The sequence below is a fragment of the Panulirus ornatus genome, chromosome 5 (assembly GCF_036320965.1).
Source record: "Panulirus ornatus isolate Po-2019 chromosome 5, ASM3632096v1, whole genome shotgun sequence".
Taxonomy (NCBI): Eukaryota; Metazoa; Arthropoda; class Malacostraca; order Decapoda; family Palinuridae; genus Panulirus; species Panulirus ornatus.
This window is the reverse complement of record NC_092228.1, coordinates 27,657,481-27,945,838: the sequence shown is the minus strand read 5'-3', so window position 1 is coordinate 27,945,838 and position 288,358 is coordinate 27,657,481. Positions and strand designations below refer to the sequence as shown.

At 41.2% G+C, this 288,358-nt stretch overlaps 4 protein-coding genes across 6 annotated transcripts; all 4 read left to right on the top strand.

Annotated features, from left to right (window-relative positions):
* Nucleotides 1-16,107: 16,107 nt before the first annotated feature.
* On the top strand, nucleotides 16,108-33,793 carry Chrac-14 (DNA polymerase epsilon subunit 3 Chrac-14). 3 transcript variants are annotated; one of them, XM_071661868.1, is made up of 3 exons: nucleotides 16,108-16,265; nucleotides 27,009-27,293; nucleotides 31,848-33,793. In XM_071661868.1, exons 2-3 carry the CDS (start codon nucleotides 27,023-27,025, stop codon nucleotides 32,045-32,047), a joined length of 471 nt encoding a protein of 156 aa, XP_071517969.1. In that variant the 5' UTR covers nucleotides 16,108-16,265; nucleotides 27,009-27,022; the 3' UTR covers nucleotides 32,048-33,793. The 3 variants fall into 3 exon arrangements, with proteins under 3 accessions (XP_071517969.1, XP_071517970.1, XP_071517968.1); XM_071661869.1 differs by lacking the exon at nucleotides 16,108-16,265 and adding an exon at nucleotides 16,360-16,380; XM_071661867.1 differs by lacking the exon at nucleotides 16,108-16,265 and adding an exon at nucleotides 16,383-16,450.
* Nucleotides 33,794-52,998: 19,205 nt separating this feature from the next.
* Nucleotides 52,999-78,859, top strand: Su(P) (prostaglandin E synthase Su(P)). Its single transcript, XM_071661866.1, has 6 exons — nucleotides 52,999-53,509; nucleotides 59,689-59,904; nucleotides 63,538-63,737; nucleotides 65,801-65,912; nucleotides 70,086-70,186; nucleotides 77,887-78,859. The coding sequence occupies exons 1-6, from the start codon at nucleotides 53,153-53,155 to the stop codon at nucleotides 78,218-78,220; spliced, it is 1,320 nt and encodes a 439-aa protein (XP_071517967.1). The 5' UTR covers nucleotides 52,999-53,152; the 3' UTR covers nucleotides 78,221-78,859.
* Nucleotides 78,860-109,866: 31,007 nt separating this feature from the next.
* On the top strand, nucleotides 109,867-158,303 carry wds (WD repeat-containing protein wds). Its single transcript, XM_071661864.1, has 9 exons — nucleotides 109,867-110,004; nucleotides 114,199-114,313; nucleotides 114,519-114,615; nucleotides 120,027-120,190; nucleotides 123,691-123,780; nucleotides 123,921-124,060; nucleotides 140,035-140,266; nucleotides 144,326-144,413; nucleotides 153,890-158,303. The coding sequence occupies exons 2-9, from the start codon at nucleotides 114,251-114,253 to the stop codon at nucleotides 153,988-153,990; spliced, it is 975 nt and encodes a 324-aa protein (XP_071517965.1). The 5' UTR covers nucleotides 109,867-110,004; nucleotides 114,199-114,250; the 3' UTR covers nucleotides 153,991-158,303.
* An 18,150-nt stretch (nucleotides 158,304-176,453) lies between these two features.
* On the top strand, nucleotides 176,454-255,639 carry LOC139748643 (2,4-dienoyl-CoA reductase [(3E)-enoyl-CoA-producing], mitochondrial-like). The gene is made up of 7 exons (XM_071661875.1): nucleotides 176,454-176,640; nucleotides 207,732-207,940; nucleotides 209,561-209,741; nucleotides 220,291-220,402; nucleotides 233,371-233,470; nucleotides 236,449-236,668; nucleotides 252,317-255,639. The coding sequence occupies exons 1-7, from the start codon at nucleotides 176,563-176,565 to the stop codon at nucleotides 252,461-252,463; spliced, it is 1,047 nt and encodes a 348-aa protein (XP_071517976.1). The 5' UTR covers nucleotides 176,454-176,562; the 3' UTR covers nucleotides 252,464-255,639.
* Nucleotides 255,640-288,358: the final 32,719 nt, after the last annotated feature.

Below are 288,358 nucleotides of genomic sequence, written 5' to 3'. Positions count from 1 at the left end.
AAGTTCGACAAGACCCAGAAATATTGGAAACTGTTTCATAATTTCTTGTTTCTTCCCCTACACCTCAAAGCTGTCGAGCTCTCGCCTTTCTCACGTCTTTCCCACAAACTGTGATTCTGGCTCGTTATAAATAACAGGTTCTTCATTTCCTCCTGAACTTGCAGGTCCCTTCCCTCATATCATCTTCTTCCCTTCTGTGGCCTTGATTTCAGTTAAAGCCCAGCCTTGATTTGGACTTTTGCCGAAGATTTGATCAAATGAGCCGGTACAACAAAGTTTGATATAAATAATCATAGTCAGTCGACAAAATGATATCTTGCTCTGTGTCTTTCTCTGGACTGGTTTCCTCATACACTTGCGTACATTTATCACTGCCAAAGCAGTTACGAAAACTGATTTCCTTTGTGAAGTGAGATACTTTTTCAGAATGATAGAATAAATAAGACATAAGTGATATAGACCTCAACGTATCCAGTCTGTGTTGCCACAGCATTGTTTATGTACGTTAATGTTTTGATGCTTGTTTTTGTATTACCACAAATTCCACTGTGTTCACGTTCCCATTTGTGATGTTTATGTAATTTCATTAACACATCTCTTGTGGTAATGCTATGAGCATTTATTAGTTTATCATTACTGAACTTGGCCTGTCCTTATTATTTATACAGTTAGAGTAGTGGTGAGACAGTGAGTGAAAGTTGTTTGATATTTATTCATTTTTTCATGCATTCATTCCATGGTGTAGTGGTTAGCTCATGTACAGGCTCAACGAGGTTTGAATTTTGGGTGCAGTCCCTGGGGACTGGTTTATAAATGGGTACCTGGTTTAGGCTAGGGTATGTATACAAATAGGAGGAAAGACATCGTACATACATACAAGCTTGTAAGGTGGGGCAACATAAGTGTAAATGTCTCCCCATAACTTACATATGGTAATCTTGACAAGTAATCGCTCACAGAAAGAGTAAAGATAAAATCTACAGGCAAGTGAAATGAAGACAAATGTTGCAAAGTGATTTCTGGCTTCCTGTATTGTGTTTGTGTGTTAAAATGGTTTGCACATATGGAGAGAATGAGTGAGGAAGGATTGACCAAGAGGATATATGTGTCAGAGGTGGAGGGAACGAGAAGTGGGAGACCAAATTAGAGGGGGAAGGATGGAGTGAAAAAGATTGTGAATGATGGGGCCTGAACGTACAGAAGGGTGAAAGGCACGCAAGGAATAGAATGCATTGGAATGATGATATACTATATACTGGGGTTGACGTGCTGTCAATGGACTGAGCCAAAGCATATGAAACATCTGGGGTGAACCATGGAAAGGTCTTTGGAACCTGGATGTGGATAGGGAGCTGTGGTTTTGGTGCATTACACAAGACGGCGAGAGACTGAGTGTGAATGAATATGGTCTTTTTTATTTGTTTTTCTGGTGCTACTTTGCTGATGCAGGGGGTAGCAATGCTGTTTTCTGTTGGGTGGGGTAAAGCCAGGAATGGATGAAGGCAAGCAAGTATGATCCTGAAGGAAATTGTTGCATTACTGAACATAAAAGTGGATAGAATACTTATAAATGCCAACTAAAGAGATGACAACCTCACCTGATTTCCCTCAAGCAGCTAAGGTTTATCATAGCTTTTAATGGCATAGTTAAAGTTTGTGGGTAATACCCATGATTTGAGCATCGCCAATTCTCAAGAATCACAAGAAATCAGACCACTCACTAGTCATCTGGTGGTAATGCCATTTATCCTTCCAGAAGCAGTCTCTCCACATGGTCCTAAGCTGGTCACATGATTTTGGGGTACCTGTATATTCTAATTATAAATCTCAGCTGTTTGGGAAACTTTACGTGAAGTTTTAATTGGTTCTTGTAATTTCTACAAGTGTATCAGCTACACTTCATTAATTAACTTGATTGATTAATTTACTTGAGCACAAATGGTGGCTCATTCAAGTGAGAAACTGCAGAAATTGGTGACAGTTTGGTAAAATGTGTGAAAGGAAAAAGTTGAGAGTAAATATGAATAAGAGCAAGGTTATTCGGCTCAGTAGGGTTGAGGGGCGAGTGATTAGGATATAAGTTTGAGTGGAGAAAAATTGGAGGAAGTGAAATGTTTTAGATATCTGAGAGTAGATATGGCAGCAAATGGAACCATGGAAGTGGAAGTGTCATAGGGTTGGGGAGGGGGCAAAAGTTCTGGGAGCGATGAAGAATGTGTGGAATGAGAGAATGTTATCTTGGAGAGCAAAAATGGGTGTTTGAAGGAATAGTGGTTCCAACAATGTTATATGCTTGTAAGGCATGGGAATATAGAGAGGACTGTATGGAGGAGGGTGGATGTGTTGTAAATGAAGTGTTTGAGTACAATATGTAGTTTGAGGTGTTTTGATCGAGTGAGTTATGAAAGGGTTGGAGATATGTGTTGTAATAAAAAGAGTATGGTTGAGAGAGCTGATGGTGTGTTTAAATGGTTTGGACATAAGGAGAGAATGAGTGTCAGAAGTGAAGAGAACAAGGAGAAGCGGGAGACCAAATTGGAGGTGAACGGATGGAGTGAAAAAGATTTTGAGTGATTGGAGCCTGAACATACAGGAGGGTGAGAGGCGTGCAAGGAATAGAGTGAATTAGAACAATGTGGTATGCCAGGATCAATGTGCTGTCAATGAAATGAGCCAGGGCATGTGAAATGCCTGCGGTAAGCCATGGAAAGGTCTATGTGGCCTGAATGTGGATAAGGAGCAGTGGTTTCAGTGCATTACACATGACAGCGAGAGACTGAGTGTGAATGAATGTGGCCTTTTTTGTCTGTTTTCTTAGAGCAACCTCACTGAGGCTGGGGGTGGGGATGCTGTTTCCTGTGGGGTGGGGTGACTCCAGGAATAGATGAATACAAGCAAGTAAGAATATGTACATGTGTGTACATATGTATGTGTACATGTATTTATATGTTGATATGTATACAGAATGAGTACAGAATGGAAAAAGGTGAGAACAATGGAAGTAAGGGGAGTGGGGGAGGAATGGGATCTATTTAGGGAATCAGTGATGGATTGCGCAAAAGATGCTTGTGGCATGAGAAGAGTGGGAGATGGGTCGATTAGAAAGGGTAGTGAGTGGTGGGATGAAGAAGTAAGAGTATTAGTGAAAGAGAAGAGAGAGGCATTTGGACGATTTTTGCAGGGAAAAAATGCAATTGAGTGGGAGATGTATAAAAGAAAGAGACAGGAGGTCAAGAGAAAGGTGCAAGAGGTGAAAAAAAGGGCAAATGAGAGTTGGGGTGAGAGAGTATCATTAAATTTTAGGGAGAATAAAAAGATGTTCTGGAAGGAGGTAAATAAAGTGCGTAAGACAAGGGAGCAAATGGGAACTTCAGTGAAGGGCGCAAATGGGGAGGTGATAACAAGTAGTGGTGATGTGAGAAGGAGATGGAGTGAGTATTTTGAAGGTTTGTTGAATGTGTTTGATGATAGAGTGGCAGATATAGGGTGTTTTGGTCGAGGTGGTGTGCAAAGTGAGAGGGTTAGGGAAAATGATTTGGTAAACAGAGAAGAGGTAGTAAAAGCTTTGCGGAAGATGAAAGCCGGCAAGGCAGCAGGTTTGGATGGTATTGCAGTGGAATTTATTAAAAAAGGGGGTGACTGTATTGTTGACTGGTTGGTAAGGTTATTTAATGTATGTATGACTCATGGTGAGGTGCCTGAGGATTGGCGGAATGCGTGCATAGTGCCATTGTACAAAGGCAAAGGGGATAAGAGTGAGTGCTCAAGTTACAGAGGTATAAGTTTTTTGAGTATTCCTGGTATGGGAGGATATTGATTGAGAGGGTGAAGGCATGTACAGAGCATCAGATTGGGGAAGAGCAGTGTGGTTTCAGAAGTGGTAGAGGATGTGTGGATCAGGTGTTTGCTTTGAAGAATGTATGTGAGAAATACTTAGAAAAGCAAATGGATTTGTATGTAGCATTTATGGATCTGGAGAAGGCATATGATAGAGTTGATAGAGATGCTCTGTGGAAGGTATTAAGAATATATGGTGTGGGAGGCAAGTTGTTAGAAGCAGTGAAAAGTTTTTATCGAGGATGTAAGGCATGTGTACGTGTAGGAAGAGAGGAAAGTGATTGGTTCTCAGTGAATGTAGGTTTGCGGCAGGGGTGTGTGATGTCTCCATGGTTGTTTAATTTGTTTATGGATGGGGTTGTTAGGGAGGTGAATGCAAGAGTTTTGGAAAGAGGGGCAAGTATGAAGTCTGTTGGGGATGAGAGAGCTTGGGAAGTGAGTCAGTTGTTGTTCGCTGATGATACAGCGCTGGTGGCTGATTCATGTGAGAAACTGCAGAAGCTGGTGACTGAGTTTGGTAAAGTGTGTGAAAGAAGAAAGTTAAGAGTAAATGTGAATAAGAGCAAGGTTATTAGGTACAGTAGGGTTGAGGGTCAAGTCAATTGGGAGGTGAGTTTGAATGGAGAAAAACTGGAGGAAGTGAAGTGTTTTAGATATCTGGGAGTGGATCTGGCAGCGGATGGAACCATGGAAGCGGCAGTGGATCATAGGGTGGGGGAGGGGGCGAAAATTCTGGGAGCCTTGAAGAATGTGTGGAAGTCGAGAACATTATCTCGGAAAGCAAAAATGGGTATGTTTGAAGGAATAGTGGTTCTAACAATGTTGTATGGTTGCGAGGCGTGGGCTATGGATAGAGTGGTGCGCAGGAGGATGGATGTGCTGGAAATGAGATGTTTGAGGACAATGTGTGGTGTGAGGTGGTTTGATCGAGTAAGTAACGTAAGGGTAAGAGAGATGTGTGGAAATAAAAAGAGTGTGGTTGAGAGAGCAGAAGATGGTGTTTTGAAATGGTTTGGGCACATGGAGAGAATGAGTGAGGAAAGACTGACCAAGAGGATATATGTGTCGGAGGTGGAGGGAACGAGGAGAAGAGAGAGACCAAATTGGAGGTGGAAAGATGGAGTGAAGAAGATTTTGTGTGATCGGGGCCTGAACATGCAGGAGGGTGAAAGGAGGGCAAGGAATAGAGTGAATTGGAACGATGTGGTATACCGGGGTTGACGTGCTGTCAGTGGATTGAATCAGGGCATGTGAAGCGTCTGGGGTAAACCATGGAAAGCTGTGTAGGTATGTATATTTGCGTGTGTGGACGTATGTATATACATGTGTATGGGGGTGGGTTGGGCCATTTCTTTCGTCTGTTTCCTTGCGCTACCTCGCAAACGCGGGAGACAGCGACAAAGCAAAAAAAAAAAAAAAAAAAAATGTATATGTATGAAACTGTATAGTACTCTACTGGCTTGTGTAAGGATTATCATGGAGCTGCTTCAGAAAATTTTTTAATAGTTCTGGTTGTATGTATGTAAAATGCATTTGATTATCCATGCTGCCAAAGTTTCATGGGTCTGTATGATCAGCCATAGTAGTTTGACTCTTTTGCAGTTTTGTAGTTTTAGCCACTAACCGAGCTGTAGGTTATGCAAGGGAGGGGGGAGCGAACCTTCAGTACTGTTGTAACAAGGTGAGATGAATGGGATGTTATGTATTCATGCTTTCATTATCTTTATAAGTTACTTAGCTTTTTTGATGATGCTCATGTATATTGATAAATAGCCTCGTAAAATTGACAGCGTGAGGCTATGTGATGTTTGGTTAGGAAAAACTTTTTAAAAGGAGCATATAGTAGATTTTGTGCTTGTAGGATGTTAAGTATAATGAATTAACTATGAATTGTAAAACTTTCTTTTTGATATATGCTGCTCATGAAATGTTTATATGTATGGTCATATTTGTTTAACATATGAAAGGAACAAATATTAACAGCTCTGTCCTTATCCAGTGTGGCGTGGAGGCTCTCTCCAGGTGGCAAGGGCTGTGAGTGGAGCTGTTGTAATTTCTTCCCGACAGCAGAGTGCTGCTGCTGATCCCAATCCTGCTCCTGTGAAGTACAAGCCTTACTCGCCTTTTCAAAATACCTCTAATGCTGCTGAATATGCTGTAGCAAGGCTCGATGATTTACTTAATTGGGGACGAAAGGTAAAGTAAAACATGGGTATTTATAACATCAGGATGATGTACTTTTCATAGCATTACATGTATTTTGTTAATCAGTTATGTAACAAAGAATTGTATTGGATTATTATTTGTTACTGTTAATGTAAAGTTTTAGATTCAGTAGCTAATGGCAAACTTTTTGAAATTACAATCAGTAAGAAAGTTTTCCCATAAATTTTTTTAGCTTAAAACTCATTATATTCACCAGGGATCATTATGGCCATTGACCTTTGGTCTGGCATGCTGTGCAGTGGAGATGATGCAGTGTGCAGCTGCCCGTTATGACATAGATCGCTTTGGTATTGTGTTCCGAGCATCTCCACGCCAAGCAGATGTCATGATTGTGGCTGGTACACTAACTAACAAAATGGCCCCAGCCTTAAGAAAAGTTTATGATCAGGTTAGTGTTTGCAGTTTCATAATAGTCCATAAAATAGGAATAGAGATTTTGATTTCATTGCATTTGGGGTTTCCAAAAATCTCATGAATTGTAGGTTTATCAATTTTTCTTATACTGGATTACTATTTCCTGCAGTAGCGAGGTAGTGCCAGGAACAGACGAATAAAGATCACTTCAGCTCATCATGTATTTTGCACTGAAACCACAGCTCCCTATCGATAGCACAACCAGGTCCCACCTTTGCATAGTTTACCCTTGACACTTCACATTCCCTGGTTCAGTCGATTGACAGCAAATCAATCCCAATAAACCATATCATTCCAGAGTACTGTATCCTGTGCATGCCTTTCATCCCTCCTGCATCTTCAGGCCCCAATATCTTTTTCACTCCACCCTTCAATCTCCAATTTGGTCTCCCTGCTTTCCTTATTACCTCCTCTTCTGACACATATATCTTCTTTGTCATTATTTTCTCACTCATTCTCTCCCTATGTCCAAACCATTTCAGCACACCCTCTTCTGCTCTCTCAACAACACTCTTTTTTTTATTACCACACATCTCTCTTACCCTTTCATTACCACCTCTCACCACATATTATCCTCAGTCATTTTATTTTCAACACATCTGCCCTCCTCTGCTCAGCCCTGTCTATAGCCCATGCCTTGCATCCATATGATATTGCTGGGACTACTATTCCTTCAAACATACCCATTTTTGCCCTCCCATCTTATATTATCTCATTCCACACACTCCTCAGTGCTCCCAGAACCTTTTACCCCTCCCTCACCCTATGGCTTGCTTTCGGTTTCATGGTTCCATTTGCTATCTTCTCTACTCCCAGATATCTAAAACACTTCACATCCTCCAATTTTTCTCCATTCAAACTCACACCCTGACTGACCTATCCCCCAACCCTTCTGAATCTAGTAACCTTGTTTTTATTCATATTCACTCTCAACTTTCTCCTTTCACACACTTTTTCAAACTCAGACACCCACTTTTGCAGTTTCTCACTCGAATCTGCAGACAGTGCTGTATCACCAGCAAACAAGTGACTAACTTCCCAGGCCCTCTTAACCCCCACAGACTACATTCTTGTCTCCCTCTTCATTACCCTCGCATTTACCCCCTTCACCACCCCATCCATAAACAAATTGAACAATCGACATTGACATCACTCATCATTGCAGCAGACCAGCCTTCACTTGAAGCCAATCACTCCCCTCTCTTTCAACTTGCACATATGCCTTACAGCCTTGATAAAACTTCTCTGCTTCTAGCTGCTTACCTACCACACCATATATTCTTAAGATCATCCACAAAGCATCTTTATCAACCCTATCATATACCTTCACCAGATCCATAAATGCCACTTACAGCTCCATCTGTTTTCCTAAGTATTTCTTAAACTCATTTTTTAAAGCTAACAGCAGATCTACACATCCTCTACCACTTCTGAAACCACACTGCTCTTCCCCAATCTGATGCTCTTGTACATGCCTTCACCCTTTCAATCAATACCCTCCCGTACAACTTTCCAGGTATACTCAACAAACTTGTGCCTCTGTAGTTTGACCACTCTCCTGTATCCCCTTTGCCTTCATACAACAGCACCATACATGCATTCTGTCAGTCCTCCGGCACCCCACCATGATGCATACGTTCAATGATAATCCTTACCAACCAATCAGCAACACAGTCACCCCCTTTCCTATCTAATTATGTTACATTATTAAGCACTCTACTTTCAAAATGGTAGTACTTTACCTTTCTGATTGTCATCTTTCTAGTATGATTAAGAATGGAGCAACTTGTCTGATTCCAAGAACGTAATATCCTCTTACCTTTCATCTCTCTTCCTTGTTCATGATGGCTTCTCCACAAAGAACCCTCGAATCAACCCCACCTTAATTCTTCAGTTCCTAAAACTGCCCCTCTTATCAAGTCAGAAGAGATATTCATATCTTTAACTCCACATCTCATAATGCTAACAAGTGCCTACATTTGTATCCCAACTTGCCTCTCCTCAGTATTAAACTGAGTTGTACTGATTATTAATCAGGTAATTTCTCTGCTGCACATTGTAGTTAAACATATCGTCGTAGGCAGCTTTGCTTTCCATATATGTAACTGAAAGGATAGAACACCATCTTGCATAAGTAGATATTTGCCGAATGTTATGGCCTGCCCTAATTCTTTTTTGTCTTTGTTGATATTCCATGTTACCATTGCACAACTCTGGGTAACTAATTTGTCATGTTAAGCTCTGAGTATTGGTACTTTTCTCTTTGAGGCAAATGCTTTCATGACATGTGAGGACTGAAAGTAATACTGATGGATTCTGTGAATGTAAAGATTGTAGAATAACTGTAAAAGATTGTGTGGATTTAGCATACGTAATCAATAAGCCTTGGTATTCAGCTTGTACAGGAGTGTTTGGCTTGATTTAATTTAAACTAAATATTTTCTTGAATCACATGTTATAAGAGCTAGCCAAACGTCACATTGTTGGCAAAGTAATATTGCATCATGCCTATAATCTAGCGCAGGAAGTTGAGTGTTTGGGCTCTGCCTTTATTCGTTTTATCTATATTTCATCATCCTATATGTAAATGATACGTTTACATTCAGATTGGTAAGTGTTGTGTTGGTAGAGGTTCACTAATATGTCCATAATTTGTACTTTATTTCTTGATGATTTTGATTCTGTTTTAGTTGTACATTGTTGGTCATATGTTTTGTACATTGTTAGGAAATGACAAGTAGATTGGTTTGAGAATAGTACAATATAGTCAGCAGCTCAGGCACTTTGTTGGATTCTACAGTGACTAATGATGATTCTGTCCATTGCTTACGGATATATTTGCTGCCCCAGGGTGGTAACGTTCTTTATAATTGTTTTGTTTTTCATAGAGAACTTTTTGTTTAAGTATGTCAAGTAGTAATAATGGAGGAATAGCATATTCTCCCAAAGCTGCTTCCTCAAATATTTTCAAAAGATTAAGAGAAAAATGCCTTGGATTAGCTGTTATGTTAAAACATTTAGATTATGATATATTCTTTTGACACTAAAGAAGAAGGTAACTTAGCTTTGATAACTTTACTTCAGTCATTAATAGAAAGTGTGGTAACACTTGGAATATTTTAATTCTTTCTCCAGTATTTCATATTTTTTATAACCTTATGATGCTCAAAATTTCTCATTATCTTAGTTAATGTCTGTCCATGATGTTTGCATATATGCTGTACCATTTTTACATGTTTTTGTGTACATTAAATCCTTTCAACTTCTATTGTTTATGGTTTGTTTTTCATCATTCGTGTTTTAGTATAATTTTCATTTCGGTTATACAATGAAAGTTCTTTCAGAGTTGTGTAGATTTTTCTGTTTGTTTATTGCTTGTTTTTCTTCACAAAGCTTTTACTGTATAAAGATGGCTAAAAAGCAGATTTAAAGGAAAATGAACCTGGTATTAAAAGCAGGAATTTTCTCTGTTTTTCTCATAAGATTTAAGTATTTAATAGCAGATGATTCGTTGGTTTTCATTCAACACTTGGTTGAAATGTATGAATACTGTGTTAATCATAAATGGAGTTAAGATCTAAGCTATAAACTAATACAGGATTATAATTTGGACCTTTTCTCTCTTCAAATCTGACAGTACCTCAAGAAGCCTCAAGAAGCTACCATTGATGATCTCTGACTCTCATTCTCGGTGCATATTTGAGTAACCAGAACAAATTATTGATATTCCAAAATCTTTTTCCCATAGACCTCCAGTTTAATCATGTCCTTTTTGTTTACTCCTGTCTGATCAGTTTGGGAAATTCTTTATCCAGATTTGATTGTCACTGAATTTTTTTGTATTTGGTAAGATTTTTTTTCCCCATTCATATTTGCCATTTTCCACACTGAGGTAGTGTCAAGAACAGACAATTGGGCCTTAGAGGGAAAACTAGAGGGGAGGATTTCCAGCCCCCCTGCTTCCATCCCTTTTAGTCGCCTTTTGTGACACACAGGAAATATGTGAGAAGTATAGACACCCAGACTTGGGCCGTACACATTGAAAAGCCTGACAAACTAGTCAATAACTGTCAGTATGGTTCGGTAGTATACTTAATGTACCAAATACAGAACTGCATATTTAGATTTTGAAATAACCATTCTGTGTTTAGAAAAATGCTCTCGGATTTTTATTTTGTGCTCCAGATAGCAATAAAAGAAAGTTTCTTTTTTAGGAGTAAAAAAGAGAAAGAACTCATATGGAAGAATCTGAGTGAGTGTTTGAGCAATTTGGATGGAAGCAGTGAAACCCTCAAGGTGGCCATTTTGAATGCTGGAGTAGATGATGTGGCAGCTTGAGGGTAGAACTGGGGACATGAAGCACTGATTGGTTAGAGTGAAAGTGGGGAGCAGCTTGTGAAGGTGAGTGCAAAAAAAAAAAAGAGACTAATGAATAGGAACACTTGGTTTTAAAAAGGTGCCTACATGTGTGGACATGTGGGGTTGTGAGTCAGCAGCTGTTAATAGATTGTGTACATAATTGATGGTGTACATAATTGACAGGCATGCAAAGAGGTTATTGGATGTGAATATGGTTACTAGGGCAGCAAGTTGGATATCAGATCATTTCTTGTTGAAGACAAGTATGAAAGTTTGTAGTTATAGATTTCTATATCTATCTCTGATGGCTGTTCCCAACTAGAACTCCCTCAAGGGAGTGGTCATGGCAATAGAGTCTCCATAAATAGTGAACTCCAGTGCCGCTTCTTAGCTATTAGTACTAGCCTACTGACCGCTTCTACGTAATGCTCTTGTCAAATGTTCCTCCGTACTACTTCTGCCTAATGTTTCTCTCTAATGCTCATGCCTAAATGTTCCTACCTACTCCTACTATCTACTGCTCCTACCATTTCGTCAAAAGGCAGGGCTAGCACATAGTGCTCACTGCAGGAAAATCTTTAGTTACGAAAAATGAGCTGTATGAGTTAAGTGTTGTCAATTGTTATGTATGACAAGGAGTGATTGTATGCTTGAGGACAGAATGCCAGTAATCCACATTTTGATGAGGCAGAAAGAAAAAAATAGCTACCTGGGTCAGAGGAGTGCACATTGACAACCACTGAAGTGCTGGCTCACTGTGCAGACATCACAAACTCTTCTGATACCCAGGCAGTTAGTACTGGTAATATACCTTCCTGGTTGTTGGAGCCTGCCAGTTTTGTATTGGCTTTAGGATAAAAGGAAGTGACATTGGTGGGAAGGAGTTGGTAAAAGTGAATAAGCTTCAATAAAAGATTTGTGTACAGATACCAGAAAAGATTGAATGAAGAGTGGTATAAGGTGAGAGTAAATGAAAGTAACTTAGATAAAGGAGTAGGCAAGGAGTGGAAGGTATTTAGGGAAGCTTTGATTATGTGTGAAGGTGAGGTATGTTGTGGTTGGGTGATGGACATATGAGAATGGTAAGTGATTAGTGGGTTAGGGAAATTGACTTGTTTGTAAAAAGCTATAAGTAAGGCATATGGATGGTACCTGCAGGGAAGGAGTGCGTGATTTGAAGGTGTAAAAGAAAAAGCAGCAGAAAGTCGATGGGAAGGGTGTAGATGTTGAAAAAGAAGGTGATGGTGAGACGAGATAAGAGAGTATTAGCAAACTTTATGGAGAGCAAGAAAATATTTGGAAGGTGACGAATAATTTACCTGCCTACCAAGGAATACCACTGCGTTCATTTATATCTCATATTTACATCGTCACCATCCTGCATTCTATTTTTCATCATTGTTGTTTTATCCAGTGCAGAGGCCTTGTTTCTTTTTTCTATGTTGTTTGTGCTAGCATTCCTCATTTATTGTATTAGAACTTGTGAAAAAGAATCCCTATCATCATCACCAACGCATGGTAATATGTAGTTAAAGTACTTATTTTTCTTGATCTTTTTATTTTCAGATGCCTGAGCCAAGATGGGTCATTTCCATGGGTTCATGTGCTAATGGTGGTGGATATTACCACTATTCATATTCAGTTGTACGTGGTTGTGATCGCATAGTCCCAGTTGATCTGTACGTCCCAGGTTGCCCACCTACAGCTGAGGCCCTTCTTTATGCTCTCCTACAGCTTCAGCGTAAAGTAAAGAAAATGAAAACCCTACAGATGTGGTACAGGAAATAATGTACATTTTTCTTCCATACTTTGGTGTGCTTGACATCATTGTCAGAAAGTGTGACTTGAAAATTACTGGGCTTAGCAGATATGTATTTAGTAGTCATCAGTGTAGGTGTGAAAAGAGTAGCTTAAAGAGTCTTCTGTTCTCTTATTGTAAGGACGTTCTTTCCCGAAACAGATTTTCAAAATATATGTATATTTCTAGTGTTAAGATACTCTTGTAATTAATGCTCAGAATTTAATGTAAATAAATTATGTTTTGATCAATGCAGTGATTTCATTACCTTTTTGTTGATACTGACTTGTAATAAATGAGAAGCATGTACTTACATTGCCCTTCTTATTAACTGTCTGGTTGTCCATTTATCTTTCCATGGATGGCATCATTAAATTCTCTTTAAGTTTTATGGGATGGATCATATGCGTGTATACAGTCGTACACATTATTTGTAAACCCCCACCCCTCTCTCTCTCTTTCTCTCTCTCTCTCAAGTCATGCTTGGTTTGTTAAAATGAAATTTAACTTTCCTCATTTTTTTCAGTTTCATTCTTTTTTCACTATATAATTCAAGTTGATTTGCCCAACAAGATCAGCATCTTCATTCACTTTACCTCGGCACAGAAAATGCTTTCATTGCATTCAGTCCTAAACTATTCCTCTGACATCCCATCTGAAATGTTCCTGATCCCAATTGATTTGCAATGCGTCTATTCTTATTTTTTGCATTCTTCCTCTCCTTAAGTTACACTACTATATAACTCAACCATCTTCTCTTGCCATGTGTTTTACAAAGCAACATCATCCTTACAGAGTTTAACCTAAGCACTTTTCTAATAATTTTTTCAACAATTTCATCTTTTTTTCTTTGTTCAAATTCTAACAGTACCATACAGGTCATCTCTACCCCTGTTTTTAGTGATCTGATCTATATATACTTAAGATTCACATCCGTGCATTAGAGATGAAACACATACCTCTTGCAAAGTTCGTTCAAACTACAATTAGATATGATACAAACCTTTCAGTGCACTTTCAGTCTTTTCCCAAGCAAAGCTTTGGCTTTCCTACTACTATCCTTCCTGAACTTTACTCCCGAATATGTTGACTCTTCCTTACCATTTAACTGTTATTATTACACCATGACATCCTATCTCTCTCATAATGAAAATGAACTTATTTACTTTGAGTATCCTACTACATACATCAAACTGACCCACCATTCTGTCATACTCTGTTGTAGCTAACAGAATAGTATCATGTGGTACAATGACAACAACATGGTAACTCCATTCTGGTATACCATGATTTAGAAGCACACTATCACTTGAGCTTGCTCTCATCTTGCATAATGCTTCATCCTTATAAACATAAGGAAAATAAGGAAAGTACTGAATGGAGATGAAAAAGGAAAGAGCTGGATGTAAGAAAAAAAATGTAAATGTGCGAAGTAAAGAAGAGGAATTGCTGAATGAAAAGGAGGAAGATGGCAAGATGATTTTGTAGAATTGATGAAAGTAGATGATGAGGCAGCAATTGTTATGTACATGAGTGAGGAGGATGGAGGGAAAAGGATACAAGTGCAGAGGCCTATAGCGAGAAGGGAGTAAAAAGGGGAATAACAAGGTCGATGGTAGGAAAGACACCTTGAGTGGATGGGATTATGGCTGAAATATTGAGGAATGGAGGAGAGAGAGATAAGAGTGCATGCATTTGATATGCAATTTAGCATGAAAATAGAAGGTTGTGCCTGAGGATTGGGTGGAAGCTATTACTATTCCTTCATTCAGATAAAAATGTGCTAAGTTGGAGGTGGAGGGATGGAGTGAAAAAGATTCTGAGCAATTCGGGCCTGAACATACAGGAGGGTGAAAGATGTGGAACGAATAGAGTGAGTTGGAATGATGTGGTGTACTGGGGTCAAAGTGCTGTCAATGATTTGAACCAGGCCATATGAAGTATCTGGGGTAAACCATGGAAAGGTCTGTAGGGCCTGCATGTGGAAAGGGAGCTGTGGTTTCAGTGTATTACACATGACAGGTAGAGACTGAGTGTGAATGAATATGGCCTTTTTTGTCTGTTCCTGGTGCTGCCTCGCTGGAGGGGGGGGATGCTATTTTGTGTGTGGTGGGGTGGCAACAGGAATGGATGAAGGCAGCAAATATGGATATGTATATATGTATATGTCTGTGTATGTATATGTATGTATATGCTGAAATGTATATGTATGTATATGTGCGTGTGTGGGCATTTATGCATATACATGTGTATGTGGGTAGGTACTTTGATAGAATAATGAAGGATAGAGGTGTAATCATGGAAATGAAGACAGGATCAAGAGACAGCATAGTCCTCCTAATCCTCTCCTGCTCTTCTTTCTGTTGTCTTTCTCTTTTCCTTTACCCACCTACCCTTCAGTCATATCTACACATCGATTTCTACCTTTTCTTCTTTCATCCAGGATAGCAACAATTCGGGAATGTTTTTTCGCATGATGGCTACGTAATGGGATAAGTTAATTCCTATAATTTTTGTTGATGTCAATGCTTAAAACAACTAAGCCTGAGACACAGAATGCAAATTAGCCTACCCGTAGCTGCCTAGCTAGGGATACAGTCCCAAACCCATACCCTCCCAGCTAGGGATACGGTCCCATACCTGTAGCCTCTCCCTAGGGATACAGTCCCGTACCTGTACCACCCAGCTAGGGATACATTCCCATAACTGTACCCTTCTAGCTAGGGATACAGTCCCATACCCATAGCCTCCCAGCTAGGGATATGGTCCCATACCCATACCCTCTCAGCTTGGGATACTGTCCCATGCCAGTAGTCCCAGCTAGGGTTACAGTCCCATACCTATAGCCTCCCAGCTAGAGATAGTCCTATACCCGTAGCTTCCCAGCTAGGGATACAGTCCCATACTCATACCCTCCCAGCGAAGGATATGGTCCCATACCCATAGCCTTCCAGCTTGGGATACTGTCCCATGCCAGTAGCTCCCAGTTAGGGATACAGTCCCATACCCGTAGCTCCTAGCTAGGGATATAGTCCCATACCCATAGCTCCTAGCTAGGGATTTTGTCCCATACCCATAGCTCCTAGCTAGGGATATTGTCCCATACCCAGAGGCAAAAACCGTGGATAAGTTTTTTGTGCAGAACTTCCCAGCTAGATATACGGGACTTTGTCACGCTCAGAGAAACATCAATTATCCATAATGACATTCTTGTTGATGTCGAAATATGAGTTTGATTAAATCAAATTTGAAATTTGTCCAATAATTATGGTGTGGTCAAGTTGCTGTTAGCCAGACGTACGATAATGTGGCGGATATTGTGCGGCTGGGAGCCAGACGTACGATAATGTGGTGGATATTGTGCGGCTAGAAGCCAGACGTACGATAATGTGGCGGATATTGTGCGGCTGGGAGCCAGACGTACGATAATATGGTGGATATTGTGCGGGTGGGAGCCAGACGTACGATAATGTGTCGGATATTGTGCGGGTGGGAGCCAGACGTACGATAATGTGTCGCATATTGTGCGGGTGGGAGCCAGACGTACGATAATGTGTCTGATATTGCGCGGGAAAACCACGTTTGTTTACCTTCAGCGTTGACTCCTCCTGTGCATGTTGTCGTACGCCAGGTAATACACGTTTTCCATGGTGTTTTAACCATTTTTTTCTGGTTCAGTTAGGGTAATAAAGTGTCCATTATGGTGCTCTATTCGTGGTTGGGGTGAGCGCCACCAGAGGGGACAGGTGGGTTAAGCCAGTATGGCCTTAGTGACCCCCAGCAATGATCAACATGTCTCTGGTCCACTTGATCTAGGTCCAAATGCCACTATTTTGCCGATGTCGCCCCCAGGGGCTTAATGCGACGGCCATAGTTGTAGCCAGTTAGGGTCCAACAATGAGAGGCTGACCATGGGCTTGTGTGGTTAGCGTTGGTGACCACGAGTCATGCACGGGCCCGCTGAGCCATGTGGTCGTCTGGCTCAGGTGGTCAGCAATGGATCAATATGCCACCTTGGCTGTACACCCTCCCTCCACCCTCACCCCATGACAGCCCAGCTGTACACACCCCATGACAGCCCAGCCGTTCAACCACCCCCATGACAGCCCAGCTGTACACCCCATGACAGTACTGCTGTACACCCTTTATGACAGCCCTGTTATACACCCCATGACAGCCCAGCTGTACACACCCCATGACAGCCATGTTATACACCCCATGACAGCTCAGCTATACACACCCCATGACAGCCGAGCTGTACACCCCATGACAGCCCAGCTGTGCAACCACCCCCCTGACAGCCCAGCTGTGCAACCACCCCCATGACAGCCCAGCTGTTACACCCCATGACAGTACTGCTGCACACCCCTTATGACAGCCGTTATACACCCCATGACAGCCCAGCTGTACACACCCCCATGACAACCCAGCCGCAACTGTTCAACACAATGTCTGCGGCCATAGAATTTGTATTAGAATTTATGAAATTTGTGCTTATAACTTTAATGTTGTTCGTCTTAACGTCCCTGTCAGTCAGTAACCTTAAAGCCCGGTCAGGCTAGGGTTATTGAGTGTAATTTCGAGCATTTTATTGTATCATGCAAAAATGTATCATGCAAAAATAATGAGATAATGATGAGGGTTTCATAAATTGGGAATTTTCATTTACCAGAAATGAAGGTGAAATGTAAAATTTAAACAAAACCTATGAAAACTTCACATTATGTCCATTGCTGTTGAGATTTATGCCAATATTGATCATTCTTGTTGAAATACACTGGTCACACACATGACTCGCTTAACTGCTGGATGAAGGGCAACAAACAATCGACAGACCTAATGGCCAGCCATGCCATTGTTCGGCCTCCCCACAAGCAGGCACTCCATGCAATCCCTATCCGTAGTCCATAGGAATAATGTTATATTTTTATGCAGTGGTTATATTTATGGTACCGTAATGCATTTCCTGTGTACTGTACATGAGTTCTGGTCACACATCCACATTAGTATAATTTTGGACTTGGCATTTAGATTAGGTTAGGCTTAACTTCTTAACCTTTCTATATTGTCAGCCATTGCATATCAGTGGAAAATGGCTTAGAATTGAAAGGGTGAATTCTTTGATTAACGTATTAGCCGTTCTGCGGACCCTCAAATGGCCCATTTTACTGATGCACATGTGCAACTGCAATTCATGTAAAAAGAGTGCATTACGGTACCACAAATATAGCCACTGCCATATTTTTTGATATGCCACACTTCTCGCCCACTGGTGAAAATTACGTTAGGTCTCATTAGGCTTGGTTAATTATTTTCTTAGCCATTCACTTATAAATTTTTCGACCTCACATTTTTCCTGGTATACCTGAACCTCACTATTATTGCCTCATTTCATATTATATAACAAAACCAAGCTCAAAATTATCCTTTATGGCTGTTGTTGTATTCTTAGAGCACAACATTTGCATTTCACAACAAAAGTCCTTTGTATCCAAAGCCAACTTGATATCAAGTAAGGGTAAACTGATGATTTACACATATTGAGATATATGGATATTGATTGTTATAATCACCATTTGCAAGCTGTTGTTGCACATTCTATCCACATAGTCATTGATGAATTCCATCATGTACTTGACGCTGCGACAGTGGACTTGTGCAAGGATGGCAGTAGTAGAGAGTCTTTAACAAAAAGATTATATATATATTTAATGGCCTGTTAATTGACAGGCGTGCAAAAGAGAGACTTTTGGATGTTAATGTGCTGAGAGGTGCAACTGGAGGGATGTCTGATCATTATCTTGTGGAGGCAAAGGTGAAGATTTGTATGGGTTTTCAGAAAAGAAGAGTGAATGTTGGGGTGAAGAGGGTGGTGAGAGTAAGTGAGCTTGGGAAGGAGACCTATGTGAGGAAGTACCAGGAGAGACTGAGTACAGAATGGAAAAAGGTGAGAACAATGGAAGTAAGGGGAGTGGGGGAGGAATGGGATGTATTTAGGGAATCAGTGATGGATTGCGCAAAAGATGCTTGTGGCATGAGAAGAGTGGGAGGTGGGTTGATTAGAAAGGGTAGTGAGTGGTGGGATGAAGAAGTAAGAGTATTAGTGAAAGAGAAGAGAGAGGCATTTGGACGATTTTTGCAGGGAAAAAATGCAATTGAGTGGGAGATGTATAAAAGAAAGAGACAGGAGGTCAAGAGAAAGGTGCAAGAGGTGAAAAAAAGGGCAAATGAGAGTTGGGGTGAGAGAGTATCATTAAATTTTAGGGAGAATAAAAAGATGTTCTGGAAGGAGGTAAATAAAGTGCGTAAGACAAGGGAGCAAATGGGAACTTCAGTGAAGGGCACAAATGGGGAGGTGATAACAAGTAGTGGTGATGTGAGAGGGAGATGGAGTGAGTATTTTGAAGGTTTGTTGAATGTGTTTGATGATAGAGTGGCAGATATAGGGTGTTTTGGTCGAGGTGGTGTGCAAAGTGAGAGGGTTAGGGAAAATGATTTGGTAAACAGAGAAGAGGTAGTGAAAGCTTTGCGGAAGATGAAAGCCGGCAAGGCAGCAGGTTCGGATGGTATTGCAGTGGAATTTATTAAAAAAGGGGGTGACTGTATTGTTGACTGGTTGGTAAGGTTATTTAATGTATGTATGACTCATGGTGAGGTGCCTGAGGATTGGCGGAATGTGTGCATAGTGCCATTGTACAAAGGCAAAGGGGATAAGAGTGAGTGCTCAAATTACAGAGGTATAAGTTTGTTGAGTATTCCTGGTAAATTATATGGGAGGGTATTGATTGAGAGGGTGAAGGCATGTAGAGAGCATCAGATTGGGGAAGAGCAGTGTGGTTTCAGAAGTGGTAGAGGATGTGTGGATCAGGTGTTTGCTTTGAAGAATGTATGTGAGAAATACTTAGAAAAGCAAATGGATTTGTATGTAGTATTTATGGATCTGGAGAAGGCATATGATAGAGTTGATAGAGATGCTCTGTGGAAGGTATTAAGAATATATGGTGTGGGAGGAAAGTTGTTAGAAGCAGTGGAAAGTTTTTATTGAGGATGTAAGGCATGTGTACGTGTAGGAAGAGAGGAAAGTGATTGGTTCTTAGTGAATGTAGGTTTGCGGCAGGGGTGTGTGATGTCTCCATGGTTGTTTAATTTGTTTATGGATGGGGTTGTTAGGGAGGTAAATGCAAGAGTTTTGGAAAGAGGGGCAAGTATGAAGTCTGTTGGGGATGAGAGAGCTTGGGAAGTGAGTCAGTTGTTGTTCGCTGATGATACAGCGCTGGTGGCTGATTCATGTGAGAAACTGCAGAAGCTGGTGACTGAGTTTGGTAAAGTGTGTGGAAGAAGAAAGTTAAGAGTAAATGTGAATAAGAGCAAGGTTATTAGGTACAGTAGGGTTGAGGGTCAAGTCAATTGGGAGGTGAGTTTGAATGGAGAAAAACTGGAGGAAGTGAAGTGTTTTAGATATCTGGGAGTGGATCTGGCAGCGGATGGAACCATGGAAGCGGAAGTGGATCATAGGGTGGGGGAGGGGGCGAAAATTCTGGGGGCCTTGAAGAATGTGTGGAAGTCGAGAACATTATCTCAGAAAGCAAAAATGGGTATGTTTGAAGGAATAGTGGTTCCAACAATGTTGTATGGTTGCGAGGCATGGGCTATGGATAGAGTAGTGCGCAGGAGGATGGATGTGCTGGAAATGAGATGTTTGAGGACAATGTGTGGTGTGAGGTGGTTTGATCGAGTGAGTAACGTAAGGGTAAGAGAGATGTGTGGAAATAAAAAGAGCGTGGTTGAGAGAGCAGAAGAGGGTGTTTTGAAGTGGTTTGGGCACATGGAGAGAATGAGTGAGGAAAGATTGACCAAGAGGATATATGTGTCGGAGGTAGAGGGAACGAGGAGAAGAGGGAGACCAAATTGGAGGTGGAAAGATGGAGTGAAAAAGATTTTGTGTGATCGGGGCCTGAACATGCAGGAGGGTGAAAGGAGGGCAAGGAATAGAGTGAATTGGAGCGATGTGGTATACCGGGGTTGACGTGCTGTCAGTGGATGGAATCAAGGCATGTGAAGCGTCTGGGGTAAACCATGGAAAGCTGTGTAGGTGTGTATATTTGCGTGTGTGGACGTATGTATATACATGTGTATGGGGGGGGGTTGGGCCATTTCTTTCGTCTGTTTCCTTGTGCTACCTCGCAAACGCGGGAGACAGCGACAAAGTATAATAAAAAAAAAAATAATATATGGAGTAATTATCCCTGGAGATAGGAGAGAAAGAATACTTCCCACGTATTCCCTGCGTGTCGTAGAAGGCGACTAAAAGGGGAGGGAGCGGGGGCTGGAAATCCTCCCCTCTCATTTTTTTTAACTTTCCAAAAGAAGGAACAGAAAAGGGGGCCAGGTGAGGATATTCCCTCAAAGGCCCAGTCCTCTGTTCTTGATGCTACCTCGCTAATGCGGGAAATGGCGAATAGTTTGAAAGAAAAGAAAGATATGGAGTAATGTAAAAAAAGAGGTATAGTATAATTTTCCTTTAGTATTCATTCGGTTTACATTAGTTAACATCAGTTAACATTGTTTATTGAATTTTCTTGTTGGTAGTGATATAGGTTGCCAGAGTTTTTAACCAGTCATTTAGAAACGTGTTTGTGACATTAGGCATTAGACCCTAAGATGTTTTGACTGTGTTGTTAAGATGTTATGTGGATCTTGGAGGCTGGTGTAAGTTAGGGGAGGTTTTCATAGGTAGTGCTTGTTTACTGTGGATTTTAGTGGGATAGCCAAAAAATACCAATTTCTTATGAGTAATATTACATGATCACCTATACTATGGAATCTGTTCTTGTCTACAGGAACTTTAAAATGAATAACTTTGGATTACAAAGAGAAACCATGAAAATTCAATTTTTCATATGATGCTTAAATAAGGAAACTGTCAGGTGCTAGGGAAGGTTAGGTGGGGTTTTCATGGGTTATCGTGCTTTTTGATAAGTGTTTCACTTATGTTTATGTTGCTTAACCCCACCTTTTCCTTGATATTCATTACCATCATTACTGTCACCTTAATAGATATTGTAGAACAGAATATAATACTCTTATTCTGTTCTCTTAACGGTAACCATTACAGAATAAAAATATTGGTATCTTTCAATGTGTGGTAATTTGCCTGTTAACTTTAGTGACATAGTGATTGAGAATGTTAGTTAACAATTACAACAATATGATAACTCCTGCAGGTGTTAATTTCTATGGCTCATTTTTATTCTGTGACAGTAAGTTACTCAAATGTGGGTAGGGCATTGAAGTTAGAGGATGGTTCGTTACTTTAGAGACCTTGCAATTTTAACCCAAAAGTTTCTTTAAGAATCTTATCATTAGCTTCATTAGTTAGTGATATTATATTCCACCTGCAGTGGTCATTGTAAAGAATGTTTGCTGGGTTTCTTGTGTTTGTATTGTGTTTCTTTTACAATTCCAGAAGTGAATATGAAAATACCAACCTAAGAAACTTAAAAAAAATTTTGAGTAATGACTGTAGGTTACAGAGTTTTAGTACGAGTAATAAATCTTGTGAATCTATTCATTCATTTCTCTGCTTTGCTGCTTTTCTGTCATTTCTTGGTATCTTGTGCAAATAAACAGTTAAAGAGCACCACACACCTCACTAACACCTTTAGCATTACGCATTGATTTCATTCAATGAGATAATCTTACCACATCAGTAGTATATCTGTTTAGTTCCTGAATATATCTGGGCTCCTTACAAACATACATAGATCCAAATACCAACTTAAAGTATTATGGGAGTGAATAAAGGCAGACAGTGTGAATTGTGTGCATGTGTATATATATATATATATATATGTGTCTGTGTGTGTATATATATGTGTACATTGAGATGTATAGGTATGTATATTTGCGTGTGTGGACGTGTATGTATATACATGTGTATGGGGGTGGGTTGGGTCATTTCTTTCGTCTGTTTCCTTGCGCTACCTCGCAAACGCGGGAGACAGTGACAAAGCAAAATAGATAAATAAAATAATTACCTTTATATCTTGGAAAGAGGGGCAAAAATGAAGTCTGTTGTGGATGAGAGAGCTTGGGAAGTGAGTCAGTTGTTGTTCGCTGATGATACAGCGCTGGTGGCTGATTCATGTGAGAAACTGCAGAAGGTGGTGACTGAGTTTGGTAAAGTGTGTGAAAGAAGAAAGTTAAGAGTAAATGTGAATAAGAGCAAGGTTATTAGGTACAGTAGGGTTGAGGGTCAAGTCAATTGGGAGGTAAGTTTGAATGGAGAAAAACTGGAGGAAGTAAAGTGTTTTAGATATCTGGGAGTGGATCTGGCAACGGATGGAACCATGGAAGCGGAAGTGGATCATAGGGTGGGGGAGGGGGCGAAAATCCTGGGAGCCTTGAAGAATGTGTGGAAGTCGAGAACATTATCTCGGAAAGCAAAAATGGGTATGTTTGAAGGAATAGTGGTTCCAACAATGTTGTATGGTTGCGAGGCGTGGGCTATGGATAGAGTTGTGCGCAGGAGGGTGGATGTGCTGGAAATGAGATGTTTGAGGGCAATGTGTGGTGTGAGGTGGTTTGATCGAGTAAGTAATGTAAGGGTAAGAGAGATGTGTGGAAATAAAAAGTGTGGTTGAGAGGGCAGAAGAGGGTGTTTTGAAATGGTTTGGGCACATGGAGAGAATGAGTGAGGAAAGATTGACCAAGAGGATATATGTGTCGGAGGTGGAGGGAACGAGGAGAAGTGGGAGACCAAATTGGAGGTGGAAAGATAGAGTGAAAAAGATTTTGTGTGATCGGGGCCTGAACATGCAAGAGGGTGAAAGGCGGGCAAGGAATAGAGTGAATTGGATCGATGTGGTATACCGGGGTTGACATGCTGTCAGTGGATTGAATCAGGGCATGTGAAGTGTCTGGGGTAAACCATGGAAAGCTGTGTGGGGCCTGGATGTGGAAAGGGAGCTGTGGTTTCGGGCATTATTGCATGACAGCTAGAGACTGAGTGTGAACGAATGAGGCCTTTGTTGTCTTTTCCTAGCGCTACCCTGCACACATGAGGGGGGAGGGGGATGGTATTCCATGTGTGGCGAGGTGGCGATGGGAATGAATAAAAGCAGACAGTGTGAATTGTGTGCATGGGTATATATGTATGTGTCTGAGTGTGTATATATATGTGTACATTGAGATGTATAGGTATGTATATTTACGTGTGTGGACGTGTGTGTATGTACATGTGTATGGGGGTGGGTTGGGCCATTTCTTTTGTCTGTTTCCTTGCGCTACCTCGCAAACGCGGGAGACAGTGACAAAGCAAAATAAATAAATAAATAAATCTTTCAGTCCATCCATTTACATATACTGCCTTTATATCAGTCAGTTTTACCATTTGTATATGGTACATTTCACAGTAAATGGGATAGAGTTGAAAATTAATTTTGGAACATTTAGATTTAGAGTGTCACTATAATTTACAGGAACCAAATTTTCATAAACAAGTGATCAAATAATAATTGTGACATTTTTTGAGGTCATGAATTAAGATAGTTGAAATGAAAACTGCTGTCATGGAGGGGACTCTGTATATCCTTAGTGGCAGGAGCAAAATTCTTGATGCCCTGAAATCTTCTAATTTAAGGGTCATGGCTTAGTTAGAGATACTAGATAAATCTGATTATGAAATTGTATGGATTTTCCGGTGACAAAAATAAATATCTCGGAGGGGACAATATGGCATAAGGGACATTATGTCACAGAGGAGACCATGAGTTACATCACAGAAACTTTTAGAATTAGAAAACTGTGAAGTTTCCACATTTTGAAAAATACTCAGCAGAAGACTCTAATACAGAAATAGCAAAACCTTCATTCATTTATGTCTTTATGAAAAAGATATGCTATTTTCGTTACCTCTGGCTTATAGTACTTAGTCATTATCTGAGTATGATTATACTAGCAGAATTGATAAGCAAAACTATGAAACTGACTGAATTAGGACACATTTATAATGTAAAGCCATGTAAGGAATTGCACCTACTGACCATGTTCATGAGAGCAAAGCTCTCCATATGCTTTACGATTTCTATGATTAAGGCATCATTGTGAGAACTGTGTTTACAGTGTGAGATTATTGCAGACTTAAGTTATAAATCAGAATGAGTTCAAGCAGAGAAAGAACATAGAAATACTGAAAGAATTTGAAAGAGTTTGAAGAAAAATATGAGGAGGTAAAGATGAAAGATAGAAAAAGAAAGGAGTACTTACTGAAGAAAGAAGCTATTCCTGCAGATACTCGAAGAGCTAAAGAAAAAGAGAAAAAAGGAAAGCAGCGTGCAGCAAAGAAAATTTTATCATTCCAGCCATCCGCAGGAAGAATGTACATCATGGACACACTGAACTCAGTCCTCAAAATTTGGAAAAATGGTGAACGGGAAAGAAAGGCCTTCCCAAATTTCCTGAGAGGTGAATGCATGTTTTGGCAAAACTGGAAACAAATTTATCACCCAGAAAGTGAGAAGGTAATTTTTTTTTTTCTTCAAACTGTTCGCCATTTCCCGCGTTAGCAAGGTAGCGTTAAGAACAGAGGACTGGGCCTCTGAGGGAATATCCTCACCTGGCCCACCTCTCTGTTCCTTCTTTTGGAAAATTTAAAAAAAAAAGAAAAAAAGGGAGCCTTGAAGAATGTGCGGAAGTCGAGAACATTATCTCGGAAAGCAAAAATGGGTATGTTTGAAGGAATAGTGGTTCCAACAATGTTGTATGGTTGCGAGGCGTGGGCTATGGATAGAGTTGTGCGCAGGAGGATGGATGTGCTGGAAAGATGTTTGAGGACAATGTGTGGTGTGAGGTGGTTTGATCGAGTAAGTAACGTAAGGGTAAGAGAGATGTGTGGAAATAAAAAGAGTGTGGTTGAGAGAGCAGAAGAGGGTGTTTTGAAATGGTTTGGGCACATGGAGAGAATGAGTGAGGAAAGATTGACCAAGAGGATATATGTGTCGGAGGTGGAGGGAACGAGGAGAAGTGGGAGACTAAATTGGAGGTGGAAAGATGGAGTGAAAAAGATTTTGTGTGATCGGGGCCTGAACATGCAGGAGGGTGAAAGGAGGGCAAGGAATAGAGTGAATTGGATCGATGTGGTATACCGGGGTTGACGTGCTGTCAGTGGATTGAATCAGGGCATGTGAAGCGTCTGGGGTGAACCATGGAAAGCTGTGTAGGTATGTATATTTGCGTGTGTGGACGTGTGTGTGTATACATTGTGTATGGGGGTGGGTTGGGCCATTTCTTTCGTCTGTTTCCTTGCACTACCTCGCAAACGCGGGAGACAGCGACAAAGCAAAAATATATATATATATATATATATATATATATATATATATATATATATATATATGGGAGCGGGGGGCTGGAAATCCTCCCCTCTCGTTTTTTTTTTTTTTTTTTTTTTCCAAAAGAAGGAACAGAGGGGGCCAGGTGAGGATATTCCAAAAAAGGCCCAGTCCTCTGTTCTTAACGCTACCTCGCTAATGCGGGAAATGGCGAATAGTTTGAAAAAAAAAAAAAAAAAATATATATATATATATATATATATATATATATATATATATATATATATATATATATATATATATATATATATATTACCTTTATATCAGTCAGTTCTTCCATTTGTACGTACTCTATTACCTTTATATCAATTAGGACTTCTGTTGCTTGTATTACCTTTGTATCTGTCAGTTTTCCATAGCACATATCACTTTTATATTAGTCCATTCTTCCATTTTTGGATATTTCCTTTATGAGTCAATTCTTCCATCAGCATATGTGAATTTTGTATCAGTCAGTTCTTCCTTTTGCTGTACAGTATTACTTTTATATCAGTTAGTTCTTCCATTGCCGAGATTACCTTTCTATCAACCAGTACTCTAATATATATGTACTATATTATCTTTATATCAGTCACTTCTTCTATTACACATAACACCTTTATAATTTACTTCTATCGTTCCCTATACCAAGACTTTATTAGTTCTTTCATTGTAAATGTTACCTTTATATCAGGTAGATCCTATAGTGTGAAGGAGCAGTTTGAGCCACTGTTAAACTGATAATGATAATAAGGATATTATTTTAGGAGTTACAAAAAAGACTATTGTTGATAGAGTTTAAAGGGCCTTTCTCTCTCTCTGTTCATAGACTTGTAAAGTTAGGACTTGTAATGACAATGTAATGACAATATCAATAGAATTACAATATAGGCCTCAGGATGATTAGGTAAATGCTCTTTATGAATTTTGCATTGAGAATTTAGGAACATAAGGTAAATTGTTGGCTCTACTTATTTGTTCTAATAAGTATGTCCATATTTCAGACAATTTACTTGAAATGGCAGAACGACCTGAAGATCTAAACTTGCCAAATGCAGTAATCTACCGTATTATAAAAGACACCTTGCCTGAAGGTATTTCTGTGGCAAAGGAAGCTCGTATTGCCATTGCCAAAGCTGCATCTGTGTTTGTCCTGTATACCACCTCTACAGCCAACACATTAGCTCAGAAGAACAAAAAGAAGACAGTTAGTGCACAAGATGTATTGAATGCCATGAAGGAAATGGAATTTGATAAATTTATTGAGCCATTGCAAGAGAGTTTAGAAGGTAAGGCTTTATTTTTTAATGTTGTTGATACTATATTAATTGTGAAAGAAAGTTAATACATAGTAATTATCCAAGCTAAGGTTTCGTCAGGGTAACACAAAATTGCCATTTGTAATACATATCTGCAAGTAGTAAGGGAGACAGATGAGTGGTTACCTTTGAAAATTAGACTCTGTCATGTATGTTTGATGTTACAGTCACTTTTCATGAATGGGATGATGAGGGAGATAAGTGCAAGGGTTTTTAGGTGAGAGGCAGATCTGTGATGTGCTGGGATGTGGGGCATGGAAAGGAATCATTTTGTGTTTGCAAATGATGTGGCTTTTGAAGTCGACTCAAGAAAGAAGCAGAAGAAGCTGGCGACAGAGTCTAGGAGACTGTCTCACAGGAGAGTGTTGAGAGCAAAATTGAAGAGAAGCAAGATGAGGTGAAGTACAAGGATGAGACAAGATGGTTTGAGTGTAAGTTTGAATGAGGGGAATCTAGAGAAAGTGGAGTGCTTTAAGTACCTGGGAGTGGACATAGCAGTAAGTGAGGCTGAAGTGAGTCACAGGGTGGAAGACAGTGTTAAGATCCTTGTTGAATTTAGGGATATGCATGAGAGGTCCCTGTTGGGGCAAAGATTTTCTTTAAAGGTATAGTAGTCTCAACAGTGTGAGTGTTGTGCCTTTAATGCACAACAAAGGAAGAGGGTGGACTTGTTAGCTAGGAAATTCCATGGCAAGATGTGAGGTGTGTTTATTGTGTAAAGAATGACATTGTAAAAATAACATGGTTGTGAGTGCAGTCTGATTGAGAGAGCTGACCAGGGTATATTGAAATAGTTCAGATATATCTATGGGTACAGATCAGATTTAGCCAAAACAGCAATTACAGCATGTTCCACTGATTGCTTTATGGACTGACCCAGGGCATGTGAAACATTTGGGGTAAAACATAGAAAGGTCTGTGGGGCCTGGATGTGGACAGGGAGCTGTGGTTTCAGTGTATTACACATGACAACTAGAGGCTGAGTGTGAACGAATGTGGCCTTTTTTAGTCTGTTTTCCTGGCGCTACCTTGCTGAAGCAGGGGATAGTGATGCTGTTTTCCTGTGGGTTGGGGTAGTGTCAGGAATGGATGAAGGCAAGCAAGTATGAATATGTACGTGTGTATTTATGTAATTTATGTACATGTCTATATATGTATATGTATATGTTGAAATGTACAGTTATGTATATGTGCATGTGTGGAGGTGTATGTATATACATGTGTATGTGGGTGGGTTGGGCCATTCTTTTGTCCATTTCCTTGCGCTACCTCACTAACGCAAAAATGATATAGTATTTATTTAATGTCTGCGTATGCTTATGTATATGTTGATATGTATGTGTGCATATGAGGGTGTTTGTGTATATATATGTATATATGAGTGGATGGGCCATTCTTCATCTGTTCCTGGTGCTACCTCGCTGACACGGGAAACAGCGGTTAAGTGTAATGAATATATTTATATGTAAACATGTACGTATTCATACTTGCTTTCATCCACTCCTGGTGCTGCCCCACGCCACAGGCAATAGCATTGTCACACACACACACACACACACCCGTTTTTGTGAGGTAGCATCAGGAAAAAAAGACAAAAAAGGCCACATTCATTCACACTCAGTCTCTAGTTGTCATGTGTAATGCACCAAAACCACAGCTCCCTATCCAGATTATTTTTTCACACTGGAAGCTCCACTCATAAACAAAAGTCCACATCAAGACTGGTCCTTAATTTATATATAGAGAGCATTATGAGAGGGAAAAAGAAGAGACAAGGGGAAAGTGTGTATGAATTTTGGATGAAGTGAAAACGTCTTTGTAGTTATCGTGAAATATGTGTGAGGGTAGAAAGTTCCAAAACTTCAAGATGTTGGGAAAGAAACAGTTGACAGAATGGCTCACCCTTGACTTGCCAATGGCCACACAGTAATCATGTAATGGAGCAACTTGCTGAGTATTGCATAGTCTAGCTAGTGGTGGATGTACATAAGCACACAGCTTTTATGATCAAAGACCAAAGTAATATCTACAGCAGAGGGAAAGTGAACCACATTGTGGCATAGGGCAAGCAGTGACTGATTAATTCTTTGTATAGATAGAGCAACTGTTCAGAAGAAGTTTTGACATCTAAGTAGGACTCCCAGTTTGTTAAAGGCAGATTTGGCTGTTTCCATAGTGTGGGGTTTCCTAGAAAGAGTGGATGTTACAGTAATTCCAAATATGTTCATTGAGTCAAGAGGTGGAATTACAGAACCTTCAAAGGTGAGAGGAAACTTGTGAAGAGAGATGGATGGAAACTGGGTTGTGGAAAAGTTAAGCATAAACCACATTTCTGCGAGGAACCTGCTTCTACCAGTCCTTCTTTTTATGCAGTCAAAATTTGCTACAATGCAGGTCTGTGTGGTAGAAAGTGTGCCAAATCTTCAGTCTTTCTCTGTATATTTATTGATTTACTATATGTGGTTTTTCTTTGTACAACATTTTCATACTAAACATCACTCACACATAGTGAAGAATGGGTGTATCATGTTTCTTTAGCTCCATTTTTGTTTCTTATTTTTCTTGTAAATTCATTGAATAATCTTCCCAACTTTTTTGCTGGACATGTATATTTTTTTCATTTTTATTTTTTATATATTTCAAATATTTTTACAATGTTGTATGGTTGCGAGGCGTGGGCTATGGATAGAGTTGTGCGCAGGAGGATGGATGTGCTGGAAATGAGATGTTTGAGGACAATGTGTGGTGTGAGGTGGTTTGACCGAGTAAGTAACGTAAGGGTAAGAGAGATGTGTGAAAATAAAAAGAGCGTGGTTGAGAGAGCAGAAGAGGGTGTTTTGAAATGGTTTGGGCACATGGAGAGAATGAGTGAGGAAAGATTGACCAAGAGGATATATGTGTCGGAGGTGGAGGGAACGAGGAGAAGAGGGAGACCAAATTGGAGGTGGAAAGATGGAGTGAAAAAGATTTTGTGTGATCGGGGCCTGAACATGCAGGAGGGTGAAAGGAGGGCAAGGAATAGAGTGAATTGGAGCGATGTGGTATACCGGGGTTGACATGCTGTCGGTGGATTGAATCGGGGCATGTGAAGCGTCTGGGGTAAACCATGGAAAGCTGTGTAGGTATGTATATTTTGCGTGTGTGGACGTATATATATACATGTGTATGGGGGTGGGTTGGGCCATTTCTTTCGTCTGTTTCCTTGCGCTACCTCGCAAACGCGGGAGACAGCGACAAAGCAAAAAAAAAAAAAAAAAAAAAAAAATTTACAGGCAAAATAGTCTTCCATCAGGAGAGAATGATTAAAGAATTGGACTGACCAGATCTGTGTGTCAGAAGTGGAGAGAGCAAAGGGGGGATCAAAACAAGATGGGGGGGTGAGAGCAGTGCCTGGGGAAAAAATGAACTCGATCAATATAGTATATCAGGGCCAGTGGGTTGAGACTGGGTTTATGAGCCAGTAAGGTAAACCATAGAAAAGTCTTTGGGCCTTGGCTTTGGATGGTAGGCACTGGTTTATACATAATAGTCAGAGAGTGGATGTATACAGAGGAGAACATTGTTTTCATTTGTTCCTGATGCTTCCTCACTAAGGCAGGAGAACCAGTCAGGTATGAAAGGAATCCATCTCATGTAATTGATGTGTGGTAGATTTGTATACAAACGAACATTAGGTAGAAGTAGTAGGTAGGAGCATTAGACAGATGTAGTCATCAGGAACATTAAGTTGGAGCCTCTGCAAACACTGCACTAGAGTTGCCCTCTGCCAGTGGCCTGGTAAGGGTGAGGCACTAAAGGATAAGAAGTGGCACTGGAGTTCTTTGGTTATGGAGAGACTATTGTCGTGGCCACCCCTTTGAGTGGGTTCCAGTTGGAACAGGTGTCTGAGATATAAAATATATACTTTTATCTGTAATTTTTATGTTTGGCATGTCACAGGTTGAAATTGATATGGTATAAGTGATAGGGTTGGGAAAAACTGTTTTCTGATTTTTATTTTATCTATTCATTCTGTCTTTAATGCCTGTTCCAATGAAACTCCCTCAGAGGGGTGGTCATAGCAATAGAGTCTCCATAACAAAAGAACTCCACTGCTGCTTCTTAGCCTTTAGTGCTTCACCTTTAACAGTCCACTGCCAGAGGGCAAGTCTAGTGCAGTGTTGCATAGGCTTATAATGAAGAGTAGTATCATGCTGTTAACAGACGCATTTTCATCTTTATTATCTTTAGTGATAAATGCTTCAAAGCAGCATAGAATTTTTCACAGCTGAGAGTGAATTTACTACAAACGTCTGGATCTTTAACAGCTTTGCTTATAAGTACTGTTTGATATCCTGAGTTTTTGCTTGTTTTAAGCTGGAGCACACTGCTAACTATGGAACATGCCATGTTCATTCACAAACTTTTTTACATTTGCAGTAATGTTTTGATGCATATTGTAGACAATTTGATTTTATCTAATTCTTTAAAAAGCACTTTAAGAAACCTTACTGGAATCATTGCTATTTTCACATTCTCTTGCAGTTCACAGAAAGTCTCAACAAAGTAAAAAGGAACAAAAAGAAGCCAAAGCTAAAGCCAAGAAAGCTGAAGAGGTGGATAAAAACATGAGTGTAGCAGAAGAAAGCAGCACTGAGATGATCATCATGGATGTTACTGAGACTGATAAAGAAAAGGACGTAGATGGTAAAGAAAATGGTGTAGAATTACTGGCCGCAGATTAGTGCCTGTAAGATACTGAAAATATCAATTTTAGAATTATGAGAGATAAGTACATTAGATATGAGAGAACTGAATACAATATTGAATTTACTTTATTCTCAATGGCCTTATAGATATTAATCAGTATGAATTTAGATACCGTAAGTTTCATAGCGGGTGCACTCTGGAATAATTGTATGCCTTACATATTGATGCTACCTCGTTAAGGCAGGAGAGGCAGTTTGGTTTGAAAAAAAGTATGTTGCTCTATTTTTATTGTATATATGTAATCCTCTGCTGCAGAGGTAGCACCTGGTTAGAGGTGAGGTAGCTAGTTCTTGGTCCTGTGAATGTGCATAGTCATAGAGAATGTTACTGGTTGTTATAAGTGGTCCACCTGTCCTCTGGCTTTAGATGATATAATATGACCAAAAATGCTGTGTCTCTGATATTTCAGGTTCACAGAGTTTAGTGTCATATGAAAAGTGAAACAAACCCAATAGAACAAGAATTCAAAACTACTTATCTTCACCACAACTTGCTTAAAGGTGTCCAGATATAGGCCATATCATCACTTTGCTAACCAAGGACAAATGATCACATATGTTCTTTAGCATTGTGTGTGATTAATGACCACTTTCACTCATGAACATCCAGGCTATGTTACTAAGACACAGGTCTCTGTTGTGTGTCGTCAAGAGCAAACAGTTTTATAGGATAGTGACTTACTTGTGAACAGGTTTCAGACTACAAAGAAATATATTTGTGAACCCAACATCTTCCTTTGCTGTTAATATCTTGAGTAGAGATGTCTATGTGAGAAACCAGTCAATCAAAAATCCGTGACTGGATTAGCTAGGCCGATAATTGATGCTTTCTCACCAACTTTTATGTGGTTTCTGGTAGATGATCACCATCTAGTTGTTGTTAAGGAGGAAGTTAACCAAATAATTTTGACGGCTCCATTTTATGAGGGTTTTGCCACCTTTCACTGAACAGTTCTTAAGACAATTCTCTATGGCTTCAGTTCTTCAAGCACAGATGTAACTTTTTGTAATACGACCATAATTTAAAAAAGAAATCTTTAAATGTGGTTACTTTTCCAGTATTGTTTCTACTGTTGTGGGAGTGGCATGACTTATATTTATGCATGTTATGGCTAACTTGGAGCATAATTTTATCTGAAGATTAAAGCAGATTTTATTTACTCAGTGGTTGTTCAGCTGTAGGTTTCTCATGTAGAGGCTGTGCTGATACTGAAAATGAATTCAATATGGTTCTGAGTGTGATTAAATGTCCACAATGAAAATTAGTTTTCCTCTTTTTTTAGAGGAGTTAGCACCCATGCCCATGCAGTACTGAACACAGCAAACAAATCCGTTAGGCTTAAAGGGTGTTACAGTTAGATATTTCTCATATATAGTGGCTTTACCCATATTCTGACATTGAATTCAATGTGACTATGTTCCCAGTGAGATAAGACATTGTTATTAAATAGAAATGTTCGTCCATGTCCCAGCAGTGATGAATATTGCAACCAAATCTATTAAGCTTAAAAGGATTCTGAGTGCATGTTCATGCTTATTTTTAACCCTTTGGTGATCAAGGGAAATATTGAATAGTTACTGATTTTCTTTATCGGTATGGTAACATGGAAATATTTTCTAAACTGATATATCTATGAGTGTGATCATTTTGATATCAATGTTCATTGTTATTTTACCATGTATTTTTGTAAGTGATCTTAAATAAAGTAATTTCGTACTTCACTTTCACATTCATGTCATGATATGAAAATAGTCTTAATATATTGCTTGTTATCCCTGGGGATAGGGGAGAAAGAATACTTCCCACGTATTCCTGGTGTGTCGTAGAAGGCGACTAAAAGGGAAGGGAGTGGGGGGCTGGAAATCCTCCCCTCTTGCTTTTTTTTTTAATTTTCCAAAAGAAGGAACAGATAAGGGGGCCATGTGAGGATATTCCTCAAAGGACCAGTCCTCTGTTCTTGACACTACCGACGCTACCTTGCTTATGCAGGAAATGGTGAATAGTGGGAAAGAAAAAGATATTGCTTGTGTTTTTAGGGCAGTGAGAATTGAAATTGGTATTCAGAATCTTTTCCAGAATTATTTATTTGATGAACAGTTTATGGAGTTTTGCTGAAAAAGGAATGGTGTCTGGGAATACCTTATTTAAAAATACGTGAGAAAGAATACTTCCCACGCATTCCTCGTGTGTCGTAGAAGGCGACTAAAGGGGACGGGAGCGGGGGGCTGGAAACCCTCACCTCCTTGTATTTTCTTTTTCTAAAAGGGGAAACAGAAGAAGGAGTCACGCAGGGAGTGTTCATCCTCCTCGAAGGCTCAGATTGGGGTGTTTAAATGTATGTGGATGTAACTAAGATGAGAAAAAAGGAGAGATAGGTAGTATATTTGAGGAAAGGAACCTGGATGTTTTGGCTCTGAGTGAAATGAAGCTCAAGGGTAAAGGGGAAGAGTGGTTTGGGAATATCTTGGGAGTGAAATCAGGGGTCAGTTTGTTGAATGTGTTTGATGATAGAGTGGCAGATATAGGGTGTTTTGGTCGAGGTGGTGCGCAAAGTGAGAGGGTTTGGGAGAATGATTTGGTAAACAGCGAAGAGGTGGTAAAAGCTTTGCAGAAGATGAAAGCCAGGAAGGCAGCGGGTTTGGATGGTATTGCAGGGGCATTTATTAAAAAAGGGGGTGACTGTATTGTTGACTGGTTGGTAAGGTTATTTAATGTATATATGACTCATGGTGAGGTGCCTAAGGATTGGCGGAATGCTTGCATAGTGCCATAAAAGTAAGTGCTCAAATTACAGAGTTTGTTGAGTATTCCTGGTAAATTATATGGGAGAGTATTGATTGAGAGGGTGAAGGCATGTACAGAGCATCAGATTAGGGAAGAGCAGTGTGGTTTCAGAAGTGGTAGAGGATGTGTGGATCAGGTGTTTGCTTTGAAGAATGTATATGAGAAATACTTAGAAAAGCAAATGGATTTGTATGTAGCATTTATGGATCTGGAGAAGGTATATGATAGAGTTGATAGAGATGCTCTGTGGAAGGTATTAAGAATATATGGTGTGGGAGGAAAGTTGTTAGAAGCAGTGAAAAGTTTTTATCGAGGATGTAAGGCATGTGTACGTGTAGGAAGAGAGGAAAGTGATTGGTTCTCAGTGAATGTAGGTTTGTGGCAGGGGTGTGTGATGTTTCCATGGTTGTTTAATTTTATGGATGGGGTTGTTAGGGAGGTGAATGCAAGAGTTTTGGAAAGAGGGGCAAGTATGCAGTCTGTTGTGGATGAGAGAGATTGGGAAGTGAGTCAGTTGTTGTTTGCTGATGATACAGCGCTGGTGGCTGATTCATGTGAGAAACTGCAGAAGCTGGTGACTGAGTTTGGTAAAGTGTGTGAAAGAAGAAAGCTGAGAGTAAATATGAATAAGAGCAAGGTAGGGTTGAGAGACAAGTCAGTTGGGAGGTAAATTTGAATGGAGAAAAACTGGAGGGAGTGAAGTGTTTTAGATATCTGGGAGTGGATCTGGCAGCGGATGGAACCATGGAAGCAGAAGTGAATCATAGGGTGGAGGAAGAGGCGAAAGTTCTGAGAGCGTTAAAGAATGTGTGGAAGCCGAGAACATTATCTCGGAAAGCAAAAATGGATAAGTTTGAAGGAATAGTGGTTCCAACAATGTTATGTGGTTGCGAGACGTGGGCTATAGATAGAGTTGTGCGGAGGAGGGTGGATGTGCTGGAAATGAGATGTTTGAGGACAATATGTGGTGTGAGGTGGTTTGATCGAGTTAGTAATAATAGGGTAAGAGAGATGTGTGGTAATAAAAAGAGTGTGGTTGAGAGAGCAGAAGAGGGTGTTTTGAAATGGTTTGGTCACATGGAGAGAATGAGTGAGGAAAGATTGACCAAGAGGATATATGTGTCAGAGGTGGAGGGAATGAGGAGAAGTGGAAGACCAAATTGGAGGTGGAAAGATGGAGTGAAAAAGATGTTGAGTGATTGGGGCCTGAACATGCAGGAGGGTGAAAGGCGTGCAAGGAATAGAGTAAATTAGAACGATGTGGTATACTGGGGTCGAAGTGCTGTCAGTGGATTGAACCAGGGCATGTGAAGTGTCTGGGGTAAACCATGGAAAGTTCTGTGGGGCCTGGATGTGGAAAGGGAGCTGTGGTTTCTTTGCATTATAACATGACAGCTAGAGACTGAGTGTGAACGAATGTGGTCCTTTGTTGTCTTTTCCTAGCAGTACCTCACGCACATGAGGGGGGAAGGGGTTGTTATTTCATGTGTGGCGGGGTGGCGATGGGATTGAATAAAAGCAAACAGTATGGGTTGTGTACATGTGTATATGTCTGTGTGTGTATATTTTTTTTTTTTTTTTTTTTTGCTTTGTCGCTGTCTCCCGCGTTTGCGAGGTAGCGCAAGGAAACAGACGAAAGAAATGGCCCAACCCACCCCCATACACATGTATATACATACGTCCACACACGCAAATATACATACCTACACAGCTTTCCATGGTTTACCCCAGACGCTTCACATGCCTTGATTCAATCCACTGACAGCACGTCAACCCCGGTATACCACATCGATCCAATTCACTCTATTCCTTGCCCTCCTTTCACCCTCCTGCATGTTCAGGCCCCGATCACACAAAATCTTTTTCACTCCATCTTTCCACCTCCAATTTGGTCTCCCTCTTCTCCTCGTTCCCTCCACCTCCGACACATATATCCTCTTGGTCAATCTTTCCTCACTCATTCTCTCCATGTGACCAAACCATTTCAAAACACCCTCTTCTGCTCTCTCAACCACGCTCTTTTTATTTCCACACATCTCTCTTACCCTTACGTTACTTACTTGATCAAACCACCTCACACCACACATTGTCCTCAAACATCTCATTTCCAGCACATCCATCCTCCTGCGCACAACTCTATCCATAGTCCACGCCTCGCAACCATACAACATTGTTGGAACCACTATTCCTTCAAACATACCCATTTTTGCTTTCCGAGATAATGTTCTCGACTTCCACACATTCTTCAAGGCTCCCAGAATTTTCGCCCCCTCCCCCACCCTATGATCCACTTCCGCTTCCATGTTTCCATCCGCTGCCAGATCCACTCCCAGATATCTAAAACACTTCACTTCCTCCAGTTTTTCTCCATTCAAACTCACCTCCCAATTGACTTGACCCTCAACCCTACTGTACCTAATAACCTTGCTCTTATTCACATTTACTCTTAACTTTCTTTTTTCACACACTTTACCAAACTCAGTCACCAGCTTCTGCAGTTTCTCACATGAATCAGCCACCAGCGCTGTATCATCAGCGAACAACAACTGACTCACTTCCCAAGCTCTCTCATCCCCAACAGACTTCATCCTTGCCCCTCTTTCCAAAACTCTTGCATTCACCTCCCTAACAACCCCATCCATAAACAAATTAAACAACCATGGAGACATCACACACCCCTGCCGCAAACCTACATTCACTGAGAACCAATCACTTTCCTCTCTTCCTACACGTACACATGCCTTACATCCTCGATAAAAACTTTTCACTGCTTCTAACAACTTGCCTCCCACACCATATATTCTTAATACCTTCCACAGAGCATCTCTATCAACTCTATCATTTGCCTTCTCCAGATCCATAAATGCTACATACAAATCCATTTGCTTTTCTAAGTATTTCTCACATACATTCTTCAAAGCAAAGACCTGATCCACACATCCTCTACCACTTCTGAAACCACACTGCTCTTCCCCAATCTGATGCTCTGTACATGCCTTCACCCTCTCAATCAATACCCTCCCATACAATTTGCCAGGAATACTCAACAAACTTATACCTCTGTAATTTGAGCACTCACTCTTATCCCCTTTGCCTTTGTACAATGGCACTATGCACGCATTCCGCCAATCCTCAGGCACCTCACCATGAGTCATACATACATTAAATAACCTTACCAACCAGTCAACAATACAGTCACCCCCTTTTTTAATAAATTCCACTGCAATACCATCCAAACCTGCTGCCTTGTGTGTGTATATATATATATATATATATATATATATATATATATATATATATATATGTATATATATATTTCTAAAATGGGAAACAGAAGAAGGAGTCACGCGGGGAGTGCTCATCCTCCTCGAAGGCTCAGAGTGGGGTGCCTAAATGTGTGTGGATGTAACCAAGATGTGAAAAAAGGAGAGATAGGTAGTATGTTTGAGGAAAGGAACCTGGATGTTTTGGCTCTGAGTGAAACGAAGCTCAAGGGTAAAGGGGAAGAGTGGTTTGGGAATGTCTGGGGAGTAAAGTCAGGGGTTAGTGAGAGGACAAGAGCAAGGGAAGGAGTAGCAATACTCCTGAAACAGGAGTTGTGGGAGTATGTGATAGAGTGTAAGAAAGTAAATTCTCGATTAATATGGGTAAAACTGAAAGTTGATGGAGAGAGGTGGGTGATTATTGGTGCATATGCACCTGGGCATGAGAAGAAAGATCAAGAGAGGCAAGTGTTTTGGGAGCAGCTGAATGAGTGTGTTAGTGGTTTTGATGCACGAGACCGGGTTATAGTGATGGGTGATTTGAATGCAAAGGTGAGTAATGTGGCAGTTGAGGGAATAATTGGTATACATGGGGTGTTCAGTGTTGTAAATGGAAATGGTGAAGAGCTTGTAGATTTATGTGCTGAAAAAGGACTGATGATTGGGAATACCTGGTTTAAAAAGCGAGATATACATAAGTATACTTATGTAAGTAGGAGAGATGGCCAGAGAGCGTTATTGGATTACGTGTTAATTGACAGGCGTGCGAAAGAGAGACTTTTGGATGTTAATGTGCTGAGAGGTGCAACTGGAGGGATGTCTGATCATTATCTAGTGGAGGCTAAGGTGAAGATTTGTATGGGTTTTCAGAAAAGAAGAGTGAATGTTGGGGTGAAGAGGGTGGTGAGAGTAAGTGAGCTTGAGAAGGAGACCTGTGTGAGGAAGTACCAGGAGAGACTGAGTACAGAATGGAAAAAGGTGAGAACAAAGGAGGTAAGGGGAGTGGGGGAGGAATGGGATGTATTTAGGAAATCAGTGATGGATTGCGCAAAAGATGCTTGTGGCATGAGAAGAGTGGGAGGTGGGTTGATTAGAAAGGGTAGTGAGTGGTGGGATGAAGAAGTAAGAGTATTAGTGAAAGAGAAGAGAGAGGCATTTGGACGATTTTTGCAGGGAAAAAATGCAATTGAGTGGGAGATGTATAAAAGAAAGAGACAGGAGGTCAAGAGAAAGGTGCAAGAGGTGAAAAAAAGGGCAAATGAGAGTTGGGGTGAGAGAGTATCATTAAATTTTAGGGAGAATAAAAGGATGTTCTGGAAGGAGGTAAATAAAGTGCGTAAGACAAGGGAGCAAATGGGAACTTCAGTGAAGGGCGCAAATGGGGAGGTGATAACAAGTAGTGGTGATGTGAGAAGGAGATGGAGTGAGTATTTTGAAGGTTTGCTGAATGTGTTTGATGATAGAGTGGCAGATATAGGGTGTTTTGGTCGAGGTGGTGTGCAAAGTGAGAGGGTTAGGGAAAATGATTTGGTAAACAGAGAAGAGGTAGTGAAAGCTTTGCGGAAGATGAAAGCCGGCAAGGCAGCAGGTTTGGATGGTATTGCAGTGGAATTTATTAAAAAAGGGGGTGACTGTATTGTTGACTGGTTGGTAAGGTTATTTAATGTATGTATGACTCATGGTGAGGTGCCTGAGGATTGGCGGAATGTGTGCATAGTGCCATTGTACAAAGGCAAAGGGGATAAGAGTGAGTGCTCAAATTACAGAGGTATAAGTTTGTTGAGTATTCCTGGTAAATTATATGGGAGGGTATTGATTGTCGCTGTCTCCCGCGTTTGCGAGGTAGCGCAAGGAAACAGACGAAAGAAATGGCCCAACCCCCCCCCATACACATGTATATACATACATCCACACACGCAAATATACATACCTACACAGCTTTCCATGGTTTACCCCAGACGCTTCACATGCCCTACTTCAATCCACTGACAGCACGTCAACCCCGGTATACCACATCGCTCCAATTCACTCTATTCCTTGCCCTCCTTTCACCCTCCTGCATGCTCAGGCCCCGATCACACAAAATCTTTTTCACTCCATCTTTCCACCTCCAATTTGGTCTCCCTCTTCTCCTTGTTCCCTCCACCTCCGACACATATATCCTCTTGGTCAATCTTTCCTCACTCATCCTCTCCATGTGCCCAAACCACTTCAAAACACCCTCTTCTGCTCTCTCAACCACGCTCTTTTTATTTCCACACATCTCTCTTACCCTTACGTTACTCACTCGATCAAACCACCTCACACCACACATTGTCCTCAAACATCTCATTTTCAGCACATCCATCCTCCTGTGCACAACTCTGTCCATAGCCCACGCCTCGCAACCATACAACATTGTTGGAACCACTATTCCTTCAAACATACCCATTTTTGCTTTCCGAGATAATGTTCTCGACTTCCACACATTCTTCAAGGCCCCCAGGATTTTCGCCCCCTCCCCCACCCTATGATCCACTTCCGCTTCCATGGTTCCATCCGCTGCCAGATCCACTCCCAGATATCTAAAACACTTCACTTCCTCCAGTTTTTCTCCATTCAAACTCACCTCCCAATTGACTTGACCCTCAACCCTACTGTACCTAATAACCTTGCTCTTATTCACATTTACTCTTAACTTTCTTCTTCCACACACTTTTCCAAACTCAGTCACCAGCTTCTGCAGTTTCTCACATGAATTAGCCACCAGCGCTGTATCATCAGCGAACAACAACTGACTCACTTCCCAAGCTCTCTCATCCCCAACAGACTTCATACTTGCCCCTCTTTCCAAAACTCTTGCATTTACCTCCCTAACAACCCCATCCATAAACAAATTAAACAACCATGGAGACATCACACACCCCTGCCGCAAACCTACATTCACTGAGAACCAATCACTTTCCTCTCTTCCTACACGTACACATGCCTTACATCCTCGATAAAAACTTTTCACTGCTTCTAACAACTTTCCTCCCACACCATATATTCTTAATACCTTCCACAGAGCATCTCTATCAACTCTATCATATGCCTTCTCTAGATCCATAAATGCTACATACAAATCCATTTGCTTTTCTAAGTATTTCTCACATACATTCTTCAAAGCAAACACCTGATCCACACATCCTCTACCACTTCTGAAACCACACTGCTCTTCCCCAATCTGATGCTCTGTACATGCCTTCACCCTCTCAATCAATACCCTCCCATATAGTTTACCAGGAATACTCAACAAACTTATACTTCTGTAATTTGAGCACTCACTCTTATCCCCTTTGCCTTTGTACAATGGCACTATGCACGCATTCCGCCAATCCTCAGGCACCTCACCATGAGTCATACATACATTAAATAACCTTACCAACCAGTCAACAATACAGTCACCCCCTTTTTTAATAAATTCCACTGCAATACCATCCAAACCTGCTGCCTTGCCGGCTTTCATCTTCCGCAAAGCTTTCACTACCTCTTCTCTGTTTACCAAATCATTTTCCCTAACCCTCTCACTTTGCACACCACCTCGACCAAAACACCCTATATCTGCCACTCTATCATCAAACACATTCAACAAACCTTCAAAATACTCACTCCATCTCCTTCTCACATCACCACTACTTGTTATCACCTCCCCACTTGCGCCCTTCACCGAAGTTCCCATTTGCTCCCTTGTCTTACGCACTTTATTTACCTCCTTCCAGAACATCTTTTTATTCTCCCTAAAATTTAATGATACTCTCTCACCCCAACTCTCATTTGCCCTTTTTTTCACCTCTTGCACCTTTCTCTTGACCTCCTGTCTCTTTCTTTTATACATCTCCCACTCAATTGCATTTTTTCCCTGCAAAAATCGTCCAAATGCCTCTCTCTTCTCTTTCACTAATAATCTTACTTCTTCATCCCACCACTCACTACCCTTTTTAATCAACCCACCTCCCACTCTTCTCATGCCACAAGCATCTTTTGCGCAATCCATCACTGATTCCCTAAATACATCCCATTCCTCCCCCACTCCCCTTACTTCCATTGTTCTCACCTTTTTCCATTCTGTACTCAGTCTCTCCTGGTACTTCCTCACACAGGTCTCCTTCTCAAGCTCACTTACTCTCACCACCCTCTTCACCCCAACATTCACTCTTCTTTTCTGAAAACCCATACAAATCTTCACCTTAGCCTCCACAAGATAATGATCAGACATCCCTCCAGTTGCACCTCTCAGCACATTAACATCCAAAAGTCTCTCTTTCGCACGCCTGTCAATTAACACGTAATCCAATAACGCTGGGAAACAGAAGAAGGAGTCACGCGGGGAGTGCTCATCCTCCTCGAAGGCTCAGAGTGGGGTGCCTAAATGTGTGTGGATGTAACCAAGATGTGAAAAAAGGAGAGATAGGTAGTATGTTTGAGGAACGGAACCTGGATGTTTTGGCTCTGAGTGAAACGAAGCTCAAGGGCAAAGGGGAAGAGTGGTTTGGGAATGTCTGGGGAGTAAAGTCAGGGGTTAGTGAGAGGACAAGAGCAAGGGAAGGAATAGCAATACTCCTGAAACAGGAGTTGTGGGAGTATGTGATAGAGTGTAAGAAAGTAAATTCTCGATTAATATGGGTAAAACTGAAAGTTGATGGAGAGAGGTGGGTGATTATTGGTGCATATGCACCTGGGCATGAGAAGAAAGATCAAGAGAGGCAAGTGTTTTGGGAGCAGCTGAATGAGTGTGTTAGTGGTTTTGATGCATGAGACCGGGTCATAGTGATGGGTGATTTGAATGCAAAGGTGAGTAATGTGGCAGTTGAGGGAATAATTGGTATACATGGGGTGTTCAGTGTTGTAAATGGAAATGGTGAAGAGCTTGTAGATTTATGTGCTGAAAAAGGACTGATGATTGGGAATACCTGGTTTAAAAAGCGAGATATACATAAGTATACTTATGTAAGTAGGAGAGATGGCCAGAGAGCGTTATATATATATATATATATATATATATATATATATATATATATATATATATATATTTTTTTTTTTTTTTTTTTTTTTTTTTTTTTTTTTTTTACACCTCGTCGCTGTCTCCCGCGGTTGCGAGGTAGCGCAAGGAAACAGACGAAAGAAATGGCCCAACCCCCCCCATACACATGTACATACACACGTCCACACACGCAAATATACATACCTACACAGCTTTCCATGGTTTACCCCGGACGCTTCACATGCCTTGATACAATCCACTGACAGCACGTCAACCCCTGTATACCACATCGCTCCAATTCACTCTATTCCTTGCCCTCCTTTCACCCTCCTGCATGTTCAGGCCCCGATCACACAAAATCTTTTTCACTCCATCTTTCCACCTCCAATTTGGTCTCCCTCTTCTCCTCGTTCCCTCCACCTCCGACACATATATCCTCTTGGTCAATCTTTCCTCACTCATTCTCTCCATGTGCCCAAACCACTTCAAAACACCCTCTTCTGCTCTCTCAACCACGCTCTTTTTATTTCCACACATCTCTCTTACCCTTACGTTACTCACTCGATCAAACCACCTCACACCACACATTGTCCTCAAACATCTCATTTCCAGCACATCCATCCTCCTGCGCACAACTCTATCCATAGCCCACGCCTCGCAACCATACAGCATTGTTGGAACCATTATTCCTTCAAACATACCCATTTTTGCTTTCCGAGATAATGTTCTCGACTTCCACACATTCTTCAAGGCCCCCAGAATTTTCGCCCCCTCCCCCACCCTATGATCCACTTCCGCTTCCATGGTTCCATCCGCTGCCAGATCCACTCCCAGATATCTAAAACACTTCACTTCCTCCAGTTTTTCTCCATTCAAACTCACCTCCCAATTGACTTGACCCTCAACCCTACTGTACCTAATAACCTTGCTCTTATTCACATTTACTCTTAACTTTCTTCTTCCACACACTTTACCAAACTCAGTCACCAGCTTCTGCAGTTTCTCACATGAATCAGCCACCAGCGCTGTATCATCAGCGAACAACAACTGACTCACTTCCCAAGCTCTCTCATCCCCAACAGACTTCATACTTGCCCCTCTTTCCAAAACTCTTGCATTTACCTCCCTAACAACCCCATCCATAAACAAATTAAACAACCATGGAGACATCACACACCCCTGCCGCATGTATAGGTATGTATATTTGCATGTTTGGACATGTATGTATATACATGTGTATGTGGGTGGGTTGGGCCATTCTTTCGTCTGTTTCCTTGCGCTACCTTGCTAACACGGGAGACAGCAATAAAGCAAAATAAATAAAAAATGAAAATAAATGTATGTTGGTTAGTGGGGTTAGGGATCCAGGGGAATAGGTTAGTTATATATTTAACTGATTGGGATACTAGAAAAAGACTTGGATTTAAATGTGCAGAGAGGGGCAGCTGGTGGGATGACTGATTACTTTTTGGTGGTGGGAAGAATGAAAGTTTGGAGTGGCTTAGGAAAAGAGGAATATGATGTGATGGGAAGGGGTTGGTGTAAGTGAATGAGCTTGGAAAGGAGGCTTGTGTGAGGAGACACCAGGAAAAAATTGAGTGAAGAACAGCAAAAGATGGGACTAACTGAAACGAGGGGAATGGGCAAGGAATGAAATTTTTAAGGAAGTAAACCTTCATGTGCAGGAGAAGTATGTGGCACGCAGAAGATGGGATATAGGCATGTGAGAAAGGGTAGTGAATGGTGGGATGAGGAAGTTAAGTTGTTATTGAATGAGAAAAGAGATGTATTAGCATTACATGCAGGGAAAGAGTGAGAGTGATTAGATGTACAAAAAGGAAGCAGCAGGAAGTCAAGAGAAAGGTGCAGGGACTGAAAAAGAGTGAAAATAAGACACAGGGTGAGAGAGCATCATCAACATTCAGGGAGAATAAGAAAATGTCTTGGAAGAAATAATTAGTGTAAGGAGAACGCTGATGATCTGGAGCACTGAGAAGGGTCCCCAAAAGCATGGTAGGTCAGGGTCCTATTGTTGAGTAGCTGGTGCCACAGGGTAGTTGATGACCTTAGGTTGTGGAGAACACCACTACCAAAATGGCAAGGAAGGGCATCAGCAACCGTAGTGTCAGCTCCCTTCAATGTGGTGGTTGTCTGTAGTGAATTACGAGATGTAACCCAGTGATGAGTGGCAAGTGGAGATGGTCTTGGCAGCAGTAGCGTATGTCAGGGGCTTTTGATCAATGAGGACTACTTCTAGGAAGCAATATGTGCTGAATGATAAAGCAGATGGCAAGAAATTCCCTTTTAATGTTGCTGCATTTTACCTCTGATGAAGACAACTGATTGGAAAAGAAGGCAATGGGCAACTGTCTGTCATTAATGAGCTGTGAATGATATCTCTGTCAGCTGGATTGCAAACATTGGTGGAGGGGCTAGTGGAAGAATTAAGAGTAGGTAGAGCAAGTACGATGAGTTATGCAATCTGGTTGGTATTGGGGAAGGCATCATTCACAGCCAAAGCCCACATGAGGTGCAGGCGTTCTTCAATCCCCCAAGATGTCCACATAGCAGGGAATGAATCTTTGATGAAAGTTGATAACCCCAGGAACTCTTTTTTAATTGTGACGGAATGAGAAAACATACATGACTCAGACCTTTTTTGCCAGCAGCTGAGGCCTTGTGGCTAAGGAAGGTGATGGCAGGAGCAGAAAATACACATCATATAAATTAGTATCACATGAACTCTTGATGATGTTACTAATGTCAGAGTTTGTAGGCAACACCATGAGGACATTAGCAAACTTGTCCCCATCTTCAGTTATCTCGTTAATGACTTGTCATAAGCACAAGTCTGGAGCGCCTGAGGTCATGTTGGGTAGCTTGCCATGCGGTAACATGTTGATTTCTGTAATTACTTATTTGTCCTATATGGGGAGAGACTTTTACACTCGTGGTACTCCAAAGTATTTATCTATCCCTGTTACTTATATACTGGGCCGTGAAACTCTTTCCTTGCTCTAATACCCACTCTTGCTTTCATATATTACTGCAAAGCTGTTCTTCATAAATTCAAGTACACCATAAAAGAAAGTGTTTCACTTGGCTTTTTATGACAAATATTTTTGGTCCATAACTAAAACATCAATAATTTTTGGTACATAAACCTTTCTTCACTTCAAATCTGATCAATCTATAGCTAACTCTCTCACTGATAAAACTGCTTTCTTTGTATTCTCTTCCAAGTACTCTTCCAGCTCCAGCTGGACAAAGCTTATGTACCTTATGACATATATCCTCAAGTCCTATAAGAATGTGCCTTTGAGCTAGCTTTAATCCTAGCCAGTTTTAGCTCTCCAAAAATCCAGAGTTTTCCTCCCTCTTGAAGCTTTCCTTGGTGCAGCCCGTGCCTTAGAAAGGAGATTGCTCTAACCCCCCAACTACCAACCTATTGCTTTCCAATTTTTAAGGTTCTCAAAACTCTCGTGTTACTTTCTCAAAGATTTAGAATCCCTTTCCCTTTTTTCAGCTCACCAAAACAGATTTTGTAGTACAAGGTCTACTGGTGATCTCTTCTAAGTGACACACCTCTGGTCTTCCTCTCGGGAATTTTGATGTAACCCTCGACATCTCTAAAGCAGTTGAAAGGGTGTGGCATAAGTCACTGCTTCCAATTCTCCCTTCCATTTGTTTTCTTGTTTCTTTGTTTTTCCCAATGCAGGTTCCTTCCTGGTCATTCCTTTGCAGTAGTTGTTAATAGAACAACTTCCCTCTTCTATTAACAGTGTCATTCCTCATGGTTATGCCCTAATACATATTCTCTATTCAATAAAAGAATTTTACATCTAACCCCTTTTGCTTTATTGCTGATGATATCAGTGTACCACTTTAATTCACTTTCCTTCTCCCTCCTCCTAATTCTAGTTCTTTTTGTTTTACTAAACATATTTACTCTCACTTTGGACATTTGTAAGAATCATTTACTTCCTTCAGTTCAGTGTAAAAAACATAAGTTAGCCCTTTAATAACATAAGCATGTTGGGCATAACCATATCCCCCACTCTCTCCTGGAAACCTTGCATAGATCAACATCACAATTAACTTCCCGAAAGCTGGGGCTATTGCATAACCATCTTGAGTGGTTCTACTCACCCTTGTTTGGAGTATTTCTCACATACCTTACATGACTTCCTCCACACCTTTATTAATGAGAACGGAATCAAAAGCTTTCCATCTTGTTAATTCCCCTGGCATTCCTTCTTTACAACTGTCCCTTTGTGTATGCCACATTGTTGCAGCTCCCCTTCAACTCTATAGATACTGTTTTGGTCACATCTAACTGTATCCATGTCCCTGCTCCCGAGGCACACATATGGCTTCTGTTTCCCACTTTTTGTGTAAAAATCTGCCACAAAATGACTTATGATACCTCCCTTCCAACAGCAAAGCAATTGTACAATGCTCCTTTCATCTTTCCTTCTTATAACCTTTCAAGCTTTATGAATCTGATGTAGATACACCTGCAGAGCAGCAATTCATTTCTTATTTCTTCTGTCACTTTATTTTTTCACCTTAAACAGCTTTTGATGGGAGCATGTTTTGCTTTTGTTGTTGGTTACTATATATTATTCAATCCTTCCGCATGAGTCCCCTCTATGAGGCTCCTACAGCTCTCAAGAAACTGGCCACATCCACCAGCTGTGACCACAGGTCATAAAGTGTTGCGTTATGTTTGCATCTATGTGCAGAGAGTGCAGGGCAATTATGTGTAACTCTTCTTTTATGGTGTTTGCGTGAAGGATGTTGGGATATGTCGACACTGTTTGCTTTGTTGTAGTGATGGGTAATGTCCAGTGCATGAATGGGAGAGTGAAACTTGAGTTTGTTTAAGGATTGTGGTTTCATATTGGTATATGTCTGGTGGGATAGAACTTAAGACTGACTTGGGAGGTCATTTGTTTAGTGATTGTCTTTCTTACAATGCATATGTGTTTTGTCATTTATATTTGTTGGGGTTGGGGGAATTTAAGTTGAGGTTACTGAAGTGTGAGGCAGGGGTGAGCTTTTTGTTTCTACTTAGTGGTTGATTGTTAGCTATATAGTGGTTTGGGTGGGAGAGGTCTATTCCTGTGAAATGGAATTGAGTGTCAAGCACATTGAGGTGGGACTTCCCTGGAAGGATCTTTGTTTTATATGAAGGTGTTGAGTGTTTGTTGTTGTTAGGTAGCCAGTAATTGTTTGGAGTGCATTATTTTGTACTGTTCGCAGCTTTGAGAAGATGGAGGAACAGGCAGTTAAAACATACTTTAAAGTGGGGCAGATGAATTGTTTGTATAGGATACTGAGGGATTCTTTTTTGTTCCAATCTGATGGTAGTTAGTGTTCTGAGGGCATTTAGTTTGTGCATTACTTTCATACTGATGTAATGAGTGAATGTCATGTATGTGTTGTATGTAATGCCCAGAATGATTGGTGTTTTTTCTCAGTGGGAGAGATTGTTCATTCAATGTGACAGGAGATTGTGCACTGGAGTCGTGTTTATCTGGGGTTAGAAGAGTGATTGAAGACATCCATGGAGATGCAGACATTCTGTTCTTGGTGAGCCACTCTTCTAACTGTATAATGTAGTATTGCATGTCTGATGTTGCTACAGTGGTGTCTGGATGTTGTGATGTGATTGTGAAGTCATCTATGTATGAAAGGACCTTCATGTTGAAGGTAATGATAGGTCGCGTAGGAAGAGTTTGAAAAACAAAAAACTGCTCCTTGAGGAAATCCACAGTAGAGGGTAAGTGTATTAGAGGTGAAGCTACTGTGAGTGACTTTGTCATGGAAAGCTGGCAGTGAAATTGGCCAACCACTTTTTTGTTAATGCTTTCATGGTTGGTGTCAAGTATTGCCTAATTTAACCTAACCAAATTGGATATTGAAAAATGGACTGAAAAAGATTTTGAGTGATCAGGGCCTGACATGTAGGAAGATGAAGGGCATGCTCCAGATAAAATGAAATAGAACGCTGTGGTACTCAGGGGTTGATGTGTATCAAGGGACTGAACCAGGGCACGTGAAGCAGCCAGAGAAACCATGAGAAGGTCTGTGTGGTCTACTTGTGAATAGGGGGCATTGCATACGATGGCTAAGGAATAGATGTGAGTGAATGCAGCCTTATTTTGTTCCTGGTGTTTCCTCACTAATGCAGGAAACGGCAATCAAGTGTGAAAAATCTATATATGTATATATGAGACTTGTTCTCCATTTCCCCCTGCTGCTTAGTATGACTTGGTTCAGTCCATTCACAAAACATCGACCCCAGTATACCACACATTAACAATTCACTCTATCCCATCTCGTTTATGACCATGTAAGATCATAATATTCAGACGATCATAATGAAGCAGGATCCCACTTAAGATCCTAATGTTCAGACCTGATCATGATGTTGCAGGATCCCATGTAAGATCCTAATGTTCAGACTTGATCATAGTGTTGCAGGATCCCATGTAAGATCCTAATGTTCAGACTTGATCATAATGTTTAGACCTGATGATAATGCTGCAGGATCCCATGTAAGATCATAATGTTCAGACTTGATCATAATGTAGTAGGATCCCATGTAAGATCCTAATGTTCAGACTCTATCATAATGTAGCAGGATCCCATGTAAGATCCTAATGTTCAGACTTGATCATAATGTTGCAGGATCCCATGTAAGATCCTAATGTTCAGACTTGATCATAATGTTGCAGGATCCCATGTAAGATCCTAATGTTCAGACTCGATCATAATGTTTAGACCTGATCATAATGCTGCAGGATCCCATGTAAGATCATAATGTTCAGACTTGATCATAATGTAGTAGGATCCCATGTAAGATCCTAAAGTTCAGACTCTATCATAATGTAGCAGGATCCCATGTAAGATCCTAATGTTCAGACTTGATCATAATGTTGCAGGATCCCATGTAAGATCCTAATGTTCAGACTTGATCATAATGTTGCAGGATCCCACGTAAGATCCTAATGCTCAGATTTGATCAAAATGTTGCAGGATCCCATGTAAGATCCTAATGTTGAGACTTGGTCATAATGTAGCAGGATACCACGCAAGATTTTATTGTTCAGACTTGACCATAATGTTGCAGGATCCCACGTAAGATCCTAATGTTCAGACTTGATCGTAATGTTGCACGATCCCACGTAAGATCCTAATGTTCAGACTTGATCATAATGGAGCAGGATCCCATGTAAGATCCTAATGTTGAGACTTGATCATAATGTAGCAGGATCCCATGTTAGACTCTAATGTTGAGACTTGATCATAATGTAGCAGGATCCCTTGTAAGATCATAATGTTCAGACTTGATCATAATGTAGCAGGATCCCATGTAAGATCCTGATGTTCAGACTTGATCATAATGTAGCAGGATCCCAATGAAGATCCTAATGTTCAGACTTGATCATAATGTAGCAGGATCCCATGTAAGATCCTAATATTCAGACTTGATCATAATGTTCAGACCTGATCATAATGTAGCAGGATCCCATGTAAGATCCTAATGTTCAGACTTGATCATAATGTAGCAGGATCCCATGTAAGATCCTAATATTCAGACTTGATCATAATGTTCAGACCTGATCATAATGTAGCAGGATCCCATGTAAGATCCTAATGTTCAGACTTGATCATAATGTAGCAGGATTCCGTGAAAGATCGCAATGTTCAGACTTGATCATAATGTAGCAGGATCTCATGTAAGATCGTAGTGTTCAGACTAGATCATAATGTAGCAGGATCTCATGTAAGATCCCAATGTTCAGATTTGATCATAATGTAGCAGAATCCCATGTAAGATCCTAATATTCAGACTTGATCATAATGTTCAGACCTGATCATAATGTAGCAGGATCCCATGTAAGATCCTAATGTTCAGACTTGATCATAATGTAGCAGGATCCCATGTAAGATCCTAATGTTCAGACTTGATCATAATGTTCAGACCTGATCATAATGTAGCAGGATCCCATATAAGATCCTAATGTTCAGACTTGATCATAATGTAGCAGGATCCCATGTAAGATCCTAATGTTCAGACTTGATCATAATGTAGCAGGATCCCATGTAAGATCCTAATGTTCAGACTTGATCATAATGTAGCAGGATCCCATGTAAGATCCTAATATTCAGACTTGATCATAATGTTCAGACCTGATCATAATGTAGCAGGATCCCATGTAAGATCCTAATGTTCAGACTTGATCATAATGTAGCAGGATTCCGTGAAAGATCGCAATGTTCAGACTTGATCATAATGTAGCAGGATCTCATGTAAGATCGTAGTGTTCAGACTAGATCATAATGTAGCAGGATCCCATGTAAGATCCTAATGTTCAGACTTGATTATAATGTGGAAGGATCCCACATAAGGTCCTAATGTTCAGACTTGATCATAATGTAGCAGGATACCATGTATGATCCTAATGTTCAGACTTTTATAATGTAGCAGGATCCCATGTAAGATCATAATGTCCAGACTTGATCATAATGTAGCAGGATACCATGTAAGATCCTAATGTTCAGACCTGATCATAATGTAGCAGGATACCATGTAAGATCCTAATGTCCAGACTTTTATAATGTAGCAGGATCCCATGTAAGATTCTGATGTTCAGACTTGAACATAATGTAGGAGGATCCCATGTAAGATGCTAATGTTCAGACTTGATCATAATGTAGCAGGATACCACGTAAGATCCTAATGTTCAGAATTGATCATAATGTAGGAGACCATATAAGATCATAATGTTCAGACTTGATCATAATGTAGGAGGATCCCATGTAAGATGCTAATGTTCAGACTTGATCATAATGTAGCAGGATACCACGTAAGATCCTAATGTTCAGAATTGATCATAATGTAGGAGACCATATAAGATCATAATGTTCAGACTTGATCATAATGTAGGAGGATCCCATGTAAGATGCTAATGTTCAGACTTGATCATAATGTAGCAGGATACCACGTAAGATCCTAATGTTCAGAATTGATCATAATGTAGGAGACCATATAAGATCATAATGTTCAGACTTGATCATAATGTAGGAGGATCCCATGTAAGATGCTAATGTTCAGACTTGATCATAATGTAGCAGGATACCACGTAAGATCCTAATGTTCAGAATTGATCATAATGTAGGAGACCATATAAGATCATAATGTTCAGACTTGATCATAATGTAGGAGGATCCCATGTAAGATGCTAATGTTCAGACTTGATCATAATGTAGCAGGATACCACGTAAGATCCTAATGTTCAGAATTGATCATAATGTAGGAGACCATATAAGATCATAATGTTCAGACTTGATCATAATGTAGGAGGATCCCATGTAAGATGCTAATGTTCAGACTTGATCATAAGTAGCAGGATACCACGTAAGATCCTAATGTTCAGAATTGATCATAATGTAGGATACCACGTAAGATCCTAATGTTCAGAATTGATCATAATGTAGGAGGAGACCATATAAGATCCTAATGTTCAGACTTGATCATAATGTAGGATACCACGTAAGATCCTAATGTTCAGACTTGATGATAATGTAGCAGGATCCCATGTAAGATCCTAATGTTCAGACTTGATCATAATGTAGCAGGATCCCATGTAAGATCCTAATGTTCAGACTTGATCATAATGTAGCAGGATCCCATGTAAGATCCTAATGTTCAGACTTGATGATAATGTAGCAGGATCCCATGTAAGATGCTAATGTTCAGACTTGATGATAATGTAGCAGGATTCTAATGTTCAGATTTGATCATAAGGACTTGAACCCCTTAGTCAGTATCCCAATATGGGATTGAATGGTACAGGGGAAACTCCATGTCTATTTCAGTTTGTCATAATATAATACAAACAGATATTATATTGTTGAATCTAATCATGATTAATGAGTCACAAATTGATGAGTAAATCATGTATATAATGGTGATGAAGATGTGGGATCGAGGTGTGTGATGTTGGGGATCGTGTCCCATGTTATCCAATCAGGTGTTGTATCCCAGCCGTGGGACGCGTGGCCTCCTCGTTATGTCCCTTTATGTAAGGCGACTTTGCTCCACTTTACCTCGACCCCATGGCAGTCCTCTGCTGTGCCGGGTTGGTGTAGGGGGGGTGAGGTGGGCGGCGGGATCGTCCCAGGGGAGCAGTAGTATCCCAAGGTGGAGGAAGCATGCCAAGCTGGTCACTCTGGGCTTTGGTGTGGGGGCCATAGTTGGCGGGGGTTATATGTACGACATCTACAAGAAGGTCACCACCCCACTGGCCAACCCCTCTGAGGGAGGGGATTACATCCTCCATCATAAACCTCCCACCTTCAACCCCGCCAGGAAGGTACGTTCAACCAACTCATTCACCAGGTTTAACGAACGACCAACTGCTTGATTGAACGTGAAACTCCTTCACTAGGTCTAATGAAGGACCAACTGCTTGATTGAACAAGAAACTCCTTCAATAGGTTTAACGTGGAACTGGTCAACTTGGTTGAACAAGGAACTGGTTGAGTAGGTTTAACGAGGAACTGGTTGACTTGGTTTGACAAGGAACTGGTTGGTTAGGTTTAACGTGAAACTGGTTGACTAGGTTTAACGAGGAACTGGTTGATCGGCTTTAACGAGAAACTGGTTGACTGGGTTTAACGTGGAACTGGTCGACTTGATTTAACGAGAAACTGGTTTGATGGTTTAATGTGGAATTGGTCAACTTGGTTTAATGTGAAATTGCTTGACTAGGTTTAACATGAAATTGGTCGACTTGGTTTAACGAGAAACTGGTTGACTAGGTTTAGTGTGGAATTGGTCGACTTGGTTTAATGAGAAAGTGGTTGACTATGTTTAATGTGGAACTGGTTGACTAGGTTTAACGAGAAACTGCTTGACGAGGGTTATCATGGAACTGGTTGACTAGGTTTAACGAGGAACTGATTGACAAGGTTTGACCTGAAGGAGGAACAGGTTGACCAGGTTTAACGAAGAAAGGACTGGTTTATTAAGGGTTTGAAGGATTGCTGGTGCATGACAGCCGTTAATATGGGAACGGAAGGCAGCAACTTGCAGGTGTTAATGCTGGACAGTGACCTTTAACGACACTTCTGCCCCATATGGTTGGTCTAATGATTGGGTCATATAGAAATTCAAGGGTTAGACATGCATGACGAGGGACCAGGATGCATGACAGGTGATGTGCCTGAGGGACCAGGATGCATGACAGGTGATGTGCCTAAGAACAGTCTTGGATCATACTTTATTCTTGATATGAATGATATTGAAATGTCATTAGTGCTGTTCTGATTTTTTATTTCATGTTAGCTGATATGGCAGGGGCAACAAAGGCCCTCATGGAGGACATTCATTAACGATATATATATATATATATATATATATATATATATATATGGATGGGGTTGTAAGGGAGGTAAATGCAAGAGTCCTGGAAAGAGGGGCAAGTATGAAGTCTGTTGGGGATGAGAGAGCTTGGGAAGTGAGTCAGTTGTTGTTCGCTGATGATACAGCGCTGGTGGCTGATTCATGTGAGAAACTGCAGAAGCTGGTGACTGAGTTTGGTAAAGTGTGTGGAAGAAGAAAGTTGAGAGTAAATGTGAATAAGAGCAAGGTTATTAGGTACAGTAGGGGTGAGGGTCAAGTCAATTGGGAGGTGAGTTTGAATGGAGAAAAACTGGAGGAAGTGAAGTGTTTTAGATATCTGGGAGTGGATCTGTCAGCGGATGGAACCATGGAAGCGGAAGTGGATCATAGGGTGGGGGAGGGGGCGAAAATTTTGGGAGCCTTGAAAAATGTGTGGAAGTCGAGGACATTATCTCGGAAAGCAAAAATGGGTATGTTTGAGGGAATAGTGGTTCCAACAATGTTGTATGGTTGCGAGGCGTGGGCTATGGATAGAGATGTGCGCAGGAGGATGGATGTGCTGGAAATGAGATGTTTGAGGACAATGTGTGGTGTGAGGTGGTTTGATCGAGTAAGTAACGTAAGGGTAAGAGAGATGTGTGGAAATAAAAAGAGCGTGGTTGAGAGAGCAGAAGAGGGTGTTTTGAAATGGTTTGGGCACATGGAGAGAATGAGTGAGGAGAGATTGACCAAGAGGATATATGTGTCGGAGGTGGAGGGAACGAGGAGAAGAGGGAGACCAAATTGGAGGTGGAAAGACGGAGTGAAAAAGATTTTGTGTGATCGGGGCCTGAACATGCAGGAGGGTGAAAGGAGGGCAAGAAATAGAGTGAATTGGAGTCATGTGGTATACAGGGGTTGACGTGCTGTCAGTGGATTGAAGCAAGGCATGTGAAGCGTCTGGGGTAAACCATGGAAAGCTGTGTAGGTATGTATATTTGCGTGTGTGGACGTGTGTATGTACATGTGTATGGGGGGGGGGGTTGGGCCATTTCTTTCGTCTGTTTCCTTGCGCTACCTCGCAAACGCGGGAGACAGCGACAAAGTATAAAAAAAAAAAAAAAAAAAAAAAAAATATATATATATATATATATATATATATATATAGACCATTGGAAGCTCATGAGTGTGTCATGGTGAGGAATGTCTGCTGATGACGCTAAGGTATGCCAATCATTACGCATAACTGAACAGCTTCAAAATGATCTGTTTGTTTATGATGGTCACTCGACCAGCAGATGTTATCTAATGTTGGTAAATGTAAATATCTTCATGTTGGGTTAAGTGACAGAAGACGAGTATATGCTTGATGACTGGATTGCTGGAAATTCTGACCAAGAGAAAGATTTGGGCCTGATAATCCAGAAAATTATAGTCATTCGTCAAGCCACGGAAGTAGTGAAATGAGCAGAGTGATGAGGAAGATACATAGAATCTATATAGCCCAAGGTTTAAGAAAACTTCAAATCTTTGGTAGTATGATTACATCTTGAATACGTAATACAGCAGGGGAAATCCTGCGTACAAAAATATATCAACTGCAGTGAAAGAATTCAAAGACGTTCCACAAGAATGATTAAAGTTACAGGTAAATTACATAATGAGGAAAGATTAAAAGAAACAATATCATCAAAGTTGTGAAGATTGAGGTCTGATATGTTTGAAGTTTTTAAGACTTTGCCAGTCACTGAAGGTTTGAAAGTCGAAGTTCTTGCAAGTTAAGTGATGTTACCCAAACTCAGGTCCACCCAAAGGTCTATGAACTATATTGGAGACTGGATTTAAGGAAACATTTCTTTGCTCAGCATCTCTTTGATAAATGGAAATATGTTAATAGAAGTTGTTGAAAGTGATAGTATTAAATGATCATGTCAAAAACAAAATCATTTTTTTTTGCCAGTAAAGGTGTTCTATAGAAGATAGCTGCTTGCCCCCATCTTGAGGATAGTGAGGAGATGCGGTGATTACTCAACTTGTTGCAGGATCTGGTATATGGTACATACATCGCCTACAGCTGACAGTTCTTCCCATAATATTTACTGGCACTTCTACACTGATAATTTGTCCGATAACATTTGCAAGCAGATTGATTGAACCAGCCTAGCCTAACTTATGATTAGGGACAAAGTGTCAATGGAGTCTGCAGAATGTGTTATGATATTCACAACTATGGCAAAATTAGATTAGTCACACAGCCCACTGATAGTGCTACAAACCTTGTGATATCATATGGTCAAATTGTAGAAGACAGACGTGCAAGAAAAGAATTATAGAATATAACGATTTGGGTACCAGTGAAAATCTTTGACAAACTGTAGAGTACATGTATGGTTTGGCACTTGAGTTATAACACCTCATACTCCATTAATTTTAAGTTTTTGTAAAGTGAGAATGGCCTTGAAGTAGAGGGAAACAGTGGGTAAAACTCAAAATAAACAGGTGAGTGGATAAGTTTTGCATTTGTAACGTTTTCTTTCAAATTTAGTCAGCAGTGAAGTCAGGACGGTTGCATACAGCAGCCTGATGTTTTCTAATGATATGCATGAATACGTTAGAAAAGTGACTCTCCTGCTGATGGCTAACAATAACATTACCCCGGGGCTTGTTTGGTTGCTGTAGAGTTTTCATTGGTTCATATGTCAATAGATATACCAAAAGATGTTGTAATATAAGAGAACTTACCTGTGGAGTTTAGATGCGACTATTTTCCACTATTGATCATGCATTCAAATGAATTTTGCCATGCATTATAACATTTGAATTTAACTGAATCCAAGTTCAGCATTTATGTTAGGTGAGTTCAGGTGTCTACTTAGATTTAGGACTCAAATTCGCATGTATAAGATCTATTCCGCACAAGGTCAGATTCCTATATCTCCATAGACACCTGAACTCCATGTTAATCATCTGTACGAAAGGAATTGGTGGCACTTTTGATTGCCATACTTGTTTTAGTAAAGTTGAAATTTCGCTAATAATAGCATCGCTAGACATCTGAAATAGACAGGTTATCTGTATGTTTTTATACTTACTAAGTATTGTTTAACCCTACATTTACCCTTGGCCTTCATAGCCATGCTGTAAACACTTTATTAATATCAAAAGATCAGTTTTAAGAGTGAAAAAGGAAAATTCCACATACTTAAATCACTTTACTGTAGCACCAACAATTCCACTGGTAGATCTTTCTGGTCTCTAGCTAAGGGCATTGCTGAAAACTCCTGTTGTTCTACCTTTCCTTCACCTTCCTGTAGTAATGATGCTATAGCTGTCTCTCTCATAGACAAAGCAACTCTCTTTGGTTCCCATTTCTCCTCTAACTCTACTTTGGATGACACTAACATTTCTTCACCCCCTGATGCTCCTCTTACTACTCCTATTCCCCTCATGATAATTTCCTTTTGGACTCTGAAAAGTGCTTCTCCCTCTGGACACAAGTGAGGCTTATGGTCCTGATGGCATCCATTCTTGTGTACTGAGGGAGTGCACCTCCAGACTTGCACTTTTGCTTTCTCATCTGTTCCTGTTTAAAAACCTGAACTTTTCCTTCTCAGAAGCATGCGTTGGTACATCCCATCCCTAAGAAGAGTGAGTGTCAACCCAACAACCTATCATCCTGTTGCTTGACATCTATCCTCCTCTCTGGTTGATCTATCTCCATGGTTCTTGATGGATCAGCCTCTACCCCTATCTCCGTCAACAGTGGTGTTCCTCAAGATTCTTTCCAATCCTCTACACTTTTTCTCCTTTTTATCAAATAACCAAATGTACTCATATGCTAACAAAACAACACGACATTCCTCCACATCCTTTAATTCTGCTTCATCTTCTGCCATGCAGTCTGCATCTCATCTTGACAACTTCCTCAACAAATTCAGACTTGGACAAGATATCTCAGTGGGGTAGAAGAAATCTAGTTCAGGTTGATACCCACCAAAACCTAGTTTCTACCCATCTCTTTGTCAAACACTCCTCACAACTTTCTTCTCTCTTTTGATGGTTCTGTCATTCCCTCTCTTGACCCAGTGAATAAACCTGATATTACTGTAACATCCACTCTTTCTTGGAAACCCCACATTATGGAAATAAGTAAGTCTGCCTCAAAGAAAGTGGGAGTCCTGTTTGTGTCTTTTTTTTTTTTTTTCTTGTGAACCATTACTTCATTTATCCAAACAATTGATCTGTCCTTGTATGGAGTACTGCTTTTACATCTGGGGTTTTTCTAGCTCTGCGTCCTTCCTTAACAGAGTTGAGTCTAAAGCAATCCGACTTATAGACCCTCCTAGGCTCACTTTTAAATTTGACATACTTGCCTTACGCTGCAGTGTTTGTTTGTTTTCCTTCTTCTATACATAGGTATTACTTTGGCTTTGCTGCTAAGACCAGGCTGCTTGTGTACCCCTAATACTAGATAGACCACGCAATACTTGGCAAGCTGCTGAGTCACATGATTACTGTGTAGTCATTGGCAGGTCTAGGCAGTTTTGATATCTGTTTCTTTCCATACACCTCGAATCTTTGGAACTCTACTCTCTCTTGTATTTCCCATTTTAAAAGACAAGTTTTGCACTTCCTTCAAATTTCATAAATGCTAGCCTTGTTTCTTCTTTTTCCCATTTATATTGCGTTTTGTATTTTAATTAAAGCCCAGCCTTGCTGTAGACTTTTGTCCATCATAAATTTATTCTGAATACTCTGCACTTCCTAAACCTTCCCTCTGTTTGTCCATGAATTTCCCCATTTGTTTTGTCTCTAGTATTAGAGTACCATACCATATCATGCCCTTTCATATCCCCCTTACCCTTGTCCCACAGTTTCATAATCTACTGTAGGTCCTTCCTTAGATGAGAATTATTTCATATTTTCTCGCATGATTTCTTTTCACGGTCTTTAATTTCTGAAACTTGCAGATCACTTGGTTCAAGGTCATTTTGTAGGCCAATAACTTATGAGTAGGAATATGTATGCAAACTAATCGGAGTGGATTATTGTATTTTTTTATTCATGGTAAAGTAACTTGTATGTGATTAAAGATTTGTTATTTTAAAGCTCATGTACAGTAATTACAGTTTGAAAAAGAAAATATTCATTTGGGAATGTTTATTTCAGATCCAGATTCCAACAGACTCGACTGGCTTGAAGATAACCCTGTTTCAGTATCAGACCTGCCCATTTTGCTGTAAAGTTAGGGCATTCCTAGACTACTATGGCTTTTCTTATGATGTGATTGAGGTCAACTCGGTTACTCGCACACAGACAAGATGGACAGATTATCGCAAAGTTCCCTTTGCTGTTGTAGAACTTCCTGGATTAGACACTGTATTGGTAAGCTGATCATTGGTAATCAGGGATTTTTGTAAGATGTTTGATGGGAAAGGATCTCATGGTAAGTAGGTATATATAGAATTATATGTTTGTCAGGTTGTGTGCGTGTTAGGGAGGCAAAAATAGCTTCCAAATAATGCTTGTCCTTTTGGAAATGGATGCCTGTGAGTGTAACAAGATACACTGGATGGCCAGCCAACCATTTAATTCTGTTTCTTCTCACTCATGCACATCAGACTTGTAAGCAGTAATAATATTTGATGAAAGATCGAGAAATATCGCTTTCATTGAACTTTCTGGTTTGGATGCGAGAATATACAAGCATGGCTTAGATAGGACAAAATGTGTGAAAATTAGCAACTGATAGCTTAAACAGTCATGTATAGTCAGTAGTATATGCAGCTGCTAAGCAATCCCTGCTGTCTTTGAACTGATTTTTAGTGAATTGTAACTTGAGGCAGTTGTGAGTGAATCAATCTCTGAACATGACAGTCTTCAAGTCGACAGGAAACATGTGCTCAAACTAACAATAACCCTGCACACCAATTAGAATTTTTTATTTAACAGAACTTGAGTGCCATTTGGCTGTTGATAAGAGTAGATGAATCATTTCTTGAAATTCTATACCTTTCTTCAACTATCTGTACTCCTTCCATGAGATTGTAGCATTCTGTAACCCACGAGCCCAGATCCTGTACTTAAGGGGTTTCAACATTCATCATATACAGATACTGGGGGATTGAAGCCCTTGCATTCTACATTCTCAATGATTTAGAGCAAATTGTCTCCCATCCTACCCATATTCCTGACTGCTGTGACCACTCTTCTAATATTCTGGACCTGTTTTCACCTCTAATCCTTCAAGCTTTACCTACGCAATCTTGCCCTCAGTTGGTTCATTAGACCAAACTTTCATAAATATATCTGTTTTAAACAGCACTTCCCCTTCAGCAGCCCCTTCTAAACGAAAATATTGGTACCTCAACAAAGCTGATTGGAATAACTTACAAGATTCTTTTCTGATTTTCCAAGGGTAAATTACTGTCTCGTATGTGTTGATGCTTCTGTCTATGTCAAACCCATAGCAGAGGTTATTGTTGCAGGAGTGGAAACATTTATCTCCACTTCCTCCAAGACGACCCCTTCTTCCAATCCATGGTTCACCCATTTCTGTTCTGAGGCCATTTAGGCAAAGGACCAGGAATATCAGTCTTGGAAAAACTCTCCTTCCTTTGACTCGCATTCAGCATTTATCACTGTCTGTAATCATTGCAGGTACATTATCACCATTCTAACTGTTATCCTGTTGTTTTGATATCTACCATTTCCAGTCTTTGAATCCCTCCTCAACTCCCATAACGTTAAACATCTTGAATCTCACAGTCTTCTCTCTGAGCACCAGTATGGCTTTCGTAAGGGAAGATTCTTCTTTACCACCTTGCTAATGTTTGGTCATCATCCCTGAAAGATTTTTGGAGTTCCTGTGCAGCTGCCCTTGACATATCCAATGCTTTTGACAAGAGTTTTGCATCAGGGTTCCATCTCTAAGCCCTCCATGCTTGGCTTCCCTCCTTCATTTTGCTCCTTTGTATCTAGCTTCCTCTCTTTCCAATTTATCTTCATGGTTATTGATGGATCAACCTCAGCCCCTTGCTCCACTAAATAGTGGTGTTCTTTTTATCAACAATTTCCTTTCTTCCATAAATAACCAAATGCGCTCAAATGCTCATGACTCTGCATTCCTCCACATCCTTCGATTCTACTCCTGCTCTCACTCGATCTGCATCTTTTCTTGACACAGCTTCCTTAACAAAAATCAAACTTGGACATGATGTCAGTGGGAAAGACAAAAATCTGTAATCTATTTGCACCTTTGGAGATATGTTAATTCAGTTGGGTAATGTGCAGATTTTTACAACCCTCAGGAATAGGAAGCATAGGCAAGGATTTTACAAATGAGTGAGCTTCTAGATTAAAGAAAAATACTGGTTTGGTAAATACTGGAAAACTGTAAATAAAATGGAAGTTCCAGTTCACAAGAATGGTCACAGAAAGTTGAGAAGAGATTTTTCATCTTTGAAGTGGGAATATCCTCTGAAGGTACTGCCTCTCTGTCACCGCAGCTTTGAATTTCACCACTTGTGGGGTAAGCGTTAAGTTTTCTTTAGCCAGGACTCTGAGATTTATGTCAGTATAGTTCATGAATGATGAACACTTAGGAGCAAGTGATCCTGTAAACAGGTCATAGGCATGTGTTGAGCACCCAGGAGCCAGGCATGTGTTGAACACCCAGGAGCTAGGCGTGTGTCAAAACACCCAGGAGCCATTGAACATCTAGACAGCTCATAGACATATATCAAACACTCAGGAGTATTTGACCTCCTAGGCAGGTCTTACGGTTATATCAAACTCCCAGGAGCCAATGACCACCTTAGTAGGTAATAGACATATGTCTTCATAGTTTAGATTTTGTTCAAGTACAGAGAAAAATCATAAACTTCAGATGTGATTTTTGGACCTCATGCTTACCATTTTGTTTTTTTATGTATATTGTGCATTGATGAGGCATCACCATTTTTGGAATACACAGACTTCTGATAGCATTATACAAAGTCTCGTATATGTTACAGTTTATTGTGAAGCACAATGATTACCCCACCTTGTAGGTAATATTCAGTAATAAGGAAAGTTTAGGGTTTCATAGTTATAGTGGTAAGATTCGTCACTCACAGGCATCTCAGACATGATCGGGCATATTTTCATGCGCAGGTAAGGTGTTGGATTTTAACTACAGTGTGACTACAGGATTTGTCACAGTCACACCACGGACCCTGCAGGAAGATTGCTCATCTCACAGAGGTATCAGCTCCGTGAAAACTGGGAAGTTTGTTTTGTAAACATTGAAATCAGGGGTTTATGAGGTGAGATGCAAGGAGAGTTATCATTGATCATATGCAGTTGAGACTTTTTTGTAGAAGGAATGGAACTGGAAGTATCATTTAATATCTTAGCGTTGACTTTAAAGGAAATGATGAAGTAACGTTCACTTTTTCAGGCTTGATGCAAGTTTAATTATCTTTAAAAAGGCTGTATGTTGTTCATATCCAGTTTCATTATGTGAATTGGAAGGGAATTTAATACAAAAAATAGGTGCTTAATCGTGAAAAGTTTAAGTTTGGTATTTTTCTTTCAACCATGTGCTTTCTGGTCAGATACTCCTCACATCATGCCTGAAAGTATGAAAGAATTAGCCTTAAGTTGGATAGCAATATTTGTGTGCAAGAAGTAATGTAATTGATAATTGAAATATGTTTGAAATAAGGTTATTTCATATTACCAATTAATTTTTAATTGTCCCCAGAATGAGTAGATATACCTGATGAAATAATGCATAGATAATTTCAGATTCATCTAACTTAATTTGTTTCAAAGCCAAAGATATATAGAATATTAGAATTACAAGATGTACCTTAATCTGTCTTAGAGGCATTGTTATATACTGCATTATCTTTATCATGAAAGCAGTGTTATAGTGAATGCATGAACACCAATAACCATAAGCTTTATTTTGTGCAGTGCTTTTTATCATCAAAAGACCGTCATTTTAAAATTTGTGATGTATTTTTTCCTCAGCAACTGAAGGATAGCACAATGATTATATCGGTGCTTCTTTCATTCCTTCACAACAAGACAGAAAGTTTACAAGATCTAATGAAATGCTTTCCAACCGTGGCTTATACAGATGAGGAAGGAGAAAAACGTATTGAAATTATGAATCGGTACTTTCTGATGTATGGTCAGCACCCTCCAGGGCGCTCGAAGGAAGACATAGTGTGAGTTTCCTTTTTAGTTATTATTATTGTAGGTTAAATTAAAAGAATTACAGACTATTATTCTGTCAGTTCTTTTTTAAGTCATGCATGATTTGTCCCAAGTTCAGATCAGTGTGGTATTTTTAGAAACATCTTCAAATATTTCAATTGTCACCATCTCCTCATGATCAAGTTTTTCATTTATGTTAATTCCCAGGTTCTTAACATTTACTTCACTCTGTTTCATTTTCTGTTGGGGCCTTGTTCTGGGTGCTGAGGTGTTGATGATTTTCCTAGGTTTCTTTGTTCAGATTTTTCTTCATGAAATTCCAAAAGGTTCTCATCTTTCTATTTGCATATAGCATCCATCTTTTTGTATATTTTACTGTCTTATTTTATTCTCTTGCATCCTTATATCTATGCCTGATATCATGTAGATAGTAATACTAGGCAGCAAACGATCAGGGAGATATATTACGAGTATTACCCACCTGGGTATTGGGGGATTTAGTGACATCTGCTCAGTGAGCTAGCACTGTAATGGTTGTCACGTTGCACCCCTCTTACCTAGGTAGCTGTCTTTTCTTTCTGCCTCACTAATATGTGGACTACTGGCATTCTGTCCTCAAACATACAATTTCTCCTTGTCATATGTAACACTCGACAACACTTAACTCATGCAGCTCATTCTTCATAATTCTAGATTTTCCTGCAGTTAGCACCATGCACTAGCCCTGCTTTTTGGCAAAATGGTAGAAGCAGTAGATAGAAGTTGTAGGTGAGAACATTTAGTTAGGAGCATTAGGTAGAAACATTAGGGAGGAGCATTAGATTGAAGTAGTCATTAGGAACATTAGGTAGGAGCCTCTGCACACCGCACCAGACTTGCCCTCTGCCATTGGCCTGGTAAGGGTGAGGCATAAAGGCTAAGAAGCAGCTCTGGAGTTCTGTAGTTATGGAGACCCTGTTGCCGTGGCCACCCTTTGAGGGAGTTCTGGTTGGAACAGGCATCAGAGATATAGATAGATAGATAGTTAGATATTACGTTTATAAAGAGTATTAAAGTTGTTGCCATTCCTTGTAGTACACCCATTGGCACGTCTTCAACAGATGTATTTCCATTTGCACCCAATGTGAATTTGTTATCAGCTAGAAACTCTTTGATCCATTTCCTGGTTTTTCCTTTACATTTTGTCTTGCCTATTTTCTTAAATAGTACTTTGTGGTTTATTTTGTCGAATGCTTTTGCAAAATTGAGGAAAACCATGTCCTTGCTCTTCACCTCTCATTATTGTGTCATATGTCATTATCGTGAGCTAGTTGTTGCATTTGCATATTTTTATGTGGTACAAATCCTTGCTGGCCTTTGTTTATGAATTCATTGTTATAAAGATGGTCCAGCATGTTTATCACTATCTAATTTCTTTATTTATGTGTGATTTTAGGTGGACTGGTCTACATTTTGTTGGCAGTAATGAGGATGCCTCTTTATGTATTGGTGTTACGTATGCAATTTTATGTTTATCTGTTTTTTTGATTTAGTCTATCCTTTGTCTCTTCAGCATTGTTAGATTTTGCAGTTGTTTTCTTTACCCATTTAAGAAATATTGCTAGAATTCCATTCGCCTCTGGTGTTGAGTTCTCTTGAAGTTGGTAAATTGCTTCAGTTGTGTCTCTTATATATTCATATCTGTAAGTGTATGTTCATCAGTTACCAAATATTTCATTGTCTGTACTTGAATCTCTCTTGCACTAAATACTGACTTATTGTATGTTTCTTAAGTAATATTTGGCAAATTCTTTATCGGTAATTTAGATGAATGTCATCCACTTTAAAAGGTCCACTATTTGATTTTTTCTTTTTTTCTTTGTGTGTGTAAGTAGGACTATTGGATTTGGATCTTTAGATTACTTTCTCTTCATTTATTCTTTATATCCTTCTGTGTGACTCAATTATTTCTCAGTTAGCATTTCTTACTTTTTCCTCTACATCTTGCACTTCCTTTCTGATTATTGTATACCTTATATATATATATATAGAATGTAAGATTCATATTTTTACATAGTATTTTTTTTTTATTCAGAGAAGAACGCAAATGGAGGAAGTGGGTGGATGATGTCTTGGTGCATGTTCTTTCTCCTAATGTTTATCGCACTCCAAAGGAAGCATTCCAAGCATTTCAATGGTTTTCTAAGGTTAGTATTAAAAACTAGACATGTTTCATAAGCATTTCTTTTTTTTTATTTTGAAGAATTCCTTAATGATGGTCTTGAAATATTTCTTTTAAAATTTTATATGAAAAGCAAAGGTGACATGGTATGCTACTGTAGGAACCATTGGGGTGGACAGAAAAGTATTACTCTTGTATGCCACTATGTCCATTACTGGGAAAAGTATAAGTTGTTGAAAAATGGTAAAGATGTGAGCTTCATGTTTAGATTGTGTCAGTAATTTTGTTTTGTTTTGGGTGTATTATTAATGTTAGATTAAGTTCACTGTTGATTTCAGTTGATTTGGGAGAAAATGAAGTTCTCTCTCCACAAGGTGGTCCATTGAGTTTGGTTAAAGAGGGAGCTCTGCTCTCTCTCTCTCACTCTTTCTTCAGGCTCCAGTAATGGAAAAAAGTCCACATCAAGGCTGGGCCTTAATTGAAATATAGAGAGAATTATGAAAGGGAAAAGGAAAAGACAAGGGAAAGTGTTTATGATTTTCTGAGGAAGTGAAAGACCTGTCTTTTGAAATGTGCCAAGTCATAGATATTGGGAAAGTCATGAGAATGTAGCTTTGACTTGTACGGAAAGAAGCAGGTATCAGAATGGCCCACCCTTGAGTTGCTGATGGCCACACTGTAATTATGTGACTCAGCAGCCAGCCCAGTATTGTGTCATCTAGCTAGTGTTGTGAGCACCCAAGCAGCCAGATCTTGGGAGCAAAAACCAAAGTAATACATATAGAAGAGGGGAAGTAAACCAGCTTTGTGGCATAGGACAAGGGGTGAATTTTGGAAGTTAGCCTGGGACAGTTTATAAGTTGGACCACTGTCAAGTAAGGATGCAGAGCTAGAACCACCCTAGATGTGAGAGCAGTACTCGATGCAAGGACGAATCAGTCCCTTGTATAAACAGAGCAACTGTTCAGCAGAGACGAAGTTTTGACTTGTAAACAGGACACTGAGTTTCTTAGAGGCAAACTTAGCTATTTCTGCAATGAGGGGTTTCCAAGAAAGAGTGGCTGTTACATTACTACCAAGTATGTTCATCAAGTCAAGAGGTGGAATTACATAACCGTCAAATGAGAGACAAGAGTTGTGTGAAGCTTTCGATATAGAGATGGGTAGAAGCTGAGTCTTGGAGGCATTAAACTTTACAAGATTTTGTGTACCTCACTCAGATATTTTGTCCAAGTTTACTGAGGAAGCTGTGTCAAGGTGAGATGCAGATCGAGTGAGAGAAGAGGGAGCAGAATTGAAGGATGTGGATAAATACAATGTTGAGTCGTCTGCATATGAGTGCATTGGATTATTTTTGGAGGAGAGGAAATCATTGAGAAAAAGGAGAAAAGTGTAGGGGACAGGACAGAACCTTGAGGGACACTGCTGTTTATGGAAAAAAGGGGAGAGGCTGATCCATCAACAACCACAGAGATAGATCTGTTGGAGAAGAAGCTAGATATGAAGGAGCAAAGTGAGGGAGGGAAGCCAAAAGACGGGAGCTTAGAGATGAGACCCCAATGCCACAACCTGTCAAAAGCCTTAGATATGTCAAGGGCAACTATCTATGATTCCCCAAAATCTTTCAGGGATGATGACCAGACATTAGTAAGGAAGGGAAGAATATCATTAGTAGATCTCGTCTTATGGATGCCATACTGGTGATCAGAGAGAAGTCTGTGATTTTCAAGGTGTTTAAGGGTACGGAAGTTAAGGAGGGATTCAAATAGTTTGGGAATGGTAGATGTCAAAACAATAGGACCATAGTTAGAGGGGTCAGAATGGTCACCCTTCTTAGGGATGGGATGTATCAATGCATGCTTCCAAGAAGAAAAACTTTTGGCTTTTAAACAGGAATGGAACAGATGAGCAAACACAGGTGCAAGTTCAGAGGCACACTTTTTCAGTACTTAGATATGGATGCCAACAGGACCATAAGCATTGCTTGTGTCCAGAGAGACAGTCCAAAAAGAGATTACGGGAAAGGGCATAGGATTAATAAGAGGAGCATCAGGGGGTGAAGGAATGTTAGAGTTATCCAAGATGGAGTTAGAGGAGAAACGGGAACCAAAGAGAGTTGCTTTGTCTACAGCAGAGTCAGCTATAGTACTGTCAGTATAGAAAAGTGAAGGAAAGGTAGAACGATAGAAGTTGCAAGAGATGCCCTAAGGTAAAAACTGGAAAGACCTATCAGTGGATGGCGAAGAGAGGGTGTCCAACTTCCTTTGAACAAAGGAATGCTTTGCTTCATAGACAACATGCTTTCAGTGATTATGGACTGAAATACCTGATTCCCCATGCTTGAATGGCCTCAGAATAGGAACAGTTGAATAATGGATTGGAGGAAGAGGGGATAAATGCTTCCATCCCCGCATGAATAATCTCTGTTATGCATTTGGCGGAGACTTAAGCATCTCCACATAAGAGACAATGATTTACCCAAGGAAAGTCAGAAAAGAAGTTACATAAGTTATTCCAGTCAGCTTTGTTTAGGTGTCTGTATATATGCTTAGAAGGGGCTGCTGGAGGGGTAGGTGCCATTAGAGTAGGTACATCTATGAGAGCATGTAAACCCACCAACGTCCTTCAAGGGCAGGATCACTTGGCATTAGCACTGCTTGCCACTGTGTCCTGTATAGAAGAAGGTACGTATCACAGATCCATAGCTGTTAATATTAGTTACAATCATGGTGGTCAACATAAGAAAAAAGAAAGATATATAGATTCCACTCATCCTTCGAACAAGTAGTTAAATCATATAAAGCATTAAAGGGCATGATTGTTGGTGGGTAGTGGTTGGTAGGCAGCCAACGACCAGGGAGGTATATTATCAGTACTATCCACCCCTGTATCAGGAGGGTTAGTGAAGGCTGCGTAGCCAGCCAACACGTCAGTAGTTGTCAAGTTACACTTCTCTGACCCAGGCAGCTGTCTTACTTTCTGCCTCACCCACACATGGACTACTGGCATTCTGCCCACAAACATACAATCTCTCCTTGCCATACATAACACTTGACAACACAACTCACACAGTTTATTCTTCTTAATTCTAGATTTTCTTGCGGTGAGCTTTATGCACTATCCCATACTGTATTTTGGCAAAATGGAAGGAGCAACAGAAAGAAGTAGTAGATAGGAGCATTAGGTAGAAACATTGGATGGAGGTAGTAGGTAAGAATGTTAGGCAGGAGCATTAGGTTGTACTGGTCAGTAGGAACATTAGGTAGGAGCCTCTGCAAACACTGCATTAGAGTTGCCCTCTGCCAGTAGCCTGTTCAGGATGGGGCACTAAAGGCTAAGAAGCAGCGCTGGAGTCCGCTAGTTATGGAGACTCTTTTGTCTTGGCCACCCCCTTGAAAGAATTTCAGGTGCAAACAGGTATCAAAGATATAGATATATAGATGGATTGTTGGAGTAATTATCTTCATTTACTCATGGTCAGTTTAAAAGATAGTAAACCAGTCTTTAGAACAACAGGTGGGATCCAAATGCATATCTTCAAGTATAGTAATGGGTGAAAATTCCATTCTGCCTTGTTGCTTTTGTGTGATATTATCTAGTTCTTTTACATTGTGTACGACACAAGTGACTTTTGCAGTTTTGGCTTCTTACTCGGTATCCCAAGCTTACCCTGTTCCTTCACCATTGAGGATAGAGTTTACAGTTTCACTGACATCATGTAGTCAGATATATTTTCCTATCCAAGAAGTTTTCGTAATACATGTCCCTTTAGATCAGAGTCCTCCCTTCACCTGATTTATGTATCCGCAGAAACTAGATGGGACTTTATCTGTGCCATTACAATTGCAGTTTCCATTACAATGCTTTCATATACATGCAGTTTCCATTACAATATATGCTTTCACACACACACACTTATGGAGCATCCATCTTTTTAGGGGAGGACAGTCCGTGATATTAGTTGTTGCTCCTTTCAAAAACCTTTCAAGGATAATGCAGTCGGGAATGACCGTTTACTCCACTAGGAGTATCACCATTTTCCCAAGCTGATTAGCCAGTGCGCCATGACAGACTGACTTCACTTCAAAGGGGTCATGTGTGAATATGATGTGGACAGTACACAGATCTGGTAGCTCATTGGATTCATCCAGCCTCAAACCTCTTTTTGTATTACTGATAGATTTCTTTATTGTTGCAGGTTGGCAACTGGGAGGAACATTTTGCAACATGGGAGCGTTTATTAGTTGTTTATGTTGGAGCAGCTGCCATGTTTGTAATTGGCAAGAACTTGAAGAGAAGGTAATGTAAAACTTATTATAGACACTATGATGGTTAGATATCTTTTGGATGCAGATGTAGGTGGTTAAGTCATAGAATTTGTTATTTTATGATTTTTTTTCAACAAACATTGTCTTCCTCAATCACTTTTATGACTTATCTAAGAGATAGCATCATAGATCCCTTCACAGAGATAGAATACCAAATATGATATAAATATTAACTGGCTACCAAGAGCTCTTTGGTCATGAGCTGAGTTGACTGCATTTCACCTTTCTGCACACTAATTGCCACTACTAACCAGCAGTTTATCATCATGTAACTTGGGTTTTAATGAGACTCACTATTGATATCAAACCAACCAGGTCTTGAGGAGTGACCTCCTCATCCCCAGCACTGACTGATGCTGAGTGAAAGTTGGTTAAGAGTACAGGGAAATAAGTTCATGGGGGTTATAATGAGAGTAATCTTCGGGAGGTGGATGATCATTAGCGTTTATGTGTTAGGAAGTAAGGGAAGTAGAGATGACAGGAATGATTGTTATGAGGTAATGATTGTTATTTTTTAGTTTTGACACAGGGAATTGAATCTCAGTGTTAGTGGTTTTGAATGCTAGGGAAGGTGACGAGGCGATTGGGAGTATGATCACAAGTGTGGATACCCTCGTGTAAGAAAGAATGGGGAAAAGCATGATGACTTTTGTGCTGAAAGTGAAATGGTGATAAGGAATATATGGTGTAAGAAGAGTTGCATATGTAAGTGTACGTATATGGGTGAGTGGTTCTGGAGGCTAACAGGAGGTATTTAGGGGAGCAGTGCTTGTGTTAAGTTGAACTTGTGGGTGTACAGAGGGTAGGACATGTATGTACAGAAAAACTTAGCCACTGGTGAAATGAAGTTAGCAAGTGAAAAAAGTAAAGGGAGGCATATGACTGATGTGTGCAAGGAAACGTTTGAGTGGTAGGTAGTACAAGAGAAATTGACAAGAGGTCAAAAGAAAGGTATGAGAGCTGGAAAATGAGTGCTAAAGAGAGATAGGAGGAGTTTCTGTGAACTTAGGTAGATAAGAAAATTTTTTGGAAGGAGTTGACTAGCATAAGGAGAACAGTAGGATAGCTGAAATGACAGGGGGAAGAGGAGATAGGGAAGTGGAGACAGACTAAAAAGCATTCGACAGGATGTGGCATAAGTCTTTGCTTACCAAACCCCCTGCCTATGTATCTATATCTCTGATGCCTGTTCCATTCAGGAACTCCCTCAAGGGGAATGGTCGTAGTAAAAGAGTCCCAATAACTGGTGAACTCTGTTCCTGCTTTTTAGCCCATATTGCCTCACATTGTATGGCCACAGGCAAAGGGTAACTCTAACGCATTGTTTATAAAGACTCCCACGTAATGTTCCTACCTACTACTTTTACCTAATTTTCCTACTTGATACTCCTGTCTAATATTTGTACCTGATTTTTCTGTCTGTTGCTCCTATCATTTTGCAAAAAGGCAGGGCCAGCACATAGCGATCACCCCTGGAAAATGTGCAGTTACGAAGAATGGGTTGTGTGAGTTAAGGGTTGTCAGGTATTGTGTGTGACAAGGTGAGATTGTCTGTTTATGGTCAGAATGGTAGCAGTCCACGTGTGGGTGAGGCAGAAAGTAAAAGACAGTTACCAGGATCACAGGAGTGCAACTTGACAACCACTGAAGTGTTCTCACTTCACAGCCTTCACTTAGCTTTCTGGTACCCTGGTGGGTGGTTATAGCAATATACTTCCCTGGAGGTCCTGAATTCCCTTCCATAGGTTTTTTTGCTTCTCTCTTTTCTCTGATGCATAGTTTCCTCACATTTTTCATTGCATTAGTTGTTGATGGAGCAGTTTACCTCTCTTGTCGTATCAGTTGTGGTGTTCATCTGTTTTCAGTCCTGTCATCTTATGATTTCTCAGTAAATGATCTCTTCTCTAGTTCTAACCCTCTTCACTCATGCTGAGATTTCATTCTACATACTCTAACTCACCTGTCCTCTCCTCCTCACTTTAATACTTGTTCTCTCGTACTGATCATATTTCCTCTCTCGGTTCAGACCTTTGCAGCATTTCATGTTGGGGGAGCAGTAACTGTAAACTTTTATAATGCTAAAATGCAATTTATTTCTCTACATCTTCCTAAGAATCATTTGTTTCCCTGTGATCAGTTTGAAAACACCACAATTCAACTCTGACAGTATGAACATGTTGGGCATAACCAGAAAACCTCACTTATTCAACATCCCATCATCTGCTTCCCAAAAGTTGGGAATGTTGTATAGGCGCAGTAATTATTTTTCATAAGAACATGTGTTTCACACCTACAGGAATTTACTTTTCTCAAGTATGGAAAACTGTTTACATATATTGGTTGGTTAATCCCCCACTGTTCTGTTAACTGCAGTGGAATCCAAAGCCTTTCATCTCATTGATTCTGCTGGTATTGTCTTTTTCAATTATCCCAGTCCATGTGCTATGGTGTTGCCACACTCTCTCTATTTTGTATTATTTTGGCCATTGTTTTTGTAAATTGTCTGCATATGTTCCCACCAATAAAGTTTTGTACTTGTGGCATGTGTTTGGCTGCTGCTTCCCTTAGCTTCTGTGTGGAGACTGGCCACTCGAGATTTGGTTGTTATGAAACCTCCTTCTCCCCTGGAACACCTAAGCTGTAGAATTCTCCTCCTTTTTTTTCTGTCTTTCCCTCTTCATATAACCTTTCTTCTTTAGAGGCAGGTCTATAAACATTTTTGGAGACCTAATTATTTTGTACCTTCTTTCTCTTTATTTTTTCTTTCACCCTATATGGTCTTTGTTAGGGCATGTTGTTTGACCATGCCATGTTAAGTAATCTATCTAATCTTCCTATATCTTTCAAGTCCATTCCTTACAGGAACTCCCATCAAAGGGATAGCCATGGCAAAAGATTTTTTTTTACTTATCCCTGTCCTTTCATGCCTCCCTTTCATACTCCATTCCACACATTCTTCTGTTTCTTTTCCTCCGGTGCTATTCCACTCTGTTTCTGTGTCAGAGGTGGCCTTCCTCTCACACCAACCCCTTTAATTGTATTATCATACACTCTCTGGCTTTCATTCTTGACATGTGCCCAGTGCTTCTCAAAGTATTATGTTTCATCTACTCTACAATTCATTCCCATTGTATTCCTTGCCATATCAGATCTCTCATACACCCCATCATTACTTTCTTCTCCATCTTGTCAATCACTTTAAAAAGATATATTATGAGTATTCTGTAGTGCTGCAGTGTGAGAGATGAGAGGGTAAAAAGAGAGAAGACATTGGCAGCCTTACACAAGATGTAGTGTTCTCAAGTGGTAGATGTGATTGGAACTTGTTGAATTGCAAAAGAAAGATAGTATTGTTCTTAGCAAGTCAGGCTGCTAGGCACATGTAAGGCCCAAGATGTTAGAATGTGTCTATAATTACGTAAAGGTAAGGGGAACAAAACGAATGTTTAAAATACAGAGATAAAGATTTGTTAGATATATTTGATAGGTGTATGAGAGAGTTGAGGTTAAGGGAATGGTGGTATACACTGAGTAGGTGAATGGAGAGGAGAATAGATAGTTAATGTGAACTATGTATGTAGGAAATACATAGAGAAAGAGAGGAATTTGTAATTTACATATATGGATCTGATTAAGGTTTAAAGTAGGGTTGATAGAAGTATGTTATGGTTCATGATATGGGTATATTGGGTAAAAGGAAAGTTGCTAAAAGTTGACGAGTTTTTCTTAGTGAAAGTAAGACACTTGTGCTGGTAGGAAGGGAGGGTGATTGGTTCCTGGTGAAGATGGGTCTTTCTTAAAGTAAACCTGAGTCTGTTTGAAGATAGTGCTCCTGACATGATTTTTTTTTTATTTCAAGTTTAGGGCATTGAATGCAAAAGTAAAGATTAAGATAGTTATATTGGAATGAAAATGCCTGAGGATATGAGTTGTGAAGTGAGGTGATTATGTAAGAAATGAGAAGTGCCAGAGTCAAGCATGGTAATTAGTGTGATCTGATTGAGAGGAATGATCATGGAGTGCTCAAATCATGTTGGTGAGAGGTGTGCATTGGATAAGATATGCAGTGATGTGGTATTTAGGGTGACTTGCCGTCAGTGGGCTAAAAATTGGCTTACGAAGCTAGTCAGTGATGCAAACCCTGGACCTTGTCTGTGGGGTTCCTCCAGCTTCAAGGCTATGCTCTATACAGGAGCAAGATAAAGTGGGCTCCTTTGAATTGGGAAGGTTTTCAATGAGGCTGTACACCTTTTTATATAATGCAGTCTCTTTGAAGGTGATTTCATGACTGGTATTTCCATTAGCTGGCAATACCATAGAACACCAGTCATGGGAAGTGGTGGAAATAGACTGTGGAGTAGCTCAGTGACACTTGAATTTTTTTTTTATGCAACAGAGCAACTTAAACAGTGAAGAACTGTATGGCACACTTGTCTCCAACTCATTCCCCTTTCCCTCTTAGTATTACCTGTAGATCCTGTTGTTATCACTGATGTTGAAGTAACCATCCATTTCTGATACACTTATACTATATGCATGTCATTCAAATACATTTTCCATGGATAGCTTGCTTGTGTTTCAGAGTTTTTTCCTAAACAAGGATTTTAACAATTTGAAGTAGAAAATAAGAAGTACGCATTTTTTATTGAGAGACTTTATATTTGTAAGCCAAAAAAATTTTCTAGATGAATAATACAGAACTTTTTGACATGAAAATTCTGTTTTTTAAAGCAAAATAGAATGAAAAGGTATAGGCTGTTAACCAGCAGGGTTAGTGAGACACATAGGCCTTCCCCTGTCAATGAAACCTCCTTGTCTTGGGGGATAGAGCACCTCACAGATCTTGCTCCATTGACAGGCACGCTCTCTGGTTGTTTTTCATCTAAACCAAAATTGAGAAGATGAACACAGGTAATTTGACCAAAAAAGTTAAGATAATTTCATTATCATAATGTCTGTAGTCAATTTTTGTCCCACTGTTAACCAAACTGTCATTAGTCATCTGAGGTAGGATCCATTCAGAGCTCTGCGATTTTCTCCTGGTCTTGTAATGACAGCTCCTTAGTTCACCGGAAAATGAACTGACTGGATCACAATCCTTGTCAAAGTTTTGCATAATTATGAAGTAACATTTGAAACTACCATGTAGCCTTGAAGATGTCTGGAAATTTGGTGAAGCACAACTTTGTTGTTTCATCAGAAGACATGAAATTTATAGGTAGAAATCAGAATTTTCTTGTTTGTCCCATGCACCTTAATGTTCATCATACTCTGATAATTGAATATGTCCACAAGATATGCACTTTACCACACCGAGAAGCATCACATGGTAAATATTTTTTTACAAAATCAAAAACTTTTGGCTCATTCCAGAGTTTATAAAAACACAGGAGAGAATTTTCCTTCAAGAGAGCTATTGCACTTCTCTGTGAAGGAGGAAACCCTGATTCTTTGCTCCAGTGTTTTTACACAAAACTGCAAACAAGCAGGATTTTAAAAGAACTAACATGATGTAATTCACAATCTTCAGTACTAGGTTTATTATTACTGCATTAGCACAGCCAGTCACAAAGAAAGTTGACCTCATCCTTTTCCTTAACTTCTCTTTCAAAAGTCATTGAATTCCTTCTCAACTATATTTTTCTTAAGCATTTTGAATCTTATAGTCTTTTTTCGGATCATCATTGTGGCTTTAGCAAGCCAAGAGCCATTGACAATATCCTTTCCTATTTTACTAACGTCTGGTCATAATCTCTAAGAACCTTTGTAGAATCCTATGTAGCTATTGATAGATCAAAAGTTTTCGATATGGTAATAGATAAGGACTCCAAGCTCGACTTTTTTTTTTCTGTCATTCCGCATTTTATTGCTTCATTTATAACTTCGATATCAATTGTTATCCATGGATCAACCTCTTCACTCTGTCCCAGCAGTGGTGTCCAGCATGGTTCTGTTCTGTTGCCTACATTCTGCTTGCTTATTACCATTTATTTTATTTCTTCTACAGATAACCAGATGCATCCATATGCTGATGACTCAATGTTGTATTTCTTTACATCCTTCAACTCTCCTCCATCCTCTCCTGCTTGATTCCTGTCTTGTTTCACCACAACTTCCTATGTAAACTTGGACTTAGTACGATGACGACATCGTGGTTAGGTTTGATATTTCTAAAACTCAGCTTCTGCCTGTCTGTTTTCCTAAAACCCTTCACAGCTTTCCTATTTCTCTTGAGATTTTTAATTCCATTTAGTACATGGTAAACATACTTGTTGCAGAAGGTTGTAAGTGTTGTATGATTTGTGTAAGTATGGGTGGTTGAAGGTAAATGCAAGTAAAAGTAAAGTAATGGTGTTAGAAGGAAACAGTGAAAGTATAGATTTTGCAAAACCTTCTAGTGAAAGTATAGATTTTCCAAAACCTTGTAGTGTGGGAGAAGAGAGTGTACTAAACTGTGTTATATAGAAAAGGGGGAAGAAAGATGGGAAGAAGCGAGAGAATTTAAGTATTTATAAATGGAGCCGTCTTGGGTAAGTGTTGAGATATGGAAAGAAGATAAGGGAGAGATCAGTACAGGGTAGAGTCACTGGGTCACTTAATAGAATAATGAAGGATAGAGGTGGAAGTGAAGACAGGATTAAGGGACAGCATAGTCCTCCCAACCCTGACCTACACAGCTGAAACATGGACATGGAATGAGTCACAAAGGTCAAGAATCCAGGCTGTGGAAGTAGGTTGTCTGAGAGGAGCATGTGGTGTGACTAGATGAATGAAGAAAGAAATGAAAGGGTGTATGAGAGATGTGGTGTGGCAGGGAGTGCAAAGGGAATGAATCGTGTAGTGGTAGAAAGGGCAAAACATTATACTTTGAGGTGGTTTGAGCATTAGGAAAGACTGCATGACTGGGAGTTTACGAGCAGAGTGTATGATAATATGATTAAAGGAGTGTGAGTGGAAGACCACCTCTGACATGGGCAAAAAGGGGTGGCGGAATATTGGAGGGAGAGAAACAGAGGAAGAATGCGTGGAATAGTGTATGCTAGGGAGGCAAGTAAGGACGGATAAGCGGAGACTCTTGACATGGCCATCCCCTTGATAGGAGTTCCAGGAGGGAACAGGCATCAGATATATAAATAGATAGGTAGGTGGGTCGCATGCAGAGCACTCATTGCATGTCTTACCTATTGAATTATACTATTTTTCTTTCAACATTCCTCTTGTGTAGTTACGAATCCAAGGATCGTCAGGGACTGACTTCAGCCGTGAGTCTAGATTTCTTTTAAATGTTTCTGCAGTCACTTCTTGCATGTTTTGTAATTTCTCATGGTCAGGGGATATAAATTTGTCCTCATTGGAGGACAGAAGAAAGAGACTTCATGATGCCCTTTGATTTTTAGACATTGTTAAATGTGAACAGGTACTTATAAGTAATGTGTGTTAACTGTCATTGAAAGAAGTAAGTAAAAGCGTGTTAGAAAAGATGTGAAGTACTTTTGTGGATGAACAGAAAAAATGAGTGACAAGACTGTGATTACAAACATAAAAAGTTTTATGATTTTAAAAAACCCATAAATGTAGAACTCCCATCCCTTACTTTACACATAAATAATTACTTGATTTATATGAAATGCATAACGAGTACGATTTTTCAAGTTGCTATTTTTTTTCCAGGCATCAATTAAAGGATGATGTGAGGTTGTCATTTTATGAAGAAACCAATGTCTGGTTGAAAGCCCTCAGAAAGAAAGGCACAAATTTTATGGGTGGAGATCAGCCAAACCTGTCAGACTTAGCAGTTTACGGTGTGTTAACTGCTGTTGAGGGATGTGAAGCATTTAGAGATCTGAGGCAAAACACAAGAATATCTCAGTGGTTTGATCGTATGACTGAAGTTGTTAAGCACCATGGAGGAGCCACACTTACACAAGAGAGAGGAAACATGGAACATAAGGAAGACCAGCATTCATCTGATATAGTTAATGTTTCTAGTTCGCAAACTCAATAAAATGTTGAATATATTGACTTTATTCAATGTTTATTGAACTTTTTTACTTATTGTAAATATTACAGTATTTAATGTAATATATCACAGTCATCTTTATTAGATCTTCATTTCTGTTACCTATTGGCCTAATTAGTTGCTCAAATATTCAGAGTATGAAGACAGCTTTGTAGAAGTGAATGAAATTTGATGAAATATTAAAAGAAATATTTTCAGTCATAAGAAAATCGTACAATTAGAAGAAAGAGGACAGGGGTCTGGTGGTTAGTCTTATTGATAAAGGTCGAGTGCAAAGAAAATAGTCATCAGTAGTTAACTCTTCTGACATTACAGATGTTGAAACAAGTGTGTTTGCAAGATAACATTTATATGAAAATCTACTTTGTCAGTTTTGTTAAGAATATTGCTCTGTTTACTGGGAATTCTTTAATTTGATAAGTTTGGACTCGTGAATTTATCTTTTAAAGAAAAGGTATTGTAAAAGTCTTAATTTTGATAAATATGATTAATCATTGATGTTAGAATTTCCAGATCTGACCAAATGAAAATTTAACTGAAAAAGAATGTAGATTTTCCAAATCTTTTCCTAATGTAAATACTATTTTATGAGTACAATATTGGATTAAAAGTTTAATGTCGTATTCTTCCTGAATTTCATTTAAGGACACATTTTGCATTTTCATGTGATAATCGAGGCATTACATAAATAATCATACTAACTCAACATTTTTTGTATTGGGCTCCTTCAGCTTTATGTTGTTGTTCTGATCAGGAGCAAGATAATGATGGACTCCTGTCGAGAGAAAAGTACCTCGATGAGACTTTACTTCTTTTCGTCCAATGACGAGGATACAGCCTTGCCAAAGGTAACTTTATTTGTGATGTAACCACATGAACGTGGAGTCCAGTAAAGTTATACACTATATATATCTTATCTTCTTGCCCCAGGAGTCCCTTCTATTGGGTCCCTGCAGTACTCAAGCAGCTGGGATGCTGGACTACCACAGGTCATGACCTATATGAGGTGATGTGTGTGTCTATAGTGAGAGCACAAGGCAATTACAGGGCAAGTGTTTAATGTTTTCAGTGTGGAAGCTTCCTCCCTAGCATAATGGGTCTTATGATGTGATGAAATAGTGTTATTAATGTTTAAGTGACGGCTGGTGTCCAAAACACAGATGGGGAAGGGTAATTTATACGTATTGGGGGACTCTGGTGGGTTAATGTCTGGTGGTGGTTAAAAGTGGGATATTTCTGCGTACTGTATATGCCTTTTGTCGCTGTTATGTATGTTGGGGGGGGGAACGTGGGTATGTGTGAGGCAGGAGATGGTATTTTCTCCTTGCCTGGGGATTGGTGGTTAGTTATGAAGTGGTCTGCACGAGGTCTCTTGCCATGAAACGAGTGCCAAGCCAACCTATCATCATGCATCATACTTCTACACCAAAGTATGATTGTCTGCCATACTTCTACACCAAAGTATGATTATCTGCCATACTTCTACATCAACCTATCATCATCTCCCAGAGTTTTACACCAACCATCCTCATCTGCCTTATTTGCACACCAACCATCTTTATCTGCCTATTTCTACACCAACCTATCCTCATCTGCCATACTTCACATCAACCATCCTCATCTGCCATACTTCTACATCAACCATCATCTGCCATACTTCTACATCAACCATCATCTGCCATACTTCTACATCAACCATCATCATCTGGCATAGTTCTACATCAACCATCATCATCAGTCATACTTCTACGTCAATCATCATCATCTGCCATACTTCTACATCAACCATCATCATCTACCATACTTCTACATCAACCATCATCATCTACCATACTTCTACATCAACCATCATCATCTCCCATAATTCTACATCAACCATCATCATCTGCCATACTTCTACATCAACCATCATCATCTACTATACTTCTACATCAACCATCATAATCTGCCATTCTTCTTCATCAACCATCATCATCTGCCATACTTCTACATCAACTATCATCATCTGCAATACATCTACACCAACCATCATCATCTGCCATACCTCTACATCAAACATCATAATCTGCCATACTTCTACATCAATCATCATCATCTGCCATACTTCTACATCAACCATCATAATCTGCCATTCTTCTACGTCAACCATCATCGTCTACCATACTTCTACATCAACCATCATCATCTGCAATACATCTACACCAACCATCATCATCTGCCATACTTCTACATCAACCATCATCATCTGGCATACTTCTACATCAATCATCATCATTTGGCATACTTCTACATCAACCATCATAATCTGCCTTTCTTCTATATCAACCATCATCATCTGCCATACTTCTACATCAACCATCATCATCTGCAATACATCTACACCAACCATCATCATCTGCCATACTTCTACATCAACCATCATCATCTGCCATACATCTACATCAACCATCATCATCTGCCATACTTCTACATCAACCATCATTATCTGCCATACTTCTACATCAACCATCATTATCTGCCATACTTCTACATCAACCATCATCATCTGCCATACTTTCACATCAACCATCATCATCTGCAATACATCTACACCAACCATCATCATCTACCATACTTCTACATCAGTCATCATCTGCCATACTTCGACATCATCATCTGCCATACTTCTGCATCAACCATCATCATCTGCCATACTTCTACATCAATCATCATCATCTGCCATACTTCTACATCAACCATCATCATCTGCCATACTTCTTCATCAACCATCATCATCTGCCATACTTTTACATCAATCATCATCATCTACCATACTTCTACATCAACCATCATCATCTGCCATACTTCTACATCAATCATAATCTGCCATACTTCTACATCAACCATCATTATCTGCCATACTTCTACAGCAACCATCATCATTTGCCATCCTTCTACATCAATCATCATCTGCCATACTTCTACATCAACCATCATCATCTACCATACTTCTATGTCAACCATCATCTGCCATACTTCAACATCAACCATCATCATCTGCCATACTTCTACATCAACCATCATCATCTGCCATACTTCTACATCAACCATCATCATCTGTCATACTTCTACATCAATCATCATCTGGCACACTTCTACATCAACCATCATCATCTGCCATACTTCTACATCAACCATCATCATCTGCCATACTTCTACATCATCCATCATCATCTGGCATACTTCTACATCAACCATCATCATCTACCATACTTCTACATCAATCATCATCATCTGCCATACTTCTACATCAACCATCATCATCTGCCATACTTCTACATCAACCATCATCGTCTGCCATACGTCTACATCAACCATCATCATCTGCCATACTTCTACATCAACCATCATCATCTGCCATACTTCTACATCAACCATCATCATCTGCCATACTTCTACATCAACCATCATCATCTTCCATACTTCTACATCAATCATCATCATCTGCCATACTTCTACATCATCCATCATCATCTACCTTACTTCTACATCAACCATCATAATCTGCCATACTTCTACATCAGCCATCATCATCTACCATACTTCTACATCAACCATCATCATCTGCCATACTTCTACATCAACCATCATCATCTGCCATACTTCTACATCAACCATCATTATCTGCCATACTTCTACATCAATCATCATCATCTACCATACTTCTACATCAACCATCATCATCTGCCATACTTCTACATCAACCATCATCATCTGTCATACTTCTACATGAATCATCATCTGGCATACTTCTACATCACATCATCATCTGTCATACCTCTACATCAACCATCATTATCTACCATACTTCTACATCAACCGTCATCATCTGCCATACTTCTACATCAACCATCATCATCTGCCATACTTCTACATCAACCATCATCATCTGCCATACTTCTACATCAACCATCATCATCTGCAATACATCTACACCAACCATCATCATCTGCCATACTTCTACATCAACCATCATCATCTGCCATACTTCTACATCAACCATCATCATCTGCCATACTTGTACATCAACCATCATCATCTGCAATACATCTACACCAACCATCATCATCTGCCATACTTCTACATCAGTCATCATCTGCCATACTTCTACATCAAATACCATCATCTGCCATACTTCTACATCAACCGTCATCATCTGCCATACTTCTACATCAATCATCATCTGCATACTCTACATCAATCATCATCTGCATACTCTACATCAACCAATCATCATCTGCCTTACTTCTACATCAACCATCATCATCAGCCATACTTCTACATCAACATCATCATCTGAAATACTTCTACATCAACCTCATCATCTGCCATACTTCTACATCAATCATCATCATCTGCCAGTACTTTCTACATCAACCATCATCATCTGCCTTACTTCTAATCAACCATCATCATCTCCCATACTTCTACATCACTCATCATCTGCCAAACTTTACATCAATCATCATCATCTGCATACTTCTACATCAACCATCATCATCTGCCATACTCTACATCAACCATTCATCATCTGCATACTTCTACATCAACCATCATCATCTGCCATACTTCTAATCAACATCATTATCTCCAGACTTCTAATCAACATCATCATGTCATACTTCTACATCATCATCATCATCTGCATACTTCTACATCAAACATCATCATCTGCCATACTTAACATCAACCATCATCATCTGCCATACTTCTACATCAACCATCATCATCTGCATACTTCTACATCAACCATCATCATCTGTACAATACTTCTACATCAACATCATCATCTGCCATACTTCTACATCAACCATCATCATCTACCATACTTCTACATCAACCATCATCATCTGCCTACTTCTACATCAAACATCATCATCTGCCATACTTCTACATCAACCATCATCATCTGCCATACTTCTACATCAACCATCATCATCTGCCATACTTCTACATCAACCATCATCATCTGCATACTTCTACATCAACCATCATCATCTGCAATACATCTACATCAACCATCATCATCTGCCATACTTCTACATCAACCATCATTATCTCCATACTTCTACATCAACCATCATCATCTGCCATACTTCTACATCAACCATCATCATCTGCCATACTTCTACATCAACCATCATCATCTGCCATACTTCTACATCAACCATCATCATCTGCCATACTTCTACATCAACCATCATCATCTGCCATACTTCTACATCAACCATCATCATCTGCCATACATCTACATCAACCATCATCATCTGCCATACTTCTACATCACCATCATCATCTGCCATACTTCTACATCAACCATCATCATCTGCCATACTTCTACATCAACCATCATTCATCTGCCATACTTCTACATCAACCATCATCATCTGCCATACTTCTATCAATCCTTCATCATCTGCCATACTTCTACATCAACCATCATTATCTCCATACTTCTACATCAAACATCATCATTTGCCATACTTCTACATCAATCATCATCATCTGCCATACTTCTACATCAACCATCATCATCTACCATACTTCTACATCAACCATCATCATCTGCATACTTCTACATCAACCATTCTACATCAACCATCATAATCTGCCATACTTCTACATCAACCATCATCATCTGGCACACTTCTACATCAACCATCATCATCTGCCATACTTCTACATCAACCATCATCATCTGCCATACTTCTACATCAACCATCATCATCTGCCATACTTCTACATCAACCATCATTATCTGCCATGCTTCTACATCAACCATCATCATCTGCCATGCTTCTACATCAACCATCATTATCTGCCATGCTTCTACATCAACCATCATCATCTGCCATACTTCTACATCAACCATCATCATCTGCTATACTTCTACATCAACCATCATCATCTACCATACTTCTACATCAACCATCATCATCTGCCATACTTCTACATCAACCATCATCATCTGCCATACTTCTACATCAACCATCATCATCTGCCATACTTCTACATCAACCATCATCATCTACCATACTTCTACATCAACCATCATCATCTGCCATACTTCTACATCAACCATCATCATCTACCATACTTCTACATCAACCATCATCATCTACCATACTTCTACACCAACCATCATCATCTGCCATACTTCTACATCAACCATCATCATCTGCCATACTTCTACATCAACCATCATCATCTGCCATACTTCTACATCAACCATCATCATCTACCATACTTCTACATCAACCATCATCATCTACCATACTTCTACATCAACCATCATCATCTACCATACTTCTACATCAACCATCATCATCTACCATACTTCTACACCAACCATCATCATCTGCCATACTTCTACATCAACCATCATCATCTGCCATACTTCTACATCAACCATCATCATCTGCCATACTTCTACATCAACCATCATCATCTACCATACTTCTACATCAACCATCATCATCTACCATACTTCTACACCAACGATCATCATCTACCATACTTCTACACCAACCATCATCATCTGCCATACTTCTACATCAACCATCATCATCTGCCATACTTCTACATCAACCATCATCATCTGCCATACTTCTACATCAACCATCATCATCTACCATACTTCTACATCAACCATCATCATCTACCATACTTCTACATCAACCATCATCATCTACCATACTTCTACATCAACCATCATCATCTACCATACTTCTACACCAACCATCATCATCTGCCATACTTCTACATCAACCATCATCATCTGCCATACTTCTACATCAACCATCATCATCTGCCATACTTCTACATCAACCATCGTCATCTACCATACTTCTACATCAACCATCATCATCTACCATACTTCTACACCAACCATCATCATTTGCCATACTTCTACATCAACCATCATCATCTGCCATACTTCTACATCAACCATCATCATCTGCCATACTTCTACATCAACCATCATCATCTACCATACTTCTACATCAACCATCATCATCTGCCGTACTTCTACATCAACCATCATCATCTACCATACTTCTACATCAACCATCATCATCTGCCATACTTCTACATCAACCATCATCATCTACCATACTTCTACATCAACCATCATCATCTACCATACTTCTACATCAACCATCATCATCTGCCTTACTTCTACATCAACCATCATTATCTGCCATACTTCTACATCAACCATCATCATCTGCCATACTTCTACATCAACCATCATCATCTGCCATACTTCTACATCAACCATCATCATCTGCCGTACTTCTACATCAACCATCATCATCTACCATACTTCTACATCAACCATCATCATCTGCCATACTTCTACATCAACCATCATCATCTACCATACTTCTACATCAACCATCATCATCTGCCATACTTCTACATCAACCATCATCATCTGCCATACTTCTACATCAACCATCATCATCTGCCATACTTCTACATCAACCATCATCATCTGCCATACTTCTACATCAACCATCATCATCTGCCATACTTCTACATCAACCATCATCATCTGCCATACTTCTACATCAACCATCATCATCTGCCATACTTCTACATCAACCATCATCATCTGCCGTACTTCTACATCAACCATCATCATCTACCATACTTCTACATCAACCATCATCATCTGCCATACTTCTACATCAACCATCATCATCTACCATACTTCTACATCAACCATCATCATCTGCCATACTTCTACATCAACCATCATCATCTGCCTTACTTCTACATCAACCATCATTATCTGCCATACTGGTCATGTAGTGTGAGGTCATTTTCCTGTAGCGGGTCTGGCTGTAGACTGTAATGTAGAAGTGATGACCACTTCCTCAGTGGATGGGATGATGTATCCACAATTGTACAATAAATGTAGTAAACATATTTGCATAATTAACTACTTCAGAGGAAAAAGGGAATATCTACCGAGACTTATTACATGTCATTGTTGTTGTTGTTGTTGTTGTTTGTTAGGTTTTACAGCCCTCGGCCTATGAGGAAGGTCATTAGGCCTGCAACCCTATTTAATATATGATTGAGGTCATCATTCTTCAATACCTATTAAAAAAAGCAAGTAAATATGTCATTTTGATGTAATGATGATAAAGATAAGTGATAATCAACATATGTAATGGAAATAAAAGCTTTGTGGGTATTGGACCGACGTGTCGTCACAATACCCACCCAGTCGGCACAATATCCACGGTTGTATTTTACCCAAGAATGAGAGTAGATAGGACAGGTGTTCCACCATGACATGCACACACAATAGATAGGACAGGTGTTCCACCATAACATGCACACACAATAGATAGGTTAGGGACAGGTGTTCCACCATGACATGCACACACAATAGATAGGACAGGTGTTCCACCATGACATGCACACACAATAGATAGGTTAGGGACAGGTGTTCCACCATGACATGCACACACAATAGATAGGTTAGGGACAGGTGTTCCATCATGACATGCACACACAATAGATAGGGCAGGTTAGGGACAGGTGTTCCACCATGACATGCACACACAATAGATAGGACAGGTGTTCCACCATGACATGCACACACAATCGATAGGTTAGGGACAGGTGTTCCACCATGACATGCACACACAACAGATAGGACAGGTTAGGGACAGGTGTTCCACCATGACATGCACACACAATAGATAGGACAGGTGTTCCACCATGACATGCACACACAATAGATAGGTTAGGGACAGGTGTTCCCCCATGACATGCACACACAACAGATAGGACATGTTAGGGACAGGTGTTCCACCATGACATGCACACACAATAGATAGGACAGGTTAGGGACAGGTGTTCCACCATGACATGCACACACAATAGATAGGACAGGTTAGGGACAGATGTTCCACCATGACATGCACACACAATAGATAGGACAGGTTAGGGACAGGTGTTCCACCATGACATGCACACACAATAGATAGGACAGGTTAGGGACAGGTGTTCCACCATGACATGCACACACAATAGATAGGACAGGTTAGGGACAGGTGTTCCACCATGACATGCACACACAATAGATAGGACAGGTTAGGGACAGGTGTTCCACCATGACATACACACACAATAGATAGGACAGTTTAGGGACAGGTGTTCCACCATGATATGCACACACAATAGATAGGACAGGTTAGGGACAGGTATTCCACCATGACATGCACACAATAGATAGGACAGGTGTTCCACCATGACATGCACACACAATAGATAGGATCAGGTGTTCCACCATGACATGCACACACAATAGATAGGACAGGTGTTCCACCATGACATGCACATACAATAGATAGGACAGGTTAGGATCAGGTGTTCCACCATGACATGCACACACAATAGATAGGTTAGGGACAGTTGTTCCACCATGACATGCACACACAATAGATAGGTGTTCCACCATGACATGCACACACAATAGATAGGACAGGTTAGGGACATGTGTTCCACCATGACATGCACACACAATAGATAGGACAGGTTAGGGACAGGTGTTCCACCATGACATGCACACAATAGATAGGACAGGTTAGGGACAGGTGTTCCAACATGACATGCACACACAAGAGATAGGACAGGTTAGGGACAGGTGTTCCACCATGACATGCACACACAATAGATAGGACAGGTTAGGATCAAGTGTTCCACCATGACATGCACACACAATAGATAGGACAGGTTAGGGACAGGTGTTCCATCATGACATGCACACACAATAGATAGGACAGGTTAGGGACAGGTGTTCCATCTTGACATGCACACACAATAGATAGGACAGGTTAGGGACAGGTGTTCCATCATGACATGCACACACAATAGATAGGATAGGTTAGGGACAGGTGTTCCACCATGACATGCACACACAATAGATAGGACAGGTGTTCCACTATGACATGCACACACAATAGATAGGACAGGTTAGGATCAGGTGTTCCACCATGACATGCACACACAATAGATAGGACAGGTTAGGATCAGGTGTTCCACCATGACATGCACACACAATAGATAGGACAGGTGTTCCACCATGACATGCACACACAATAGATAGGACAGATTAGGGACAGGTGTTCCATTATGACATGCACACACAATAGATAGGGCAGGTTAGGGACAGGTGTTCCACCATGACATGCACACACAATAGATAGGACAGGTTAGGGTCAGGTGTTCCACCATGGCATGCGCACACAATAGATAGGACAGGTTAGGATCAGGTGTTCCACCAAGACATGCACACACAATAGATAGGACAGGTGTTCCACCATGACATGCACACACAATAGATAGGACAGGTGTTCCACCATGACATGCACACACAATAGATAGGACAGGTTAGGATCAGGTGTTCCACCATGACATGCACACACAATAGATAGGACAGGTTAGGATCAGGTGTTCCACCATGACATGCACACACAATAGATAGGACAGGTGTTCCACCATGACATGCACACACAATAGATAGGACAGATTAGGGACAGGTGTTCCATTATGACATGCACACACAATAGATAGGGCAGGTTAGGGACAGGTGTTCCACCATGACATGCACACACAATAGATAGGACAGGTTAGGGTCAGGTGTTCCACCATGACATGCACACACAATAGATAGGACAGGTTAGGATCAGGTGTTCCACCATGACATGCACACACAATAGATAGGACAGGTAGGATCAGGTGTTCCACCATGACATGCACACACAATAGATAGGGCAGGTTAGGGGACAGGTGTTCCACCATGACATGCACACACAATAGATAGGACAGGTTAGGATCAGGTGTTCCACCATGACATGCACACACAATAGATAGGACAGGTGTTCCACCATGACATGCACACACAATAGATAGGACAGGTTAGGGACAGGTGTTCCACTATGACATGCACACACAATAGATAGGACAGGTTAGGGACAGGTGTTCCACCATGACATGCACACACAATAGATAGTGCAGGTTAGGGTCAGGTGTTCCACCATGACATGCACACACAATAGATAGGACAGGTTAGGGATCAGGTGTTCCACCATGACATGCACACACAATAGATAGGACAGGTGTTCCACCATGACATGCACACACAAATAGACAGTTAGGGACAGGTGTTCCACCTATGACATGCACACACAATAGATAGGGACAGGTTAGGGACAGGTGTTCCACCATGACATGCACACACAATAGATAGGACAGGTAGGACAGGTGTTCCACCATGACATGCACACACAATAGATAGGACAGGTGTTCCACCATGACATGCACACACAATAGATAGGTTAGGGACAGGTGTTCCACTATGACATGCACACACAATAGATAGGACAGGTTAGGATCAGGTGTTCCACCATGACATGCACACACAATAGATAGGACAGGTTAGGGACAGGTGTTCCACCATGACATGCACACACAATAGATAGGACAGGTTAGGATCAGGTGTTCCACCTTGACATGCACACACAATAGATAAGACAGGTGTTCCACCATGACATGCACATACAATAGATAGGACAGGTTAGGGACAGGTGTTCCACCATGACATGCACACACAATAGATAGGGACAGGTTAGGATCAGGTGTTCCACCATGACATGCACACACAATAGATAAGACAGGTGTTCCACCATGACATTCACACACAATAGATAGGACAGATTAGGGACAGGTGTTCCACCATGACATGCACACACAATAGATAGGACAGGTTAGGGACAGGTGTTCCACCATGACATGCACACACAATAGATAGGACAGGTTAGGGACAGGTGTTCCAACATGACATGCACACACAATAGATAGGGCAGGTTAGGGACAGGTGTTCCATCATGACATGCACACACAATAGATAGGGCAGGTTAGGGACAGGTGTTCCACCATGACATGCACACACAATAGATAGGACAGGTTAGGGACAGGTGTTCCACCATGACATACACACACAATAGATAGGACAGTTTAGGGACAGGAGTTCCACCATGGCATGCACACACAATAGATAGGACAGGTGTTCCACCATGACATGCACACACAATAGATAGGATAGGTGTTCCACCATGACATGCACACACAATAGATAGGGCAGGTTAGGGACAGGTGTTCCACCATGACATGCACACACAATAGATAGGACAGGTTAGGGACAGGTGTTCCACCATGACATGCACACAATAGATAGGACAGGTTAGGGACAGGTGTTCCACCATGACATGCACACACAATAGATAGGGCAGGTTAGGGACAGGTGTTCCACCATGACATGCACACACAATAGATAGGACAGGTTAGGGACAGGTGTTCCACCATGACATGCACACACAATAGATAGGGCAGGTTAGGATCAGGTGTTCCACCATGACATACACACACAATAGATAGGACAGGTTAGGGACAGGTGTTCCACCATGACGCACACACAATAGATAGGACAGGTGTTTCACCATGACATGCACACACAATAGATAGGGCAGTTTAGGGACAGGTGTTCCACCATGACATGCACACACAATAGATAGGGCAGGTTAGGGACAGGTGTTCCACCATGACATGCACACACAATAGATTGGACAGGTGTTCCACCATGACATGCACTCACAATAGATAGGACAGGTGTTCCACCATGACATACACACACAATAGATAGGGCAGGTTAGGGACAGGTGTTCCACCATGACATGCACACACAATAGATAGGGCAGGTTAGGGACAGGTGTTCCACCATGACATGCACACACAATAGATAGGACAGGTTAGGGACAGGTGTTCCAACATGACATGCACACAATAGATAGGACAGGTGTTCCACTATGACATGCACACAATAGATAGGGCAGGTTAGGGACAGGTGTTCCACCATGACATGCACACACAATAGATAGGGCAGGTTAGGGACAGGTGTTCCATCATGACATGCACACACAATAGATAGGGCAGGTTAGGGACAGGTGTTCCACCATGACATGCACACCCAATAGATAGGACAGGTTAGGGACAGGTGTTCCAACATGACATGCACACACAATAGATAGGTTAGGGACAGGTGTTCCACCATGACATGCACACACAATAGATAGGACAGGTGTTCCACCATGACATGCACACACAATAGATAGGTTAGGGACTGGTGTTCCACCATGACATGCACACACAATAGATAGGACAGGTTAGGGACGGGTGTTCCAACATGACATGCACACACAATAGATAGGTTAGGGACAGGTGTTCCAACATGACATGCACACACAATAGATAGGACAGGTGTTCCACTATGACATGCACACACAATAGATAGGGCAGGTTAGGGACAGGTGTTCCACCATGACATGCACACACAATAGATAGGGCAGGTTAGGGACAGGTGTTCCATCATGACATGCACTCACAATAGATAGGACAGGTTAGGGACAGATGTTCCAACATGACATGCACACACAATAGATAGGTTAGGGACAGGTGTTCCACCATGACATGCACACACAATAGATAGGACAGGTGTTCCACCATGACATGCACACACAATAGATAGGTTAGGGACAGGTGTTCCACCATGACATGCACACACAATAGATAGGACAGGTTAGGGACAGGTGTTTCCTTGTGGCGATTGTGTTGGTCATGTCCACCTTGCGAGTGTGTTGGTCATTTCCACCTGGCAAGTGTGTTTGTCATGTCCACCTGGCGAGTGTGTTGGTCATGTCCACCTGGTGAGTGTGTTGGTCATGTCCACCTGGCGAGTGTGTTGGTCGTGTCCACCTGGCGATTGTGTTGGTCATGTCCACCTGGCGAGTGTGTTGGTCATGTCCACCTGGCGATTGTGTTGGTCATGTCCACCTGCCGAGTGTGTTGGTCATGTCCACCTGCCGAGTGTGTTGGTCATGTCCACCTGCCGAGTGTGTTGGTCATGTCTACCTGCCGAGTGTGTTGGTCATGTCCACCTGCCGAGTGTGTTGGTCATGTCTACCTGCCGAGTGTGTTGGTCATGTCCACCTGCCGAGTGTGTTGGTCATGTCCACCTGCCGAGTGTGTTGGCCATGTCCACCTGCCGAGTGTGTTGGTCATGTCCACCTGGTGAGTGTGTTGGTAATGTCCACCTGGTGAGTGTGTTGGTCATGTCCACCTGGCGAGTGTGTTGGTCATGTCCACCTGGCGATTGTGTTGGTCATGTCTACCTGGCGAGTGTGTTGGTCATGTCCACCTGGTGAGTGTGTTGGTCATGTCTACCTGCCGAGTGTGTTGGTCATGTCCACCTGGCGAGTGTGTTGGTAATGTCCACCTGGCGATTGTGTTGGTCATGTCCACTTGGTGAGTGTGTTGGTCATGTCCACCTGGCGAGTGTGTTGGTAATGTCCACCTGGCGAGTGTTTTGGCCATGTCCACATGGCGAGTGTGTTGGTCAAGTCCACCTGGCGAATGTGTTGGTCATGTCCACCTGGTGAGTGTGTTGGTCATGTCCACCTGGCTAGTGTGTTGACCATGTCCACCTGGTGAGTGTGTTGACCATGTCCACCTGGTGAGTGTGTTGACCATGTCCACCTGGCGAGTGTGTTAGTCATGTCCACCTGGCTAGTGTGTTGACCATGTTCAACTGGTGAGTGTGTTGGTCATGTCCACCTGGTGAGTGTGTTGGCCATGTCCACCTGGCGAGTGTGTTGGTCATGTCCACCTGGCTAGTGTGTTGACCATGTCCACCTGGTGAGTGTGTTGACCATGTCCACCTGGCGAGTGTGTTGGTCATGTCCACCTGGTGTGTGTGTTGGTCATGTCCACCTGTCGAGTGTGTTGGTCATGTCCACCTGGTGAGTGTGTTGGTCATGTCCACCTGGTGAGTGTGTTGGTCATGTCCACCTGGTGAGTGTGTTGGTCATGTCCACCTGGCGAGTGTGTTGGCCATGTCCACCTGGTGAGTGTGTTGGTCATGTCCACCTGGCGAGTGTGCTGGTCATGTCCACCTGGTGAGTGTGTTGGTCATGTCCACCCGGCGAGTGTGTTGGTCATGTCCACCTGGTGAGGGTGTTGGTCATGTCCACCTGGCGAGTGTGTTAGTCATGTCCACCTGGCGAGTGTGTTGGTCATGTCCACCAGGTGAGTGTGTTGGTCATGTCCACCTGGTGAGTGTGTTGGCCAAGTCCAGCAGGTGAGTGTGTTGGTCATGTCCACCTGGTGAGTGTGTTGGTCATGTCCACCTGGCGAGTGTGTTGGTCGTGTCCACCCGGCGAGTGTGTTGGTCATGTCCACCTGGTGAGTGTGTTGGTCATATCCACCTGGTGAGTGTGTTGGTCATGTCCACCTGGTGAGTGTGTTGGTCATGTCCACCTGGTGAGTGTGTTGGCCAAGTCCAGCAGGTGAGTGTGTTGGTCATGTCCACCTGGTGAGTGTGTTGCTCATGTCCACCTGGTGAGTGTGTTGGTCATGTCCACCTGGCGAGTGTGTTGGTCATGTCCACCTGGTGAGTGTGTTGGTCATGTCCACCTGGTGAGTGTGTTGGTCATGTCCACCCGGCGAGTGTGTTGGCCATGTCCACCTGGCGAGTGTGTTGGCCATGTCCACCTGGTGAGTGTGTTGGTCATGTCCACCTGGCGAGTGTGTTGGTCATGTCCACCTGGTGAGTGTGTTGGTCATGTCCACCTGGCGAGTGTGTTGGTCATGTCCACCTGGCGAATGTGTTGGTCATGTCCACCTGGCGAGTGTGTTGGCCATGTCCACCTGGCGAGTGTGTTGGCCATGTCCACCTGGCGAGTGTGTTCACCATGTCCACCTGGTGAGTGTGTTGGTCATGTCCACCTGGCGAGTGTGTTGACCATGTCCACCTGGTGAGTGTGTTGGTCGTGTCCACCTAGGGAGTGTGTTGACCATGTCCACCTGGCGAGTGTGTTGGTCATGTCCACCTGGGGAGTGTGTTGACCATGTCCACCTGGCGAGTGTGTTGGTCATGTCCACCTGGCGAGTGTGTTGGTCATGTCCACCTGGCGAGTGTGTTGGTCATGTCCGCCTAGCGAGTGTGTGGCCATGTCCATCTGGCGAGTGTGTTGGTCATGTCCACCTGGCGAGTGTGTTGGTCATGTCCACCTGGCGAGTGTGTTGGCCATGTCCACCTCGCGAGTGTGTTGGTCATGTCCACCTGGCGAGTGTGTTGGTCATGTCCAACTGGGCGAGTGTGTTGGTCATGCCCACCTGGCGAGTGTGTTGGGCATGTCCACCTGGCGAGTGTGTTAGTCATGTCCACCTGGCGAGTGTGTTGGTCATGTCCACCTGGTGAGTGTGTTGGACATGTCCACCTGGCGAGTGTGTTGGTCATGTCACCTGGTGAGTGTGTTGGTCATGTCCACCTGGCGAGTGTGTTGGTCATGCCCACCTGGCGAGTGTGTTGGGCATGTCCACCTGGCAAGTGTGTTGGCCATGTCCACCTGGCGAGTGTGTTGGTCATGTCCACCTGGCGAGTGTGTTGGCCATGTCCACCTGGCGAGTGTGTTGGTCATGTCCACCTGGCGAGTGTGTTGGTCATGTCCACCTGGCGAGTGTGTTGGCCATGTCCACCTGGTGAGTGTGTTGGCCATGTCCACCTGGCGAGTGTGTTGACCATGTCCTCCTTGTGAGTGTGTTGGTCATGTCCACCTGGCGAGTGTGTTGGTCATGTCCACCTGGCGAGTGTGTTGGTCATGTCCACCTGGTGAGTACAGTATGGTGGTGGTGGTGGAACTTGTAGAAACTTTAGATGTAGAGTTGTGAGCAACCCACAGTATGGTGGTGGTGGTGGTGGAACTTGTAGAAACTTTAGATGTAGAGTTGTGAGCAACCCACAGTATGGTGGTGGTGGTGGTGGAACTTGTAGAAACTTTAGATGTAGAGTTGTGAGCAACCCACAGTATGGTGGTGGTGGTGGTGGAACTTGTAGAAACTTTAGATGTAGAGTTGTGAGCAACCCACAGTATGGTGGTGGTGGTGGTGGAACTTGTAGAAACTTTAGATGTAGAGTTGTGAGCAACCCACAGTATGGTGGTGGTGGTGGTGGAACTTGTAGAAACTTTAGATGTAGAGTTGTGAGCAACCCACAGTATGGTGATGGTGGGACTTGTAGAAACTTTAGATGTAGAGTTGTGAGCAACCCACAGTATGGTGGTGGTGGTGGTGGAACTTGTAGAAACTTTAGATGTAGAGTTGTGAGCAACCCACAGTATGGTGGTGGTGGTGGTGGAACTTGTAGAAACTTTAGATGTAGAGTTGTGAGCAACCCACAGTATGGTGGTGGTGTTGGTGGAACTTGTAGAAACTTTAGATGTAGAGTTGTGAGCAACCCACAGTATGGTGGTGGAGGTGGTGGAACTTGTAGAAACTTTAGATGAAGAGTTGTGAGCAACCCACAGTATGGTGGTGGTGGTGGTGGAACTTGTAGAAACTTTAGATGTAGAGTTGTGAGCAACCCACAGTACGGTGGTGGTGGTGGTGGTGGAACTTGTAGAAACTTTAGATGTAGAGTTGTGAGCAACCCACAGTATGGTGGTGATGGTGGTGGTGGAACTTGTAGAAACTTTAGATGTAGAGTTGTGAGCAACCCACAGTATGGTGGTGGTGGTGGTGGTGGAACTTGTAGAAACTTTAGATGTAGAGTTGTGAGCAACCCACAGTATGGTGGTGGTGGTGGTGGAACTTGTAGAAACTTTAGATGTAGAGTTGTGAGCAACCCACAGTAAGGTGGTGGTGGTGGTGGTGGAACTTGTAGAAACTTTAGATGTAGAGTTGTGAGCAACCCACAGTATGGTGGTGGTGGTGGTGGAACTTGTAGAAACTTTAGATGTAGAGTTGTGAGCAACCCACAGTATGGTGGTGGTGGTGGTGGTGGAACTTGTAGAAACTTTAGATGTAGAGTTGTGAGCAACCCACAGTATGGTGGTGGTGGTGGTGGTGGAACTTGTAGAAACTTTAGATGTAGAGTTGTGAGCAACCCACAGTATGGTGGTGGTGGTGGTGGTGGAACTTGTAGAAACTTTAGATGTAGAGTTGTGAGCAACCCACAGTATGGTGGTGGTGGTGGTGGAACTTGTAGAAACTTTAGATGTAGAGTTGTGAGCAACCCACAGTATGGTGGTGGTGGTGGTGGAACTTGTAGAAACTTTAGATGTAGAGTTGTGAGCAACCCACAGTATGGTGATGGTGGTGGTGGAACTTGTAGAAACTTTAGATGTAGAGTTGTGAGCAACCCACAGTATTGGTGGTGGTGGTGGAACTTGTAGAAACTTTAGATGTAGAGTTGTGAGCAACCCACAGTACGGTGGTGGTGGTGGTGGTGGAACTTGTAGAAACTTTAGATGTAGAGTTGTGAGCAACCCACAGTATGGTGGTGGTTGTGGTGGAACTTGTAGAAACTTTAGGTGTAGAGTTGTGAGCAACCCACAGTATGGTGGTGGTGGTGGTGGTGGAACTTGTAGAAACTTTAGATGTAGAGTTGTGAGCAACCCACAGTATGGTGGTGGTGGTGGTGGAACTTGTAGAAACTTTAGATGTAGAGTTGTGAGCAACCCACAGTATGGTGGTGGTGGTGGTGGAACTTGTAGAAACTTTAGATGTAGAGTTGTGAGCAACCCACAGTATGGTGGTGGTGGTGGTGGAACTTGTAGAAACTTTAGGTGTGGAGTTGTGAGCAACCCACAGTATGGTGGAGGTGGTGGTGGAACTTGTAGAAACTTTAGATGTAGAGTTGTGAGGAACCCACAGTATGGTGGTGGTGGAACTTGTAGAAACTTTAGATGTAGAGTTGTGAGCCACCGACAGTATGGTGATGGTGGTGGTGGTGGAACTTGTAGAAACTTTAGATGTAGAGTTGTGAGCAACCCACAGTATGGTGGTGGAGGTGGTGGAACTTGTAGAAACTTTAGATGTAGAGTTGTGAGCAACCCACAGTATGGTGGTGGTGGTGGTGGAACTTGTAGAAACTTTAGATGTAGAGTTGTGAGCAACCCACAATATGGTGGTGGAGGTGGTGGAACTTGTAGAAACTTTAGATGTAGAGTTGTGAACAACCCACAGTATAGTGGTGGTGGTGGAACTTGTAGAATCTTTAGATGTAGAGTCGTGAGCAACCCACAGTATGGTGGTGGTGGTGGTGGAACTTGTAGAAACTTTAGATGTAGAGTTGTGAGCAACCCACAGTATGGTGGTGGTGGTGGTGGAACTTGTAGAAACTTTAGATGTAGAGTTGTGAGCAACCCACAGTATGGTGGTGGTGGTGGTGGAACTTGTAGAAACTTTAGATGTAGAGTTGTGAGCAACCCACAGTATGGTGGTGGTGGTGGTGGAACTTGTAGAAACTTTAGATGTAGAGTTGTGAGCAACCCACAGTATGGTGATGGTGGTGGTGGAACTTGTAGAAACTTTAGATGTAGAGTTGTGAGCAACCCACAGTATGGTGATGGTGGTGGTGGTGGAACTTGTAGAAACTTTAGATGTAGAGTTGTGAGCAACCCACAGTATGGTGGTGGTGGTGGTGGAACTTGTAGAAACTTTAGATGTAGAGTTGTGAGCAACCACAGTATGGTGGTGGTGGTGGTGGAACTTGTAGAAACTTTAGATGTAGAGTTGTGAGCAACCCACAGTATGGTGGTGGTGGTGGTGGAACTTGTAGAAACTTTAGATGTAGAGTTGTGAGCAAACCCACAGTATGGTGGTGGTGGTGGTGGAACTTGTAGAAACTTTAGATGTAGAGTTGTGAGCAACCCACAGTATGGTGGTGGTGGTGGAACTTGTAGAAACTTTAGATGTAGAGTTGTGAGCAACCCACAGTATGGTGGTGGTGGTGGTGGAACTTGTAGAAACTTTAGATGTAGAGTTGTGAGCAACCCACAGTATGGTGGTGGTGGTGGTGGAACTTGTAGAAACTTTAGATGTAGAGTTGTGAGCAACCCACAGTATGGTGGTGGTGGTGGTGGAACTTGTAGAAACTTTAGATGTAGAGTTGTGAGCAACCCACAGTATGGTGGTGGTGGTGGAACTTGTAGAAACTTTAGATGTAGAGTTGTGAGCAACCCACAGTATGGTGGTGGTGGTGGAACTTGTAGAAACTTTAGATGTAGAGTTGTGAGCAACCCACAGTATGGTGGTGGTGGTGGTGGAACTTGTAGAAACTTTAGATGTAGAGTTGTGAGCAACCCACAGTATGGTGGTGGTGGTGGTGGAACTTGTAGAAACTTTAGATGTAGAGTTGTGAGCAACCCACAGTATGGTGGTGGTGGTGGTGGAACTTGTAGAAACTTTAGATGTAGAGTTGTGAGCAACCCACAGTATGGTGGTGGTGGTGGTGGAACTTGTAGAAACTTTAGATGTAGAGTTGTGAGCAACCCACAGTATGGTGGTGGTGGTGGTGGAACTTGTAGAAACTTTAGATGTAGAGTTGTGAGCAACCCACAGTATGGTGGTGGTGGTGGTGGAACTTGTAGAAACTTTAGATGTAGAGTTGTGAGCAACCCACAGTATGGTGGTGGTGGTGGTGGAACTTGTAGAAACTTTAGATGTAGAGTTGTGAGCAACCCACAGTATGGTGGTGGTGGTGGTGGAACTTGTAGAAACTTTAGATGTAGAGTTGTGAGCAACCCACAGTATGGTGGTGGTGGTGGTGGAACTTGTAGAAACTTTAGATGTAGAGTTGTGAGCAACCCACAGTATGGTGGTGGTGGTGGTGGAACTTGTAGAAACTTTAGATGTAGAGTTGTGAGCAACCCACAGTATGGTGTGGTGGTGGTGGAACTTGTAGAAACTTTAGATGTAGAGTTGTGAGCAACCCACAGTATGGTGGTGGTGGTGGTGGAACTTGTAGAAACTTTAGATGTAGAGTTGTGAGCAACCCACAGTATGGTGGTGGTGGTGGTGGAACTTGTAGAAACTTTAGATGTAGAGTTGTGAGCAACCCACAGTATGGTGGTGGTGGTGGTGGAACTTGTAGAAACTTTAGATGTAGAGTTGTGAGCAACCCACAGTATGGTGGTGGTGGTGGTGGAACTTGTAGAAACTTTAGATGTAGAGTTGTGAGCAACCCACAGTATGGTGGTGGTGGTGGTGGTGGAACTTGTAGAAACTTTAGATGTAGAGTTGTGAGCAACCCACAGTATGGTGGTGGTGGTGGTGGAACTTGTAGAAACTTTAGATGTAGAGTTGTGAGCAACCCACAGTATGGTGGTGGTGGTGGTGGAACTTGTAGAAACTTTAGATGTAGAGTTGTGAGCAACCCACAGTATGGTGGTGGTGGTGGTGGAACTTGTAGAAACTTTAGATGTAGAGTTGTGAGCAACCCACAGTATGGTGGTGGTGGTGGTGGAACTTGTAGAAACTTTAGATGTAGAGTTGTGAGCAACCCACAGTATGGTGGTGGTGGTGGTGGAACTTGTAGAAACTTTAGATGTAGAGTTGTGAGCAACCCACAGTATGGTGGTGGTGGTGGTGGAACTTGTAGAAACTTTAGATGTAGAGTTGTGAGCAACCCACAGTATGGTGGTGGTGGTGGTGGAACTTGTAGAAACTTTAGATGTAGAGTTGTGAGCAACCCACAGTATGGTGGTGGTGGTGGTGGAACTTGTAGAAACTTTAGATGTAGAGTTGTGAGCAACCCACAGTATGGTGGTGGTGGTGGTGGAACTTGTAGAAACTTTAGATGTAGAGTTGTGAGCAACCCACAGTATGGTGGTGGTGGAACTTGTAGAAACTTTAGATGTAGAGTTGTGAGCAACCCACAGTATGGTGGTGGTGGTGGTGGAACTTGTAGAAACTTTAGATGTAGAGTTGTGAGCAACCCACAGTATGGTGTGGTGGTGGGTGGAACTTGTAGAAACTTTAGATGTAGAGTTGTGAGCAACCCACAGTATGGTGGTGTGGTGGTGGTGGAACTTGTAGAAACTTTAGATGTAGAGTTGTGAGCAACCCACAGTATGGTGGTGGTGGTGGTGGAACTTGTAGAAACTTTAGATGTAGAGTTGTGAGCAACCCACAGTATGGGTGGTGGTGGTGGAACTTGTAGAAACTTTAGATGTAGAGTTGTGAGCAACCCACAGTATGGTGGTGGTGGTGGTGGAACTTGTAGAAACTTTAGATGTAGAGTTGTGAGCAACCCACAGTATGGTTGGTGGTGGTGGAACTTGTAGAAACTTTAGTGAGAGTTGTGAGCAACCCACAGTATGGTGTGGTGTGGTGGGAACTTGTAGAAACTTTAGATGTAGAGTTGTGAGCAACCCAAGTATGGTGGTGGTGGTAACTTGTAGAAACTTTAGATGTAAGTTGTGAGCAACCCACAGTATGTGTGGTGGTGGTGTGGAACTTGTAGAAACTTTAGATGTAGAGTTGTGAGCAACCCACAGTATGGTGTGGTGGTGGTGGAACTTGTAGAAACTTTAGATGTAGAGTTGTGAGAAACCCACAGTATGGTGTGGTGGTGGTGGTGGAACTTGTAGAACTTTAGATGTAGAGTTGTGAGCAACCCACAGTATTGGTGTGGTGGTGGTGGAACTTGTATAAACTTTAGATGTAGATTGTGAGCAACCCAAGTATGGTGTGGTGGTGGTGGGGAACTTGTAGAAACTTTAGATGTAGAGTTGTGAGCAACCCACAGTATGGTGGTGGTGGTGGTGGATTGTAAAAACTTTAGATGTAGAGTTGTGAGCAACCCACAGTATGGTGGTGGTGGTGGTGGAACTTGTAGAAACTTTAGATGTAGAGTTGTGAGCAACCCACAGTATGGTGGTGGTGGTGGTGGACTTGTAGAAACTTTAGATGTAGAGTTGTGAGCAACCCACAGTATGGTGGTGGTGGTGGTGGAACTTGTAGAAACTTTAGATGTAGAGTTGTGAGCAACCCACAGTATGGTGGTGGTGGTGGTGAACTTGTAGAAACTTTAGATGTAGAGTTTGTGAGCAACCCACAGTATGGTGGTGGTGTGGAACTTGTAGAAACTTTAGATGTAGAGTTGTGAGCAACCCACAGTATGGTGGTGGTGGTGGTGGAACTTGTAGAAACTTTAGATGTAGAGTTGTGAGCAACCCACAGTATGGTGGTGGTGGTGGTGGAACTTGTAGAAACTTTAGATGTAGAGTTGTGAGCAACCCACAGTAATGGTGGTGGTGGTGGAACTTGTAGAAACTTTAGATGTAGAGTTGTGAGCAACCCACAGTATGTGTGGTGGTGGTGGTGGAACTTGTAGAAACTTTAGATGTAGAGTTGTGAGCAACCCACAGTATGGTGGTGGTGGTGGTGGAACTTGTAGAAACTTTAGATGTAGAGTTGTGAGCAACCCACAGTATGGTGGTGGTGGTTGGAACTTGTAGAAACTTTAGATGTAGAGTTGTGAGCAACCCACAGTAGTGGTGGGTGGTGGTGGAACTTGTAGAAACTTTAGATGTAGAGTTGTGAGCAACCCACAGTATGGTGGTGGTGGTGGGAACTTGTAGAAACTTTAGATGTAGAGTTGTGAGCAACCCACAGTATTGGTGGTGGTGTGGAACTTGTAGAAACTTTAGATGTAGAGTTGTGAGCAACCCACAGTATGGTGTGGTGGTGTGGAACTTGTAGAAACTTTAGATGTAGAGTTGTGAGCAACCCACAGTATGGTGTGTGGTGGTGGTGGAACTTGTAGAAACTTTAGATGTAGAGTTGTGAGCAACCCACAGTATGGTGGTGGTGGTGGTGGAACTTGTAGAAACTTTAGATGTAGAGTTGTGAGCAACCCACAGTATGGTGGTGTGGTGGTGGAACTTGTAGAAACTTTAGATGTAGAGTTGTGAGCAACCCACAGTATGGTGGTGGTGGTGTGGAACTTGTAGAAACTTTAGATGTAGAGTTGATGTAGAGTTGTGAGCAACCCACAGTATGTGTGGTGGTGGTGGTGGAACTTGTAGAAACTTTAGATGTAGAGTTGTGAGCAACCCACAGTATGGTGGTGGTGGTGTGGAACTTGTAGAAACTTTAGATGTAGAGTTGTGAGCAACCCACAGTATGGTGGTGGTGGTGGAACTTGTAGAAACTTTAGATGTAGAGTTGTGAGCAACCCACAGTATGGTGGTGGTGGTGGTGGAACTTGTAGAAACTTTAGATGTAGAGTTGTGAGCAACCCACAGTATGGGTGGTGGTGGTGGAACTTGTAGAAACTTTAGATGTAGAGTTGTGAACAACCCACAGTATGGTGGTGGTGGGTGGAACTTGTAGAAACTTTAGATGTAGAGTTGTGAGCAACCCACAGTATGGTGGTGGTGGTGGTGGAACTTGTAGAAACTTTAGATGTAGAGTTGTGAGCAACCCACAGTATGTGGTGGTGTGGTGGAACTTGTAGAAACTTTAGATGTAGAGTTGTGAGCAACCCACAGTATGGTGGTGGTGGTGGGGTGAACTTGTAGAAACTTTAGATGTAGAGTTGTGAGCAACCCACAGTATGGTGGTGGGTGGTGTGGAACTTGTAGAAACTTTAGATGTAGAGTTGTGAGCAACCCACAGTATGGTGTGGTGGTGGTGGAACTTGTAGAAACTTTAGATGTAGAGTTGTGAGCAACCCACAGTATGGTGGTGGTGGTGGAACTTGTAGAAACTTTAGATGTAGAGTTGTGAGCAACCCACAGTATGGTTGTGGTGGAACTTGTAGAAACTTTAGATGTAGAGTTGTGAGCAACCCACAGTATGGTGGTGGTGGTGGTGGAACTTGTAGAAACTTTAGATGTAGAGTTGAGCAACCCACAGTATGGTGGTGGTGGTGGTGAACTTGTAGAAACTTTAGATGTAGATTTAGCAACCCACATATGGTGGTGGTGGTGGAACTTGTAGAACTTTAGATGTAGAGTTGTGAGCAACCCACAGTATGGTGGTGGTGGAACTTGTAAAACTTAGATGTAGATTGGATCAACCCACAGTATGTGGGTGGTGTGAACTTGTCAAAACTTTAGAGTAGAGTTGTGTGCAACCCCAGACCTACGGGTGGTCAACCTCAAACCTTACATGCAGAGTGTGCATCCCCAACCCTATGCATGGGGGCTGTAGAACAGATTAGATCTGGCAACCCACAGCAGGGCTGGTGGGATTGACTGTCAACCTTAACGCAGAGCTGGTGGCATCCCTCAACCCACAGCCAGACTGGTGCATCCCTCAACCCTACAGCCAGACTGGTGCATCCCTCAAACCCTACAGCCAGACTGGTGCATCCCTCAACCCTACAGCCAGACTGGGTGCATCCCTCAACCCTACAGCCAGGCTGGTGCATCCCTCAACCCTACAGCCAGACTGGTGCATTCCCTCAACCCTACAGCCAGACTGGTGCATCCCTCAACCCTACAGCCAGGCTGGTGCATCCCTCAACCCTACAGCCAGACTGGTGCATCCCTCAACCCTACAGCCAGGCTGGTGCATCCCTCAACCCTACAGCCAGGCTGGTGCATTCCCTCAACCCTACAGCCAGTCTGGTGCATCCCTCAACCCTACAGCCAGACTGGTGCATCCCTCAACCCTACAGCCAGGCTGGTGCATCCCTCAACCCTACAGCCAGGCTGGTGCATCCCTCAACCCTACAGCCAGACTGGTGCATCCCTCAACCCTACAGCCAGCTGGTGCATCCCTCAACCCTACAGCCAGACTGGTGCATCCCTCAACCCTACAGCCAGGACTGGTGCATCCCTCAACCCTACAGCCAGACTGGTGCATCCCTCAACCCTACAGCCAGGCTGGTGCATCCCTCAACCCTACAGCCAGGCTGGTGCATCCCTCAACCCTACAGCCAGACTGGTGCATCCCTCAACCCTACAGCCAGACTGGTGCATCCCTCAACCCTACAGCCAGGCTGGTGCATCCCTCAACCCTACAGCCAGACTGGTGCATCCCTCAACCCTACAGCCAGGCTGGTGCATCCCTCAACCCTACAGCCAGGCTGGTGCATCCCTCAACCCTACAGCCAGACTGGTGCATCCCTCAACCCTACAGCCAGACTGGTGCATCCCTCAACCCTACAGCCAGGCTGGTGCATCCCTCAACCCTACAGCCAGACTGGTGCATCCCTCAACCCTACAGCCAGACTGGTGCATCCCTCAACCCTACAGCCAGACTGGTGCATCCCTCAACCCTACAGCCAGACTGGTGCATCCCTCAACCCTACAGCCAGACTGGTGCATCCCTCAACCCTACAGCCAGGCTGGTGCATCCCTCAACCCTACAGCCAGACTGGTGCATCCCTCAACCCTACAGCCAGGCTGGTGCATCCCTCAAAAAACCCTACAGCCAGACTGGTGCATCCCTCAACCCTACAGCCAGACTGGTGCATCCCTCAACCCTACAGCCAGGCTGGTGCATCCCTCAACCCTACAGCCAGGACTGGTGCATCCTTCAACCTACAGCCAGGACTGGGTGCATCCCTCAACCCTACAGCCAGCTGGTGCAATCCCTCAACCCTACAGCCAGGCTGGTGCATCCCTCAACCCTACAGCCAGGCTGGTGGCATCCCTCAACCCTACAGCCAGGCTGGTGCATCCCTCAACCCTACAGCCAGGCTGGTGCATCCCTCAACCCTACAGCCAGGCTGGTGCATCCTCAACCCTACAGCCTCAGACTGGTGCATCCCTCAACCCTACAGCCAGGCTGGTGCATCCCTCAACCCTACAGCCAGGCTGGTGCATCCCTCAACCCTACAGCCAGGCTGGTGCATCCCTCAACCCTACAGCCAGACTGGTGCATCCCTCAACCCTACAGCCAGACTGGTGCATCCCTCAACCCTACAGCCAGACTGGTGCATCCCTCAACCCTACAGCCAGACTGGTGCATCCCTCAACCCTACAGCCAGACTGGTGCATCCCTCAACCCTACAGCCAGACTGGTGCATCCCTCAACCCTACAGCCAGACTGGTGCATCCCTCAACCCTACAGCCAGGCTGGTGCATCCCTCAACCCTACAGCCAGACTGGTGCATCCCTCAACCCTACAGCCAGACTGGTGCATCCCTCAACCCTACAGCCAGGACTGGTGCATCCCTCAACCCTACAGCCAGGCTGGTGCATCCCTCAACCCTACAGCCAGACTGGTGCATCCCTCAACCCTACAGCCAGACTGGTGCATCCCTCAACCCTACAGCCAGGCTGGTGCATCCCTCAACCCTACAGCCAGGCTGGTGCATCCCTCAACCCTACAGCCAGGCTGGTGCATCCCTCAACCCTACAGCCAGACTGGTGCATCCCTCAACCCTACAGCCAGGCTGGTGCATCCCTCAACCCTACAGCCAGGCTGGTGCATCCCTCAACCCTACAGCCAGGACTGGTGCATCCCTCAACCCTACAGCCAGGCTGGTGCATCCCTCAACCCTACAGCCAGGCTGGTGCATCCCTCAACCCTACAGCCAGACTGGTGCATCCCTCAACCCTACAGCCAGGCTGGTGCATCCCTCAACCCTACAGCCAGGCTGGTGCATCCCTCAACCCTACAGCCAGACTGGTGCATCCCTCAACCCTACAGCCAGGCTGGTGCATCCCTCAACCCTACAGCCAGGCTGGTGCATCCCTCAACCCTACAGCCAGGCTGGTGCATCCCTCAACCCTACAGCCAGGCTGGTGCATCCCTCAACCCTACAGCCAGGCTGGTGCATCCCTCAACCCTACAGCCAGGCTGGTGCATCCCTCAACCCTACAGCCAGACTGGTGCATCCCTCAACCCTACAGCCAGGCTGGTGCATCCCTCAACCCTACAGCCAGGCTGGTGCATCCCTCAACCCTACAGCCAGGCTGGTGCATCCCTCAACCCTACAGCCAGGCTGGTGCATCCCTCAACCCTACAGCCAGACTGGTGCATCCCTCAACCCTACAGCCAGACTGGTGCATCCCTCAACCCTACAGCCAGACTGGTGCATCCCTCAACCCTACAGCCAGACTGGTGCATCCCTCAACCCTACAGCCAGGACTGGTGCATCCCTCAACCCTACAGCCAGGCTGGTGCATCCCTCAACCCTACAGCCAGGCTGGTGCATCCCTCAACCCTACAGCCAGGCTGGTGCATCCCTCAACCCTACAGCCAGGCTGGTGCATCCCTCAACCCTACAGCCAGGCTGGTGCATCCCTCAACCCTACAGCCAGGCTGGTGCATCCCTCAACCCTACAGCCAGGCTGGTGCATCCCTCAACCCTACAGCCAGACTGGTGCATCCCTCAACCCTACAGCCAGGCTGGTGCATCCCTCAACCCTACAGCCAGACTGGTGCATCCCTCAACCCTACAGCCAGGCTGGTGCATCCCTCAACCCTACAGCCAGGCTGGTGCATCCCTCAACCCTACAGCCAGACTGGTGCATCCCTCAACCCTACAGCCAGGCTGGTGCATCCCTCAACCCTACAGCCAGGCTGGTGCATCCCTCAACCCTACAGCCAGGCTGGTGCATCCCTCAACCCTACAGCCAGGCTGGTGCATCCCTCAACCCTACAGCCAGACTGGTGCATCCCTCAACCCTACAGCCAGACTGGTGCATCCCTCAACCCTACAGCCAGACTGGTGCATCCCTCAACCCTACAGCCAGGCTGGTGCATCCCTCAACCCTACAGCCAGACTGGTGCATCCCTCAACCCTACAGCCAGGCTGGTGCATCCCTCAACCCTACAGCCAGACTGGTGCATCCCTCAACCCTACAGCCAGGCTGGTGCATCCCTCAACCCTACAGCCAGACTGGTGCATCCCTCAACCCTACAGCCAGACTGGTGCATCCCTCAACCCTACAGCCAGGCTGGTGCATCCCTCAACCCTACAGCCAGGCTGGTGCATCCCTCAACCCTACAGCCAGACTGGTGCATCCCTCAACCCTACAGCCAGACTGGTGCATCCCTCAACCCTACAGCCAGGCTGGTGCATCCCTCAACCCTACAGCCAGGCTGGTGCATCCCTCAACCCTACAGCCAGGACTGGTGCATCCCTCAACCCTACAGCCAGGACTGGTGCATCCCTCAACCCTACAGCCAGACTGGTGCATCCCTCAACCCTACAGCCAGGCTGGTGCATCCCTCAACCCTACAGCCAGGCTGGTGCATCCCTCAACCCTACAGCCAGGCTGGTGCATCCCTCAACCCTACAGCCAGACTGGTGCATCCCTCAACCCTACAGCCAGGCTGGTGCATCCCTCAACCCTACAGCCAGACTGGTGCATCCCTCAACCCTACAGCCAGACTGGTGCATCCCTCAACCCTACAGCCAGGCTGGTGCATCCCTCAACCCTACAGCCAGACTGGTGCATCCCTCAACCCTACAGCCAGGCTGGTGCATCCCTCAACCCTACAGCCAGGCTGGTGCATCCCTCAACCCTACAGCCAGACTGGTGCATCCCTCAACCCTACAGCCAGGCTGGTGCATCCCTCAACCCTACAGCCAGGCTGGTGCATCCCTCAACCCTACAGCCAGACTGGTGCATCCCTCAACCCTACAGCCAGGCTGGTGCATCCCTCAACCCTACAGCCAGACTGGTGCATCCCTCAACCCTACAGCCAGGCTGGTGCATCCCCTCAACCCTACAGCCAGGCTGGTGCATCCCTCAACCCTACAGCCAGACTGGTGCATCCCTCAACCCTACAGCCAGACTGGTGCATCCCTCAACCCTACAGCCAGGCTGGTGCATCCCTCAAACCCTACAGCCAGACTGGTGCATCCCTCAACCCTACAGCCAGGACTGGTGCATCCCCTCAACCCTACAGCCAGGCTGGTGCATCCTCAACCCTACAGCCAGGCTGGTGCATCCCTCAACCCTACAGCCAGGCTGGTGCATCCTCAACCCTACAGCCAGGCTGGTGCATCCCTCAACCCTACAGCCAGACTGGTGCATCCCTCAACCCTACAGCCAGGCTGGTGCATCCCTCAACCCTACAGCCAGGCTGGTGGCATCCCTCAACCTACAGCCAGACTGGTGCATCCCTCAACCCTACAGCCAGGCTGGTGCATCCCTCAACCCTACAGCCAGACTGGTGCATCCCTCAACCCTACAGCCAGGCTGGTGCATCCCTCAACCCTACAGCCAGACTGGTGCATCCCTCAACCCTACAGCCAGACTGGTGCATCCCTCAACCCTACAGCCAGGCTGGTGCATCCCTCAACCCTACAGCCAGACTGGTGCATCCCTCAACCCTACAGCCAGACTGGTGCATCCCTCAACCCTACAGCCAGCTGGTGCATCCCTCAACCCTACAGCCAGACTGGTGCATCCCTCAACCCTACAGCCAGGCTGGTGCATCCCTCAACCCTACAGCCAGGCTGGTGCATCCCTCAACCCTACAGCCAGACTGGTGCATCCCTCAACCCTACAGCCAGACTGGTGCATCCCTCAACCCTACAGCCAGGCTGGTGCATCCCTCAACCCTACAGCCAGACTGGTGCATCCCTCAACCCTACAGCCAGGCTGGTGCATCCCTCAACCCTACAGCCAGACTGGTGCATCCCTCAACCCTACAGCCAGACTGGTGCATCCCTCAACCCTACAGCCAGGCTGGTGCATCCCTCAACCCTACAGCCAGACTGGTGCATCCCTCAACCCTACAGCCAGGCTGGTGCATCCCTCAACCCTACAGCCAGACTGGTGCATCCCTCAACCCTACAACCAGACTGGTGCATCCCTCAACCCTACAGCCAGGCTGGTGCATCCCTCAACCCTACAGCCAGGCTGGTGCATCCCTCAACCCTACAGCCAGACTGGTGCATCCCTCAACCCTACAGCCAGACTGGTGCATCCCTCGTTAATATGATGATAACTTGGTCTACCAAATAACCAATTTAGTTATATATTCTGCCGTCCATCTTATCTTTATCTCCCTCGCCCAGTTCTTGTGATAAGTAATGAAGGAAATAGTAATTGTTCTGTGGTCATTACATCCAAGTGGTGTCATGCTCGTTTGCAAGGAATTGGTCGTTAAGGAACTTCAACTACTCGTGGCTTAACTGCCAGTTATGTCTAATTGGTCTTTACTGGAGAATGATGCGTCAATGGCGGGATAAACAATAACTGACATCCTTATTTGACCCATCAATACTACGAGTGTTCTGTACTGACGTTGACAACAAGGAGAAGGACGAGCCATCTTGTGGTCAGGTGAGGCTGGGCCTCGATCCCGGCCGCCATGATGGCTCACGTCAACTCGCGAGCTGATTGGTCACTGGTGGTCACATGACCAGGCCAGCTGGCCTTACTCCTCACCATCACTCCTCCACGCCATTTATTCACCTTCTTTTCCAAAGCTCGTGCATGACGAAGTGTTAAGTGGCAGCCAACATGGGAGAGGTAAAAAGGCGGCGGCCACAGCTGGGTGGTGAGGGCGGGAGTCAGGAGCATCAAGACTGCCTGGGTCTCACAACATCATGGCTGACCTGACGTCATCAACCACGTTCCAATAATCATTTTTGGCGCCAAATATTCCCCCACCTGATCTAAACTCTTCTAAACAAATAAATTCCTCTATATTTCAATGAAAAAAATATATTATAGGTTATAACTATATTAATTAGTCATTTATAACGTGGGAAATATGAATAAATAACTATTTAGGATGATTATGATGATAATATGGAGTTGAAGGTGAGGAAGAGGTGGATGGTGGCTCACATGGCAGTGTTTGTGTTGTGGTGGACGCGGCAACATCGCCTCTCCTCCACCTTCCCCTCCACCTCAGCCTCTGGCTTCCCCCCCTTCCAACCCTCGGTGAGTCTGGACTCGCGTCCACCTTCATGGTGTGGCTCAGGAGAGGACAGGACATTAGGGTAGGAGGGGACAGTGTCCTGCCCCAGCCATGGGTTAACAACTCGGTGGTCACGGGACGTGGGGTCATGAGGACCCCCCAAGTCATGACCCTCACTCATCTCTACAGGTCACGTGATGAGGTAGAATGAGGCAGTTAGCGACACGTGATCAACCAGGAAGGTTGTAAGGGGGGGGGGGCCTCAGACGACCATCACTCGTTAGTATGCTCTAATGTTGAGGAAAAATGTCGGCAAAATAAAGATGTCATTCAGATTGGTCTTGTTTGTTGATAAATATTGTGAAGGAACAAGTAGTGAGGTGGGCCACGACTGGGCTGTGTGATGTATGTTTACATTTTTTGTGTGTGTCATGTTGTTCCATATATAATGAAGTTAAGGAAGATGTCACCTATACCATCATCACCTGATACCCTATAGCTCACTCTAACACTGGGGTCGGCCGTCATAACCCCGCTCACTACGGTCAGGCTGCCATAATAGGGCTGGAGGAACGATCTCAAAACAAATATTTTCTTGGAATTTTTATGAATGTAAGAATTCAGTTCTGTCGTAAGGAGTGGCGTAAAGATGTTTGCCGTATGAATGTTTGGATTCATTTGTTCTTGTAATTTTATACGGTTTTCTTCCTGTCTTTCAAAGGAATCACATTACCTGCTTTAGAAACCTAACGTTACACAGATTGTTATGTCTCCTGCGAGATGTAACGACTGAGAGTACATTGATTAAGTATGCTTATCATTTTCCTCGCATAAATTTGTTGCATTGCTGGTTGACAATTACCAGCTTACTCCTTGCATACCTTTTTATATGAAGTAATTTACTTGACTTACTGATGATAGATTATCGTAACACGCTATCAACAAATAGTAATATTGCTGTGCAAAGAAGTGAAAATTTCACTTGAAAATTTGACCAAGTTCAGTAGGAATAATTACGCTTCAGAAAATGAAATGATTGGATATCTGACCTGACACGTACTGATTATATTTGCTCTCTCACGTAGGACCTATACAGCATTTCTTTGTAGGGAAGGAGTAACATTGTAAATTTTAACCGAGCTGAAATACAATATTCCTTTATCTCCTTCAAGGAATCATATGTGTTCCATTTGGTTTCAAAACACAATTCATTCTTGTAAAAAGTAACTTGTTTGCCTTAACTATACCCACCTCTTTGTCCCGGAAACCCCACAAAATCTATATTACAAAGTTTGCTGGGAGTATTATACTGGTGCTATAATTATTTTCCTTGTGAACAGATGTTTCTCATTGATGGGTTTTATATGACTAAGTATTGACTGCTACTTACGCACCTGGGATTGCTCATCCTTTGCATCTCTTAACTAAAGAGTCAAATCAAAAGCTTTTTGTCTCATTAATCCTGAAATCACCTCTCGTCAACCCTCCCTACACCATGTTATTGTCGTCACTCTCTCTTTAGTCTATAGGTGCCTTGTTAAAGCCCAGTACTGTTCCTTACCTTTATTCACATCAACTCTCACGTTCTTCCTAACACACATTCCTCCAAACTCAGACACCAACATTTACAGTTTCTCAGTTTAGTCTGCCTCCAGAGCCGTGTCATCTACAAACCAGCAACTAATGCACCTCCCTGGTCCCTCCACCCCTAGCATGCTGTAGACCTTCCCATCTTCCTAGAATCATAACAAATTCCTACCTCACCATCCCATCCATGAAAAGATATATAATCCTTGATGACGTACACATCCTTGATGCAAAGCCCTCCCCACTTGGAACCACTCACCTTATGCTTGCACATGTGCTTTACCATCTTGGTAAAAACTACTCACCACATTTATTAGCTTGTACGATATATATTTGTAACACCTCTTACAAATCATCCGTGTCATCCCAGTTATGTGCTTTCTTCAGGTATTTCTCACTTGAATTTTTCAAAGTAAACACCTGGTCCACACATCCTCTATCACAATTGAAGCCACAGTGCTCCTTTCTAACCCGATGCTCTGTGCACACTGCTAAGACCAAGAAGATGGAAGGGTGGAGTTAAAGAAGTTTTAAGTTATGGGTGCCTGAACACTCAGGAGGGTGAGAAATATTCATGTGATCGAATGAATTGGATTGATTTGGTGTACAGTGGTTGAGGTGCCATCAGTGGGCTGAATCACAGAGCATTAAGTGGTCGAAGGCAACAACAGAATGTGCGCGGGCCTTAGCTTTGGATGGGGGCCTCAGGTTTCGTTGCATCATACATGATAGCGAGAAAGTGAGTGTGAGGAAATGAGGTTGTCTCTTTGTGGTGCTAATTAATGCGGGAAACAGCAAACAAGTATGACAGTCAGTTCATGTGTAAGTGGTGGTACAACTGAAATGTTTGAAATAAGTGAGGTGTAATGTCACCATAATTATTTTATCTATATGGATGGGTTATCCTTTGAAAATGTGGTACTAGTTTACTATGTAATCGGAAAGAAACGGAATGGAAGTTGTCACAATTGCTGTTTGCAGATGGTTTTATATTAGCTACGTTAGAGGAAGAACTGGATAGAATTGTGGACTGCTTAGGTGATGTGTATAGTAGCAGGATCCTGAAAAGTGAATGCAAGTAAAAGTACTGAAATTTTTGGAAGGGTTAGAGGTTTACATTGTAATGTCAGTATGCATGGTTATGAACGGGAAGTTTAGGATGTGTTAAGGTATTTGAGAGTTTTGTGAGACGATTAATTTGAAAGCTCGGGTTGAGAGTAGATATTCAGGGTAGAAAAACTGGAGGTGCCCGTGAAGGCTATAGTGAACGGGAAAAATTTGAAAGATTAGTGTGTACAGTACGCTTGTGTGAAGGAGTACTTTCCCAGACTCTGATGTATTATTTGTGTAGTACACAGGCTTATGTGGTTAGGAGAGGCCAGTAATAAGAGCAGTCGAGGTCGGAAATGTTTGTAATATAAGATATAGTGGGATAGATAATGAAAATGATTGCTAAGAAAGGTATGTGGAATGAAGATATTTAGTATAAAGAAAGGGTTTGGCAGGTTATTAGTTGGTCAAGATGATATATAGTTTACAAACAAAGGTATAAGGAGAAATACATAGATGTAGCAGGGAAAATTGATTAGGATTAGGGATATTTCACCTGAAGATGATTGAAGACTGAAAACAATGGGAGCATTTTGCAAATAGGTATGATATGAGTGGAGATGTTCTCTCTTGAGTCAGATGTTTGTGTAAGATGAAAAGGTAAAAAGTACTTTTGATGTACTTGGATGTCCATGTGTCATTTTTTCCCTTTCGGCGTAATAGGTTGAGGACATGATATGGGTGATTTCAATCTGTGCATACCTGATCCACATCAGGGAAAGAGGGATGGAGTTGCTGACAAAAGGGAAATGGTTTGTACAAATAGTTTTACGTCAGGGGTAAATCATGGAAAGTTCTGTGGGGCCTGGATGTGGAAAGGGAGCTGTGGTTTCGGTGCATTATACATGACAGCTAGAGACTGAGTGTGAACAAATGGGACCTTTGTTTTCTTTTCCTAGCACTACCTCGCACACATGAGGGGGGAGGGGGTTGTCATTTCATGTGTGGTGGGGTGGCAACGGGAATGAATAAAGGCTGCAAGTATGAATTATGTACATGTGTATATATGTCTATGTCTGTGTATGTATATGCATATGTTGAAAAATATAGGTATATATTTGTGCGTGTGTGGACGTGTATGTATATACATGTGTATGTGGGTGGGTTGGGCCATTCTTTCGTCTGCTTCCTTGCGCTACCTTGCTAACGCGGGAGACAGCAACAAAGTATAATGAATTTATAAAATAAAATAAGTTTTACGTATGTGTATCTTTTAATGTAAATGTAGAATTACTGTTGCTCTCAAAACCTGCTGTTAAGAAAGTCCATTTTTACTCATAAAGTTAGTTTCGATTATGTTTGAGTGTATTACATTATTTATGAAAGTGCTTAGCTTGTTATAATCATTATTTTAGTGCTTGTGATCAAATGATAAAAATTGGACCAAGCTACAGTATTTGTTCAGAATCTGATTAGTCACGCAATTGATGTTTACTTTAATGTATCTTAACCCTCACAAGATTTTTGTTCCCCTACACTTGTTAAAGGTTAACACAGTTTTACTTTTTTTTCATGTACAGAGGCATGCACTAGGGGTTTGGTGAAAACATTACTTGGATAATTGCATTCACCATGTCTGAAGAACAGAGAGGCGGAGACAACAATTCCAACATCAAACCAACCAGTCATACCTTAGTAAGTTTAGCACAATCTTGTATCGAATGTTTTGTGAGCATTTGATATTTGTGGCCTTTTCGGGTGTGTTCTGGGATGATGCTTTATTCCATATCTTCTTGTTCAAAAAAGTATACGTCAAGTTTTGTTTACTAGTGTTTACAATTCCTGATAGATTAAGAAAATTAGATGTTCCTGAAAATAATAGTGTAATGTTTTGTTTCAGAAACCTAATTATATCCTCAAGTATACACTCTCAGGGCACTCAAAAGCAGTTTCATCTGTGAAATTTAGTCCAACAGGAGATTGGTTAGCAAGCTCATGTGAGTACAGTACTGTGAATATGTTCGAAATTTTTTGAAATAGTTCCAGGTCCCGGGTAGTTTGCTGTAAGGGAAACATTTAGTGTGATGAAAATTGAAACTGTGATCCAGTCAACAAATGAGTTGAATGTGTTGTGAGAAACAGTGAGAAGCACTTGAATTAGTGTGGAAGTTCTTATTTTGCCTTACCTCTGGGTATGGATTAAGGACGTGTGGATGGGATTGAGAGACTCGGTTCACCTATTTCACCTTATGAAATTGAGAGTTGATGGATTTATGTAGATTAGATAGTTGGCGTTTAGATTGAAAATTCTGATTTATTGATATGGTTAGATTCTTTTCCTAATTTAGCATGATATAATATGAAAGTAAATGAAGAAATGTTTGATAGTTATAGATATGTTTTTCCTTACTTGATTAGCCATTGGGTAAGACAAATGGAATTCCTGCTCTCTTTGGAAATGGTGCGGCAATATACCAGTGCCAGCCTATACATAAACCAGTAACGGACAAGCCCACCTTTGCAGTCCCTTGCTTGACACTGTCTTCTTTATAGAAGGAGGCTGCCTTTATCCCCCAAATCTGGAAATCTGTGATCAGACACAGCCATCTTCTTTTCCTGTGCTGTGCTCACATCTCTTGCTGTTTTTATCACTTGTTTTTGCTCCTACATGTAGCGTATTTGGGACATTTTGCTATCACTCCTGCGTGTACCTCCCCAAAATTAGATATTGGACCCATTTGGACAGTACTGAGAGGAGATCTACACGTACAAGGCATCATCCTATGAATTTTCTCCATGAAACTTCTTATTTTTTGTTTTATGAGCATTCACAGTTTCGTTACATAGTTTATTCCAGACATCCATCTCTGTGGTAGTAACACGTTCAGGATAGTGCATTTCTAGAATTCATCCATGGATAGATTTTTAAGAATATTTTAAGGTATGTGACCTCATTCATTAAAAGTGTACTACATAGGGATTTAAACCCTAGCATGCTACTGTCATTTAAATTGAATAGCATCCTGCAACTGTGCCATGTCATCCACCAAACATAACTCCCTGTTCTTGGAGATTGAATCTTTCTCCAGTGTTATATTCAGAGTTGTCGTTCGTGATCTCGTGACATGTAACACATTCAGGATAGTGCATTTCTAGAAGTCATCCACGGATAGATTTTTAAGAATATTTCAAGGTATGTAACCTCGTTCATTTAAACTACTACATAGGGATTTAAGCCTTAACATGCTACTGTCATTTAAATTGAACAGTATCCTGCAGCCATGTCATGTCATCCCCCAAACATAACTCCCTGTTCTTGGAGATTGAGTCTTCCTCTAGTGTTATATTCAGAGTTGTTGTTCGTGATCTCATGACATGTATGTATGTGATAGTTGGCTGTTTTTATCATCAGAACCACACATAATCGTGCTTGTTTATGCTCTGTATTAAGGCAGTGACTTGGGTGGGGAGGAGCACTTGATGGCTTTCTACCAACACTTTTACTTATTTATTCTTTCTTGCACCATACCTCCACTTCTTCCTGATCCTCATCTCCTTCTGGGGTACAAAATTGTCTGAGTCTCTAGAGATTCATCTCAGCTCTAGCATCCAGCACAACTGTTCTCAACCATTCATTGACTGCCACACAGTCAAACCCTTTTGTTCTCTTCTGTTGCTTCTCAATGACATGTATATGTATGGATCATCTTGTGTTGAAAAAAGGTGTTTGCAAGAAATAAGCCTGTCTCAGCACAGATGCTTGATTTCATCCTTCCCCACACAGTCTTCATATTCACAGGCACATATATGCGTACCCTTGGATAATTCACAATGTCAGTCTTTCCTTTCACCTATGCTATAATTGAAGTATTCCATTGATGCTCTGTAACACTCACCCATACTGTCATTGATAGCACAATTTCACATCTGTGTTTCTGTCTTCCCTGACAATTTTTATTCCCATCCATACCAGTCCTTCAGTGCCCTTCCGCAACTCTCAGTCATCATTTCCATTTTCACCCCACACACCCTACTGAAGGATGTAGGTTTCCCCAATTCCCAGCATATCCAAACTATAACTTCTAAATTTCTTCACAAGCTCCCCCTTTTACTCTCATCTCTCATCCTGTTAACGTTCCGAGCCATCACCCTCATCCACTCGTCCCTTTTACTACTGTTATAACTGGTGGACTGCAGTCAGCTTCTTAACCTTTAGTGCCTTGCCCTTGACAGGCCACTGGCAGACGGCAGCTCCAGTACTGTGTTTTTCAGAGGGAGTGTGGCTTTCAGATCATTCAGACAAATTAAAATTGAAGTACATCTCAGGTGTTTGTCTGTTTTAGAAATTATATCCTTGATGGAGTTGAGTGACACCTTCCCTTTTGGTTCCACCCTTAAGGGGTACTAACAAGGTCTCTACAAGAAAGCGGGTTGAGACTTGGTTACTCTGGAAAACTATAGTATCCCCTCGAGACACTGAAATTTAACTTTCCAGTTGTTGAGCTCTCTACTTCAGTAGTAGCACCTTCTAATCTCATTGGTTATGGTACTGCCGCTGCAAGTCATTAGAGCATCTTTTGAAGAAAAGCTAAAGATGAATTTTGCTGCTCAGTGCAACGATATGCATAAAGTTGCAGATCAAAAGATGACCCTCTGGGTAAAAGAGCCTTCCTTTCATTAAGCAGAGATCTACAGAAGGCTTTCTGTAAGAAGTTTATGACTTTCTAGTCAGGTAGATAGATACGCACTTACAAAGGCTACACATTTGGTAACTTCTCTAAGTCTTGATGCTTTGAATGAATACTTGGATTCTTTGATGGGGCTTCCACTTTTCAGAATGTCTTGTAAGTGTAGATTTTGTAGGAGGAATAACCATACATGTATTTTAAGATAACTGTTTGTTCCTTGGTTCTGCATTTCCCAAAATTTTGTAAATCTGTTTATCATGGTCAATAGTAGCAGTATGTTGCTTCATAAACAAGGCTTTTGCAGATCCCTTCCTTTATTAAGACAAAAGGGAAAATTTTCTACCTATTGGTGGACAGTCCTAGTTCGCTGAATTTCTTGTCTCATAGGAGCCTGCAGAGTAGTGTGTACCTCCTCCTTTGCCTGTCAAGGAACACTGCTTCCTCCCTGGTTCTGTGCCTGTTGTTTTTCTGAAGTATAGTTCTCCTTTAATAACCCAAATAAACAGTTTCAATAACATTACAGTAAAATTATCAGAGCTTTTTAAGGTAAATGTAGGCTATATTTTGTCAACAGTGCTGTAACCACTTCACTCATGACATTACTCTTGCATTATGTATATTTGTCAACTAACCCATTAGTCATCACACACTCGCTCTCTGTGGAGTGGCGTATGCCACCTTCCCAGCTTGCCAAGGAACACTACTTCCTCCACGGTCATGGGCCTGGTGTTTTCCCTAAGTACAGTTCTCCATTGATAAGTCAAATTAGTAATGTTTCAGTTAGAATGAGGGAAAAATTATGTGTACTTACCAACATTATGTGTACTTACTAACATTATTATGTGTACCTACTAACATTATGGAACTGTCTAAACCATGTGTAATATTTCCTTGAAAATGTCCATTTATATGTGCTTCTATTACTTCTGTTGACCAAAAAAAATCCATTTGAGCACATCTTCACTTTTACCGTGGGAGTGATTGGGTTAGAATGGATTGCATTACAGAAATTCACAATGTAGATATTTTTTCAAGAACACATCCTTTCCGTAATTGAAGTGTTCCATGTGTTTGGAGCAGAATTCTGAGATTCTTTCCCATATGGGAACCTATAGCTTTACATCAGTCAAGATGGAGGTTATGGAAGGCTCTTGATCTTTTACAATCTTTTGATTTTGTGGGGAGTATGCATTTGCATTTTTCCCCTTAGACTGTACCATAAGGTCAGAGAAATGAATTAATGAAATTATGCAATGTCTAGACATAAGAAGTTTATTGCAGTGGGGTGATCACTTTAATGGTTTAAGATTGATCTACATCAATGATTTATTTTGCAATAATGTTAAGAATTCTTTTTCTACAGTGTTGGTAAATTAAAACATCATCATTGTTCACTCAAAAAACTTAGAGGTTTCAATAATCTTATGGAAAATTACTTAGGAGAATGCTTGTTTCTTAACCAGTGATGTCTGTTAAAACCCATGACGAGAGGAAAGGGGCTTCTGCCTTGGCTCTTGTAAAGAATTTCTCATTTGATGATTGTTGCAGTTTCAGTGATATTTGATGAGAACCTCAATTAGACGATGTGTCTGCATAAATCAGGTCAATCTTCCTTGTGGAGCTCATGGTATGCTACCATTAGAGGGTTATCCAGATCAGAGGGCAAATTGTTGCTTAGGGAAAGTAAGGCCCCAAACCATCGTTATGTGGTTAGGTTTGGAGATAGTTGGCTTTGTTGCATATATGAGAAATATAGGTTTTGAACCATGAAAATAATTCTCAACAGAGTCCAGATCTCAATGAGCATCAATTATCTTTCTTCCAAACCCTTTGTCATTTTTGGAAACATTTCTTGATCCGTGAGACTAGCAGACCTCAGGCTCAGACTTAATTGTGTAATGAGAGAATGGTTGATTGCCAAGAGGCACCACCTGTAAGCTGCACATCAGTGATGTTGGATTGTTGTATGGTTGTTGGGTTTTTGTGAATGAGCATTTTGTGGTTTTAAATATTTTATGCAGGTTAGAGATTGAGGTCTCAGTGGGTACACCCAGTGTAGGGGTGAAAGGTCATGACCTCCTGGAGTAAGTGCTCATTCTGATGCTCTTGGTGTTCTACCTCCAGTAGAGAAATGGGTTTTTGTACGTCATAGGAATTTTTTCTTCTTGGCCCTTTTTTCCCTCTATTCTATATAAAATGTAGTTTAGTATTTTTTTTGGAATGAGTTGGCTGTGTTTGTCTGTTTATACTGTATAGGTATATGGATTTACACTCGTGACATCAACTTTGTGTGAGAGGTAATGGTTTTTTTAAAAGGCAGGTTTTCCACTTCTCCAAAATTCAATACTTTCCCTGGTCTCTTTTTCCCTTTTGTTTACCTCGTTACATTTCACGTAAGGCATGTGACTGGAGCTTCCAACTTAAAAAAGTGGTGATTATTGTAGTGTGAACATGGTTCTATGGGCACAAATTTCTATAGGGAAAGTATTAACATTTCCAAAGACAATGGGAGTCTCTCCTACCCTCACAGGCCTACTTTATATTGAATAGCTTTTCTTAAATTGAAAACTTGTTTTTTGGTATTTCATGCATTTAGATTATGTTTTGTTGCATGTGTAGACTTTATTTTTTATTATACACCATGTAATAGTACTATTTTGTTTTTTAAGAAAAGAATAAGGTAATATTTTACCATGTATCATTTTATGAATTCCTATTAGCTGCTGACAAGGTAATCAAGATATGGGGTGCCTATGATGGGAAGTTTGAGAAGACATTGTCTGGTCATAAGTTGGGCATTAGTGATGTAGCGTGGTCGCATGACAGCAGACTCCTTGTATCTGCATCAGACGACAAAACACTCAAAATTTGGGAGCTTGCATCGGTAAGTTTTTGCACTTTTATTTTGTGGGTGTTATATTTATATTTATTATTCTCTCTGAGGTAGGGGAGAAAGAATTCTACCTCTGTATTCCCAGCATGGTGTAGAAGGTGACTAAAGGGGGTGGGGGTGGTAGGCTTGGAACCCTCCCCTTCATGTATTTCAATTTCTTATTGGGGTGTCTGAATGTGTGTGGATTTAACCAAGATGAGAAGAAAGAGGAGATAGGTAGTGTGTTTGAGGAAAGGAACCTGGATGTTCTGGCTCTCATTGATAGAGGATAGAGTGTAAGGAAGTACATTCTAAATTGATGTGGGTAAAACAGGGGTTGGTGAGAGATAGGTGACTGTTGGTGCTTGTACACCTGGTCATGAGAAGAAAGATCATGAGAGGCAAGTGTTTTGGGGGCAGCTGAGTGAGTGTGTCAGCAACTTTGGTGCATGAGACAAGGTATTAGTGATGGGTGATTTATATGCGAAGTTGAATAGTGTGGCAGTTGAGGGTATTATAAGGTAATCAGTGAGGGTATTATTGAGGTTATTATAGGGTGATCAGTGATGTGAATGGAAATGGTGAAGTTTGTGGATTTGTGTGTTGAAAAAAGGCTGGTGACTGGGAATACCTGGTTTGAACAGAGAGATATACACAAGTATACATATGTGAGTAGGAGAGATGGTCAAAGGGCACTATTAGATTATGTATTAATTGATAGGCATGTAAAAGAGAGACTTCTGGATGTAAATGTGCTGAGAGGGGCAGCTGGTGGGATGTCTGATCACTATCTTTTGAAGGTGAAGATTTGTAGTTTTCAAAAAAAACAGGAGATAATGTTGGGTAGCAGAGTGGTGAGAGTAAGTGAGCTTGGAAAGGAGATTTGTGTGAAGAAATACCAGGAGAGATCAAGAATAGAATGGCAAAAGGTGAGAGCAAAGAAGTTAAGGGAGTGGGTAAGGAATGGGTTGTATTTAGGGAAGCAGTGATGGCATGTGCAAGAGATGCATTTGGCTTGAGAAAGGTGGGAGGTGGATAGATTAGAAAGGGTAGTGAGTGGTGGGATGAAGAAGTAAAGTTGCAAGTGAAAGAGAAAAGAAAGGCATTTGGATGGTACTTATAAGGAGGGAGTGCAAATAACTGGGAGATGTATAAGAGAAAGCAGCAGGAGGTCTAGAGGAAGGTGCAAGGGTTGACAAAGAGGGCAAATGAGAGTTGGGGTGAGAGAAATATCATTAAACTCTAGGGAGAATAAAAGATGTTTCGGAAGGAGGTAAATAATGTGTGAAAGACGAGAGATCAAATGGGAGCATCATTAAAGGGGGACATTGATAACAAGTAGTGATGGAGTGAGTATTTTGAAGGATTGTTAAATGTGTTTGATGATAGCATGGCAGATGTAGGATGTTTTGGTTGGGATGGTGTGCAAAGTCAGAGTTAGGGAGAGAGGTTTGTTGAAAAGAGAGGTGATGAAAGCCTTGTGGAAGATGAAAGCCAGCAAGGTGGCAGGTTTGGATAGTATTGCGGTTGAATTTATTAAGAAAGGGGGTGACTCTGTTGTTGATTGGTTGTTAAGGACATTCATTATGTATGGATCATGGTGAAGTGCCTGAGGTTTGGTGGAATGCATGTATAGTGCTATTGTATTAAGGCAAATGGGGTAAAGGTGAGTTTTCAAACTACAGAGGCATAAGTTTGTTGAGTATACCTTTAAAATTGTATGAGAGGGTGAAGGCATGTGCAGACATCAGATTGGGGAGAAGCAGTGTGGTTTCACAAGTGGTAGAGGATGTGTGGATCAGATGTTTGCTTTGAAGAATGTGTCTGAGAAATACTTTAAAAAAAGATGGATTTATATGTAGCATTTGTGGATCTGGAGAGGGCATATGATATGGTTGATAGAGATGCTCTTTGGAAGGTATTAAGAATATATGGTGTGGGAAGTAACCTGCTAAAAGCAGTGATGTTTTTACCAAGGATGTAATGCATGTGTCCGAGTAGGAAGAGAGGAAAGTGAATGGTTCCCACTGAAGGTTAGTGTGTGGCAGTGGTGTGTTGTTTTATTTGTTCATTGATTGGGGTGGTTACGGAGGTAAATGCAAGAGTTTTGGAGAGAGGGGTGAGTATGCAGTTTGTTGGGGATGAGAGGGTCTGGGAAGTGAGACAGTTGTTGTTTACCGATACAGCACTGATGGCTGATTCAAGTGAGAAACTGCATATGGTGGTGACTGAGTTTGGAAAAGTGTGTGAAAGGAGAAAGCTGAGAGTAAATGTGAATATGAGCAAGGTTATTTGGTTCAGCAGGATTGAGGGACAACTTAGTTGGGATGCAAGTTTGAATAGAGAAAAATTGGAGGAAGTGAAGTGTTTTAGATGTTTAGGAGTGGACTTGGCAGCAAATGGAACCACAGAAGCGGATGTGAGTTAGGGAGGGGTCGAATGCCCTGGGAGTGATGAAGAATATGTGGAAAGAGAGATCATTATGTTGGAGAGCAAAAGTGGGTATGTTTGAAGGAATAGTAGTTCCAGCAATGTTATGTGTTTGCTAGGCATGCACTTTAGATAGGGTTGTGTAGAGGAGGGTGGATGTGTTGGCAGTGAAATGTTCAAGGATATGTGGTGTGAGGTAGTTTGATCAAGTAAGTAATGTAAGGGTAAGAGAGACATTTGGAAATAAAAAGAGTATGGTTGAGAGAGCAGAAGAGGGTGTGTTGAAATGGTTTGGACATATGGAGAGAATGAGTCAGGAAAGATTGACAAAGAGGATGTGTGTGTCATAGGTGGAGGGAACAAGGAGAAGCAGGAGACCAAATTGGAGGTGGAAGGATGGAGTGAAAAAAGTTTTGAGTGATCAGGGCCTGAACATACAGGAGGGTGAGAGGCTTGCAAGGAGTAGATTGAATTGGAACGATGTGGTATACTGGGATCGACATGCTTTCTATGGACTGAACTAGGGCATGAGAAGTGTTTAGAGTAAACCATGGAAAGGTCTGTGGGGACTGAATGTGGATAGGGAGCTGTGGCTTTGGTGCATTACACATGACAGCTAGAGACTGCATGGGAACGAATGTGGCCTTTCCGTTTGTATTCCTGGTGCTGCCTTGCTGAAGCAGGAGACAGTGGTGCTGTTTTTCCTGTGGGTCGGGGTAGCAACAGGAATCAATGAAGGCAAGCAAGTATGAAAATGTACATATGTATATATGTAATGTCTGCATAGGTGTGTGTTTATGTTGATATGTTTATGTGTATATGTGGGTGTTTATGTATAAATATGTGTATATGAGTGGTAAGCCATTCTTCATCTGTTTCCTAGCGCTACCTCACTGATGCGGGAAACAAAACAGTGATTATGTATGATAATGATAATAATATCTAATAGTTAACTTTTGTAACAGTGTCTAATGTGCTTACACTTTAAGATGATAGATAATTATGTTTTTTATTTTTCATAGGAAATGCATAAAATGAAAATTTTAATGCATAAAATGAAAATTTTTTGTGTATCTTTTCAGGGTAAATGTGTGAAAACTTTAAAGGGACACAGTAATTACGTTTTTTGCTGCAATTTCAACCCACAATCAAACCTCATTGTTTCAGGCTCAGTAAGTTACATGTCTATATTGATACATATGTTGTGTATGGAAAATAGTTTTTCTTGATATTTGTCATCGATTAATTCTGTTTAAAAAGTAACTATACTGATATTTATTAAGAAACATCTGTATCAATTCTTCTCATACAGTTTGATGAAAGTGTGCGTATATGGGATGTTAAAACAGGGAAATGTTTGAAGACCCTCCCTGCTCATTCTGATCCAGTCAGTGCTGTCAACTTTAACCGAGATGGAACCCTCATCGTCTCTAGCAGCTATGATGGCCTTTGGTAAGCTCATTAATTAATATTATGGATTATCCTTGAAGTAACAGTGAAAGATTTCCACCTCTGTATTCCCTGCATGTCATAGTCAGCAACTAAGAGGGGCAGGAGCAGGGGGTAAGATCAGGGTTGGTGTGAGGGCAAAAGCTAAGGAAGGGGTAGCACTATTGCTGAAGCAGTTGTAGGAAAGTGTAAAGAGGTTAACTCTAGACTGATATGAATAAAAGTGAAAGTGGGTTGCAAGAGATAGGAAATTTTTAGTGCTCACACACCGTGCTATGGAAAGGGATACAATGAGAGGCAAGCATGGGTGTTGAATGAGTGTGTCAGCAGCTTTGATGCAAAAGATTGCATATCGGAAAGGGGATTTAAATGCAAGAGTAAGTACCAAGGCAGTTGAGAGCATAATTGGTAGACATGGGGTATCATTGAAATGATTAGTAACTATGAACAACTTCTGGAGTTGTGTGCTGAAAAAGGGTTGATGACTGGGAACTTGGTTTAAAGAGAGCCATACGCAAGTATGCATTGGTAAGTAGATGGTGAGGTGCCTGAGGATTGGCGGAATGCGTGCATAGTGCCATTGTACAAAGGCAAAGGGGATAAGAGTGAGTGCTCAAATTACAGAGGTATAAGTTTGTTGAGTATTCCTGGTAAATTATATGGGAGGATATTGATTGAGAGGGTGAAGGCATGTACAGAGCATCAGATTGGGGAAGAGCAGTGTGGTTTCAGAAGTGGTAGAGGATGTGTGGATCAGGTGTTTGCTTTGAAGAATGTATGTGAGAAATGCTTAGAAAAGCAAATGGATTTGTATGTAGCATTTATGGATCTGGAGAAGGCATATGATAGAGTTGATAGAGATGCTCTGTGGAAGGTATTAAGAATATATGGTGTGGGAGGCAAATTGTTAGAAGCAGTGAAAAGTTTTTATCGAGGATGTAAGGCATGTGTACGTGTAGGAAGAGAGGAAAGTGATTGGTTCTCAGTGAATGTAGGTTTGCGGCAGGGGTGTGTGATGTCTCCATGGTTGTTTAATTTGTTTATGGATGGGGTTGTTAGGGAGGTAAATGCAAGAGTTTTGGAAAGAGGGGCAAGTATGAAGTCTGTTGGGGATGAGAGAGCTTGGGAAGTGAGTCAGTTGTTGTTCGCTGATGATACAGCGCTGGTGGCTGATTCATGTGAGAAACTGCAGAAGCTGGTGACTGAGTTTGGTAAAGTGTGTGAAAGAAGAAAGTTAAGAGTAAATGTGAATAAGAGCAAGGTTATTAGGTACAGTAGGGTTGAGGGTCAAGTCAATTGGGAGGTGAGTTTGAATGGAGAAAAACTGGAGGAAGTGAAGTGTTTTAGATATCTGGGAGTGGATCTGGCAGCGGATGGAACCATGGAAGCGGAAGTGGATCATAGGGTGGGGGAGGGGGCGAAAATTCTGGGAGCCTTGAAGAATGTGTGGAAGTCGAGAACATTGTCTCGGAAAGCAAAAATGGGTATGTTTGAAGGAATAGTGGTTCCAACAATGTTGTATGGTTGCGAGACGTGGGCTATGGATAGAGTTGTGCGCAGGAGGATGGATGTGCTGGAAATGAGATGTTTGAGGACAATATGTGGTGTGAGGTGGTTTGATCGAGTAAGTAACGTAAGGGTAAGAGAGATGTGTGGAAATAAAAAGAGCGTGGTTGAGAGAGCAGAAGAGGGTGTTTTGAAATGGTTCGGGCACATGGAGAGAATGAGTGAGGAAAGATTGACCAAGAGAATATATGTGTCGGAGGTGGAGGGAACGAGGAGAAGAGGGAGACCAAATTGGAGGTGGAAAGATGGAGTGAAAAAGATTTTGTGTGATCGGGGCCTGAACATGCAGGAGGGTGAAAGGAGGGCAAGGAATAGAGTGAATTGGAGCGATGTGGTATACCGGGGTTGACGTGCTGTCAGTGGATTGAATCAAGGCATGTGAGGCGTCTGGGGTAAACCATGGAAAGCTGTGTAGGTATGTATATTTGCGTGTGTGGACGTATGTATATACATGTGTATGGGGGTGGGTTGGGCCATTTCTTTCGTCTGTTTCCTTGCGCTACCTCGCAAATGCGGGAGACAGCGACAAAGCAAAAAAAAAAGAAAAAAAAAAAAAGTAGATGGTGTGCAAAAGAGAGATTCTTGGATGTTGATGAATTGAGATGGGCAGGTAGAGGGATGTCTGATCATTACATGGTGAAGGCAAAATGAAGACTTTTTGGAAGTTTTCAGAAAAGAAAAATTGATAGTCCTGAAAAGAGGGTGGTGAAAGTGAGCGAGCTTGGAAAGGAGAAGTGTATGAAGAAATTCCAAGGATTGGGTGTAGAATGGCTTAAGATGAGAGTAAACAAAGAAAGGGAAGTGGTTGAGGAGTGGGAGATATTTAGGGAAGTAGTGCTGGCACATGAGGGAAGTGCATGGTGTGAGGAATGTGGGAGATGGTCAGGTAAGAGTGGGTAATGAGTGGTGGGATGATGAAATGAAGTTGCTGTTGTCAGAGAAGAGAGAGGTATGTGGACAGTACTTACAGAGAAAGAGGGCAAATGATTGGGAGGTGTACAAGAGAAAGTGGTAGAAGGTCAAGAGGGAGGTAAAGAGTTTGGAAAAGAGGGCAAATGAGAGTGGTGATTACCAGTAAACTTCATGGGGAGTAAGATGCCTGGGAAGAAGATTAATAGTGTCAGAAAGATAAAGAACAAGACAAATGGGGAAGTAGTAACAGGTAGTGATGATGTGAGGAGGTGATGGACTGGGAATTTTAAATGATTGCTGAATGTGTTTGATGATAGGTTGGCGGATGTAGGGTGTTTGGGAAGGGAATTATACAGGAGGAGATTCATGGAAAGTGGTTGGGTGAAGAGAGAAGAGGTGGTGAAGCCTGGTGTAAGATGAAGTGTGGCAAGGTGCATGGTATTGCACTTGAATTTTTAAAGATATAGGACAACTGTATTGTTGAGTTACATAAATACACAGACCTAAGGTCCAAGTGAGGTGGTCTGACCTTAACACCATTTGAAAAGTAAAAAAAATAAAGTGGTATCCCCTTGAAAGCAGGAAAAGAAAAGGATAACAAAACAAAGGCTCTCTTATCACCCTCAGCTCCCTCTAGCAACATGCCAAATGGAAAGCAAGGAGAAAAAATACTTTGTAGGATTAATATGCCTGAAGGAAATTTTCATAGGAGAGTTATAAGGTAAAACAAATTTGAATATATCATGCATTCCACCACCAGCAACATGCATCCCTTATGTTTTGTTATGATGACAATAGCAAGTGGGAGATGTATAAAAGAAAGAGACAGGAGGTCAAGAGAAAGGTGCAAGAGGTGAAAAAAAGGGCAAATGAGAGTTGGGGTGAGAGAGTATCATTAAATTTTAGGGAGAATAAAAAGATGTTCTGGAAGGAGGTAAATAAAGTGTGTAAGACAAGGGAGCAAATGGGAACTTCAGTGAAGGGCGCAAATGGGGAGGTGATAACAAGTAGTGGTGATGTGAGAAGGAGATGGAGTGAGTATTTTGAAGGTTTGTTGAATGTGTTTGATGATAGAGTGGCAGATATAGGGTGTCTTTGTCGAGGTGGTGTGCAAAGTGAGAGGGTTAGGGAAAATGATTTGGTAAACAGAGAAGAGGTAGTGAAAGCTTTGCGGAAGATGAAAGCCAGCAAGGCAGCAGGTTTGGATGGTATTGCAGTGGAATTTATTAAAAAAGGGGGTGACTGTATTGTTGACTGGTTGGTAAGGTTATTTAATGTATGTATGACTCATGGTGAGGAAAGTTGTTAGAAGCAGTGAAAAGTTTTTATCGAGGATGTAAGGCATGTGTATGTGTAGGAAGAGAGGAAAGTGAGTGGTTCTCAGTGAATGTAGGTTTGCGGCAGGGGTGTGTGATGTCTCCATGGTTGTTTAATTTGTTTATGGATGGGGTTGTTAGGGAGGTAAATGCAAGAGTTTTGGAAAGAGGGGCAAGTATGAAGTCTGTTGGGGATGAGAGAGCTTGGGAAGTGAGTCAGTTGTTGTTCGCTGATGATACAGCGCTGGTGGCTGATTCATGTGAGAAACTGCAGAAGCTGGTGACTGAGTTTGGTAAAGTGTGTGGAAGAAGAAAGTTAAGAGTAAATGTGAATAAGAGCAAGGTTATTAGGTACAGTAGGGTTGAGGGTCAAGTCAATTGGGAGGTGAGTTTGAATGGAGAAAAACTGGAGGAAGTGAAGTGTTTTAGATATCTGGGAGTGGATCTGGCAGCGGATGGAACCATGGAAGCGGAAGTGGATCATAGGGTGGGGGAGGGGGCGAAAATTCTGGGGGCCTTGAAGAATGTGTGGAAGTCGAGACCATTATCTCGGAAAGCAAAAATGGGTATGTTTGAAGGAATAGTGGTTCCAACAATGTTGTATGGTTGCGAGGCGTGGGCTATGGATAGAGTTGTGCGCAGGAGGATGGATGTGCTGGAAATGAGATGTTTGAGGACAATCTATGGTGTGAGGTGGTTTGATCGAGTGGGTAACGTAAGGGTAAGAGAGATGTGTGGAAATAAAAAGAGCGTGGTTGAGAGAGCAGAAGAGGGTGTTTTGAAGTGGTTTGGGCACATGGAGAGGATGAGTGAGGAAAGATTGACCAAGAGGATATATGTGTCGGAGGTGGAGGGAACGAGGAGAAGAGGGAGACCAAATTGGAGGTGGAAAGATGGAGTGAAAAAGATTTTGTGTGATCGGGGCCTGAACATGCAGGAGGGTGAAAGGAGGGCAAGGAATAGAGTGAATTGGAGCGATGTGGTATACCGGGGTTGACGTGCTGTCAGTGGATGGAATCAAGGCATGTGAAGCGTCTGGGGTAAACCATGGAAAGCTGTGTAGGTATGTATATTTGCGTGTGTGGACGTATGTATATACATGTGTATGGGGGGGGTTGGGCCATTTCTTTCGTCTGTTTCCTTGCGCTACCTCGCAAACGCGGGAGACAGCGACAAAGTATAATAAAAAAAAAAAAAAAGCAAGGGTAAACTTGAGCTCCAGCCTCAAGATTTACCTTACCTATATTCTTTCAAAGCAGGTGACTTGGGTTAATCAACGTTGGTATGTTACAGCTTGGACAGGGAGAGATCAGTGGTTCAGATGATAGTATGACATACCACTAACAAGTGTTGATTGATTAAATGAATTATTCATTAACAGAGAGTGACAGGTGATGATCAATCCCAATTTTGAAAATGTAAAGGACGTTGCTATGAACAACATTTTCAGGGAGCTTATTCCTCGTATCAGTGATGTCATTGGTAAAGAAATATTTCTTACTGCTTAGATTAGCTTGATGACCTCTTAAGTTTTAGTCCACATCCTCTCATTGGTAATCCTGGCACTACTGTCAAGAAATTTTCAATATTGACATCACTGAATCCTTTAAATATCTTAAAACATTGTATTATCTCGGAAATGCCTCTTGCTTAGGGAGAACAAATTTAATTCTGGCACTCTCTTTCTCGTGTGGTTTGTTATGCAAGGGAGGAGTCAATTTAGTTGCTCCTCACTGCACTGCTTCCAATTTATGATTATCTACGCTTAAGTGGGGGGGCCCAAAACTTTACTGCATATTTGAAGTGTGGACTAACTAGACTGGTATAGTGGCAATATCACATCCTTTCTGTTGTATGTATATTTTCTGTGTATAAATCATGACATTCTAATTCCTTTCTTATTAGCTTCATTACAATACTGGGAGACAGTAACCATAGTGACATCACACTCCAGTGCCGCAGACTGATCATTGTGAACCAGTTACTCTCCTCTCTTCCTACTTGTACACATGCCTTACATCCTTGGTAAAAACTTTTCACTGCTTCTAGCAGCTTATCTCCCATACCATATACTCTTAAAACCTTCCACAGAGCATCTCTTTCAGCCTTATCATATACCTTCTCCAGCTCCATAGATTCCGTAGACAAATCCATCTGTTTTTCTAAGTATGTCTCACACACATTCTTCAAAGCAAACACCTGATCCACACATCTACCACTTCTGAAACAACACTGCTCCTCCCCAATCTGATGCCCTGTACATGCTCTCACTCCCTCAATCACTACCCTCCCATATGATTTTCCAGGTATACTCAATAAACTTATTCCTGTGTAGTTTGAACTTTCACCTTTATCCTCTTTGCCTTTATACAGTGGCACTATACTTGCATTCCTCCAGTCCTCAGGCACTTCACCAAGATCCATACATAAACTTAATATCCTTGCTGACCCATCAGCAACACAGTCATCCCCTTTCTTAATACATTCAACTGCGAAATATGATCCAGTCCCACTGCCTTGCCAGATTTCATCTTCTGCAAGGCTTTCACTGCCTCTTTTTTTTTTTTTTCACCAAACCACTCTCCATGACCCTCTTACTTCACATACCACCCCAATCCAAACACCCTACATCTGCCACCTTATCAACAAACACACTTGACAATCCTTCAAAATACTTCAATCCTTCTTCTCATTCCATCACTATCTGTTATCACTTCCCCTTTTGCTCCCTTCACCAATGTCCCCATTTGATCTCTAGTCTTTTGCCCATTATTTACCTCTTCCAAAACATCTTTTTATTCTCACTGAAGTTTAATGATACTCTTTCACCCCACCTCTCATTTGCCCTCTTTATCAACCCCTGCCCCTTTTTCTTAACCTCCTGCTGCTTTCTCTTATACATCTCCAGTCATTTCACTCCTTGTAAGTACTGAATGCCTCTCTTTTCTCCTTCATTAGCAACTTTACTTCTTCATTCCACCTCTCATTACCCTTTTTGATCTGCCCACCTCTTTCTCATGCCACATGCATCTCTTGCACTTGCCATCAGTGCCTCCCTAAATACCTACCATTACTCACCTACTCTCCCTACTTCATTTGCTCTTATCTTTTGCCATTCTACACTCAATCTGTCCTTGTACTTCTTCACACAAGTCTCCTTTCCAAGCTCACTTACTCTAAGCACTCTTTTCTACCCGACATTGTCTCCTCATTTTTGAAAATATCTACAAATTTTTACAAAACATGCCTTCACAAGGTAGTGATCATACTTCCCACTGGCTGTCCCTCTCTGCACATTTACATCCAAAAATCTCTTTTAAGTGCCTGTCAATTGATATGCATTCTTTTAATGCCCGTTGACCATCTCTTACTCGCATACCTATAATTGTGTATATCTCTCCTTTTAAGCCAGATATTCCCAATCAGTCTTTTTTCATCACACAACTCCACAAGGTCTTCACCATTTCCATTCATTACACTGATTACTCCATATTTTTTATTTCTTATTATACTTTGTCACTGTCTCCCGTGTTAGTGAGGTAGTGCAAGGAAACAGACGAAAGAATGGCCCAACCCACCCACATTCACAGGTATATACATACACGTCCACACGTGCACATATACATTTCAACATATACACATATATACATATACTGACATATATATATATATATATATATATATTTTTTTTTTTTTTTTTTTTATACTTTGTCGCTGTCTCCCGCGTTTGCGAGGTAGCGCAAGGAAAGAGACGAAAGAAATGGCCCAACCCCCCCCCCATACACATGTATATACATACGTCCACACACGCAAATATACATACCTACACAGCTTTCCATGGTTTACCCCAGACGCTTCACATGCCTTGATTCAATCCACTGACAGCACGTCAACCCCGGTATACCACATCGCTCCAATTCACTCTATTCCTTGCCCTCCTTTCACCCTCCTGCATGTTCAGGCCCCGATCACACAAAATCTTTTTCACTCCATCTTTCCACCTCCAATTTGGTCTCCCTCTTCTCCTCGTTCCCTCCACCTCCGACACATATATCCTCTTGGTCAATCTTTCCTCACTCATTCTCTCCATGTGCCCAAACCACTTCAAAACACCCTCTTCTGCTCTCTCAACCACGCTCTTTTTATTTCCACACATCTCTCTTACCCTTACGTTACTCACTCGATCAAACCACCTCACACCACACATTGTCCTCAAACATCTCATTTCCAGCACATCCATACTCCTGCGCACAACTCTATCCATAGCCCACGCCTCGCAACCATACAACATTGTTGGAACCACTATTCCTTCAAACATACCCATTTTTGCTTTCCGAGATAATGTTCTCGACTTCCACACATTCTTCAAGGCCCCCAGAATTTTCGCCCCCTCCCCCACCCTATGATCCACTTCCGCTTCCATGGTTCCATCCGCTGCCAGATCCACTCCCAGATATCTAAAACACTTCACTTCCTCCAGTTTTTCTCCATTCAAACTCACCTCCCAATTGACTTGACCCTCAACCCTACTGTACCTAATAACCTTGCTCTTATTCACATTTACTCTTAACTTTCTTCTTCCACACACTTTACCAAACTCAGTCACCAGCTTCTGCAGTTTCTCACATGAATCAGCCACCAGCGCTGTATCATCAGCGAACAACAACTGACTCACTTCCCAAGCTCTCTCATCCCCAACAGACTTCATACTTGCCCCTCTTTCCAAAACTCTTGCATTTACCTCCCTAACAACCCCATCCATAAACAAATTAAACAACCATGGAGACATCACACACCCCTGCCGCAAACCTACATTCACTGAGAACCAATCACTTTCCTCTCTTCCTACACGTACACATGCCTTACATCCTCGATAAAAACTTTTCACTGCTTCTAACAACTTTCCTCCCACACCATATATTCTTAATACCTTCCACAGAGCATCTCTGTCAACTCTATCATATGCCTTCTCCAGATCCATAAATGCTACATACAAATCCATTTGCTTTTCTAAGTATTTCTCACATACATTCTTCAAAGCAAACACCTGATCCACACATCCTCTACCACTTCTGAAACCACACTGCTCTTCCCCAATCTGATGCTCTGTACATGCCTTCACCCTCTCAATCAATACCCTCCCATATAATTTACCAGGAATACTCAACAAACTTATACCTCTGTAATTTGAGCACTCGCTCTTATCCCCTTTGCCTTTGTACAATGGCACTATGCACGCATTCCGCCAATCCTCAGGCACCTCACCATGAGTCATACATACATTAAATAACCTTACCAACCAGTCAACAATACAGTCACCCCCTTTTTTAATAAATTCCACTGCAATACCATCCAAACCTGCTGCCTTGCCGGCTTTCATCTTCCGCAAAGCTTTCACTACCTCTCCTCTGTTTACCAAATCATTTTCCCTAACCCTCTCACTTTGCACACCACCTCGACCAAAACACCCTATATCTGCCACTCTATCATCAAACACATTCAACAAACCTTCAAAATACTCACTCCATCTCCTTCTCACATCACCACTACTTGTTATCACCTCCCCATTTGCGCCCTTCACTGAAGTTCCCATTTGTTCCCTTGTCTTACGCACTTTATTTACCTCCTTCCAGAACATCTTTTTATATATGACATATATACACTTTGACACTTTGACACTGGTCGTCGTCAGAATCTTTCACTGTCTTTCAAAACGCCATGGATAAGATATCCATGGATATGGTTACGTCAAGTAATATATGCATATACAAGTAAAGCATCCTCCTCGAAGGCTCAGAGTGGGGTGCCCAAATGTGTGTGGATGTAACCAAGATGTGAAGACCCTTACTGGAAAAACAATCACTCTTGAAGTAGAACCTTCAGACACAATTGAAAATGTGAAGGAAAATAGTGAAATTGGAGAAAAAATGTAGCTTAGACATTGAAGCTTATTGATACAGTGGTTAAATTGATGAGAACTGCTATTGACGTTTGTGTAAATAAATTATACATTTCCTTTTTTCCATAGCCAGAGGTTGAACCATTATGTGACATTCATTTTTTTTCATTCATTTCAAGCTAGAAGTTTCAGTTTTCTAAATTGTTTCTTACATTTTTCATATGTATATATATGTATGTGTGTGTGTGTGTATATGTGCGTATGTATGTGTATGTGTGTGTATATGTATATATATATGTATATTATCCCTGGGGATAGGGGTGAAAGAATACTTCCCACGTATTCCTCGTGTGTCGTAGAAAGCGACTAGAGGGGACGGGAGCGGGGGGCCAGAAATCCTCCCCTCCTTGTATTAACTTTCTAAAATGGGAAACAGAAGAAGGAGTCACGCGGGGAGTGCTCATCCTCCTCGAAGGCTCAGAGTGGGGTGCCTAAATGTGTGTGGATGTAACCAAGATGTGAAAAAAGGAGAGATAGGTAGTATGTTTGAGGAAAGGAACCTGGATGTTTTGGCTCTGAGTGAAACGAAGCTCAAGGGTAAAGGGGAAGAGTGGTTTGGGAATGTCTGGGGAGTAAAGTCAGGGGTTAGTGAGAGGACAAGAGCAAGGGAAGGAGTAGCAATACTGCTGAAACAGGAGTTGTGGGAGTATGTGATAGAGTGTAAGAAAGTAAATTCTCGATTAATATGGGTAAAACTGAAAGTTGATGGAGAGAGGTGGGTGATTATTGGTGCATATGCACCTGGGCTCTCTTACCCTTACGTTACTTACTCGATCAAACCACCTCACACCACACATTGTCCTCAAACATCACATTTCCAGCACATCCATCCTCCTGCGCACAACTCTATCCATAGCCCACGCCTCGCAACCATACAGCATTGTTGGAACCACTATTCCTTCAAACATACCCATTTTTGCTTTCCGAGATAATGTTCTCGACTTCCACACATTTTTCAAGGCTCCCAAAATTTTCGCCCCCTCCCCCACCCTATGATCCACTTCCGCTTCCATGGTTCCATCCGCTGACAGATCCACTCCCAGATATCTAAAACACTTCACTTCCTCCAGTTTTTCTCCATTCACACTCACCTCCCAATTGACTTGACCCTCAACCCTACTGTACCTAATAACCTTGCTCTTATTCACATTTACTCTTAACTTTCTTCTTCCACACACTTTACCAAACTCAGTCACCAGCTTCTGCAGTTTCTCACATGAATCAGCCACCAGCGCTGTATCATCAGCGAACAACAACTGACTCACTTCCCAAGCTCTCTCATCCCCCACAGACTTCATACTTGCCCCTCTTTCCAGGACTCTTGCATTTACCTCCCTAACAACCCCATCCATAAACAAATTAAACAACCATGGAGACATCACACACCCCTGCCGCAAACCTACATTCACTGAGAACCAATCACTTTCCTCTCTTCCTACACGTACACATGCCTTACATCCTCGATAAAAACTTGTGTGGAAATAGAAAGAGCGTGGTTGAGAGAGCAGAAGAGGGTGTTTTGAAATGGTTTGGGCACATGGAGAGAATGAGTGAGGAAAGATTGACCAAGAGGATATATGTGTCGGAGGTGGAGGGAACGAGGAGAAGAGGGAGACCAAATTGGAGGTGGAAAGATGGAGTGAAAAAGATTTTGTGTGATCGGGGCCTGAACATGCAGGAGGGTGAAAGGAGGGCAAGGAATAGAGTGAATTGGAGCGATGTGGTATACAGGGGTTGACGTGCTGTCAGTGGATTGAATCAAGGCATGTGAAGCGTCTGGGGTAAACCATGGAAAGCTGTGTAGGTATGTATATTTGCGTGTGTGGACGTGTGTATGTACATGTGTATGGGGGGGGGTTGGGCCATTTCTTTCGTCTGTTTCCTTGCGCTACCTCGCAAACGCGGGAGACAGCGACAAAGTATAAGAAAAAAAAAAAAAAAATGCACCTGGGCATGAGAAGAAAGATCAAGAGAGGCAAGTGTTTTGGGAGCAGCTGAATGAGTGTGTTAGTGGTTTTGATGCATGAGACCGGGTTATAGTGATGGGTGATTTGAATGCAAAGGTGAGTAATGTGGCAGTTGAGGGAATAATTGGTATACATGGGGTGTTCAGTGTTGTAAATGGAAATGGTGAAGAGCTTGTAGATTTATGTGCTGAAAAAGGACTGATGATTGGGAATACCTGGTTTAAAAAGCGAGATATACATAAGTATACTTATGTAAGTAGGAGAGATGGCCAGAGAGCGTTATTGGATTACGTGTTAATTGACAGGCGTGCGAAAGAGAGACTTTTGGATGTTAATGTGCTGAGAGGTGCAACTAGAGGGATGTCTGATCATTATCTTGTGGAGGCTAAGGTGAAGATTTGTATGGGTTTTCAGAAAAGAAGAGTGAATGTTGGGGTGAAGAGGGTGGTGAGAGTAAGTGAGCTTGAGAAGGAGACCTGTGTGAGGAAGTACCAGGAGAGACTGAGTACAGAATGGAAAAAGGTGAGAACAATGGAAGCAAGGGGAGTGGGGGAGGAATGGGATGTATTTAGGGAATCAGTGATGGATTGCACAAAAGATGCTTGTGGCATGAGAAGAGTGGGAGGTGGGTTGATTAGAAAGGGTAGTGAGTGGTGGGATGAAGAAGTAAGAGTATTAGTGAAAGAGAAGAGAGAGGCATTTGGACGATTTTTGCAGGGAAAAAATGCAATTGAGTGGGAGATGTATAAAAGAAAGAGACAGGAGGTCAAGAGAAAGGTGCAAGAGGTGAAAAAAAGGGCAAATGAGAGTTGAGGTGAGAGAGTATCATTAAATTTTAGGGAGAATAAAAAGATGTTTTGGAAGGAGGTAAATAAAGTGCGTAAGACAAGGGAGCAAATGGGAACTTCAGCGAAGGGCGCAAATGGGGAGGTGATAACAAGTAGTGGTGATGTGAGAAGGAGATGGAGTGAGTATTTTGAAGGTTTGTTGAATGTGTTTGATGATAGAGTGGCAGATATAGGGTGTTTTGGTCGAGGTGGTGTGCAAAGTGAGAGGGTTAGGGAAAATGATTTGGTAAACAGAGAAGAGGTAGTGAAAGCTTTGCGGAAGATGAAAGCCGGCAAGGCAGCAGGTTTGGATGGTATTGCAGTGGAATTTATTAAAAAAGGGGGTGACTGTATTGTTGACTGGTTGGTAAGGTTATTTAATGTATGTATGACTCATGGTGAGGTGCCTGAGGATTGGCGGAATGCGTGCATAGTGCCATTGTACAAAGGCAAAGGGGATAAGAGTGAGTGCTCAAATTACAGAGGTATAAGTTTGTTGAGTATTCCTGGTAAATTATATGGGAGGGTATTGATTGAGAGGGTGAAGGCATGTACAGAGCATCAGATTGGGGAAGAGCAGTGTGGTTTCAGAAGTGGTAGAGGATGTGTGGATCAGGTGTTTGCTTTGAAGAATGTATGTGAGAAATACTTAGAAAAGCAAATGGATTTGTATGTAGCATTTATGGATCTGGAGAAGGCATATGATAGAGTTGATAGAGATGCTCTGTGGAAGGTATTAAGAATATATGGTGTGGGAGGAAAGTTGTTAGAAGCAGTGAAAAGTTTTTATCGAGGATGTAAGGCATGTGTATGTGTAGGAAGAGAGGAAAGTGATTGGTTCTCAGTGAATGTAGGTTTGCGGCAGGGGTGTGTGATGTCTCCATGGTTGTTTAATTTGTTTATGGATGGGGTTGTTAGGGAGGTAAATGCAAGAGTTTTGGAAAGAGGGGCAAGTATGAAGTCTGTTGGGGATGAGAGAGCTTGGGAAGTGAGTCAGTTGTTGTTCGCTGATGATACAGCGCTGGTGGCTGATTCATGTGAGAAACTGCAGAAGCTGGTGACTGAGTTTGGTAAAGTGTGTGAAGAAGAAAGTTAAGAGTGAATGTGAATAAGAGCAAGGTTATTAGGTACAGTAGGGTTGAGGGTCAAGTCAATTGGGAGGTGAGTTTGAATGGAGAAAAACTGGAGGAAGTGAAGTGTTTTAGATATCTGGGAGTGGATCTGGCAGCGGATGGAACCATGGAAGCGGAAGTGGATCATAGGGTGGGGGAGGGGGCGAAAATTCTGGGGGCCTTGAAGAATGTGTGGAAGTCGAGAACATTATCTCGGAAAGCAAAAATGGGTATGTTTGAAGGAATAGTAGTTCCAACAATGTTGTATGGTTGCGAGGCGTGGGCTATGGATAGAGTTGTGCGCAGGAGGATGGATGTGCTGGAAATGAGATGTTTGAGGACAATGTATGGTGTGAGGTGGTTTGATCGAGTGAGTAACGTAAGGGTAAGAGAGATGTGTGGAAATAAAAAGAGCGTGGTTGAGAGAGCAGAAGAGGGTGTTTTGAAGTGGTTTGGGCACATGGAGAGAATGAGTGAGGAAAGATTGACCAAGAGGATATATGTGTCGGAGGTGGAGGGAACGAGGAGAAGAGGGAGACCAAATTGGAGGTGGAAAGATGGAGTGAAAAAGATTTTGTGTGATCGGGGCCTGAACATGCAGGAGGGTGAAAGGAGGGCAAGGAATAGAGTGAATTGGAGCGATGTGGTATACCGGGGTTGACGTGCTGTCAGTGGATTGAATCAAGGCATGTGAAGCGTCTGGGGTAAACCATGGAAAGCTGTGTAGGTATGTATATTTGCGTGTGTGGACGTATGTATATACATGTGTATGGGGGTGGGTTGGGCCATTTCTTTCGTCTGTTTCCTTGCGCTACCTCGCAAACGCGGGAGACAGCGACAAAGTATAAAAAAAAAAAAATATATATATACACATTTACATGATTCATACTTGTTGCCTTTATTCATTCCCATCATCACCCCACCACACATGAAATGACATGTGTGCAAAGTAGCGCTGGGAAAAGACAACAAAGGCCACATTTGTTCACACAGTCTCTAGCTGTCATGTATAATGCACCACAGCTCCCTTTCCACATCCAGGCCCCAGAAAACTTTCTATAATTTACCCCAGACACTTCACTTGCCCTGGTTCAAGCCATTGACAGCACTTCGACCCAGGTATACCACATCATTCCAATTCACTCTATTCCTTGCACGCCTTTCACCCTTCTGCATGTTCAGGCCCCAATCGCTCAAAATCTTTTTCACTCCATCTTTCCACCTCCAATTTGGTCTCCCACTTCTCGTTCCCTCCACCTCTGACACATATATCCTCTTTGTCAATCTTTCCTCACTCATTCTCTCATTTGTGACCAGACCATTTCAAAACACCCCCTTCTGCTCCTTTTACCACACTCTTTTTATTACCACACATCTCTCTTACCCTTTCATTACTTACTTGATCAAACCACCTCACACCACATATTGTCCTCAAACATCTCATTTCCAACACATCCACCCTCCGCACAGCTCTATCTATAACCCATGCCTCACAACCATACAACATTGTTGTAACCACTATTCCTTCAAACATACCCATTTTTGCTTTCTGAGATAGCTTTCTTGCCTTCCACACCTTTTTCAACACTCCCAGAACCTTTGCCCCCTCCCCCATCCAGTTACTTGCTTCCGCTTCCATGGTTCCATCCGCTGCCACATCCACTCCCAGATATCTAAAACACTTCACTTCCTCCAGTTTTTCTTCATTCAAACTTACCTCCCAATTGACTTGTCCCTCAACCCTACTGTACCTAATAACCTTGCTTTTATTCACATTTACTCTCAGATTTCTTCTTTCACACACTTTACCAAACTCAGTCACCACCTTCTGCAGTTTCTCACCCGAATCAGCCACCAGCGCTGTATCACCAGCGAACAACAACTGACTCACTTCCCAAGCCCTCTCATCCACAACAGACTGCATACTTGTCCCTCTCTCCAAAACTCGTGCATTCGCCTCCCTAACCACCCCATCCATAAACAAATTAAACAACCATGGAGACATCACGCACCCCTGCCACAAACCGACATTCACTGAGAACCAGTCACTTTCATCTCTTCCTTCTCATACACATGCCTTACATCTTCGATAAAAACTTTTCACTGCTTCTAGCAACTTATTCAAATATATATATTACAAGTATTGTTATGGTGATAAGTAATGTTCTCAGTCTCAAAACCAGGTCATCCAACTTACAGCAGATTTCTTTACCCTTAAATACACTTGGTGTTGATCACCGTCATGATTTGCCATATGATGTTACAAGAGAGTTGTTAGGTATATACTCTGTGATTAATATAATTCCCTTTTATTTCAGTCGTATCTGGGATACCACTTCTGGCCAATGTCTCAAAACACTCATCGATGATGATAATCCACCAGTTTCTTTTGTTAAATTCTCTCCAAACGGCAAATACATCCTAGCTGCCACACTAGACAACACCTTAAAGCTATGGGACTACAGTAAAGGCAAATGCCTTAAAACGTATACAGGACACAAAAATGAAAAGTACTGCATTTTCGCCAATTTTTCAGTAACGGGAGGAAAGGTAAGTGTTGATTGGCAAATAGTTTTTATCATAGGGGAAAAGTTTCATGGGGACTGACAGTTCCAAGCTATGAAGTGCTTACCCATATGTTTTTAACTATAGGAAACATATATACCCTGCTTGTGTATGCAAATTGTCATATCATGTGCATGCAGAAGTTCAGAAAAGTGGCATGCTGAATAACCCAGTTTATGCATCTTGTTGAGAGATAGATTAATGTGAAGCATGTTAATGGTTACCTAATATCTTTTCTTCTCTAGTTTTGTATTTAAGAGTAGGAAAATACTGACCTGCTAACAGTTTGTAGAGAATTGAAGTTGCAGCCGTTTGTTGATATTGTTATAGTTATTATTTTTTTTACTTGAATTATTGAAGCCTAGAGAAGGTTTTGGAAAAGAGGAAGTGAAATGAGTGAAAAGAGGGAGGTTAGAGGAAGTGAATGTGGAAAAGAGATGTGAAAAAAATACCAGGAGAGATTGTGTGTAGAATGGCAAAAAGTGACAGTGAAAGAAGCAAGGAGAGTGGATGTAGAATGGGAGTTATTTAGGGAAGTAGTTCTGGCATATGCAAGAGAATTGTGTGGCATATGGGAAGTGGGCTGGTGAGAAATGGTAGTCTGATGGAATAATGAAGTAAAGTTGCTAGTAAAAGAAAGAAGTGTATTGGTGGTTATTTCAGGGTGAGAATGCAAATGATTGGGAGATGTACAAGACAGTGGCATGAGGTTGAGAGGAAGGTGCAGTGATTGAAAAAAGGCAATAGTGAATTGGGATGAGCGAATACCAGTAAACTTTAGGGAGAATAAAATGTTTTAGAGAGAGGTTAATAGCATGAGAAAAACAAGAGAACAAATTATTGAAAGGAGCTTATGGAGAAATGGTAACTGGTAGTGAAGAGATGAGATGAAGTGAGTATTTTGAAGGATTGTGAAATTTGTTTGATGATATTGTGGCAGTTACAGGGTGTTTAGGATAGGAAGGTACATAAAGTGAGAGAGTCATGGAAAGTGGTTTGAAGAGAGAAGAGAAGAGGTGGTGAAAGCCTTGCTAAGATGAAATATGGCAAGGCAGCTGTTGTGGATTATGTTACAGTTGAAAATCTTAAAAAATGAAGTAACTATGTTGTTGTTTTGAGATTTCGATATCTAAACAGGACTCCCCAGTTTCTTAAAGGCATACTTAGCTATTTCTGTAATGTAAGGTTTCCCAAAAAGAGTGGATGGAACAGTAGTACTGAGAATTTTCATTAAATAGGGATGGAATTACAGAAACATCAAAGGAAAGAAAGTTGAGGAATTTTTGAGAGAGATGGGCAAAAACTGGGTCTTGTAGGCATTAAACTGGACCAGATATCCTCTCCTAGTCTGAGTTTACTGAGAAAGTTGTGTCGAGTCGAGATGCAGATCGGAGAGAGAAGGAGCAGAATGTGGAGGAATGCAGTGTTAAGTCATCAGAATATGTATGTCATTTGGTTATTTGTGGAAGATATGATGATGTTGAGAAAGAGCGTTGGTGATGACAGAACCTTGAGGGACACAGCTGCTGATGGAGTAAGGAGGAGAGGTTGATCTATCAACAACCACAGAAATAGAACGGCAAGAGAGGAAGCTCGAAATGAAAGAGCAAAGTAAAGAAGGGAAGCTTGTTGATATTAACTCAGTGTCACACCCTATAAAAAGCTTTGGTTATGTCAAGGGGAATTACATATGACTTCTCAAAATCTATCAGGGATGATGACCAGACATAGGTAAGATGATATAGAATATCGCCAGTTCATCTTGTTTTATGGAAGCCATACTAGTGATCATAGAGAAGAATGTGAGATTCAAGATGCCTGAGGATGTAGGAGTTGAGAAGGGATTCAAATACTTTGGAAGTGGTAGTGTCAAAGCAACAGGACGATAGTTAGGGGGTTTAGAACGGTTGAATGGTCACCTTTCTTAGGGATGGAATGTACCAACATATGGTTTGAAAGAGAAGGAAAAGTTCTGGTTTTTAAACAGACAAAACAAAAGAGCAAGCACAAGTTTGGTGAGAGTTCCTAGAAATTTGTATGGGTGAAGGTATGTACAGAGCATCAGATTGAGGAGGAACAGTGTGGTTTCAAGATTGTTAAAAGATGTGTGGAGTAAGTGATTAGAATGTGTGTGTGAAATACTTAAAGAAAGAGAAGGATTTCTATGTGGTATTTATTGATTTGGAGAAAGCAAATGGTAGGGTGGATAGAGATGCCTTGCTGAAGATCTTCCTCATATACTCATATTGTGTGAGAGGAAAGCTACTGTAAGTAATGAAAAGTTTTTAAGAGTATAAATTGTGTTAGTGTGAATAGATAGAAAGGAGAGTGAGTGGTTCTAGGTGAAGGTTGATCTGGGGCAGGGATGTGTGATATTACCACAGCTGTATAGTTTGTTTATGGATGAGGTGATAAGGGAGATAAGTGTAAGGTCCTTGAAGAGAGAGGAGAGTATGCAGTCTGTAGTGGCCAAGGGGATTTGGGAAGCGAGTCATTTGTTTGCTGATGACAAAGCTCTAGTGGCAGATATGAGAGAAACTTCAGAAGCTGGTGTCTGAGTTTGGGAGCATGTTTGATGGGACAAAGTTGAGAGTAAATGTGAGTAAAGGCAAGGTTATTAGACTTAGTTGAGCAGATGGACAGGTTGCTAGTTTGAATGGAGAAATTTAGAGTAAGTGGAGTGTTTTACCTCCCTCTTGGTCACTACTTTCTCGTACACTTCGACAAGAATACTTTAGAGAAGTACCTTTGGGATCTGAGCATCACTTTTGTACCCTTGCCTTTATATAAGGGTACTATACAGGCATTCTGTCAGTCCATATGCACCTCACTTTTGGCCTTACAAACATTGATCAATCTGATAAACCAATCACTGTCACCCTCCCTCTCTTGAGAAACTCAGCTGTAATCCCATCAACTCCTGCGACTGTGCCAGTTTATTTTTCAGAAGGCTTTTTATATTTTCTCTTTTCTCTGTATGTTTTACCAGGACTTTCATTCCACGTGCCACATCATGCATAACACCACATCCATTTCTCTGTCACATTAAATAATCCTTTAGAGTAATCTCACTTTTTCGTATGGAGGCTCCAGTCATTGACAAAAGTCCACATCAAGATCAGTCTTAAATTTAAATATAGATTAGGTTATGTAAGGGAAACAGAAAAGACAAGAGAAAGTATGAATTTTGGAGGAAATAAAAAAAAAACTATCTCCTACTTCCCACATGTGCTACCCTCATTGTTGTTTCCATTTGTTTGCATTTTCCTAATTTTGTTTACCTCCTAAGACATTTCCATTTTGTCTTGGAAGTTCATTGATACTCTTTCACCCCCATCTCTCATTTGCCGTCTTTTTCATCTCTTGTGTTTCTTGTTAACTCATGCCAATTATATATTACTCTTCCCAGCTACTTTTGCTGCTTCCCTTCAGTTACCATCCATGCACCTCTCTTTTCTTTGATGCAAGGAATTTAACTTCCCCATCCCACCCTCACTACCCTTTTTCATGCACCCAAATTCCTCCTTCCGCATGCCACACTCTTCATGTCAAACACAAAAATCAAGGAAAACAGCCGAACAAGTTTCTTTCATGCTGTGTCAAATGAGTTTGGAAATAATTGCAAGTGCTAAGCATGGAAAGGTGTAAAAGAAACTTAGACGAGTGGTTAAAAAGTTTCATATGACAAAAAGATTGACAGCTGTGAAATATATTTGGTGGCAGAGAATAGCAGTGTTGTTAAACAGCCTGAATGTATTAAACTTAACCCTGCCACATGCCAAAATCTCATCATAGGTGCACTTGTCACTATGAGGCCTCTTCTTTGTTGAAGTGATTTTTCTTTATATCATGTTTTTTGTCACAGTATCTCATGAGAGTTGTTAATATGGACTATAGATGAATGCTTTGTAAAATGTTTGGCTGTTACCAAACCAGTTTTGCTGAACTGTATTAACTATATCTTCAGATGGATATGAACTTCACATAATTCGTGGTGAATTTAGATTGATTATGTTGTTAATGTATTGTCATGTTTTACTTCAGTGGATCGTTTCGGGGTCTGAAGACAACTTTATCTACATTTGGAACCTTCAGACCAAAGAAATAGTTCAGAAACTAGAAGGACATTCTGGTAAGTCTCAGATTTTTTTCTTGCATATTTTTTATGTATTTTTTTAATTTTGATTATCTTTTATCAGTTATGACATACACTAAAAAGTTTTTTCTTTTTATTTGTACTAAGGCCGAAACATTACAGTTTCCCTTTAAGGAATTTAGACATCCTTTAATGAAATTGAAAGTGCCCCATAATCTGTCACAAGTTAACAGCAAATTGATGTAGGACGTAGACGAGGTCTATGCCTTCAACCATCACATAATGTGAGTAACTGGGAGACTAGGATTGATGTAAGACATACACCAAGGTTTTGACATTCCCCATCATTTTATATGGGTAACTGAGACAATGGGATTCTTTCCCAGTGAAACTTGTTTTTACTTGACATGATGCCTCTCTCCATATGGATAAAGTGTGCCTTTCAGTTTAGTTGGCTGTGGAAAGAGCCAGTCCTTACAAATCCAGCTAAGGTCCCCATAGGATAAGATTTTGTGCTGTATGGGTAACTGTAACTTAAGGAGAGTTTTTCTCAGTGTTGATTACAGTTGCTTTTGACTTTAGGCTTCTCCTCTTACCCTTAAAGCACACCTTAGAATTCAAATAACTTGGGAAAAGGCTGTGGCTAGGGTCTCCATACCATAAAACGTACATTTACTGCTTGAATTCCTTTAGGGATGAAAGTTTATTTTTCCAAAATTCAAACCCTAATTTTTTTCATGTATTGTACCTTCCCATAGAGAGTGTAGTGTTGTGCCGGGTACTGCATAGAAAGGATTAAAAGGACTAATGAACTCCCAGTAGGTGTAGAGCAAGGTGGGTTCAGAAAGGGAAGAGGGTTTGCAGATCAGATTTTTGCACTTGAGCAGCTAGTGGAGAGCCAACATATCCTCCAAAACCATGGAAGAGGAAGTCAATAATTCATTGTTCTTTTTTAGACACCTTGATAGTAAGATCAGATAGGGGCCGTAGGTTCAAAGTTTACGAGAAACCTAACCAAGTTGGTGAGTTCATTCATCATTTCTTGAACCATCACAATTTTGTCAAAAATTTTACGTTTATGGTATCTCAGGCCCTTAACAATATGCAATCCAGAATTCTTAAATGAAAAATTTGTCATATTTATGGTATTGCAAGAAAACTTACTTAAAAAGGTTATTGCTAAATTCATACCAAAAGCAAGTAAGACCTACTATTGTAATGAGAAGGAAGACAAATTCAGCAACAAAAATCTTTTTGTTTTGCCTTGTCATAAGGAATTTTCACATATTATTATTTTGAAACAGCTTGATGTTGTTTGCAAATATGAAACACTCTGTGTTATTCCTCAATGAAGAACAGCCCATCATCTAATGAAAAATCAGGTATCTACTCTGTTCTATGTAAAGTCTATAATAAGGTGAATATTGCCCAAATAGATAGATTTTTAAAACAGATACTTCAGCAGCATAAATAATCTTTGAGGACAGCCTTAGAATCACACACAATGTTCAAACATAAAGGTTATTCTCATCCAGTGCACTGGTGGCAATCAAAAGTTGTTTACCCTGTGTCGTAGAAAGGCATACCATTGAATCCTCTCTGGTCAAAGTTAACAGCACTATAAGCATGAATGAGGGAATGTATAAACTGATAATAACTTAATGACATCTCTGTTAAAGTGTAGTGAAATTAAGAAAGCTGACCTGACTTCCTTTTCCAGTTATAGGGACAGGTCACTTTCCTATTCTGGTCAACATTTCCATATTTCTCAGATCAACTGTTCCTTTGTTTCCTCAGCTGCGGTGAAGTCTGATTTTGTATATATTCTCCTGTTCATGTTGACTCGGTATCCTTAAGATATATATCCTTAAGACATACATATATACTCATGTTCATATTCATACTTTCTTGCCTTCATCCATTCCTGTCACTACCGTGCCACCCAAGAAATAGCATTAGCAAGGTATTATTCAAGAAAAGATGACTGAACCTTAGAGGGAAAACTCTACACTTGGCTCCCATATCAGTTCCTTCTTTTGGAAAAGTATAAATGGAGGGAGGATTTCCAGCCCCAATTCCCACCCCTTTTAGTTGCCTTTTGTGACTTGCAGGGAATACGTAGGAAGTATTCTTTCTCCCCTATATCCAGGAATGATATATGTACAGATGCTTCTCGACACACATCCAAGTTCCATTCAGACTGACCAGTCAGATCTTGAAATGGACATAAGTCAGATGCATGTCAGCATGGCATGTAGAATTTGTATACTTGTACAGCATTCTGTTTTCCTACTCAACTTCTATCATGATTATATCTCATTTTTTTATTAACCATCTTTTATTATATGATTCTGTAGTTTCCTTTTACCTTATATTTAAAATTCTTTACTGCTTGGATTGATTCATCTAAACTTTCACTGAACTTTCAGCAGTTCCTTCATCAGCACTTGCTGCTTCACCTGTGACTCAAATGTTGTGCAAGCTCTATCTTTTGAATCTATTGAACCTACCATGAACTTGCTATGTAGTTCTCAATGTAATCCTCTCCTGCTCGCTCCATCAAAGTCTCAAAAATACGTACAGCCTTTGCCTGAATTGTTAGTAAGCTTAGTGGTACATGTTTTTTAATTTGATCTTCCATCCACAGCATCAACATTTCTATTTCGTACATGGGCCCTTGTCATTTTTTTTTTATTATTTTAGACTTCACGCTTGTCAAACCTTTCACTGCTTCACATAATTTTTCTTTGTCCTTTTAACAAAAAATTGTGAAGACTCAAATGGGACAACTGTAGATCACATGCAATCACATTGACTTTTTTCCTCCATCATAGTGGGTGATTACCTTCATTTTTAATTCCAAACTGAGTGACTTCCTTGGCTTCTTGCCAGATCTATCAACATGTGATGAGTTTATCATCTTGCTCATCATCGCCTTTGGGGTTTACTAAAAACTGGTTTAATCCAGCACAAAAATTGGTTAGATTCACTTGAATAATGTACACAATGTCAGGATTGTCTGACATTCACTATTATACACACACAACCATTAACACTGGCGAATGTATGACCAAGCATAATTTTTAGATTTGTATATATTTTTTTTTTTATTTTATTTTTTTTTTTTTATACTTTGTCGCTGTCTCCCGCGTTTGCGAGGTAGCGCAAGGAAACAGACGAAAGAAATGGCCCAACCCCCCCCCCATACACATGTATATACATACGTCCACACACGCACATATACATACCTACACAGCTTTCCATGGTTTACCCCAGACGCTTCACATGTCTTGATTCAATCCACTGACAGCACGTCAACCCCGGTATACCACATTGCTCCAATTCACTCTATTCCTTGCCCTCCTTTCACCCTCCTGCAAGTTCAGGCCCCGATCACACAAAATCTTTTTCACTCCATCTTTCCACCTCCAATTTGGTCTCCCTCTTCTCCTCGTTCCCTCCACCTCCGACACATATATCTTCTTGGTCAACCTTTCCTCACTCATTCTCTCCATGTGCCCAAACCATTTCAAAACACCCTCTTCTGCTCTCTCAACCACGCTCTTTTTATTTCCACACATCTCTCTCACCCTTACGTTACTTACTCGATCAAACCACCTCACACCACACATTGTCCTCAGACATCTCATTTCCAGCACATCCATCCTCCTGCGCACAACTCTATCCATAGCCCACGCCTCGCAACCATACAACATTGTTGGAACCACTATTCCTTCAAACATACCCATTTTTGCTTTCCGAGATAATGTTCTCGACTTCCACACATTCTTCAAGGCTCCCAGAATTTTTGCCCCCTCCCCCACCCTATGGTCCAATTCTGCTTCCATGGTTCCATCCGCTGCCAGATCCACTCCCAGATATCTAAAACACTTCACTTCCTCCAGTTTTTCTCCATTCAAACTCACCTCCCAATTGACTTGACCCTCAACCCTACTGTACCTAATGACCTTGCTCTTATTCACATTTACTCTTAACTTTCTTCTTCCACACACTTTACCAAACTCCGTCACCAGCTTCTGCAGTTTCTCACATGAATCAGCCACCAGCACTGTATCATCAGCGAACAACAACTGACTCACTTCCCAAGCTCTCTCATCCCCCACAGACTTCATACTTGCCCCTCTTTCCAAAACTCTTGCCTTTACCTCCCTAACAACCCCATCCATAAACAAATTAAACAACCATGGAGACATCACACACCCCTGCCGCAAACCTACATTCACTGAGAACCAATCACTTTCCTCTCTTCCTACACGTACACATGCCTTACATCCTCGATAAAAACTTTTCACTGCTTCTAACAACTTGCCTCCCACACCATATATTCTTAATACCTTCCACAGAGCATCTCTATCAACTCTATCATATGCCTTCTCCAGATCCATAAATGCTACATACAAATCCATTTGCTTTTCTAAGTATTTCTCACATACATTCTTCAAAGCAAACACCTGATCCACACATCCTCTACCACTTCTGAAACCACACTGCTCTTCCCCAATCTGATGCTCTGTACATGCCTTCACCCTCTCAATCAATACCCTCCCATACAATTTACCAGGAATACTCAACAAACTTATACCTCTGTAATTTGAGCACTCACTCTTATCCCCTTTTCCTTTGTACAATGGCACTATGCATGCATTCCTCCAATCCTCAGGCACCTCACCATGAGTCATACATACATTAAATAACCTTACCAACCAGTCAACAATACAGTCACCCCCTTTTTTAATAAATTCCACTGCAATACCATCCAAGCCTGCTGCCTTGCCGGCTTTCATCTTCCGCAAAGCTTTCACTACCTCTTCTCTGTTTACCAAATCGTTTTCCCTAACCCTCTCACTTTGCACACCACCTCGACCAAAACACCCTATATCTGCGACTCTATCATCAGACACATTCAACAAACCTTCAAAATACTCACTCCATCTCCTTCCCACATCACCACTACTTGTTATCACCTCCCCATTTGCGCCCTTCACTAAAGTTCCCATTTGTTTCCCAGTTGTATGTGTGGCTGGTCAAAAGTTGCATAGTTCGGGGAGCATTTGTATATATATTTTTTTCATTATCATTATTATCAGACGTATGTCAGCTTGGCATGTAGGATTTGTATACCTGTACACCATTCTTTTATCCTGCTCAATTTCTGTCATGATTATCTCGTTTTATTAATCAGCTTTATTACATGAACATATTCCTTTTTACCTTTCATTTGATATTCTTTAGTTCTCTTCCCTCCACCTCTGAGACATATACCTTCTTTGACAACCTTTCCTCACTCATTCTCCTTATGTCAAAACCATTTCAACACACCTTTTTCTGCTCTCTCAACCACACTCTTTTTATTTCTGTACATCTCGCTAACCCTTTCATTACTTACTTGATCAAACCACCTCACGCCACATATTGTCCTCAAACATTTCATTTCCAGCACATCCACCCTCCTACGTACAACCCTATCCATAGCCCATGCCTCACGACCATTAGATATTGTTGGAACTACTATTCCTTCAAACATACCCATTTTTTCACTCCAAGATAATGTTCTTTCCTTCCTCATTCTTCATTGCTCCCAAAATCTTCGCCCCCTGTGACTCATTCCCACTTCCATGGTTCCATTTGCTGCTGAGTCCACTCCCAGATGTCTAAAACACTTCACTTCCTCCAAGCTTTTTCCATTCAAACTTGCATCCCAGTTAACTTGTCCCTCAACCCTACTGAACCTAATAACCTTGCTTTTACTCTCATTTACTCTCAACTTTCTCCTTTCACACACTTTATCAAACTCAGTCACCAACTTCTGCAGTTTCTCCCTTGAATCAGCCACCAGAGCTGTATCATTGGCAAACAACAACTGACTTTTCCCAGACCCTCTCATCCCTGACAGACTGCTTACTCGCCCCTCTCTCTAAAACTCTTGCATATACCTCCCTAACTACCTCATCCATAAACAAATTAAACAACCATGGGGACATCACACACCCCTGCCGCATACTGACCTTCACTGGGAACCAATCACTCTCCTCTCTTCATACTCACACCTACATGCCTTACATCCTCGGTAAATCCTTTTCACTGCCTCTAGCAGCTTACATTGCACACCATATACTCCTAAGACCTTCCACATAGCACTTCTATGAACCCTATCATATGTCTTCTCCAGATCCATAAATGCTACATACAAATCCATTTGTTTTTCTAAGTATTTCTCACACATTCTTCAAAGCAAACACCTGATCCACACATCCTCTACCACTTCTGAAACCACATTGCTCCTCCCCAATCTAATGCTCTGTACATGCCTTCCCCCTCTCAATCAATCCCCTCCCATACAATTTCCCTGAAATTCTTAACAAACCTATGCATTCTGTGATTTGAACACACCTTTATCCCCTTTGCCTTTGTACAGTGGCACTATGCATGCATTTTGCTAATACTCAGGCACTTCGCCATAATCCATACATACATTGCAAATCCTTACCAACCAGTCAGCAGCAGAGTCACCCCCTTTCTTAATAAATTCAACTGCAATACCATCCAAACCTGCCGCCTTGCCGGATTTCATCTTCCGCAGATCTTTCTCAACCAAACCATTCTCCCTGACCCTCTCACTTTGCACACCACCCCAAGCAAAACACCCTACATCTGCCACTCTACCATCAAACACATTCCACAAACCTTCAAAATACTCTCCCAATCTCACTTTATCACTACCTGTAATTGCTTACCCCCTTGCCCCCTTTACCGATGTTCCCATTTGTTCTCACCTTATGCACGTTATTCACCTCCTTCTAAAACATCTTTTTATTCTCCCTAAAGCTTAATGATACTCTCTCACCCCAACTCTCATTTGCCCTCTTTTTCAGCCCTTGTACCTTCCTCTTGAACTCCTGCCACTTTCTTTTATAATCTCCCAGTCATTTGTTCTCCTTTCTTGTATCATCCAAACACTTCTCTTTTCTCTTTCACTAACAACTTTACTTCTTCATCCCACCACTCACAACCCTTTCTAATCTGCCCACCTCCCACCTTTCTCATGCCATATGCATCATTTGCACATTCAATCACTGCTCCTCTAAATACATCCCATTCCTCACCCACTCCCCTCACGTCATTAGTTCTCACATTTTGCCATTCTACTCTCAATCTCTCCTGGTACTTCCTCATGCAAGTTACCTTTCCAAGCTCATGTACTCTCACCACTCTCTTCTCCCCAGCATTTTCTCTTCTTTTTTGAAAACCTCTACAAACCTTCACCTTCATCTCCACAAGATAGTGATTGGACATCCCTCCAGCTGCCCCTCTCAGCACATTAACATCCAAAAGTCTTTCTTTTATATGCCTGTCAGTTAACATATAATGTAATAATGCCCGTTGACCATCTCTCCTACTCACATACATATACTTATGTGAATTTCTTTTTAAACCAGGTATTCCCAATCACCAGTCTTTTTTCAGCACACAAATCCACAGACTCTTCACCATTTCCATTCTCACCACTGAATGCCCCATGTACACCAATTGTACCCTCAGCTGCCACATTATTCACCTTTGCATTTAAATCACCCATCACTAATACCCAGTCTCGTGCACCAAAGCTGCTGACACACTCCCTCAGCTGCTCCCCAAATACTTGCCTCTCATGATTTCTCTTCTCATGACCAGGTGCATTTTTTTTTTTTATACTTTGTCGCTGTCTCCCGCGTTTGTGAGGTAGCGCAAGGAAACAGACGAAAGAAATGGCCCAACCCCCCCCATACACATGTACATACACACGTCCACACACGCAAATATACATACCTACACAGCTTTCCTTGGTTTACCCCGGACGCTTCACATGCCTTGATTCAATCCACTGACAGCACGTCAACCCCTGTATACCACATCGCTCCAATTCCCTCTATTCCTTGCCCTCCTTTCACCCTCCTGCATGTTCAGGCCCCGATCACACAAAATCCTTTTCACTCCATCTTTCCACCTCCAATTTGGTCTCCCTCTTCTCCTCGTTCCCTCCACCTCCGACACATATATCCTCTTGGTCAATCTTTCCTCACTCATTCTCTCCATGTGCCCAAACCATTTCAAAACACCCTCTTCTGCTCTCTCAACCACGCTCTTTTTATTTCCACACATCTCTCTTACCCTTACGTTACTTACTCGATCAAACCATCTCACACCACACATTGTCCTCAAACATCTCATTTCCAGCACATCCATCCTCCTGCGCACAACTCTATCCATAGCCCACGCCTCGCAACCATACAACATTGTTGGAACTACTATTCCTTCAAACATACCCATTTTTGCTTTCCGGGATAATGTTCTCGACTTCCACACATTTTTCAAGGCTCCCAAAATTTTCGCCCCCTCCCTCACCCTATGATCCACTTCCGCTTCCATGGTTCCATCCGCTGACAGATCCACTCCCAGATATCTAAAACACTTCACTTCCTCCAGTTTTTCTCCATTCAAACTCACCTCCCAATTGACTTGACCCTCAACCCTACTGTACCTAATAACCTTGCTCTTATTCACATTTACTCTTAACTTTCTTCTTCCACACACTTTACCAAACTCCGTCACCAGCTTCTGCAGTTTCTCACATGAATCCGCCACCAGCGCTGTATCATCAGTGAACAACAACTGACTCACTTCCCAAGCTCTCTCATCCCCAACAGACTTCATACTTGCCCCTCTTTCCAAGACTCTTGCATTTACCTCCCTAACAACCCCATCCATAAACAAATTAAACAACCATGGAGACATCACACACCCCTGCCGCAAACCTACATTCACTGAGAACCAATCACTTTCCTCTCTTCCTACACGTACACATGCCTTACATCCTCGATAAAAACTTTTCACTGCTTCTAACAACTTGCCTCCCACACCATATATTCTTAATACCTTCCACAGAGCATCTCTATCAACTCTATCATATGCCTTCTCCAGATCCATAAATGCTACATACAAATCCATTTGCTTTTCTAAGTATTTCTCACATACATTCTTCAAAGCAAACACCTGATCCACACATCCTCTACCACTTCTGAAACCACACTGCTCTTCCCCAATCTGATGCTCTGTACATGCCTTCACCCTCTCAATCAATACCCTCCCATATAATTTACCAGGAATACTCAACAAACTTATACCTCTGTAATTTGAGCACTCACTCTTATCCCCTTTGCCTTTGTACAATGGCACTATGCACGCATTCCGCCAATCCTCAGGCACCTCACCATGAGTCATACATACATTAAATAACCTTACCAACCAGTCAACAATAATCACCCATGTCTAAGTCCATCCGTGAGATGGTCTTGAGTAGAGCATTCAGTTACTGTCTCAGGGGGGATAGGGACATGCCGTGAAAACCAGTGTGATTTATATGTAATGAAAGATAAGGTAATGATATTTCTTTTATTTTCTATGTTGTTAGTTTTATTGTCTTTGTACTTAAAGATTTTTCTTATCTTTTCCAGATGTAGTTTTATGTACCGCTTGTCACCCAACACAAAACATCATTGCATCTGGGGCACTGGAGAATGATAAAACCATTAAACTGTGGAAGAGTGATACTTAAAATGTTGACATCAGCTACATGCAAATGATCTTAAGTATTTCCACTTCGAGTAATCTTAAGGCAAACAAAAGTTAGGAGTGTGTGCCTGAGTGAAAGATGTGAACAAGTGAATATCTGTTGTGTGTCTGATGTATAGGATCCCAAGCAGTTACAGTACATAAAATTTTAAATGCCCTTATCGTGTTAGATATGTGGTGGAATATATGCAATATTGGTTTTTAGTAACAAAGCAAGATTGGAATCTCTTAGTGCCATATTTTTTTTTCTTTTTTCTTTAACATTTGAGTCAGTTCATTATGTAAAAAAGAATTTCACATTGATGTTTATAGCAGAACCATCTATTTAACAATTGCTTCTCCACTTGTACACTAATAAGACCAACAAAATTTTTGCTTTGCATACCTAAGAATTAAAGAGTAGACTGTGTTATAAAATACCTTCCACATTAGTTGACAGGAAAAATGTTTAGTTTTATATTGAGCCAACTAGATACCTGATGTAATGTGAACTGGAACCATTTGAAAATGGTCATATTGTACAAAGAGAGTGTCTTTTATATCTGTAATAAAAAAACGATAAATCTTTTGATATATGCATACACTGGTAAAATGCTGTAAATTCATATATATAAATCTTTGAATGCCCAAAATCAGTGGTCCAGAACATTCAAGTTTACCAATGGCTTGAGTGTGAGCTTCCAGTAATTTTTTTATATATATACAAATATCGTTTGTTTGTGTATAATTTACAGTAACATTTAGAATGTTAATTAGCAGTGACTATTCATTAAGAACAGTCTGTGGCCCATAGATGATACATTATTTCTAAATTCCCATATCCACATTAATTGGTCCTAGGGATTATGAACTTTTGGTATTCTGCCTATATGTTTTGCGTGTTACATGTTCCTATATTAAACGCTAGGTTGCGAATTCATTGTATTTTCCTCAAACGTTATCAGGTAAGTGTGGAATCATTCAAAGGAAGAGGAGTTTATGGAGCATTGTAGTAATTTATTATTGCTATCACTTTTCCTGCCTTTCTCATATTTATGTTTCGGGTTCAGTGTGTATTCAGTTCGAGTGATAGTCTGTACAGGTGCAAGAAAACAACTGTATTTCAGATGTTCCCCTCCTGGCTCATATGCTTGATAGTCCATTAGATAGTATGGAACATGTTCTGGAAACTTTGGTTTGAAATTACTCTGTTTCACTTTTTTCCATTCAGTTATACATTATTCAGGACAAATGTACTTCACTGTCCAAGGTCTTCCTTGTTTGTATTTATTACGTGAGCTGTATTATTCTTCTCACATTCTTTTATCTTGCTTGCAGTGCTCTGTAGTGTATTACGTGAGCTGTATTATTCTTCTCATATTCTTTTAACTAACTTGCTGTGCTCTGTAGTGTATTACATGAGCTGTATTATTATTTTCACATTCTTTTATCTTAGTTGCTGTGCTCTGTAGTGTTTGTTTAGGTATTGCTGGTGGTTCTTTGACACATGGAGGTGTAAAGATGGTTGGTACCTGAAGTCTTTGAGTAAGATTCTGCCCATGGTTCCTTAAAGGCAAGGAATGGTATATACAAAAGATAGAGTTTGTTTGAAATTTAGAGATTATTGTAACGTACTGTAACAAGCATAATCACAGTAATTGATTTAATTTGATAAGAAGGAATGAAGTGTAAATTTTAGTATTGACAGCAGCCTTAGTTATTCATTGTTTATGACAGAACCGTACTGGATCATGTTGAATTTAGAATGGAATTGATGTTCCAAAATAATTATTACAAGAAATCAATATATTTTGAATGCTGTCATATTACATCAAGTTTTTAATTGGCCATTTTTTTATGATCGAATTATTTGCGTTTGTTTATTTTGTTTGGAGTGTTCATTTATATTGTATTATATTCATAGTAATGTCTTTCACAGATATTTCAGAGATCATGAAAACATGACTACAGAGATTAATGGATGTGATGTAAACCTTATTAGCATCAGAGAAGACCATTAGATTTGGCTGCTTTCTAAATGTGACATAAGTTACACACACACCCACATATCGTGACTTCATGGTGAAGTGGTTAACATTAATGACCTTGAGTCAGCTTGGACTTTCATGGGCTTGCATCCTGGACACTGTTATTGGCCCTCACCCAGCCCAGGTGATTGATAAGTGGGTACTTGGCTTGGATACGATTTGTGTATACACTTATAGGAGTAAAGACATGGTACTTATGTTCAGGGTTGTGAGATGGAGCAACATGATTGTAAAACTCACTCTCCTTGAACACACAAATGACAATCACATACACATATTTATTTTTCTCTTTTCATTTATTTTTATTGTGAGGGGTTTGCTTAAACCATTTATATTTGCACCAGAGCACTGTATTTATGGATTCATAATGAAAGATTCTAATCATATATAGTTAAAGAAAAGACATTTAGAAGGACTGTTATGTTTAACCCAAGCATTTAACATACACAGGATTAAAGTAAGAAACTGCTGTAGTTTGCATCGAGTTAGTGAGTTTCTGAAGGGAGAAAATGGAGAGTAAATATGAAGAAAAGCTAGGTTTGGCACTACAGGAGACAGGATAGGTGCAGGTGTGAGTTTGATTGGAGAAAACGAGGAGGAAGTGGGCTGTTGTAGATTCCAAGCAGGGGACATGGTAGTGAATGGAAACATGGTAGCGGAGGCAAGTCTTAGGTGGATAGGTGAGCGAAGATTCTTAGTGTTGAGGAATGTGTGGCAAGAGAGTTTGCTATATGGGAGGTATTGCAATGCCAGTAATGTTGTATGGATATAAGGTATGGTCTGTAGATGAGAATGTAGTGTTGGAAATTAAATGTTTGAGAACAATATATGTGTAAGGAAGGCTGATCAAGTAAGTATTAAGAGAAATATGTGGTAATAAGATGGTTGAGAGAGCTAGGAGGGATGTGCTGAAATAGTTTGGACATATGAAAAGAATAAGTGAGGAGAGTATGACAAAGGGGCTACATGTATCAGAAGGGGGAGACAAATTGGAAATTGAGGGATGGACTGAAGAAGGTTTAGAGTATGAAGTAGCCAGGAAAAAAAAACATGGAAAGGTCTGTGGGACTTCTTATGGTTTTGATGCTGTCCACTTAAGATCTCAGCTAGAGAATGGATGTGAGCAAATGAGGTGTTTTCATCTGTTCTTAGCACCGTCTCACTAGTACAGGAAATGGCAAACTAGTATCAAAAAATGTATCTTTAGGTTAAGCCTGTTTGTTTGTGTGGATATTACCTTTTAAATGCATCATGTGGGTAGACTTTGACTTGTATTTTTCCACGGGAACCTAGATATGTACGTATGATTTTAACAAGAAAAGTTACTGCACTGTACAGTGCACAGAATGATGGGTCAGATGAGTTTTTCTCTCTTAATGGCTGGTTCAATGGTTATGGTTTGCATATTATTAGGCATGACTTTTGATCTCACTCCTTAACCTCATGTTTACATATACACACAAGCTTATGCTTGGTACCCATTTATCAACCAGCTTTAAAGGTAAAAATAGACAGCTGGGTTGGCTGAGCATCGGCTACCTTCTCCAGGATTTGAACTTAGGTCCATTAGATTTGTGGTTCAGAATATTAACTGCTGCACTGCTGAGGTTCATAGAAGATAAAAAGTTTGTTTTAAAATTTAGTGTTGGATTACATATTAGTGACAGTATCTTTTGCCAAGCTGAGTTGAAAACAATATGACTTCTTTTATTTCTTATTTATTATCACTCAGAATTCTTGTTTTGACCATTTTTAGAATGATTGTGTAATTTTTAGAGGCATACTGTGAGATCAGCTAGTTTGTGTAATTGCAATGTGTTGTGTTTAAGTTAGAGGATTTTCTTTTTTTGCAGAATAGGAGTCTATTTCTTTTCTCTTCTCAAACTTAGGTATGTACCATTCCATTTTAGAATTAAATCTTATTGGCTCAGCATTTCTGTTGAAAGTGGATTTTTTCACCACTGAATTGTAATCACGTCAGGTTGACCGGCATATATTATGATTTTCTTTTCAAAATCAGATGTCTCATGTCTTAAGTGTAAAAGTTCTGCAATATGTTAATGTGAGCACGTTGGTTTTCATACATACGGCATTGTGTTTGCTATTTGCAGTTGTGACTCAAGATCTCATTGGTATTAAAGTATCAGGAAACTAGTTGTTATTCTTACTTTCACTTCTTACTGTAATTGTAGTGTACAGATTGTTGTAAAGAATAGTACTTTAAAGTGTAATGTGACTTTCTGTATATTTGATATAAAATAGATCAAAGTGTTGGTATTTAATTTATTTTATCTTCATATTTGCTGTTTTTATCCCTGGGGATAAGGGATAAAGAATACTTCCCTCATATTCCCTGTGTAGAAGGTGACTAAAAGGGGAGGGTGTGGGGATCTGAAAATTGTTCTCCAGGTTTTTACAGAAGGGGGCCAAGTGAGGAGATTTTCTTCTAAAGCTCAGTCCTCTGTTCTTGGTGCTACCTCGCTATTGCCAGAAATGGCAAATATGTAAAAAAAAAAATCTTTTATTGCATATAAACGTAACCTCCTCCTTCGATTTGAACTAGTTGGAAATGAAACTTTTATTTTTGTAGAATTATGTGACCAAACCAAGTTCCTCAACATGTGAGATTTCAACATTGACCAGAGATAATGACTGAGCTCCTCCCATACATAGTTAGGGGGATGGAAGCCCTCGTATTCTCCATTCCCAGGGATGCAGAGCCAATTTCACCCACCTTGCCCATATTCCTAACCACCATAACTAATCTCCTGATATAATGATTTTCTCCCATAATCCTTTGCACTGTAACTACACAGTCTCGACCTCCAACATGGTTCATCTAACAACACGCTTAGATATATCTAGTTTAATGGGACTTCCCCTTCTTAAACATAAGTATTGGCACCACCACAAAGCTGACTAGAATAACTGAAGTAAACTGGTCTGATTTTCCTTAGTTAGATTATTGTCTCGTGTGATATTTCTGTCAAATGTACAGCACCGGTTAGTGTGGTGGGAATGGAAGCTTTTATCCCTGCTTCTTCCAGGCTTGCAATATTCTCCTTTCTCCCACTCCCATTCAGCATTTATCAAGACCCATTATCATTGCAAGGATGTCATCCATGACGCAAAGCATCCATCAGGCAAGACAAAGGGGCTACTCCATCATCACAGGCGAGGCCGCCATCATAGCAGACTCTCTCTCTCTTTAATATGTGGATTTCCGATATTGACATCAATTTGAGCTTTTACAAAAACACTGAGGATAATTTTTCTCAAAAATCCATCAATGGTCGATCAAGATTTGTAGTTGAACATAAAATAATTAAGTTCAGATATATTCTGTAGGTCGCTCAGCGAGGTAACCCCATGGCGAATTTGATGCTACAGTATGCAGTCTGTTGTGGATGAGAGAGCTTGTGAAGTGAGTCAGTTGTTGTTCGCTGATGTTACAGCGCTGGTGGCTGATTCATGTGAGAAACTGCAGAAACTGGTGACTGAGTTTGGTAAAGTGTGTGAAAGAATAAAGTTGAGAGTAAATGTGAATAAGAGCAAGGTTATTAGGTACAGTAGGGTTGAGGGTCAAGTCAATTGGGAGGTAAGTTTGAATGGAGAAAAACTGGAGGAAGTGAAGTGTTTTAGATATCTGTGAGTGGATCTGGCAGCGGATGGAACCATGGAAGTGGAAGTGGATCATAGGGTGGGGGAGGGTGCGAAAATTCTGGGAGCCTTGAAGAATGTATGGAAGTCGAGAACATTATCTCGGAAAGCAAAAATGGGTATGTTTGAAGGAATAGTGGTTCCAACAATGTTGTATGGTTGCGAGGCGTGGGCTATGGATAGAGTTGTGCGGAGAAGGGTGGATGTGCTGTTTACCAAGTGGCGCCCTAGCTTCATCTCTTCGTTGTGTATCAACTGACTGTTATATTTCTCTCTTGTGTCTCCCCTGATGATGTGATTATTACGCAAAAGTGCACTTGGAAACTTATCTTGTTTCATTTTCCCCGTGGACTCATAGGAATATCTTGATCATGCGCAAAATTGTGATCCTTTCCAACACACACACACACACACATTCTTTCTTTCAAACTATTCGCCATTTCCCGCATTAGCGAGGTAGCGTTAAGAACAGAGGACTGGGCCTTGAGGGAATACCCTCACCTGGCCCAATTCTCTGTTCCTTCTTTTGGAAAATTAAAAAAAAAAACGAAAGGGGAGGATTTCCAGCCCCCCGCTCCCTCCCCTTTTAGTCGCCTTCTACGACACGCAGGGAATACGTGGGAAGTATTCTTTCTCCCCTATCCCCATATATATATATATATATATATATATATATATATATATATATATATATATATATATATATATATATATATAGTATTTCAAAGTGGTGTGCACGAAATTTTAGCTGCTGTACGAGAACTTCAGTGATGCCATTTATGAGTTTGGCAGGGCAGGTGTGGTGGCTGCAGAGTTGTCAACTTGTACATTTTGGTGCGAGATCTAGCGTCTTTTATAAAGAGATCTAGCGCCTAAATCTCGCATTTAGCGAACTTTGGCATTTTTTTTACGCCAAAGTTCATGTTAATTAGATATGAGGAAATTCAAACATTAACTAAAATGTTAATGTGATTTAAGATGTTTAATCGAAACCTATTAACCTCACCTGGAAAACAATAGAAGTATTACATCGAAATGAACAAGTTCGGAAAAACAAAGTTTGAACCGGTTCAGTTCGGGTGAACTGCTCGGCCTGTACTTCCCCTCCTCAACTACCCCCGGCTCAGCTCAGGTTCAGTTCGGGTGAACTGCTCGGCCTGTACTTCCCCTCCTCAACTCCCCCATGGCTCAGCTCAGGTTCAGTTCGGGTGAACTGCTCGGCCTGTCTCCCCCTCCTCAACTCCCCCGGCTCAGCTCAGGTTCAGTTCGGGTGAACTGCTCGGCCTGTACTTCCCCTCCTCAACTCCCCCCGGCTCAGCTCAGGTTCAGTTCGGGTGAACTGCTCGGCCTGTACTTCCCCTCCTCAACTCCCCCATGGCTCAGCTCAGGTTCAGTTCGGGTGAACTGCTCGGCCTGTCTCCCCCTCCTCAACTCCCCCGGCTCAGCTCAGGTTCAGTTCGGGTGAACTGCTTGGCCTGTACTTCCCCTCCTCAACTCCCCCATGGCTCAGCTCAGGTTCAATTCGGGTGAACTGCTCGGCCTGTCTCCCCCTCCTCAACTCCCCCGGCTCAGCTCAGGTTCAATTCGGGTGAACTGCTCGGCCTGCCTCCCCCTCCTCAACTCCCCCGGCTCAGCTCAGGTTCAGTTCGGGTGAACTGCTCGGCCTGTACTTCCCCTCCTCAACTCCCCCATGGCTCAGCTCAGGTTCAATTCGGGTGAACTGCTCGGCCTGCCTCCCCCTCTTCAACTCCCCCGGCTCAGCTCAGGTTCAGTTCGGGTGAACTGCTCGGCCTGTACTCCCCCCGGCTCAGCTCAGGTTCAGTTCGGGTGAACTGCTCGGCCTGTACTCCCCCTCCTCAACTCCCCCATGGCTCAGCTTAGGTTCAGTTCGGGTGAACTGCTCGGCCTGTACTTCCCCTCCTCAACTCCCCCCGGCTCAGCTCAGGTTCAGTTCGGGTGAACTGCTCGGCCTGTACTCCCCCTCCAACTCCCCCCGGCTCAGCTCAGGTTCAGTTCGGGTGAACTGCTCGGCCTGTACTTCCCCTCTTCAACTCCCCCATGGCTCAGCTCAGGTTCAGTTCGGGTGAACTGCTCGGCCTGCCTCCCCCTCCTCAACTCCCCCATGGCTCAGCTTAGGTTCAGTTCGGGTGAACTGCTCGGCCTGTACTTCCCCTCCTCAACTCCCCCATGGCTCAGCTCAGGTTCAGTTCGGGTGAACTGCTCGGCCTGTACTCCCCCTCCAACTCCCCCCGGCTCAGCTTAGGTTCAGTTCGGGTGAACTGCTCGGCCTGTACTCCCCTCCTCAACTCCCCCCGGCTCAGCTCAGGTTCAGTTCGGGTGAACTGCTCGGCCTGTACTCCCCTCCTCAACTCCCCCAGGCTCAGCTCAGGTTCAGTTCGGGTGAACTGCTCGGCCTGTACTCCCCCTCCTCAACTCCCCCCGGCTCAGCTTAGGTTCAGTTCGGGTGAACTGCTCGGCCTGTACTTCCCCTCCTCAACTCCCCCATGGCTCAGCTCAGGTTCAGTTCGGGTGAACTGCTCGGCCTGTACTCCCCCTCCTCAACTCCCCCATGGCTCAGCTCAGGTTCAGTTCGGGTGAACTGCTCGGCCTGTACTCCCCCTCCTCAACTCCCCCATGGCTCAGCTCAGGTTCAGTTCGGGTGAACTGCTCGGCCTGCCTCCCCCTCCTCAACTCCCCCATGGCTCAGCTTAGGTTCAGTTCGGGTGAACTGCTCGGCCTGTACTCCCCCTCCAACTCCCCCATGGCTCAGCTCAGGTTCAGTTCGGGTGAACTGCTCGGCCTGTACTCCCCCTCCTCAACTCCCCCATGGCTCAGCTCAGGTTCAGTTCGGGTGAACTGCTCGGCCTGTACTCCCCCTCCTCAACTCCCCCATGGCTCAGCTTAGGTTCAGTTCGGGTGAACTGCTCGGCCTGTACTCCCCCTCCTCAACTCCCCCCGGCTCAGCTCAGGTTCAGTTCGGGTGAACTGCTCGGCCTGTACTTCCCCTCCTCAACTCCCCCATGGCTCAGCTCAGGTTCATTTCGGGTGAACTGCTCGGCCTGTACTCCCCCTCCTCAACTCCCCCATGGCTCAGCTCAGGTTCAGTTCGGGTGAACTGCTCGGCCTGCCTCCCCCTCCTCAACTCCCCCATGGCTCAGCTCAGGTTCATTTCGGGTGAACTGCTCGGCCTGTACTCCCCCTCCTCAACTCCCCCGGCTCAGCTCAGGTTCAGTTCGGGTGAACTGCTCGGCCTGTCTCCCCCTCCAACTCCCCCATGGCTCAGCTTAGGTTCAGTTCGGGTGAACTGCTCGGCCTGCCTCCCCCTCCTCAACTCCCCCATGGCTCAGCTCAGGTTCAGTTCGGGTGAACTGCTCGGCCTGTACTCCCCCTCCTCAACTCCCCCGGCTCAGCTTAGGTTCAGTTCGGGTGAACTGCTCGGCCTGTACTTCCCCTCCTCAACTCCCCCCGGCTCAGCTCAGGTTCAGTTCGGGTGAACTGCTCGGCCTGTACTCCCCCTCCAACTCCCCCCGGCTCAGCTTAGGTTCAGTTCGGGTGAACTGCTCGGCCTGTACTCCCCCTCCTCAACTCCCCCCGGCTCAGCTTAGGTTCAGTTCGGGTGAACTGCTCGGCCTGTACTTCCCCTCCTCAACTCCCCCCGGCTCAGCTTAGGTTCAGTTCGGGTGAACTGCTCGGCCTGTACTCCCCCTCCTCAACTCCCCCCGGCTCAGCTTAGGTTCAGTTCGGGTGAACTGCTCGGCCTGTACTCCCCCTCCTCAACTCCCCCATGGCTCAGCTTAGGTTCAGTTCGGGTGAACTGCTCGGCCTGACTCCCCTCCTCAACTCCCCCATGGCTCAGCTCAGGTTCATTTCGGGTGAACTGCTCGGCCTGTCTCCCCCTCCTCAACTCCCCCCGGCTCAGCTCAGGTTCAGTCAGACTCCAGCTGCTGACGGAACTACACGTCAGGCCAGGGAGGAGAGGAACACTGCTGGTCCACAATTTTTGAGCAAAATGTTGATTAAAAGACGAAAGAAATATAGAAAAAAGTCAGGACAAGTGGAGGGGGATGACTGAAGCTGTTCAAGCAGGTCCCGCCATGGTCCTCATCGCCTGCCAAACTTACTGACTGAACAACACAACTGAACACAAGAAAGTTCATGACCCGACCTTCAGTTCACAAACCATAATTGAAGAACTGGGATGACCCGCAGGAGACTGAAGCAAAGTGTTCACCATTCACTGTAGAACACTTCATTGCAGAACGGTGTTCCTTGTAGAACACGTCGTTGTAGAAAACTGTTCATTGTAGAACACTTCAATGCAGAATGATTCATTGCAGAACACTTCACTGCAGACCTGTTCATTGCAGAATATTTTATTATAGAACAACCATTACATAACACTTCATTATAGAACACTTCATTGCAGAACACTTTATTATAGAACACCATTACATAACACTTCATTGCCCAACAATGTTTATTGAAGTGTTCATTGTAGAACAGTGTTCATTACGTGTTGTTCATCATCTCAACAGAGTAAATTCCCAGTTATCTTAACAGGACGGCTTTGGGTCGGGGTAGCAGTGGGTCGGGGTAGCTCTGGGTCGGGGTAGCTCTGGGTCGGGGTAGCTCTGGGTCTGGGCAGCTCTAGGTCTGGGCAGCTGTGGGTCGGGGTAACTGTGAGCAGTGGGTCGGGGCGGCTGTGGGTCGGGGTAGCTCTGGGTCGGGGTAGCTCTGGGTCTGGGCAGCTCTAGGTCTGGGCAGCTGTGGGTCGGGGTAACTGTGAGTCGAGGCAGCTCTAGGTCGGGGCAGCTCTGGGTTGGGGTAGCTCTGGGTCGGGGCGGCTGTGGGTTGGGACAGCTCTGGGTCGGGGCAGCTCTGGGTCGGGGCAGCTCTGGGTCGGGGTAGCTCTGGGTTGGGGCAGCTCTGGGTCGGGGTAGCTCTGGGTCGGGGCAGCTCTGGGTCTGGGCAGCTCTAGGTCTGGGCAGCTGTGGGTCGGGGTAACTGTGAGTCGAGGCAGCTCTGGGTCGGGGCAGCTCTAGGTCGGGGTAGCTCTGGGTCGGGGCAGCTCTGGGTCGGGGCAGCTCTAGGTCGGGGTAGCTCTGGGTCGAGGCAGCTCTGGGTCGGGGCAGCTCTAGGTCGGGGTAGCTCTGGGTCGGGGCAGCTCTGGGTCGGGGCCAACTTAAGACTTGCTTTAATAGAACTGTGTTCTTCATCTGAGATCCTCCATGATATGTTCTGACATGAACAACTATATCATGAAGAACATCATAGAGAACTACATCATAAAAACTATATCATGATGAAATATATCATGAACAACTATATCATGAACTATATCATGAATATATCATGAACTACATCATGAACAACTATATCATTAACTATATCATGAACTACATCATGAACAACTATGTCATGATGAACTACATCATGAACAACTACATCATGAAGAACTATGTCATGAACTATTACATCATGAACAACTATATGATGAATTATATGATGAACTACATCTTGAACAACTACATCATGAATAACTATATCATGATGAACTATATAATGAACTATATCATGAACTACATCATGAACAACTACATCATGAAGAACTATATCATGATGAATGATATAATGAACCATATCATGATGAACTACACCATGAAATATATCATAAACTAGATCATGATGAACTATATCATGATGAACTACATCATGAACAACTACATCATTAACTATATCATGATGAACTATATCATGAACAACTACATCATGAATAACTATATCATGAACTATATAACTATATGAACTATATCATGATGAACTACATCATGAAGAACTATATCATGAACTACATCATGAAGAACTATATCATGATGAACTACATCATGAACAACTACATCATGAACTATATCATGATGAACTATATCATGAACAATTACATCATGAAGAACTATATCATGATGAACTATATCATGAACAACTACATCATGAATAACTATATCATGAGGAACTATATCATGAACAACTACATCATGAATAACTATATCATGATGAACTATATCATGAACAACTACATCATGAATAACTATATCATGATGAACTATATCATGAGCAACTACATCATGATGAACTACATCATGAACAACTACATCATGAATAACTATATCATGATGAACTAATCGATGCAACAACTACATCAATGAATAACTATATCAAGCAACTATCTATGAACAACTACATCATGATGAACTACCTCATGAACAACTACATCATGAATAACCTATATCATGATGAACTATATCATGAACAACTACATCATGAATAACTATATCATGATAAACTATATCATGATGAATGATATAATGAACTATATCATGAACTACATCATGAAGAACTGTATCATGAACTATATCATGATGAACTATATCATGATGAACTATATCATGATGAACTACATCATGAAGAACTACATAATGAACTATATCATGAACTACATCATAAAGAACTATATCATGATGAACTATATCATGAACAACTACATCATGAATAACTATATCATGATGAACTATATCATGAACAACTACATCATGAATAACTATATCATGATGAACTATATCATGAACAACTACATCATGATGAACTATATCATGAACAACTACATCATGATGAACTATATCATGATGAACTATATCATGAACAACTACATCTATGACTCAAGTATACTCATGATGAACTATATCATGATGAATGTATAATGAACTATATCATGAACTACATCATGAAGAACTGTAGCATGAACTATTATCATGATGAACTATATCATGATGAACTACATCATGAAGAACTACATAATGAACTATATCATGATGAACTATATCATGAACTACATCATAAAGAAATATATCATGATGAACTACATCAAGAACTATATCATGAACTATATCATGAAGAACTATATCATGATGAACTATATCATGAACAACTACTCATGACTAAAAACTACATCGAACTATATCATGAAACATGAGTAGACGACAACTAATCATGAAATCATATAATCAATCAAGAACTACATCATGAACTATATCATGAAGAACTACATCATGATGATCTATATCATGAACAACTACATCAGGAAGAACTACATCATGATGAACTATATCATGATGAACTATATCATGAAGAACGACATCAAGAACAACTACATCATGAAGAACTATATCATGATGAACTATATCATGAAGAACTATATCATGAACTATATCATGAAGAACTACATCATGAAGAAATATATCATGAAGAACTATATCATGAAGAACATCATGAAGAAATATATCATGAAGAACTATATCATGATGAACTATATCATGATGAACTATATCATGAACTACGTCATGAAGAACTATATCATGATGAACTATATCATGAACTATATCATGAAGTACATCATGAAGAACTATATCATGATGAACTACATCATGATGAACTATACCATGAAGAACGACATCAAGAACAACTACATCATGAAGAACTATATCATGAAGAAATATATCATGATGAACTATTTCATGAAGAACTATATCATGAAGAACATCATGAACAACTACATCATGATGAACTATATCATGAACAACTACATCATGAAGAAATATATCATGATGAACTATATCATGAACAACTACATCATGAAGAACTATATCATGATGAACTATATCATGAAGAACTACATCATGAAGAACTATATCATGAAGAAATATATCATGATGAACTATTTCATGAAGAACTATATCATGAAGAACATCATGAACAACTACATCATGATGAACTATATCATGAACAACTACATCATGAAGAAATATATCATGATGAACTATATCATGAACAACTACATCATGAAGAACTATATCATGATGAACTATATCATGAAGAACTACATCATCAAGAATATTTTCCTGATGTTCTTGATGTATGTTCAGCAGAAGTTCAGTCAGGAAATGAGAAACATGAAGCCGAGGGAGAACGTCCAGCCAAACTGCTGACTGAACTTGTTCAAGTTATTGAACGCCATAAGTTCTACGTTCTTCATTCCAGGCTGATAACAGAAGAACATTCAATCGAGAACAACTTAGAACAACAGCCATAATTGTGGTAGCAGTTTGTGATGATGACACAATACATGATGAAGATATTATCATACTCAGTCATGACTGAACCCATAAGTCATGGAATAACTGATAACGAAGACTGACGTGAATCTGGGCTGCCATGGTCTCGTTATTTAGGGATATAATGTAAGAACATTCCTCCAGTAAGCTCAGATATCGGTCGGCTTTGTGTAGGCTTTCCCTTCGGCCATCAGGTTCAGCTTATCGTACAGTGACATCGCCAAGTTAAAGCTTCGAAATGTCATAAGCTTCAATACTAGCCATCAAGTATGGACTAAGAAGGAATGGAAACTGATGTTATGATGATAAACTGCCTGAGAAAACCCTGGAAAATATTGGGTCATTGAAAACATACGAGACATCGCCCGCCCGCCAGCAGCAGCCTCACCTAGACCCAACAACCCCAGGAGGAAGAAATACCAGACTGGGAATTAGCAAATCAGGAATAATGGCGAGTGTTGTAGTGTTAGAGGAGCGTGTTGTACCTGTTATTAATAATCTGGTATGTCAAGAAGCAGAAATCATTCGACGAGCAACTTTTCGCAGTCATTTGAGTAAGTTTAGCGCTTTTCGGGAGGGAATGTAGCGCCATCTGAAATTTAACGTTGGCAACTCTGCCGGGCATCAGGACCAGGAGCAGCGTTGCTAGACGTACGATACGTATTGTGCACGTACGATAATTTTGGCCTGTGTACGATATCCATGGCATTCATATAAGACGATAATTTGAAATTTGGGACGATCTGCTTATATAATTTACGATAATTTTCTGAGAAAATAAAAAATCTTTTAGAAAAAAGACTATAATAATTGTAATTGTTAATAACAGTTGTAGCTGGTACATGTATCAAATGATCCTGTCTAACTTGTCTCGCACCAATGGATTGGTGGTGTGAGCAGAGGAATTTCCATTGAATCACTTGTGGTTCAATACATTGAATCACTTGTGGTTCAATATATTGAATCACTTGTGGTTCAATACATTGAATCACTTGTGGTTCAATACATTGAATCACTTGTGGTTCAATACATTGAATCACTTGTGGTTCAATACATTGAATCACTTGTGGTTCAATACATTGAATCACTTGTGTTTCAATACATTGAATCACTTGTGGTTCAATACATTGAATCACTTGTGGTTCAATACATTGAATCACTTGTGGTTCAATACATTGAATCACTTGTGGTTCAATACATTGAATCACTTGTGGTTCAATACATTGAATCACTTGTGGTTCAATACATTGAATCACTTGTGGTTCAATACATTGAATCACTTGTGGTTCAATATATTGAATCACTTGTGGTTCAATACATTGAATCACTTGTGGTTCAATATATTGAATCACTTGTGGTTCAATACATTGAATCACTTGTGGTTCAATACATTGAATCACTTGTGGTTCAATATATTGAATCACTTGTGGTTCAATACATTGAATCACTTGTGGTTCAATATATTGAATCACTTGTGGTTCAATACATTGAATCACTTGTGGTTCAATATAATGAATCACTTGTGTTTCAATACATTGAATCACTTGTGGTTCAATACATTGAATCACTTGTGGTTCAATACATTGAATCACTTGTGGTTCAATACATTGAATCACTTGTGGTTCAATACATTGAATCACTTGTGGTTCAATACATTGAATCACTTGTGGTTCAATACATTGAATCACTTGTGGTTCAATACATTGAATCACTTGTGGTTCAATATATTGAATCACTTGTGGTTCAATACATTGAATCACTTGTGGTTCAATATATTGAATCACTTGTGGTTCAATACATTGAATCACTTGTGGTTCAATACATTGAATCACTTGTGGTTCAATATATTGAATCACTTGTGGTTCAATACATTGAATCACTTGTGGTTCAATATATTGAATCACTTGTGGTTCAATACATTGAATCACTTGTGGTTCAATATAATGAATCACTTGTGTTTCAATACATTGAATCACTTGTGGTTCAATACATTGAATCACTTGTGGTTCAATACATTGAATCACTTGTGGTTCAATACATTGAATCACTTGTGGTTCAATACATTGAATCACTTGTGGTTCAATACATTGAATCACTTGTGGTTCAATACATTGAATCACTTGTGGTTCAATATGTTGAATCACTTGTGTTTCAATACATTGAATCACTTGTGGTTCAATATATTGAATCACTTGTGGTTCAATATATTGAATCACTTGTGGTTCAATATATTGAATCACTTGTGGTTCAATATATTGAATCACTTGTGGTTCAATATATTGAATCACTTGTGGTTCAATATATTGAATCACTTGTGGTTCAATATATTGAATCACTTGTGGTTCAATATATTGAATCACTTGTGGTTCAATATATTGAATCACTTGTGGTTCAATACATTGAATCACTTGTGGTTCAATATATTGAATCACTTGTGGTTCAATATATTGAATCACTTGTGGTTCAATATATTGAATCACTTGTGGTTCAATATATTGAATCACTTGTGGTTCAATAATTGAATCACTTGTGGTTCAATATATTGAATCACTTGTGGTTCAATATATTGAATCACTTGTGGTTCAATATATTGAATCACTTGTGGTTCAATATATTGAATCACTTGTGGTTCAATATATTGAATCACTTGTGGTTCAATATATTGAATCACTTGTGGTTCAATATATTGAATCACTTGTGGTTCAATATATTGAATCACTTGTGGTTCAATACATTGAATCACTTGTGGTTCAATATATTGAATCACTTGTGGTTCAATATATTGAATCACTTGTGGTTCAATATATTGAATCACTTGTGGTTCAATATATTGAATCACTTGTGGTTCAATATATTGAATCACTTGTGTTTCAATACATTGAATCACTTGTGGTTCAATATATTGAATCACTTGTGGTTCAATACATTGAATCACTTGTGGTTCAATATATTGAATCACTTGTGGTTCAATATATTGAATCACTTGTGGTTCAATATATTGAATCACTTGTGGTTCAATATATTGAATCACTTGTGGTTCAATATATTGAATCACTTGTGGTTCAATATATTGAATCACTTGTGGTTCAATATATTGAATCACTTGTGGTTCAATACATTGAATCACTTGTGGTTCAATATATTGAATCACTTGTGGTTCAATATATTGAATCACTTGTGGTTCAATATATTGAATCACTTGTGGTTCAATATATTGAATCACTTGTGGTTCAATATATTGAATCACTTGTGGTTCAATATATTGAATCACTTGTGGTTCAATATATTGAATCACTTGTGGTTCAATACATTGAATCACTTGTGGTTCAATATATTGAATCACTTGTGGTTCAATATATTGAATCACTTGTGGTTCAATACATTGAATCACTTGTGGTTCAATATATTGAATCACTTGTGGTTCAATATATTGAATCACTTGTGGTTCAATATATTGAATCACTTGTGGTTCAATATATTGAATCACTTGTGGTTCAATATATTGAATCACTTGTGGTTCAATACATTGAATCACTTGTGGTTCAATATATTGAATCACTTGTGGTTCAATATATTGAATCACTTGTGGTTCAATACATTGAATCACTTGTGGTTCAATATATTGAATCACTTGTGTTTCAATACATTGAATCACTTGTGTTCAATATATTGAATCACTTGTGGTTCAATACATTGAATCACTTGTGGTTCAATATATTGAATCACTTGTGGTTCAATATATTGAATCACTTGTGGTTCAATATATTGAATCACTTGTGGTTCAATATATTGAATCACTTGTGGTTCAATATATTGAATCACTTGTGGTTCAATATATTGAATCACTTGTGGTTCAATATATTGAATCACTTGTGGTTCAATATATTGAATCACTTGTGGTTCAATATATTGAATCACTTGTGGTTCAATATATTGAATCACTTGTGGTTCAATATATTGAATCACTTGTGGTTTCAATATATTGAATCACTTGTGGTTCAATATATTGAATCACTTGTGGTTCAATATATTGAATCACTTGTGGTTCAATATATTGAATCACTTGTGGTTCAATATATTGAATCACTTGTGGTTCAATATATTGAATCACTTGTGGTTCAATATATTGAATCACTTGTGGTTCAATATATTGAATCACTTGTGGTTCAATATATTGAATCACTTGTGGTTCAATATATTGAATCACTTGTGGTTCAATATATTGAATCACTTGTGGTTCAATACATTGAATCACTTGTGGTTCAATATATTGAATCACTTGTGGTTCAATATATTGAATCACTTGTGGTTCAATATATTGAATCACTTGTGGTTCAATATATTGAATCACTTGTGGTTCAATATATTGAATCACTTGTGGTTCAATATATTGAATCACTTGTGGTTCAATATATTGAATCACTTGTGGTTCAATATATTGAATCACTTGTGGTTCAATATATTGAATCACTTGTGGTTCAATATATTGAATCACTTGTGGTTCAATACATTGAATCACTTGTGGTTCAATATATTGAATCACTTGTGGTTCAATATATTGAATCACTTGTGGTTCAATAATTGAATCACTTTGTGGTTCAATATATTGAATCACTTGTGGTTCAATATATTGAATCACTTGTGGTTCAATACATTGAATCACTTGTGGTTCAATATATTGAATCACTATGTGGTTCAATATATTGAATCACTTGTGGTTTCAATATATTGAATCACTTGTGGTTCAATATATTGAATCACTTGTGTTCAATACATTGAATCACTTGTGGTTCAATATATTGAATCACTTGTGGTTCAATACATTGAATCACTTGTGGTTCAATATATTGAATCACTTGTGGTTCAATATATTGAATCACTTGTGGTTCAATACATTGAATCACTTGTGGTTCAATATATTGAATCACTTGTGGTTCAATACATTGAATCACTTGTGGTTCAATACATTGAATCACTTGTGGTTCAATATATTGAATCACTTGTGGTTCAATATATTGAATCACTTGTGGTTCAATATATTGAATCACTTGTGGTTCAATATATTGAATCACTTGTGGTTCAATACATTGAATCACTTGTGGTTCAATACATTGAATCACTTGTGGTTCAATACATTGAATCACTTGTGGTTCAATATATTGAATCACTTGTGGTTCAATATATTGAATCACTTGTGGTTCAATACATTGAATCACTTGTGTTTCAATACATTGAATCACTTGTGTTTCAATACATTGAATCACTTGTGTTTCAATACATTGAATCACTTGTGGTTCAATACATTGAATCACTTGTGGTTCAATATATTGAATCACTTGTGGTTCAATACATTGAATCACTTGTGGTTCAATACATTGAATCACTTGTGGTTCAATACATTGAATCACTTGTGGTTCAATACATTGAATCACTTGTGGTTCAATACATTGAATCACTTGTGGTTCAATACATTGAATCACTTGTGGTTCAATATATTGAATCACTTGTGGTTCAATATATTGAATCACTTGTGGTTCAATACATTGAATCACTTGTGGTTCAATACATTGAATCACTTGTGGTTCAATAATTGAATCACTTGTGGTTCAATACATTGAATCACTTGTGGTTCAATACATTGAATCACTTGTGGTTCAATACATTGAATCACTTGTGGTTTCAATACATTGAATCACTTGTGGTTCAATATATTGAATCACTTGTGGTTCAATACATTGAATCACTTGTGGTTCAATATATTGAATCACTTGTGGTTCAATATATTGAATCACTTGTGTTCAATACATTGAATCACTTGTGGTTCAATACATTGAATCACTTGTGGTTCAATACATTGAATCACTTGTGGTTCAATACATTGAATCACTTGTGGTTCAATATATTGAATCACTTGTGGTTCAATACATTGAATCACTTGTGGTTCAATACATTGAATCACTTGTGGTTCAATACATTGAATCACTTGTGTTTCAATACATTGAATCACTTGTGGTTCAATATATTGAATCACTTGTGGTTCAATACATTGAATCACTTGTGGTTCAATATATTGAATCACTTGTGGTTCAATATATTGAATCACTTGTGGTTTAATACATTGAATCACTTGTGGTTCAATATATTGAATCACTTGTGGTTCAATATATTGAATCACTTGTGTTTCAATACATTGAATCACTTGTGGTTCAATATATTGAATCACTTGTGGTTCAATATATTGAATCACTTGTGGTTTAATACATTGAATCACTTGTGGTTCAATATATTGAATCACTTGTGGTTCAATATATTGAATCACTTGTGGTTCAATATATTGAATCACTTGTGGTTCAATACATTGAATCACTTGTGGTTCAATATATTGAATCACTTGTGGTTCAATATATTGAATCACTTGTGGTTCAATACATTGAATCACTTGTGGTTCAATACATTGAATCACTTGTGGTTCAATACATTGAATCACTTGTGTTTCAATACATTGAATCACTTGTGGTTCAATATATTGAATCACTTGTGGTTCAATATATTGAATCACTTGTGGTTCAATACATTGAATCACTTGTGGTTTAATACATTGAATCACTTGTGGTAATGAACTACTGCTCAGATAACAACCATTAACCTCCATAAAGCAGTGAAAAACACAGGACAATGTGTGAGTGTCACCCTTATCAAGTATATTAGTCATTTGTTAACGTAATAAGGACAGTTAGTGGACTATGTAAATGTGATTGGGTTCAACTTGCAGAACTGACTGAACTTATGATGGAGGAGAACATGTGTTCTCGTGTGGATGATCATTGAACATGTGAAATCATTGAAGGTTCTTGCCTTGACTCAGCCATTGTACAAACAAGAATGAAAAAGAAAAAGGACAAAATGGTCAAATATGTGTGTTAACGTTATGGCAGAGTCTGACTAACAAGACAGAATGAAACACTTGAAGCAGACAATGTTCAGCATTCTAGTGGATATATATATATATATATATATATATATATATATATATATATATATATATATATATATATATATATATATATATATATCTTTTCTTTTTTCTTTTAAACTATTTGCCATTTCCCGCGTTGGCGAGGTAGCGTTAATAACAGAGGACTGGGCCTTTGAGGGAATACCCTCACCTGGCCCAATTCTCTGTTCCTTCTTTTGGAAAAAAAAAAAAAAAAAACGAGAGGGGAGGATTTCCAGCCCCCCGCTCCCTCCCCTTTTAGTCGCCTTCTACGACACGCAGGGAATACGTGGGAAGTATTCTTAATCCCCTATCACCAGGGATAATATATATATATATATATATATATATATATATATATATATATATATATATATATATATATATATATATATATATATATATATATACATATATATATAAATGTGAATAAGAGCAAGGTTATTAGGTACAGTAGGGTTGAGGGTCAAGTCAATTGGGAGGTGAGTTTGAATGGAGAAAAACTGGAGGAAGTAAAGTGTTTTAGATATCTGGGAGTGGATCTGGCAGCGGATGGAACCATGGAAGCGGAAGTGGATCATAGGGTGGGGGAGGGGGCGAAAATTCTGGGAGCCTTGAAGAATGTGTGGAAGTCGAGAACATTATCTCGGAAAGCAAAAATGGGTATGTTTGAAGGAATAGTGGTTCCAACAATGTTGTATGGTTGCGAGACGTGGGCTATGGATAGAGTTGTGCGCAGGAGGATGGATGTGCTGGAAATGAGATGTTTGAGGACAATGTGTGGTGTGAGGTGGTTTGATCGAGTAAGTAACGTAAGGGTAAGAGAGATGTGTGGAAATAAAAAGAGCGTGGTTGAGAGAGCAGAAGAGGGTGTTTTGAAGTGGTTTGGGCACATGGAGAGAATGAGTGAGGAAAGATTGACCAAGAGGATATATGTGTCGGAGGTGGAGAGAACGAGGAGAAGAGGGAGACCAAATTGGAGGTGGAAAGATGGAGTGAAAAAGATTTTGTGTGATCGGGGCCTGAACATGCAGGAGGGTGAAAGGAGGGCAAGGAATAGAGTGAATTGGAGCGATGTGGTATACCGGGGTTGACGTGCTGTCAGTGGATTGAATCAGGGCATGTGAAGCGTCTGGGGTAAACCATGGAAAGCTGTGCAGGTATGTATATTTGCGTGTGTGGACGTATGTATATACATGTGTATGGGGAGGGTGGGCCATTTCTTTCGTCTGTTTCCTTGCGCTACCTCGCAAACGCGGGAGACAGCGACAAAGTATAATAATAATAATAAAATATATATATCCCTCGCAGAATGTATGTGTCATAGTGGCTGAAGAAAATGCCGGTTTTGACCAAGTTTGGGAATTCAGTGCCGCTATTAATTTTCACCTCAGAAGCAGAGAAAATAATTTACATAATTTGAAGTAGATGGTTATATTTAATAAACCTGTGCCCTGCTGTAGACGTGTCAAAGTGGCAGTGAAACACAATGTTTAGAAGAAACAAAATATCATTGTACGATAATTTTGGCCCAAATCCGATAATTAGGAGGTGTGACGTACGATAGTTTGGGTGAGGGAATCTGGCAACGCCGCGAGGTGGAGGAGGAGACCCGTCGGTGGCCAGACGATCACTGAGCGAGGGGAGTGTGCACGTGTTGTCTGCTGCTGTTGCTTCCATCCCACCAGAGCACATTGTCCCACGTCGTCATGATGGCGCTGGTACGACTGTTCGGTCAGGCTGGCGCCCTGCGCTGCCTCCTCACCACGAACACACAACTGACAACCGTAAGTTACGAGAATGGAATGATGATGGAGGGTTGTTATGATGGTGGTGTTCATCCAGATAACAAAGATAACACAACTCCACCAGACGACATCTTAAGATAGATAAATAGATACATTGGTAGATAGATAGATGTTCTCATTGTGATCACATTATCATCTCGGGCGTGGCGGAGCGAGTCATGCATGCACTGTGCATATGTAGTCATAATGTCGTGTCATGCACTGTGCATGTGTGGCCATGATGTCGTATCATGCACTGTGCATGTGTGGTCATGATGTGTCATGCACTGTACATGTGTAGTCATGATGTCGTGTCATGCACTGTACATGTGTGGTCATGATGTCGTGTCATGCACTGTACATGTGTGGTCATGATGTCGTGTCATGCACTGTGCATGTGTGGTCATGATGTCGTGTCATGCACTGTGCATGTGTGGTCATGATGTCGTGTCATGCACTGTGCATGTGTAGTCATGATGTCGTGTCATGCACTGTGCATGTGTGGTCATGATGTGTCATGCACTGTGCATGTGTGGTCATGATGTGTCATGCACTGTGCATATGTAGTCATAATATCGTGTCATGCACTGTGCATGTGTGGCCATGATGTGTCATGCACTGTGCATGTGTGGTCATGATGTCGTGTCATGCACTGTGCATGTGTGGTCATAATGTCGTGTCATGCACTGTGCATGTGTGGTCATGATGTGTCATGCACTGTGCATGTGTAGTCATGATGTCGTGTCATGCACTGTGCATGTGTGGCCATGATGTCGTGTCAAGCACTGTGCATGTGTGGTCATGATGTCGTGTCATGCACTGTGCATGTGTGGTCATGATGTGTCATGCACTGTGCATGTGTGGTCATGATGTGTCATGCACTGTGCATGTGTGATCATAATGTGTCATGCACTGTGCATATGTAGTCATAATGTCGTGTCATACACTGTGCATGTGTGGTCATGATGTGTCATGCACTGTGCATATGTAGTCATAATGTGTCATGCACTGTGCATGTGTGGTCATGATGTGTCATGCACTGTGCATATGTAGTCATAATGTCGTGTCATGCACTGTGCATGTGTGGTCATGATGTGTCATGCACTGTGCATATGTAGTCATAATATCGTATCATGCACTGTGCATGTGTGGTCATGATGTGTCATGCACTGTGCATATGTAGTCATAATGTCGTGTCATGCACTGTGCATGTGTGGTCATGATGTGTCATGCACTGTGCATATGTAGTCATAATGGCGTGTCATGCACTGTGCATGTGTGGTCATGATGTGTCTTGCACTGTGCATATGTAGTCATAATGTGTCATGCACTGTGCATGTGTGGTCATGATGTGTCATGCACTGTGCATGTGTGGTCATGATGTGTCATGCACGGTGCATGTGTGGTCATGATGTGTCATGCACTGTGTATGTGTGGCCATGATGTCGTGTCATGCACTGTGCATGTGTGGTCATGATGTTGTGTCATGCACTGTGCATGTGTGGTCATGATGTTGTGTCATGCACTGTGCATGTGTGGTCATGATGTGTCATGCACTGTGCATGTGTGGTCATGATGTGTCATGCACTGTGCATGTGTGGTCATGATGTGTCATGCACTGTGCATGTTTGGCCATGATGTCGTGTCATGCACTGTGCATGTGTGGTCATGATGTGTCATGCACTGTGCATGTGTGGTCATGATGTCATGCACTGTGCATGTGTGGTCATGATGTGTCATGCACTGTGCATATGTAGTCATAATGTCGTGTCATACACGGTGCATGTGTGGTCATGATGTGTCATGCACTGTGCATATGTAGTCATAATGTGTCATGCACTGTGCATGTGTGGTCATGATGTCGTGTCATGCACTGTGCATGTGTGGTCATGATGTCGTGTCATGCACTGTGCATGTGTGGTCATGATGTGTCATGCACTGTGCATGTGTGGTCATAATGTCGTGTCATGCACTGTGCATATGTAGTCATAATGTCGTGTCATACACGGTGCATGTGTGGTCTTGATGTGTCATGCACTGTGCATATGTAGTCATAATGTGTCATGCACTGTGCATGTGTGGTCATGATGTGTCATGCAGTGTGCATGTGTGGTCATGATGTCGTGTTATGCACTGTGCATGTGTGGTCATGTGTCATGCACTGTGCATGTGTGGTCATGATGTGTCATGCATTGTGCATGTGTGGTCATGATGTGTCATGCACTGTGCATGTGTGGTCATGATGTGTCATGCACTGTGCATGTGTGGTCATGATGTGTCATGCACTGTGCATGTATAGTCATAATGTGTCATGCACTGTGCATGTGTGGTCATGATGTGTCATGCATTGTGCATGTGTGGTCATGATGTCGTGTCATGCACTGTGCATATGTAGTCAATGTCGTGTCATGCACTGTGCATTTGTGGTCATGATGTGTCATGCATTGTGCATGTGTGGTCATGATGTCGTGTCATGCACTGTGCATATGTAGTCATAATGTCGTGTCATGCACTGTGCATTTGTGGTCATGATGTGTCATGCACTGTGCTTGTGTAGTCATAATGTCGTGTCATGCACTGTGCATGTGTGGTCATGATGTGTCATGCATTGTGCATGTGTGGTCATGATGTCGTGTCATGCACTGTGCATATGTAGTCATAATGTCGTGTCATGCACTGTGCATGTGTGGTCATGATGTCATGCACTGTGCATATGTGGTCATGATGTGTCATGCACTGTGCATATGTAGTCACAATGTCGTGTCATGCACTGTGCATGTGTGGTCATGATGTCGTGTCATGCACTGTGCATGTGTAGTCATAATGTGTCATGCACTGTGCATGCATAGTCATAATGTCATGTCATGCACTGTGCATGTGTAGTCATGTGTCATGCACTGTGCATGTGTGGTCATGATGTGTCATGCACTGTGCATGTGTGGTCATGTGTCATGCACTGTGCATGTGTGGTCATGATGTGTCATGCACTGTGCATGTATAGTCATAATGTCGTGTCATGCACTGTGCATGTGTGGTCATGATGTGTCATGCATTGTGCATGTGGGGTCATGATGTGTCATGCACTGTGCATGTGTGGTCATGATGTCGTGTCATGCACTGTGCATGTGTGGTCATGATGTCGTGTCATGCACTGTGCATGTGTGGTCATGATGTCGTGTCATGCACTGTGCATGTGTGGTCATGATGTGTCATGCACTGTGCATGTGTGGTCATGATGTGTCATGCACTGTGCATGTGTAGTCACAATGTCGTGTCATGCACTGTGCATGTGTGGTCATGATGTCGTGTCATGCACTGTGCATGTGTGGTCATGATGTGTCATGCACTGTGCATGTGTGGTCATGATGTCGTGTCATGCACCGTGCATGTGTAGTCATGATGTCATGTCATGCACTGTGCATGTGTAGTTATGTGTCATGCACTGTGCATGTGTAGTCATGATGTGTATTGTCACATATTAAATATGTAACATTAACAGGTAAGGTGAGACATGAAGCACCACGAGCTGTATATATATCGTATGTCCACCAGGGCTGGTGTTCTGCCACCTTCACTGCTGGCGTTTATCTTGACTAATACTTGCGATTATTATTAATTTCATTATCCATTGATAATAATTCTGTATTGAGAAGAAAATATGACCAGTTGGTCTTATTTTGCAGCTTTGTTGACTTTATATCCTTTTCTCGAATCCATGTGAAATGTAGGTGGGGGGGGGGGAAGGCTGTGAAGATCAGGGAAAATGTTTGGTTAATTAGTGTTGAAGTTGGTTAAATATATAATTAAAAGTTGGGTATATATATATATATATGAATGTTGGGGTGAAGAAGGTGGTGAGAGTAAGTGAGCTTGGGAAGGAGACCTGTGTGAAGAAGTATCAGGAGAGACTATGTACAGAATGGAAAAAGGTGAGAACAATGGAAGTAAGGGGAGTGGGGGAGGAATGGGATGTATTTAGGGAATCAGTGATGGATTGCGCAAAAGATGCTTGTGGCATGAGAAGAGTGGGAGGTGGGCTGTTTAGAAAGGGTAGTGAGTGGTGGGATGAAGAAGTAAGAGTATTAGTGAAAGAGAAGAGAGAGGCATTTGGACGATTTTTGCAGGGAAAAAATGCAATTGAGTGGGAGAAGTATAAAAGAAAGAGACAGGAGGTCAAGAGAAAGGTGCAAGAGGTGAAAAAAAGGGCAAATGAGAGTTGGGGTGAGAGACTATCAGTAAATTTTAGGGAGAATAAAAAGATGTTCTGGAAGGAGGTAAATAGGGTGCGTAAGACAAGGGAGCAAATGGGAACTTCAGTGAAGGGCGCAAATGGGGAGGTGATAACAAGTAGTGGTGATGTGAGAAGGAGATGGAATGAGTATTTTGAAGGTTTGTTGAATGTGTCTGATGACAGAGTGGCAGATATAGGGTGTTTGGGTCGAGGTGGTGTGCAAAGTGAGAGGGTTAGGGAAAATGATTTGGTAAACAGAGAAGAGGTAGTAAAAGCTTTGCGGAAGATGAAAGCCGGCAAGGCAGCAGGTTTGGATGGTATTGCTGTGGAATTTATTAAAAAAGGGGGTGACTGTATTGTTGACTGGTTGGTAAGGTTATTTAATGTATGTATGACTCATGGTGAGGTGCCTGAGGATTGGCGGAATGCGTGCATAGTGCCATTGTACAAAGGCAAAGGGGATAAGAGTGAATGCTCAAATTACAGAGGTATAAGTTTGTTGAGTATTCCTGGTAAATTATATGGGAGGGTATTGATTGAGAGGGTGAAGGCATGTACAGAGCATCAGATTGGGGAAGAGCAGTGTGGTTTCAGAAGTGGTAGAGGATGTGTGGATCAGGTGTTTGCTTTGAAGAATGTATGTGAGAAATACTTAGAAAAGCAAATGGATTTGTATGTAGCATTTATGGATCTGGAGAAGGCATATGATAGAGTTGATAGAGATGCTCTGTGGAAGGTATTAAGAATATATGGTGTGGGAGGCAAGTTGTTAGAAGCAGTGAAAAGTTTTTATCGAGGATGTAAGGCATGTGTACGTGTAGGAAGAGAGGAAAGTGATTGGTTCTCAGTGAATGTAGGTTTGCGGCAGGGGTGTGTGATGTCTCCATGGTTGTTTAATTTGTTTATGGATGGGGTTGTTAGGGAGGTAAATGCAAGAGTCTTGGAAAGAGGGGCAAGTATGAAGTCTGTTGGGGATGAGAGAGCTTGGGAAGTGAGTCAGTTGTTGTTCGCTGATGATACAGCGCTGGTGGCGGATTCATGTGAGAAACTGCAGAAGCTGGTGACGGAGTTTGGTAAAGTGTGTGGAAGAAGAAAGTTAAGAGTAAATGTGAATAAGAGCAAGGTTATTAGGTACAGTAGGGTTGAGGGTCAAGTCAATTGGGAGGTGAGTTTGAATGGTGAAAAACTGGAGGAAGTGAAGTGTTTTAGATATCTTGGAGTGGATCTGTCAGCGGATGGAACCATGGAAGCGGAAGTGGATCATAGGGTGGGGGAGGGGGCGAAAATTTTGGGAGCCTTGAAAAATGTGTGGAAGTCGAGAACATTATCCCGGAAAGCAAAAATGGGTATGTTTGAAGGAATAGTAGTTCCAACAATGTTGTATGGTTGCGAGGCGTGGGCTATGGATAGAGTTGTGCGCAGGAGGATGGATGTGCTGGAAATGAGATGTTTGAGGACAATGTGTGGTGTGAGGTGGTTTGATCGAGTAAGTAACGTAAGGGTAAGAGAGATGTGTGGAAATAAAAAGAGCGTGGTTGAGAGAGCAGAAGAGGGTGTTTTAAAATGGTTTGGGCACATGGAGAGAATGAGTGAGGAAAGATTGACCAAGAGGATATATGTGTCGGAGGTGGAGGGAACGAGGAGAAGAGGGAGACCAAATTGGAGGTGGAAAGATGGAGTGAAAAAGATTTTGTGTGATCGGGGCCTGAACATGCAGGAGGGTGAAAGTAGGGCAAGGAATAGAGTGAATTGGAGCAATGTGGTATACAGGGGTTGACGTGCTGTCAGTGGATTGAATCAAGGCATGTGAAGCGTCCGGGGTAAACCATGGAAAGCTGTGTAGGTATGTATATTTGTGTGTGTGGACGTGTGTATGTACATGTGTATGGGGGGGGTTGGGCCATTTCTTTCATCTGTTTCCTTGCGCTACCTCGCAAACGCGGGAGACAGCGACAAAGTATAAAAAAAAAAAAAAAAAAAAAAAATATATATATATATATATATATTTGCTGTGTCGCTGTCTCCTGCGTTAGCGAGGTAGCACAGGGAAACAGACGAAAGAATGGCCCAACCCACCCACATACACATGTCTATTCATACATATCCATCCATGCACAATATACATACCTATACATCTCAATGTACACATATATATACACACACAAGACATATACATATATACACATGTACATAATTCATACTGTCTGCCTTTATTTGTTCCCATTGCCACCTCGCCACACATGGAATAACAACCCCCTCCCCCCTCATGTGTGCGAGGTAGCGCGAGGAAAAACACCAAAGGCCCCATTCGTTCACACTCAATCTCTACCTGTCATGTAATAATGCACCGAAACCACAGCTCCCTTTCCACATCCAGGCCCCACAAACTTTGCATGGTTTACCCCAGACGCTTCACATGCCCTGGTTCAATCCATTGACAGCACATCGACCCCGGTATACCACATCATTCCAATTCACTCTATTCCTTGCACGCCTTTCACCCTCCTGCATGTTCAGGCCCCGATCACTCAAAATCTTTTTCACTCCATCTTTCCACCTCCAATTTGGTCTCCCACTTCTCATTCCCTCCACCTCTGACACATATATCCTCTTGGTCAATCTTTCCCCACTCATTCTCTCCATGTGACCAAACCATTTCAAAACACCCTCTTCTGCTCTCTCAACCACACTCTTTTTATTAACACACATCTCTCTCACCCTTACATTACTTACTCGATCAAACCACCTCACACCACATATTGTCCTCAAACATCTCATTTCCAGCACATCCACCCTCCTGCGCACAACTCTATCCATAGCCCACGCCTCGCAACCATACAACATTGTTGTATGGAGAAAATATATATATATATATATATATATATATATATATATATATATATATATATATATATACTAGATTGATAAGGGTAAAACTGAAAGTTGACGGAGAGAGATGGGTGATTATTGGTGCATATGCACCTGGGCATGAGAAGGAAGATCATGAGAGGCAAGTGTTTTGGGAGCAGCTGAATGAGTGTGTTAGTGGTTTTGATGCACAAGACCGGGTTATAGTGATGGGTGATTTGAATGCAAAGGTGAGTAATGTGGCAGTTGAGGGAATAATTGGTATACATGGAGTGTTCAGTGTTGTAAATGGAAATGGTAAAGAGCTTGTAGATTTATGTGCTGAAAAAGGACTGGTGATTGGGAATACCTGGTTTAAAAAGTGAGATATACATAAGTATACGTATGTAAGTAGGAGAGATGGCTAGAGAGCATTATTGGATTACGTGTTAATTGATAGATGCACGAAAGAGAGACTTTTGGATGTTAATGTGCTGAGAGGTGCAACTGGAGGGATGTCTGATCATTATCTTGTGGAGGCGAAGGTGAAGATTTGTGGGGGTTTTCAGAAAAGAAGAATGTTGGGGTGAAGAGAGTGGTGAGAGTAAGTGAGCTTGGGAAGGAGACTTGTGTGAGGAAGTACCAGAAGAGACTGAGTATAGAATGGAAAAAGGTGAGAACAAAGGAGGTAAGGGGAGTGGGGGAGGAATGGGATGTATTTAGGGAAGCAGTGATGGCTTGCGCAAAAGATGCTTGTGGCATGAGAAGCGTAGGAGGTGGGTTGATTAGAAAAGGTAGTGAGTGGTGGGATGAAGAAGTAAGATTATTAGTGAAAGAGAAGAGAGAGGCATTTGGATAATTTTTGCAGGGAAAAAATGCAAATGAGTGTGAGAGGTATAAAAGAAAGAGGCAGGAGGTCAAGAGAAAGGTGCAAGAGGTGAAAAAGAGGGCAAAAGAGAGTTGGGGTGAGAGAGTATCATTAAATTTCAGGGAGAATAAAAAGATGTTTTGGAAGGAGGTAAATAAAGTGCGTAAGACAAGGGAGCAAATGGGAATGTCAGTGAAGGGGGCTAATGGGGAGGTGATAACAAGTAGTGGTGATGTGAGAAGGAGATGGAATGAGTATTTTGAAGGTTTGTTGAATGTGTTTGATGATAGAGTGGCAGATATAGGGTGTTTTGGTTGAGGTGGTGTGCAAAGTGAGAGGGTTAGGGAAAATGATTTGGTAAATAGAGAAGAGGTAGTAAAAGCTTTACGGAAGATGAAAGCCGGGAAGGCAGCAGGTTTGGATGGTATTGCAGTGGAATTTATTAAAAAAGGGGGTGGCTGTATTGTTGACTGGTTGGTAAGGTTATTTAATGTATGTATGATTCATGGTGAGGTGCCTGAGGATTGGCGGATTGCTTGCATAGTGCCATTGTACAAAGGCAAAGGGGATAAGAGTGAGTGCTCAAATTACAGAGGTATAAGTTTGTTGAGTATTCCTGGTAAATTATATGGGAGGGTATTGATTGAGAGGGTGAAGGCATGTACAGAGCATCAGATTGGGGAAGAGCAGTGTGGTTTCAGAAGTGGTAAAGGATGTGTGGATCAGGTGTTTGCTTTGAAGAATGTATGTGAGAAATACTTAGAATAACAAATGGATTTGTATGTAGCATTTATGGATCTGGAGAAGGCATATGATAGAGTTGATAGAGATGGTCTGTGGAAGGTTTTAAGAATATATGGTGTGGGAGGCAAGTTGTTAGAAGCAGTGAAAAGTTTTTATCGAGGATGTAAGGCATGTGTACGTGTAGGAAGAGAGGAAAGTGATTGGTTCTCAGTGAATGTAGGTTTGCGGCAGGGGTGTGTGATGTCTCCATGGTTGTTTAATTTGTTTATGGATGGGGTTGTTAGGGAGGTGAATGCAAGAGTTTTGGAAAAAGGGGCAAGTATGCAGTCTGTTGTGGATGAGAGAGCTAGGGAAGTGAGTCAGTTGTTGTTTGCTGATGATACAGCACTGGTGGCTGATTCATGTAAGAAACTGCAGAAGCTGGTGACTGAGTTCGGTAAAGTGTGTGAAAGATGAAAGTTAAGAGTAAATGTGAATAAGAGCAAGGTTATTAGGTACAGTAGGGTTGAGGGTCAAGTCAGTTGGGAGGTAAGTTTGAATGGAGAAAAACTGGAGGAAGTAAAGTGTTTTAGATATCTGGGAGTGGATCTGGCAGCGGATGGAACCATGAAAGCGGAAGTGAATCATAGGGTGGGGGCGAAAATTCTGGGAGCATTGAAGAATGTTTGGAAGTCGAGAACATTATCTCGGAAAGCAAAAATGGGTATGTTTGAAGGAATAGTGGTTCCAACAATGTTGTATGGTTGCGAGGCGTGGGCTATGGATAGAGTTGTGCGCAGGAGGGTGGATGTGCTGGAAAGGAGATGTTTGAGGACAATATGTGGTGTGAGGTGGTTTGATCGAGTAAGTAATGTAAGGGTAAGAGAGATGTGTGGAAATAAAAAGTGTGTGGTTGAGAGAGCAGAAGTGGGTGTTTTGAAATGGTTTGGTCACATGGAGAGAATGAGTGAGGAAAGATTGACAAAGAGGATATATGTGTCGGAGGTGGAGGGAACGAGGAGAAGTGGAAGACCAAATTTTAGGTGGAAAGATGGAGTGAAAAGGATTTTGAGTGATCGGGGCCAGAACATGCAGGAGGGTGAAAGGCGTGCAAGGAGTAGAGTGAATTGGAACGATGTGGTATACCGGGGTCGATGTGCTGTCAATGGATTGAACCAGGGCATGTGAAGCGTCTGGGGTAAACCATGGAAAGTTGTGTGGGGCCTGCATGTGGAAAGGGAACTGTGGTTTCGGTGCATTATTAAATGCCAGCTAGAGACTGAGTGTGAACAAATGCGGCCTTTGGTGTCTTTTCCTAGCGCTACCTTGCACACATGAGGGGGGAGGGGGTTGTTATTCCATGTGTGACGGGGTGGCGATGGGAACAAATAAAGGCAGACAGTATGAATTATGTACATGTCTATATATGTATATGTCTGTGCATGTATATATATGTGTACATTGAGATGTATAGGTATGTATTTTTGCGTGTGTGGACGTGTATGTATATACATGTGTATGTGGGCAGGTTGGGCCATTCTTTCGTCTGTGTCCTTGCGGTATCTCGCTAACGCGGGAGACAGCGACAAACCAAAATAAAAAAAATAGATATATTTATTTTTATTATTTATTTTGCTTTGTCGCTGTCTCCCGCGTTAGCGAGGTAGCGCAAGGAAACAGACAAAAGAATGGCCCAACCCTCCCACATACACATGTATATACATACTTGTCCACCCATGCACAATATACATACCTATACATCTCAATGTACACATATCTATACATGCACAGACATATACATATATACACATGTACATAATTCATACTGTCTGCCTTTATTTGTTCCCATCGCCACCCCGTCACACATGGAATAACAACCCCCTCCCCCCTCATGTGTGCGAGGTAGCGCTAGGAAAAACACGAAAGGCCCCATTCGTTCACACTCAGTCTCTAGCTGTCATGTAATAATGCACCGAAACCACAGCTATCTTTCCACACCCAGGCCCCACACACTTTGCATGGTTTACCCCAGACGCTTCACATGCCCTGGTTCAATCCATTGACAGCACGTCGACCCCGGTATACCACATCGTTCCAATTCACTCTATTCCTTGCACGCCTTTCACCCTCCTGCATGTTCAGGCCCCGATCACTCAAAATCTTTTTCACTCCATCTTTCCACCTCCAATTTGGTCTCCCACTTCTCCTCGTTCCCTCCACCTCCGACACATATATCCTCTTGGTCAATCTTTCCCCACTCATTCTCTCCATGTGACCAAACTATTTCAAAACACCCTCTTCTGCTCTCTCAACCACACTCTTTTTATTTCCACACATCTCTCTCACCCTTACATTACTTACTCGATCAAATCATCTCACACCACACATTGTCCTCAAACATCTCATTTCCAGCACATCCACCCTCCTGCGCACAACTCTATCCATAGCCCTCACCTCGCAACCATACAACATTGTTGGAACCACTATTCCTTCAAACATATTCATTTTTGCTTTCCGAGATAATGTTCTCGACTTCCAAACATTCCTCAAGGCTCCCAGAATTTTCGCCCCCTCCCCCATCCTATGATTCACTTCCGCTTCCATGGTTCCATCCACTGCCAGATCCACTCCCAGATATCTAAAACACTTCACTTCCTCCAGCTTTTCTCCATTCAAACTTACCTCCCAATTTACTTGACGCTCAACCCTACTGTACCTAATAACCTTGCTCTTATTCACATTTACTCTTAACTTTCCCCTTTCACACACTTTACCAAACTCAGTCACCAGCTTCTGCAGTTTCTTACATGAATCAGCCACCAGTGCTGTATCATCAGCGATCAACAACTGACTCACTCCCCAAGCTCTCTCATCCACAACAGACTGCATACTTGCCCCTCTTTCCAAAACTCTTGCATTCACCTCCCTAACAACCCCATCCATAAACAAATTAAACAACCATGGAGACATCACACACCCCTGCCGCAAACCTACATTCACTGAGAACCAATCACCCTCCTCTCCTCCCACACGAACACATGCCTTACATCCTCGATAAAAACTTTTCACTGCTTCTAACAACTCGCCCGCCACACCACATATTCTTAATACCTTCCACAGAGCATCTCCATCAACTCTGTCATATGCCTTCTCCAGATCCACAAATGCTACATACAAATCCATTTGCTTTTCTAAGTATTTCTCACATACATTCTTCAAAGCAAACACCTGATCCACACATCCTCTACCACTTCTGAAACCACACTGCTCTTCCCCAATCTGATGCTTTGCACATGCCCCCTCCCTCCCAATCAACACCCTCCCATATAATTTACCAGGAATACTCAACAAACTTATACCTCTGTAATTTGAGCACTCACTCTCATCCCCTTTGCCTTTGTACAGTGGCACTATGCAAGCATTCCGCCAATCCTCAGGCACCTCACCATGAATCATACATACACTTAATAACCTCACCAACCAGTCAACAATACAGTCACCCCCTTTTTTAATAAATTCCACTGCAATGCCATCCAAACCTGCTGCTTTGCCGGCTTTCATCTTCCGTAAAGCTTTTACTACCTCTTCTCTATTTACCAAATCATTTTCCCTAACCCTCTCACTTTGCACACCACCTCGACCAAGACACCCCACATCTGCCACTCTATCGTCAAACACATTCAACAAACCTTCAAAATACTCACTCCATCTCCTTCTCACATCACCACTACTTGTTATCACCTCCCCATTTGCCCCCTTCACTGAAGTTCCCATTTGCTCCCTTGTCTTACGTACTTTATTTACCTCCTTCCAAAACATCTTTTTATTCTCCCTGAAATTTAATGATACTCTCTCACCCCAACTCTCATTTGCCCTCTTTTTCACCTCTTGCACCTTTCTCTTGACCTCCTGCCTCTTTCTTTTATACCTCTCCCACTCATTTGCATTTTTTCCCTGCAAATATATATATATATATATATATATATATATATATATATATATATATATATATATATATATATATATATATTTTTATACTTTGTCGCTGTCTCCCGCGTTTGCGAGGTAGCGCAAGGAAACAGACGAAAGAAATGGCCCCCCCCCCCCATACACATGTACATACACACATCCACACACGCAAATATACATACCTACACAGCTTTCCATGGTTTACCCCAGACGCTTCACATGCCTTGATTCAATCCACTGACAGCACGTCAACCCCTGTATACCACATCGCTCCAATTCACTCTATTCCTTGCCCTCCTTTCACCCTCCTGCATGTTCAGGCCCCGATCACACAAAATCTTTTTCACTCCATCTTTCCACCTCCAATTTGGTCTTCCTCTTCTCCTCGTTCCCTCCACCTCCGACACATATATCCTCTTGGTCAATCTTTCCTCACTCATTCTCTCCATGTGCCCAAACCATTTCAAAACACCCTCTTCTGCTCACTCAACCACACTCTTTTTATTTCCACACATCTCTCTTACCCTTACGTTACTTACTCGATCAAACCACCTCACACCACACATTGTCCTCAAACATCTCATTTCCAGCACATCCATCCTCCTGCGCACAACTCTATCCATAGTCCACGCCTCGCAACCGTACAACATTGTTGGAACCACTATTCCTTCAAACATACCCATTTTTGCTTTCCGAGATAATGTTCTCGACTTCCACACATTCTTCAAGGCTCCCAAAATTTTCGCCCCCTCCCCCACCCTATGATCCACTTCCGCTTCCATGGTTCCATCCGCTGCCAGATCCACTCCCAGATATCTAAAACACTTCACTTCCTCCAGTTTTTCTCCATTCAAACTCACCTCCCAATTGACTTGACCCTCAACCCTACTGTACCTAATAACCTTGCTCTTATTCACATTTACTCTTAACTTTCTTCTTCCACACACTTTACCAAACTCAGTCACCAGCTTCTGCAGTTTCTCACATGAATCAGCCACCAGCGCTGTATCATCAGCGAACAACAACTGACTCACTTCCCAAGCTCTCTCATCCCCAACAGATTTCATACTTGCCCCTCTTTCCAAAACTCTTGCATTTACCTCCCTAACAACCCCATCCATAAACAAATTAAACAACCATGGAGACATCACACACCCCTGCTGCAAACCTACATTCACTGAGAACCAATCACTTTCCTCTCTTCCTACACGTACACATGCCTTACATCCTCGATAAAAACTTTTCACTGCTTCTAACAACTTGCCTCCCACACCATATATTCTTAATACCTTCCACAGAGCATCTCTATCAACTCTATCATATGCCTTCTCCAGATCCATGAATGCTACATACAAATCCATTTGCTTTTCTAAGTATTTCTCACATACATTCTTCAAAGCAAACACCTGATCCACACATCCTCTACCACTTCTGAAACCACACTGCTCTTCCCCAATCTGATGCTCTGTACATGCCTTCACCCTCTCAATCAATACCCTCCCATATAATTTACCAGGAATACTCAACAAACTTATACCTCTGTAATTTGAGCACTCACTTTTATCCCCTTTGCCTTTGTACAATGGCACTATGCACGCATTCCGCCAATCCTCAGGCACCTCACCATGAGTCATACATACATTAAATAACCTTACCAACCAGTCAACAATACAGTCACCCCAAATCATTTTCCCTAACCCTCTCACTTTGCACACCACCTCGACCAAAACACCCTATATCTGCCACTCTATCATCAAACACATTCAACAAACCTTCAAAATACTCACTCCATCTCCTCACATCACCACTACTTGTTATCACCTCCCCATTTGCGCCCTTCACTGAAGTTCCCATTTGCTCCTTTGTCTTACGCACTTTATTTACCTCCTTCCAGAACCTCTTTTTATTCTCCCTAAAATTTAATGATACTCTCTCACCCCAACTCTCATTTGCCCTTTTTTTCACCTCTTGCACCTTTCTCTTGACCTCCTGTCTCTTTCTTTTATACATCTCCCACTCAATTGCATTTTTTCCCTGCAAAAATCGTCCAAATGCCTCTCTCTTCTCTTTCACTAATACTCTTACTTCTTCATCCCACCACTCACTACCCTTTCTAATCAACCCACCTCCCACTCTTCTCATGCCACAAGCATCTTTTGCGCAATCCATCACTGATTCCCTAAATACATCCCATTCCTCCCCCACTCCCCTTACTTCCATTGTTCTCACCTTTTTCCATTCTGTACACAGTCTCTCCTGGTACTTCCTCACACAGGTCTCCTTCCCAAGCTCACTTACTCTCACCACCCTCTTCACCCCAACATTCACTCTTCTTTTCTGAAAACCCATACAAATCTTCACCTTAGCCTCCACAAGATAATGATCAGACATCCCTCCAGTTGCACCTCTCAGCACATTAACATCCAAAAGTCTCTCTTTCGCACGCCTGTCAATTAACACGTAATCCAATAACGCTCTCTGGCCATCTCTCCTACTTACATAAGTATACTTATGTATATCTTGCTTTTTAAACCAGGTATTCCCAATCATCAGTCCTTTTTCAGCACATAAATCTACAAGCTCTTCACCATTTCCATTTACAACACTGAACACCCCATGTATACCAATCATTCCCTCAACTGCCACATTACTCACCTTTGCATTCAAATCACCCATCACTATAACCCGGTCTCGTGCATCAAAACCACTAACCCACTCATTCAGCTGCTCCCAAAACACTTGCCTCTCATGATCTTTCTTCTCATGCCCAGGTGCATATGCACCAATAATCACCCACCTCTCTCCATCAACTTTCAGTTTTACCCATATTAATCGAGAATTTACTTTCTTACATTCTATCACATACTCCCACAACTCCTGTTTCAGGAGTATTGCTACTCCTTCCCTTGCTCTTGTCCTCTCACTAACCCCTGACTTCACTCCCCAGACATTCCCAAACCACTCTTCCCCTTTACCCTTGAGCTTCGTTTCACTCAGAGCCAAAACATCCAGGTTCCTTTCCTCAAACATACTACCTATCTCTCCTTTTTTCACGTCTTGGTTACATCCACACACATTTAGGCACCCCACTCTGAGCCTTCGAGGAGGATGAGCACTCCCCGCATGACTCCTTCTTCTGTTTCCCATTTTAGAAAGTTAATACAAGGAGGGGAGGATTTCTGGCCCCCCGCTCCCGTCCCCTCTAGTCGCTTTCTACGACACGCGAGGAATACGTGGGAAGTATTCTTTCACCCCTATCCCCAGGGATAATATACATATATATATACATACACACATACACACACATACACATACATACGCACATATACACACACACACACACATACATATATATACATATGAAAAATGTAAGAAACAATTTAGAAAACTGAAACTTCTAGCTTGAAATGAATGAAAAAATGAATGTCACATAATGGTTTAACCTCAGGCTATGGAAAAAGGAAATGTATAATTTATTTACACAAACGTCAATAGCAGTTCTTATCAATTTAACCACTGTATCAATAAGCTTCAATGTCTGAGCTACATTTTTCTCCAATTTCACTATTTTCTTGTCAAAACACCATGTATGAAAACTATCACTCCAGTAACACAACTATAAACATTTACTTCCCCTTTAAAAAGTTCTGGGGAAGTCTGTCTCGATACACTGCGGGAAACTCTACCACCTGGCGAGGTTTGTGTTGCAATGGTTCTTGATTCACAAACGTAGTAGCATCACTGGTGGACCAAGGTAGTTCCGTTTGCGAAGAGGTGCAGCTTAGGTCAGCAATCAAACTGTCAATTCCCGCCGGCTGACAGCTGCAGAGCCGTTGTAAACCACCAGTTACATATATATATATATATATATATATATATATATATATATATATTTTTTTTTTTTTTGGCATTGTCGCTGTCTCCCGCGTTTGCGAGGTAGCGCAAGGAAACAGACGAAAGAAATGGCCCAACCCACCCCCATACACATGTATATACATACGTCCACACACGCAAATATACATACCTACACAGCTTTCCATGGATTACCCCAGACGCTTCCCATGCCTTGATTCAATCCACTGACAGCACGTCAACCCCGGTACACCACATCGCTCCAATTCACTCTATTCCTTGCCCTCCTTTCACCCTCCTGCATGTTCAGGCCCCGATCACACAAAATCTTTTTCACTCCATCTTTCCACCTCCAATTTGGTCTCCCTCTTCTCCTCGTTCCCTCCACCTCCGACACGTTTATCCTCTTGGTCAATCTTTCCTCACTCATTCTCTCCATGTGACCAAACCATTTCAAAACACCCTCTTCTGCTCTCTCAACCACGCTCTTTTTATTTCCACACATCTCTCTTACCCTTACGTTACTTACTCGATCAAACCACCTCACACCACACATTGTCCTCCAACATCTCATTTCCAGCACATCCATCCTCCTGCGCACAACTCTATCCATAGTCCACGCCTTGCAACCATACAACATTGTTGGAACCACTATTCCTTCAAACATACCCATTTTTGCTTTCCGAGATAATGTTCTCGACTTCCACACATTCTTCAAGGCTCCCAGAATTTTCGCCCCCTCCCCCACCCTATGATCCACTTCCGCTTCCATGGTTCCATCCGCTGCCTGATCCACTCCCAGATATCTAAAACACTTCACTTCCTCCAGTTTTTCTCCATTCAAACTCACCTCCCAATTGACTTGACCCTCAACCCTACTGTACCTGATAACCTTGCTCTTATTCACATTTACTCTTAACTTTCTTCTTCACACACTTTACCAAACTCAGTCACCAGCTTCTGCAGTTTCTCACATGAATCAGCCACCAGCGCTCTATCATCAGCGAACAACAACTGACTCACTTCCCAAGCTCTCTCATCCCCAACAGACTTCATACTTGCCCCTCTTTCCAAAACTCTTGCATTCACCTCCCTAACAACCCCATCCATAAACAAATTAAACAACCATGGAGACATCACACACCCCTGCCGCAAACCTACATTCACTGAGAACCAATCACTTTCCTCTCTTCCTACACGTACACATGCCTAACATCCTCGATAAAAACTTTTCACTGCTTCTAACAACTTGCCTCCCACACCATATATTCTTAATACCTTCCACAGAGCATCTCTATCAACTCTGTCATATGCCTTCTCCAGATCCATAAATGCTACATACAAATCCATTTGCTTTTCTAAGTATTTCTCACATACATTCTTCAAAGCAAACACCTGATCCACACATCCTCTACCACTTCTGAAACCACACTGCTCTTCCCCAATCTGATGCTCTGTACATGCCTTCACCCTCTCAATCAATACCCTCCCATATAATTTGCCAGGAATACTCAACAAACTTATACCTCTGTAATTTGAGCACTCACTCTTATCCCCTTTGCCTTTGTACAATGGCACTATGCACGCATTCCGCCAATCCTCAGGCACCTCACCATGAGTCATACATACATTAAATAACCTTACCAACCAGTCAACAATACAGTCACCCCCTTTTTTAATAAATTCATCTTCTGCAAAGCTTTTACTACCTCTTCTCTGTTTACCAAATCATTTTCCCTAACCCTCTCACTTTGCACACCACCTCGACCAAAACACCCTATATCTGCCACTCTATCATCAAACACATTCAACAAACCTTCAAAATACTCACTCCATCTCCTTCTCACATCACCACTACTTGTTATATATATATATATATATATATATATATATATATCTTTCTTTCATACTATTCGCCTTTCCCGCATTAGCGAGGTAGCGTTAAGAACAGAGGACTGGGCCTTAGAGGGAATATCCTCACCTGACCCCCTTCTCTGTTCCTTCTTTTGGAAAATTAAAAAAAAACGAGAGGGGAGGATTTCCAGCCACCCGCTCCCTCCCCTTTTAGTCGCCTTCTACGACACGCAGGGAATACGTGGGAAGTATTCTTTCTCCCCTATCCCCAGGGATATTAATATATATATATATATATATATATATATATATATATATATATATATATATATATATATATATATATATATTCACCCCTATCCCTGGGGATAGGGGTGAAAGAATACTTCCCACGCATTCCTCGAGTGTCGTAGAAGGCGACTAGAGGGGACGGGAGCGGGGGGCCAGAAATCCTCCCCTCCTTGTATTAACTTTCTAAAATGGGAAACAGAAGAAGGAGCCACGCAGGGAGTGCTCATCCTCCTCGAAGGCTCAGACTGGGGTGTCTAGATGTGTGTGGATGTAGCCAAGATGTGAAAAAAGGAGAGATAGGTAGTATGTTTGAGGAAAGGAACCTGGATGTTTTGGCTCTGAGTGAAACGAAGCTCAAGGGTAAAGGGGAAGAGTGGTTTGGGAATGTCTTGGGAGTAAAGTCAGGGGTTAGTGAGAGGACAAGAGCAAGGGAAGGAGTAGCAGTACTCCTGAAACAGGAGTTGTGGGAGTATGTGATAGAATGTAAGAAAGTAAATTCTCGATTAATATGGGTAAAACTGAAAGTTGATGGAGGGAGATGGGTGATTATTGGTGCATATGCACCTGGGCATGAGAAGAAAGATCATGAGAGGCAAGTGTTTTGGGAGCAGCTGAATGAGTGTTTTAGTGGTTTTGATGCACGAGACCGGGTTATAGTGATGGGTGATTTGAATGCAAAGGTGAGTAATGTGGCAGTTGAGGGAATAATTGGTATACATGGGGTGTTCAGTGTTGTAAATGGAAATGGTGAAGAGCTTGTAGATTTATGTGCTGAAAAAGGACTGGTGATTGGGAATACCTGGTTTAAAAAGCAAGATATACATAAGTATACATATGTAAGTAGGAGAGATGGCCAGAGAGCAATATTGGATTACGTTTTAATTGATAGGCGCGCGAAAGAGAGACTTTTGGATGTTAATGTGCTGAGAGGTGCAACTGGAGGGATGTCTGATCATTATCTTGTGGAGGCTAAGGTGAAGATTTGTATGGGTTTTCAGAAAAGAAGAGTGAATGTTGAGGTGAAGAGGGTGGTGAGAGTAAGTGAGCTTGGGAAGGAGACTTGTGTGAGGAAGTACCAGAAGAGACTGAGTATAGAATGGAAAAAGGTGAGAATAATGGAAGTAAGGGGAGTGGGGGAGGAATGGGATGTATTTAGGGAATCAGTGATGGATTGCACAAAAGATGCTTGTGGCATGAGAAGAGTGAGAGGTGGGTTGATTAGAAAGGGTAGTGAGTGGTGGGATGAAGAAGTAAGATTATTAGTGAAAGAGAAGAGAGAGGCATTTGGACGATTTTTGCAGGGAAAAAATGAAATCGAGTGGGAGATGTATAAAATAGAGACAGTAGGTCAAGAGAAAGGTGCAAGAGGTGAAAAAGAGGGCAAATGAGAGTTGGGGTGAGAGAGTATCATTAAATTTTAGGGAGAATAAAAAGATGTTCTGGAAGGAGGTAAATAAAGTGCGTAAGACAAGGGAGCAAATGGGAACTTCAGTGAAGGGCGCATATGGGGAGGTGATAACAAGTAGTGGTGATGTGAGAAGGAGATGGAGTGAGTATTTTGAAGGTTTGTTGAATGTGTTTGATGATAGAGTGGCAGATATAGGGTATTTTGGTCGAGGTGGTGTGCAAAGTGAGAGGGTTAGGGAAAATGATTTGGTAAACAGAGAAGAGGTAGTAAAAGCTTTGCGGAAGATGAAAGCCGGCAAGGCAGCAGGTTTGGATGGTATTGCAGTGGAATTTATTAAAAAAGGGGGTGATTGTATTATTGACTGGTTGGTAAGGTTATTTAATGTATGTATGACTCATGGTGAGGTGCCTGAGGATTGGCGGAATGCTTGCATAGTGCCATTGTACAAAGGCAAAGGGGATAAGAGTGAGTGCTCAAATTACAGAGGTATAAGTTTGTTGAGTATTCATGGTAAATTATATGGTAGGGTATTGATTGAGAGGGTGAAGGCATGTACAGAGCATCAGATTGGGGAAGAGCAGTGTGGTTTCAGAAGTGGTAGAGGATGTGTGGATCAGGTGTTTGCTTTGAAGAATGTATGTGAGAAATACTTAGAAAAGCAAATGGAGTTGTATGTAGCATTTATGGACCTGGAGAAGGCATATGATAGAGTTGATAGAGATGCTCTGTGGAAGGTATTAAGAATATATGGTGTGGGAGGCAAGTTGTTAGAAGCAGTGAAAAGTTTTTATCGAGGATGTAAGGCATGTACACGTGTAGGAAGAGAGGAAAGTGATAGGTTCTCAGTGAATGTAGGTTTGCGGCAGGGGTGTGTGATGTCTCCATGGTTGTTTAATTTGTTTATGGATGGGGTTGTTAGGGAGGCAAATGCAAGAGTTTTGGAAAGAGGGGCAAGTATGAAGTCTGTTGTGGATGAGAGAGCTTGGAAAGTGAGTCAGTTGTTGTTCGCTGATGATAGAGCGCTGGTGGCTGATTCATGTGAGAAACTGCAGAAGCTGGTGACTGAGTTTGGTAAAGTGTGTGAAAGAAGAAAGTTAAGAGTAAATGTGAATAAGAGCAAGGTTATTAGGTACAGTAGGGTTGAGGGTCAAGTCAATTGGGAGGTAAGTTTGAATGGAGCAAAACTGGAGGAAGTAAAGTGTTTTAGATATCTAGGAGTGGATCTGGCAGTGGATGGAACCATGGAAGCGGAAGTGGATCATAGGGTGGGGGAGGGCGCGAAAATCCTGGGAGCCTTGAAGAATGTGTGTAAGTTGAGAACATTATCTCGGAAATCAAAAATTGGTATGTTTGAAGGAATAGTGGTTCCAACAATGTTGTATGGTTGCGAGGCGTGGGCTATGGATAGAGTTGTGCGCAGGAGGGTGGATGTGCTGAAAATGAGATGTTTGAGGACAATGTGTGGTGTGAGGTGGTTTGATCGAGTAAGTAACGTAAGGGTAAGAGAGATGTGTGGAAATAAAAAGAGCGTGGTTGAGAGAGCAGAAGAGGGTGTTTTGTAATGGTTTGGGCACATGGAGAGAATGAGTGAGGAAAGATTGACCAAGAGGATATATGTGTCGGAGGTGGAGGGAACGAGGAGAAGTGGGAGACCAAATTGGAGGTGGAAAGATGGAGTGAAAAAGATTTTGTGTGATCGGGGCCTGAACATGTAGGAGGGTGAAAGGAGGGCAAGGAATAGAGTGAATTGGATCGATGTGGTATACCGGGGTTGACGTGCTGTCAGTGGATTGAATCAAGGCATGTGAAGCGTCTGGGGTAAACCATGGAAAGCTGTGTAGGTATGTATATTTGCGTGTGTGGACGTATGTATATACATGTGTATGGGGGTGGGTTGGGCCATTTCTTTCGTCTGTTTCCTTGGGCTACCTTGCAAACGCGGGAGACAGCGACAAAGCAAAAAAAAAAATATATTTAAAGTTGGTTATATGTATATATGTAATTAAAGTTGGTTGTATGTATGATTAAAGAGCCAACAATGACTTCACCTGACCATAGCAAGAGAAAGCAGATTCAGTATTACGAAAATGTATAACCTCCTTTTCTCTCTCTAAATGTCATTTGTTCTCGTATACTCACTTTGAAAATTTCACATTTTATCCTTCCAACGATAAAAGCCTGTTGGGCACAACCATATCCTTATTTTTTTATCATGGATAAAAACTGCTTCTTTAAAGCTAGCAAGTTATATAGGTGCCACAATTATATCTCTTTTAATTATTTCAAATTTACAGGTGTTTTCTTTGTCCTAATGTTTAATGCTGTTCACGTAACTGGGATGGTTCCTCCTCCACCTATCTCTTAGCAAGAGAGGAATCAGAAGACTTCAACTTGCCATTTCACAAGGCATCTTCTCCATACAACCATTCCTTTCTGTCAGCTGTAAAGTTGTTGGCCTTCCTTTGTTCTCCAGGTATTATTTTGGCCGCTGATCTTGTGAGCTGTCTGCATCTGTGTATCACAGCCACCAAGGATTGGACCTGTATATTGCACATGCCATTTGCTTCCTATAGATTCTGTGTGAAGACCAGCCACATGAGGATTGACTATTGTGATACCTCCTAGAACAACAAAGATGGAGAAACTTCCCATTTTTATCTGTCCTGCTGTAGTTTCATTTGAAACACTATTTTTATTGATAACTTTGTTATCTTAAACTGCCAAGTGGCTGTCCAAATATTTCTGCCTCATGGAGGAAGCAGCAAACAAATGACAGACGAGGGTATCCAGTTCTTTCACATAAGAGCCACAGACCTGTACGCAACAGCTTCGGATTCTTAGATGATGACAGTACATATTATAATTTCATTTTCATATATTAAAAATAGGTGGCATTCATGAATAATACATTTCCTTAATCAGGCTATATAGGATTGAATTTAGACTATTTTGCATCTTAAAGAATAAGTCTGTTGCAAGGTTTCACATTTCTACTTGATTGTCATAGATTTTAATGGGATGAAGATGAAGGGCTTGTGATTCCTTATCTTTATCCAACCCCATACCAGTATTTACTTCATACTCAACCTCATTGTTAATTGTGTCATAACTATCAGTACGACTACTTCTGATTTTATAGTTAGTCCTGATTTTATAGTTAGTCCCTAACTATCAGTACGACTAACTTCTGAACTTATAGTTAGTCCCTATCAGTACGACTAACTTCTGAACTTATAGTTAGTCCCTAACTATTAGTACAACTAACTTCTGAACTTATAGTTAGTCCCTAACTATCAGTACGACTAACTTCTGAACTTATAGGGACATAGTTAGTCCCTGACTATCAGTACAACTAACTTCTGATTTTATAGTTAGTCCCTAACTATCAGTACGACTTACTTCTGAACTTATAGTTAGTCCCTAACTATCAGTACAACTAATTTCTGAACTTATAGTTAGTCCCTAACTATCAGTACGACTAACTTCTGAACTTGTAGTTAGTCCTGTCTGGACTCCTCAGCTTTTGACGGGATCCTAGCTAATCACTTCTTGACAGACTGTGAAGAATTATCCATAAATTTTCACACAGGATGGTTTTGATGTCTTTTCCATGCCATGTTCCCAAAACTTTCTACTTGAACTACATAATTCCTAAGTCCTGAGACTTCCACTAGTGAACTACATAATTCCTAAGTCCTGAGACCTCCACTAGTTTTCCTTCATCCCTCTCTGCTCCTTTTCCAAAAATTTTAGCATGTTCAGCATCACCTACTTGAAATGTTTTATTGCCATTATGTGACAGCTGATTATCAATTGTAGACGATGATTTCTTTTTCATTGGTTTAAGTTTGACTGATTCTACCTATCCCAAAAATCCCTATTGGACATTAGTTCAGTTGGTGGATGGCTTTCCAGCTGAGGAATGAACCGTTTTCAATGAGTTGTATGAATATATACAAATTTTAGTATTAAGAGATTCCACTGTAAACTTTTTCAAGCCTTCCTTAAATTTCTTATAGCTGTCGCTGCAAGACCATTTGAAGAAGAATTTTAAGAAGCTGGAGTTGTGCTTGCTCCCATTTTTAAGGAAGAATAATCCCATCCCATTACACAGACTTTGCACTATTATCTCAAACTATTTTATCTAGCAATCCATTGTTACAGAAAATTTCCTTAACACATCAGTAGTGACTGTAGAATTTATAGAATTAGTTGCCAAGACAACCAGTAATTTTGCCCAAGTCTACAGTTACTACAAGAATATACTTATCATCAGTGTGACCTCCATAATCTGGATGCAGTGTAGACCAAAATTTTCCTCAGTATAGCTAGTTATGAAATGCAGCCTGAAGTTTATTGAAATGTTTACAGCATATCTGTACTGATTTGTCTTAGGCCACCACATACAATTTCATGCTGAGGTTTTCATGGCATTCATGTCATTATTACCAAAATATGATGTTCTAAGATTTTTACATCTCAGTTTGCAATGAGTAAAACTATTTCTGTACCATTTTGCATGATTATGAAGACTGAGATCTGACTTAACTGATACTCACTCAGAATGTTGCGAGTTATTGTCAGACTAGCCAAATTTTATGCAAGAAATCTGTTGTGTCAAAATTGCATCCCCACAAGTTAAGTTAGTTTGAAAGGAAATATCTCTGAATACAAGTGAATTAACAAGCTCAACATACTGCAAAGGATCATTTGATTCAAATTCACCATCAGTGGGTGACTGACTTAATGCCCTCTTCTGTCACGTTTTCCTTGATGTGTAAAGCAAGTGATAATCAAACGATGTGTAAAGCAAGTGATAACCAAACAATGCGTAAAGCAAGTGGTAATCAAATTGGGACAGTAACAAAGCCCATCATTGAATCCTTGTATTAGCAGTAAATGGAATTTGTCTTCTAGAACATGTTTACCTTCACCAATTAACCAAAGTTTAGTATCATACACTAATGCTAAATCCTCTATCAAATTGAGAGTCGTCGTTCTCAACTGGGAAGGATTATTTTCCTTTAAAGTATATTGTTTTTATTTCTTGACCATCCACATTTTGCACAAAATTATAACCTTTACCTCCTGATGAAGCATGAACTTCATTAACAGTGAATTCTGTCATTCAGAACTAATTAACATCATGAAATTTAGTGAATCATTCTTAACACATTGAAAAGCTATCCTTTCCACAAAAGCCCACTTAAAACCAGCACCTTTGGTAATTTGTAGAGGGGAAAAATGTGTAACAGGTCTAAATTACTATTTGACCATTCCAAGAAATTGCTATACCAACAATACATTGGGAGGAGAAGATTTCTTAGAGATGGTTTGATCCTTTTACCCAAAATATGGTAACCCAAACTCTCAAATGACTTAGTCATTCAGCACTGACTGACTTTTAAAAATTTGTGCATTTGATCCTGCAAAATCTTGAAAACATTTTTGTCTTATATTCATTTTTTGTTGAAAACATTTTTGTCTTATGTTCATTTTTTGTTGATCCCGCTGATATCATCCAAATAGGAAGCCACAGTATAAGCCAAGAACTAAGAAATATAACTGGAAAATAGCTGTGGACGAGGAGCAACAGTGACCTCTCATTGTTAAACAAACTTCTATGAATATTAATAACGAAAAACTCAATGGCATTTGCAAACAAGCATTCTGTAAGTCCTATTTTTTTAAACAATTTACCCTTCTTTAGAAATTAATACCTATGGCAAATGAGCTCTCTTTTTTAGCCTTTAAAACAGGAAATATAGTTGCTGCCCATTTACCGTAAGAAACAGGTTTGATTATACCTCTTGCTGTAAGTTGGTTTAAAGCAACCTCTGCCATTACCTTATGGTGAAATGGAACAGTACGAGCCATCCTAAACTTACGAGAAACAGAACTATTGAGCTACATTTTTGCTATAATGGTTGAAATAGGTTGAATAGGATCCCCTGAATAGTTGTCATCTGCACTGCGTACTCTGTTCATTTTTGAGGATTCATACACTTAAGCTCAGTAAATTCATCCTTTCTTTATTTTCTTTATTAGAATTTTGCTACAAAATCCCAAGGAATTTTTACAATTTATAACAAAGTGACTGGGTAACACTTAAACCATTATATTACACAACCTTACCTAGCACATTTGTATGCAAATTATCATAAGCATGTAATCTCTTAATACATTGCTCCGCATCTCATTTCAAGGACTGAACACACTCTTTTGTTGTCTTGAAACCTTTGCACATATCAGTCTCAAATGGAACTTAATCCGTGGTGATCTTAAATTAGAGCTGTTCTGTCTTTGCTGGAAGCACTGGCTGTTAAAAATTTTTCATCAATTTTTTCAAAACCAAGTTCACAGTTGTTTACTCCATAATCACCTTTTTTGGTGTGTTAATTGGTCTTAACTTTAGAATTTTTTATCAGGAAGGCTTATCTTCATTCCTTAAACTTTTCAGAGCTTCCTTACATATCTTTTTCTAGTGGCCTTTTTTCATAAGAAAAGTTGTAATTGAGATCTTTATACTTTATGCTATGACAGAAAAAGCAACGATATTTGCAAGGTTTTAACATTGATTGCCTTAATCATTTGAATTTTTTTTTTTTTCTTTTTTTTTTGTCGCTGTCTCCCGCGTTTGCGAGGTAGCGCAAGGAAACAGACGAAAGAAATGGCCCAACCCACCCCCATACACATGCCTTGATTCAATCCACTGACAGCACGTCAACCCCGGTATACCACATCGCTCCAATTCACTCTATTCTTTGCCCTCCTTTCACCCTCCTGCATGTTCAGGCCCCGATCACACAAAATCTTTTTCACTCCATCTTTCCACCTCCAATTTGGTCTCCCTCTTCTCCTCGTTCCCTCCACCTCCGACACATATATCCTCTTGGTCAATCTTTCCTCACTCATTCTCTCCATGTGACCAAACCATTTCAAAACACCCTCTTCTGCTCTCTCAACCACGCTCTTTTTATTTCCACACATCTCTCTTACCCTTACGTTACTTACTCGATCAAACCACCTCACACCACACATTGTCCTCAAACATCTCATTTCCAGCACATCCATCCTCCTGCGCACAACTCTATCCATAGTCCACGCCTCGCAACCATACAACATTGTTGGAACCACTATTCCTTCAAACATACCCATTTTTGCTTTCCGAGATAATGTTCTCGACTTCCACACATTCTTCAAGGCTCCCAGAATTTTCGCCCCCTCCCCCACCCTATGATCCACTTCCGCTTCCATGGTTCCATCCGCTGCCAGATCCACTCCCAGATATCTAAAACACTTCACTTCCTCCAGTTTTTCTCCATTCAAACTCACCTCCCAATTGAATTGACCCTCAACCCTACTGTACCTAATAACCTTGCTCTTATTCACATTTACTCTTAACTTTCTTCTTTCACACACTTTACCAAACTCAGTCACCAGCTTCTGCAGTTTCTCACATGAATCAGCCACCAGCGCTGTATCATCAGCGAACAACAACTGACTCACTTCCCAAGCTCTCTCATCCCCAACAGACTTCATACTTGCCCCTCTTTCCAAAACTCTTGCATTCACCTCCCTAACAACCCCATCCATAAACAAATTAAACAACCATGGAGACATCACGCACCCCTGCCGCAAACCTACATTCACTGAGAACCAATCACTTTCCTCTCTTCCTACACGTACACATGCCTTACATCCTCAATAAAAACTTTTCACTGCTTCTAACAACTTGCCTCCCACACCATATATTCTTAATACCTTCCACAGAGCATCTCTATCAACTCTATCATATGCCTTCTCCAGATCCATAAATGCTACATACAAATCCATTTGCTTTTCTAAGTATTTCTCACATACATTCTTCAAAGCAAAGTTGAAATTTATTTCTACAAAATTCTTTTTCCATCTTTATGATTTTCTCTGAAATTATAGATTCCCTACTTTGATTGTAATTTACCACCACCAAAATAAGGAAATACACTTTATGGTCCTGAGCCATGAACATTTGAACTCTTATCCTGGGATCAAGTTAGTCTCTAAAGTTACAGTCTGTAGCCAGAGCCTTGACTTTATTGTATGGCATATACAATGATGCGCATACATTTCCTAGAATACTGAAAATGTGTCTACCAAAATTAGTGGGACACTTTTAGTTGCTTCAGTTTTTCCAAGATAATTATAATTGCCCTCCAGCAAACATAGCTGAAGCTCTAAGGAGAGTCTAGATGAATCAGGACATTAGATGTTAACCAGTAGGGTAGCCATGGCCAACATGAACAAAAAATTTGAAGCATGCTCAAACATTCTCACAGTGGCAGTCATGATCCATTGTTGCTACTGCTGTGCCATGGCTTAACATCATCACTGCTGTTGTAGTTTCATTAGAAGGACTTCAGATTTGTTTGCCACTTTATTAACTTAAGCCATATATATATGGGGACTTCACACACCCCTTCCGCAGACCAACTTTCACTGGGAACCAATCCCATTCCTTTTTTCCTACACGTACATATGCTTTATATCCTTGGTAAAAACTTTTCGCTGCTTCTTGCAGCTTACCTCCCACACCATATACTCTTAAGACCTTCCACTAAGCATCTCTGTCAACCCTATCATATGTTCTCTCCAGAACTAGATCCATATGTACATATACATATCAACATATACACATAATCATACATATACATAAATACACATGTACATATTCATACTTGCTTGCCTTCATCCATTCCTGGCACCACCCCACCCCACAGGAAACAGCATCACTGCCCCCTGCATCAGCGATGTAGTGCCAGGAGTACAGACAAAAAATGCCACATTTTTCCACTCTTAGTCTTTAGATGTTATGTGCAGTGCACCAAAACCACAACTCCCTATCCACATCCAGGCCCCACAGACGTTTACCTCAGACATTTCACATGCCCTGGTTCAGTCCATCGACAGCATGATGACCCTGGTATACCACATTGTTCCAAATCACTCTTCTCCTTGTACACCTTTCACCCTCCTGCATGTTCAGGCCCCAGTCGCTCAAAATCTTTTTCACTCCATCCTTCCACCTCCAATTTGGTCTCCCACTTCTTGTTCCCTCCACCTCTGATGCATATATACTCTTTGTCAGTCTTTCCTCACTCATTCTCTCCATATGTCCAAACCATATGAACACATCCTCTTCTGCTCTCTCAACCATACTCTTTTTATTTCCACACATCTCTCTTACTCTTTCTTTACTTACTCAATCAAACTACCTCACACTACATATTGTCCTTAAACACTTCATTTCCAACACATCCACCCTCCTCTGCACAACCCTATCTATAGCCCACGCCTCACAACCGTGTAACATTGTTGGAACTACTATTCTTTCAAACACCCATTTTCAGTCTCTGAGATGATGATGTCTCCTCACATTCTTCATGGCTCCCAGAACCTTTGCCTTTTCCCCCACCCTATGACTCTTTTCCATGGTTCCATCTGCTGCTAAGTCCACTCCCAGATATCTGGAACACTTCACTTCCTCCAATTTTTCTCCTTTCAAACACATCTCATCTAACTTGTCTTTCAACCCTGCTGAACCTAATAACCTTACTTGTATTCCCAGTTGCTCTCAACTTTCTCCTTTCACACACTTTTCCCAAACTCAGTAACCAACTTTTGCAGTTTCTCGTTTGAATCAGCCACCAGTGCTGTATTATCAGCAAACAACAATTGACTCACTTCCAAGGCTCTCTCATCCTCAACAGACTGCATACTCACCCCTTTCTCCAAAACTCTTGCATTTGCTTCCCTAACCACCCCATCCATAAACAAATTAAACAACCATGGAGACATCACACACCCCTGCCACAGACCGACCTTCACTCTCCTTTTTTCCTACACATACACATGCCTTACATCCATGGTAAAAACTTTTCAAAGCTTCTTTCAGCTTACTTTCCACACCATAAAATCATATGATCTTCCACAAAGCATCTCTATCAACCCTATCGTATGTCTTCCCCAGATCCATAAATGCCACATACATATCCATGTATGTCTCCATTTATTTCTCATGCATTCTTCAAAGCAAACACCTGATCCACACATCCTCTGTCACTTCTGAAACCACACTGCTCTTCCCCAATCTGATGCTATGTTCATGCCTTCACTTTCTCAGTCAGTACCCTCCCATACAATTTTCCAGGAATACTGAACAAACTTATACCTCTGTAGTTTGATCACCCTCCTTTGTCCTCTTTGCCTTTGTACAATGGCACTATACACGAAATTCAGCAATCCTCAGGCATTTCACCACCATCCTTACATACGCTAAATATCCCTACCAACCAATCAACAACACAGTCACTCTCTTTCTTAAGTTCAATGGCAATACCATCCATAGTATTTTCCTGATTTAGATACAATTGCTCTCTCTCTTCACTCTTGTGTTTCTGTTGTTCTTCATGGAAGGTGCACATGTCACAGAAATTTTGGATATATCTGTATTTCCTGGGAATAGGGGGAGAAAGAATACAGCCTGTGTATTCCTGCATACCTTAGAAGTGAGTTAGAGGGGTGGGGGCAGGTGATGGGAAATCCTCCCTTCCTGAATTACTTTCCAACAGAAGGAATAGAGGAAGGAGCCAAATGAGGAATTTCCCCTCTAGGGCACTGTCATCTGTTCTTGATGCTGCCTTGCTTACATGGGAAATGGCGAGCATATGTGAAGATATATGTATTTCTGTAATATATTCATGAAAATGTAACATATCTTAAGATAACTTAGTTTTACCTTTTAGTATTATCTTAAACACTCCAGCTATTATATTTCTCGATTCTCCTGACTATTATAAAGCTTTCAGATTCCCAGCATATGCAATATTTCTAATGGTAATCTACATTTTTGAACTTGATTTTTCTTTGTTTTTGTTATATGCTCATTTAGTGATTATTTCAATGCTGAATTGTAATGTAGAAAACAACCATAATGGTATTCGTGTGATTGTAAAAAGGAAACATTACTTTGTATAGCATTTTGGTACTGAAGACATCTTTGCTTTCAGCACCTCCAGTCTGTCCATACATCAGCACTTGATAGTTCCAAATCTGAAGAGCCACAAGCAAAATATTTTCCACCCGTAAAGACACCCATGTTACCCAAGGACACATTTAAGGGCAAAACTGCTTTTATCACTGGAGGCGGGACTGGCCTAGGAAAAGGAATGGCTACTATGCTTAGTTATCTTGGAGCAAATGTTGTCATTGCTGCAAGGTTAGTACCAAGTCAAAGCATATGTTTTTTTTTTAACATGGCAGTATAGATAGGGCACAATATTCTAGGGTGTTTGTTGATTTAGTGTATTTTTGATATGTGTTTTGCGGTATGTGATTTATGTTAAATGTGGAAATCATAATTACACCATACTGTAAGTCGTGGGCATCGTAGTTTATTGTGTATTATACTGCTTCCTTGTTGAGGCCCATGGCAGGGGCACTGTTTTACTGTGTGATTGCTCTTTGTGCATTGTAGGTGGAAATTTTAAACTTGTGATGCATGCATGTATGTACCTCAAACTAGGTATAAAAGTATGTTACCAATCTATACGGTATAGAGAGAGAGTTTTACAATTAAGAGGCCTTTTCTCGTAACCTTTTTCCTGTGGATGGTTCCTCTATACACTGCAGAAGGTACAGAGAGAGAGTCCCATTTCGAGAGATGGTGCACATGGTTTTGGAATGTAAAGGTTGATTTTAGAGCTTTCTACTGCCACCCATTATGTGATGTGAAAGAGACATAGGGATTGACATTTTGCCAAGTCTGTTGCCAGAGCTGCATGTCAGAAGAAACAGTGAGACAGAATCAAATTTTCTGGTGGCAAATTGATTAACTGTCAAGAATATGGATAAGAAAATGTTTAGTAAGCTTTTCCCAGATCAAAACAAGGTTATGCATCTCAGATATGGTCACTCCATGTAAAGGTAGGTAGTATAGTTGGTGAGCAGTCAATGACCAGAGAGGTATATTGCCCGTGCTACCTACCTAGGTATTGGGAGGATGAGTGACAGCTATGTAGTGAGCCAACTTTTCACTGGCTCTCATGGTGCACTTCTCTGAACCATGGAGCTGTGTTTTCTTTCATCCTAGGCAGGAACATTAGGGAAAAGTCGTTGTCGGAACATTGGGAAGGAGCCTCTGCACTAAAGGCCAAGAAGTGGCACTAGAGTTCACTTAGTTATGGAGACTCTATTGGCTTGGCCACCCCCTTGAGGGAGTTCCAGGTGGGAACAGGCATCAGAAATACAGATAGATAGTAAGATTATTTGTATGTGTGAAGAGGGAACATTGTATATTAGTAAAATAAAGTTAAAATTCGCAAAGGTGTTGCACAACAGGGTCACATGTTCTGACACCCACCAACCTGGACTGAGATTGGAAACTAATGGGTTATTCCATTACATCCCACAATCATTACATTGGGTCCATAACTTACCAGACTAAAATTGTGAACAAACAAAACTCACTGATATGTCTGTTAGATCCCAAACTTAGTCTGGTAGGGTCCAGAAGGCTCATTAGGGGCCAAATTTTAGTACGCTGAAGTCTGTTAGAATGGGAGTTTACTGTAGCCAGCTGTTTTTTGAAAGAAGTGAATACTGCAGTATAAAGGGGGAGGAACAGAGAAACCTGGGAAAAGATATTGTGGACAAAGCAAAAGAAAATACAAGATTTTTCTATAAGTTCATTTTTGGTCAAAGCAGCTGATCAGGCTTGGAGATGCAGAAGGAATGATTATTATGGATGAGGTAGAAGTATACAGGGAACTGAGTGATAAGTTTAAGTGGAAGAGTTTGTGGGGGAATCATTCAATCTTATGAAGGTATCAATTTTCAGGCGGCTTCCTGTCTTAGAGGCAACTGCTAATGAAATATCAAAACAAACTGGGAACTCTGTTCATGCTGTCCAGATGGATGTTCGTGATCCTGCGGCCGTAGCAGCTGCTTTTGATTCTTGTGAAGCTAAGTTTGGCCTTCCCAACATCATCATCAATAATGCTGCAGGAAACTTTATATCAGTAAGTGGCAAAATTTGTGTCAATGTCATTGTGTGTCTATTTTGTATAACCTTTTCACCAGAAATAAGAATTATCTCGAGACGTCATTAATTGCATGACAATTGAATATTTCTAGTACAGTTGTGAAAATTTTTTTATACTGATATTTTTAATACCTAATTGCTTTGTCCGATATATGAAATAATATTCTTTCATATGTTTTCATTACTTCTCACATGGGCAAGGTAGCATCGGAAGTAGATGAACTAGCCTTACAGAAAAAATCTTACATGGCTCCTTCCTTTGTTCTTTCAATGTGGATATTTTGGCTGTATTCTTCTTTTTCCTATCCCAAGGATAGAATATGATAATATGGTGTAATAACATCACTTTATCTGTTCCTAGCACTGCCTTGACATGTGGGAAAGGATGGATAATCATGAAATAAATCTAGAAATAGGAGAAAATGAACACTACCCACATACCTACTACTTGTAGAAAGCAGCTTGGGGAAGATGGCTGGAAATACTCCCCCCATGTATCATGATGACTCTCTAAAACTCAGAACAGGAGCCAAAGTAATTGTTTTTTCCTTTAAGGATTGGTTGTCTCTTTCTGATCTTACCTTACTAAAGCATTTAAAAGCATAGAGATAAAAAAGAATAAGGTATTCTTTCAAGCCGAGAAGATTGTTCTTTTAACAGTCCTACAGCTTAGTCTGGATGAGAAGAGTCAATCATTCCATTGTACTTGTCATTTTAATGACCCTGGACTTTGCCAGTTGAACATTCCTGAACCATTAACCTTGAAGTTAGTTTTGCTCAGAGCCAGCAGAACTTCTCTTTTCTTTTCATCCTTGTGATGACCATGCACATTTAGACCTGTTGGTCTGAGCCAATGAGAAAAAATCCTCACTTGACTCTTTTCATTATTCCTTCTTTTTTCATACTTGGTTGCCATTTCCCATTTTAGTGAGGTAGCTCCAGAAACAGATGAGAAAAAGGCCACATATGCATGCATCCATTCTCTACCTGTTGTATAATTCACTGAAACTTCCGCTCCTTATCCATAACCAGGCCCTACAGACCGTACCATGGTGTACCCTGGACACTTCACATTACCTGTTTCAGTCCATTGACAGCACTAAACCCCATTATACTACATCTTTTCAGTTTACTCTCTTCCATGCACGCCTTTCACCCTCCTGCATGTTTAGGCCCCAATTGCTCAAAATCTTTTTCACAAGATCCTTCCATCTCCATTTGGTCTCTCTTTTCACCTTGTTCCCTCTACTTCTGACATGTATATTCTCTTTGTCTATCTTTCCTTATGCATTCTCTCCATATGTCCAAACCATTTTTACCCACATCCTTTTCTGCTATCTCAGCCACACTTTTTTTATCGCTACACATCTCTTACCTTGTCACTACTTACTCGATCAATCCACCTCACACCACCTATTGTCCTCATACATTTCATTTCAAACACTTCCACTTTCTTCTGCTCAGCCTTGTTTATAGTCCATGCATTACATTTATATAATGTTGGAACTACTGTTCCCTCAAACATACCCATTTTTGCTCTTCCAGATTACATTCTGTCTTTCCGCACATTCTTCATCGCTCCCAGAACCTTCACCCCCTCTACCCTATGACTCACTTCCACTTCCATGGTTCCATTTGCTGCCATATCCACTCCCAGGTATCGAAAACAAATCACTTCCTCCAAGTTTACTTTATTCATACTCACACTCCAACTAACCCGTCCCTCAACCCTGCTAAACCTAACACTCTTACTTTTGCTCACATTCACTCTCAACTGTATCCTTTCAAATGCTCTTCCTTTCAGATACTCTTCCAAACTCAGTCACCAACTTTTGCAGTTTTTCACAAGAATCTGCCACTAGGGCTGTATCATCAGCAAACAAAAACTGACTCCATACCCAGGCACTTTCATCTGCCACAGGTTGTATACTCACCCCTCTCTCCAAGGCTCTTGTATTTACCTCCCAAACCACCCCATCCATAAACAAATTGAACAACCATGGGGACATCACACACCTCTGCTGCAGACCGACCTTCTTATGATACTATTCACTTTCCTTTCTTCCTGTTCGTGCACAGCCTTACATCCTTGATGAAAACTTGCTGGTTCTAGCAGCATACCTTCCACATCATATATTCTTAAGACCTTCCACAAAGCATCTCTGTCAACTGTATTATATTCTTTCTCAAGATCCATAAATGCCACATACAGATCCATATTTTTCTAATTATTTCTTACTCTCAGTCTTTAAAGCAAACACCTGAACCACACTTCCTCTACCACTAATGAGGCCATGCTACTCTTCCCCAATCTGATGCTCTGTACATGCCTTTACCCTCTCAATCATTACCCTCCCATACACCGTACCAGGTATACTCAACAGGCTTAGACCTCTTTAGTTTGAACACTCATCTTTATCCCTCTTGCCTTTATTTATACGTGCATTCTTCAGATCCTCAGGCACTTTACCATGATCCATTCATACTTTGAAAATCGGTGCTAACCAACAAACTACACCAACACCCCCCTCTCCATGAATGCAACTTTACTCTCCTCTCCAGCTGCTCTGTCATCAAACATATTTAACAGTCCTTCAAAATACTCCATCTCCTCCTCACTTCATCACTGTCTCTTATCACTTTCCCTTTTGCCTCTTTTGCCGATGTTCCTATTTGTTCTCGTCTTTTTGACATTACTTACCTCCTTTCAAAACATTTTTTTATCCTCTCTAAAGTTTACTGATACTCTCTCGTCCCAACTCTCATTTAAACTTTTTCAACACATGCACCTTCCTCTTGACCTCCTGCTGCTCTCTCATATACATCCCCCAATTATGAGCACTCCTCTGCAAGTGCTTCCCAAATGCCTCTTTTTCTCTTACTCTTGCACCTTTATATATTCATCCCACCACTCTTTTCCCTTTCTAATCTCCCCACCTCGCACCTTTCTGGTGCCACATGCATCTCTTGCATATGCCATCACTGCTTCCCTAAATACCTCCCATTCCTCAGCCTATCTCCCTGCTTTGTTTACTCTCACCTTTTCCCATTCTACACTTCTGTTTTTTCTTTTCCAAGCTCACTTACTCTCACAACTCTCTTCTCTGACATTGTTTCCTCTTATTTGAGAACCTCTAGAAATCTTCACCCTCACCCCACAACATAGTGATCAGACATCCCACAAGCTGCCTCTCTCAGCACATTTACATCCAAAAGTCTTTCTATCAGTTAATGTGTAATCCAATAATGCCCACTGACCATCTCTCCTCTTCACATACATATGCTTTTGTATATCTCTCTTTTTAAACCAGGTATTCCCAGTGACTAGTCCTTTTTCAGCATGCAACCCCACATGCTTTTCACCACTTCCATTCATAGCACTGAATATCCCATGCCCACTATTATACCCTAAACTGCCACATTGCTCATCTCTGCATTTAAAATCACCCATCACTAATACACGTTCTTGTGCACCAAAACTACTGACACACTCACTCAGCTGCTCCCAGAACACTTGCCTCTCATGATCTTTCTTCTCTTGACTGGGTGTATCAGCACTGATAGTCACCCATCTCTTGGTAACCTTTTTCAATTTTACACTAGAATTTATTTCATTGCATTCTATCACACACTCCTACAACTCCTGCTTCGGGAGTAGTCCTACTCCTTCCTTAGCTCTTGTCCTCTCGCTAGTCCCTGACTTTACCAAGACATTTCGAAACCATTCCTCTCCTTTTCTCTTTAGCTTAGTAGTATTCAGCCAGAACATACTACCTATATCTCCTCTCTTCTCATCTTGGTTACATCCACACACATTTAAACACCCCAATATGAGACCTTAAGGAGGAGGAGCACTCTCTGTTTGGCTCCTTCTTGTGTCCCTTCTTTTAGAAATTAAAATATGAGAAAGGGGGAGGGTTCCAGCCCCCCACTCCCACCCCATTTAGTTACCTTCTATGACATTCAGGCAATATGGGGGTAAACATCTTTCTCCCCAACTCCTACCTACATACAGAAAATGATGATATTAGATGATATTCAGCCTTCCACTCTAGCTCATCTTGATTGCCTTATGTGACACGTAGGATATACTTAGGTAGAATTTAGATTTTGTATATACTTGATTGCTGTTTCCCTTGTTAGCGAGGTAGCCCTGGGAAACAGATGAAGAAAGGTGTATCCACTCACATACTCATATATATATATATATATATATATATATATATATATATATATATATATATATATATATATTTTTTTTTTTTTTTTTTTTTTCATACTATTCGCCATTTCCCGCGATAGCGAGGTAGCGTTAAGAACAGAGGACTGGGCCTTTGAGGGGGAAAAAAAAAAAAAAAAAAAAAAAAAAATGGGTATGTTTGAAGGAATAGTGGTTCCAACAATGTTGTATGGTTGCGAGGCGTGGGCTATGGATAGAGTTGTGCGCAGGAGGATGGATGTGCTGGAAATGAGATGTTTGAGGACAATGTGTGGTGTGAGGTGGTTTGATCGAGTGAGTAACGTAAGGGTAAGAGAGATGTGTGGAAATAAAAAGAGCATGGTTGAGAGAGCAGAAGAGGGTGTTTTGAAGTGGTTTGGGCACATGGAGAGAATGAGTGAGGAAAGATTGACCAAGAGGATATATGTGTCGGAGGTGGAGGGAACGAGGAGAAGAGGGAGACCAAATTGGAGGTGGAAAGATGGAGTGAAAAAGATTTTGTGTGATCGGGGCCTGAACATGCAGGAGGGTGAAAGGAGGGCAAGGAATAGAGTGAATTGGAGCGATGTGGTATACCGGGGTTGACGTGCTGTCAGTGGATTGAATCAGGGCATGTGAAGCGTCTGGGGTAAACCATGGAAAGCTGTGTAGGTATGTATATTTGCGTGTGTGGACGTATGTATATACATGTGTATGGGGGGGGGTTGGGCCATTTCTTTCGTCTGTTTCCTTGCGCTACCTCGCAAACGCGGGAGACAGCGACAAAGTATAAAAAAAAAAAAAAAAAAAAAAAAAAAACGTATATATACAAATATTTTTTTGTATATAACTATTATACTTGATCATCGATTCCTGCATTAGCAAGGTAGCACCAGGAAACAGTTGAAGCAAGGCCCATTCACTCATATACACACATATAAACTTACATGTACATATACATACCAAGGATGTAAGGCATGTGTACAAGTAGGAAGAGAGGAAAGTGATTGGTTTCCAGTGAATGTCAGTTTACAGCAGGGGTGCGTGATGTCTCTGTGGTTGTTTAATTTGTTTATGGATGGGGTGGTGAGGGAGGTGAATGCAAGAGTTTTGGAGAGAGGGACAAGTATGCAGTCTGTTGTGGATGAGTGCTTGGAAAGTGAGTCAGTTGTTGTTTGCTGATTATACAGTGCTGGTGGCTGATTCAGGTGAGAAACTGCAGAAGCTGGTGACTGAGTTTGGTAAAGTGTATGAAAGAAGAAATCTGAGTGTTATTAGGTTATTAGGTTCAGTAGGGTTGAGGGACAAGTTAATAGGGAGGTAAGTTTGAATGGAGAAAAACTGGTGGAAGTGAAGTGTTTTAGATATCTGGGAGTGGATTTAGCAGCGAATGGAACCATGAATGCGGAAGTGAGTCGCAGGATGGGGAAGAGGCGAAGGTCCTGGGAACATTGAAGTATGTGTGGAACGCAAGAATGTTATCTCTGAGAGCAAAAATGAGTATGTGTTTGAAGGAATAGTGGTTCCAACAATGTTATATGGTTGTGAGGCATAGGCTATAGATAGGGTTGTGTGGAGGAGCATGGATGTGTTGGAAATTAAATGTTTGAGGACAATATGTGGTGTGAGGTGGTTTGATCGAATAAGTAATGAAAGAGTAGGAGAGATGTATGGTGATGAAAAGAGTGTCGTTGAGAGAGCAGAAGAGGATGTGTTGGAATGGTTTGGTCACATGGAGAGAATGAGTGAGGAAAGATTGACAGAGAGGATATATGTGTCAGAGGTAGAGGGAACGAGGAGAAGCAGGACACCAAATTGGAGGTGGAAGGATGGAGTGAAAAAAATTTTGAGCAATCGGAGCCTGAATATACAGGAGGGTGAAAGGCATACAAGGAATAGAGTAAATTGGAACAATGTTGTATACTGGGTTCGACATGCTGTCAATGGATTGAACCAGGGCATGTGAAGCATCTGGGGTGAACAATGGAAAGTTTTGTGGGGCCTGGATGTAGGGAGCTTTGGTTTGGGTGCATTACACATGACAGCTAGAGACTGAGTGTGAATGAATGTGACCTCGTAGGATGTGTGTGTGTGCTATTTCATGTGTGGCTGGGTGGCGACAGGAATGGATGAAGGCAGCAGGTATTGAATATGTATATGTGTATATATGTTTATGTCTGTGTATGTATATGTGTTTATACATTGAAATGTATAACTATGTATATGTGCATGTGTGGGCGTTTATGAATATACATGTGTACGTGGGTGGGTTGGGCTAATCTCTCATCTGTTTCCTTGGGCTGCCTCGCTAACGCAGGAGATGGTGACTAAATATAATGAAAAAACAGAAAAAAAATGACATTTACATACATATCTTATTATTATACTTGATTGCCATTTCCCCCATTAGTGAGGTAGTGTCAGGAAACAGACAAAGAAAGACCCTTCCACACATAAACACATGCACACTCATTATTATTTATTTTATTTATTTTGCTTTGTCGCCGTCTCCCGCGTTTGCAAGGTAGCACAAGGAAACAGACAAAAGAAATGGCCCAACCCACCCCCATACACATGTATATACATACACGTCCACACACGCAAATATACATACCTATACATCTCAATGTACACATATATATACACACACAGACATATACATATATACACATGTACAAAATTCATACTGTCTGCCTTTATTTATTCCCATCGCCACCTCGCCACACATGGAATAACATCCCCCTCCCCCCTCATGTGTGCGAGGTAGCGCTAGGAAAAGACAACAAAGGCCCCATTCGTTCACACTCAGTCTCCAGCTGTCATGTAATAATGCCCAAAACCACAGCTCCCTTTCCACATCCAGGCCCCACGCAACTTTCCATGGTTTACCCCAGACACTTCACATGCCCTGATTCAATCTATTGACAGCACGTCGACCTCGGTATACCACATCGATCCAATTCACTCTATTCCTTGCCTGCCTTTCACCCTCCTGCATGTTCAGGCCCTGATCACTCAAAATCTTTTTCACTCCATCTTTCCACCTCCAATTTGGTCTCCCACTTCTCCTCGTTCCCTCCACCTCCGACACATATATCCTTTTGGCCAATCTTTCCTCACTCATTCTCTCCATGTGACCAAACCATTTCAAAACACCCTCTTCTGCTCTCTCAACCACGCTCTTTTTATTTCCACACATCTCTCTTACCCTTACATTACGTACTCGATCAAACCACTTCACACCACATATTGTCCTCAAACATCTCATTTCCAGCACATCCACCCTCCTGCGCACAACTCTATCCATAGCCCACGCCTCGCAACCATACAACATTGTTGGAACCACTATTCCTTCAAACATACCCATTTTTGCTTTCCGAGACAATGTTCTCGACTTCCAAACATTCTTCAAGGCTCCCAGGACTATCGCCCCCTCCCCCACCCTATGATTCACTTTCGCTTCCATGGTTCCATCCGCTGCCAGATCCACTCCCAGATATCTAAAACATATACATGTCTACCTATACATATATTTCTTCTTTTCTTTCTTTTTTGCTTTGTCGCTGTCTCCCACGTTTGCGAGGTAGCGCAAGGAAACAGACAAAAGAAATGGCCCAACCCACCCCCATACACATGTATATACATACATCCACACACGCAAATATACATACCTACACAGCTTTCCATGGTTCACCCCAGACGCTTCACATGCCCTGATTCAATCCACTGACAGCACGTCAACCCCGGTATACCACATCGATCCAATTCACTCTATTCCTTGCCCTCCTTTCACCCTCCTGCATGTTCAGGCCCCGATCACACAAAATCTTTTTCACTCCATCTTTCCACCTCCAATTTGTCTCCCACTTCTCCTCGTTCCCTCCACCTCCGACACATATATCCTCTTGGGCAATCTTTCCTCACTCATTCTCTCCATGTGCCCAAACCATTTCAAAACACCCTCTTCTGCTCTCTCAACCATGCTCTTTTTATTTCCACACATCTCTCTTACCCTTACGTTACTTACTCGATCAAACCACCGCACACCACACATTGTCCTCAAACATCTCATTTCCAGCACATCCATCCTCCTGCGCACAACTCTATCCATAGCCCACGCCTCGCAACCATACAACATTGTTGGAACCACTATTCCTTCAAACATACCCATTTTTGCTTTCCGAGATAATGTTCCCGACTTCCACACATTCTTCAAGGCTCCCAGGATTTTCGCCCCCTCCCCCACCCTATGATCTACTTCCGCTTCCATGGCTCCATCCGCTGCCAGATCCACTCCCAGATATCTAAAACACTTTACTTCCTCCAGTTTTTCTCCATTCAAACTTACCTCCCAATTGACTTGACCCTCAACCCTACTGTACCTAATTACCTTGCTCTTTTTCACATTTACTCTTAACTTTCTTCTTTCACACATGTTACCAAACTCAGTCACCAGCTTCTGCAGTTTCTCACATGAATCAGCCACCAGCGCTGTATCATCAGCGAACAACAACTGACTCACTTCCCAAGCTCTCTCATCCCCAACAGACTTCATACTTGCCCCTCTTTCCAAAACTCTTGCATTTACCTCCCTAACAACCCCATCCATAAACAAATTAAACAACCATGGAGACATTACACACCCCTACCGCAAACCTACATTCACTGAGAACCAATCACTTTCCTCTCTTCCTACACGTACACATGCCTTACATCCTCGATAAAAACTTTTCACTGCTTCTAACAACTTGCCTCCCACACCATATATTCTTAATACCTTCCACAGAGCATCTCTATCAACCCTATCATATGCCTTCTCCAGATCCATAAATGCTACAAACAAATCCATTTGCTTTTCTAAGTATTTCTCACATACATTCTTCAAAGCAAACACCTGATCCACACATCCTCTACCACTTCTGAAACCACACTGCTCTTCCCCAATCTGATGCTCTGTACATGCCTTCACCCTCTCATATATACACGTGCATATTCATACTTACTTGCCTTCACCCATTCCCAGCACCACCCTGCCCCACAGGAAACAGTATTGCCACCCTGTGCATCAGGGAGGTAGCACCAGGAAACAGACAAAGAAAGGCCACGGCCACTCATTCTTATTCTCCTGCTGTCATGTGTAATGCATTAGAACCACAGCTCCCTATCCACATCCAGGCCCCACAGAACTTTCCATGGTTTATATGTATGTATATTTCCCTGACTATCTCACTTTGCACACCACTCCAACCAAAACATCCTTCATCTGCCATTCTATCATGAAACACATTTGACAACCCCTCAGAATACTCACTTCATCTCCTCCTCACTTCATCACTACCTTTTGTCATTTTCCCCCCTTCACCAATGTTCCCATTTGTTCTCTTGTCTGACACACATTATTTACCTCCTTTCAAAACATCTTTTTATTCTCCTTAAAGTTTAATGACACTCTCTCACCCCAACTCTCATTTGCCCTCTTTTTCAACTCTTGCACTTCCCTCTTGACCTTCTGTCTCTTTCTTTTATACATCTCCCAGTTATTTACAGTCCTTCCTTGCAAGTATCATTGTATTCCTTGTCAAGAAAGATGTTTCTGCTTTTATGATGATATTCGTTTTGTTCCCTGTCAAGGAATGGAATGGAAGAAGAGATGAGGGAGAAAGCAGAATAGGATAGAAGAATCACTGGGTCCTTAATAGAATAATGAAGGGTAGAGGAGTAAGTATGGAAGTTGATTCGAATCAATGATTGAGGCACAGCATAACCCTCCCAACCCTGACCTATACAGCTGAAACGTGGACATGGAATGAGTCACAAAGATCAAGAATCCAGACTGTGGAAATGAGGTATTTGACAGGAGTATGTGCAGTGAAGAAATAAATGAGCTGGGTATGAGAGATGTGGTATGGCAGGGAATGCAAAGGAATGAATTGTGGAATGGTAGAGTGAACGAAGCATAATACTTTGATATGGTTTAGGCTTGTGGAAAGAATGCAGCATGGGAAGTTTACAAGGAGTGTATGGTAGTACTATTAAAGGGATCGGTGTGAAAAGACCGCCTGTGACATGGAGAAATAGAGTTGAAGAGTACTAGAGGGAGCGAAATGGTGAAAAAGCGCATGGCATATTGTATGCGAGGGAGGCATGTACGGACAGGGATAAACGGAGACTCTTCTGCAGTAGCCACCCACTTGATGGGAGTACCTGAAGGTAATGAACTTCTGCAATTCTTATCAAAAAAGATGTTTCTGTTTTATGATGATATTCTTGCTATTCCTTATCAAGTAAAGAAATATCACAGTTTTTTATACTTGTATCTCTCTCCCAGCCAACAGAAAGACTGAGTCCAAACGCTTGGAAGGCTGTCACAGATATAGTGCTGAATGGCACAGCTTTTGTAACATTAGAAGCTGGCAAGAGGCTTATTAAAGCAGAGCAAGGTCAGAATATGTATAATTCTTTAGGATGATCCTCATGAAGAGTAGTGTTTATCTTTTTGATCCTTATGAAGAGTAGTTTTTACTTTTTTATTAATGATATGAAATGAATGAGTTAAACTAAATTGAGTATGTTTTGTGTTTGGTGATATGTGGACATGCTTTGGCAGTACTCTGCTAAAATTAGGATGTTGGTAGATATTCAAGGTACGTGAATTTAAAGTCATGAAAGAAATGATAGTCTTGAGTGTTCAAAGTAAGTGAATTTAAAGTCATTAAAGTTGTTTGGTGTCCTGTAGCTTAGATTTTAAGTGGATCTGAAAATAATTAGATTTTATTGTATAATATAGGCAACAATGAATACAAGGAGCATTGAATTTGCAAGGGAGCTCTTCATATAGGTTTATTGAACTTATCTTCTATATATTTATCTATGTCTCTAATGCCTGTTCAGTTGGAACTCCCTAAAAGGTGTGGCCACAAAACAGAGTCTCCATAACTGAATAATTCCAGTGCCACTTACCCTTTATTGCCTCACCCTTAACAGGCCACTGGCATAGGGCAAGTCTAGTGCATTGTTTTCAGAAGCTTCTTCCTTATGTTCCTAATGACTGCTTCTGTTTAATGCTCCTCGTACCTAGTGTTTCTACCTAATGTTTCTGCCTAATCCTCCTGCCTAAATGTTCCTACCTACTACTTCTGTTTACTGCTCCTGCCATTTTGCCAAAAGGCAGGCTAGCATACAGTACTCACCGCAGGAAAATCTGGAATTACGAAGAATGAGATATGTGAGTTAGGTGTTGTGTACAAGTATATGCCAAGTGACTAACCACTTACCCAATAAGATTTTCCATTTATGGTGACCTGTGACAGATTTTTTTTTACAGAACTAGAATAAAGAAATTGTACCTAATTTAATACAAAAGATCGATCTGAAAGGTTAATGTCATAGACCATGGATACTCCCTTGACTGTTGCCTTTAACTACTCAGTCAAACGTTCATTGATAGATGCTCGTACAACAGATATGACTTTAGGCCTGTGGAGGATAAACGTGAAAAATAGAGAAAAGGGTATATGAGGAAATGGTCTAAACAAATGCATAAGATACAGTGAAATTGTCAGTATGGAGATAATTGTGAGAGCGAGTACAACATATGTCCTCCACTGGGTGACGCTTTCAACTTTTGTAACTCCTGACTTCAACCATGCACTGGAATTACATTGTAAATACTCGAAAATACAGTTTTTAAGACATTTGTACAGAATGGACCTTAAAGAAAGGCATCCAGTTACAGAACAGAACCAGTAGCTTGATGGCAGTTCCTTCAAATATGGAAAGCACAGTAAATTCCTGAAGAGATCTTTCAGAAGAGACTTATTAACCACAAAACACTCATGAGACAAGCTGTGAAAGCTCCTAGCAAATGTGCAACCTTTTTACAGTATCTGGCTTCATAGACTGAGGGACACTTGTCTAAGTTGTCAGAATGCTTTTGAGCAGCCTCAAGAAGGCTTATGTGGTACTACAGAAGTTCCGGCCTTAGCATGAGTTCATCCAGTTTCCTTGTAATGTTCAAAGTCTATTGATGTTTGAGGTTTTTGGCTATGTAACCAAAGAGAAATCACAGAAGAAGTACTTGATTTTTATGAATAGAAGATATGGACCAAAAGTAATCATAACAGTATTGAAGAAACTTCATATTTATTAAAACCTTCCCAAGTTCTTTTAGCCCAAATTCCAGAAACTTCTGAAAACAACTTAAAAAGTTAGGCAAGGAAGAAAACAAAGTAAGCAGCATATAAGCAGCAGACCAGAAACAGAAGTAGTCTCAGAGACCAGTGAAGTTCTGGAATTCTCTTCTCCTTTTTGTGTATACTTTTCCCATAACCTTTGCACCTTTAAGAGTTAAATCTACAGACATTTGAGGAGCTTATATTAGTTTCTGCATTTTCTCAAATGTGTCTCTTTTTTTTTTCATCTAAGATGGCCACAGTTGGGCAAGTTTATGCTGCACTGTTTCGACTAACAGTGAAAAGATATTAGCACACCAAATGAAGTTGAGGTTTCTTCACAAATTTAGAAAGAGACCAGAAAAAATAGTGAACCATTTCCCTCTATAGTGCACATTAGGCAAGAAACTTTTTACATTAATATTTTTTATAATGCAAGATTAATATATTATTTATTTTGCTTTGTCGCTGTCTCCCGCATTAGCGAGGTAGCGCAAGGAAACAGACTAAAGAAATGGCCCAACCTACCCACATGCACATGTATATACATACACGTCCACACACGCAAATATACATACCTATACACAGTTTCATATATACACACACTACTATACTTACACAGGTACATAATTCATACTGTCTTCCTTTATTCATTCCTCGCCACCTCGCCACACATGAAATAACAACCCCCTCCCCTCATGTGTGTGAAAAGGCTGAAAGACACAAAGGCCACTTCTTTCACTCTCAGTCTCTAGTTGTCAGTAATAATGCACGAAACCCGCTCCCTTTCCACTCACCCACACAAATTTCCATGGTTACCCCAGATGCTTCACATAGGCTGGTTCAGTCCATTGACAGCACATTGACCCTGGTATACCACATCTTCCAATTCACTCCTTCCCACACGCCCCTCACCCCCCTGCATTTCGGGCCCGATACTTTAAAATCTTTTCACTCATCTTTCCACCTCAATTTGGTTCCACTTTTCTTTATTCCCTCACCCTGACACAATACCCTTGTCATCTTTCCTCATCATTCTCTCCATTGCTAACCATTTCAAATACCTCTCAAACCCCACTTTTTATTTCCACACATCTCTCTTACCCTTACGTTACTTACTCGATCAAACCACCGCACACCACACATTGTCCTCAAACATCTCATTTCCAGCACATCCATCCTCCTGCGCACAACTCTATCCATAGCCCACGCCTCGCAACCATACAACATTGTTGGAACCACTATTCCTTCAAACATACCCATTTTTGCTTTCCGAGATAATGTTCCCGACTTCCACACATTCTTCAAGGCTCCCAGGATTTTCGCCCCCTCCCCCACCCTATGATCTACTTCCGCTTCCATGGCTCCATCCGCTGCCAGATCCACTCCCAGATATCTAAAACACTTTACTTCCTCCAGTTTTTCTCCATTCAAACTTACCTCCCAATTGACTTGACCCTCAACCCTACTGTACCTAATTACCTTGCTCTTTTTCACATTTACTCTTAACTTTCTTCTTTCACACATGTTACCAAACTCAGTCACCAGCTTCTGCAGTTTCTCACATGAATCAGCCACCAGCGCTGTATCATCAGCGAACAACAACTGACTCACTTCCCAAGCTCTCTCATCCCCAACAGACTTCATACTTGCCCCTCTTTCCAAAACTCTTGCATTTACCTCCCTAACAACCCCATCCATAAACAAATTAAACAACCATGGAGACATTACACACCCCTACCGCAAACCTACATTCACTGAGAACCAATCACTTTCCTCTCTTCCTACACGTACACATGCCTTACATCCTCGATAAAAACTTTTCACTGCTTCTAACAACTTGCCTCCCACACCATATATTCTTAATACCTTCCACAGAGCATCTCTATCAACCCTATCATATGCCTTCTCCAGATCCATAAATGCTACAAACAAATCCATTTGCTTTTCTAAGTATTTCTCACATACATTCTTCAAAGCAAACACCTGATCCACACATCCTCTACCACTTCTGAAACCACACTGCTCTTCCCCAATCTGATGCTCTGTACATGCCTTCACCCTCTCATATATACACGTGCATATTCATACTTACTTGCCTTCACCCATTCCCAGCACCACCCTGCCCCACAGGAAACAGTATTGCCACCCTGTGCATCAGGGAGGTAGCACCAGGAAACAGACAAAGAAAGGCCACGGCCACTCATTCTTATTCTCCTGCTGTCATGTGTAATGCATTAGAACCACAGCTCCCTATCCACATCCAGGCCCCACAGAACTTTCCATGGTTTATATGTATGTATATTTCCCTGACTATCTCACTTTGCACACCACTCCAACCAAAACATCCTTCATCTGCCATTCTATCATGAAACACATTTGACAACCCCTCAGAATACTCACTTCATCTCCTCCTCACTTCATCACTACCTTTTGTCATTTTCCCCCCTTCACCAATGTTCCCATTTGTTCTCTTGTCTGACACACATTATTTACCTCCTTTCAAAACATCTTTTTATTCTCCTTAAAGTTTAATGACACTCTCTCACCCCAACTCTCATTTGCCCTCTTTTTCAACTCTTGCACTTCCCTCTTGACCTTCTGTCTCTTTCTTTTATACATCTCCCAGTTATTTACAGTCCTTCCTTGCAAGTATCATTGTATTCCTTGTCAAGAAAGATGTTTCTGCTTTTATGATGATATTCGTTTTGTTCCCTGTCAAGGAATGGAATGGAAGAAGAGATGAGGGAGAAAGCAGAATAGGATAGAAGAATCACTGGGTCCTTAATAGAATAATGAAGGGTAGAGGAGTAAGTATGGAAGTTGATTCGAATCAATGATTGAGGCACAGCATAACCCTCCCAACCCTGACCTATACAGCTGAAACGTGGACATGGAATGAGTCACAAAGATCAAGAATCCAGACTGTGGAAATGAGGTATTTGACAGGAGTATGTGCAGTGAAGAAATAAATGAGCTGGGTATGAGAGATGTGGTATGGCAGGGAATGCAAAGGAATGAATTGTGGAATGGTAGAGTGAACGAAGCATAATACTTTGATATGGTTTAGGCTTGTGGAAAGAATGCAGCATGGGAAGTTTACAAGGAGTGTATGGTAGTACTATTAAAGGGATCGGTGTGAAAAGACCGCCTGTGACATGGAGAAATAGAGTTGAAGAGTACTAGAGGGAGCGAAATGGTGAAAAAGCGCATGGCATATTGTATGCGAGGGAGGCATGTACGGACAGGGATAAACGGAGACTCTTCTGCAGTAGCCACCCACTTGATGGGAGTACCTGAAGGTAATGAACTTCTGCAATTCTTATCAAAAAAGATGTTTCTGTTTTATGATGATATTCTTGCTATTCCTTATCAAGTAAAGAAATATCACAGTTTTTTATACTTGTATCTCTCTCCCAGCCAACAGAAAGACTGAGTCCAAACGCTTGGAAGGCTGTCACAGATATAGTGCTGAATGGCACAGCTTTTGTAACATTAGAAGCTGGCAAGAGGCTTATTAAAGCAGAGCAAGGTCAGAATATGTATAATTCTTTAGGATGATCCTCATGAAGAGTAGTGTTTATCTTTTTGATCCTTATGAAGAGTAGTTTTTACTTTTTTATTAATGATATGAAATGAATGAGTTAAACTAAATTGAGTATGTTTTGTGTTTGGTGATATGTGGACATGCTTTGGCAGTACTCTGCTAAAATTAGGATGTTGGTAGATATTCAAGGTACGTGAATTTAAAGTCATGAAAGAAATGATAGTCTTGAGTGTTCAAAGTAAGTGAATTTAAAGTCATTAAAGTTGTTTGGTGTCCTGTAGCTTAGATTTTAAGTGGATCTGAAAATAATTAGATTTTATTGTATAATATAGGCAACAATGAATACAAGGAGCATTGAATTTTGCAAGGGAGCTCTTCATATAGGTTTATTGAACTTATCTTCTATATATTTATCTATGTCTCTAATGCCTGTTCAGTTGGAACTCCCTAAAAGGTGTGGCCACAAAACAGAGTCTCCATAACTGAATAATTCCAGTGCCACTTACCCTTTATTGCCTCACCCTTAACAGGCCACTGGCATAGGGCAAGTCTAGTGCATTGTTTTCAGAAGCTTCTTCCTTATGTTCCTAATGACTGCTTCTGTTTAATGCTCCTCGTACCTAGTGTTTCTACCTAATGTTTCTGCCTAATCCTCCTGCCTAAATGTTCCTACCTACTACTTCTGTTTACTGCTCCTGCCATTTTGCCAAAAGGCAGGCTAGCATACAGTACTCACCGCAGGAAAATCTGGAATTACGAAGAATGAGATATGTGAGTTAGGTGTTGTGTACAAGTATATGCCAAGTGACTAACCACTTACCCAATAAGATTTTCCATTTATGGTGACCTGTGACAGATTTTTTTTTACAGAACTAGAATAAAGAAATTGTACCTAATTTAATACAAAAGATCGATCTGAAAGGTTAATGTCATAGACCATGGATACTCCCTTGACTGTTGCCTTTAACTACTCAGTCAAACGTTCATTGATAGATGCTCGTACAACAGATATGACTTTAGGCCTGTGGAGGATAAACGTGAAAAATAGAGAAAAGGGTATATGAGGAAATGGCCTAAACAAATGCATAAGATACAGTGAAATTGTCAGTATGGAGATAATTGTGAGAGCGAGTACAACATATGTCCTCCACTGGGTGACGCTTTCAACTTTTGTAACTCCTGACTTCAACCATGCACTGGAATTACATTGTAAATACTCGAAAATACAGTTTTTAAGACATTTGTACAGAATGGACCTTAAAGAAAGGCATCCAGTTACAGAACAGAACCAGTAGCTTGATGGCAGTTCCTTCAAATATGGAAAGCACAGTAAATTCCTGAAGAGATCTTTCAGAAGAGACTTATTAACCACAAAACACTCATGAGACAAGCTGTGAAAGCTCCTAGCAAATGTGCAACCTTTTTACAGTATCTGGCTTCATAGACTGAGGGACACTTGTCTAAGTTGTCAGAATGCTTTTGAGCAGCCTCAAGAAGGCTTATGTGGTACTACAGAAGTTCCGGCCTTAGCATGAGTTCATCCAGTTTCCTTGTAATGTTCAAAGTCTATTGATGTTTGAGGTTTTTGGCTATGTAACCAAAGAGAAATCACAGAAGAAGTACTTGATTTTTATGAATAGAAGATATGGACCAAAAGTAATCATAACAGTATTGAAGAAACTTCATATTTATTAAAACCTTCCCAAGTTCTTTTAGCCCAAATTCCAGAAACTTCTGAAAACAACTTAAAAAGTTAGGCAAGGAAGAAAACAAAGTAAGCAGCATATAAGCAGCAGACCAGAAACAGAAGTAGTCTCAGAGACCAGTGAAGTTCTGGAATTCTCTTCCTCCTTTTTGTGTATACTTTTCCCATAACCTTTGCACCTTTAAGAGTTAAATCTACAGACATTTGAGGAGCTTATATTAGTTTCTGCATTTTCTCAAATGTGTCTCTTTTTTTTTTCATCTAAGATGGCCATAGTTGGGCAAGTTTATGCTGCACTGTTTCGACTAACAGTGAAAAGATATTAGCACACCAAATGAAGTTGAGGTTTCTTCACAAATTTAGAAAGAGACCAGAAAAAATAGTGAACCATTTCCCTCTATAGTGCACATTAGGCAAGAAACTTTTTACATTAATATTTTTTATAATGCAAGATTAATATATTATTTATTTTGCTTTGTCGCTGTCTCCCGCATTAGCGAGGTAGCGCAAGGAAACAGACTAAAGAATGGCCCAACCTACCCACATGCACATGTATATACATACACGTCCACACACGCAAATATACATACCTATACATCTCATCGTGTACATATATATACACACACATACATATACATATATACACAGGTACATAATTCATACTGTCTGCCTTTATTCATTCCCATCGCCACCTCGCCACACATGAAATAACAACCCCCTCCCCCCTCATGTGTGTGAGATAGTGCTAGGAAAAGACAACAAAGGCCACTTTCTTTCACTCTCAGTCTCTAGTTGTCATGTAATAATGCACCGAAACCACAGCTCCCTTTCCACATCCAGGCCCCACACAACTTTCCATGGTTTACCCCAGATGCTTCACATAGGCTGGTTCAGTCCATTGACAGCACATTGACCCTGGTATACCACATCATTCCAATTCACTCCATTCCCCACACGCCCCTCACCCTCCTGCATATTCAGGCCCCGATCACTCAAAATCTTTTTCACTCCATCTTTCCACCTCCAATTTGGTCTCCCACTTTTCTTCATTCCCTCCACCTCTGACACATATATCCTCTTTGTCAATCTTTCCTCACTCATTCTCTCCATGTGACTAAACCATTTCAAAATACCTTCTCAACCACACTCTTTTTATTACCACACATCTCTCTTACCCTATTATTACTTACTTGATCAAACCACCTCATGCCACTTATTGTCCTCAAACATCTCATTTCCAGCACATCCACCCTCCTCCACACACCTCTATCCATAGCCCATGCCTCGCAACCATATAACATTGTTGGAACCAATATTCCTTCAAACATACCCATTTTTGCTTTCCGAGATAATGTTCTGGGTTTGGATGGTATTGCAGTGGAATTTATTAAAAAAGGGGGTGACTGTATGGTTGACTGGTTGGTGAGGTTATTTAATGTATGTATGACTCATGGTGGGGTGCCTGAGGATTGGCGGAATGCTTGCATAGTGCCGTTGTACAAAGGCAGAGTGGATAAAAGTGAGTGCTCAAATTACAGAGGTCTAAGTTTGTTGAGTATTCCTGGGAAATTATATGGGAGGGTATTGATTGAGAGGGTGAAGGCATGTACAGAGCATGAGATAGGGGAAGAGTAGTGTGGTTTCAGAAGTGGTAGAGGATGTGTGGATCAGGTATTTGCTTTGAAGAATGTATGTGAGAAATACTTAGAAAAGCAAATGGATTTGTATGTAGCATTTATGGATCTGGAGAAGGCATATGACAGAGTTGATAGAGATGCTCTGTGGAAGGTATTAAGAATATTTGGTGTGGGAGGCAAGTTGTTAGAAGCAGTGAAAAGTTTTTATCGAGGATGTAAGGCATGTGCACGTGTAGGAAGAGAGGAAAGTGATTGGTCCTCAGTGAATGTAAGTTTGCGACAAGGGTGTGTGATGTCTCCATGGTTGTTTAATTTGTTTATGGATGGGGTTGTTAGGGAGGTAAATGCAAGAGTTTTGGAAAGAGGGGCAAGTATGCAGTCTGTTGTGGATGAGAGAGCTTGGGAAGTGAGTCATTTGTTGTTCGCTGATGATAGAGTGCTGGTGGCTGATTCATGTGAGAAACTGCAGAAGCTGGTGACTGAGTTTGTTAAAGTGTGTGAAAGAAGAAAGCTGAGGGTAAATGTGAATAAGAGCAAGGTTATTAGGTACAGTAGGGTTGAGGGACAAGTCAATTGGGAGGTAAGTTTGAATGGAGAAAACCTGGAGGAAATTAAGTGTTTTAGATATCTGGGAGTGGATTTGGCAGCAGATGGAACCATGGAAGCAGAGGTGAATCATAGGATGGGGGAGGGGACGAAAGTTCTGGGAGCGTTGAAGAATTAATATTTATTTATCTATTCATTTTGCTTTGTCTAATTATTTTCCCATGGAAGCAGAAATAAGTCATGGGGTGGGGGAGGGGGCAAAGGTTCTGGGAATGATGAAGAATGTGTGGAAAGAGATAATGTTATCTGGGAGGGTAAATGTAGGTATGTTTGAAGGAATAGAAGTCCTAAAAATATTGTATGGTTGCGAGGCATGGGCTATAGATAGGGTTGTGCACAGAAGGATAGATGTGTTGAAAAATGAAATGTTTGAGGACAACATGTGATGTGAAGTGGTTTGATCGAGTAGGTAATGAAAGGGTAAGAGAGATGTTTGGTAATAAAAACATAGGGGTATAGAGAGCAGAAGAGGGTGTGTTGAAATAGTTTGGACATATGGAGAGAATGAATGAGGAACAAGGAGAACTAGGAGACCAAATTGGAGATGGAAGGATGAAGTGAAAAAGACTTTGAGTGATTGAGGCCTGAACATGCAGGAAGGTGAAAGGCATGAAGGGGATAGACTGAATCGGAATGATGTAGTAAACTGGGGTCATCGCGCAGTCAGTGGACTGAACCAGGGCATGTGAAACATCCGAGGTAAGCCATTGAAAGGTCTGTGGGGCTTGGATATGGATAGAGAACTGTGGTTTTGATGCATAACACATGACAGCTTGTGTATGAGTGAGCAAATGTGGCCTTTTTTCATATATGTCCTGGGCCTTGCTGACGCAGGGAGCAGCAATCAAGTGTAGGGGAGAGAAGAATATATGTTATCATTTTTCTTTTCTTTCATGCATTTGTACTGTTTCCTGTAGAGTGGGGTGGAATGGATGACAGTGAGCAAGTATGAATTGATGCACTTCAATTTATTTATCATTTATACTTGATTGCAGTTTTCCGCGTTAGAAGGTTGCACCCAGAAAGTGGAAAATGCCCAGCCACTCATATTCATACTTATGTAAATACACACAAATACATATACATATACATAACATATATTTTTTTTATCGTTACTATTAATCTTCATTACCACCTCTCACATCAGGGAGATAGCACCAGGAAACAGAAGAAGAAAGGCCCATCCACTCATATACACACATATATACATACATGCACATACACGTACATATACATACGTATACACATACATATCAGCTTATACATGTATACGTACATGTACATACTCATACTTCCTTGCTTTCATCCATTTCTGGTGCCACCCTGCCCCACAGAAAACAGCATCGCTACCCCCAGCATTTGTGAGGTAGTGCCAGGAAACAGATGAAAAAGGCCACATCTGCTAACTCTCATTCTCTAGCTGTCTTGTTTAATGCACCAAAACCACAGCTCCCTATCCACATCTGGGCCTCACAGACCTTTCCATGGTTTACCCCAGATGCTTCACATGCCCTGTTTCATTCCATGAACAGCAAATTGACCCCGGTATACCACATCATTCCAATTCACTCTATTCCTTGCACGCCTTTCTCTCTCTTGCATGTTTAGGCCCCGATTGCTCAAAATCTTTTCCACTCTACCCTTTCACCTCCAATTTGGTCTCCTGCCTCTCCTTGTTCCCTCCACCTCTTAACATATGTATCCTGTTTGTCATCCTATCCTCATTCATTCTCTCCATATGTCCAATCCATTTCAACACACCCTCCTCTGCTATCTCAGCCACATTCTTATTATTACCACACATCTCTGTTACCTTACCACCTCACGCCACATATTGTCCTCAAATTTCATTTCCAACAAATCCACTCGCCACGGAACCATATAATGATGTTGGAACTACTATTTCTTCAAACAAACCATTTTTTGCTCTCCAAGAGAACATTTTCTCTTCCTTCACATTCTTCATTGCTCCCACAACCTTTACCCCTTACCCAACCCAGTTACTCACTTCTGCTTCCATGATTCCATTTGCTGCCAAGTCCACTCCCTGAAATCTAAAACACTTCATTTCCTCCAATTTTTCTCCATTCAAAGTTTCATCAGAACTAGCTTGTCCCTCAACCCTACTGAACCTAATAACCATGCTCTATTCATATGTACTCTGAACTTTCTCCTTCCAAATACTTTTGCAAACTCAGTCACCAACTTACCTGCAGTTTCTCACTCAAATCAGCCACCAATGCTGTATCTTTGGTGAACAACTGGCTCACTTCCCAAGCCCTCTCATCCACAACAGCCTGCATACTCACCTCTCTCTCCAAAACTCTTGCATTCACCTCCCTAACCACCCCATCCATAAACAAATTTAACAACCACAGTGATATCACACACCTCTGCTGCAGACCTACTTTCACTGGGAATCAGTGACTCTCCTCTCTTCCTACTCGTACACATGCTTTACATCCTTGGTAAAAACTTTTCACTGCTTCTAGCAGCTTACCACACAGTGGAAAAAAATGGGAACATCGGTGATGGGGGCAAGGAGGCAAGCTATAACAGTAGTGATGGAGTGAGTATTTTGAAGGACTGTTAATTGTGTTTGATGACAGAGTGGCAGATGTAGGGGGTTTTGGTCAGGGTGTTGTGCAAAGTAAGAGAATCAGGAAGAGTGGTTTGGTGGAGAGAGAATGAAGAGGTGAAAACCTTATGGATGATGAAATCCAGCAAGTCATTAGGAGTGGATGGTATTGCAGTTGAATTTTTAGGAAAGGGATGACTATTTGTTGATTAGTTGGTGAGGATATTCAGTCTATGTATGGATCATGGTGAAGTACCTGAAGATTGTCAGAATGCATTCATTGTGCAATTGTACAAAGGTAAAGGGGATAAAGGTGAGTGTTCAGACTACAGAGGCATAAGTTTGTTGAGTATTCCTGGGAAATAGTATGGTAGGGTATTGATTGAGAGGTTGAAGGCATGTACAGAGCATCAGATTGGGAAGAGCAGTGTGGTTTCAGAAATGGTAGAGGATGTGTGGATCAGGTGTATGCTTTGAAGAATGTGTGTGAGAAATACTTAGAAAAACATGGATTAGTAGGTAGCATTTATGTATCTGGAGAAGACATGTGTACAAGTAGGAAGAGAGGAGAGTGATTGGTTTTCAATAAAGGTTGGTCTGCGGCAGGGGTGTGTGATGTCACCATGGTTGTTTGATTCATTTATGGATGAAGTGGGTAGGGAGGTAAATGTAGGAGTTTTGGAGAGAGTGGCTAGTATGCAGTCTGTTGGGGATGAGAGGGCTTAGGAAGCGAGTCAATTGTTGTTCGCCAGTGATACAGCTGTGGTTTTTCAGTGTGTGCAAAGCTTGTCTTTTGAAAGGTTAAAGTTCAAAGCTTAGTGATCATTTTGTAAGTAAAGAACCCCTTTTTTGGGGTTCCAACTGCTCTGAGGTTCTGTTTCATGTGAAGAAGGGTAAGGTGGTATCTTTTTAGGTGAGAGGGTCTTGGATGACACTGTTTTTCTCCACATCTCGGGGCATTGATACAGCCCTGTCGAAGGTGACTCCCCTGTAGCACTTGTTTAGTTATATCTAGAAAGAAACACTTTACGGCAGCTTACTTTCAAGTTGTCTGATACTGGAATTTTCTTAGAATACGCCAAACTAAATCAGATTTTTCAGGATGTCAGAATTATGTATCATGGCATTTTTTAGAATTATTGATTTTATACAATTTTGTTACAGGAGGAGTTTTTCTGGCAATCACAGCACCATACACTCGCAGTGGGTCTGGCTTTGTCTCACCAAGTGCATCAGCTAAAGCTGGAGTTCAGAATTTGACAAAGTAAGTCTTGATAAGTTTTCCCTTAGTTTTTTAATCATGTTATCCCCATCTTGTCTGAATTACAGAAAGAGAGAAAGAGTACCTTCAAGTACCTGCAAAGAGCTATTGCCAAAGTGGGAGGGCTAGTACATAGTACATTTTGTAGAAACTAGTTATTGTAGACTGGTCATTAATTGGCACTTATAGGAACTTGATAGCGCCAGTTAGATTAATTTTCCCAACGTGAGAGACTAAAAGTTGATAAAAAAATTGATTGTTGGAAAATAAAGAAATATATGTTGTATTTATGACTGGGATTATTACCTTTCTTGAAAATATACAGGAGCTCTGTAAACATATTATATGCATTACTGAAAAGTGTAAAAATTAGTTTAACAAAACCAGCTTTACGTTAGACTTAGTGTTATAGATACTCTTCATGTTCCAGAGAAAATTATGTAGACATATTTTCTCATGTGCTGATCTGTGTGTTGCTTAACTACATTGAAGATTGATATGATGAATAGGTAAATTGCTCCACATTTACTGATAGAATTTTATCTTCTGTAATATCACATTAAGACGTCAGTTTCAACATGAAGAGTTGAGGAGAATGCATGAGGACCACTGCACCATTCTTGATAATTTACATTAACCCAGATGCATGAACAGGTGAACACAATGCAAGTGGCACAACATACGTACTTGTAGATTATTAAGAAAGTTGAACATTTTGATTTATGTTTACGACAGGAACTAATTCTTCATTGATCTCTTGATTCCATAATGTGTGGAAAACTAACTGGTGTACATTGATATAGATTAGAATACAGTGCTGCCCAGTGTCATGTGAAAGGATTTGACGACAACTTCAGTATGATGATTTACAAGAGAAAATCGGGCAATAATGTGCATAGAGCATTTTGGGTGTTATGAAGCTAAACAAACTGACTGTTTAATTACCTATTTTTACTGTACAGTGTGAGATTTTTTATTTGATTCATATGTTGATTATAAAGCGATGAGTGACGTTTGAGGTAAATGCAGGCATATAGGTGTTTTCAATCAACAAGGTAACGAGTTTAGTCTCATAAGGCAGTGGTGCCAAACTGTATCAGCTTGCACTGTAAATATTGGGTAGCCAGTTTTCATTATTCTTTAGATAATTATTATTTGCCAGTTTACAAAATTTTTTGTAAATCATTTGTGTCTAGCTTTATTTAACATGCTTCAAAGAAAGAAATAGGCAAATTCAACATTAGAAGTTCAAAGGGCTTACAACTGGCACCAGCACATTACATGCGCTTTCATGTCGTCAGTTTATAATTTTCATATTTATTCCCCATGATGCATTTTGCACTGGTCACTATATTTCGGAAGATACAAGATCAATGAAATACTGTTCCTGAAATGTTATACCACCTCTTATTTCGCTTTATTTCTGGCTGAGGAAATACTTGAAAATAAAGAAATGGTGGGAAACTAAAGCAGCACATGCCAAAGTCTGGTGACACTGCAACTTACTCCTCATTATTTAAAGGTTTTTGGTTGTTTATTTCACACCTTCTCACTGTAATGTGGTGATATTATGAAAATCTTTCATTATAGTGTGATGCAATGGACTTGACGGGTGTCTTGAACAGGTAAGATTGACAGAGCAGGCGGTTGAGCCAGAGAAGTGTTATAACAATTGTTGGGTATTCAAGTCTTAACCAACAGTAGCTACGTCTGACAATCATAAAATATCAAGAAATACTTTAGATTTATCCTGATTAACGCAGTTCCTTGATCTGTCTAACTATAAGTAAACCAATAAATGGCAATAAAAAGTAGGCTAGGTTATTACAGTAGCCTGGTTGATGCCAGGTTGCCACCCTCTGGCCATAGATGTTCCCGTGGCGGCCATCATTGTTGTCTGATAACCAAAGTGACTCCCTACTCCACACACACCCTTCACCTGTTTGTGTCCACCAATAGCAGCTAAGCTTTGTGTCAACCCAGCTACCAGATCTGAGTGAAGAGGGTATAGTGATGAAGTGAGGAGGAGATGGAGTGAGTATTTTGAAAGACTTTGAATGTGTTTGATGAATAGTTGGCAGGTGCAGCGAGATGAAGTGGTGAATTCCTTATGTATGATGAAATATGTCTGTATGGCTGAAGTGGACGGTATTGTAGTTGAATAAGGGATGGTTGGGTTGTTGATTGGTTAGTTAGTATTTTCAGTGAGTGTATGGATTATAGTAAGGTGCCTGAGGATTGGCAGAATGCATGTATAGTGCCGGGGTATAAAGGCAAGGGGATAAAGGTGAGGGTTCAGATTACAGAATTACAAGTTTGCTGAGTGTACCCAGCAAGTTGTATGGGAGAGAGGTGATTGCGAGGGTGATGGCATGTACAGAACATCAGAATGTGGAGGAACATTTTGGTGTCAGAAATGGTGGAGGATGTGTGGATTAGGTGTTTTCTCTAAAAAAAAAAAAAAAAAGAATTGAAAAATACTTATAGAAACATGGATTTGTATGTGGCATTAATGGATCCGGAGAAGGCATACGATAAGGTTGATGTAGATGCCTCATGGAAAGTCTGAATATATGGTGTGGGTGGAAAGATATTAGAAGCAATGAGAAATTTTTATCAAGGGTGTAACGCATGGGTATGAATAGGAAGAGAGGAGATTAAGTAGTTCCAAGTGAAGATCAGTCTTTTGGAAGAGTATGTGATGTCCCCATGGCTGTTTAATTTGTGTATGGATACGGTGGCAAGAGTGATAGATGTGAGAGCCTTGGAGAGAGGGATGAGTATGCAGTCTGTAGGAACATTAAGTAGAAACAGTAGATAGAGGTAGTAAGATCATTAGGTAGGAGCTAAGGTAGACATAGTCAGTAGGAACATTAGGTGGGAGCCTATGCAAAAACTGCACTTTTGGATCACCATGATTTATCCCTACTACAGAACAAATGAAACAGTTGAAAATATTTAACTCTTCACTTGTTTCACAGGTCTCTTGCAGCAGAATGGGGACGTTATGGCATGCGCTTCAACTGCATTTCTCCTGGCCCAATAGAGACAGAGGGTGCATTTAGTCGCCTTGACCCAACAGGTAGTTTTATTCGTACTCTGCACAAGCGAATTCCTGCTGGACGATTAGGAGAAGTGGAGGAATTGGCTAACTTAGCAACCTATCTTGTTTCTGATTATTCATCATGGGTTTCAGGAGAGGTATGTCCCTGTTTCAGGTTCGTATTGCGTATTGCTGCCTATATCTTGATGTGTGATATTTTTTGGGTGAGTTGGATAACACCTTGTCTTTGATTTACTGTATATAGATAATGAGGACTTCCAGAGGCTTGTGCACATGTAGTCATTCATGATATGATCTGTAGACTGAGTGTTGGATGAACAGGAAAGTAACAGATGTTAACTTTAATTCTCTCATCTCTTTGTTTATCACTTTTCTTTAGATAGAATCTTTTTTTTTTTTTTTTGTATTCTAAGGTCTGAGTGATAGATGTAGAATTTTTTCACTTGTGGTCAAAACCATTTGAGCATGAGAGAGACACTTCCGTAGTGAGAGATGAAGTAGTGTCTCAGCGGCAAAAAAGGTTTATACCCAAGGATTATCTCCCCCTGTTGACCATCAGAGAATGTTTAAGGTCAGCAGGAGGTTAAGTTCAGCTGTAGGTAAAGGTCAGTAGGAGGTTGTCCACTGACAGGAATATATTTCCAAATAGGCCACCTAGGCCTTGAAGTAGGGAATTCATTTATCACTGGATCACTACTTTTGCAGAAGGACTCTGACCAGGTGAAGGTGGGAAAATCAAATCAAACATGGTATAAAAGGGTACATCACATAGAGATTATTGACTGCAGTTTCAAGGAATAAACATGGTTTTTAGATACCAAAGACCCTAATGTGACAGTTTGGAAGAGGAAGTGACAGATTGTGGTTGTCTGTGTTTGTGGGGAGGGGATGGGGATGCTTTTGGGGTTACTGAGGTAGATCCTGTGACATCAGATAGGAAGTTGAACCCCTTATAGGAGGCCAGATGGGTTCATATTGACTTATGAGTATTATTCTCATGATCTCTGTTTACAGGGTAATCTCATCTAGGTAAGAAAATTGTTTATTAGAAGGTACTTTGTCAGTAATGTTACGTTTCCTCTACTGTAAATAGGAACCTCTTTAGATATCTCTGCCAGCTGAGGCACCGACATTCAGCAGACCACATATTACAGACCCTTGCTATGGATGGTGGAAGCTTCTGGCTCCGATCAGGAGAATTCAACAGGCTCATGAGATTAACATCTGAGGATTGGGATGAAATGGAGAAACTGATCCGAAAAACCACAAGCAAGGACAAAGCACAGATGAAGGCTAAATTATGAGTTAATGTGACAAGCACTGATGCATGCTTGTTCTCGTCATGGATGTATTGATGAACAATTTATCATGGTAAAGATTTTTAAACTGAAAAAATACAAGTATGAAATAGGCTGTATCTCACACTGTGGTAGTCTTAGTGAGTATGAATGTTTTAGTCTCTCTTACAGTCTAAACCAGTGGTTTTTTACCTTTTTTTCTCAAAATCCCCTGTTTGTCTTTACCAGACCATTATTTCTCCCTATCTACATCCATTAGAAAAGTTAAGTTATAAGCAACTACATTACTATCAGTCGATATTTTCTCATCAAAACTGAAAATTCAGAAGCTAAAAGCAATACTAGTTTTATGTGCAATGTAAAAATTTAGAAGCTCTCTTTCCCCCATGATTTGCCAATATATCCCCCAGGCTATGAATTTTTGCTGTAAACAATGCCTTTGTGAAAAGGACTTTGAGTAAGTGTTGATTTCCTCATCTTTGGAAATGCTGCTGTAGGAGAAGTTGAGCTCTTATCCTCTATTTTTCTGATGGCTCTTTTACTTTCAATTTAATGCATCTATGATCAGTGCTTTGTCTTCTTGAAAGCTTATTCACCAGTTGTGTGTTGGGAGAGGTAAACAGTTGTAAGGTAATGTGTTCATTTTTTATTTTACACTTTCATCCATTCATAATGTACATTTATCATGATTTCTCAAGAGCACACATATTGGTAGACTGTCTTCTGTATATTTTCTGTGCCTGATGCTATCACAGAGACTCAAAATATCCAGGACTGTGAGCTTTTCATGTCACCATTTACTGCATTTCTCCGTACATAGATCTGTATTTGGTATGATCAGGGCCCATTTGTTCAAGAAGTCATCCTCTAAGGATATATTTGCATACACTGTGGCCATGAAATGGTAGGAAATGTAGTAAATGTATGACACACTTTTAGTTAGCCTCAAGGGAAGTATGTATCTCAAATGGGTATCTTCACTTTGCTTTGTAAGCTTGTAGAAGTTGTCTGTCCGTGGTTGGTACCAATCCATCTTGCTCCCTGCAAAATTAAATCGTATTTTGATATTGTCTTTTTAAGTCATTTTTTGTATCAGATGGTGATAAGTTTGTGACACCTTTCATGAAGTAATATGGATATGGTGCTTCTGCAGTAGAATTCCTGCTTTTATCTTTATGGCTTTATAGTATGTCATCTCCATATTTGGGTATCCTAAACCTAATTTAGTTTTCCTGAATGCTACCAGGTAATGATGGTTGTGTGTGAATTGTATAAAAAATAACAGATGGTATTGCAGTGGAATTTATTAAAAAAGGGGGTGACTGTATTGTTGACTGGTTGGTAAGGTTATTTAATGTATGTATGACTCATGGTGAGGTGCCTGAGGATTGGCGGAATGTGTGCATAGTGCCATTGTACAAAGGCAAAGGGGATAAGAGTGAGTGCTCAAATTACAGAGGTATAAGTTTGTTGAGTATTCCTGGTAAATTATATGGGAGGGTATTGATTGAGAGGGTGAAGGCATGTACAGAGCATCAGATTGGGGAAGAGCACTGTGGTTTCAGAAGTGGTAGAGGATGTGTGGATCAGGTGTTTGCTTTGAAGAATGTATGTGGGAAATACTTAGAAAAGCAAATGGATTTGTATGTAGCATTTATGGATCTGGAGAAGGCATATGATAGAGTTGATAGAGATGCTCTGTGGAAGGTATTAAGAATATATGGTGTGGGAGGCAAGTTGTTAGAAGCAGTGAAAAGTTTTTATCGAGGATGTAAGGCATGTGTACGTGTAGGAAGAGAGGAAAGTGATTGGTTCTCAGTGAATGTAGGTTTGCGGCAGGGATGTGTGATGTCTCCATGGTTGTTTAATTTGTTTATGGATGGGGTTGTTAGGGAGGTGAATGCAAGAGTTTTGGAAAGAGGGGCAAGTATGAAGTCTGTTGGGGATGAGAGAGCTTGGGAAGTGAGTCAGTTGTTGTTCGCTGATGATACAGCGCTGGTGGCTGATTCATGTGAGAAACTGCAGAAGCTGGTGACTGAGTTTGGTAAAGTGTGTGAAAGAAGAAAGTTAAGAGTAAATGTGAATAAGAGCAAGGTTATTAGGTACAGTAGGGTTGAGGGTCAAGTCAATTGGGAGGTGAGTTTGAATGGAGAAAAACTGGAGGAAGTGAAGTGTTTTAGATATCTGGGAGTGGATCTGGCAGCGGATGGAACTATGGAAGCGGAAGTGGATCATAGGGTGGGGGAGGGGGCGAAAATTCTGGGAGCCTTGAAGAATGTGTGGAAGTCGAAAACATTATCTCGGAAAGCAAAAATGGGTATGTTTGAAGGAATAGTGGTTCCAACAATGTTGTATGGTTGTGAGGTGTGGGCTATGGATAGAGTTGTGCGCAGGAGGATGGATGTGCTGGAAATGAGATGTTTGAGGACAATGTGTGGTGTGAGGTGGTTTGATCGAGTAAGTAATGTAAGGGTAAGAGAGATGTGTGGAAATAAAAAGAGCGTGGTTGAGAGAGCAGAAGAGGGTGTTTTGAAATGGTTTGGGCACATGGAGAGAATGAGTGAGGAAAGATTGACCAAGAGGATATATGTGTTGGAGGTGGAGGGAACGAGGAGAAGAGGGAGACGAAATTGGAGGTGGAAAGATGGAGTGAAAAAGATTTTGTGGGATCGGGGCCTGAACATGCAGGAGGGTGAAAGGAGGGCAAGGAATAGAGTGAATTGGAGCGATGTGGTATACCGGGGTTGACGTGCTGTCAGTGGATTGAATCAAGGCATGTGAAGCGTCTGGGGTAAACCATGGAAAGCTGTGTAGGTATGTATATTTGCGTGTGTGGACGTATGTATATACATGTGTATGGGGGTGGGTTGGGCCATTTCTTTCGTCTGTTTCCTTGTGCTACCTCGCAAACGCAGGAGACAGCGACAAAGCAAAAAAAAAAAAAAGATAACTGAGTAAGTAAACAATTTTCAGATTGCTTTGATTTCATGATCCAAAATTCTCATCCTGGATAGTAAAGGATCCCACCAATCAACGTGCATTTACGCAGTTTGTCACCGGAACTTTGTGCTTGGAAATACGAGAAAGGAGGCATTACAGACACATGCTAGTGATGAGAAACGTAAGCAGGGATAGAAAAATTGCAAATAATAGGAATATCATATTAGCCTATCTGGAACAACACAGCATGATCAGTAAAATGCAGCATGGTTTTAGAAGGCACAGATCATGTCTTACAAACCTTGAATATTTTTTTATATTATTTATTATACTTTGTCACTGTCTCCCACATTAGTGAGGTAGCGCAAGGAAACAGACGAAGGAATGGCCCAACTCACCCACATACACATGCATATACATACCCATCCACACGCACATATATGTACCCATACATTTCAACGTATATATACACAGACATATACATATATACACATGTACATAATTCATATTTGCTGCCTTTATTCATTCCCATCACCACCCCACCACACATGAAATGACAACCACCTCTCCCAGTATGCGTGTGAGGTAGCACTGGGAAAAGACGAAAAAGGCCACATTCGTTCACACTCAGTCTCTATCTGTTATGTATATTGCACCGAAACCACAGCTCCCTTTCCACTCTAGGTCCCACAGAACTTTCCATGGTTTACCCCAGACACTTTACATGCCCTGGTTCAATCCCTTGACAGCACGTCGACCCTGGTATACCACATCTTTCCAATTCACTCTATTCCTTGCATGCCTTTCACCCTCATGCATGTTCAGGCCCCGATCGCTCAAAATCTTTTTCACTCCATCTTTCCACCTCCAATTTGGTCTCCCACTTCTCATTCCCTCCACCTCTGGCACATATATCCTCTTTGTCAATCTTTCCTCACTCATTCTCTCTGTGTGACCAAACCATTTCAATACACCCTCTTCTGCTCTCTCAACCATACTCTTTTTATTACCACACATCTCTTTTACCCTTTCATTACTTACTCGATCAAACTACCTCACACCACATATTGCCCTCAAACATCTCATTTCCAACACATCCACCCTCCTCTGCACAACCCTATATATAGCCCATGCCTCGCAACCATATAACATAGTTGCAACCAATATTCCTTTAAACATACCCATTTTTGCTTTCTGAGATAATGTTCTCGCCTTCCACACATTTTTCAACACTCCCAGAACTTTCGCCCCCTCCCCCACCCTGCAACTCTCTTCTGCTTCCATGGTTCCATCCGCTGCCATATCCTTTCCCAGATATCTAAAACACTTTACTTCCTCCAGTTTTCTCCTTTCAAACTTACCTCCCAATTGACTTGTCCCTCAACCCTACTGTACCTGACTACCTTGCCCTTATTCACATTTACTCTCAGCTTTCTTCTTTCACACACTTTACCAAACTCAGTCATCAGCTTCTGCAGTTTCTCACCCAAATCAGCCACCAGCACTGTATCATTAGTGAACAACAACTGACTCACTTCTCAAGCTTCCCAAAAGAGACTGCATACTTGCCCCTCCCTCCAAAACTCTTGCATTCACCTCCCTAACAACCCCATCCATAAACAAAGAATACAACCATGTAGACATCATGCACCCCTACCACAAACCGACATTCACTAAGAACCAGTCTCTTTCCTCTCTTCCTACTCATACACATGCCTCACATCCTTGATAAAAACTTTTCACTGCTTCTTGCAACTTGCCTCCCACACCATATACTCTTAATACCTTCCACAGAGCATCTTTATCAACTCTGTTATATGCCTTCTCCAGATCCATAAATGCTACATACAAATCCATTTGTTTTTCTAAGTATTTCTCACATAAATTCTTCAAAGCAAACTCCTGATCCACACATCCTTTAACACTTCTGAAACCACACTGCTCCTCCCCAATCTGATGCTTTGTACATGCCTTCAGCCTCTCAGTCAATACCCTCCCATATAATTTCCCAGGAATACTCAATAAACGTATGCCTGTGTAAATTGAACACTCACATTTATCCCCTTTGCCTTTGTACAATGGCACCATGCATGCATTCCTCCAAGCATCAGGCACTTCACCATATGCCATACATACATTGAGTTTCTTCACCAACCAGTCAGCAACACAGTCACCCCCTTGTTTTGATAAATTCCACTGCAATACCATCCAAACCTGCTGCTTTGCTGACTTTCATCTTGTGCAAAGCTTTCACTACCTCTTCTCTGTTTACCAAATCATTCTCCCTGACCCTCTCACTTCGCACACCACCTCGACCAAAACACCCTATATCTGCCACTCTATCATCAAACACATTCAACGAACCTTCAAAATACTCACTCCATCTCCTTCTCACATCACCACTACTTGTTATTACCTCCCCATTAGTCCCCTTCACCAATGTTCCCATTTGTTCTCTTGTCTTACGCACTTTATTTACCTCCTTACAAAACATCTTTTTATTCTCCTTAAAATTTAATGATACTCTCTCACCCCAACTCTCATGTGCCCTCTTTTTCACCTCTTGCACCTTTCTCTTGACCTCCTGCCTCTTTCTTTTATACATCTCCCACTCATTTGCACTATTTCCCTGCAAAAATCATCCAAATGTCTCTCTCTTTTCTTTCACTAACAATCTGACTATCCCACCACTCTACCCTTTGTAAGCTGCCCACCTCCCACGCTTCCCATGCCGCAAGCATCTTTTGCGCAAGCCATCACTGCTTCCCTAAATACATCCCATTCCTCTCCCACTCCTTCTTACGTCCTTTGCTCTCACCTTTTTCCATTCTGTACTCAGTCTCTCCTGTTACTTCCTCACACAAGTCTCTTTCCTAAGCTCACTTACTCTCTCAACTCTCTTCAGCCCAAAATTCTCTCCTCTTGTCTGAAAACCTCTACAAATCTTCACCTTTGCCTCCACAAGATAATGATGAGACATCCCTCCAGTTGCCCCTCTCAGCACATTAACATCCAAAAGTCTCTCTTTCTCGCACCTATCAGTTAATACGCAATCCAATAATGTTCTCTGACCGTCTCTCCTATTTACATATGTATATTTATGTATATCTCTCTTTTTGAACTAGGTATTCCCAATCACCAGTCCTTTTTCAGCACACAAATCTACAAACTCTTCACCATTTCCATTTACAACACTGAACACCCCATGTACACCAATTATTCCCTCAACTGCCACATTACTAACCTTTGCATTTAAATCGCCCATGACTATAACTCGGTCTCATGCATCAAAACCACTAACACACTCACTCAGCTGCTCCCAAAACATTTGCCTCTCATGATCTTTCTTCTCATGCCCAGGTGCATCTCTGTCCATGCACTTTCAGTTTTATCCATATCAATCTACAGTTTACTTTCTTACACTCTACCACATACTCCCACCACTCCTGTTTCAGGAGTAGTGCTACTCCTTCCCTTGCTCTTGTCCTCTCACCAACCCCTGGCTTTACTCCCAAGACTTTCCCAAACCACTCCTCCCCTTTACCCTTGAGCTTTGTTTCAGTTAGAGCCAAAACATCCAGGTTCCTTTCCTCAAACATAGTACCTATCTCTCCTTTTTTCTCATCTTGGTTACATCCAAACACATTTAGACACCCCAATCTGAGCCTTTGAGGAGGATGAGCACTCCCCACGTGACTCCTTCTTCTGTTTCCCCTTTTAGAATGTTGAAATACAAGGAGGGGAGGGTTTGCAGCCCCCTGCTCCCATCCCCTGTAGTCGCCTTCTACGACATGTGGGGAATGTGTGGCAAGTATTCTTTCTCCCCTATCCCCAGGGATAACCTTGAATTTAATCATACATTATTCAATACCCATGTCAAGACTAAAGCAATATATGTGATATTTTTGGGCTCCCAGAATGCATTCAACAGAGTTTCCCACATTGAATTGATGCACAAAGTCCAGGCCTTGGTGATTACTTGTTACATAGGAAATTGGATTAAAGCTTGGTTACGTGATAGGAAACAGAGGGTCGTAATGATGATGAATCATCACTGTGGTCACCTGTTGCTAGTGATGACTCTCCATTCATTACGACTCTTTGCTTCCTATCACGTAACCAGGCTTCAATCCCCAGGGATCCATACTTGGGCCTATACTTTTCATCATTTATATTAACAGTATAGATGTAGGGCTAAATAATCTAGTTTCCAGTTTGCATACACAAAGATCAGCAGTGCCATATTAACTGAAGAAGGTAGGCTGATTACATGAGGACCTAGTGAAATTGCTGAATGGTCTAATAAATGGCATATGCCATTTAACATCAATAAATGTCAGCTGGTACACGTAGGAAACCTTAACAAAAAATTTATTATGAAGTGATTGGACACCCCTAGGGAGAGAGATTTAGGGACACTCACCAGTAACTTCATATTTTCTCAGCATTGTAATGAAACCGCCAAGGAAACAAATAGAATGTTAGAATTCATAAACAGAAGCTTTTCATACAAAAGCATGGATATGATATTGCCACTATACCTAAGTCTAGTTAGACCACAGCTTGAAAATTCATTGCTGTTTTAGGCCCCCATTTAAGTAAAGACATTCTTAAATTCGAAGTAGCACAGTGAAGATTATCTAAATTGGTTCCCTCCTTACATAGCAAATCATATGAGGAGAGATTGTGAAAATCAAACTTGTTCTCCCTTAGCAAGAGGCACCTCTGGGGCAAATTAATAGAATTATTCAAAATACTTTAAGAATTCAAAAGTGTTGATATTGAGCATTTCTTTACAGTAGTGCCAGCATTACCAACAGGAGGAAGTGGATTATAACTTAATAGGTCACCAAATTAATCTGGACTGCGCACAATGTATTTTTACCAACAACATTATTGATGCATGGAATAAGCTCCCAGAAAATATTATTCAGAGCAGTACTGACCCATAATATCTTCCAAATGAGGAATAATCATCACTTGTCACTCTCCATTATTGACCAATTCATTTAATCAGTCATCTTGTTGTAGTATCATACCAACATTGATTAACCCATGTCACCTGCTTTGAGGGATTAATTGAGAATTGCTGTATCATTCATCATCAGGAATCATATGAGCGTGGTAAGTCGAGAGGCTGGAGCTCAAGGTTATCACTAGTAATATGAGCATGGTAAGTCGAGAGGATGGAGCTCAAGGTTATCACTAGTATTGTCTTTGTAACAAAAAGTGAAGGGATGGGTGTCATGGGTGATGGGCTGCATGACATATTCTCGTTCATTCTACCTTATGACTTTCCTATAAAAATCTCCTTCAGCATTAATCCTGCAAGGTATTTTTTTCCACCTGTTTTCCTGCCGGCTTGTGTCAGAGGGTAGGGAGAGAACCTTTGCTTTGCCATCCTCTTCTTCTGCAGCTTACAAGAAGGTGTTTGTCTGTGTATGTTTTAGCATTAAGGACAGACCACCCTTCTTGAACCTTAGGTCTGTTTGATCTGTGACCACCTTTCTTGAACCTTAGGTCTGTGTGATCTGTATGTAGCTCCTTTTTTTCACATTCACCATTTCCCGTGTTAGTGATGTAGTACCAGGAACAGACAAAGAAATATCCACAATTGCTCACATCCAATTTCTAGCTGTCATGTATAATGCACCAAACCACAGCCCCCTGTCCACAGTCAGCTTCATATTTTAGTAATACTTCTGTTTGAAAATAAGTCTTAAATGGTAGAGGCTACATGTGCAGAAACATCACATCTTGAACCCTCTTATGTCATTTCGTTTGATATCTCACTTCATAAAGAACTTGATCATTTGGGTGTTCCAGCAATTTCAGAAATATAACTCATTCATTTATCCCATAGCATCTCATCAAAGATAAAGGCTTAAAGAGTTTCTGTGGGCTTCAGCATGGTGATATCACATATTCAAAAATTGGCTGAATAGATAAAGAATGGTGTATTGAATTCAGGTAGTAGGTTGTTGACAACAACCGCCCAGGGTGGTACTACCATCCTGACTGAGGAGCGTTAAAGTGGTGTCTAGAACCATCTTACACTCTCCATGTCAGGATTGCTGGTCTTACTTTCTGTCTCATCAGAATGGGATTCCCATACTAGTCCTACCATCTTCCTTTAAGCACCACACACCTACTCAAACCTTGCTTATTATTATTATTTTTTTCACATAAGTCAAGGCCCGGCCTTGACGTGTACTTTTGTCTGTGGCAGGAGCCTTCAGCATAAAAGGAAAAACCCCGCTATTTGGCTGAAAATATAGTCAAGGAATTACATAAGTGGGAGGGTCAGAATAGTTGCTACATAAGTAATCATAAAATGGCTTAAAAGCACATGAGGGAAGTGTATCTCCATAGTATAGGAAGTTCTACAGAGCAAATTTTATGGTTTATACATTTTACATTAAGTGGTAATTAGTTGAACTTTAAGTGAAGCAAAGTTACTTATTGAATTGCTGTAGTATTGCGTTGACATATGTTAGGCACTTAATGGTGAACACTTAATGATGTAAAGTTACATACTTATTGAACTTCAATAATATTATGTTGACGCATTATGTATTTAATGGTGTACATTAAGTGATGAATATTTTCACATTGGTCGTGTTACAGTAACATATATGTTGACATGCATATAAGTAATGGAAAACTAAGCTGTAGGTTTTCTTAGCTGCGTACTTGTTCGTGGATTATTCATGACATACACAGTAGTAGATGTAGGACAGTTCTTATATCTGTATGAGCACTGGGTGCTATAGGTTGATTATGGAAAGAGACATGGGCCCATGGAGGTTAATCTTGGCATTTTGGCAACTTTGGCAACTTCATCAGTCACTGTGGTCTGCTGGGTCACAACTCCAGTGGTCGTAAGTCCATGTCATGTTCCTGTAGATATTCTCAGAGATTGTAGATAGCGAAACACTTCAGGTATAGTATTACAAAATGTCGATACATTTTCAGATTCAGGCTAGTTGGCATCATTCTTTGAGCAAAGTCTTTTAGATTTATTGTCACAGCTTGCAGTCATTTAGGGTATTAAGTTTTGGCATCACTAAGCAGATTTTGGCATGAAGAACAACTGGTTTGGTCATACAATTCTGGGACTAGAAGAACAGGGAGGTAACCAATATTTCACATCAGATGATCTCAAAAATTTCAGTTCAGTCGTATGTAAGCTGAATAACACATTAATTTGATTCTACTGATATTTATGGATGGACCAGCCACATTTGGAAATGATATGACTAACTGATCAAAGAGTATTCAAGTGAGGCATCAGGCATATTGGGCAAGCAAAAACTCTCCTTCCTGTGACTCCCATTCTTCAAGTATGTTATTTGTGAGGCAAAGCATTCCTCTGTTTAAAGGTGTGATAACCTCTTTTTGTCATCCACTGATAGGTCTTTCAGGCCTTCAGCTAAGGGCATTGCTAACAACTTATGTCGCTCTACCTTTCCTTCACTTTTCCATTCTGATGGTAATATAGCTGTATCTCCCATAGACAAAGTGATTTTCTTTGGTTCTCGTTTCCCCTCCTAACTCTTCCTTGCATGACTAACAATCTTTTACCTCCTGATGCTCCTCTTACTAATCTTATAGTCCCTCCCAAAATTGCTCTTTGAACTCTCCAGAAAGCACTTCTCTCTCTAGACATATGTAATGCTTATGGTCTTGATGGCATCCATCCCCGTGTACTGAAGAGTGTGCCTCTGAACTTGCACCTGTGTTTGCTCGTCTATTCTGTTTGTTTAAACCAGAACTTTCCCCTCTTGGAAGCTTGCATTGGTACATCCCATCCCTAAAAAATGGTGATCGTTCTGATCGCTGTGACTATCATCTTGTTGCTTTGACATCTACCATTTCCAGTCTTTGAATCCCCCCTCAGGTACCATACCCTCAGACATCTTGGATCTCACAGTCTTCTCTCTAATCACCATTATGGCTTCCCTAAAGTGAGATCCACTGGTGATATACTTTCCTGTCTTACTAATGTCTGGTCATCATCCTTGAAAGATTTTGGGAAATCGTGTGTAATTACCCTTGATATATCTAAAGTCTTTGACAGGATGTGGCATTGGGGTTTCATCTCTTAAGTCCCCTCTTTTGACTTCCCTTTCTCACTTTCCTCTCTCATATCTAACTAGTTTCCTCTTTGGCTGATTTATCTATGACTGTTGATGGATTTGGCTCTCCCTCTTTCTCCATCATGGTTCTCTCTGGTATCCTACACTTTTTGTCCTTTTTATTCAACAGTTTCATTTCTAACACAAATAATGAAATATGATCATATGCTGATGAATCCTTCAGTTCTCTTCCTTATCTCACTTGATCTGCATCTCATCTCGACACAACTTTCTCAGTAAATGCGGACTTGGATAGGATATCTCAGTTGTGTTGTTGGAATCTGTGAAGTTCCAAGACCTAGTGTCTGCTCATCTCTCTATTGAAAATTCCTCACAGCTTTCCACTCACCTTCGATAGTCTGTAATTCCATCACACATCTCTGCTGCAGACCATCCTTCACATGGAACTACTCACACTCCTTTCTTCCTACTCATATACAAGCCTTAAACCTATAATAAAAACTTTTCACTGCTTCTAGCAACTTACCTCCCCCACCATATACTCTTAAAACCTTCCACAAGGCATCTCTATCAACCTTATCATATGCCTTCTCCAGATCCATAAATGCTACATACAAATCCATGCATTTCTCTAGATATCTCTCACCTACATTTTCAAAGCAAACACCTAATCCACACATCCTTTACCACTTCTGAAACTACACTGCTCTTCCCCAATCTGATGCTCTGTACATGCCTTCAACCATCCCTTATAACTTACCAGGTATGCGTAACAAACGAATGCCTCTGTAGTATGAACACTCACCTTTACCATCCTTACTTTTATGCGATGGCATTATACATGCATTCCGCCAATCCTCAGGTTCATTACCAACCAATCAACAACTTAAGTCACCCTGTTTCTTAATAGATTCAACTGCAGAACCATCCAAACCTGCCACCTTGCCAGATTTCATCTTCCACAAAGTTTTCACCACTCTCCCAGACCCTCTCACTTCGCACACCACCCCGACCAAAGCACCCTATATCTGCCACTCTGTTATCAAACATACTCAGCAAACCTTCAAAATACTCACTCCATCTCCTCACTTCATCACTATCTATTATCACTTCCCCCCTTGCCCCCTCAGTTTAATGGACTAATATAGAGAACGGATGTCCGTTAATGCTGAAAGTCCATTGAATAGAATGTAACCTATTTCTGTACCACATTTAAGTTCACACGCTTTTACTTCCTCTATCACTGTAGAGTTTAATGTATGCTACATAGTTGGGCAGCGGGTGCCCAGCAGCATGGGAATGCTCACTGGGCAGTTGGAAGCAGGAGTTAGACTGAGATAGAGGTGATGCCACCACCTCTCCTGTAAAAGGATATTTCGTCTTAAAGTGAGGACAGACTACCTGCTTTCATTGCACCTCTTACAATCGCTTGATGCCATTTTGAATTGTAAGGATTGTAAAATTGTTTAATAGATAGTCACAGTTCTGAAAAACAGAAACACTCTGTATACAGCCTGTCTGCACAGTAACTTGAGGCTGACTGAGACCGAAACAAAGATGAATCTACCCCATGCTAGCAAAAAAAAGTGCAATATGAAATGCGCATAGTGCATTGTTTGATATTTTTTTTATTCTTTTTTCTTTAATCATTATCAATTAATGTATTGTATTATTATTTGTCAGTTAAATCCGAAATCCATTATGTTAGGGTCCGTTAAATCGAGGGTTTACTGTATATATATATATATATATATATATATATATTGTAGGAGGTAAGTTACAAGAAACAGTGAAATTTTTTTACCAAGGATGTAAGGCATGTGTACGAGTAGGAAGAGAGGAAAATGAGTGGTTCCCTGTGAATGTCAGTTTGCGGCAGGTGTGTATGATGTCCCCATGGTTGTTTAATTTGTTTATAGATGGGGTAGTTAGGGAGGTGAATGCAAGAGATTTGGAGAGAGGGGCAAGCATACAGTCTGTTAGGATGAGAGGTCCTGGGAAGTGAGTCATTTGTTGTTCATCGATGATACAGATCTTGTAGCTGATTCATGTGAGAAACTGCAGAAGTTGGTGGCTGAGTTTGGAAAAGTGTATGAAAGGAGAAAGTTGAGAGTAGATGTGAATGAGAGCAAGGTTATTAGGTTCAGTAGGGTTGATGGATAAGTTGAATGGGATGTAAGTTTGAATGGAGAAAAGTTGGAGGCAGTGAAATGTTTTACATATCTGGGAGTGGACGTAGCAGTGGATAGAACCATGGAAGTGAAAGTGAGTCATAGGGTCAGGGAGGGGGCGAAGATTCTGGGAGCAATGAAGAATGTGTGGAAGGAGAGAAGGTTATCTCGGAAAGCAAAAATTGGTATGTTTGAATGAATAGTAGTTCCAACAATGTTATATAGTTGCAAATCATGGGCTATACATAGGGTTGTATGGAAGAGGGTACATATATTGGAAATTAGATTTGAGGACAATGTGGTGTGAGGGAGTTTGATCAAGTATGTATGGAAATAAAAAGAGTGTGGTTGAAAGAGCAGAAGAGGGTGTGTTGAAATGTTTTGGACATATGAGTGGGGAAAGGTTGACAAAGAGGATATATGTGTCAGAGGTGGAGGGAACAAGGAGAAACAGGAGACCAAATTGGAGGTGGAAGGATGGAGTGAAAAAAGAATTTGAATGGTCAGGGCCTGAACATACAGAAGGATGAGAGGCATGCGAGGAAAAAAGTGAATTGGAACAGTGTGGTATACCGGAGTCAGCGTGCTGTGAATGGACATGTGAAGTGTCTGGGGTAAACCATGGAAAGGTCTGTGGGACATGAATGTGAATAGGGAGCTGTGGTTTTGGTGCATTATACATGACAGCTAGAGACTGAGTGTGAAAGAATGTGGCCTTTTTTTGTCTGTTTTCCTGGCGCTACCTAGCTGAAGTGGGGGGGGTAGCGATGCTGTTTTCTGTGGGTTGGGGTAGCGACAGGAATGGATAAAGGCAAGTAAGTATGAATATGTACATGTGCATATGCGTATATGTCTATTGTGTGTATGTATGTATATGTTGATATGTATATGTGCATATATGGGAGTATATGTACGTGTATGTGAGTGGATGGGCCATTCTTCGTCAGTTCCTGGTGCTACCTTGCTGATGCGGGAAACAGCGATTATGTATAATAATGATAAGAAATTGAAATATATATAATTATTAAGTAGTATAATATGCAAGTATAAAATGTGTTTATGTGGATAAATTTTTGAAGATGTGAGCTGATCGGAAATCTTCCTCATAGCACAAGTATGAAATATCTTCAGTATTAGTATTCAGCATATAGAGAGAATGAGTGACCTAGTTGAAAATTCATATTTGTTTTCCAAAAAATATGAGTATTGGAATATTTTCTTTTTCTCTTAAAACAAAGCAAATTACTACTTTACGAACTGACATTTTCATTTCTCAGGTGGTGGTGCAAGATGGTGGAGAGTACTGCAACATGGCTGGGATGATGAACTTATTATCCAAGATCACTCAAGAACAATGGGATATGATGTCGCAGATCATACGTGAAAGTAACAAGAAGTCCAAGACCAAGGACAGCAGCAGCTAATGTTACCAGATGACCATTATTATACAACACATATTGTCATTATGCTAGACTACCCTTAGTACACTTTGTTTGGCATATTTTGCTGCATTCTCTACAAGTTGATAACTTTTGCAAATATCTGTGTAATTTGTTGAAAGTTAATAGCTATGTAATAAATGTGTCTGATGGAGTTATCAAAGGGAAATATATATTTTTTTACCAAAGCAGCCCGCTCTTGTGCTGTAGAAATATAATAAATGAACAAAACATATCTAAGGATATATATAAATTATGGAATGATTTAAATAGATACTTTTGTGTTTCTTTCCACTGGCTATTCACAGGTTTTATAATCTTTGTCATTCAAAGCCACTGGCCACAGTCAGTCTGTGTTAGGGGTAGGATATAGGACCATTATTTTAGATATCTCTCAAATACTAACAAAGTTCTTTGTGTTTTTGAAGTTGATCGTTAGCTTTGTGCGATTTATTAATGAGCCTTGACATCAGAATTTCAAGTTAAAAATGAAAATTGCTCACAAAATGATCTTTAAAAAATGTTTGATTTGTTTGGAACTGACCAAAGCCAAGGACATCATGTTAAAGAAAAAAGAAAATTTTTACTGCAACTGAAACCCTTAAATGAGTGGCAGTTATGCAGTATATAGACTATGCAGTATATATTCCACCAACAGAAACATGTTGGCTGAAGCTGTATTCTCCATTCTTTTGTGGAAACCTCACACTTTGAACATCACAAAATCTCTTCTGAAAGCTGGACTTTGAGTTTAAGTGGTGAAATGATTTTTTTTAATTAGCAGGTATTTCGGATCTACAGGTATGGAGTAAAAGTAGATTATGTAGCAACAGAAAATACTTTCTGAAATAATGTGTTTGATGAAAGCTCTGAACTTTGATCATTTCCATCTACATGTTTATCGAGCACTGCAGTCACCAACGCTTGAACATGACCAACGCTGGGTTAAGTGTCGGTATTCAAGGAGTCTTGGCTCAAAACATTTAACATTATAATTAATGAACAATGTGAATTCATTTTTTTTACAAAAGTTTCATTCACTTTTTTCTTCACATATGTATTGAAATTAAGGGAAAATGGCTGAACGAGATAGAATTCTTACCTAGCTTATGATTGCCTAACATTTAGAGCATTCCAATTATGATCAGTGGATACTGTCATTTTTTCAGATATTTTTCTACAACTACATAGTTCTCTTCAGTTGGTCCTAACCTTACTCAAGTACTAATGATAACTTCACGCATTCAGAAAAAATGATGGTGAATGTTGCTATATGAATGGAAGTGCTACATAAAACGTGAATGCTTGGGATCCGAGGAAGTCTAACAGTGATATGGTCAATTTTATTTTTCATTTAATTTTACTACATTTATTTGTTTAGCAGCTTTTTAACTAATGTATATAATGATAGATATTTTCATATTCATAGAATTGTAGTGAATAGCTGAGGTAGAATTCTTAATTTGCTCATGATTGTCACTGGTGTAAAACATTCATCATACAATCCGTAAATGGTAGGGTAAATTATATTTTTTTCTACATGGTTCTCTTTTGAAGGATCTTACCAAATGCATGAATTAATTAGAAAATAATTTTTACTGTATTATTATTCATCAGTTTGACTGACGATGGGCAATGTTTGTTTGCCTGAAAAATCGTTTGTTTTAAAGAATAAAGTGAAAATAAATGTTAGCCATTTAATTCACACTTTATCTGATGAAGCAGAATTTGTGGTGACAAGACTTGAAAAAGCCAGCAGGAAGCTGGCTCATGTTAGATACGTATTAGTCATTCACTAAACAGTGTTACTGAAAAAATATTTTGCCTTCTTACGTGAAGAGATCATTACACATTCAGTAAACTTTGGAGATAATAGCAGAAAAAGTTAGCATTCTTTCCTAATTACAATTTGTTCCATTCAGGAAATCAATTGGTGAATGATATAGCATATTGCATTTTTGATATACAGATCAAGTATCCAAAATCTGAAATCCTTGGGGCCAGATGTATTTCAGAATTCATAATTTGTTTTTCTGGAATGCCAGCATGATTATAGTAGCTAACTAGGGTGGTGACACACTGTAGCCTCGAATTTTTTTATATAATCACCATTACTGTATTTCGCGTGCTGAACAAAAATCTTCAGTATCGCAAAACCGGCATTGCCGAAGTTGGAACTTTCCAAAATTAATTTCATAAAACATTAGATTGGATTATTTTGCTCTTTGTTCCACAAGAAATGTACACAGATGTTCTCACTTCCTTCCCCCTCAAAGCCCATTGTGAACTGTGCCTTTCCACTGATACAGTTCTGCAGACATCTAATTTGAAGCATATAATTCATAAAGCTTTATTACCCTTTCTGATCATGACACATGTCTCACTCCACCATGCTTCTTCCCTCATTCTAACAATTATGTTTCTTCGATGGCTTAGCTGATTATTCTCAACAGGCTAAAAAAAAAGAATAGGTAAATTACAAAGTTTTACCTATCAAAAGTTGAAAAAAAAAAACTAGTGGATACCAATACGTTCTGCAAAACATGCTTCCAATAAATGAAAATAAAATCATACACAGCACACTCGGCTGTGTCGTATACTCACATTGGTTAATCAGATTTTTCTCCTCATGACGAGTTACAATAATTTCCTTGAATATATAAAAGAATATTGAATGTTCCTTCACAATGAACAGAAAAATTATGAGCAAAACCGTTTAATGTGAATGATTTACTTTCATTATAGCCAAATAATATTTTTCAGCCTTTAAGGATTTTAGATTCTTCAGACACGTATGCGCCCAGTAGGATGAATACTATGGCACCTTAAGAAGTATCCTTTCACACTTCACATTGTTACTGGTTTGGATAATGATGTGATTTGCAGGTTCATATGAGAGTAAGAAAAAATTATTTGACATATGTTAGTCAGGAAAGAAAACTTGGGACCACAGTGTGCGCTGTTTTACAACAAAAATTGTCTCTTGTTACTTTAGGCACATGTGCCACAGGTTTGCCAGCAGAGCCCTATACAATGTATTCTTTATCAGCCATTGACTGTGTGTAGATGATTCCTTACAGTACTGCAACATTTACTAACAAAAGATACAATGTTTTCAGTCTCCACATATTGTGATAACTTTTAAATAAAAACAAATGGTTTTTTGTGTTTCACTGATTTTGAGGTTTTAATTATTGTTTGGAAACTAAAACTGAGATTTAGATTTATTGAAATCATGCAGGTAATATTTTTTTTATTATACTTTGTTGCTGTCTCACGCATTTGTGAGGTAGCACAAGGAAACAGACGAAAGAATGGCCCAACCCACCCACATACACATCCACACACACACACATACACATACCTATACATCTCATCATATACATACACACACAGACATATACATATATACACATGTACATGATTCATACAGTCTGCCCTTATTCATTCCTTATTCCCCCCGCCACACATGAAATAACAACCCCCTCCCCCCGCATGTGCACGAGGTAGCACTAGGAAAAGACAACAAAGGCCACATTTGTTCACACTCAGTCTCTAGCTGTCATGTATAATACACCGAAACCACAGCTCCCTTTCCACATCCAGGCCCCACATAACTTTCCATGGTTTACCCCAGACACTTCACATGCCCTGGTTCAATCCATTGACAGCACGTCAACCCCTGTATACCACATCGTTCCAATTCACTCTATTCCTTGCACACCTTCCACCCTCCTGCATGTTCAGGCCCCGATCACTCAAAATCATTTTTACTCCATCTTTCCACCTCCAATTTGATCTCCCATTTCTCTCCGTTCCCTCCACCTCTGACACATGTATCATCTTTGTCAATCTTTCCTCTCTCATTCTCTCCATGTGTCCAAACCATTTCAAAACACCTTCTTCTGCTCTCTCAACCACACTCTTTTTATTAGCACACATCTCTCTTACCCTTTCATCACTATTCGATCAAACCACCTCACACCACATATTGTCCTCAGACATCTCATTTCCAGCACATCCACCCTCCTGCGCACAGCTCTATCTATAGCCCAAGCCTTGCAACCATATATCATTGTTGGAACCACTATTCCTTCAAACATACCCATTTTTGCTTTCCAAGATAACGTTCTCGACTTCCACACATTCTTCAATGCTCCCAGGACTTTCAACCCCTCCCCCACCCTATGATTCACTTCCACTTCCATGGTTCCATCCACTCCCAGATATCTAAAACACTTCACTTCCTCCAGTTTTTCTCCATTCAAACTTACCTCCCAATTGACTTGTCCCTCATCCCTACTGTACCTAATAACCTTGCTCTTATTCACATTTACTCTGAGCTTTCTTCTTTCACACACTTTACCAAACTGTCTCCAGCTTCTGCAGTTTCTCACCCAAATCAGTCACAAGCGCTGTATCATCAGCAAACAACAACTGACTCACTTCCCAAGCTATCTCATCCACAACAGACTGCATACTTGCCCCTCTTTCCAAAACTCTTGCATTCACCTCCCTAACAACCCCACCCATAAACAAATTAAACAACCATGGAGACATCACACACCCCTGCCACAAACCTACATTCAGAGAACCAATCACTTTCCTCTCTTCCTACACGTACACATGCCTTACATCCTCGATAACAACTTTTCACTGCTTCTAACAACTTGCCTCCCACACCATATATTCTTAATACCTTCCACAGAGCATCTCTATCATATGCCTTCTCCAGATCCATAAATGCTACATACAAATCCATTTGCTTTTCTAAGTATTTCTCACATACATTCTTCAAAGCAAACACCTGATCCACACATCCTCTACCACTTCTGAAACCACACTGCTCTTCCCCAATCTGATGCTCTGTACATGCCTTCACTCTCTCAATCAATACCCTCCCATATAATTTACCAGGAATACTCAACAAACTTATACCTCTGTAATTTGAGCACTCACTCTTATCCCCTTTGCCTTTGTACAATGGCACTATGCAAGCATTCTGCCAATCCTTAGGCACCTCACCATGAATCGTACATACATTAAATAACCTTACCAACCAGTCAACAACACAGTCACCCCCTAATGTATGAACTAGTAATTGTTCATAAATACAGAACTTATGGCAAAAATGGGTGTAAAGTACAGTTGATGGAAGAGCTGGTGAAACTCGGTAACAAGGGATATGGAGAAGCCAGCGCTGGTGGCAAAACTCACATTATGCTGGGTAAATGATATGAATATCTTAAACACAGCTCTTTTCTGAATGTTTTTACCTAATTCATGAACTAATGATAATTTATGTATTCAGAAAAATAATGGTGAAAATGGGAGAAATACAAGTGTTATACATCATATGAATGCTTGGATGCAAGGTGATTACGTTAGATACATTTTAAGTATACTTGATGAATGATATGATTGATTGTATTTCCCATATATGACTTCAACATGATTCTCTTCAGTAGGTTCTTACTTAACACATGAATTGATAATTACAATCATTAGCTTAACACACTAATATAAGCAGACTGATGCAAGTATCCTGGTTTATGATATGGTTTCCTCAGAGAGATTATCATGATTACACACTTTACATACTTATCCACATAACAGAAGCTCCTAGTCCCAAGCTTTTTGGTTGACAGGTACTCTCCCGATACTGCTTGCATATCTGGGATGGTTACTTCTTACGTATACCTCAGCCAGAAAGGAACCAGATGCCTTTAGTTTCATGAATTCTCTTGCTATCAACTGTTTCCAATCATCCTTTGTCATCCACTTTGTTGTTGCTGCCCTTTCTCTGTTCTAGAGATGTTATTTTGGTCATTGCTTTTGTGAGGTGTCTCTGTGTGCCCACAAAAGTTTGGACACATGGCCCATGTTTGGCTCCTGCTCCTTAAAATTTGTGTTTATGATACCTCGATCTTTCCTCAGACAGCAAAACAATGGCATTCTCTTCTTTCAACATTTTTCCTTTTGTTCCTGCAATCTTTCTGCCTCTCTAAGAATCAGGTCTACAAAACCTGAGGAACTCTGATTAATATCTTAATATAAAGATGGTGGCTGCCACTGATGCATGACTGGAGGAGCTGCTAACAGAGGCACATAATTACCTTAGACTACTTATCAGGAGTGCACAAGAAATGCTGTAAAGCAGAATAGCTGTGAATACATTGATGATAGAATTTTTTAAAAGAGAAGAAACCTTGTGAAATACTTCTCAAATGTATTCTGAGATTTTTTGCATCATTGTATAGAAACTGAGGTTGACACAACAAAATTTTTTGATGATTTTGAACTCCTTAGGCATCATAAGGCCATAGACGAAGACTTTTGTAGGGAAACTGGAGGCAAGATAAGATCAACAGCCTTGAGATTATACCTGACATAAAGAAGTAAAACTGGCTGTATATTTGAACGGAATCTAAGGAATGATCCAGTCAAAAAATTGGATGCAAGATTAAGAAACAACCTTGAGATTATACCTCTTATGAAAACAGAGTAGTTGTTTTAATGAAGCAAAAATGGCAGTATATCAGAGTAAAACTTAATTGATGATCCAGTCAGGAACTGAAATAACATTTGGGAAAAAAAACTTCTTTTCACATTGCTTTGGAAAAAGAAAATATTAGTGTCTTCTCCAGCACAGGGGGAAATAAACATGGCACAAAATATTTCCAAATACAGCAAAATTTAGGATATCGTACATTTGTTTCTTTGTGTTTTTACCATCATTATTATTATCATAATTAACTGCCATCTCCCACGTTAGCGAGGTAGCACAAGGAAACAGATGAGCAGATGAGGAATGGCCCAATCCACCCACATACACAAGTATATACATAAACGCCCACACATTTTCATATACATACTTATACTTTTCAACTTATACATATATACATATGTACATATCCATACTTGCTGCCTTCATCCATTCCTGTCGCCACCCTACCACACACGAAAAAGCATGCCCCCTCCCTCTCTCTCCAGCAAGGCAGTGTCAGGAACAGACATAAAAAGGCCATATTCATTCACACTCAGTCTCTAGCTGTCATGTGTAATGTACCGAAACCACTGTATTCTCCTAACATAGAAAATGTAAGATAGTTACTAAGAAAAATTGCTTTTCGTGTTGCCTTCCAATACAGTAACACTAACAGTAAGACCTCAATTAAGGGTAGGCTAAATCATCAAAAAATTAGGAGTATTTATGCCATAAAATGCAAGGCATGCAAAGATGTATACATTGGCCAGACAGTTAAAACAGAAACTGAGATGCTATCAGCACAATTGTTCAGTAAGCATAGGTGACCGCAGTAATGCTATCACTTAGCATAGGCAGACCTTATCAACCAGTCACATTGCACTCCTCATTGGATCATGCTACATGTAATGACATTGAATTTGTCTTAGTTGCTCATATTGATAACTTTAACCTATCCCTTGGTAACTTAAAAGTGTATCCTATCATCAACCAGATAATCATGAATGTACATCAAGGCACAATAGCATATGGAAAATAGTTGAACATGCATCTTTCTAGCCAGGTCAACCACCTCTGCATAACCCTTCATTATTACAAGGCTTCCCCCGCTTTCTCTTTAATGGCCGGCTATGGACATATAACAGTTTCTGCTTTGTCGTGGTGGGAAGAGAGTGTACATATCTGTTTGCTTGTATTAGATGAAACTTTATAAATGGTTAACACCTGATGAAGTGGATTTCATCCATGAGGTATGTACTGTATTGTTAAATTTCAATATACTAAATCATCTAAACTCCTACTGAAGTGCAATTATCCCTTCATAAAATTACCAAAGACAAGTGGATGGAGAGAGATGGGTGATTATTGGTGCATATGCACCTGGTCATGAGAAGAAAGATCATGAGAGGCAAGTGTTTTGGGAGCAGCTGAGTGTGTTAGTAGTTTTGATGCATGAGACTGGGTTATAGTGATGGGTGATTTGAATGCGAAGGTGAGTAATGTGGCAGTTGAGGGTATAATTGGTGTGGGTTATAGTGATGGGTGATTTAAATGCAAAGGTGAGTAATGTGGCAGTTGAGGGTGTACATGGGGCATTCAGTGTTGTAAACAGAATTGGTGAAGAGCTTGTGGATTTGTGCTGAAAAAAGACTGGTGATTGGGAATACCTGGTTTAAAAAGGGATGTACATAAGTATATGTATGTGAGTGGGAGAGATGGTCAAAGGGAATTATTGGATTATGTGAGAGTCTTTTGGATGTTATAGTGCTGAGAGGTGCAACTGGAGGGATGTCTGATAACAATCTTGTGGAGGCGAAGGTGAAGATTTGTAGAGGTTTTCAGAAAAGAAGAGAGAATGTTGGGGTGAAGAGAGTGGTGAGAGCAGGTAAGCTTAGAGAGGAAATATCAGGTGAGACTGAGTGTAGTATGGCAAAAAGTGAGAGCAAATAATGTGAGGAGAGTGAATGAGGAAAGGGATGTATTTATGGAAGCAGTGATGGCTTGCACAAAAGATGCTTGTGGCATGAGAAAGGTGAGAGGTGGGTGGATTAGATAGGGTAGTGAGTGGTGGGATGAGGAAGTAAGGTTGTTAGTGAAATAGGAAAAAGAGGAAGTAGTGCAAATTGACTGGGAGATGTATAAAAGAAAATGGCATGAGGTCAAAAGAAAGGTGTGAGAGTTGAAAAAGAGGGCAAATGAGAGTAGGGGTGAGAGAGTATCATTAAATTCTGGGGAGAATAAAAAGATGCTTTGGAAGGAAGAAAATAATGTGCGTAAAACAAGAGAACAAATGGGAATGTTGGTAAAGGGGGCAAGAGGAGAAGTGATAACAGGTAGTGATGGAGTAAGGAGATGGGGAGAGTATTTTGTTGAATGCGTTTGATGACAGAGTGGCAGTTATAGGGTGTTTTGGTCAGTGTGGTGTGTAAAGTGAGAGGGTCAGGGAGAAAGGTTTCGCAAACAGAGAAGAGACAGAGAAAGCTTTGCAGAAGATGAAATCTGGTAAGGCGGCAGGTTTAGATGGTATTGCAGTGGAATTTATTAAAAATGGGGTTGACTATATTGTTGACTGGTTGGTAAAGTTATTTAATGTATGTATGACTCATGGTGAAGTACCTGAGGATTGGTGGAATGCTTGCATAGTTCCACAGTCCAAAAGCAAAGGGGATAAAGGTGAGTGCTCAAATTACAGAGGTATAAGTTTGTTGAGTATTCCTGGTAAATTATATGGGAGGGTATTGATTGAGAGGGTGAAGGCATGTACAGACCATCAGACTGGGGAAGAGCAGTGTGGTTTCAGAAGTGGTAGAGGATGTGTGGATCAGGTGTTTGCTTTGAAGAATGTATGTGAGAAATACTTAGAAAAGCAAATGGATTTGTATGTAGCATTTATGGATCTGGAGAAGGCATATGATACGGGTGACAGAGATGCTTTGTGGAAGGTTTTAAAAGTATATGGTATGGAAGGTAAGTTGCTAAAAGCAGTGAAAAATCTTATCTAAGGATGTAAGGCATGTGTACAAGTAGGAAAAGAGGAGAGTGATTGGTTCCCAATGAATGTCAGTCTGTGGCAGGGGTGTGTGATATCCCCATGGTTGTTTAATTTCTTTATGGATGGGGTGGTCAGGGAGGTGCACGTATGTAATGTCTGCATATGTGTATGCACAAGTATGTATATGTTGATTTATTTATTTTTTTTTATTATTATACTTTGTCGCTGTCTCCCGCGTTTGCGAGGTAGTGCAAGGAAACAGACGAAAGAAATGGCCCAACCCCCCCCCCATAAACATGTATATACATACGTCCACACACGCAAATATACATACCTACACAGCTTTCCATGGTTTACCCCAGACGCTTCACATGCCCTTCTTCAATCCACTGACAGCACGTCAACCCCGGTATACCACATCGCTCCAATTCACTCTATTCCTTGCCCTCCTTTCACCCTCCTGCATGTTCAGGCCCCGATCACACAAAATCTTTTTCACTCCATCTTTCCACCTCCAATTTGGTCTCCCTCTTCTCCTTGTTCCCTCCACCTCCGACACATATGTCCTCTTGGTCAATCTTTCCTCACTCATCCTCTCCATGTGCCCAAACCACTTCAAAACACCCTCTTCTGCTCTCTCAACCACGCTCTTTTTATTTCCACACATCTCTCTTACCCTTACGTTACTCATTCGATCAAACCACCTCACACCACACATTGTCCTCAAACATCTCATTTCCAGCACATCCATCCTCCCGCACACAACTCTATCCATAGCCCACGCCTCGCAACCATACAACATTGTTGGATATGTATATATATATATATATATATATATATATATATTATCCCTGGGGATAGGGGAGAAAGAATACTTCCCACGTATTCCCTGCGTGTCGTACAAGGCGACTAAAAGGGAAGGGAGCGGGGGGCTGGAAATCCTCCCCTCTCGTTTTTTTTTTTTTTTTTTTTTTCTTTTTTTTTTTTTTTCAAAAAGAAGGAACAGAGAAGGGGGCCAGGTGAGGATATTCCCTCAAAGGCCCAGTCCTCTGTTCTTAGCGCTACCTCGCTAATGCGGGAAATGGCGAATAGTATGAAAAAAAAAAAAAAATATATATATATATATATATATATATATATATATATATATATATATATATATATATATATATATATGTATATATATATTGAGAGGGTATTGATTGAGAGGGTGAAGGCATGTAGAGAGCATCAGATTGGGGAAGAGCAGTGTGGTTTGAGAAGTGGTAGAGGATGTGTGGATCAGGTGTTTGCTTTGAAGAATGTATGTGAGAAATACTTAGAAAAGCAAATGGATTTGTATGTAGCATTTATGGATCTGGAGAAGGCATATGGTAGAGTTGATAGAGATGCTCTGTGGAAGGTATTAAGAATATATGGTGTGGGAGGCAAGTTGTTAGAAGCAGTGAAAAGTTTTTATCGAGGATGTAAGGCATGTGTACGTGTAGGAAGAGAGGAAAGTGATTGGTTCTCAGTGAATGTAGGTTTGCGGCAGGGGTGTATGATGTCTCCATGGTTCTTTAATTTGTTTATGGATGGGGTTGTTAGGAAGGTGAATGCAAGAGTTTTGAAAAGAAAGAGGGGCAAGTATGAAGTCTGTTGGGGATGAGAGAGCTTGGGAAGTGAGTCAGTTGTTGTTCGCTGATGATACAGCGCTGGTGGCTGATTCATGTGAGAAACTGCAGAAGCTGGTGACTGAGTTTGGTAAAGTGTGTGAAAGAAGAAAGTTAAGAGTAAATGTGAATAAGAGCAAGGTAATTAGGTACAGTAGGGTTGAGGGTCAAGTCAATTGGGAGGTAAGTTTGAATAGAGAAAAACTGGAGGAAGTAAAGTGTTTTAGATATCTGGGAGTGGATCTGGCAGTGGATGGAACCATGGAAGCGGAAGTGGATCATAGGGTGGGGGAGGGGGCGAAAATCCTGGGAGCCTTGAAGAATGTGTGGAAGTCGATAACATTATCTCGGAAAGCAAAAATGGGTATGTTTGAAGGAATAGTGGTTCCAACAATGTTGTATGGTTGTGAGGCATGGGCTATGGATAGAGTTGTGTGCAGGAGGATGGATGTGCTGGAAATGAGATGTTTGAGGACAATGTGTGGTGTGAGGTGCTTTGATCGAGTAAGTAACGTAAGGGTACGAGAGATGTGTGGAAATAAAAAGAGCGTGGTTGAGAGAGCATAAGAGGGTGTTTTGAAATGGTTTGGGCACATGGAGAGAATGAGAGGAAAGATTGACCAAGAGGATATATGTGTCGGAGGTGGAGGGAACGAGAAGTGGGAGACCAAATTGGAGGTGGAAAGATGGAGTGAAAAAGATTTTGTGTGATCTGGGCCTGAACATGCAGGAGGGTGAAAGGAGGGCAAGGAATAGAGTGAATTGGATCGATGTGGTATACTGGGGTTGACGTGCTGTCAGTGGATTGAATCAGGGCATGTGAAGCGTCTGGGGTAAACCATGGAAAGCTGTGTAGGTATGTATATTTGCGTGTGTGGACGTATGTATATACATGTGTATGGGGGGGGGGGTTGGGCCATTTCTTTCGTCTGTTTCCTTGCACTACCTCGCAAACACGGGAGACAGCGACAAAGCAAAAAAAAAATATATATATATATATATATATATATATATATATATATATATATATATATATATATATATATATATATATATATGTATTTAGGGAATCAGTGATGGATTGTGCAAAAGATGCTTGTGGCATGAGAAGAGTGGGAGGTGGGTTGATTAGAAAGGGTAGAGAGTGGTGGGATGAAGAAGTAAGAGTATTAGTGAAAGAGAAGAGAGAGGCATTTGGACGATTTTTGCAGGGAAAAAATGCAATTGAGTGGGAGATGTATAAAAGAAAGAGACAGGAGGTCAAGAGAAAGGTGCAAGAGGTGAAAAAAAGGGCAAATGAGAGTTGGGGTGAGAGAGTATCATTAAATTTTAGGGAGAATAAAAAGATGTCCTGGAAGGAGGTAAATAAAGTGCGTAAGACAAGGGAGCAAATGGGAACTTCAGTGAAGGGCGCAAATGGGGAGGTGATAACAAGTAGTGGTGATGTGAGAAGGAGATGGAGTGAGTATTTTGAAGGTTTGTTGAATGTGTTTGATGATAGAGTGGCAGATATAGGGTGTTTTGGTTGAGGTGGTGTGCAAAGTGAGAGGGTTAGGGAAAATGATTTGGTAAACAGAGAAGAGGTAGTGAAAGCTTTGCGGAAGATGAAAGCCGGCAAGGCAGCAGGTTTGGATGGTATTGCAGTGGAATTTATTAAAAAAGGGGGTGACTGTATTGTTGACTGGTTGGTAAGGTTATTTAATGTATGTATAACTCATGGTGAGGTGCCTGAGGATTGGCGGAATGCGTGCATAGTGCCATTGTACAAAGGCAAAGGGGATAAGAGTGAGTGCTCAAATTACAGAGGTATAAGTTTGTTGAGTATTCCTGGTAAATTATATGGGAGGGTATTGATTGAGAGGGTGAAGGCATGTACAGAGCATCAGATTGGGGAAGAGCAGTGTGGTTTCAGAAGTGGTAGAGGATGTGTGGATCAGGTGTTTGCTTTGAAGAATGTATGTTAGAAATACTTGGAAAAGCAAATGGATTTGTATGTAGCATTTATGGATCTGGAGAAGGCATATGATAGAGTTGATGAGATGCTCTGTGGAAGGTATTAAGAATATATGGTGTGGGAGGAAAGTTGTTAGAAGCAGTGAAAAGTTTTTATCGAGGATGTAAGGCATGTGTACGTGTAGGAAGAGAGGAAAGTGATTGGTTCTCAGTGAATGTAGGTTTTCGGCAGGGGTGTGTGATGTCTCCATGGTTGTTTAATTTGTTTATGGATGGGGTTGTTAGGGAGGTAAATGCAAGAGTTTTGGAAAGAGGGGCAAGTATGAAGTCTGTTGGGGATGAGAGAGCTTGGGAAGTGAGTCAGTTGTTGTTCGCTGATGATACAGCGCTGGTGGCTGATTCATGTGAGAAACTGCAGAAGCTGGTGACTGAGTTTGGAAAAGTGTGTGGAAGAAGAAAGTTAAGAGTAAATGTGAATAAGAGCAAGATTATTAGGTACAGTAGGGTTGAGGGTCAAGTCAATTGGGAGGTGAGTTTGAATGGAGAAAAACTGGAGGAAGTGAAGTGTTTTAGATATCTGGGAGTGGATCTGGCAGCGGATGGAACCATGGAAGCGGAAGTGGATCATAGGGTGGGGGAGGGGGCGAAAATTCTGGGGGCCTTGAAGAATGTGTGGAAGTCGAGAACATTATCTCGGAAAGCAAAAATGGGTATGTTTGAAGGAATAGTGGTTCCAACAATGTTGTTTGGTTGCGAGGCATGGGCTATGGATAGAGTTGTGCGCAGGAGGATGGATGTGCTGGAAATGAGATGTTTGAGGACAATGTGTGGTGTGAGGTGGTTTGATCGAGTAAGTAATGTAAGGGTAAGAGAGATGTGTGGAAATAAAAAGAGCGTGGTTGAGAGAGCAGAAGAGGGTGTTTTGAAGTGGTTTGGGCACATGGAGAGGATGAGTGAGGAAAGATTGACCAAGAGGATATATGTGTCGGAGGTGGAGGGAACAAGGAGAAGAGGGAGACCAAATTGGAGGTGGAAAGATGGAGTGAAAAAGATTTTGTGTGATCGTGGCCTGAACATGCAGGAGGGTGAAAGGAGGGCAAGGAATAGAGTGAATTGGAATGATGTGGTATACCGGTGTTGACGTGCTGTCAGTGGATTGAAGCAAGGCATGTGAAGCGTCTGGGGTAAACCATGGAAAGCTGTGTAGGTATGTATATTTGCGTGTGTGGACGTATGTATATACATGTGTATGGGGGGGGTTGGGCCATTTCTTTCGTCTGTTTCCTTGCGCTACCTCGCAAACGCGGGAGACAGCGACAAAGTATAATAAAAAAAAAAATATATATATATATATATATATATATATATATATATATATATATATATATATATATATATATGTGTGTGTGTGTGTGTGTGTGTGTGTGTGTATGTATATATATATATATTATCCCTGGGGATAGGGGTGAAAGAATACTTCCCACACATTCCTCACATGTCGTAGAAGGCGACTAGAGGGGACTGGAGCAGGGGGCCAGAAATCCTCCCCTCCTTGTATTTTTTAACTTTCTAAAGAATGGGAAACAGAAGGAGTCATGCGGGGAGTGCTCATCCTCCTCGTAGACTCAGGTTGGGGTGTCTAAATGTGTGTGGATGTAACCGAGATGTGAAAAAAGGAGAGATAGGTAGTATGTTTGAGGAAAGGAACCTGGATGTTTTGGCTCTGAGTGAAACAAAGCTCAAGGGTAAAGGGGAAGAGTGGTTTGGGAATGTCTTGGGAGTAAAGTCAGGGGTTAGTGAGAGGACAAGAGCAAGGGAAGGAGTAGCAGCACTCCTGAAACAGGAGTGGTGGGAGTATGTGATAGAGTGTAGAAAGTAAACTCTAGATTGATATGGGTAAAACTGAAGTTGATAGAGAGAGATGGGTGATTATTGGTGCATATGCACCTGAGCATGAGAAGAAAGATCATGAGAGGCAAGTGTTTTGGGAGCACCTGAATGAGTGTGTCAGTAGTTTTGATGCACGAGACTGGGTTATAGTGATGGGTGATTTGAATGCAAAGGTGAGTAATGTGGCAGTTGAGGGAATAATTGGTATACTTGGGGTGTTCAGTGTTGTAAATGGAAATGGTGAAGAGCTTGTAGATTTATGTGCTGAAAAAGGACTGGTGATTGGGAATACCTGGTTTAAAAAGCGAGATATACATAAGTATACGTATGTAAGTAGGAGAGATGGCCAGAGAGTGTTGTTGGATTATGTGTTAATTGATAGGCATGCAAAAGAGAGACTTTTGGATGTTAATGTGCTGAGAGGTGCAACTGGAGGATGTCTGATCATTATCTTGTGGAGGCGAAGGTGAAGATTTGTAGAGGTTTTCAGAAAAGAAGAGAGAATGTTGGGGTGAAGAGAGTGGTGAGAGTAAGTGAGCTTGGGAAGTAGACTTGTGTGAGGAAGTACCAGGAGAGACTGAGTACAGAATGGAAAAAGGTGAGAACAAAGGAGGTAAGGGGAGTTGGGGAGGAATGGGATGTATTTAGGGAAGCAGTGATGGCTTACGCAAAAGATGCTTGTGGCATGAGAAGCGTGGGAGGTGGGCAGATTAGAAAGGGTTGTGAGTGGTGGAATGAAGAAGTAAGATTAGTGAAAGAGAAGAAAGAGGCATTTGGACGATTTTTGCAGGGAAATAATGCAAATGAGTAGGAGATGTATAAAAGAAAGAGGCAGGAGGTCAAGAGAAAGGTGCAAGAGGTGAAATAGAGGGCAAATGAGAGTTGGGGCGAGGGAGTATCATTAAATTTTAGGGAGAATAAAAAGATGTTCTGGAAGGAGGTAAATAAAGTGTGTAAGACAAGGGAACAAATGGAACTTCAGTGGAGGGGGATAATGGGGAGGTGATAACAAGTAGTGGTGATGTGAGAAGGAGGTGGAGTGAGTATTTTGAAGGTTTGTTGAATGTGTTTGATGATAGAGTGGCAGATATAGGGTGTTTTGGTCGAGGTGGTGTGCAAAGTGAGAGGGTTAGGGAAAATGATTTGGTAAACAGAGAAGAGGTAGTGAAAGCTTTGCGGAAGATGAAAGCCGGTAAGGCAGCAGGTTTGGATGGTATTGCAGTGGAGTTTATTAAAAAAGGGGGTGACTGTATTGTTGACTGGTTGGTAAGGTTATTTAATGTATGTATGACTCATGGTGAGGTGCCTGAGGATTGGCGGAATGCGTGCATAGTGCCATTGTACAAAGGCAAAGGGGATAAGAGTGAGTGCTCAAATTACAGAGGTATAAATTTGTTGAGTATTCCTGGTAAATTATATGGGAGGGTATTGATTGAGAGGGTGAAGGCATGTACAGAGCATCAGATTGGGGAAGAGCAGTGTGGTTTCAGAAGTGGTAGAGGATGCGTGGATCAGGTGTTTGCTTTGAAGAATGTATGTGAGAAATACTTAGAAAAGCAAATGGATTTGTATGTAGCATTTATGGATCTGGAGAAGGCATATGATAGAGTTGATAGAGATGCTCTGTGGAAGGTATTAAGAATATATGGTGTGGGAGGAAAGTTGTTAGAAGCAGTGAAAAGTTTTTATCGAGGATGTAAGGCATGTGTACGTGTAGGAAGAGAGGAAAGTGATTGGTTCTCAGTGAATGTAGGTTTGCGGCAGGGGTGTGTGATGTCTCCATGGTTGTTTAATTTGTTTATGGATGGGGTTGTTAGGGAGGTAAATGCAAGAGTTTTGGAAAGAGGGGCAAGTATGAAGTCTGTTGGGGATGAGAGAGCTTGGGAAGTGAGTCAGTTGTTGTTCGCTGGTGATACAGCGCTGGTGGCTGATTCATGTGAGAAACTGCAGAAGCTGGTGACTGAGTTTGGTAAAGTGTGTGGAAGAAGAAAGTTAAGAGTAAATGTGAATAAGAGCAAGGTTATTAGGTACAGTAGGGTTGAGGGTCAAGTCAATTGGGAGGTGAGTTTGAATGGAGAAAAACTGGAGGAAGTGAAGTGTTTTAGATATCTGGGAGTGGATCTGGCAGCGGATGGAACCATGGAAGCGGAAGTGGATCATAGAGTGGGGGAGGGGGCGAAAATTCTGGGGGCCTTAAAGAATGTGTGGAAGTCGAGAACATTATCTCGGAAAGCAAAAATGGGTATGTTTGAAGGAATAGTGGTTCCAACAATGTTGTATGGTTGCGAGGCGTGGGCTATGGATAGAGTTGTGCACAGGAGGATGGATGTGCTGGAAATGAGATGTTTGAGGACAATGTGTGGTGTGAGGTGGTTTGATCGAGTGAGTAACGTAAGGGTAAGAGAGATGTGTGGAAATAAAAAGAGCGTGGTTGAGAGAGCAGAAGAGGGTGTTTTGAAGTGGTTTGGGCACATGGAGAGGATGAGTGAGGAAAGATTGACCAAGAGGATATATGTGTCGGAGGTGGAGGGAACAAGGAGAAGAGGGAGACCAAATTGGAGGTGGAAAGATGGAGTGAAAAAGATTTTGTGTGATCGGGGCCTGAACATGCAGGAGGGTGAAAGGAGGGCAAGGAATAGAGTGAATTGGAGCGATGTGGTATACCGGGGTTGACGTGCTGTCAGTGGATTGAATCAAGGCATGTGAAGCGTCTGGGGTAAGCCATGGAAAGCTGTGTAGGTATGTATATTTGCGTGTGTGGACGTATGTATATACATGTGTATGGGGGGGGGGTTGGGCCATTTCTTTCGTCTGTTTCCTTGCGCTACCTCGCAAACGCGGGAGACAGCGACAAAGTATAATAAAAAAAATAATATAATAATATATATATATATATATATATTTTTTTTTGCTTTGTCGCTGTCTCCCGCGTTTGCGAGGTAGCGCAAGGAAACAGACGAAAGAAATGGCCCAACCCACCCCCATACACATGTATATACATACGTCCACACACGCAAATATACATACCTACACAGCTTTCCATGGTTTACCCCAGACGCTTCACATGCCCTGATTCGATCCACTGACAGCACGTCAACCCCAGTATACCACATCGATCCAATTCACTCTATTCCTTGCCCTCCTTTCACCCTCCTGCATGTTCAGGCCCCGATCACACAAAATCTTTTTCACTCCATCTTTCCACCTCCAATTTGGTCTCCCACTTCTCGTTCCCTCCACCTCCGACACATATATCCTCTTGGTCAATCTTTCCTCACTCATTCTCTCCATGTGCCCAAACCATTTCAAAACACCCTCTTCTGCTCTCTCAACCACGCTCTTTTTATTTCCACACATCTCTATTACCCTTACGTTACTTACTCGATCAAACCACCTCACACCACACATTGTCCTCAAACATCTCATTTCCAACACATCCATCCTCCTGCGCACAACTCAATCCATAGCCCACGCCTTGCAACCATACAATATTGTTGGAACCACTATTCCTTCAAACATACCCATTTTTGCTTTCCAAGATAATGTTCTCGACTTCCACACATTCTTTAAGGCTCCCAGGATTTTCGCCCCCTCCCCCACCCTATGATCCACTTCCGCTTCCATGGTTCCATCCGCTGCCAGATCCACTCCCAGATATCTAAAACACTTTACTTCCTCCAGTTTTTCTCCATTCAAACTTACTTCCCAATTGACTTGACCCTCAACCCTACTGTACCTAATTACCTTGCTCTTTTTCACATTTACTCTTAACTTTCTTCTTTCACACACTTTACCAAACTCAGTCACCAGCTTCTGCAGTTTCTCACATGAATCAGCCACCAGCGCTGTATCATCGGCGAACAACAACTGACTCAACAACTGACTTCTGAAACCACACTGCTCTTCCCCAATCTGATGCTCTGTACATGCCTTCACCCTCTCACTCAATACCCTCCCATAGAATTTACCGGGAATACTCAACAAACTTATACCTCTGTAATTTAAGCACTCACTCTTATCCCCTTTGCCTTTGTACAATGGCACTATGCACGCATTCCACCAATCCTCAGGCACCTCACCATGAGTCATACATACATTGAATAACCTTACCAACCAGTCAATAATACAGTCACCCCCTTTTTTAATAAATTCCACTGCAATACCATCCAAACCTGCTGCCTTGCCTGCTTTCATCTTCTGCAAAGCTTTTACTAACTCTTCTCTGTTTACCAAATCATTTTCCCTAACCCTCTCACTTTGTACACCACCTCAACCAAAACACCCTATATCTGCCACTCTATCATCAAACACATTCAACAAACCTTCAAAATACTCACTCCATCTCCTTCTCACATCACCACTACTTGTTATCACCTCCCCATTTGCGCCCTTCACTGAAGTTCCCATTTGCTCCCTTGTCTTACGCACTTTATTTACCTCCTTCCAGAACATCTTTTTATTCTCCCTAAAATTTAATGATACTCTCTCACCCCAACTCTCATTTGCCCTCTTTTTCACCTCTTGTACCTTTCTCTTGACCTCCTGTCTCCTTCTTTTATACATCTCCCACTCAATTGCATTTTTTCCCTGCAAAAATCGTCCAAATGCCTCTCTCTTCTCTTTCACTAATAATCTTACTTCTTCATCCCACCACTCACTACCCTTTCTAATCAACCCACCTCCCACTCTTCTCATGCCACAAGCATCTTTTGCGCAATCCATCACTGATTCCCTAAATATATCCCATTCCTCCCCCACTCTCCTTACTTCCATTGTTCTCACCTTTTTCCATTCTGTACTCAGTCTCTCCTGGTACTTCCTCACACAAGTCTCCTTCCCAAGCTCACTCACTCTCACCACCCTCTTCACCCCAACATTCACTCTTCTTTTCTGAAAACCCATACAAATCTTCACCTTCGCCTCCACAAGATAATGATCAGACATCCCTACAGTTGCACCTCTCAGCACATTAACATCCAAAAGTCTCTCTTTCGTGCGCCTGTCAATTAACACGTAATCCAATAACGCTCTCTGGCCATCTGTCCTACTTACATACATATACTTATGTATATCTTGCTTTTTAAACCAGGTATTCCCAATCACCAGTCCTTTTTCAGCACATAAATCAACAAGCTCTTCACCATTTCCATTTACAACACTGAACACCCCATGTATACCAATTATTCCCTCAACTGCCACATTACTCACCTTTGCATTCAAATCACCCATCACTATAACCCGGTCTTGTGCATCAAAACCACTAACACACTCATTCAGCTGCTCCCAAAACACTTGCCTCTCATGATCTTTCTTCTCATGCCCAGGTGCATATGCACCAATAATCACCCATCCCTCTCCATCAACTTTCAGTTTTACCCATATTAATTGAGAATTTACTTTCTTACATTCTAACACATACTCCCACAACTCCCGTTTCAGGAGTAGTGCTACTCCTTCCCTTGCTCTTGTCCTCTCACTAACCCCTGACTTTACTCCCAAGACATTCCCAAACCACTCTTCCCCTTTACCCTTAAGCTTCGTTTCACTCAGAGCCAAAACATCCAGGTTCCTTTCCTCAAACATACTACCTATCTCTCCTTTTTTCACATCTTGGTTACATCCACACACATTTAGACACCCCAGTCTGAGCCTTCAAGGAGGATGAGCACTCCCCGCGTGACTCCTTCTTCTGTTTCCCATTTTAGAAAGTTAAGAAAATACAAGGAGGGGAGGATTTCTGGCCCCCCGCTCCCATCCCCTCTAGTCGCCTTCTACGACACGCGAGGAATGCGTGGGAAGTATTCTTTCACCCCTATCCCCAGTGATAATATATATATATATATACATATACACATACATATACATATATATATATTTATTATTATTATTATACTTTGTCGCTGTCTCCCGCCTTTGCGAGGTAGCGCAAGGAAACAGACGAAAGAAATGGCCCAACCCCCCCCATACACATGTATATACATACGTCCACACACGCAAATATACATACCTACACAGCTTTCCATGGTTTACCCCAGACGCTTCACATGCCTTGATTCAATCCACTGACAGCACGTCAACCCCGGTATACCACATCGCTCCAATTCACTCTATTCCTTGCCCTCCTTTCACCCTCCTGCATGTTCAGGCCACGATCACACAAAATCTTTTTCACTCCATCTTTCCACCTCCAATTTGGTCTCCCTCTTCTCCTCGTTCCCTCCACCTCCGACACATATATCCTCTTGGTCAATCTTTCCTCACTCATCCTCTCCATGTGCCCAAACCACTTCAAAACACCCTCTTCTGCTCTCTCAACCACGCTCTTTTTATTTCCACACATCTCTCTTACCCTTACGTTACTCACTCGATCAAACCACCTGACACCACACATTGTCCTCAAACATCTCATTTCCAGCACATCCATCCTCCTGCGCACAACTCTATCCATAGCCCACGCCTCGCAACCATACAACATTGTTGGAACCACTATTCCTTCAAACATACCCATTTTTGCTTTCCGAGATAATGTTCTCGACTTCCACACATTCTTCAAGGCCCCCAGGATTTTCGCCCCCTCCCCCACCCTATGATCCACTTCCGCTTCCATGGTTCCATCCGCTGCCAGATCCACTCCCAGATATCTAAAACACTTCACTTCCTCCAGTTTTTCACCATTCAAACTCACCTCCCAATTGACTTGACCCTCAACCCTACTGTACCTAATAACCTTGCTCTTATTCACATTTACTCTTAACTTTCTTCTTCCACACACTTTTCCAAACTCAGTCACCAGCTTCTGCAGTTTCTCACATGAATCAGCCACCAGCGCTGTATCATCAGCGAACAACAACTGACTCACTTCCCAAGCTCTCTCATCCCCAACAGACTTCATACTTGCCCCTCTTTCCAAAACTCTTGCATTTACCTCCCTAACAACCCCATCCATAAACAAATTAAACAACCATGGAGACATCACACACCCCTGCCGCAAACCTACATTCACTGAGAACCAATCACTTTCCTCTCTTCCTACACGTACACATGCCTTACATCCTCGATAAAAACTTTTCACTGCTTCTAACAACTTTCCTCCCACACCATATATTCTTAATACCTTCCACAGAGCATCTCTATCAACTCTATCATATGCCTTCTCTAGATCCATAAATGCTACATACAAATCCATTTGCTTTTCTAAGTATTTCTCACATACATTCTTCAAAGCAAACACCTGATCCACACATCCTCTACCACTTCTGAACCACACTGCTCTTCCCCAATCTGATGCTCTGTACATGCCTTCACCCTCTCAATCAATACCCTCCCATATAATTTACCAGGAATACTCAACAAACTTATACCTCTGTAATTTGAGCACTCACTCTTATCCCCTTTGCCTTTGTACAATGGCACTATGCACGCATTCCGCCAATCCTCAGGCACCTCACCATGAGTCATACATACATTAAATAACCTTACCAACCAGTCAACAATACAGTCACCCCCTTTTTTGATAAATTCCACTGCAATACCATCCAAACCTGCTGCCTTGCCGGCTTTCATCTTCCGCAAAGCTTTCACTACCTCTTCTCTGTTTACCAAATCATTTTCCCTAACCCTCTCACTTTGCACACCACCTCGACCAAAACACCCTATATCTGCCACTCTATCATCAAACACATTCAACAAACCTTCAAAATACTCACTCCATCTCCTTCTCACATCACCACTACTTGTTATCACCTCCCCATTTGCGCCCTTCACTGAAGTTCCCATTTGCTCCCTTGTCTTACGCACTTTATTTACCTCCTTCCAGAACATCTTTGAAAGAAAAGAAGATATATATATATATATATATATATATATATATATATATATATCTTCTTTTCTTTCAAACTATTCGCCATTTCCCGCATTAGCGGGGTAGCGTTAAGAACAGAGGACTGGGCCTTTGAGGGAATACCCTCACTTGGCCCAATTCTCTGTTCCTTCTTTTGGAAAATTAAAAAAAAACGAGAGGGGAGGATTTCCAGCCCCCCATATATATATATATATATATATATATATATATATATATATATATATATATGTGGGTGCATATGTGGGCGTTTACATATATTCTATTCTTATATTTAATTACATTTTTGTCGCTGTCTCCCACATTAGCGAGGTATCCCTGGGGATATGGGAGAAAGAATACTTCCCATGTATTCCCTGCATATCTTAGAAGGTGACTAAAGGGGGCAGAAGCATACACACATATATGAGTGGATTGGCCATTCTTCGTCTGTTTCCTAATGCTACTACCTTGCTCACACAGGAAATAGTGACAAAGTATAATAAAATAAATGAATAAATATCATTACTTATTAAACTTGATCACCATTTTCCACATCAGCAAAGGAGCACCAGGAAACAGACAAAGAAGACCCATCCACTTATATACACACATATTAAAATTTTTTTTTGTCATACTTAGTTGCTGTCTCCCACATTAGTGTGGTAGTGCAAGAAACAAACAAAAGGATGGCCCAACCCACCCACATACAGCTGATATACCCCATAACAAAAATATTCAGCAAACCTCTATCTGATGGTCAGGTGCTAACTGACCAGAAGCAAGCAAGTGTTACCCATATACATGAAAAAGGAGACAAAAAGTGTGCCTTGAACTACCACCCAATTAGCCTCATGTCAGTGTTAAGTAAAATGATGGAAAAAATTATATAAAAAAATTGTCACATTTCCGGAAGAACACAAAACTATATTGGACAACCAACATGGTTCCTGCTGTAGAAGATCCTGCCTGATGAATTTGCTGGAATTTCTTAATATTATTTATAAAAATTGGGATGAAAAATTACCATCTGATACAGTATATTTAGATTTCCAAAAGGCTTTTGATACAGTACCTCACAAGAGACTTTTACATAAACTCAAAGCACATGGAATCAGTGAAGAACTCTGTACATGGATCAGAGACTGGCTTACCATAAGAAAGCAGCATGCAGTATTAAATGGCAAAACTTCAGGCTGGCTGTACGTAACGAGTGGTGTGCCACAGGGATTGGTCCTAGGCCCAATTCTTTTCATAATATACATTATTGACCTAGAACTTGGTCTCCTATCTCAGATCTCCAAATCTGCCGATGATACTAAACTCGAAGGTAGAGCTGTAAACAGGCGGGACTGCAAAATGATTCAAAGAGATCTTAACTTACTAGCAGAGTGGTCAGACAGATGACAAATGAAGTTTAATGCAGACAAGTGTAACATTATGCACTTTGGAGACAAGAATATATGTTATGTCTACAATCTATATGGAAACTCTCTAACTAAAGCAAATGAAGAAAAGGACTTTGGTGTTGTCACTAGTAACAATTTGAGATACACTAAACAGTGTCAACCAGCAAGTAAAAAAGTAACCAAATGTTAGATTTCACAGCCAGGAAAATAGATTATAAGACACCAGAAACGATTGTTACACTTTATAATTCTCTAGCAAGACCACACCTTTGGTCCCCAAACTATAAAAAAGATGAGGAAAAATTAAAGCAAGTGCAAAGATGCACGACAAAATTGATCCCATCCTTTAGAAATCTGGCAAACAAAGAGAGGCTAAAATGATTGGATCTCTTCTCTCTTGAAATACATAGACTTCATGGAAACTTAATCCAAGCATTCAAAATTCTGAACAAGTTTGACAAAGTAAAACACAAGCATCTTTTCAAAATAAAAGAAAATACAGTTACTAGGACAAATGGAATAGAACTCAAAGCTAAAAGATGGGGTACACAAGTGAGAAAAAGCATTTTTTCCTATAGGTATGTTGAGCACTGGAATAAGTTACTGTCAGATGCAGTAAATGCTAAAACTATAAATACCTTCAAAATTCGTTTGGACAATCATTTTATAAATTCAGGTATACTTTCAGAAAAATGCTAGAAATAAATGTGTGGCAGCGAGGAGTTGGTAATAGCCTAAAAAAGTACTGAGCAGAATTTTTTTTCTTCTTTTACTATTATTTTGCTTTGTCGCTGTCTCCCGCATTAGCGAGGTAGTGCAAGGAAACACATACGTACATACACATGTATATACATACACGTCCACAAACGCAAATATACATACTTATATATCTCAACATATACATATATATACACACACACAGACATATACACATATATACACATGTACATAATTCATACTGTCTGCCTTTATTCATTCCCATTGCCACCTCGCTACACATGCAGTAACAATCCCCTCCCCCTCATGTGTGCAAGGTAGTGCTAGGAAAAGTCAACAAAGGCCATATTCGTTCACACTCAGTCTCTAGCTGTCATGTAATAATGCACCGAAACCACAGCTCCCTTTCCACATCCAGGCCCCACACAACTTTCCATGGTTTACCCCAGACGCTTCACATGTCCTGGTTCAATCCATTGACAGCACATTGACCACGGTATACCACATCGTTCCAGTTCACTCTATTCCTTCCACGCCTTTCACCCTCCTGCATGTTTAGGCCCCAATCACTCAAAATCTTTTTCACTCCATCTTTCCACCTCCAATTTGGTCTCCCACTTCTCCTCATTCCCTCCACCTCTGACACATATATCCTCTTGGTCAATCTTTCCTCACTCATTCTCTCCATGTGCCCAAACCATTTCAAAATACCCTCTTCTGTTCTCTTAACCACAATCTTTTTATTACCACACATCTCTCTTACCCTATTATTACTTACTTGATCAAACCACCTCACACCACATATTGTCCTCAAACATCTCATTTCCAGCACATCCACCCTCCTTCACACAACTCTATCCATAGCCCATGCCTTGCAACCATACAACATTGTTGGAACCACTATTCCTTCAAACATACCCATTTTTGCTTTCCGAGATAATGTTCACGACTTCCTCACATTGTTCAACGCTCCCAGAACTTTTGCCCCCTCCCCCACCCTATGATTCACTTCTGCCCAGTTGTGGGCCAATCAGGCCTCCTGTTATCTGTCATTCTCATGTAAATTCATATATTCCTTGCTCTTATACACATTTTCTCTTAACTTTCTCTGTTCATATGCTTTTCCAAACTCAGTCACCAACTTCTGCAGTATCTCATTTGAATCAGCCACCAGTGCTGTATCATCAGCAAACAACAACTGACTCACTTCCCAGGCCCTCTCATCCCCAACAGACTGAATACTAGGGACATCACAAACCCATGCAGCAGACAGACATTCACTGAGAACCAATCACTCTCCTCTCTTCCTATCTGTACACATGCCCTTCACCCCTGATAAATACTTTTCACTGCTTCTAGCAGCTTACCTCCCATGAGAAGAGAGGTATCAACACAGAAACATACACATTCACACACACACATATAAATATATACATAAGTAAATGTATGTGAGTAGGAAGGATGGCAAGAGGACGTTATTGGATTATGTGTTAACTGATAGGCGTGTAGAAGAGAGATTTTCGGATGTTAATGGAGACAGGCAAAAAAGGCCACATTCGTTCACACTTAGTCTTTAGCTGTCATGTGTAGTACACCGAAACCACAGCTCCCTATCCACATCCAAGGCCCACAGACCTTTCCATGGTTTATCCCGGACGCTCCACATGCCCTGAGTCAGTCCATTGACAGCATGTCAACCCCAGTATACTACATCATTCTAATTCACTCTATTCCTTGCATGCCTTTCATCCTCCTGTATGTTCAGGCCCTGATTGCTCAAAATCTTTTTTACCTTATCCTTCCACCTCCAATTTGGACTCCCACTTCTTGTTCCCTCCACCTCTGGCACAAACATCCTCTTTGTTAATCTTTCCTCACTCATTCTCTCCATGTATCCAAACCATTTCAACACATCCTCCTCTGCTCTCTCAACCATACTCTTTATTTCCATACATCTCTCTTACCCTTACATTACTTACTCAATCAATTCACTTTACACCACATATTGCCCTCAAACATTTCATATCCGACACATCCACCCTTCTCCATACAAACCTATCTATAGCCTATACCTCGCAACCATATAACATTGTTGGAACTACTATTCCTTCAAACATACCCATTTTTGCTCTCTGAGATAACATTCTCTCCTTTCTCACATTCTTCATCACTCCCAGAGCCTTCACCCCCTCCCCCACCCTGTGACTCATTTCCATGGTTCCATTCACTGCTAAGTCCACTCCCAGATATCTAAAACACTTCACTTCCTCACTTTGCTCCTTCATATCTAGTTTCCTCTTTGAATGATCTATCTCTGTGGTTGTTGATGGATCAGCATACCCCCTTTTCTCCATGAACAGTGGTGTCCCTCAGTGTTCTGTCCTGTCCCCTACACTTTTTCTCCTATTTTTCAATAATTTCCTCTCCTCCACAAATGATCCAATGCACTCAAACACTGACGACTCAACATTCATCCACACCCTTCAATTCTGCTACCTCTTCTCTTACTCAGTCTGCATCTTGTTTACACTGCTTCTTCAATAAACTCAGACAGGAAATTTTAATGGAGTAAACAAACTCTTGTTAAGTTTAATGCCTCCAAGACGTAATATCTACCCATCTCTATATGAAAAACTCCTAACAACTCTTGTCTCTCCTCTGTTAGTTCTGTAATTCTATCTCTTTTCTCAATGAACATACTTGGTATTACTGTAACATCCACTCTTTCTTTGAAGTTCCCACTTTACAGGAATAGCTAAGTTTGCTTTTAAGAAACTGGGTGTCCTGATTAGATGTTGACACTTCTCTTCTGAACAGTTGCTCCATTTACAGAAGGGATTAATTTGTCCCTGTATGGAGTACTGCTCTCACATTTGGGGTGGTTCTGACTCTGTATGCTTACTTGACAGAGTTGAAAGCAATCTAACTTATATGCCGTCTCAGGCTAACTTTCAAATTTGACCCTCTTGCCCTACAGTGCAATGTTGGTTTTTGCTCCCAAGAGCTAGCTACCTGTGTGCCCCTGCCCCTACCACTAGCTATATCACACAATACTTGGTAAGCTTCTGAGTCACATGATTATTGTGTGGCCATCGGCAACTCAGGGGTGGCCCATTTTGATAACTGCATCTTTCCTTACATATCAAATCTTTGGAACTCTCTACCTTTTCATGATTTTCCTAATGAATATGACCTGACACATTGCAAAAGACAGTTCTTTCACTTTCTCCAAAAGTCGTAAATACTTCCCCATGTCTTTTCTTTTTATGTTCCATAATTCTCTCTCATTTCATTTAAGGCCCAGCCTTGATGTGGACTTCTGCCCATGACTGGAGCCTTTAACATAAAAAAGTATGTTTGAGGTAAGAAACATAGATGACCTGGCTCTGAGTGAAAAAACGCTTAAGGGTTAAGGAGAAGAATGTTTTGAAAATGTCATTGGAGTAGAGTCAGGGGTTGTTGAGATGACAAGAGCTAAGGAGGGAGTAGCACTACTTCTGAAGCAAGAGTTGTGGAAGTGTGTGAAACCATTTTTTTTGCTCTCCGAGATAACATTCTCTCCTTCCACATATTCTTCATTGCTTCCAGAACCTTCACCCCCTCCCCCACCCTGTGACTCACTTCCACTTCCATGCTTCCTTTTGCTGCTTAGTCCACTCCTAGATATCTAAAACACTTCACTTCCTTCAATCTTCCCCCATTCAAACTTACATCCCAATCAACTCGTCCCTCAACTCTGCTGAACCTAATAACCTTTGCTCTTATTCACATTTATTCTCAACTTTTCCCTTTCACACACTTTTCCAAAGTCAGTCGCCAACTTCTCCAATTTCTCACTCAAATCAACCACTAGAGCCGTATCATCAGCGAACAACAACTGACTCACTTCCCAAGCCCTCTCATCCACAACAGACTGCATATTCGCCCCTCTCTCCAAAACTCTTGTATTTACCTCCCTAACCACCCCATTCATAAACAGATTAAACAGCCATGAGGACATCACACACCCCTGCCGCAGACCAACATTCATTGGGAACCAATCACTCTCCTCTCTTTCTACTCCTACATATGCCTTATGTCCTTAGCAAAAACTTTTCACTGCTTCTTGAAACTTATCTCCTACACTATATACTCTTAAGACTTTCCACAAAGCATCTCTATCAACCCTATCATATGCCTTCTCCAGATCGATAAATGCTACATACAAATCCATCTGTTTCTTTTACATATTTCTCACAAACATTCTTCAAAGCATATACCTGATCCACACACTGTTCCAAATCCCTCTATCCTGTGCATGCCTTTCACTCTCCTGCATGTTCAGTCTGTGCCTGAAATTAAGATTAGAGCTGAAAATAAATTTTCTTATGGTTAAGTGGCCTACAAAATGTAATCAACACTTACCAACATAATTGATATTTTGTTACATTCCCATTCCTCTTAATGCAGATCTGTACACAAGTTCAGAACATCATCAGCAAGATTCTTGAGTTGTTCTGAAGGAAAACTACCCCACAGCTGCTTAATTGCCACCTTAAGCTTTGTAAAAGAAAAAAAATGCATCAACATCATGTAGTTGTTGCTTCACAATGGACCACAGATTTTCGGTTGGGTTTAGGTTGAGGCTGTTTCCTGGCCAGTCCTTGAAATAATTCACTTCACCATCATTCAGTCACTGTGTAACAGACCTTGTGTTATAGCAGGGCACCCTGTGCTGCAAGAACAGTTTTGCAATTAGACTTTCAAATGAATCAGGTAAATGGCCAATAAGTAAATTTCTGTACACTACCTCTTCAATTTCACATTCTTAGTTAAGACCATAAAATCACCGGTACCATAGTAGCTGAAACAGCCTCCAAACCATCAGAGAAGGAAGATGTTTTACAGTCTTTTGTTTGTACTGTGGCAAGTGCGGGTCTGAGTGGGGTGGCCTGTACACCCTTCCTCTGGTGTTTGCAGTCACAGTAAATATTGATTCATCTCTTCACAACAAGGTTTCCCATGTTTCCTGGCCCCAAATACACTGTTTCTTGTAGAATGTCATTCATTTACCCTTCTTGGTGGCAGTCAGCTGAGGTTTATGTTGGGCGAGAAAGCTATGAAATCCCAAGTCATTATGAAGTAACTTTTGGACACTCCAGTGAGACATGTTCAAGCAAGTTGGGGTTCTTCTACTTGATTGCATGTGCTTTCAGGGATAGGCAAACCTTAACTTATCTTGCAATCACTTTATGGGTCATAGGAGACATTGATCTTAGTCTTCCAGACCAAGAAAAGGAGCTGGTGAAATGGACTCCCTTAATTCCTTATATTGCTTCACAAACTTTGGACATTTCACTGGCAGACACCTGTTTGCCCAGCAATATATTTCAAATCATGCTCTCCTTTGTGTAAAGCTACCACTGCTGTAATGTCCACCTTCACTGTAACTCTCCTTAGCATAATGGGATGGCACGTGAACTAGGTAACTGCAGACAGATATGAAGAAATGAATATCCAACACAACAAGGTGCCCTTATCTGTAATAGGGGCAGTTTGTACTTCCACAATTCATGTTTGTGTTCACTGCATATATAGCACATGTAAATATTCACTGGCATCTTTTATTTTTTCTAGAATGTATTCTCTTCAAACTTTCATCACATCTCTAACATCAAAATAGGCTTTTTGCTATGACCAGCCAGTCATATGGACTTAAAATGGAAAATAGTTGGTCAGAGCAAACTCATATCCAGGCATGGAATTTAGTTTGTAAGACGCATTGCTTTCATTCATTATTGCTAGTGGAACAGTCTCAAGTGGCTTCCTTCCTCAAAAACAGACAGTATCTAACTGACTTTAGGTCTTCAAACCCAACATTTGATATACAGCCAGACAAATACCTCAGTAGCAGTTCTTTCGGTCAGCTGATCAACAGTCTTTTCACTATTTCACTTTTAGCACACAACATCCTATGCCAGATTCGGCTCTTTTTCAAGAAGTGACAGATGTGTTTGCAGTCAACCAAATTCTGGTTTCTTTTCCTAAAGATTCAGTTTTCCACTCTCATAAGTATAGGAAATATCAACAGTATCACTGATAATCAGTGATATGCAGCTGCGAGCAGTGCTTTTTGTCAAGCTGTTTATATGTTAAATTCCACAGCACTGTCTCTTTGGTTAAATATAATTTTTGTATTAATCTGAGATCAGCTTTTATAACTTACACATCCTAAAATGCTAATCTGTTACTGAAATCATATGTCGCATTTTCATATGATTCTTCTTGTTTCATATTTCTAACTTAAACTATCATCAGGCTGTGAATTGGAAACAGAAATTTCTTACATGCCAACAGGTAACAATTGCCCTACATCTAATGTAGAATAGACAACCCTCAACGGTGTTGCAGTTAGTATTATTGATCATCATGTATACAAGGGCCGTGTGGGATCAAACCACATTGTTTCAAATTCTGGTCATGGCAGTTAGTCCATTGTCCACCCAGTTGTTCATACTCCCTTCAGAGTTGGTTGATAAAATGGGTACCTGGCAAAAGCTAGGGTGTGTGCGTGTGTGGATGTGTGTGTATATATACATAGGAGCAAAGAGATGTTACATATATATGGAAACATGTTACATGTATATGGGGCAACACAAGTGTAAAACTCTCTTCTCATAATACACAACTAGTAATCTGTATTAAGGCTTCCAGTTCAAATTCAAGTTGTGGTAATTCACAGCACCTTTTGAACTGATACCTTCATAAAGACGATCTACGAAGGATGGTTTCAAAGAGGAGAGGTATGTGTCTTTTCAAATTTTTGAAGATGTATCAATATCTGAAGATAGTGCTTGAAATGCTTCTGAATAAGATCAAGAATATGCTCTGAATGATTTTGTGGAAATCATAAAGAGCTGGAAGCATCATTCAATGCTTCAGCATGTATATGATATCTAAAAACTTAAAACTATTAATATGGAACTACATATTTTGGCTTCCTTTAAAACTTCATCAATCTGTTTATGTAACAGAATTCTCTAATACTTTTATTTCTTACACTATTTATGATTCATATTTAAATCTGATTTATTATCATTATTGTCATTATTATTATTATTATTATTATTATTATTATTATTATTATTATTATTATTATTATGGAAAAAGGTGAGAACAATGGAAGTAAGGGGAGTGGGGGAGGAATGGGATGTATTTAGGGAATCAGTGATGGATTGCGCAAAAGATGCTTGTGGCATGAGAAGAGTGGGAGGTGGGTTGATTAGAAAGGGTAGTGAGTGGTAGGATGAAGAAGTAAGAGTATTAGCGAAAAAGAAGAGAGAGGCATTTGGACGATTTTTGCAGGGAAAAAATGCAATTGAGTGGGAGATGTATAAAAGAAAGAGACAGGAGGTCAAGAGAAAGGTGCAAGAGGTGAAAAAGAGGGCAAATGAGAGTTGGGGTGAGAGAGTATCATTAAATTTTAGGGAGAATAAAAAGATGTTCTGGAAGGAGGTAAATAAAGTGCGTAAGACAAGGGAGCAAATGGGAACTTCAGTGAAGGGCGCAAATGGGGAGGTGATAACAAGTAGTGGTGATGTGAGAAGGAGATGGAGTGAGTATTTTGAAGGTTTTTTGAATGTGTTTGATGATAGAGTGGCAGATATAGGGTGTTTTGGTCGAGGTGGTGTGCAAAGTGAGAGGGTTAGGGAAAATGATTTGGTAAACAGAGAAGAGGTAGTGAAAGCTTTGCGGAAGATGAAAGCCGGCAAGGCAGCAGGTTTGGATGGTATTGCAGTGGAATTTATTAAAAAAGGGGGTGACTGTATTGTTGACTGGTTGGTAAGGTTATTTAATGTATGTATGACTCATGGTGAGGTGCCTGAGGATTGGCGGAATGTGTGCATAGTGCCATTGTACAAAGGCAAAGGGGATAAGAGTGAGTGCTCAAATTACAGAGGTATAAGTTTGTTGAGTATTCCTGGTAAATTATATGGGAGGGTATTGATTGAGAGGGTGAAGGCATGTACAGAGCATCAGATTGGGGAAGAGCAGTGTGGTTTCAGAAGTGGTAGAGGATGTGTGGATCAGGTGTTTGCTTTGAAGAATGTATGTGAGAAATACTTAGAAAAGCAAATGGATTTGTATGTAGCATTTATGGATCTGGAGAAGGCATATGATAGAGTTGATAGCGATGCTCTGTGGAAGGTATTAAGAATATATGGTGTGGGAGGAAAGTTGTTAGAAGCAGTGAAAAGTTTTTATCAAGGATGTAAGGCATGTGTACGTGTAGGAAGAGAGGAAAGTGATTGGTTCTCAGTGAATGTAGGTTTGCGGCAGGGGTGTGTGATGTCTCTATGGTTGTTTAATTTGTTTATGGATGGGGTTGTTAGGGAGGTAAATGCAAGAGTTTTGGAAAGAGGGGCAAGTATGAAGTCTGTTGGGGATGAGAGAGCTTGGGAAGTGAGTCAGTTGTTGTTCGCTGATGATACAGCGCTGGTGGCTGATTCATGTGAGAAACTGCAGAAGCTGGTGACTGAGTTTGGTAAAGTGTGTGGAAGAAGAAAGTTAAGAGTAAATGTGAATAAGAGCAAGGTTATTAGGTACAGTAGGGTTGAGGGTCAAGTCAATTGGGAGGTGAGTTTGAATGGAGAAAAACTGGAGGAAGTGAAGTGTTTTAGATATCTGGGAGTGGATCTGGCAGCGGATGGAACCATGGAAGCGGAAGTGGATCATAGGGTGGGGGAGGGGGCGAAAATTCTGGGGGCCTTGAAGAATGTGTGGAAGTCGAGAACATTATCTCGGAAAGCAAAAATGGGTATGTTTGAAGGAATAGTGGTTCCAACAATGTTGTATGGTTGCGAGGCGTGGGCTATGGATAGAGTTGTGCACAGGAGGATGGATGTGCTGGAAATGAGATGTTTGAGGACAATGTGTGCTGTGAGGTGGTTTGATCGAGTAAGTAACGTAAGGGTAAGAGAGATGTGTGGAAATAAAAAGAGCGTGGTTGAGAGAGCAGAAGAGGGTGTTTTGAAGTGGTTTGGGAACATGGAGAGAATGAGTGAGGAAAGATTGACCAAGAGGATATATGTGTCGGAGGTGGAGGGAACGAGGAGAAGAGGGAGACCAAATTGGAGGTGGAAAGATTGAGTGAAAAAGATTTTGTGTGATCGGGGCCTGAACATGCAGGAGGGTGAAAGGCATGCAAAGAATAGAGTGAATTGGAAAGATATGGTATACCGGGGTTGACGTGCTGTCAGTGGATTGAATCAAGGCATGTGAAGCGTCTGGGGTAAACCATGGAAAGCTGTGTAGGTATGTATATTTGCGTGTGTGGACGTATGTATATACATGTGTATGGGGGGGGTTGGGCCATTTCTTTCGTCTGTTTCCTTGCGCTACCTCGCAAATGCGGGAGACAGCGACAAAGTATAATGAATAAAAAGTATATTATTATTATTATTATTATTATTATTACTATTATCATTATTATTATTATCATTATTATCAATATTATTATCATTATTATTATACTTTGTCACTGTCTCCCACGTTAGCAAGGTAGCGCAAGGAAACAGACAAGAGAATGGCCCAACCCACCCACATACACATGTATATACATACACGTCCACACGCAGCACATATACATACCTATGCATCTCAACGTAAACATATATATACACACATAGACATATACATATATACACATGTACATAATTCATGCTGTCTGCCCTTATTCATTCCCGTCGCCACCCCGCCACACATGAAATGACAACCCTCTCCCCCCGCATCTGTGTGAGGTAGTGCTAGGAAAAAACAATAAAGGCCACGTTCGTTCACGCTCAGTCTCTAGCTGTCATGTATAATGCAGCAAAACCACAGCTCCCTTTCCACATCCAGGCCCCACAAATTTTCCATGGTTTACCCCAGATGCTTCACATGCCCTGGTTCAATCCATTGACAGCACATAGACCCCGATATACCACATCATTTCAATTCACTCTATTTCTTGCATGCCTTTCACCCTCCTGCATGTTCAGGCCCCGATCACTCAAAATCTTTTTCACTCCATCTTTCCACCTCCAATTTGGTCTCCCAGTTCTCCTCGCTTCCTCCACCTCTGACACATATATCCTCTTTGTCAATCTTTCCTCACTTATTCTCTCTATGTGACCAAACCATTTCAAAACACCCTCTTCCGCTCTCTCAACCACACTCTTTTTATTACCACACATCTCTCTTACCCTTTCATTACGTACTCGATCAAACCACCTCACACCACATATTGTCCTCAAACATCTCATTTCCAGCACATCCACCCTCCACACAGCTCTATCTATAGCCCAAGCCTCACAACCATAAACACATTGTTGGAACCAATATTCCTTCAAACATAGTCATTTTTGCTTTCCAAGATAACGTTCTCTGCTTCCACACATTTTTCAATGCTCTCAGAACTTTTGCCCCTCCCATACCCTATGATTCACTTCCACTTCCATGGTTCCATTCACTGCCAAATCCACTCCCAGATATCTAAAACACTTCACTTCCTCAAGTTTTTCTCCATTCAGACTTACCTCCCAGTTGACTTGTCCCTCATCCCTACTGTACCTAATAACCTTGCTCCGATTCACATTTACTCTCAGTTTTCTTCTTTCACACACTTTACCAAACTCAGTCATCAGCTTCTGCAGTTTCTCACATGAATCAGCCTCCAGCGCTGTATCATCAGCGAACAACAACTGACTCACTTCCCAAGCTCTCTTATCCACGAAAGACTGCATACTTGCCCCTCTTTCCAAAACTCTTGCATTCACCTCCCTAACAACCCCATCCATAAACAAATTAAACAACCATGGAGACATCACATACCCCTGCCGCAAACCAACATTCACTGAGAACCAATCACTTTCCTCTCTTCCTACATGTACACATGCCTTACATCCTCGATAAAAACTTTTCAC

Coding starts and splice junctions, on each gene's coding strand:
- Chrac-14 (XM_071661867.1), top strand. CDS start 16,396: ATGGCCTTAGTGACCCCCAGCAATGATCAACATGTCTCTGGTCCACTT. Junction 16,451..27,008: donor CTCTGGTCCACTTGATCTAG/GTCCAAATGCCA, acceptor TCCATATTTCAG/ACAATTTACTTGAAATGGCA. Junction 27,294..31,847: donor ATTGCAAGAGAGTTTAGAAG/GTAAGGCTTTAT, acceptor ATTCTCTTGCAG/TTCACAGAAAGTCTCAACAA.
- wds (XM_071661864.1), top strand. CDS start 114,251: ATGTCTGAAGAACAGAGAGGCGGAGACAACAATTCCAACATCAAACCA. Junction 123,781..123,920: donor ACCTCATTGTTTCAGGCTCA/GTAAGTTACATG, acceptor CTTCTCATACAG/TTTGATGAAAGTGTGCGTAT. Junction 124,061..140,034: donor AGCAGCTATGATGGCCTTTG/GTAAGCTCATTA, acceptor CTTTTATTTCAG/TCGTATCTGGGATACCACTT.
- LOC139748643 (XM_071661875.1), top strand. CDS start 176,563: ATGATGGCGCTGGTACGACTGTTCGGTCAGGCTGGCGCCCTGCGCTGC. Junction 207,941..209,560: donor AATGTTGTCATTGCTGCAAG/GTTAGTACCAAG, acceptor ATCAATTTTCAG/GCGGCTTCCTGTCTTAGAGG. Junction 233,471..236,448: donor GGAGTTCAGAATTTGACAAA/GTAAGTCTTGAT, acceptor CTTGTTTCACAG/GTCTCTTGCAGCAGAATGGG.